The following is a 288,358-nucleotide window of genomic DNA, read 5'->3' on the forward strand; positions in this document are numbered from 1 at the left end:
AGGCCCCATGCCTGCCCAGGAGGGGAAAGGTCTCTCTCTCTCTCTCTCTTTCTCTCTCTCTCTCTCTCTCTCTCTCTCTCTCTCTCTCTCTCTCTCTCTCTCTCTCTCTCTCTTTCTCTCTCTCTCTCTCTCTCCTTTTTCCTTGGGGGGGGTGGGTGAAGGCCGTGGTGACCGCCATATTATGAGGACCACAGATGTGAGTTACAAACTGCAGCAATGGGACGATGTAGGATAACATAACCTCAGTAGTTTAGGTTTATTGGGTTACTCCCGTTACAGTGCTCCTATTACTCTTTGTTTATTTGTAGCTTCTTTCTTAGTGTTCTGTTGACTTGTAAATAATGTTTTTCTCTTCTCCTTGAGTCCTTTGCATAGTTTATTCAGAGCAAGTCCTTTTTGTATGGACACAGGAAGACTTAACAAATGTTATGCTTTTGTAACCTGGGAGTCATTTGACTCTACATGATATTTTCCTCCAGGGCATCTGTTCTCTTGACCTAAGCCTCAGCTGCCCTTACTTCCTAGCACCCCCAAAGCACGGTCCCGATGTGGGACAAGAAGGACCCAGGGCAAGCGGTGAGTTGTGTGCTACCCTGGCATCGAGATGGGCCTGGCCAAAGTGCCTAATGCTTAACTATAAGTTAAGAGCTTGATCATGGACAAATGCTGTCATGATCCAAACAGTGATACTAGATTTGGACCCTGCTAGGGTGAGGAATGATTAATCTGGCCTGAGTGCTGTGGTCTGAGCCTGTGGCAAGATGTTGCCAGGAGAGCTGCCTTGCAAGCCTCAATGTATCCCTTGCTATGTCCATACAAAAATAACTAGTATTAAGATGTTAATAAGTTCCTGTCCGCGGCCCTGAGCACCCCGGGCTTCCCTCCCCTCCGGACTGCCGGCCAAGTGGCTGGCACGCCGACCCCAAGCGCCGCCGCCGTCCTGTCTTCCGGCAAAGGTCTGTGACGCTCCCTCGACCCGCCCTTCCGGACCCAGCCTGCTCCGCGGCCCTGAGCACCCCGGGCTTTCCTCCCCTCCGGACTGCCAGCCGAGTGGCCGGCACGCCGACCCCAATCGCCGCCGCCGTCCTGTCTTCCCGCAAAGGTCTGTGGGAAAGGGGCGTGGCCTAACCACCAGGGGGCGTGGCCTAAGAAAAGTGGGCGCGGCGGAAAGTAGTTTTCTCAACATCCTATCCAAGACTAACATCCTAGCTATTCGCAAGCAGTAGGATAATAAAACACAAGACTTCACATAAGAACATCTCAGTAGGAGACCAGGTTCTACACCAGCAAGTAAAAAGCCAACCACTATTAACTGAGCCTATCCACAATCCTTTTTCGCAACAAAAGGAAACAGGGACACTCATCATCAAGAGCCCTCTTTCATATCACCACAAACAACATGAAGAAACAGCGAAAATCCCCATTGCAACCAGAGGACGATCAAAGGAGTCCGGAAACCTCAATGGGCGCCTCCTACAAACTTGACCTCTCTGAGAAAGAATTCAGACTTGAAATCCTCAACATGTTCAATCAACTCAATGCAAAGATGGACAACTTCAAGGAACACCTGGCGGAAACAATACAACAGACAGCCGACAAAATACGGGAAGAAATGAGAGCAGAAATAAAAAACCTTCAAAAAGAAATGAAGGATTCCGTACATGAAATCAAAAACTCTCTGACTGCCCTCAACAATAGGATGACTGCAGCCGAAGACAGAATCAGTATGCTTGAAGATGAGCTGCAAGAGGCCTACAGGCAACATCAAACCATGGCAAGAGACCTCAAAATAGCTCTAGCCAGAATCAGAGTCCTAGGGGATGAATTCAAGAGGAACAACATTAGAATCATTGGACTACCAGAACCACAGGGAACCAACCCCAACGAAAAAGACACAGTCAAACAAATCATTGCGGAAAACTTCCCACAGCTGGACAATGCAGGCATCCAGATTCAAGGCGCCCGGAGAGTGCCAGCTAAAAGAGATCCTAACAGAAAAACCCCAAGACATATCATAGTTACAATGATGGACATCTTCCAGAGAGACACAATACTCCAAGCAGCAAGGTCCAAGAAGGAAATCGCATACAAAGGAGCACCCCTTAGGCTCACAGCAGATCTATCAGAGGAAACCCTCCAAGCTCGAAGGCAATGGTGGGATATAGTGAAAAAACTCAATGAAATCAACGCTTCACCAAGAATACTTTATCCGGCTAAACTCTCATTCAAACTAGAAGGAATCATACACTACTTTGGGGATAAACAACAGCTCAGGAACTTCATAGACTCAAAACCAAACCTAAAAGAAGCACTAAAGGGGCTATTGTAAGACAAGAACAACCTCTACAAGCACAACAAACCCTTGCACAAAGACGGCACAAAATCCCATAACAATAATCTCCCTTAATGTCAATGGTCTGAATTCACCAATTAAGAGACACAGACTGGCAAAATGGATTCAGAGACTCAACCCAACCTTCTGTTGCCTGCAAGAAACACATCTGAATAGCCAGAACAAACACAGACTCAAAGTCAAAGGATGGAAAACAATCCTGCAAGCAAACAACTCCCTCAAGAAAGCCGGAGTGGCTTTACTAGTATCGGACAACATAGACTTCAGGTTGAAAAAGATTAGAAGGGATAGTGAAGGCCACTTTTTATTAATCAAGGGATGTGTACATCAGGAAGAAATCACACTCCTAAATGTCTACGCACCCAATGAGGGACCAGCTAAATACCTACAACAGCTGCTAAGAGACCTCGAGAAGGACATCTCGAGCAACACAATAGTAGTTGGAGACTTCAACACTGCACTGTCTCCTCTGGACAGATCTAGAAGATTAAAACTCACCAATGAAATACTGGCTTTGAAGGAAGAAATAGAAGAGAGAGGGCTAATAGATCTATACAGGGCTTTATATCCCCAAAAAAAGGAATACACATTCTTTTCCAGTGCACATGGAACATTTTCCAGAATAGACCATGCGCTGGGCCACACAACATACCTCAACAGAATCAACAAGATAGACATTGTACCAGCTATCTTTTCAGACCATGATGCACTGAAGATAAAACTTAACTGTGGACAGATGCAGAAAACCAAATCAAACACCTGGAAATTAAATAGCTCGATATTGAACAATGAGTGGGTCAGGAAGGAAATCAAGGAAGAAATCAAAAGGTACCTAGAAACAAATGAGAATGAAGACACGAGCTACCAGAACCTGTGGGACGCAGCTAAAGCCGTTTTAAGGGGAAAATTTATAGCTCTGCAAGCATATCTCAGGAAGGAAGAAAGGGCCCACATAAATAACTTGACTTCACAGCTCAAGACCTTAGAAAAGGACCAACAAAAGGAGCCAAAACCAGGCAGAAGGAAAGAGATAATAAAACTTAGAGCAGAAATTAATGACATGGAAACCCAAAAGACAATCCGGAAGATCAATGAAACCAAGAGCTGGTTCTTCGAGAAAATAAACAAGATTGATAAACCACTAGCAAGACTCACAAAGAAAGAGAGAGAGAACCCTTATAAGCCGAATCAGAAATGAAAAGGGGGACATCACGACAGAAACCAATGAAATTCAAAAGATCATCAGAGACTACTTTGAAAATCTCTATGCCACGAAACAAGAGAATCTAGAAGAAATGGATAAATTCCTCGACTCCTATAATCTCCCAAGGCTGAACCAAGAAGACCTGGAGTACCTGAATAGTCCAATTAACATCAAGGAAATTGAAATGGTAATCAAAAGTCTCCCCAAAAACAAAAGCCCAGGTCCAGACGGATTCACTAGTGAGTTCTTCCAAACATTTAAAGAGGACCTTTTGCCAGTCCTTCTCAAGCTCTTCCAGGAAATTGAAGAAACAGAAACCCTCCCTAACAGTTTCTATGAGGCTCATATCTCCCTAATACCAAAAGCAAACAAAGACACCACAAAAAAAGAAAACTACAGGCCAATATCCCTGATGAACACAGATGCAAAAATTCTCAACAAAATATTAGCAAATAGAATTCAACAACTTATCAAAAAGATCATACACCACGACCAAGTGGGATTCATCCCGGGGATGCAAGGATGGTTTAACATCCGGAAATCAATCAACATAATCCACCATATCAACAAAAGAAAAGATAAAAATCATATAATCATATCAATAGATGCAGAGAAAGCATTTGACAAGATCCAGCATCCGTTTATGATGAAAACACTAGCCAAAATAGGTATAGAAGGGACCTTCCTCAATATAGTCAAAGCCATTTATCACAAGCCTATGGCAAGCATTGTCCTCAATGGGGAAAAACTAAGAGCCTTCCCTCTGAGAACAGGGACGAGACAAGGATGCCCACTCTCTCCACTTCTGTTCAATATAGTACTGGAAGTACTTGCAATAGCGATTAGGCAAGAAAAAGACATTAAGGGCATTCAGGTAGGAAAGGAAGAAATCAAGCTCTCACTATTCGCAGATGATATGATACTATACTTAGAGAACCCTAAAACCTCTACCAAGAAACTCCTAGAAACAATAGACTCGTACAGTAAAGTTGCAGGCTATAGAATCAATACCCAAAAGTCCATGGCTTTCCTATATGCAAATAATGAGAGAGAAGAAAGTGACCTGAGAAAAGCAATCCCATTCACAATTGCGCCTCAAAAAATCAAATACCTCGGAATCAGCTTAACAAAGGAGGTAAAGGACTTGTATAATGAAAACTATAAAACACTACTTCAGGAAATAAAAGAGGACACGAGGAAATGGAAAGACATCCCCTGCTCATGGATTGGAAGAATTAATATTGTCAAAATGGCAATTCTCCCCAAAGCATTGTACAAATTCAATGCGATCCCTATAGGGATACCCTTGACATTCTTCAAAGAAATGGAGCAAGCGCTCCTGAAATTCATATGGAACAATAAGCCCCCACGAATAGCTAAAGCAATCCTTGGGAAAAAGAAAATGGGAGGAATCAACCTCCCCAACTTCCAACTCTACTACAAAGCGGTAGTCATTAAAACAGCATGGTACTGGAACAAAGGCAGAGCGGCAGACCAATGGAACAGGGTTGAATACTCTGACATACACCCCCAAATATATGATCATCTAATCTTTGATAAGGGAGCAAGAAATGTGAAGTGGAGCAAGGAAAGCATGTTTAACAAATTGTGCTGGCAAAACTGGACGGCTACATGCAAAAAAATGGGCTTAGACCTCCATCTATCACCATGTACAAAAATCAGATCAAAATGGATTAAAGACCTCAACATCAGACCAGAATCCCTAAGGTACATTGAAGATAAGGTCGGCAAAACCCTCCACGACATTGAAGCCAAAGGTATCTTCAAAGCTGACACGCCACTGGCTAAGCTAGTGAAAACAAAGATAAATAAATGGGACTATCTCAAACTAAGAAGCTTCTGCACCTCAAAAGAAACAGTGACCAAAATACAAAGACAGTCTACAGAATGGGAAAGGATATTTATGCAGTACCCATCCGATAAAGGGTTGATAACAAGGATATACAATGCACTGGTTGAACTCCACAAGAAGAAAACTGCCAACCCGATCAAAAAATGGGCTGATGAAATGAACAGAAACTTTTCCAAAGAAGAAATCCGAATGGCTAAGAGGCACATGAGAAAATGTTCAACATCACTAATCATCAGGGAAATGCAGATCAAAACAACAATGAGATATCATCTCACACCACAGAGACTGGCCCACATCCCAAAAAACAAAAGCAACCGGTGTTGGCGTGGATGTGGGGAGAAAGGGACTCTCCTTCACTGCTGGTGGGAATGCCGACTGGTTCAGCCCTTTTGGAAAACAATATGGTCGATTCTCAAAAAGTTAGAAATTGAGCTCCCATTTGACCCAGCAATACCACTCCTGGGAATATATCCCGGAGAGGCAAAAAGGTATAGTAGAGATGACATCTGCATTTCCATGTTCATTGCCGCTCTGTTCACAATAGCCACAATATGGAAAAAACCAGAGTGCCCGAAAACAGATGATTGGCTAAAGAAACTCTGGTATATTTACACAATGGAATACTATGTAGCTGTCAGGAAACATGAAGTCATGAAATTTGCATACAAGTGGATCAACATGGAAAGTATCATGTTGAGTGAAATGAGTCAGAAAGAAAGAGACAGACATAGAAAGATTGCACTCATATGTGGAATATAATGTAACTGAGAAGTACAAGTTGGCAACGATGCAACTTCTGGCAGATATCTCTCTGGACTTAGTTACTAAAATACTAAATTACAGAAACCCAAAACTGAGAGGCCGCTAAGTGTGGTCACTCGACCTCACACTTCTTCATCCTCAGCAATGGAAAACAAATTACCTAATGCTTCCTTTTCAGCAGGTCTGACTTTAGGGGAGAGACTCTCCAAACAATAATAGTGAGTTTTGTTGAAATATTGTATGCAATCAAAGTGAAAGTAAAGTGAAATTTATTAGTTACACAGGCGGGGGGGGCTCAGGGTGGGGGGGCTAGGGGCGTGGGGGTGTTTGGGGTGTGAGGGGGCGGGGTGGAGCTATACTGGGATTCTTGGTGGTGGAATATGAGCACTGGTGAAGGGATGGGTATTCGAGCATTGTATAACTGAGATTTAAACCTGAAAACTTTGTAACTTTGTAACTTTCCACAATAAAAAATTAAAAAAAAAAAAAAAGATGTTAATAAGTTCCTGGACTAAGGAAAAGAAAAAAACCTTAAGAGTGAGGAAGGGCTTTGGAGTGCCCTGCCCTCAGGAAGGGCTTTCTTATGTTAATTTGGCTACCTGGCTGGTTGTAGCCTAGAGGGCAAGGTGGGAGAGAGAGAGAGAGAGAAGAGAGAGAAGCAGAGTAGATCCAGAGAGAGGCCGGAGCTGGGAGTGTGGGAGATGAGAAAGTTTGAAGATTGAATAAACGGTAACTAATCAGCAACCAGCTTGGTCCTCGTTCTTCCTTCGCCTGTCCTTGACCACCGGCTGTCCCGATCCAGTCCACACACTGCGGTTCCAGAGCACCGAACGCGGGTGGTGAGACAGAGCCGCCTGGAGAGCCCGCAAGTACACTCGCCCCTCGGCGAGCTTTAGTTTTTTACAGGACGAGAGGGTGCTCTCAGGAAAGTGGGCGGCACCGGCCCCACTCCCCGCCAAGATGCAAACCCAATACCTTACAATGTTTTCTTGACCAGAAGTTTGAAGAATAAACACTAATTCTCAGATTGTGGTTTGCCCCTGGGCAAGAAGGAATTCAGAATTCAGATTAACGAAAGACAAAGACCTTTTAAAGTTTCACCAACCTAGCCACACTTTTGTGTGGCTGCTTTGCTGCTGATCGACCATGATCCGGAGGCCAGCTAGACTACTTTTGGTCCCAGCAACTGCTTACAGCCATGTCTTTAGACTGTGAACTAAGCCATAGCCCCACGCTGGCCGAGGAGGGGATATATCCTTCTTTCTCGTTTTTTTTTTCCCCGTTTCAGGAAAAAGCAGCATGGCATCTGCCATATTATGAGGACTGTTAAGCAGGTACAAACTTGGTGGCGTGGGAAGGAGAAAAAAAAAGAATTATGAACTTGAAACAGCGGGATGCTTGGGCAGTCTCGGGCCGGGGCCAGTACCGGCGCACGCTCTGCTGAGATTCGACCCAGGTGGCCACACTTTTGTGTGGCCGCTTTGCTGCTGATTGACCATGATCCAGAGGCCAGCTAGACTACTTTTGGTCCCAGCAACTGCTTGCAGCCTAGACTGTGAACTAAGCCATTACTCCATACTGCCCCAGGAAGGGAAATGATGCAATTTCTAACATAAATCTCCCTGGACTTAATTACTAAAATACTAAAATACAGAAATCCTAAACTGCATGGCCGCGCGGCTGAGGTCATATCTCCTCATTCTCAGCAATAGAAAATTAATTATCAAATGCTTCCTTGTCAGTAGGACTGTTTTTGCGGGGGGGGGGGAACTCCAACAACAATAGTCATTTTTGTGTTGAGATATGGAATGTAATCAAGGTAAAGAGAAAATGAAGTGAAATTTATCAGTTAGCAGGTGGGGGTGGGAGGGTGGGGGGTGGGAGGTATATTGGGGTTTTTGGTGGTGGAATATGGGCACTGGTGAAGGGACAGGTTGTATACAGTTATAATACAGTTCTCAGACATAAGCCTGAGAACTTTGTAACTTTCCACATGGTGATTCAATAAAATAAATAATTTTTAAAAATAAAAAATAAAAAAAATAAAGTTTCACCAACCATGATTTTAAAAGACTGCAAAAGCGCTGTCATAGAGGAAATAAAAATTGCAAAACATTGTCATAGAGGAAAATTTAAAAAGGAGTAAGTGAATGCCTGAGCTTTTTGGACATGAAGAAGGAACCAGTCTCAGTTTGGACTCCTGCCCAGTGCTCACTATCATAATCTTAACCTCCAGCATTTCCCCATCACTGTGCCAGAAACTGCACTCAGCACTGTGGCAAAGTCTTGTTTAATTCTCCCCGGGCCTCAATGTACACAGTACTGATGGCTGTGGGTGAAGAAACAGATACTTTAAAGATTCAAATAACAATCCATAACAACACCGCGGAAACTCAGAGCCAAGCATTGAAAAAGGACCGCCATCCTTTGATCATCTTGCTAGAAGTCAGCATATTGAAAAAAGCTGGCTTTTACCCTTTACTTAAACATCTTAACTAATAGCCTTGCTAACTTTGACTTTAATTACACTATATAGTGTCTTTTTAAAAACTCACTGTCTGTAGATACTAGGGCCAGGGGGATTGCCCCATAGCTGGAAGACTGCTTCATGAGTGGAGGGGAGAAGGCAGATGGAATAGAGAAGGGATCACTAAGAAAATGATGGCTGGAGGAACCAGTTGGGATGGGTGATGCATGCTGAAAGTAGACAATGGACCAAACATGATGACCTCTCAGTGTCTGTTGCAAGCTATAATGCCAAAAAGTAGAGAGAGAGTATGGGGAATATTGTCTGCCTTAGAGGCAGGGGGAGGGTGGGAAAAGGGGGATATATCCAGGATATTGGTGGTGGGAAATGTGCACTGGTGGAGGGATGGGCATTTGATCATTGTGAGATTGTAACCCAAACATGAAAGTTTGTAACTATCTCACGGTGATTCAATAAAAGTAAAAATTTTTTTAATAAATAAAAATAAAAATAAATAAATAAAAACTGTCACTGTCACTGTCATCCCGTTATTCATCGATTTGCTCGAGCAGGGACCAGTAATGTCTCCATTGTGAGACTTATTGTTACTGTTTTTGGCACATTGAATACATCAGTGGTAGCTTGCCAGGCTCTGGCATGCAGGCGAGATACTCTTGGTAGCTTGCCAGGCTCTCCGAGAGGGGTGGAGGAATCGAACCTGGGTCGGCTGCATGCAAGGCAGATGCCCTACCCGCTGTGCTATCGATCCAGCCCCCTATCGCACAAAAAATAAGTAAATAAAAACTGTATCTCTGAGGCCAGAGCCATACCACAGTGGGTAGGGCACTTGCCTTACACAGGGCAACCTGGGTTTGATTCCCCTCCCCAATGCCCACCCCCCCCTGCAGCTTGTCTTGTCCCCTAGCCCCACCAGACTGAGCACAGAATAGGGAGTAATCCCTGAGCATTGCTGGGTGTGGCTCCAAAAAGAGCAACAAAAAAGTATTACTTAAGAACTAACTTTCAAAAATATTCGGCTATTTAGTATAAACTAAATATGACAGATTACATCAAGGATTCAGATTGTCAAAATACTGCTTTCCTGCAAGATTGCTCTGTGGTAAGCTATATAATAAACTATTTTGTCTAATAGGAATAACAATAATAGCTAATTATTATTGAGTATTATTTGCTAGGTATTGTCCTGAGAGCATTATACTTATTAATTGAGCCTAATTTAATCTTCATAACAACGCTCAGAGGCAGAAGCAATTATTATATCCAATTTGTGAAAAAGAAAACTGCAAGTGTGCATATGGAGACCTATGAAAATCTGTGATTCCTAAACAAGCAAAGGAAAATGCAAAATATCTACAAAGATCCTATTACTTAATGAATTTGATAGACAAAAATCTTTATTATATCTGAAAAAATTATAGGATACATTTTTCTGACTTGCAGTAATTCCTAAGAATATTCTTTGCACTTACTAAGACATCACAGCCAACCATTGAATTCCAGGATTCAAATAGCTCAAAAACAAGATTATAAAAAACCTCTCAAAATACTCCCAGAGGGGGAAAAAGAAAGAAAGAAAGAAAGAAAGAAAGAAAGAAAGAAAGAAAGAAAGAAAGAAAGAAAGAAAGAAAGAAAGAAAGAAAGAAAGAAAGAAAGAAAGAAAGAAAGAAAGAAAGAAAGAAAGAAAAACATTGAGAAGGCAAATGGGAGGACAGTTCCCAGAGGAAAGGAAAGGTCTCTGAAGGGGAGGAAGCCGCATCAATTTGTGCCTGCGACTGTTGGTTGGGGGCTGGGAAGAGCTAAGCGTTTTCATTCATCTTGTCAAGTTCACTCTCTCTACATTTAAGATGCACCAAAGAACCATGAAATACGATTTGAAAGCTGATGGTCCTGCTCTGCTCCCTGCTGGCTGGGTGACCCCAGGCAGAGCCACGGCAGCCTGTTCCTCCCCATCAACCAGGGCTGCTGTGAAGATGAAACAGAGTGATGTATTGGAAAGCGTTTTCTCAACGACACAATTTTGCAGACCTAAGGTTCAGCCGTTCTTTCCAGCTAGATGAATTTTCTCTTGTGATTAAGAGCCTCAGGTATGTTTAAAGGCAATTGTTTTTGTGTTTGCCGTTAAGTAAATGCAATAATATGACAAAACAGCGTTAAGTGGATATCTGCCCTGGGGAGTCATTCTATAAATGGCTAAGAAGAATTAGCCTATTGACTTGCTGCAAATGAGGATTTCTTAGATGCCAGACAAGTGTCTTTACTTACGTGATTTCAACATACCCTTTGAAATAGTATTTGCACCCAGCCAATTTCATCAAGATATCATGGATGCTACAGCAATCACCAGCCCCTGGGTAACGTGGAGCCAGAGACCCAAAAGGCAGTTGTCACTCTGCTTGTTCCCATAGCCTCAGGTCCTGAGCTGCATGAAGGGCTGCCCTGAATCATTTTCTTTTTTTAAAATCTTAGAACTTTCCTCATTTACATCTGGAGAATAAGAAGAGACACAGACCTTCCTTTCTTGGATTTGATGTGAACATGGCTCAATCTGCCAGCCAGAGACTTTTCCCTGGTTTCCCTCAGCTTCAAAAATGTAAGAGAACCAGGGTCCGAGCAATAGTACAGTGGGCGTGTGCTTGTCTTCCATGTGACCCACCTGGCTTCAATCCCTGGTACCCGCAATGGTCACTAGAGCCCTGCCAGAACTGATCACTGAGGGCAGAGCCAGGAGTAAACCCTGAGCACCACCTGGTGGGGTCCACAAACCAAATAAATAAATAAGAGAAACAAGATAAGGAGGTTTATAGACACATCTTTTTTTTTAAGAAGGCCAAAATGTATTTGATAAAATTAATAATATGACTAATTTCCTCCCAAATATGTAGCACTGTAGCACTGTTGTCTTGTTCATCGATTTGCTCGAGCAGGCACCAGTAAAGTTTCCATTATGAGACTTGTTGTTACTGTTTCTGGCATATCGAACACGCCATGGGTAGCTTGCCAGGCTCTGCCGTGCGGGCAAGATACTCTCAGTAGCTTACCAGGCTCTCAGAGAGGGGCGAAGGAACCGAACCCGGGTCGGCCTCATTCAAGGCAAACGCTCTACCCACTGTGCTATCGCTCCAACCCAAGTATTAAGTACTTTTGAAAAAAAGTTTCCAGTTTCCAAAATTAAGAGAATGTTGTTTTCAATGAAAGAGTCTCAGTTCCCCTTTAGAATTGCTCACCTTCGCAACTCCATCGTCTTAAGAATGGGAGCTGAACTCTCCAAGACCATGTTCTCCCTTGAATACAGCTCTCACTTGCTTGTATGTTTCTTTGCCGGCTTATTTTCACTCTGGAGAAGTCTATGTTCTCTCTTGAACATGTTTTCCCTCTTCCTCTCCTAGCACATCTTTTGTTGTTGTTTTTGGTTTGGGGACATATTTGGTGTTCAGGGCTGACTCTTGGCTCTAAGCTCAGGAATTACCCCTGGTGGTGCTCGGGGACCCGTATGGGATGCCAGGGATCAAACCTGAGTCAGTCACATGCAAGTCAAGCACCCAACCCTCTGTACTACCGTTAGCCCTCTCCAGCATGGCCTTTTAAGCAAGTTTCACTCAATAAAAAAAAAATCTTGCTTCATGTCCTCCTCCCCCCAAAAAATGAATGTGAGCTAAATAGTGTTGCCAAAGGAGAAAGCAATACCAAAACTCAGATTAGAGAATACAAATACAATTAACAAGCTGACCAGTTGGTTTATTTTTTCCACATAAAAAAATAAAATGGCTGCTGCTCTGACAAGCACCTTTTAACTTTACTCGCTGAATGAAGGGGATGCAATGCAAGGGGAGTGGATCAAACATCTGAAAATAATGCTTTGATACTACAAAGCAACATAACATATTGATAATTTCACCATCCCATATGGTCCCCAGAATATTTTACCATGGTTTACTTATTTATTTTATTTTATTCATTTTTAAATGATTTTTTTTTTATTGAATCACTGTGAGATAGACCCTTCCAAAGATGTTCATGATTAGGTTTCAGTCATACTGTTACAGACACATCTAATCCATCTTAATACAGGAGGCAACATGGGGATAAACAGGGAGAACGAAGAGTGGGGGAATGATGGAATCTACCTGCCAGTTCACTTGGACAAAATTATTACCTAGTTGAGTGCAGCCACTATTACTGAATGCCATCAAACTCTCTCTTCTCAATTCTAAAGCCATCTCCCCATTATCCACTTCCACCTACTCTTACTCATTCTATGTAGCATTTATCTCTGAGGGAAAGTGGGCTTGGGACGGAGGAGACAGGGGACAAGTAAGAAGGAAAAAGATGAGAAAGGAGCAAATGATTTAGTATGATTCCCCACAATTTGCAGGGCAGGAGGAAGTCAGAAACTGACGGAGAATTCCATCTCAATTGGTGTAGCCCAGGAGCAGAGAGGTCAAGCGCAGAGAAGTGAGGGCACCCTCCCTAGCCCCTTTAAGGAGGCAGGAGCACCAGGACTCCAGAGGCAATGGGACGTGTGGGAACGGAAACAGACAACCAATACAAACGGATGGTGCTGTGATCGTGGTACCAGGCTCGTTCCAAGACATAAATAATGCACCCATGTGGGATGGAGCGATAGCACAGCAGGTAGGGTGTTTGCCTTGCATGCAGCCGACCCGGGTTTGATTCCCAGTATCCCATATGGTCCCCCAAGCACCACCAGGAGTAATTCCTGAGTGCATATCCTGACGTAACCCCTGTGTGTTGCTGGGTGTGGCCTCCCAAAAAAATCAACAATAAACCTTCGACACTGGATTACAGCCCTGAGAATACCTGCTTGGTGGGGTGGGAGCGGAGGGAAACAATTAGTTTGAGGGGAAATAACTGGGCACATGGGGTGGGGGAGGAGATCTGGAGTCCGTGGGGGCGGCTAAAGGAGGGAAGAGTAAGCACCAAGAAGGGATGGGGGTTGGAGCGCTCTATGACTGAAACCCAATTATGAACAATGTTGTCACTGTGCATCTCATGGTTATTAAATAAAAAATTAGGAGTCCAAATTAATATGGGCTGGAGTGATAGCACAGAGGGGAGGGCGTTTGCCTTGCATGCGGCTGACCCAGGTTCGATTCCTCCATCCCTCTCAGAGAGCCCAGCAAGAGCTACTGAGAGTATCCCGCCCACACGGCAGAGCCTGGCAAGCTACCTGTGGCGTATTCCATATACCAAAAACAGTAACAAGTCTCACAATGGAGGCGTTACTGGTGCCCGCTTGAGCAAATCGATGAAAAATGGGATGACAGTGACAGTGACAGTGACAAATTAATAGATAAGAAAACTGAAACCTGAGGATTATGTTACGGGCAGAGGGCTCCAGCTGCCTGAATCCTGCAGTGCCACGTGTCAGCAGAGTTGATACATATGCTCTAAAGAAAGGAAAAAGAATTTAAAAAGAGGATTATACACCCAAATCATAACTGTGATTAAAAAAATAATAAAGGAATGGGGGTGGGAAAGGCAGGGGAGGAGGGTCAAACCAGGGGACAGAAGTGGAGCACTTTAATAAATTTGGAGGGGACAGGTTCTGACTCCGCTCTCAGGGTCACTCCTGGTGGGGCTTGAGGGTAGAACTTGGTTTGGCCACGTGCAGGCAAGTTCTCTACCTGCTGTACTATTGCTCCAACCCTAGGGGTGGACACATTAGGGCAGAGATGTCAAGTAACTTTGTACATCAATGCCATAAGCTTATATACTATTGTAACCCTCATACCGAAACCATCAAATTCAATCACGTTTTAAAATGTTCAGGGCCAGAGAGACAGTCCAGCAGGTAGAGCACTTGCCTTGCACATGGCCAACCGGGCTCCATGCCCAGCAGCCCCTCGGGTCCCCTGTAAAACAACCAGGAGTGATACCTGAGTGCAGAGCCAGAAGCAACCCCTGAGCATCACTGGGTATGGGCCGCCCTCTGCCCAGATTTAAAAAAAAAATTTTTTAAAAAACAAACCTAAGATTTCAAGTCATGACTTGCTCTCCAGAAGGCTAGCACTTTGGGCCACCCAACTCATAACAAAAATAGTGGTGAACATGAAACTGTGTTTATTGAAAATTAAAAACAAGTCATGGCCTACCCAACTATCACTGTTCTGATCTGTACTACTGTTGAGAATGGGGAGAGAGGGCGCTGTTGCTGGTCTAGACTACAGTGGCCCCTGCTGTCAGCTCAAGGGTCACTGTGGTTCACTGTTCACTGTCATCCCGTTGGCTCATTGATTTGTTCGAGCGGGCACCACTAACGTCTCTCATGGTGAGCCTTATTGTTACTGTTTTTGGCATATCCAATATGCACAGGTAGCTTGCCAGGCTCTCCGAGAGGGGCGGAGGAATCGAACTCGGGTCGGCCGCGTGAAAGGCAAACGCCCAACCGCTGTGCTATCGCTCCAGCCCCAGCTCAAGGGTCACTCACTGTTAATTTTGATAGGACTTCTCAAGGCATATGGCATGGATATCATAGGGGCAGTTTAGAAAAATAGACAGCTAATAACTGTGCCCTTTATTTCAAAGGCTTCAAAATATGCAATGCCGTGGAAATTCTCAAAACTCGTTTTAAATCTTCAATCTGGCCGAGTTAAGCAGACAAAATGTGAAGCTGCATATGCTTGAAGCAACTCACAGCTGTTCTTAAAAGCAGTCGATGACTTTAGTTGAGTCAATATACTCATTTCCTGCAAATAAAGGGTTGTACCGACAAACACCCATATCTCTACACCCCAAATACATGAATACACAATTCTTGGGTCTTAACCTCTGCCTCTGTGTAGCATCTTTTTCCTTGGCAAAGGATTTTGTGATCAGGATTCAAGGCTGTGGGACTGCTGTGGCTCTGCAGGGGTTATCCAGACCACCCCACAGTGCTCCTGGCCTCCAGGGTCACACCCGGAGATGTTCAGAGGACCCTGTGGTGCTGAGCCAGAACGAGGGTTGGTTGCATGTAACACAGAAGCCTTAACCCCTGTACTATCTCTCCATCCCAAGCCAATAAATTCTTATTTGGGTGCTTTGTTCATCTCTGTTAGAAAGTAGACACCTCTTTTGTTTCTCAGACCAAAAGAAAAAAAAATCAACTGGGAAAAAAATTATGGAACAAAACAGAAATACAAAATGGAGCGTGTCTAGTTCCTGCATTGCCTAATTAACCAGTTACCTCTTTACATGTGTGTGTGTTTATTCATTTGATTTTCCAGCTCTCTCAGGGATCCGTATGTAAAATAGAGAGCACTTGGGAACAACTCACAGATTTATAAGGCTCTCCTGGGACCACGAGGTCTATAAACTGACACATTAGCCTCACCCAGAGATGCATGTAAAGTGCTTTTACTGCCACCATTATCGACCGCAGTGCTCCTAATCCAGAAATAATTTGGTATTGGTAACCAATGTAACATTGGCGCCAAAATGTCCTTCATTTCCCTTAACTGCTTCCGACCCATGGAAAAGTGAATGCAATTCAGTGGAAATTGCTTTTCAAGGAGTTGTATCCTGCACAGGGAACAAGGAACAAAAAATTGAGAGTCCATCTCATCAACCCAGGCCCGGAACTGACAACTTCGTACATGAAAGTGTGGCAGGAAAGTTCAGAAGGTGGCTTCTTATGCTGAATCTGTCTGCTTTCAGTAGAATTACAGACCGAAGACACTTTTTTACAAACCAACTGTCAGGGGTACAAAAACATAACCTTGATCTTCCCTGTAATTGAATATCTTTGCTTTCTCAAGCTCTCAGTCTTTCTATAGCAGGAAAGTTAACCACCCTCTGATTTCATTGAAATTAGTAATTCTCTGATAAAAGCTGACAAATTTAGGGTTTACCTTTTCCCTTTCTGTCTCTTGAGATAGCAGCAAAGTCTTGAGGTTGCCAAAGGGCCAAGGGTCATGGAACTGGAGATTTTGTTTATAGAACTGGGTTTATGTGGATGGATTGTGGGGACGGCGGGGAGGGGCCCTTGGGACTTTGGTGGAAGAAAGCAAGTACTGTGGTGATGGAATAATGGATGCATGAAAAGTAAAATTAATAGTATTGTAAATATGATATATCAATAAAAATGAAAAATAGATAAAAATAATTTAGTGTTTCCATGTATCATGCCTGGCCCTGGGCATGACGCATCGGCAGGGTCACTGTTATCTTTCACCACTGCCTCCTTTCTCTTTTGCATCTTTTGTCCTTGAGCACAGTTCCACGGTGGCCTCTGTCTTTTCCTTCCTACTCCTGCCAGCAGGGAAACTATCAGAGCATCTCTCAACCCTATCCATATCCTTCTGCCATTAGGGTCGAGGTGGGGAGAAATGATACCGAAAATCCTTTGATTTGCTCTTCTTTGTTTGACTCACCCTCAGATCTCTCCCCACCTCACCTGGCCCAGATACCAGCTTGGCTTTGTGGCTGTCCCAATGCACCCCTGCAGTTTGCTGCATATTCAGGTCTTCCTGGTTCCCACCATCACTCCATCCCTGCTGCCTCCAACCAAGCTGTTTCCAAGTCATCCTCACCCAGAACTTGATCATTGTTAAAGGACTCTGGAACCAGGCTTCTGGACAGAAAATATGGACTTGGCCATGAACTGTATGATAAGTGTGACTTTGTGCCTAAGTTCTTGAATCCGCTGTGCCTCCACTTTCCCATCTGCAAAATGGGATTAATCTGATGAGGCTGTTAAAAAGACATGAATTTAAATATGTGGTGCACCTAGAACACAGCATGGCATATAGAAAGTGCTAGATGTGTTGGCTAGTATTAGCACTGTCTTTCCATGAGGAGGCTGGAATAAGGCTCTTAATCTCCACAGCATCCCCCTTCCTGTCTTGAGTGATTCTTACCCTCCACACTGTCTTTACAAATCTGTTCTCTGCTGTATGAAGTTTGTGTCTTGATCCCTTTATTCTCTTAGCCTCCAGGGACTCAAAGTATTTTTTATTTTTTAAAAACCTAGACTTGGGTCAGAACACGAAGAGCTTCAAACCATTTGTTCAAGGGGCTTGATGAAGAAGTCTGACCATCTCATCAGTGGGTGGCCACACATTCTTTTGACGTTCCGTGGAATCCAGTTGGTAACAGCTCTAGTCCAGTGATCGTCTCTAAATCGCATTACGTGTCCGGCCCATCTGATTTTCAATGCTTGGAAAATGAGACAGCATCCCTGATTCTCAATTGTCAATGGAGGTCGGAACTCCGCACTCCTCTCACTTGAGTGAAATGTGATATTCCAAGCTTGGCTCTTTCAATTCCTCTTTGGGAGACCTGAATAGCGTTCTGAATAGTTGTGCTCAGAGCCGGAGGTTCATCATCGTCTTAACAACTTCTTTGATGCTCTTGAAGGCATTCCACACCACTCTCTTCCTCCTGTTGAGTTCTTGCCCTAGGTATATATAACTGCTGTGTTCGGAGATGTTCTTTCCATTGAGAGCAAATGGAACATCAGGAACTAATCGGTTTCTCATGAACATTGTATTCATGAGATTCAGCTGCAGTCCAACCTTTCCACATAACTTGCTTACTCCTGGCTATATGTGTGTGTGGTGGGTGGGGAGGGGGCTTAAGTGACCATATGGGCATGCCAGGGATTGAACATGAGTCAACCACTTGAAAGGAAAGTATCCTACCTGTTGTTCTATCTCTCTAGTCTTCAAAAGCCTTTTAAAACAGCACCTCACTTGAGACCCACAGGCATTTAAAATCAATCCACATTAATTTCAACTTCAAGTGATCAAACCGTATGAGAAAAGGCAACAGCTTCTCCTTTTTTAATTAAAAAAAATTTTTGTTGTTGTTGGTTTCAGGCCACACCCAGAGAAACTTGGGGGTTACTCCTGGCTCTGCTCTCAGGAATCACTCCTGGAACTGCTCTGGGGATCATATGGGATTCCAGGGATTGAGCCTTGGTCAGCTGCATCCAAGGAAAGTGCCTTATCCTCTAGTATCTCTCTGGCCTCTGCAGCTTTTTCTTTACGGAATCTTTATGGTTCTCCTCTCCTCCATACAACCTTCTCCCACCTCCTGGCCTTCTCCCTACAGCTGGTGGGAATGTCGGTTTTCCCATAATTAATGAAGCCACAGCTTTAGCTCTGCAGCTACAGGTGAGTTCATTATGACATAGGAGACACAAGGTCCTGGAGAAGGCCCAGGCCGGAGCTTTTCGAACTTCAGATCCATTTATCTATGCAAATGGAGTCTGTTCCGTGTTTCTGGCATACCACAAAAGTATTGATTATTTTTATGGGCAACATTTTCATTCTAACAGCCTCAGACCCCTATTAAATGTATAATTAAACGGCTGCTCAACGGTTCCTCAATGGTTTAGATTCAGATCATGGCAACAGCACACACTGACAGAGGTCCATTATGGTCTTCTCACTGTGCTAAGCTATTTGTGAGGATCACGCGATTTGGTAGCACAATACTGTGGTTTTGCAGAAACCTCAGTAGGTTTTTAGAGCCTACCTAAAATCACACAGCTTAGGAGTCAGAGCGATAGTGCAGCGGGTAGGACATTTGTTTTGCACACAGCCAACCCGGGTTCAACACATATGGTCCCCTGAGCACCACCAGAAGTAATTTCTGAGTGCAGACTTAGGAGTTACCCCTGATAATCATGGGTGCAGCCCCAAACAAAAAATTAAATATAATAAAAGCACAGATCTCAGAACTAGATTCAAGTCTGTTTGATACAGAGTCAATTTTTAGCACTGTGATGTCATATGTATAACATGTGACTTTTTCCTATTAAATATTTTTAACTTAGAGGGTGGCCAGAGAGAGAGAGAACAAGGTTAAGATGCTTGCTTTACATGCAGCTGACTCAGGTTCAATCCCCAGCACCACAAGTTCCCCTGAGCACTGTCCGGGCATGACTCCCAAACAGAGAGCCGGGAATAGACCTCCTGAACACCATTGGGTGTGGCCCTAAAACAGACTAATTAAATAAATAACATTTTTATACTACTTTTAATAGCAATATTTTATATGTACAATGTCACTTCATCATACTCACCACCAGAGTGTCAGTGACACTCCACTACTGTCTCCAGGTCCCCTCCTGCCTTCTCACTCTCCCCTCTTAGTAAACTCAGTTCTGTGGACCAACTCTGAGTCTGTTATCTTTGACTGTTTTTTATTCCCATGATTGCTGTTTCTTTATACTCCACATAAGAGAGAGCTCTCCCTCTGACTCACTTCACTCAGCGTGATTGCTCTCCAGTTCCATCCAAATTGCAGCAAACTGCAAGATTTCATCTTTTCATATAGCTGAGTAGTATTCCGTTGTGTATATATATACAATTTCTTTCTCCACTCATCTGTATAGCACATAATTTAATCAAAAATTGAAACTCTGCAGACTCTACTTTCAGCCCTGACAAAACCAAATATGATTCTGACACTAAATAGATGTTAGATTTTCCTCTTTGAAATATGTTTCCTTCTTCCCTCTCCCTTCTCTCTTAGCATGCTTTTACCTACAAAATTACCCAATTTAAATGCCAAGAGTCTCAAGCTTCTCCATCCAGAATGCTACTAATATAACAACACAACACATTCATTAGTGTCTACAAGGCACCATGAAAATATAAAGTGAATCTTTACCAAACATGCCTGTTCTTGTTACTGTTGGTCCTGTTGCAGTGCTCGGGAGATGCTGCCAGTGGTGTGGGGTTGGGGGTTTGGGGAAATGCTCTGTGGTGCTCAGAAACCATGTGGCACCAGGGATCAGACTCAGGGCTTTACCCAAGTAAGACAAATGAGCCACGTCCTGGCCCCCAAATAAGCATTTCTCATGCAGAAAGAACGTGCTACTGTGATTCTTCTTGATTAAAAATAAATTCCTTTTCTAAAGAAATGAAGTCCTGTTTTGTGAACAATGAAGAAAATTCAAAGCCAATTAAGTTGAATGAAACATTTTTTTTTTCATAACAATGAGTGAACTGGGGCCCAAAGAGATAGCTCAATAGTTTAAGCTCACATTTTGCATATTGGAGACCTGTGATCAATTTCTGGTACTACATGGTCTCCTGAGAACTATTAGGAGTGACCTCTCCTCAATAATAGAGCCAGGAGAAATCCCTAACCACTGCCAGGTATTGCTGTAAAAACAACCTCCACTTCAGTCCCACCATCCACAAAGTTTTTTCTTAATAGCTCATGCTTAAAATAATCCAAAGTTTCCCAAACTTAATTTGGGCTGGGTAATTTTTTTTATCGTACATTATGTTTAGGCTAATTGTTACCTTAATGTTACTTTCACCCATTTTTCACTTTCATAATATTATATTTAAACAGTAGTTCATTTTTCTGCCATTAAATGTAGAAATATTATAAATTACTATAGAACTTTTTTAGCTTTAGTCTGCTGAGGTACTTATAATTCATTTCATCATGGGGCAACTTTTAATGCTCCTTAAAATGATTACATGCATATATCTAAATGGTAGAATGCATTAGGGAAGCTGTTATAAAAATCAGTGCCGTGGACTCTACCTGACATAAACATAAAATAAGTTTTTAGCAAAAGTATATGTAGGAGTTAGATCAGCAGAGGGAGGGGCTCCATCCCCTTCCCTTCCCGCTGAGAGGACTCAGGAACAGCCAGATGTGTAAAATCTCCCCTGCTAACAAAAATTCCAAGGTCGAGATAGTCCCCTGGGTAAAACAAGTTTAGTAGGAGGGCAGAAAAGGTGAGCCTAGGAAAGAATAGAAGTAAACAAGTTTAGGATCTCTTAGAAAAAGAGGGCAACAAAGACAAGAATACAATAGGTAAGAACAGAATAGGAAATTGTCACAACTTTATATATACTTTATGGGTGCCTACTGATTGACAAGGTGAAGTATCCCAGCCCCTGATCTTAGTGGGCCCATTTAATTTTGCTGTGCTTACTACTAACTTTCCTTAACGTCTCTGTTAACTTAAACCATAGCTCACATTATGGGTGCCAGGGTGGGGGAACGATGCTGTATTGAATAAATGGCCAGTCTGTGAACTCACTCACAGCTGCTCAGGTGACTCTAAAGCTTGAACAGTCCTTGTGTGTTTGATTCACTCACTACAACTCCCAGTTTGTCAGTATCGCCATAGTCAGATGCACCATGGGAACTGCACCAGAAGGCTTCTGTGCCATGCCCCCGCGCAGAGCTTTATAGAGGCCAACAGAAAGACACTGAAATGGGGCTGAGAAGGATCAGGGCTCTTGGAGGTAAAGAGAACTCTGTGGAAAGGGAAATGGTCTCACCAGTTAGGGGAGACTCTTCTGAGCGCAACCTCTGAGACCGCCAGCTATTTCTAAGCTATGATAGAAGAGGAGGAACAAACCACCAGAAGGCTCCAGGTTGGTATCTACTCAGGACATGCGTGAATATCTTTAGGATATCCTTATTTCAGCTTTATCTAGCCCTATCATTTGCTTTTTTCCTTTTTTATGCACCACATCTGAGTGAAATTACACCACGTGTCTTTCTTCATTTCCACTTAGTTCCCTAAGAATGCAGGAACCTGTAGACACCTCCGTACTTGCAAATTGCAGGATTTCATCTTTTTTATAGTCAAGTACTGTTTCAACAGTAACAATTCCTGTGCATCAACTCTATGCCAGCACTCTTCTAAGTGCTTTGAATTCTCTCTCCGTGAATTAGACTTGCCCTTTTCATGCAGGAAACGGAAACAGAATGACTGCATGCTTTATTTAACATCATCCAGGAAGTAGCATGATTTAGACTTCAGTAATTCATCTTCCACGTTGCTCCAGCCTTGGAGACTAAAATCTCTCAAATAATATCTTTCAGGGTTTTCCCAAGGCATTGGCTTCAAATCAGGAAGCAGAGAATGTGTTTGTGATAGAGATGACTCCTGGACTCATCCCAGCATTAGCCAACCCAAGAACTAACAGCAAAGGCCTAGGTCTTTTTTTTACCCCCCAAAAATATGTCTTGTGTGTTTCTTATGTGCACCAAAGCTAGAAACCTACTTACTGCCTTAAGTAGATGGTGTTTCACTCCTATAAGAAAATCTGCTGATTCAGATAGAAAAGGGAACACCAAGTAAAGGATGCTTGGAGAACCCGCTCGGGATGGGAGATGCATGCTGAAAGTAGACTATAGACTGAATACAATGGCCACTCAATACCTCTAGTGCAAACCACAACACCCAAAAGGAGAGAGAGAGTGAAAGGGAATGCCCTGCCATGGGGGGATGGGGGGGGGGTTGAGGAAATACTGGGATCAGTGGTGGTAGAGAATGAGCACTGGTGGAGGGATGTGCACTCAATCATTGTGTGACTGGAACGCAAGCACGAAAGTTTATAACTCTGTAACTGTACCCCACAGTGATTGACTAATAAAAAATTTTAAAAAGAAAAGAAAATCTGCTGATGCCACACACTGATCAGTCTTCCTGGTTTAATGCATCCCCTTTCTTTCCAGTAAGAAAAAGTAAGTATCAGAGTCAGCAGGTGAATATGAATGACTCTCCAAAGCAAGAACTGGAAAAATTATGTTCGGGTCTTTCTTTTGATTCTTGTTCTTTAAAGTTTGGGAACAAGAGCTTCATGGTGGCATTTGTAGTTCTGCCGGAATCAAATCCTATGTACTGTCTTTGTTACTTTTGATCCAGTCACATAAGTTCTCACATAAGAGCCACCATGTCCTCACTTATAAAACGGAAATAAGGACATACACATTATGAAACCAATGGGAATAATAAACGAGGTAATAAATGTTAAGCACCTTGCAGAGCAGCAAGCTGGCCCAGACTAGATTTTCTCTAGAGAGGGAGGGAGAGAGAGAGAGAGAGAGAGAGAGAGAGAGAGAGAGAGAGAGAGAGAGAGATCATTTATTTCTCTTCCCATCTCTCCTCCCCAAGCAAATAGCTACAGTTACTCAATCAAGAAACAAGGCCCAAATGAGGGCAACTCACCCTCAAAGGGTTCCATTGACATAACCCTGATGATAGAAGTACCTGGAAATTGAAGATTCATCAATACTTGGCATTCCTAAATAAGGCAGAAGATAAGGTTAACCTTGGCCTTCTAGCTACTTGTTAAAACTAAGTTTTAAAGTCATATGATTAATATTATTTCCATTACCACAAATGCCCAAAGGCAACAGAATGGAGAACTGACTCTTTTTTACTGTTGTTAATTTTTTCTGGGCCACACCCTAAAGTGTTCAGGAATTATTCCTGGTGAGGGCTCAGGGAAGCATATGGGGTGCTGGGGATTTAACTCTGGGTTAGCCTCATGCAAGACAAATGCCCTACCTGCTGGACTATCTCTCTGACCCTTGAGAGAACTGGTTCTTTCTTTAGGAGGAAGCAAATCATTGTAAAGGAAGCAGAGGGAAGTAGAGTTCACCAGGCAAGGGTGGTGTAGGGAGGGGAGTGGAGAGGGGACACTGGGACAAAGGTGGAAGAAACCTGACACTGGTAGAGGGTGTGGTGCTGGTGATGTTGGAATGTTTCATGCATGAAACACTGCCATTATCAGTATTGTAAATCACAGTGCTTAAAATAACTAAAATAATTTAAATAGTGTTTCCATAAATAAGTAGATATAAAGAGTATAGAAATAATAATTTATTTTTTTAATTTTTTAAATTTTACTGAATCACCATGAGATAATTACAAGCTTTCATGATTGGGTTACAATCTCACAATGATCAAACACCCATCCCTCCACCAGTACACATTCCCCACCACCAATATCCCAGGTATACCCCCCCCTTTCCCACCCTGCTTCTAAGGCAGATAATATTCCCCATACTCTCTCTCTCTACTTTTCGGCATTATAACTTGCAACACAGACACTGAGAGGTCATCATGCTTGGTCCATTATCTACTTTCGGCATGCATCTCCCATCCCAACTGGTTCCTCCAGCCATCATTTTCTTAGTGATCCCTTCTCTATTCCATCTGCCTTCTCCCCTCCACTCATGAAGCAATCTTCAAGCTATGGGGCAATCTCACTGGCCCTTGTATCTACTGTCCTTGGGTGTCAGCCTCATGTGATGCTACCTACACTCCACAAATGAGTGCAGTCCCTCTATGTCTGTCCCTCTCTTTCTGACTCATTTCACTTAGCATGATACTCTCCATGTTTATCCATTTATAAGCAAATTTCATGACTTCATCTCTCCTAACAGCTGCATAGTATCCCATTGTGTAGATGTACCAAGTCTCTTTAACCAGTCATCTGTTTTAGGGCACTCGGGTTGTTTTCAGATTTTGGCTATTGTGAACAGTGCTGCAATGAATATATAGGTACAAATGTCATTTCTACTGTGCAATTTCGCATCCTCAGGATATATTCCCAGAAGTGGTATTGCAGGGTCATATGAAAGCTCAATTTCTAGTTTTTGAAGGACTGTCCATATTGTTTTCCAGAAAGGCTGGACCAGTCGGCATTCCCACCAACACTGAAGGAGCGTCCCTTTTTCCCCACATCCATGCCAGCATTGGTTGCTTTTGTTCTTTTGAATGTGTGCCAGTCTCTGTGGTGTGAGATGATATCTCATTGTTGTTTTGATTTGCATCTCCCTGATGACTAGTGATGTGGAACATTTTTTTATGTGCCTTTTGGCCATTTGTATTTCTTTTTTGAGGAAACTTCTGTTCATTTCTTCTCCCCATTTTGTGATGGGGTTGGAGGTTTTTTTTCTTATACAGTTCTACAAGTATCTTGTATATCCTGGATATTAATCCCTTAACAGATGGGTATTGGGTAAATATTCTTTCCCATTCTGTGGGCTCTTTCTGTATTTTGGTCACTGTTTCTTTTGAAGTGCAGAAGCTTCTTAGCTTGATGTAGTCCCATTTGTTTATGTTTGCTTCCACTTGCATGGCCGTCAGTACTGAGAAACAATAGTTTAAAAGTTAGGTTTTCTGCTGTGTCTTTTTAAAGACCCCGTAGCACTGTTGTCCTGTTGTTCATTGATTTGCTTGAGCGGGCACCAGGAACATCTCTATTGTAAGACTTGTTGTTACTGATTTTGGCATATCATATTGCCACGGGGAGGTAGCTTACCAGGCTTTGCTATGCGGGTGGGATACTCTCAGTAGCTTGCCGGGCTCTCTGGGAGGGATGAAGGAATCAAACCCGGGTCCGCCACATGCAAGGCAAAAGCCCTACCTGCTGTGTTACCGCTCCAGTCCCAAAATTTAGTCTTTAAAAAAAAATTTACTATTTTTACTATTATAAAAATTATTTTGAAAATAATTTTTTTATTAAAAATAGGTTTTATTTTTAGTCTCCTGAGCACAGCCAGGAGGGATCCCTGAGTGCAGAGCCAGGAGTAAGCCCTGAGCACCGCTGGGTGTGGCCCAAAATAAAATAACAACCACCACAGAAGAGAAGATTATGATCATGCAGCAAACAGGTTTCTATATTTCTCTGGTATTCGAGGCAAGAGCAAAACTCTCCATTTTTGCTCCCACCCCCCACCCCACAAATACCACAAATGACTTCAGGGCTGGTATAAGGTGGTATGTGTGGGACTGCAGCTCAAGTGTATGTGTTGGTGGTTAGGTAGGAACAAGCAGAAAAAAATAAAGATGAAGAAAGCATAATTACACTTGCTGTCAACAGGCACAGGCCCATCTCCACTGGAATCAGGGTGCTTATTCTGAAGTATGACATTGGGGTGATTCCATCATCATTCTTCCCTCTGAGAAATAACTTCTGGTAGAGGAGTTTCCCATTAGCCCGAGAGAGAGCAGAGGACACAGCTGTACTCTGGATGCACCGCTGAGCTCTCCGGAAGGAGCCAGGATTGATGTCCCTCTCCACCAGCACAGAGGATAGCCAACGAGAAGCTGGCAGCTGGCCCTCCCAGCCGACATAGGCATAAGGTGAACACAGTTACCCCACTCTGTTCTTGGAACTTCAAAAACTAGAAAGATCTTGAAGGCAACTGAGGTTTAAAACTCAGCCCAGCAAAACTGCAATAGGCAACTACAGACCCAGGCTCAGTTGCCTTCTCCCTAAGACTGCAGAGGAATCAGTAAAAATTGACAACGTTTTGTGACTCAGGACGTCCCAACAAACACTGTGGCTGGGATGAGACTGGGAGAGGGAGACTGGCTCTGTTTCGAGGGAACACATCTTGGTTGTGGCTGTGCCTAACGGAACAGGTGATTAGTCGCAAAAATGTAAATGCTCATAAAGGAACAAGACCACCAGACGTGCTCCCTGGAGGCCAGGTGAGGGTGAAGTTTCTTGGGGGTCACAGAGAGGGAGAGCAGGAGGAGAGTGGAAGGTCTCTTTGACAGTGATGGAGTTCAGTGGCAAGAGGACCTCTCCCCGGCGGTTTGTTCGAATGACCTCCCTATAGATGTTTTTTTTTTTTTGAGCACTTTAATATTGGAACTCTGTGAATCTTATGCCTGCCACAAACAAAACACTCATTAGGTATTTCTCAGATGTTCCCTTCTGCCGCCTCACACTTCTTTCAGCTGCAGGCTAGCAATTCGAATTTCATAGCCAGCCCCAAGAGGGACATTTAACCTTGTAAAACTTCAGGCCTTTTGCTTTGTTAACGATGGACTTTCCCCATTTTTTTTAACCTCAACTGTTCTCATAGAGGAGCTCATAGTAAAATCTTTCAGAAAAATATAATTACACTCGGTCATAATGTTATCAGGAACTTCTGACTAAAATAATACTATCTTAGTTTCCCTTATCCTAGATTCTAGATCTCCAGCATTCTGGATTATTTTTTAGTTTCTTATAAATATAATTCATAAATGTCTAAATATGTAAGAATGTATCAAAAGTAAGTTTATATGCAAAGCTGTACTCTCTGATTTCCAAGATGTTTTTAAAATGCTTCTAATTAGCACTGGATGTTGAATAACTCTAAGTATCTCCTGTCTTATGCTAGATTGATTTTTTTCAATGCTGCATTTATCTAACTAGATTAATAGTCTCAGATTTCCCTTAAAGGGTGTAAAATAAAAGACAGAGAGACCTGAGAGCCGAAGGAGGTTCTTTCCTATATTTCTGCAGATTGATTCCAATAGGATGAGATTTTCATCACCTACAGCCTGAGGTGATGATTTCGTTTTTAGTATGAACTAAACATATCTCCGATGGTTCCATTGATCTTCTGCTCATGCCGTCCTCAGACTATTCTTTACTTCTTAATAATAGCTCTCTTTCTCCTTCCTTAGGAAGAATTGATTTTTCAGTTTAGTCCTTATGAGTCGCAGAAGAAAAGCTATGAAGATTGTGCCTTTAGAAGATGAAAACTTATGAAGAGAGTATGGAATTAAAAGGGATCCTTATTTTTAATATGACATTTTTTCCCAAAAAAATCAATGCAGCTAAATTTTTTTAATCACATGCCTTAAAGTTATGGCAAATATGCTTAGCACTTCTAAATCAGAGAGAAAATACTTGAGTTAACTTTATTTAAATTGAAGGTAGGGGAGAAACAACATACCAGAGAAAGTATGAAGACACCGAAGGACTTTTGTAACTAATTCTAATCTGGATAACTTTTCAGTTTACACTAGTGCTGGAGGCAGGCCGAATAGGAGGAGAAATAGCGATAATTGTGCTATTGATAGCAGCTTGACCTGAAGTGCTTACTGCATGCTAAGACTGATGAGGTCTTGACAGGCTTTAATTTAATTCTTAAGCAAAAGGATTAAAAGATGAATAATGACTAGTTATTTTTCTTCATATTTTTCAGGTAAGAAAGGAAAATTTCCCCAGAACAAACTCACTGGCCTATGGGATTATAACTAATAGTGGTAAGGCAGGGTTGGGGCCCAGGCATTGCCCTGAAACACCCAAACTCAGAATTTTAGGGCTGAGCAATCCAAACCAGTCCCCCATTTTATAAATGAAGGGACTAAGGTCAAGAATACAAATGATTCTTGTGCACTGAATGTTATCATAGCAATGAGAGAGTTAATTGAAAATCATCTGCCACACAGGCAGAGGGGGAGAAGGAGGGAGGGTGTCTGGGGTTCTTGGTGGTGGATCATGTGCACTGGTGAAGGGATGGGTGTTTGATCATTGTATGACTAATACTTGATCCTGAAAGCCCTGTAACTGTTCTCATGGTGTCTCAATCAAAAAAACATAAAATAAATAAATAACTTTTAAAAAAAAGACTACAAATGATTCAGTCAGATGGTTCAGCCCCAAGTCAGTGGAAGAGCAAGGTGAAGGGTTAGATCAGCTCCTTTCAAACTAATATCTGCAGCACTCTTCAAATCAATACAAGAGGCATGGGAACATCCCCACTTCTGCCAGCCCTCAGTGACCTCAGTGGACTGTGAAGGTGGAACTATATTTAATAGTTTTAGTTCTTCTGGTGGCCATAATTTTTCATAGAGATGTGCATCCATTTTCCTCCCTTCCACATAAGAGGGGAGCAATAATTCCTCCTTTACTCTTTACCTCAATGCTAACAATGTCATTCATTGGATACCTACTAGGTACTGAACACACAATCTTATTGTGTCGAATTTCCTTTATTTTAGATGAAGTAACTGGGACTTAGACAATAGCATATCAATGAAGGGTACCACCTAGACCTATCCAGGGTCTCTCTGCCTCTGCTATAACACAACTCAAAGGGAGGTAAGGAAGGCTTACGTTCCCATTTGGAATTACTGCCCCTCCTTAACTTCTGCCTGACTAAGTCTCCCTTGTTTGCTGATGAGAGGATTTTCCCCAGTTGTCTACATTGGCCTTCTTTCTGCCTTTAAGATAAGTATAAATATAGTTGGACTTCCTGTGTCACCTTATAAGACTGTTTTACTTTTAAAATGCATGTTTCTCAAGAACACTAAGTTAAGGGAGTCCCAAGGAATTTATTTTATTCCTCACCAAGAAATCATCATCAAAAGTTAAAATTAGTATCTGAGACCAAAGACTGTTAGATGTCAGCTTCATGTCCCAGACTTTTGTCCATCTTATTAAACCACACTTTTCCATTTGTACTTCAATCTATTCTCTTCATTCATTTCTATTAACGTATTCAATCAAAATGAACTGAGTTTCTTTGATAGGGGCCCCAGAACAGTGGTAACTGAAAACCAAAGCATATCTCTTCTTTTAGTTCCTTTATCATATTTTCAGCATACACAAGAACCCAGAGGAATAGAAAAAAAATCATTTAAAGAAAGTGTGACGTTTTTTACTGAAAGTTTAATTATCCTAAGGAAAGCATTAGCCTTGGTTAGAAAATCAGACCTTTCATTAAGGATTTTCTCAAATTCCTATCTCTGGTTCCTTATTAGATTTCTTTGATCTTATATATATGAAATAGTGATGAAGAGGGCAAGACTAGAAATAGTTATATTGAAGAGGGTGATCACATTGTTTCTTAGAAATATTTCCTGGGCAATTAATCAAGAGAAATAAATTCTGACATTCTGTGGAATTTAACACATTGTCTTAACATTTTAAATAGTCAGCAAATATACACAATGTGAAATAAGAATAGGAACATTTCTGAGGGCTGTGAACTTTAAGTCTAGTCCTTCTCTCTGAACCTCAGCTCATTTATATTAAACACAGAGCTTCTACTGACTTAAAAGTAGACCTTCTAATAGCTGAAGTGCTTTCAGAAATTGGCATTAGGCCATCATGTTTGATTTATTATGAACAATGATAATAGTCATGTGTCACTGAACAGTGAAAGTCAGGTAAGTAAAACAATAGCAAACCGCTTCTAAGTGCTAATTTATCCTAAGAAACTTAGGTTTGCATGTATCATTTTCAGATTTCTGCTAACACTATTTAAGCAAAAATATACAAAGAAGGATTAATTATAAAATTTGTATGAAATCTAATTTCTGCAAAGCACTTTACAGTATTTGGATGAAATAAAAGTGTCAGAGAAAATTATTGAAGCAATCAAATAAATTAAATTGCTAATTGCAGATCCCTTTTAATTATAAACAATTAATGCCAGTAAAGAATGACAGAGAAGTAAAATTGCAAATTTAAGGTTTGTAGTTTGGGGAATGTCTTTTATTTATCTCAAAATTGTTCATTAGCACTGCCAGTGAAGTTGAGGCTTTGATCTTTTCTTTTTTCTTACAAACAATAAAGTTGCTTAAAAGAGAATTATGCCAAGCATTCATGCTGTTTAAAAATGAAAGTAAAATCTGACTGAAGTCAAAACAGAGGAACTTTACACGGATCCCCCAGTTATTCTGTGTCCCTCCAAATGTTGAGTTCCAGAGACTTGGAGTCTGACTCTAGCTTGTATTAGTTTCTTACTATTACTGTAATAGCTGTTACCAACAGTATGTCTTAAACAACACAAATTGTTCATCTTACTGTTCTGGAGGTCCAAAATCTCAGAAGGCTAAAATCAAGAAGTGACAAGGGCCATATTTCTTCTGGGAGTTCTAGAGGAGAATCTTATTTTCTTGCCTTGTGCAGTTTCTAGAGGGAACTCTTATTCCTGTGGGCATCATCCCAAACTCTCCTCCTTTCATCCGGTCTTCTCTAGTTCTGCTGCAACCTCAGCGCTCGGATAAAGATCCTTCTGATTACCTGGTACCCACCTGGAAAATCCAACATAAGCTTGTCATTTTAAAAATCCTCGACTTGATCAGTTTTAGATATTCTTTACATCCTGGAACATAGTGTATTTCTAGATCCCAAGAATTAGAAGGAACCTCTTTATAGGAAGGGCTCGTTATTATTTCAACCCAACCTAAGGGTTATCTCCTGGAGAGTATCTGGACTATAAGGCTGCAAAGGCAGCCCCACTGAGTAATCTGAGAAGAAGTCAAATGCTGCCATCCTGCTGGGTACTGGGTTGCTGGCGTAGGGGTAGCGGGTAGAGGGGGCTGATGGGGGGAAGCAAACAATGAGCCACATCTGTGATCAGTGAGCTTCAGCCTAAGAGCAGAGGGTGGTCCCTGAACTATTTATTATCTGTCTACAAGGTTGAAAAAGTATGGAAATATGAAGTAAGCTGTTCAATAATTTCATGGCCGTTTAACAGAGCAATTCTTATATCCGTAGCATGTAATCACTTCATATGTTGGCCTGCACCCGATTTATTTTAAACTTTATTTTGCCAGCAACTCCTGTGTTCTGTGTCATTTTCAAGATGTAAATAATTGGAAATGACTGTTCCTTTGTCTTTTTAAAAATTTATACATTTTTAGTTTGGGGGGTCACACGTGGCTGTGGTCAGGGGCTATTTTGGGCTCTGTGCTCAGGACTGAGCCCTGGCAGAACTCATAGGTGGTGACTAGGATTTGAATCAATAATGGCTGCATGCAAGGCAAGTGCCTGAACATCTCTATTATCTCTCCAGCCCCTCTATGATTCCTTCTTAACAAACAAACCTTATTCTTTACCACGGATGGTTTTTCAAGAAGCCCTGTGGTCAGAGAAGGGCATCCCTCACAGAAGGAAATATGAGGCCAAAGTTCCCCTAGAATTATACAAGAATCTAGAATAATCTTTAAGTATTGCCAAGTTTGGTGAGATTTGTAACACCTGTCAGTTCACTAAGGACTTCCCTGGCCCCTTCCCTGCTCCAACCCCACATCCGAACCACAGATGTCAGGAAAGCTAGAAACAGCAGGACAGCACCTCCTCCTTCTGCAGCCGTCTCCAAGGGGAAGGCGAAGCTCTGCTGTACACCAGACAAATTGTGGCTGTGTACTCTGGTTTAAAATGAAGGTGATCACAGTCACTTCCACAGGCTCCAACGAGCCTCATCCACGAGTAAATCTGCAGAAAAACTCAGGTATGTGGGACTGTGACTGAAATCTCCAAGCCCACTCAGAGTAGGAATGGGCCTCCTCTCGCCATCTCCCAAGTATACCAGTAGCTTAACAGTCGCACCCACAAACTGTCCCTGGCGCCATAGAATATGATCAATGGCATGATCGAGAGACTCAGAAATAAAGCTCCTGGAAGAGAGCAACCTAGGCCTCACCCACGAGTGAATCTGCTGTATAATTATGTCCTAAATTTTAGAATTCCTAGAGTGCATGGCCTCTCATATCTATATCACTGATATACCAAAGGCAGCACACAACATTTGATGGGGTTTAACACACATGTTAGGAACCTCTTACTTAAGGATGTAATGGCTCCAAAATGAAATACAACGATCTTCACACACTTTCCTCTGAGGGAACTAGATTGAACCATTTTTAGCAGATTATCCATACCAAGCAATACAAAATTGTTTTGGTCTGGCTTTGAGGTCACAGTTTGGGATTTGGGGTGGAAACACTCGAAATATGGTGGTGGGAAGATGCAATGGTGGTGGGATTGGTGTTGAATATTAAATGTAATGAATTATTGTGAGCAACTTTATAAAAATAAAATAAAATGAATGTGTGGGGCTGAAGACATAGTACAGGGGATAAGGCACTTGTCTGCATGTAGCTGACCTTGGTTCCATCCCTGGCACCAGATATGATCCACCACACACTTCCAGGATTATTCCCTGAGCACAGACTTACACTGCCAGGAGTGATCCCTGAACACCACCAGGTGTGACCTTTTAAACTAAAAGTGGATAAATGAATATGTATTACATATACATAAATGATATGTAACTTTGTCATATAAAATTAGCCAGAAAATTCATGAGGTATGCTAGTTTTTAATTTAATACTTATTTATTTTGGTTTTGGGCAACACCCAGCAATGTTCAGAGGTTAGTCCTGACTCTGCACTCAGGGATCACTCCTGGCAGTGCTCAGGGGACCAGATGGGTTGGTGGGGATGGAACCCGGGTCAGCCATGTGCAACGCAAGCACCTTACCCGCTGTACTATCTCTCCAGCTCCAAGTCTGCTCAAGATTTCACCCAAGTTGAAGACAACATTGAGCCCCAGAAAATATTTTTCTTCTTTTTAATTTTTTTTGCACAGGACGGGGGGGGGGGGTGGGGTTGGGAGCTACTCCTCTCTGTGTGTGCGAGTCACCCAGGGAGCCATCCAGTGCTGAGTATTGAATCGAGGTCTCTGCCATGCAAAGTCTGCACTCAGCCCATTGAACTATCTCTCAAAAGAAAGACGAAAATCAGAACTGGAGACATGGTTCAATGGACTGGAGCACAGACTTTGCATGCTGGAAGCCTAGGTGCAGTCCCACCATGCTGATCCCCCTGAAAACCGTCAGGTGGTATAGCCTCATAAAAATAAAGTAAAAAAAAAAAAGAAGAAAATCCTTATACTTATGGAGGCTAAACATGCTAATGAGAAACTACTTGGTTAATAAAATCATCAAAGGGGAAAATTTCACATAACTGGATACAAACAAAAATGAAGCCAGGCCAGCAGAACCTATGGGATTTAGCAAAGGCGATATTAAAACAAAAGGTTATAGTAAAACATGCCTATATCATGGAAACAACCAAATTAACTAACATAAGCAAATTAACCTGGGGGTGGCTGGGAGCATAACCCTGATTTTTTTTTAAAAAGTCAGGAGAAGAAAAAAAAAGAAAACACAGACAGGATAATCTCACTCATATGTAAGATACAAAGAAGGAAATTGGGAGGACAGACAAAATCAACCCAAACTAACTTTTGGATTCAGTCCACAGAACTAAAGTTGCCAAAGGTCGGGGCTTGGGGGGCACAATGGGTATGAGTGTCTAAGGGGTGTCAATAGATGGTGAAGGGGGAATTTTAGCCTTGTGCTGGTTGGAATTACTTTGGGGGGAGTTCGGAGAGTGAGGGGGTGGTTTTCAGCCACATTTTCCTGCATGGCTCAGGGGATATTCCTGGTCTGTGCTGAGAAATGACCCCTGGTGGTGCTCTGGCAACCATACCTGGTGCCGGGGACAGAACAGGGTCAGCAAGTACCTTAATGCACTATCTCTCCAGCCTTGACAGCTTACTTTTGCCTATTTTTGCAAAGGTATGTAAAAGGACTCGTGAAATATATACAATTACGTTAATCAGTGTTTCTTCATTCTGCCTTCCCTTCCCCACCCAATAAATACCTCCTTTAGATCTAAAGCATCTGAAACTCTGTGATTTCATTGACTCATCCCAGGAATATTCTTTTAAATTAAAAATCCTCTGAGAAAAGGAACTGTTCTCAGATCTGTCGTTTCTGTTTGTAGTGTCTTCATTTCTGTTTGTGTTTTATTGGCGGTCCGTTTCATTGTTTCTTTGAGCTCCTTATACATCCTCAACAAAATTCCTCTCTAAATTCCTTATCAGTGAGGTTATTTAGCTTGTTATTACTGGTTGAGTCTTCCAGGCTGGCATCTTCACTCAACTAAGCCCGGTGGGGTTCTGCGTGACTTCACTATTATCGTCGCAGTCTGGAGTTGTTTCTTGTGTGTCCTTGTGTGGTCAGGCGCCTACAGTTAGGATGTCTTTGATGTTTACCCTGAGTCATGGAGAGAAGAAATCCAGGGCCATGGAGTGAAGGGGAGTTCTCAGGCATGGGAGTGTGGGTGGGGATGGGGGGAATCCTGACCTGGGGGGCAATATGGTAACCCTGAAAAACAGGGATCCCCAAGACCCTGAGATTCCTCAGTTTCCTGAGACCAGGGCTGGCCTGGAACTGTTTTCAGACATTGACGGATTAGTGAAACTATGATCAGTGTTCTTTCTTACATAAGATGGGCCTGTTTTTAATATTCTGGTTATACAAAGTTAATTCCTTCCATTTCCAAAACAACTCTTGAAATCATTTTCTCCTCCCCACTCCTACTACATATTCACCCCTACAATTTACTTTTAAAAAAATTAAAGAAGCATATTTTGTTGTAATAATTACCAAATCCTCCTACACCAGTTCTCATGTCCCTCAAAGCCATCCTCCAGTTGACCTTGAAATTCTTTCTTAGAGGCCACCTCCCTATTTGTTAAGTTTTCTAAGTCTTTGAAGAGACTTACCATCCATCCCCCCTAGGAAAATCTCTGAGCTCCCGAACAAAGCCCTAGCCCAACTTCATTCACACTGAAGTAATTCTACCCCCAGAGCCTTGGCTGCTGGTTCCTTTCTCTCTTATTCTCTTTCATTCATTCCCTTTCATTCATTCTCTTTCTTTCACTTTCCTTTGTCTACTGGAAAACTCCCACTCAGATTTCAGTTTCAACTCAAGCCTTCAAGTCCTTGAAAATTCTTGATTAACCAGCAGCACTCAAGTTCTTTTTCCATGAGGACAGATCACAATGAGCGTATCTTTGGTGTAGTACTTGCCTCTTCTGTTTCATTGTTTAGATTTTTTTCCCTACCAGACCTTGAGTTCAGTGAAGGTAAAAGCCTTTGACAGGTTGCTTCCAAGCAGCTTCACACTTTATTTTACAGAGCCCTCCTACAGGACTCTCCATTTCCTTCCAAGCTTTTGGGTCACTTTGCCTGACCTCCAGCTCTCCTATCGCCCAGGCTTTCATTTGGCTCTAATTCCTCATGTTCTCTCCGACTTCTAACCTCCCCTAAAGTCACCTCTCCTATTTGAAATGCCCTTTCTTATTTCCCTCTTCCATATACTTTCCCTGGAAACTCGTCTCAGCTTTGTCATCCTCCTCTCAGCTCAATGCTACTTCAGAAAACTTAATTTCTCAGAGGATTGGAAGACCCAGAGACCACCCCCTACTCCCTCCCCCAAGGTTATGCTTCTTTTTGCACCATTTTGCACAGATGACAAGGTAGTGTGATTCTCATACCACTGTATACCACAGGTATAAGAGCTCATTGAAACCTTCCAAATGCAATGAAAGTCAGATTCTAAACTTTCCACAAGCCAATGTGGAAAAAAATAAATACGGGGGTAAACAAAAAGCAATTATCACATTTTGGCAAAATCGTGCCAATTTCTGGAGGCCTCTGGAGCCTATGATTTGAAGGTAGAGCTTCTGCTTCCCAATCTATTGGGGCTCGTGCTTATGACTGATTTCCTCATATGTGCTCTCCTCACATGGTCTTTCATGTGGAAAAGGCTCTGGTCTTTGTACCAAACAATAAGTACATCAGGCTGAAAATCATGGCACAAATAGTTCTGTCACCCAAATGACACTCTAGTCACTTTCCCCTGAAGCCCCAACATTATAATGTGTCACTGCCCCCAGGATTACAAGCCCTCCTAGCACAGTTTCACCTCTAATATTAGCAGTGGCCAACAGAGGAGCAAAAATGGGGGCTTTACATTTAATTCAACCAGCAACTCGTAAACCAAGTGAGTGGTGTTAAATGTGTTACACTCTTCTGTATAAAAAAACATACCTTCATCATTTCACAGAAGGCCACGGTCAGATGAAAAGTTCTTGGACTACCCTGAGTTCCAAATTAACAGAGATGGTCTGATCTCATATTTCCACAGCAAGGAGCCTGGCATGTGTGTGTGGGGACAGTCCAGCCTGAAGAACCAAGCTATTATCTGTATTCCTGCAAACAGCAACCTCTAGTAGACATCCTTTGGGATATCAATAACAGAATAGACCCAAATATTCCATTAGGACTTGGAAAGGCCAGGCTAATGGTTTGAAAATCCCTGGTCCCAGGCACCCAGAAAATAGCCTAAATGCTTGCAAAAAAACAAACCCAAAATGCATAAGAAATGCATTCAAATCTATCCACAAAGAAGAGAGATGTACAGAAACAAAATGTTAACAGTGCTTCTTTTCTGGGTAATAAGGGTTACAGGGAACTTTTATTTATGAACATGAATGACATTTGTTTTTATAAAAATAAATATTTGTAAAGCTATCTTTTCAAGTCTAAAGGAAAAGTGTTCAACTGCCAAATTTTTGTGGCAAAATTCATATTCACAATTTTTAAAGTTTTACTGATTTCACAGAATTTGATAATGGATTTCTCTAATTGTCTGATTATCATTTACATTTTATATGTCAGAGCATATTTTACATCTCTTAAAACCTATTTACTGTCTTTTTATGAACAACAAGAACACTCTACAGAAATCAGAATTGCAGTAATTTGTTAATAATAGAACAGCAAATCCCTGATGCTGGTTATTAGCAGAGACACCATAAGTTGACACGCTTGGTAAAATCTTGAACAAGAAACTCCAAAATATGCTCACACACAACTCCCAATAAGACCACAGATAGTTACACATTTTCCAGGAAAAAAATAGTTCTTTGTTAAAATACAAACATAAATATTAATAAACGTATTATTTAAAAATCTGAGTTAACAGTATGAGTGATGAAAATAAAATGAAAACTTACACTCATGATTGTTTCAGGAACAGTCACAGAACTACATTTGAGGTACAGCAGTCTAAGCTGTGCTCAGAGATAAATTTGTATCATGTCCTATTATTCAATAATACACTATTGAATAATATTATTGAATAATAAATATTATTGAATAATAAATCACTTGAAATAAATTTGCTAACTCTCCATTTGTTACTAGAAAACATTCAGGAAAAAAACTAAGTAAACTTAAGGAAAGAATTTTTAAAAAAATTAGTTACGCTAAAAATTACATTAACGACAGAAAACAGGAAAAAAGAGAATTTATAAAATCACTGTTCCGTTGAGACTAGCAGATCTAACTTTTCAAAAAGAAAACCAAAAATATTATGAAAATGAGGGGCTAGAGAGATAGTACAGCAAGTAGAACAAATGCTTGCACGTGCAGAACCTGGGTTTAATCCCTGGCATCCCATATGGTCCCTCAAGCACATCAGGAATAATTCCTGAGTGCCGAGTCAGGAGTAACCCCTAGGCATTGCTAAAATGCCTAGCAATTGCTAAAGAACAAAATCAAATCAAAACAAAACAAAAAAGAAAAAGGAAATGAGATAAAACTTCAAACATGAAGAACTTTTTAAAATTATAAGGTATGTAGCACTGTAGCACTGTTGTCCCATTGTTCATCAATTTGCTCGGGCGGCACCAGTAACGTCTCCATTGTGAGACTTGTATACTGTTTTTGGCATATTGAATATGCCATGGATAGCTTGCCAGGCTCTGCTGTGCGGGCGGGATACTCTCAGTAGCTTGCCGGGTTCTCCGAGAGGGATGGAGGAATCGAACCCGGGTTGGCCGCGTGCAAGGCCAATGCCCTACCTGCTATGCTATCGCTAATTGCTTAAAGGCTTTGGAAATGCATTCTTTTAACAATTTTTGTTTGGTTTGGGGGCCACAATAGGTGATTCTCAGGAGTGACTTCTGGCTCTGCACTAAGGAATTTCTCTTGGGTGCTTAGGGGAACATACGGGGTACACTGGTATTGGAACCCGGGCCAGTTGCATGCAGGGCAAGTGCCCACCTATTGTACTATTTCTCCACTCCCCCTAAAATATTATCTTTTAAATATATACTCAAGAAATAGTTATTAGCATGTTTGAGATAAAACCATAGAAGCTATAAAATTTCCAGAGGTTATCTTTCATTATGCACCCTGAAAAAAAATTGATGCCTCAATAGAAGAGTTCCTTCATACTCATAAAAAGTAGATTCCTATACCGAAGATAGTGAGAATTTTTTTTTAAAGGAGTACTTTATTTTTTTTTATTTTATTTTTTGCTTTTTTGGTCACACCCAGCGATGCTCAGGGGTTACTCCTGGCTTTGCACTCAGGAATTGCTCCTGGCAGTGCTTGGGGGACCATATGGGATGCCGGGGATCGAACCCAGGTCGGCCGCGTGCAAGGCAAACGCCCTACCCGCTGTGCTATCGCTCCGGCCCAATAGTGAGAAATTTTGTTTTGAATATTTTTGGGAAAATTACAGAATTAGAATTAAGGAATATAAATCTATAAACCAGGAGCTGGAGTGATAGTACAGGGGTAGGGCACTTGCTTGCATGCAATCAACTCGGGTTTGATTCCTGGTATCTCATAGGGTCACCTGAGCACTGCTGGTAGTGATTCCTGAGTGCAGAGCCAGGAGTAAATCCTGAGCACTGATGGGTCTGGCCCAAAACCAAAACAAACAATCTATAAACAAATCTTAATCATGTCAATGACTATAAATGCAATTTTTTTTAAATATAAGGAGCTGAATTTAACATTACTATACTGAAAGAGAAAAAACACACCATGATGAAATAGGAGGACTTTGATACAAAAATAACCCAATATTGGGATATCTATTCACATAATTTATTGTAATAATAGTTTATGGGAGTAAATCTTTATGATTATCTCCACTTGGTTTAACATATCTGTAATTCAGCAATAATTTCCAATAAAATGTTCACTATATTGAACCAGAAAACTGTTTCCTTAACTTGACAACATTTATTTCAGTTGAATGAATGACTAACAGTAATATCTGGTGAAATATTAATGGCATTCCTAAAATGTAAGAAATAAAGACAAAATTAATACCAGTACTTATTTAACATAAGGGGTATAAAAATTGTAATAAAAGAGAAAAAAATTTTGAATTACAAAAAAAAGACTGTCTACTTTTAGAAGAAAATAAACTAGTATTAATGAAAGATTTCAGAAATATTACCAAATTTAAAAATTCCGATCCCACAAGAAGCAACCAGTTATAAAACATAATAATCAAATAACTCCACAAAGAACTGTCCAATAATATAATTAATAAAAATTATGCAGGAGCAGGGTTAGAGAGGTATCTCAAAGGACTGATTGGACGTCTTGCCTGTTGAAGGTCCAGGATTGGTCCCTGGAACTTCATGGTCCCCCAACCACCACTGGGAGTGATCCCCAAGCACATCCAGGAGTAGTCCCTGAGCACCACTGGGTATGGCCCCCAAACAAACAAAAGATTATGTAGAATCTACAAAATTACTAAGTAACATACAGGAAGTCTTCAACATGTATGCAACAAATTTCTGAAAGGGAAACAATATTATAAAGATAGCAGTTCTCCCAAAGTAATCTAGGGGCCAAAGAGATAGTATAGGGACTGAAACACTTGCCCTGTATGTGGCAGGCCCCAGATTGATCTCTGGTACCACATATGTTCCCTGAGCATCACTAGGAGTCACTTCTGAACACAAATCTGAGAATAGCACTAAAACATGTAGCGTGTGTCCCAAACTCCCACGCCACCCCAATTTATAATGTTAAGGTAATTATAAGCAAATGCCAATAGAACTTAATGTATTTTTTTGGCTTGGGGGACATACCCAGTGGTGCTCAGGGCTTAATCCTGGCTCTGCACTCAGTGACCACTCTGGGGACCATATGTGGTGCTGGGGTAGAATCCATGTCATCCGCATACAAGAAGGGTGCCCTAACCACTATACTATCACTCTGGCCCTGGCAGAACTTATTTTGAAACTATATCAAAATATAAAGTTAATCTGGAAGAATAAATGTTTTAATATAACTGAAAATATTTTGAGAAGAGTAATTTAACTCCATTTTTAAAATTACACAATTAAGTCACTGTCACTGTTATCCACAATTAAGTCACTGTCACTGTCACTGCTCATCAATTTGCTCAAGTGAGCACCGGTAACATCTCCATTGTGAGACTTGTTGTTACTGTTTTTGGCATACAGAATACACCATGGGTAGCTTGCCAGGCTCTGCCGTGCAGGCAAGATACTCTTGATAGCTTGCCGGGCTCTCTGAGAGGGGTGGAGGAATCGGACCCAGGTTGGCTGCGTGCAAGGCAAATGCCCTACCCACTGTGCTATCGCTCCAGCCCCACACAATTAAGTATAAAACAAAAATCATTAAAACCATGGATTCAGGAAAAAAGGATACCCAAAACCAAACCAGTAAATCCAGAAGCTATTCCAAGCATATGTAAGAATTTAATATTTGGTTAATAGGGAACTCAAAACAGTGGGAGAGGACATTTTGACAATAAATGATACCACAACTAAATAAATATTTAGACCTTTAATTACATCTATATCAAAAATAAATTTAATTCTGGGTAAAGATTTTAAGCTAAGAATTAAAATTAATAAAAACATAGACAACTATTTATAGAACATTGATATGACAACATTTTTAAACACATCACCAAGGGCACAAATCATGAAAGAAAAATAGATTTATCTAAATAAAAATGCAATCTTTCTGTATATTAGAGACATCACGAATTAAATTGGCACATCTATGACAAAGGGTAAAGTGGCTTGCAGCATATAGAAGAAACAAATAGTTAGTGGATTTAATATAGAAGGAACTCTTACAAATCAGTGAAAAGTGAACTCCTGGCACAAAACATAGAAAATTTCTTCATCCATTCCCTCATCAGATGTTCACTGTGCATCTAGTACTTGCCAAGAATTGTGCTAGGAGCTGGAATACAGTGTTGAAGAATCTGAACACCCAGACACAGGATTTTCCTTCACTCACTCCGATATGGAAAAGAGACACATATACACACACTCACGTACATGAAGTTACAACTTGAAATAAAGGATTAGATTAATCAAAGAAAAAAACAATGAAATAAGACAGCAAATAGGAGGACACTGAGGACTATTTTCAAGCAAGTGCTCTGCATGGATCTTTCTGAAGATGTCGCATTTTAGGAGTTCTTTAAAGCATATAGTTGTGGTGAAGGAAAGGGTGGCCACGGAAAGCAGCTTAGGCATGCACAGTAGTATCTACTAAACCCCTGAGGTGCAAGAATAGATGATCTTGGCATGAGATGGCTTAGAAATGGAGAGGAACACGTAGGTAAGAGTCAGGTAGACCAGGGCAGTGTGAACCGAGGTAAGGAGTTTAGACTTTATAGTATGCACAGTTTATTTGACTCAACTTATGCGTAAAGTCAGTATTACCTCTCTTCTCAAGAATGTATCACAGTGGGTAGTAAATTAGGAGTACAAGGAAAGAGACTAGGTTGGGCTGGCAGTCACAAGAGTTGTGTGAGAGAAATACTGTTCAGAATTAAGAGATAGCATTGAACCTAGGAAGCAGCAGGGTCAAGAAGCACTGGCTGAGAATTCAGGACAAGAACCAAGGAGGACTCCTACGTTCTTGTCTTGGGCAACTGTTTGGGCAGTGGTACTGTTTACTGTAGTAGGGAAGAGAGGAGAAACAGGTTGGAGGTAGGATGACAAATCAGAATTTGCACATACATAATTTGAGAGATGAATCATCTTAAAGAAGATTATTATACAAGCAATTGGATGTTTAGAAATTTAAAATTAACATAAGATGATGCTTAAATCACTTAATGGTAGTGTAAAATGATACTTGACTCAACAGTAATAGAGAACTCAGGAAAGGTCCAGAATAGAGGTGAGAAGCCTTAATCTTTCAAAGTGAGGGAGAAGCAGATGGAGCATAATACTGAGAAGGGATAAGTGCAAGAAAAGGAAGCCAGGAGCAAAGAGTCCTGGAGAGAACATCTACAGGAGAGCAGCCATGGTGAAGGGTGAAAAGCACCCTAAAGAACAGAGGAATAATAGAGGAGGTGCCTGGTGGCCTTAACAAAAGTCACACGGGCTCATAGTGTGAACTGAAAAACAGAGATTCGATCCAAGTGTCTTAAACTGTGGGCCTGCAGCTGAATGTGGAGGTGGGGTGAAAACTCTGGCAACAATACCATGTTTCTGGATGCATAAGGACCAAAAAGTTAATTCCAAATCAACCACATCGTGAATTTTGAGGTGTTTCCTGGCAGTGCTTATCCGTGTTACATTTTTTTCTCAAGAAATGGGGTGGCTAGTGGGGAAAAGTTGAAGAAGGCTTGGAGTAGAACATCGGGACAACACAGAGAAAGGACTCCATAAAGAAGGCTGGCATGGAAGTGCAGAGATGGAGATTTGCAGCAAGGCAGATTTGGTTAAGATGAGGGACCTGAGGCCTATTTGCAGCTCATGAGTGTGACTCATTTGAAATGAACAGAGAGACCAGGGGATGTAGCAGAGAGGGAGAACATGAAAACCTGAACACAAATCTGTGGAAGGCGAGAGGGCACAAGCTCCAGAACACAGGAGAAAAAGCTGTAGAAGAAGGGTACCACTGTGGCGGTATGGGGAGGCGGGAGATCTGTGGATGGATGATGAAGACCTTTGTGTGCAATCTCTTCTATTTTCTTAGCGAAATGTGAACAGTGTGAATGCTGAAGTGAGCGGAACACATATAAAGTAGCTTTAGATGTGAGACTGGGATTATGGGGTGGGAAGCACCACTCTGAGGTTTGAGATCGAATACGGAATTCTTGGCCAGGGGCTGGGTTATGTCATTTTCTCAAACAGAACATGCCCAGCTGCCTGGCCAGGCATGTGGAAGGCAGATGGTAAGGTTCATCTAGAGTTGTGATTTTGCCAGGAAAGCAAACTGGAAGAAATGGAGCACAGTATTTCAGGGAGAATGGTTTGCTAGGCCATGCCATCTAGATTAAACAAGAAAGGAGTCCGAGAGGGAGGCTAATAAGCATTGAGGGAGAATGAGGTTAATGGATTAGATACAAATGAAAAGGAAGATGATGATCAGAATGGAATGTCTGATAGCTTAGTCTGGATGCTCCCAGAAGCAGACACCAAGACAGGGTTCAACTTGTAGGCGTTTTATTAGAACATCTGCAAAGGATAATGGGCAGGAATCGTGAGCAGGGAGTGGGAGGCCTCCATCCACGATGCAAGTCTGACACCCCCACACCCCTGAGAAAGGAGAGGAGGGTGGGGGAGGAAGAACCAGAGACTGGTTCTGAGGGACTTTCAGCTGGGCTGCCAAGCGCCCGCCATAGGAACTTAGGGGAATCCAGTGTCTCGCAGGCACAGGCCTTCACTAGCAGCCCTACTGTGCTCAGTACTAGAAAGTGGGGGAGGGGATGGATTCCACACAAAGCCCACAGTGGATTCTCCCCGGGACACCAGCCCCAGGGATAAAGGACTGACTCTGGAGGGAAAGAAAGGGTACTGGAGATAAAGTTACGAGAAGGGCCTGGATGCTGGAGTTCAAGTTCCATCATATTGTGCATTATTAACTCCCAGGGCTGTGCCAATTGCCGCAGAGTCTCAGGGAGGCTGTCCGATTATTTAAACAATCTTCTGGCAGGAGGGAGCAGACCTGGGGTCGGGGGATTGGGGCGTGAGGCAGGGGTGGGAGGTCGGGGAGCAGAGGTCGCCTGTGGATGCTAGGATTTGAGACAGAGATGACCAAACCCGGAGCCATTCTTTGCAGAATTCATAGCAGAAACGGACACGGAACTCGATCAATTACACGGAGGGGGCAGGGGCTGGCCCTGGCCCCGCGGCGCGGGTCTCCGGGGGCGGGTTCGGTGGGGCGGCCAGGAGGAAGAAGGACCGCGAGCGGGCCGGGAGGCCGTGCTCCGCACCTGCCGGCCCTAAGGCACGCGGTCCTGCTGCGGGCGGGGCTGCGCGGCGCGGGGTCCGAGGCGAGGCGCGGGGCGGGGGTCCTGCGCGAGCTGGGCGACCCCGAGGATGAGCGCTGGTGCGGAGTGGACGTCGCCGGGGCGGAGGTGGCGCTCACGGGGCGGCCGAGGGCTTGCCCAGACCCCGCGCGGCGTGCTGGCGCTCCCGGGCGGCGCCGCCGCGGAGCTTGGCGCGGCAGCTGGCGGCGGCCTGGCGCGTGGTCACGGCCCCCGCGGCCGGGCAGCGGCTCCCCGGGCCGGCCGGGCGCAGGGCGGCGGCGCTGCGGGGCGACGGCTTCCCGAGGCTTCGGCCCGCAAGGGCGGCAGCGGTCCCCAGGGAGGAAAGACAGAGACACGCGGTTAGAAAGCGGAGGAAGGCGCCGGCGTCTCCCCGGGACCCAGGGGCCGCCGAGCGGCACGGAGCGGAGCGGGGACCCACCCGCACCCCGGGAGTCGCGGGCGGCAAGCGTCGCCGCGATCCGCAGATGAGTTCCGGCAAAACCCGCCCGCGGTTGAACACTTGGATGCCGAAAATTTTTACATTTCCCCTTAAGGAATAATTAGAATACGCACAGGGCGTTCAGTCCAGTATCTGCAGCAGCAAAACAATACTAATAAATTTTAAATCAAAAGCAAAAAAAAAAATCTGGAAATAACTAACAAGGTGTCAATTACAGTCTTTTCTCTTAGACTGTGGATACTGCTAACCCGCTGGGCATAAACATAATGCCCAGAAACGATGCCTAATATATGGGAATGTTTTTGATTCAAAGAAATACTTTTTACCCCCACTAGCAGTCGGGAGGGGGCTGTATTTACATAAACATACATCACACCCCACACCTTTATGAAATAGTGGAAACACACCAGAACAGTGGTTATCTCTCGTGCTGTGATGCAGTAATCGAAATACTTCCAAACTTTATACAATAAGCATTTTATATAAAAATATAACTTTATTCCAGGTAAATTTACTCCATTCTTATGCACCCTTCTTCCCATTCAAATTTTATAAAAATAATTATACTGTGTGGTAAAGTGGATATAAAAATTTTAATAAGGACTGAATAAATGGTAGTAATTTATATTCATCAGTTTCTGAGACGTTACTAGTACAGGAGCAGCCTACCCCTTATTACACAATCAAAACTAGTCTTTTATGAAGTTATGCCTCATTTTTCCCTATTAAATCAGTTATACTTGGGAAAATAACTCTAGCAAATCTAACTTTTCTTTTTGGGGAGAGGCGGGGACTTCCAGCAGTGTTCAGGGCTTACTCTTGGTTCCTGATGATGCTCAGGAGACCATCTAGGGTACCAGAAATCCAACAGGTTTGGCTGTGTGCAAGGCAAGTACCTCACCCACAGTACTGCCTCTCCAGCCAAATTTGGCTCGTGATCGCCACAGAAATGGAATATCGAGTTTTCTAAACTGGGGGGGAGGGGAAGAGGGGGACAAAACCCCACCCATACTTTTTTGCTGTTTTTTGTTTTGGGGGGCCACACCTGGCAATGCTCAGGGGTTACTCCTGGCTCGACACTCAGCAATCACTCCTAGCAGTGCTCAGGGACCATACAGAATTCCAGGGATCAAATCTAGGTCAACTGTTCGCAAACCAAGTGCCTGCGCTATATTAGCTCTCTGACCCACTACCTATACTTTGGAATCAAATATTCTTAAAGAATATTGTCTTAATAGATGCAGTGCTTTTCTGTTTTAACTAGAAAGAACATTATCAGAACAAAACCAAACATTACAATGAACCAGAGTCTAAACTAAACATCTTGGTCTTCTAATCATAACAAATTAACTTTTAGCAGGTATCAATACCTGGAAGTCTGTTTGCTAAACCTTGTAACAGGGGAAAATGAATAAAGAGGGCAATAAAATAACATAGGGATAAGGACCAGGGACTTGGAATTAACAGAAGATCCATTACAACAGAAATTCCAACAGCATTTTATGTCAAGGTGACTTCAGAATTGTAAGGTTGATTTCAATGATGAGTACCTTTAAGCTTAGACAATTACGGAAATGTCACTTAAAAAATGATGATCCATATAAGTCACGGAATCTTGCAATCTTCCTACCTTTTGAAAGGTACTGGATAAAAAAATCATGTGAACTAAAGGCATACCTTTTAAAAATATAAATCAAACTGATAGTGAACAATTTCTACAGAGTCAAAAGTGACCAACTGCTTCTGAAATAGGTTACGGGAGCTTTAAATAAAGCATTGTAAAAAAACATACTTTTCACCAAATTATTTAACACAACAGGACTGAATACCAGAAAACCAGAAGAGCACTTATCTTGAGTGCCACAGCCCAATTTTCAATACCCGTGCAGTTTCAATTTAATTCAACATCTGAGCTGCTCTATGTATCTTTAGGGTGCTCAGACACTAAAGAATTTTTTTTAAAAAATATTTTTAAGATGAGATGAGGCTTCAACTTTTGATCTCTATCTAGAAACTTGCCTTCAAATTATTAGACAAACTCAGATCCTGGGGCTCAGATTTGAATCCCTAAAAGATAGACAAATCCCAAAGATAGACAAAGCTTTCCTTCTCATATTCTTCTGACGAGATTTCTAATTTGTCATTCCTTTGCTGTCATCCATCCAGAGCACCAACGTGTCTCCACTCACTAAAGTATTAGTCCTTAATCTTTCTGGAGGTCAATGAAATCCTGGTAGCCATGAACTCTGTCTCAGAATTATGTTTAGGAATATAAAACTATTTGGTACATGCATTTATTTCACTGCCCTAGTGCTCTTTCCTAAATAGAAGCAATATCTGAAAAACAGTATTATGGATTATACCTCTTTCGCAGTTACTTTGAACTGTTACTTTTTATGAAAGAAAAATGGAAACTTCCTGAATTAAAAATTTAAAAATTGTAGCCAAACCTAATTGTGCTAGGGCTTCTTCCTGGCTCAGCAATCACTCCTGGTGATGCTCATGGGACCACCAAACTAGGGCTGGCCATGTGTAGTGGTGAATCTCAAAGAGAATGGCTTACTGGATTGAAAATGTATTATGGTCTTTGACGTGGCAAAACATACATCTTTTGATAATCAACTGAGTAATCTCCATGGTTAAAAGTGCTGACTTGACTCACAAAGGTACAACGAACCACTGTGTTTCTTCGTACATGAATGTTTTGTCAGATTAAGGAAGCCAGTGTACTGGAACACTAAATTCCCTCAAGGCTTTAAAGTTAGAACCAAGTCACATTATTTCCTCTGCCTCAAGTTCAACGAAGACCTTTGGAAAGGAAGCAAACTTCTCTGTCTAGTAGATAAAAACATCATATTCTGAAAGGTGGTGGCAGCTGCTGATACGGAAAGAAGGCATAATGACATGCAGCTATTCTTTTGTGACCAAAGCAGGAAAATCATGTAAGCCTAAGAGTAGATAGGCATACTCTCAGGGTTATTCCCTTTCCTTTTAGTTTGGACACTTATCAGAGGGGTGGGGAGAGACTGGGCTTATTTGAATGATATTCTTACCAGATTCCAAAAAGGGCTCTAAAATGGAATTCATCCTTAATGACGTCAAAGAGCCCCTTGAAAACATGATGCTTAATACACTCAACTCATCAGATGCACTGATGAGTAAGAAACTTAAGGCCTGTTTCCCCAACTCTGAAATGAGTATGACCTTTTAATAGAATCGCAAGTTCAACCTGATTTCAAATAGAGCACGTTCAAGCACCTGTGCATCAAACTATTTGCTTTCCACTCCCTTAAGATATACCATTATTCCCTACATCTACTCTTTTGTTCTCATAGCATTTCACCCAGCAAAAACTGTTCCCTACTTTTTTCATCTATTCAAACTCTGCCCATCCCTCATGCCTCAGAACAAAGTCTTTTTGATAAGCTTTCTTTGCTGTGATCTAAAATGATCTCTCCATTTTCTAAACTCCCATGAGTTTAGAGGTTTACTATCTATGGCTGATCTCAAAGTGTGATTGTGAGACCACCAGCCTCAAAAATACACCATCATCTGTATTTTTACAAACACCAGATATAGCTGTGGCAATTTCCCCATACAATCCATTTTGCCATTTTTAAAAGAACTAACACCTGATGGAGAAGGGAAGGTTCACAATGATTACTGTAACAAACTGTTCAACTAATTCATCACAAATGTTCTTCTCTGTGGGCATTTTCATACAAGAAGTTTTGATTTGTCAACTGTATAGTTTTCAGATCTAGAATTAGTATCAATGCTGACTGCCAAATTCACTATCATCCAATCTCCAGCCCTGGATTTCTCAGTTGTCATCTCCCAATTTCATGTCAATTTCATTTCATTCTCCAGACTGAGATGCTACCATTTTCAAAATACAATTTCCTATGAAGATTCTATATTTTCTGAGGATTTAATCAGAGCCTGAAATTAAGGTAAATAAAATTTAATGGAGAGCCTAAAGCTGACATCAGATATTCATATAAAATATAAAAAGTGAGATAACTATGTCTACATGGATATACACTGTATTATGTCTGTATTTGTATGGATTTAGGTATACAAATATCTAGTCTAGAGCCAGGCAGTAACTTGAGGATAATTATTTCCATAAATTCACGTAAGAGACAGTGAACTGTGATGAACGGGAATATTTTAGAGCACAAAACAGTAATTTTAGCTTTTTTTTTTTTTTTTGCTTTTTTTGGATCACACCCAGCGATGCTCAGGGGTTACTCCTGGCGGTGCTTGGGGGACCATATGGGATGCCAGGGATCGAACCCGGGTCGGCCGAGTGCAAGGCAAACGCCCTACCCGCTGTGCTATCGCTCCAGCCCCCACAAAACAGTAATTTTAAAAGAATCAAATTCTAAAAAAAACAAAATGACAAAATCACTTTAATTGTCTCATGGATTTAATGTTAAGGATAGATGAAATTTAAAACTTTAAAATAATTAAAGAATAACTCAAAATGTAAAAGATGAGCTATATCAGTCACCCAAAGAAATGTTACAAATGACTTTGACGATACAAGTACTGAAGGAGATCTGAACAGCACACCAGTTAACCTATATTACTGTTAATGCCAGCCATTAATTGGGCTTTCTCACCCTCTACTGGGGGGAAGGGGGGTTGTACTAAAATAAATCATCTTTAATATCTCAGTGAGAAAAGAAATCAAGAAGGCAAAGTTAGTCATGTGTATGAAGCATAGCATCAGAGAAAGGACTCTCTTTAGACTTTCTGGTCTGAGTGACAAGTATATTCCTTTGGGAAAGATAACACTGTACCAGAGCTGGTGGTTACTGGTTACCAAGATCTGGCTCAATGCTCATCAAGCAGCCTTCTGAGTATGATTTCCCATGAAGATTTCCCTTCTGGGAAAAAACAAATTCACTGAACATTAGAAGCCAGTGTGCCTGAAACTTCTCACTCCAAATTAAAGAATAATGTACTGTTTTTATTTATGATACTATTTATGAGGCTAGTTAGAGTGACAAGATCTTCTAGCACTCAATCACCTACATGAATCAATAATCAATATTCAGGACAAGTCTTAGAAAGTAATGAGTCATGTCAAAGTTACCTGTGAGGTCTGGCAGGGAAGCTAGGTTGCTGTCTTGCTAAGCACCAAATTACAGTGCTGTATGATTTCCAACACAAACACACTCATTCACCCACAAACGCATCCCTAAAGACACAAACATATCAAAGAACCACTTGATTTGAAATGAAAATAATGGGGGGAAAAAAAGAAGAAACAGAATAAAGTCACGTTTCTGTATGTTTCAAAGTACTGTCTTATCATTCAGAGATTAACTTTTATAAAAGAAGACAGAAAGTTTGGGTTTATTTGCTTATTTTTAATGGCACCAATAGGTACTTATTTCGCTTGCGAAAGACTCACCTAAGCAAAAAAGAAAATGTTTGTGTAAAATGTAAACACAAAATTTTACCAAAAAAGGAATACAAAAAATTTCACATGTCCATAAATACACATAATATGCAATTACTTGAGAAATTTGTTTCTAATTGGGATATCCTGTCTGTTTTTTTTTATTTCAGATAACATACTCTAAACCTAAGAATAAGATTGATACATAGATTAAGGACCTAACAAGATTTATCACAATTCTTGACAAGAATTTAGTTATCTATCTTAGACCATGAATTGTAAAGTCAGAGTGCAATTAAGAACCATTAGGCACTCTCTGTACAGGAATAAGAATAACAAACATAAAAATATCACTAATCCTTTAAATTTCAAGAATGCAATTTTATTCTGTTAGTGAATTTTAACTACTTGGAAAGTATTGTAAAAATTATCTTGGTGTGGCTAATTTCTTCCAATCACTATTTGGATTAAAATTAATACTTTCAATCACAATTACTCCTTACATTAAGGAGCACCACCACCTTTAGGGATAATGGAGGATTTGTCACTAATTATCAACTGTATTGACAAATATACTAGCCAAAGTAGGCCCTGAATGGTCAAAATTAAGGATACATTTTATACAGAACCACATAAATCATATCAAAAAATTCCAAATCACTAAATGTAAAGAAACTTTAAATTTTCATGTAAAGTTAAGAGTTTAAAATTTAAAAAATAAACACTTGTGGTTTGATGTAACAATACTGTCTTTGCTGGCACTTAACTATTTTGTATATACCATACTATTTTTATAGAAGCCTAAAGGTAAATCATTTCCTTAAAGCTTCAACTGACATTTTTTTCAAGTAAAAAAATACATCAATCAGCTATTCTTAGTAACTTAACAGTGATAATTATTATATTCATTTCTAACTTCATTATAAATCAGTGATTTTACCTGAGAAATGTGAAATGTTATACTATTATATGCAGGAAACAAACAAAAAATACTTTATTCACATTAACGAAAGTCAGTTGTTTGAGTAACAGGCAACATAGAAAAACAAAATTTTCATGGACCAAAAAACAAAATTATCTTGGTTGGTTCTAAAAAGTGGAGAAAAGAAAAATCAGTGTAAAAAGGATGTTCAATAGGCTACCATTTGTGTGAAGGTGTATGTTGGCGTATATTGATAAAGCCACTCTGAAAAGTCAGAAAAACTGGTTAACTTCCCCAGAATGAGGCCAGGGATGTGACTCAGCAGTGAATACGTGAGTTCAATCCCTAGCACCAAAGGAGGGGAAAAGGTATAAATAAAATACAAGGTGGCTAAATAAAATAAAATAAGTATAATCCTTGTTTTGTAGCTACTTATATAAGATGGTATGATGATTACTTATACTGTTAGTCCTATTCTGTTCCTACTAGACTATAAAAGCAGCATTATGAGCAGGAGTCTAGGAAGAAAATTCAAGTTTATGAAACAGACATTGTTTTCTCTTCTTTTTGTTCAAACTCAAAAGTGGAAATCACTTTCATATATCCAAATTACTACTTCACAGATAGATTCTCAATACTATTTCTGAAATCTTAATTATAAAAAGGTAGCATTCTTGATAGGTTTAAAAGCAGATCCTGGAATACATACACGCACACATATGTGTATAGATATATAGATACATATTAAACATCCCTGTACTTCCATATAATCAGCACGGGAATCTCCTAAAATCATCCATAATCTTTATAAGCAGAATTTTGCTACCAGAACCAGAATAGCCAAAGAAGAAGGATGAGACAGGAATAACTAGGATATCAAGAGGCGAACGAAAAGAATGAATGTAAACTGACACCTGCTAAACAGAATGAGAGCAGCCTGGTGATGCTGTAGAGGAAAACTGTTAAGTCTTGGGACTCAGAGAACTTTAAGTTTAATCAAGAAGATACTGTAATTTTCAAATGTTATAACAAAAGTATGAAAGTAAAAAACACATTGCAAGTGAATATTATAAATTCACCACAATAGAGGAAGAAGTCACCATGAATGAGAACGTCAAGAATAGATTCACAGGGAAAATAGGACTTTGAAATCCAAAAATCCAAAGAAAACAAGGATGCTCTCATGAAGAAAAAAAAAAATCAATGTCAGCAAAGTAGTCAGTTAGGAAAATGAATTTCATCTTAGTCATAGTAAGTTAGAAATTATTTGCTAAATACTAGGTTGACAAATTTTCTTTGTAAAACACTATACAAGATGATGTGCTAGCAGTATTTTTTTTTTTAAAGATTACCAAACGGGCTGGAGCGATAGCACAGGGGATAGGGCGTTTGCCTTGCACGTGGCCGACCCATATGGTCCCCTGAGCACTGCCAGGAGTAATTCCTGAGTGCAAAGCCAAGAGTAAACCAGGTGCATCACCATGTGTGACCCAAAAAGCAAAAAAAAAAAAAAAAAAAAAAAAAGAATTACCAAACAGGTTCAAATACAGTATCAACATGGATCTAGAAATAATTTTTAATATGGTCCTGATATATAAAAACTCATACTAATTTTCATACTATTTATTTTTGCTTCCGATCCACACTTGGAGTGCTTAGGAGTTACTCCTGGCTCAGCACTCAAGAGTTACTCCTGGCAGTGCACAGGGAACCATATGGAATGCCAGGGATGCAACCTGGGTCAGCTGTGTGCAAAGCAAGATCCTATCACTATACTACTGGTCCAGCACAAACTCATATTTAAACAGGATGTGCAGTGACCCTATTTCCATATTTTCTTGTAGGTACTGAGTATTATTCCCTACCACAACCTTCATACTCAGAAGTCAGCTCCAACCAAAATATACAAAATCAGGAAATCAAGAAGAGCTGGTTTTATCCTTCCACTGTGTATTAGATTCTATTTTGTTGATAGAAGATAGTGCTATATATTTTTACTATATGAAAAAATATTTTAAAAAGTCTCATGGCGATTTGGTAAAGCTAAAGGTATAAATACATAATTTATTAACATCAAAATATATATAAATTTAAGACATTCCTTATGAGTAAAAAAAAAAATCGGATATTGATGTTGGCAATGTACTGACAAGTCTTGTTCAGAAACTTCTCAACAAATTTTATCCCTGAGATGTTGAAGAGCAAGAAAAACTGTTAACGGGGCTGGAGCAATAGCACAGCGGGTAGGGCGTTTGCCTTGCACGCGGCCGACCCAGGTTCTAATCCCAGCATCCCATATGGTCCCCTGAGCACCGCCAGGGGTAATTGCTGAGTGAAGAGCCAGGAGTAACCCCTGTGCATCGCCGGGTGTGACCCAAAAACCAAAAAAAAAAAAAAGAAAGAAAAACTGTTAACAAAAACGGTTATTAAAGAGATATTTAATGCAGAAATTAGATACTTTTAAATTATATTTCATTGTTCATTTTTATCACCATCCTTCATATACCCAAAGATACATATTACCATTATAATCTCTTAAGAGATTTAATGAGATGTAAATGGGTAATACAAAAGCTTGCAGGGGAAAAAAGAAATCGATGTTTGCATACTAATATTTTGTTTTTTTGGGTTATATGGAGTTGTGCTCATGGCTTATTCCTGGCAGTTCTCAGGATGCCACGTGTGGTACCAATGATTGAACCAGGGCAAGCCACATGTAAGGCATGTGCCTTAACCCCATATCCTCAGTATAGCCCTACATAATTTATTTTAAAAAATTAAAACAGGTGTTAACTAAAATTTTGATTTAAAGGAATTCCAGGCTACTATAAATGTGCCTTTCATTATTTTAATTAGACTGCTACATTTTTATGTTAATCTGCAGTTCAAAGAATAAGAAACCACTTTCACTCCATTGAAACAGAAAATACTTTTTGTTTTCATTTACTATAGATTGTATCCTGTTCTATTTCAAGTCTGTCAAACATTTCTATCACTGACTTCAATTTTTAAGTCATAGCCCATCTACGAATCTTATTCCTCTGAGATTTGACACAAAGCTCTCCAAGGAAATCCTAAGGCAGATTTTTAAATTAAAAGAAGTAGCTCACATAAAACACAGACTTATGCTTCAGTATTATTTTGCTATCAAATCACTGGTTTCAAATCCAGAAGGACTTAAAATTCATTCTGCATTGGCTCCTAAGTAATGGGTGGCTTGATTTCAGTTTTGTGGAAAACAAATCTTCACTTGAACTCTACTAGTTATCAAGCTAGTAAGTCCAATGCTTTGTTAGACGCTCCCGTCAGAAAAAAAAATCCCTTTCACTGAGCCATATGACAACATACAATACAGTTTTTTACTTCGCTATTATTTTAAATATTCACTAACCCCCAAAATGCAGTTTGGCAAATTCAAATTGATATATTTCAATCACCTGTTAAATGTTTAATGCATTTTTCACCAAGAATCTGACTATGGATATCAAATTAAGTTTATGTTATGTCTGATTCTATTAGGTCCAAATGTCTTCCCTTGGTTTTTCTTTTTTTGGAGGAGGGGCACAGAGGGAACATCCAGCAATGCTTAGAGCTTACTCCTGGCTCTGTGCTCAGGGATCATTCCTGGTAAGGCTCTGGGGATCGAACCTGGGCCAATCAGGTGCAAAGCAAATGCCCTACCCACAGTACTCCAACCCCTCTTTTCCTAGTTTTTAGACATTGTCTTGGTTGTAGGCAGAAAGTCTAAAAACACAACTCCTTGGACAGATCAGAGCTATTAAACTCAACGAACACATCATATTCAGTCCAAGAACAACATGTGTTTTATTAAAATATATATATATATATATATATATAACATACTGCCTCTTAAAAGAATCTTTCAGAACAGTTGGAATAGAATTTAATCCCACAATAAATCTTAATACAACATGCAGACTGTTCACATCACCTAACACAACCACAACTTAATTATCAAGCACTTCTTAGAGTAATATCAAATACATGTTATACATGATGGAGCCGAGAAAATGGGGAGGGCTCAGAGACAAAAGAGAATCAATGCTAGCCAAATATCATTTCTAAGATGGAAACCCTGAAATAGGAAAGCACCAACCTAAAAAAATACATGTCCCAAGAATGTGCAAAGGAACAAGATATAGCAACTCAATTCTTTCAGTCTCTTCCAAGCCTGCTAGCTTTAACAATATGGATCCTGGCTCCTAAATCTCAATCCCCTAGGCAATCTCTCTCCTGACCTTTTCTGTGCATCTTACTCAGAGTTTCCTTCTCTAATCAGAAAAGTGGAAGTATGTCAAACTTAAAACTTCCAAAATTTATTTAAAATTTACCCTGAAAAATGTCCCTCTTCCTGGTCCCCAAGTACTGCTAGGAAGGACCTGGTGGCCCCCTGCACTGTAGGGCCTGAGCAGCACTGTATTTTGGGGTCCTAGCACTAAACCGCCAGCTTTGTGGGCCAAGTACATCCCTCCCAAACTCCCTCCCCCGCTGATAAAAAAAGAAAAAAATGTTTCTCTTCCTATCTTGAAGGATACCACCCATCTAACCAGAATCACCTTACAATCATTCTAGAGTCCTCTTTTATCCTACTGTGTGGAAAATTCCATTTCTGAAACAATTATAGCATCTGTATCTATCTCTAAATCTCAGAGTCATTAACTAAATTTAGGCTCTTATTACTCCTTACTAGATTGCTGAAACTTCCGATTTCCCCACCATGAACCTTATCCTCCATCCATATTCCGATTCACTCTCCTCAAGACTATCAGAGATGCCTCTGCTTAAAATTCTCAAAAAGGTAACCCAAATTCTGTTTACTTGATATAAAGATTTCTCTTGCTTTGACCATTACCTTGTCTCACAATCTTTCCCTTAGTCTGCATAGGTCTCCATGTCTCTACACATACCTGGAAACTTTCCTGACTCAAAACTCAAGAATCAATATAGGAGTATTAAGAAGCCTTTCTCAGCCACTGTATAACCATGTTGTTCTTCCAAAAGGTCTTGTTTGTTTTGGTGAGACACAAAGCAGAAAATAAAGGAGTCTAATGAATGGATGAAATAAGTTGGCTGAAGATAGTGGAATCTGAAGAAAAGATGAAATCTTTCAACTTTCATATCAAAGTATACTGCAAAGAGAATCTTTAGTTATGAATGCCCCTAGTTTTAAAATAATTTCTTTCACCTTCAATAAAACTTTGCTAGACTGAAAGATTCAATCTTAAAATTTTTTTAAAAAATTTATTATTGGGGCTGGAGCAATAGCACAGCAGATAGGGTGTTTGCTTTGCATACGGCTGACCTGGGTTCGATTCCCAGCATCCCATATGGTCCCCCGGGCACCTCCAGAAGTAATTATGGAGTGCAGAGCCAGGAGTAACCCCTGTGCATTGCTGGGTGTGACCCACAAAGAAAAAAAAATTTTAATTTTATTACTATTACATTTTGGCTTCTTTTGGGTCATACCCGGCGACGCACAGGGGTTATTCCTGGGTCTCCCATTCAGGAATTACTCCTAGTAGTACTTGGGGAACCATATGAGATGCTGGGAATCGAACCTGGGTAGGCCACATGCAAGGCAAACCACCCTACCCTTTGCACTAGAGCTCCAGCCCAAAAGACTCAGTCTTTAACACAAATACCTCACTTAAGACAGCTAATCCTACAAGTAATAAACACTTTAGTGTGCAACACAAAGACTTGCATCACTCAAGAGGCTAAAAAGGAATCTAGGTTAACTCAACCTAGCGAATACCTGTTTGCCTGCATGCCAAGGTACCACGTATGTATCAATAACAGGAAAACAAGTCTAGCTACCACCACCTAATGGCCCCCAAATTAACTGTAGTTACATCAGCATTAATGTGAATACAGGCAAAGTAACTGCTGACTCTCATCCTCCTGCAAAAGGCCCAAGGCAAAAATCCATTACTCTGTCAGAAAGCCTAGAATTGAAGACCAAGTCTGAGAATGTGGCCAGATTCTGAGACCCTTTCACTTCCTCTGACTTTGCTGTCTCCTGTTCGCCTACACTGATAAGCTACAAAGAATCCATTAATTCACCAAAATCTATTTTTCAGCATTACCAGGTCCCAAACATTAAGCTAGGCACAGGTCTACACACAGCTCTCTCCAGTAGGGAGGTAGAAATAGACATCAAATCTATGCACAGTTATAAGCTGTGTATTAGATGACACTAAGGAAAGGAACATGAAACAGAAGCACAACGGAGGCATACTTGTCTTTATTGGTTGCCTTTATTCCGAATGACTGAATAAATTTAGAATTTAAGCTGATACCTGAGAATGAACGAGTAACAAACATACAATGACAGGTCTGTGTGTGTGTGTGTGTGTGTGTGTGTGTGTGTGTGTGTGTGTAGAAGATAGATCTGACAGCAGCATGGAAGACAGACTAGAGGAGGTCAGTTAAGAGACTGCATGAGTGTAGATAAGAGATAAGACTCAAACTAAACTACTAAATGTTGTGAAGGCGAGGAGGAACCAAATGTGAAAATCATTCAGAGGCAGGACTAGACAGGCACTGATCACTGATTAGGTAAAGGAGTAAGATAGAGTCAAGGTATTTCTTAATGAGCCTAGGTACCAAGGAGGGGAAGAGTGTGAGTAATTGCGACAGGGAACACATCGGGAAGAACACTTAAAAGAGAAGATTTATCTTGTTTACTGAGATGCTGCTGCATTTAAGATACTGAAGAAATAGCCACACAGCTATCTCTGACATACAACGTTAAAGATAAATGGTCTTAGAATAGCCAAGCTAGCAAATATATCTGGAGTCATCCTTATACAAGTTGTAAGGAAATGTTGGTTGATATATAAAGGGTTAGTAACAAAATAAAAGCCAGCAGTGAGAAGTATTAATTCACAGGAACTCCAATTCAATAAATATTTATCAACATCGCCATGCTCTAGGTACTATGCTAGGGATAGTACAGAGAAAAGATACAATCCATACCAGTTAAGATACCTATATCCTATATCCAAGAGGACAGATACAAATAGATTACTGTCACTGTCATCCCGTTGTTCATTGATTTATTCGAGAGGGCACCAGTAACGTCTCCATTCTAAGACTTGTTACTGTTTTTGGCATATTGTATACACCATGGGGAGCTTGCCATGCTCTGCCATCAAATAGATTATTTCAATATAATTATATATGGTGCACTTCAGAAATACACAGTGGGGAGCCCACTCAAACTAAAAGGTCAAGAAATAGTGGAGGAAATAAAAGAGGGATCTTTAATAAGGATTTAAAATTAAGTAGGGCTGGAGTGATAGCACGGCGGTAGGGCATTCGCCTTTCACGCGACCGACCCGGGTTCGATTCCTCTGCCCCTCTCGGAGAGCCCGGCAAGCTACCGAGAGTATCGCACCCCCACGGCAGAGTCTGGCAAGCTATCCGTGATGTATTGGATATGCCAAAAATAGTAACAAATAAGTCTCACAATGAGAGACATTACTGGTGCCCACTCGAGCAAATCGATGAGCAACAGGATGACAGTGACTGTGACAGTGAAAATTAAGTAAAATCATGCAAAACTGTAAAAGGACAAACCAGAAAATATCAAGGGAGTGTTCGTGGACCTTTGGAATGTTAAGTATGATAATAGGTACAAGCACAGAGATAGATAATAGTAGTTATACTTAAAAGAAAATGAGATGCAGATGATGGGAAATGAGGACATGGGACTTTGTGCGGAGAGTTTATGTTTGAGGGGGAGAGTTAGGAAAAAAAGATCTGAATGGGGAAGCAAGCTTGTTTTATGGCTAAAGTGAAACACTTAAAGTGAAACACTTTAAACATTAAAAGTGTTTAAAGGATGCCCTCATAGGGGTATTCCTGTGGAAGAGGTAAGAAGGGGAGTGGGGAAAAAGGACTGTTAAGAGGAAGATCTAAGGGATGGGAAAGAGATGGAAATGGCAGAAGTATTAAATTTGCAAATATAATAAATTTAATAATAAATCTGCAAAAGGACAGTCATGTCTCTTAAGAACTAAAGAGGTAACAGAAGAAAAAAATTAAGATATGGAAAAAAAAACATTGAAAACAAAAAAGTCATCAGTAGTACAATGGGTAGGCACTTGCCTTGCACGTGGCAGACCCAGGTTCGCTCTCTGGCACCCCATATGGTCTCTGACCCGTCAGGAGTGATCAACCCTGGGCACACAGTCAAATAAGCCCTGAGTACTAGTGGGTGTGTCCCCCTCCTAAAAAAGGCCCCCTACCTGTGACCCTGACTTTGGCAAGGATATTCCTATTAAGCAAGGGAGCAAAAATGGTGTTCGAGGCTTGATGACAGCATACAGTTTAGAAATAGGCAATGTGATAATTGGGTAAATAAAATAATAACGAACTGATTCTAACTCCTAAGATTACAGACATGACAGAAAAGTAATCAATAATTGTACACTTTGTTCAGATATGGGAGTGAAATGTGCAATGAAATGTGAACCGTATTTCATAAAATTCAACTGGCATAAACAAAGGCAAATCTTACAAAGAATTATGCAAAAGTCACTGAAAATATGCATTATTTTTCAGAATGTACACAGCACATCCATGAGTTTAATTATGTTAATATTACTTAGTAGTGATGGCAAGAAGCCAGAAGGTTCACACAAAAAAGGGCAGGTAACAGAAGTCATTAGTAACAGAAATGCAGAGGAACTCACAGGAAGAGTAGTGCTACAGATTAGAAGACAAAGTATTAACGAGAAGTAAAAGCAAAGCCATATTGTGGACAAATGATAAGCCAGCAGGTGACTAATATAACCATTCCAAACTTCCTTTAACATTCTCTCATATATGAGTAATACTGTAAGCCAAAGGTTGATAAAAACATAATGCTAGTTTGCAAACTTGAGTATGTTCATGAACTCATAGCCTAAAGTTTACATTAGAAAAATAAAGTCTAAAACCTCAAAATTATACATTGCTGTAGAGAAAGAGCAGAGGGTAAGGCACTTGACCTGCATGTGGCTAGTTTCTATTTGCTCCTGGCACTGTATACCATCCCTGAACACTGCCAGGAGTGATCCCTGAATACAGAGCCAGAAGTCCCTGAGAAGAGCTGTTTGTGGTCCCAAAACCAAAAATGAAATAAAAACTATACATTGTTCCATAAGATAGTCTTGAAGAAGCAAAATTATATCAAAAGTTCAACAAATTCTTGAACAATTAGCAAATGAGACTGGCCAAAATGGCAGAAGATTAAAGACATAAAATAACATTCTAACTTAATAAACTTCTGCACTTCTTGGCTTTATCACAGATGCTACATCTGACTTTTCATTTAACGGCTGAAATAATGCCAACAATAATACAACAACAACAGACATCAAAAGGTAAAGCAAGATAATCAGAAACTACCAGAAAGTATTTCAGTAGCCATTGACAGCAATTTTAGTGATTACAACAATAACACATATTGGAGTTCTCACACATATTAACTGTGACAGGCATCATGCTAAATAATATTAGATAAGTATCATTAAAAGTCTTTAAATTCTACAACCTATCTATAAGGTAGTTTCTAATATTAATCATTTCAGACAAGAAAACTGAAGCTTAGAAAGATTAAGTAACTTGTCCAAACTGTATGATCAGTAAATGAAGGACTCAGAACTTGAACTGGTTTATGATTCTTAAAAATTCACGCCTTAATCGTGTCTGATTCTGTTTCCCAAAAACAATAAAATGATGGATATTCAACAGTGTCTGGCATTCGGTGAATGAATGAGAGTTTAAAGACGTTTTTGCAGAGTATGCCCAAATGTGAAAAACACAAGTAGGAAAGCGTAAGATGCAATACTTTTAAATCAACAAGTCAAAGAGTAGCATAATCATAGGTGTCTGGAAAGTAACACCAACACAATGGTCTAATATGCTGGTACAGGAAGAGTAATAGCTCTTCTGGAGTGAAAACTTCAGGTTATCTGTGGATCTTCAAAGCCAAAGATGGAAAAACAACAGGCTTTTGGGAACTGCTGATGCTAACTAGAAAACTCTTCCCTACATTTTCTCAGTATGGAATGGACAGTTTATATTAAACATAATAATCTAGCCTATAGGTTACTGAGTTCTGTCACTTTCAAAATGAAAAAAATCATGGAATGAGAAAATAATCATATTACAGGACTCTACAGATCCCTTTTAAAATATTCCCATCAAAAAATTCCTTTTATTAGGTCATGGCAACGCTTTATGCCACTGGCTCTGCAACTGGGATCACCAATAACAGGATCAGTGGAAGGCACCTGTTCCACCAGCAAGCTCATCTGGTAAGAACAATCCACACAGAGGCCTGGGATGGGAGATTCACCCATCAAGGAATATCCCAACAGTCGATTTTACTTATAGTAGTATGAACTCAAGGTACACGGAAAGATCACTGTATCACTGTTATCCCGTTGCTCATCAATTTACTCAAGCAGGCACCAGTAATGTCTCTATTCCTCCCACCCCTGAAATTTTAGCAGCCTCTCCTTCTCGTCTTTCCCAACAATTGGAGGCTCTTTCAGAGTCAGGGGAATGAGACTTATCGTTACTGTTTTTGGCATTTTGAATACGCCATGGGTAGCTTGCCAGGCTCTGCCCATGCGGGCAGGATCCTCTCGGTAGCTTGCCGGGCTCACCAAAAGGTATGTGTGTGCATATATATATATATATATATATATATATATATATATATATATATATGTGTGTGTGTATATATATAGGGAAAGATAAAGTAGCTAAAAGAGAAGGTAGGTAGCTGAAGTCATAAGGGAGTTATAATCATATTAAGAAGATAAGCCATTCAATTTAAAATTTTTTGAAAGTGGGCCAGAGAGATAGTCCAGGACGTAAAGAGTACAGAGCTAGAAGTAAGCCCTGCCTTGAGCACCATGTGATTGGGCCCAAAACTCTAAAAATTAAAACAAAGTAAAAGCAGAGCCTGACATATACTAATGGCAGAGAGATGCAATACTGATGCAATAAGATACAATAAGATGCTTCTTAGAGAGCAAAACCCAGTGAATACAGCTACTTTGATTTGTTCATTTTTACTACACCTTGTTGCAATCTGTATAATAGGCCAGGCTGTACAGACATCTATACTTCCATAAGACCTCATCATGTATCTCTCTCATATTCACTTTCACTGCCCATAGAGTCTTTCCTTTCTAGAGATTAAACAAAGGTCTGTGCATGCCTCACACTCATACACAATATTTGCATATATGTGCGCACATGTTATAACACACGTGCAATTAAGATGACATAGTAAGCTGGGTGATAGCTGGTAATCCAAGCATTGTGAGTCTTACTTCCATCAGGCACCGTCATTTGAACAAACTATACTATTACAAAACCTTGTTTTAGAAAGGGTCTTCAAAAAACTTTCTTAAATCACAAAATTTTACATCTCATTATACATTAAGCAAGTTGAGATTACTAAGAGATCCAAGACACGTACTGTAAACAAAACAAACTCAAAGTGTCTAATTCTTGTGCATATGTAAATCTGTGTGTACTAACTTTTTGGCAATTAAGTACTTTGCTCTTCTCTAATCACAAGAAACAATAATTGAGTAATCACAATGACCAGGAAGAAACAAAATGATGGAGATTTTCTGGGAAAATTTCATTTGCAAATATGAATATTAAGAAAGTTATTCAGAGAGTCAGGGAGACAGCTGAAGTGGCAAAGCACAGGCATGTGCAAGTCCCTGAGCTCAATCACTAGCATTACAAGCTCTAACAAGTGTGACCCTGCTAGCCCCGTGCACCGAACCATCAGATCTACACAGGACCAAACGTTATTCAAAAATTTTACTATTACCTATCTTATGACAGTAATATTAACCTATCTTGTAAGAGCCTGTCCAAAGGAAAGGAGAATGAAACTCAGAAAGTCTCAAGCGTCTACAAATGCCCAGTGTAGTGCAAGGCTACAAATACCCAAAGTACCAAGGAACTCAATGAGTATCTAATGAACAAAAGGTGTGAAAATGTAGATGCTTGTGTGAAATGCCCTAATGCTTCATCCCTAACAAGCTGTAAGCTAACATGTGGGTCAAAAATTGAAGGAAATACTATCAAAAGCCTTTTCATTGAAGTTTTCATCACATATACAATCATCTGTGGCACTGATTTCTAATGATTTGGTTTTGTCTTCTCAGAAGAAACATATGCCTTTCCTTCTCATTCAAAATTAAAACCACCATTCACAGCTGGTAGTTACTTTGCGGTTCAGGTCTACCAAAGCACCAAACTGTCCATGAAAAGTCCCTGCTTTCTCAAAATGTACTTTTGCATGTATTAGAAAGCCACAGTTCTATTTTAAAAGTCAATTATTTTCAGGTGAATCCACTGACAATAAGGATTTAAAACCAATATTCAAAATCTGACTTGTAATAGTATTCTGTGTGCTCATGGTCACCTAAGCGTAAGAATTTCTCCTCTACACCTAATATTATTATTTACCTCTAGATGTATTAAAAATTCTACCATATTGCTGATACTTAGACAACCACATAGGCTGAAAGTTGTTCTTGCATAAGTGATCAAGGTTGGTTTTATTAATCCAAGTGCCTACTTTTATTTTGGCTTGGCTATTTTTTCAAGCACATTATCCTAATAAACATGATGATGAGTTTTTTAAAACTGGAATATATTCCACATAATAAATACAAGTAATTGAATATCTGAACCACAAAGAAAGTAACTACACAGCCCACTTGATCTTAAGTTCACAATATGAGGGTTGATCCAAACCATTACACTAAATCCCAAAACACTAACATTTCTAAACATCATCATCTTGTTAAAAAAAAAAAAAAACAAAATCAAGAACAGTCCAAAGAGTGAGAAAATCCTCTTAGCAGGTAATTTAATGGCACTTAGGTCTTCATAGAAATTTGGAGTGCTGCCACTAATGACTGCTCTTGGCAAACCTCCTGACAAGTGCCATCTCTTATCTCTCATAACACATTCACCAAAGAAATTCCTGCCTCACCCAAATTGTACTCTCCTGTAGAACCTCCTCTTTACATATAGCTGAGTTTTCCTTTCAGTAGTACTGCAGATCTACAACTTTATAAAAATATTTTAGTTGGTCAATTAATATTTATCTAACACCAATATCTTATAGTAATCAAAAATGAAACAGGTGCATGATAGGATCAGAATCTTGTGACAGATTATTTGGGGGAGTAATCATAAAAAATAAAATTTAATTTACATGGAGTGTGGTAAAAGTTACCTAATACTTTCAAGACAACTGCAAACAATAGTAATTGATTAGGAGATTATCTGGTGGCAAATAACATATCTAATCATTTCATTGAAAAGCAGTTAAAAAGTGACATGCAACAATACATTTCTAATGCACAAATTTCCATCTAAACTTAATTTGGAAAGGTAATTTTAAAGTTTCACAATTGAATAGGCTAATAAAATCACAAATTAATCACATCTAATACTATAGCATGCCAGACATTGTTCTAAGCGTTTTACATGTATTTTCATTTTATTCTCAGAACAGTCTTATGAGGTAGCATATATTATTACCATTTTATAGGTAATTAAATGCACATGTATTTAAGTAACTCATACCAAAAATAACTTGTAGATCCAAAAATTACCAATTAATCTAGTTTCAAATTTATCATATTAAGTGGCTAATAATGTAGTAAATATACTTTGCAAACAAAATATGCAACAATAAATTTGCACTGATTAAGGGCATGAGCTTTGTAGTAAATTCTAACATCTTTAATTCTCTAATTTCCTAGCTATAAATTTGAGTAAATCATGGCATGTTAAGCTTCAATTTCTATTCTATAAAATGAAATAATGAAACCACAGTTCTAAACTTCATAGCATTGTTGGTTGATAAGGGACATAAATGCTGTTTATGTAATCCCACTTGGCATATAGCAAGCACTCCATGAATTTTGCTGATCCTTATTCCTTTTCAATCCCAGTTTCCTTTAGTTCTTAGATAAGAGGGAAAGAATAGCATAGTGCACAGAATAATTTAATCTAATGGCACTGCTGACAAGATGTTACACATATCTTAAGAGTAAGCCTTCATATCAACTTTGACAACCATGGTGAAATAGTAATCTTGGTCATTTATAGATTCCACTAGAAAAGTTAACTTCAAAAACCTCTAGGAATTTGGAATACTTCAAGAGACCTCTGCAGGAAAGCTGAAAACTGGAAGCCTATATCCAAAAAAAAATTTTAATAAGTTTATCTTTTTCAGTAATCAGCTATTTAAAGTGATCTTTTGCAACTTCACAATAGAAACTGGTATCCACCTCCAATTTTTTGCCCTAATACTGATAGGAAAACTATACTTTTTACACCTGCAGGCTCAAGTAGTTAGCAAAACCACTAACCTCCCTGCTACTACATTCATAAGCTCATTTAAAATGAATAAAACAAGTCTATTGACCATAAAGCAACATAACCAGACATACTTCTAAAACAGTGAAACAAAAAAACTTAGCACATATACATTTAATATACATCACATACACATGAACTAAGTATTTTATACATACAGTGCTAAGTGAAAATTATGGATGAGAAACATTCTTCTAAGGTTTTCTTCTTGAAATAAGGAGTGAACAGGAAAGAGGAAAGACAAAACACCCTCCCCTAAAGTTTGTTGTATGTAAGATATATCTGCATGTGCTAATGAACTAGAGTGTTAATGATACCTCATCTAGCCTGCACAAGTACTACCCACATTTATGAAGCATAAGCCACATATATGTAATTGTTATTCCTCTTCTTTACCACACCTTTGGAGGCGAAGTTATCTTCTGAAAGGAAATTGAACTAAATTCCACAGAAAAGCATGTGCGGTAAATATAAAGTTTTAATCAAAAGTAAAACTTAATATAAACCAGTTTCTTGTATCTGCCTATTTCTCCCTGTAACATGACAGAAAGTGCTGTAAATTGGAATACAGCATGTAGGGCGCTTGCCTTGCACACAGCCAACCCAGGTTTGATCCCGCATCCCATTTGGTCCCGCAAGGACCTTCAGAAGTGATCCCTGAGTGCAGAGCCAGGAGTAACCCCTGAGCACCTCCAGGTGCCAAAAAAACAAGTAACAAACAAAAATGCCCAACAAAGTGCTACACGTATGTAACTTACATGCAGAAGCACATATTAGGTCCTTTTTTCAGAAACCTCACTTCAGAGTCTCTGAGATGACAACTCAAAAGTCAAAAAAGAATGAAGTACAAAAAGAATAGAGAGAAAATCTTTTAATTACTTTTGTTCTTCCTTTCTAAAATAGTCCTAGGTTGGTCCATAATGCCTATGTCTACCATGATTACTGAATATGGCTATTGTCTCTAACTGCTCAAATGCTTTCAATTTAGACAAGTAACTGTCATAGTGCCATTCTTTTCTCTATGAACCAGAAAAAGAATCTTGACAGTTCTTGAAGCCTTATGTTGTCCTAAATTTTTGTTCTGTGACCTTCAGTTATTACATCTACATACTAATGAATGGTCCTGTGTAAACAGATGAGAAGTAAGGGATTTCAGCAACTGGGACTTCCCCTCCACCAACACCAGGCTATTTCTCTTTCTTTTCTACAGTGCTTAACAAGTACACAGAAAAGGCTAACATTATAGATAAAAAGCTGCACAAAGAATTAACCCAAGTTTTTTAGGAGTCCACTGGTTATAAGTACTTAAGTTTGGAAAACAGCTTCGAAATATGTCGTGTGTAGGAATGCATAAAAGATAACACCTTGCAAAAGTCAAACATATAGGTTTAATAATATGCAACTAATGAAGATGGTTTATAAATGGATACCACCTACACATTTAGTTCCCTAAATATATTATTCTATTAATAATTAAAGTTAGACCTATAAGTACAAGTTTCCATATGTGGAAAAGTATATAAGCTTTTAAATTAAAGAAATTATCACTCTAATTCTTAAAAATACAACTATCAAGATATAATTCAAGTGCAGCTGCTCATAGTCACTGAATCTGGTAATAAAACATTTAAGTTTCAACCAATGCACCTTTGTTGAAGCACATTTAGCTGAAATAACTTCGAGTCTGGTTTATTTCCATCACACAGAGTACATTTTTTTCAACAAGAGCATGTACATTCAATATAGAACATTTCCAGCAACAGTTACAGTCTTTCTAGTTTCCTTTCACAGTATATTTTAGTGCAAAGCACTGGGAAGGGTAAATGTTTTTCTAGCTATAGAAGCACTGTATTATGACCTTGTGGATCTTCAACATTTAAAAAATTTCATACAAAAGTTTATCGATGAATGGGGTCTCTCTTTAGTACAAGTGTTAACCTATATAAAAACATGGTATGTTCTCTGCTGTACCTTTTAAAATAATAATTTGACAAAAATTACTACAAAAAAAATTCCCTAAAAAGTACAAAATACTGATACACAAAAACTTGCCCAAAATTTCATAAAGATATGTGTCCTTCTGTTTTTCCTAAAATCTTGATTATAAAATTGAACAAGAATTCATTATTTTCCAATAAGAATCAAATATTATCTAAAGTGGTAATTTAAAATTGTTCTTGGGAGAAAAGAAAAATCAGGGTTTATGACCCAATCCTTTTTTTTTAAACAAGAAATAAACTTGAATCATTAAGAAGTGGTTATGCATGGATTGTCAACATCCATAAAATGAGTAAGACACTTACTACCTTCATATTAACATCTGTAAATGTGTGATCTTTAAAAAAGAGATAAACTGAAAAATTAAGCTGCGTCTATCATTAAAGTGCATTGTATAAAATTTAAAGAAAAATAAGGGAATGTTTAATTTTGTTCAAAACTTCAGATGTTTACAAATGAAAAATGTAATGATCCATGGATGAAAATGAACTGGAACTTTCCTGTAGTATATATTTTAGAATGAAACTTTTAAACATTTAAGTGCTGCAGAATAAAAATAAACATGTAAAAATAATTTCGAATAGTCAGTAGGCTAAATATTTATGACATGTTGTCTACTAGTTTGTCTTTTGGTCCTACCATACACTAAGAAAATCATCTATCTGTACAATCTGAAAGAAAAAATACCAAATAAAGTAGAACTAAAATGTAAAGGATATAAAGACTTGTCAATTAAAAGTCACCAGAGGTGACATTTTCTTCAGGTTGTTGATCACTTTAATCAACAAACTGTTTAAAAAACAAAATTTGGAACATTTTTATAAAAACTGTAGACTAAAATGCACAAGGTCAGGGATGGTTAGCTGATGGACTGTGATGACAATATGTAATGTCACAGCTACTTGAAAGTGCTGAAAAGGCAGCGCCTTAGAAACAAGTGGTTAGGTGGTTATTATTTTAGTCAGAAAACAGCAGTTACAGTCGAATATTTATGAAAATGGTTTTCTTTTTTCTCATAGTACCATTTGAAGACGTTTAGTGGTTCTAACACCAATTTAAAGTCTTTCCACAAAAATGAACTCCAAACCTTTTCGTACATCACTTGAAGTTATCTGAGGAGAAATGGGAATAAATGAACACTTTGAGTTTACCAATAAAACCTTGTTTTTTCAATTATACAACAGTAAATGACTTCTAATGGATGGAATGACTTCAAAAGGATGTCTTCCTCTCAAGTTTTCCAAATAAAAACTGTGTGATAACCAACAATTTAACCTACTCAGCACTTCAAACTAGGTATACTGCTTGAGAACCTGAATTAAAAACTAATTTAATACTCATTAGCTGCCTTAAATGCCTTACTACAAAGGGACATGGGTACTCAAAGTAAAATGTAAAAATATATAGACTTGCAAAAACATCTTGGTAGTTTACTTATTTTAGACTGTATTTTGTTAAACCTACATTTTTTCAGAATCCCTCTTAAAAAGTAACATTTCTTTTCCAATAGGGATTTTCCTTTTCTTGCAATATACAACCACAAAAAAACAGAAGGAAAAAAACCCTACTAATAACTATATTAAAGTTATGATCATCAAAAAAGTTTGTTAAACCTGAAAGGTAAAAAATGACTTGGGACCTAGGCTCATCCTTTCTTCACACACTGAAACTAAAACACACTATCCTGACATTTTCCAGGAGAAGGAAGAAAAATCCAAACTTTCTGTTATTACTTTGTCTGGAGGTACTATGTGAAACATAAATAACTAATTATGCTAAGTTCAACTTAGGAATTTTTTTTTCTGAGTGCAGCACTTTATTTGGCTGTCACAAATTAATTTTTACAATAATTACAGCGCCTCAAAATATTCTTTTCCTTATAATTATCACCTTCACAAATTCATTCTAATATATTTAACTTTTCTATAATGCACTAATTAGTAGACTAAGCCACTGAATCAGATTAAGCCTGTGCAAAGTTAGTTTAAACAGAAGACTTCTATTGTAAACATTAACCAATATAAATGCATTTTCTTTACATTAAAAGGAAAGCACTGACCCTGTGCCATCTATTTCTAACTATATGCACTGTCCTGTGGAAGAGAAGCTCTGACGGTTAACTTTTGTTCCCAAACCACTGGAACAAAAGGTCACTGCAGAGGTAAATGCAATATGCACATTACACTTGCAGTTCCCATTACCATATGTGGAAGCAAATATGTGTTAAAATGGAACCAGTTATAAATTATGGTCAAAAAACTGTTTTAGTTTGATGGGGGGAAGGGGTTGGGGGAAGCAAAACTCTGTAACTGTTCCTCACCAGACAAGAGCCTTAGATCTTGTACTTCGGCCTTTGGTTTTGTTTCCTTCAGGTGAGTTAGAAGCATTTGCCTTATGTGTTTTCTTATGGTGTTCAAGATAAGTCTTTTTGGCAAATGCCTTTCCACATTTATTGCATCTGTGAAGAGAAAAGTTTTTTGTGACTTTTACTTCAATACCAACGTCAGCTACTTCATACTTTTTACTAGGAGAGTTAGAAGTGCCATCATGTTTCGAATCACTATGTTTTGCTTCGTCCCTCGAAGGGCCTCTTTTTGCCACTTTATTTAGAACAAAATCAATGGGCTTTTTTATAGCTCGGATCTCTAAACTGGCTGTTATTTTCCCAAGATAGCGGGATGACTTTTTATGAACCACAGTTATATGTCGTATCACATCTCGTTTCCGACGAGTTTCATAAGTGCAAAGAGGACACTTGTAGAATTTAACATAAATGTTATTCCCATCTGTGTGCAACTCAATGTGTTTAGTCAAGTTCTGTTTGGAAGTAAACTGACGTTTACAAAGTTTACAGTAAAGTTGCTTAAAGTCAAAGCCAGCTGAAAGTTTTGGTTTCCTGGTTTTTTGCTGGCCACCTGCAGCAGACGGACTAGTTGATTTAGGGCTTTCAGCATCTTGTTTAACTTTATTTTTCTGTGCTGCCGGTGTGTTCTTTTTTTCATTTGAATGATTTGTTCCCTTTAATTCATTCTGTGGAGAATGGGTAATGGAAGGGGGTGAAGATTCTACAGAATCTGCTGGTTCAACTTTAACTTTTATTTCTGAACTGCTGGCAGTATTATTAGGGCCTTTCTCTCTTTTAGAGTTTGTTCCAGAAAGAGTTATCTTGTGGACAATTTGCATATGTCTTTTAAGCATTATTTGCGAACTATATTTCCTCTTGCAAAGGAGGCATTTGCATGCAGTTAAGTTGTATTCAGCCTTTGAAGACGACTTTTGTTTTCGAGTCTTAAAAGATTTTTTAGGAGAAACAGAATCCAGGAACAAAGGTTGCCCAGGCTTTGTTGCTATATCAGGAGTAATTGAATCTCTCCTTAGTCCTCTATGAACTTCATCAAAATGCCTCCTTACATTCGCTTTTGTAGCAAATGATTTACAACATACTGGACAACTCCGACTTAATGGAATTAGAACATTCTTATTGCGTCCCTTAGATTTATTTGGATTCTTTCGTGTTTCAATATACTTTTTCAGTTCTTCCATCTTTTTCTTGTGTACTTTCCGAATGTGACGACGAACACCTCGTCTGGAATTGAATTCTTTTCTACAAAGACAGCATATCAACTGGTGACCAAAATCAGAATTGTCAGAAGTATCCAAGTCAGCCTGTGATTCCTGAGGTTGCTCATCAGGTGCAGGTGCAACTTCATCTGCAACAATCTCAGCAGGAGGGGGCTCTACAGTCTCCACCTCTGTATCTGGGACTGATGCTGTTTTAGACTGTTCAGTGCTAGCAGTTTCCTGTATTTGAACTTCAACTTGTTCAGGAGGACTACTTGACTCTGTAACTTCAGTAGGATTATCAGTCCTTGAAATATACTGAAATACAGCATTCTGGTTAGTTTCTATAGGTTCTAGCCTAATAATATATTCTCGTTTGTCCACACTCGGATATATGGCTTCCAGGAGATCACTTATGGCTTGACTTTGTTTATCATTTACATCAGGAAGGTCTGTTAGAGGGGAAAAAAAACACATTTAAACATCATTAGCCTGCTCTGGCTCTGTTATTTTAAAATGGATTATGAACTCTAAAGATTTATTTTATTATTGGTTTACAGTTATTTTTATAAGAATACCATCTACTGCTCTGTATTTTATAAAGATAGAAACTTGCATTACACTAAAACTGGTTTTAACTAAAAATCTTTTAGCTCATGGTATACAAATGTAAAGGAACAGATGCAATCAGCATAACTGCATTCATTTCTAAGTACCTTTAATATAAAATACATAAGAAAATAGTGTCCTAACAATATTTTCAGTCTAAAGATTTTAGGCTAGGAAAAAAAATCCAAGACAGAAAAAAACATCATAGGACTGGAGCAACAGTACATAGTACAAGAGGGTAGGTGTTTGTCTTGCACACAGCCAACCTAGTTGGGTCCCCATATGGTCCCCCAAGCCTGTCAGGAGTGATTCCTGAGTACAAAGCCAGAAGTCAGTCCTGAGCACAGCCTGGTAGGGCCCCAAAACAAACAACAAACAAATAAAATGAAAAGAATGTTACTAATATAAAAAAAAATTTTACAATAAAACATAGCATTCCTATCTTCTTAATCTGTAACAATCAAGTCTAATTGCAGGGGGACATCTAAAAACATGAATACATAAAAATATTTATCAAAGTCAGTCCTATCACATACATACTTAAAATGAAACAATTATAGACTTTTTCTCAAAACTGATGTAATTTTAACTGTACAATTATAACTTCTATAGGCAACCAAACATTTCAATTGTAACAACTAACACTGGTTATGTGTACACATACAACTCTAAAATCTAGCTACAAGGCCAGAGAGAGAGTACAGGTGGGCTAAGATGCTTGCCTCACATGCTGCCAGCCTCAGTTCCTATCTCAAGCACGGCATAGTGATCCCTGAGCACAGAGCCAGGAATAAGACCTGAGCAGAGCCCAAATTCAACCCCGAAAGGTACTCCTGCCATAAAAGAAGTTACCAATCCCTCTCACCCCAGAGTAGTGTCAGGAGTCACTACTGAGGAGAGTCAGGAACGTATCCTGAGCTTGATCAAATATAGCCCAAACCCCTCCCTTAAGTAAATAAAAGATGTCTTAATATACTCTAGCTACAAGACAGCATCAATCTTGTATCTATACAGAAACCAAGAAATTATTCAGTTCTAATCTACTCATCTTCCTTATGAATTAAATAAATAGGAATACGGATTACACCTTTAAAGAAGTTATTTCCAGAATAAGTATACACAGTGATCAACAAATCATTTATCTAACTCCCCCACAAATCAAGTTCACAACAAAAGTAATTATCATAAAATTAGCTAATTTCTACTATTACTCTAATTAAAAGATTAGATTTGAAACTAACCTCTACAGATGACCCTTTTCATCACATTACAGTGATTAAAAGTCCAGTAAGATCTAATAGTAACAGGAAAACTTTCAGGAAAAGTTTCCAATGGCAGTCCACATTTCATTCCTATCTCAAAAATTGTTTGAAAAACTCACAATATACGTAAATCCAGTTATCAAACTGATAAAATTCTATACTTTCGATGTCTACAAAGAGCTTAATCCCTGAATCAGAAACAATGAAGGCAACCTATTATTTTTTAAATTTTAAAAGGAACTTGGGGGGCTGGAGCAACAGCACAGCGGGTAGGGTGTTTGCCTTGCACACGGTCGACCCGGGTTTGATTCCCAGCATCCCATATGGTCCCCCAAGCACCCCCAGGGGTAATTCCTGAGTGCAGAGCCAGGAGTAACCCCTGTGCACCGCTGGATGTGACCCAAAAAGCAAAAAACTTAAAATAAAAAGGAACTTGGTAAATTTTTTAAAAGCAGGTAAAGAACACATGAATACCTGAATCAACTATATTATGAGCAACTTTGTAAATCATGGTGTTTAAATTTTTTTTAAAAAAAAAGAACATTTTACTAATTTGATCATAAAGAGAGACTCTTGCCCACTCGCCTGGCTGTCTTCCCCCGGGGCCCCTTGGAAGGGGTGGGCTCCATCTTCCCTCCCCGCCCCAGGTACTCCAGCGGCAAAAAACCTCTGGAGCCAAGCCACAGCCATGCTCAAGGCCCCTCTCCACACGTTTGGATGAGCCTCACGCATGAAGGTACCAGCAAAGGAACCCAGGTATGTGGGACCCAGGGTTGAGACCTCCAAGCCTGCTTGGATCGGGACTGGGCCTCTTCCGCCCAGATTTCCCATTTTCCAGTTGCTAGGCGGTGACACCCAGGGATTGTCCCTGGCACCGTGTAATCCCACCAACGGTCAACATCCAGAGACTTAAAAACAAGCTCCCAGAAGCAACACCTTATAGCCTAGTTCTCCCTCTGGGAGAACCTGGCTAACTATGGAGAGCTTCCTGCCCACATGGGAGAGCCTTGCAAACTTCCCATGGTGTTTCATATGCCAAAAACAGTAACAATGCAGAGTCTCATTCCTCTAAGCCTGAAAGAGCCTCCAACATGGCATCCTTGGGAAGGACGAGTAAAGAGAGGCTTCTAAAATCTCAGGGCTAGGACGATTGGAGACGTTAGTGAGACTGCTTGAGAAAAATCAACGATCAACGGGATGATGATGATGATCATGAAGAGACAATGTACTTAATGCAACAAATATTGGCTCCACTGAGACTTTATTAACCTAAAACAGCCTTCATCACAAAACTATTTGAGTCTCAGGTTTCCGATAAAATAACTGATTTTTAAAAATAATTTCACTAAAAACAAAACTAATCTTCAAGACCCAGAAAAGAGAAGAAAGAATAATATGTTAGTGTTTGCCACCATTCTTAAAAAATTTAAAAAAAAAACTAATTTGCTTTTCTTTACTCTATTTCCAACTTTCTCATGTATTTAAAGGAAATCTAAATGATGTCACTGTCACTGTCATCCCATTGTTCATCGATTTGTTCGAGTGGGCACCAGTAACGTCTCTCAATGAGACTTACTGTTACTGTTTTTGGCATATCCAATATGCCACAGGTAGCTTGCCAGGCTCTGCCGTGGGGACGGGATACTCTCGGTAGCTTGACGAGCTCTCTGAGAGGGACAGAGGAATCGAACACGGGTCAGCTACATGAAAGGCGAACGCCCTACCGCTGTGCTATCGCTCCAGCCCTCTAAATGATATAGTAACTAGTTATTAAAGAAATAAGAAAAAATGTCCCCTTCCTTCAAGAATTAATATTTTAACACAGAGGGGCCAGAGATAGAGCACAGCGGTTTAGGTGCTTGCCTTGAATGTGGTCAACTATAATTTAATTTCCAGCACTATATATGGTCCCTGAGCACTGCCAAAAATGACTCCTGAGCACCAACTAGAGCCAGAAGTAAGCCCTAAATACAGTCAGTTTGGGCCTCCAAACCCGGGGTTTTTAAACTTTTAAAAACCTTGAATATAAACTATCTGGTCCACCTAACTATCCAAAATTTTATTTCTTTATATTTGGACTAGAGTTTCTCAGGGTCTACTTCTAACTCTGTGCCCAAAGGATTTTTCAGTACCAGAGACAGACATGGGGCTCTATATGCAAAGCGTGTATTCAACCTGTTGAGCTGTCTCTCTAGTTCACATCCATTTTTCCCACTTTTTCTCTGCTTAAAATTTTTTTCTTGTTTTGCTTTTTGTCTTTTTTCCCTTCATATAGAATATTTTAATAAAGACATAATTGCAAATCTAAACCCAGAGACTTTGAGAGATATCCAAGAGAAAAGCACTACAAAGGGGCTAGCACAATAATACAGCAGGTAGATGTCTGCCTTGCACACAGTCAGTCCAGTGATTTCCCCCAAGCCCTCTAGGTATGACCCCTGAACACAGAGCCCAGGGTAAGCCCTGAGCATAGCAGGGGATGGCGCCAAAACCAAAACAAACAAACAAACTACAAAACTGAATATAATAGAGACACATCTATTTCATTTTATTCTCCATCACCGATTTATCTGTAAGCAGATACCAATTCCTTTTAGTCACAAATTATTGCTTAGTATAACATCTAGCTGTAAAATATATAATTGGATAAATGAATAAAACTTACTGTCATCCATCTGGAGACTCGGTGGACAGTAGAATTTCTTATGGGTAATTAAATTTGGTAATCCTCTGAAGAGACTGCGGCATAATTTACACTCAAAAATAGTGTCCACATCTTTTAATAAAATATGTTTAAGCTGTTTGGTTCCTAAGGGAAAAAGAAAAGAAAGCATAACACAAAGGCTAACTTTCATACAAAACTTTAAACTGGATAACGCTGCCTACATTCCAAAAGTGCAGTTACTCTAAAAATAAAACACCACCAACTTCTACAAGTATCTTCAAATCTGAGTTATAAGTGATGTTCTAAAGAAAACCCTACTATCATTTGGGATAGCTAAAATTAATTTTAAGTTCAGCAACCAGTCAATTTTTGAACTCTAAAAACTTTTGATCATCACAGTAGCCTGGGAATATAGACATTTATGACTAATACAAATTAGATTCAATAGCTTTACCATAAGAAGAATTAAATGTCCTCCCTCTGTGCTAAAGTTTTTAGCTGTTTCTTTCAGCTTCTGCTTTAGGAAATTAACATTGAGTATTGTAATATATCTTCCTAATTTCTTAAAGGCAAAACTGTGTCACAGGGTTGCCTGTAACTTTTGTTTTAATTCACCTCAAATCACTCAGGTTCCAGACACTGATACAGGATTCTCTACTAGAACACTAAATGGCTATAATAATCCAACGTGGGATGAGATAGCCATTTAGTGAGCCAATAGAAAATCCTTGCCTTTTATTTTATTTTATTTCATTTTTTGCTTTTTGGGACACACCTGGCTCTGCACAGGGGTTACTCCTGGCTCTGCACTCAGGAATTATCCGTGGCAGTGCTCAGGGGACCATATGTGATGCTGGGAATCGAACCCGGGTCAGCCGCGTGCAAGGCAAACGCCCTACCCACTGTGCTATGGCTTCAGCCCCGTTGCCTTTGATTTTAAAGTTTGCTTGCTCTTTTAGTTACATGATAAATTTACTCAAAGCCTCTCTTAAAAGCTTATCCCAACTGAAGTTAATTAAATATTGATATAATTGCCAGTTTAAAGTCTGTCTTCTCCATACGTTATAAACTCCAAAGAAGCCAGGAACAAGCTTAATTTACAACAATAAAGTATTCAATTCTGATAATACTCAATGAAGATTTTTTGAAGAAGTATCATTTATCCAAGGAATCTAAGCATTATGACAGAAAATAGTAAGCTGAAAGTAATAAATGCCAACAAACATCTGATCTATAAAAATAAAATATGCAACAGGGATGAAATGCAAACACATCTGTTGCCTTTCTTTCCTGAAGGTGCTTGCCACAGTTAAACTTATGGAAGCTGATCAACATTGCTTTCTAGTTAATCTTTAGTGTCCTCAAATTTTAAAAAAATGAGTATCAGAAAGGAAAAAAAGTTTCCAGGAAAAAATATTTCTACGACTAAATAGAGTCAAAGTATTCCACTATTAAACAAGCTCTGAGACTACTAAAGAGTAAACATAATCTTCTGTATAATTAATATTGCAGTATTTACTAAATCAAATATTTCTTTTTGTAGTCTGTTTACATTTCTGTATTAATCATTTTGTATTTTATTTCACTTTGACGATAGGTCAGTCCTCCAAAGTTTAATGCAAAAAGACTGATTACAACATTACCAGAACTTACTAGTGAGGCTGTAGAGATTCCAATTCTGGTGTCTATTTGTGTGACCTTAAACAGCTATATAATTTTTTTCTTTTCTTTTTTTTTTCTTTTTGGGTCACACCCAGCAATGCACAGGGGTTACTCCTGGCGGTGCTCAGGGGATCCATATGGGATGCTAGGAATCGAACCCAGGTTGGCTGCATGCAAGGCAAACGCCCTACCAGCTATGCTATTGCTCCAGCCCCACAGCTGTATAATTTTTACAATCATGTCTACCCAGGTTGTAAAATCAACAAACCAAAATAAACTATCTCAGGGACCAGAGAAATCGTACAATGTTTATAGCACAGCACTTGCCTTGCATGCGCTGATCCCAGTTCAATCCCCAGCACCACATATGGTCCCTTGAGCACCACCAGGAGTGATTCCTGAGCACCACTGGGTGTGGCCCAAAATTTCAAAAACAAAAACCAAACAACCTCAGATAATTATTTTTTTAAAGATACAATGACTGAAACCCAATCATGAACAACTCTGTAATTGTGTATGTCACTGATTCAATTAAAAAAAAAAGAAAAGAAAAATAAAACAAAAAAATATACAAACTAAAACCTCAGAAAAATTAGTTTTTACTGAGGAAACATATGTAATATGGATTAATTTCCACTATTTCACAAACTGAAGTAAACTTTTACTTTACTAGACCATATTATCAAAAGTCAAAAAACATTTTAAATAGCTTCAATATTATTCTTTACATGAAAGTATACTCACATTCATACAAACACACACACATACACACTCACTGTCTAGTCTATTTCACATTATGAAATATCTTGGCAGGTCAGTGGGGTTAAGGCACTTGGCTTTCACACAGCTGACTCTCTAGATCCCTAGCACTGCAAATGGTCCGCTGAGCATTGTCAGGTATAGTCCTTGAGTACCACCAAAAAAACCCAAAATATATAGTGGTAACAGACTGAAATAATACTTAGCTCTGAACATCATAAGTGTCTGACAAACAGTAAGTAGACCAATGATAGGATAACCAACTAAAACTTTTAAATTCATCTATAATTATACTGAGGAATTAGTTAAGAGGCCAACAAAAAGAGAAATTCCTAAACAATTCAATTCTAAATTTAAAAGCTCTGCTAAGAATGCAAGTCTGTCTTTCAATAAGGGTAAGAAAAATCATAGTACAGGGGTAAGGTTGTGTGTCTTGCCCGTGGCCAGCCCGGGTGTAATATGCAGCACTTCATACAGTACCCCAGCTCTACCAGGAGTGATCCCTGAACACAGAACCAGGAGTCAGCCCTGAGTACAGCCAGGTAGGGCCAAAAAAAAACAAAAAAAAGTTTGTGGCTAGAGAGATAGCACTTTGAGTAAGGTGCTTGCCTTGTACGTGGCTGACCCATATTTGACCCAACACCCCAGATGGTGCCCCCAAGCCTTCCAGGACTGATACTTGAGTGCAGAGCCAGGAGTAAGCCCAAAAATCAAAAACAAAAAAGGAAAAAGAAGAAAAAAATTGAGAGAAGACACAAATACAACTTGAAGTTTAACATATAAATTCAAATGAAGATTTAAATGGCAAGTACAACATAGGATTAAACATTTAAAAATTACTAGTAAAAATGTAAGAAAGATCTACATTCAGATCGATTTGTCTAACAGATTCTGTAAATCAACAAGAAAAAAAATGTATGTATGTACCAATTTCTTACAAAATCCAAGTAATAGGGCTAGTTTCATTTAATTAGAGAGTATATTTACTCCCAATAATCATTTTCACACCACTACCCCCAAAAGAGTTAGACTTGTTTTAATCTTGGCCAACCAACCATAATTATCTATCACAAATGCTTCCTAATCCACACAATTCACCAAATTTCTTTCATATCAATGGATTTACCAAATTCTCTCTCACTTTTCAGGCCTCAACAGGGTTTTTGGTTCTTTCTAACCCTGTCTACAATATTCCCCTTCTCTGGTCTGTTCAATAATTCTTCAGATTCCAAGGAAGATCTGTCAGGAAGCACTTCTCTTATTCTGTTTATAAAGAATATGCCTATACTCCCATCATACCTTCTGTATATATACAAGTTTATCCCACTATCCTGTAATGAATTACATATCTGCATTCCCATCAAACTGAAAGTTCTAGCAGAGACAATATTGTTAGTGCTCTGCATTACATTCCCAATCCCTGGGACCACATAAGGTGGTCATTTGGTAAGTGACATACTAGAGAGTTCTATGTTAAAAAAAAAAAAAAAAGAAGAAGCCCTGAGTGCTACTGGGTGTCATCAAAAACATAAAAGTGTTAGTAAAAAGGAGGGAAATTTATAGACACCAAGTGCCAGAGATGATCCTAGAAAAACTAACATGGCCATGGAATGATTCCAACAACGGGTAGGTAGTACAATACAGTCAAAGTAATGCCTGAAATTTTGCAAACAGGGATTTACAAACAGAAAAATCTGTGGGCTGAGGAAAAACAAGTCTTTTTTTTTTTAAATTTAAATAAAAGTGGGGGGCGTAGGGATGGGGAAAGCATAAAGAAGATGTATGAAAAAAATGGCCAATAAGAATGAAACAGTGATAATACATTTTAGGAAGGTACATAGAATGAAAAGTACACTACCGCTTCTATTGGGCAAAAAGTGGTATATATTCGTATATGTAGAGATAGGTTTCTAGGAGACACAGACCATGCAGAAGTAGCTATCGGACCAAGGGGTAACTCATGCCAGAATAGTAATACACGGGCCGGAGCGATAGCACAGCGGGTAGGGCGTTTTCCTTGCACGCGGCCGACCCGGGTTCGATCCCCGGCATCCCATATGGTCCCCCAAGCACCGCCAGGAGTAATTCCTGAGTGCAAAGCCAGGAGTAACCCCTGAGCATCGCTGGGTGTGACCCAAAAAGCAAAAAAAAAAAAAAAAAAAAGAATAGTAATCCATTACTTTTGTATGTCATTTGGTTAAATTGATTATCATTTACAGTATTACACAAATTCATAAAGTACAGATTCATACTTCACACCTCTGTATGTGACTACACCTCATTGTACACATTACTAAAGTTCTAGTACTATTATAAGACTATGAGTATCTAAGATTGTACCCCACATACACACACAGCCTACCTTCCATACTTATTTTAAACCAAAAAATTTCACATAATCCAAAAAGAAAAAAACACATTAGAATTATGTCACAGGGTCAGAAAGACAGAAGTTAAGGTGTTTGCCCAGCACATGGCTGACCCTAGTTTGATCCCTGGCATCACACACAGTCCTCTAAACACTGCCAGGGGTGATCCCTTAGTACAGAGCCAAGAATAAGCCCTGAGAACAGCAGGGTGTAGATCCAAAACAAAAACAAACAAAAAAATTATGTTACAGGCCAAGCTGCCAGAAATAAAGAGATACTGTAAGATCAAGAATATATAATATAAAGTCAGGAAAATAGCCCAAAGCAAAAGTTAAAGCATAAGAAGAAAGAAAACTAATCAAGCAGTCAATATAACACACATGGGATTGGTGGACCTAACTCGTAAGTTAATTACTTCCTCAGTCTTTTATGAACTTCCAGTTTGGCTAGAACTTATACCAGGTCATTGTCAGCCCGGTTAACAGGAAATGAATCATGTAAACAGAAACACAGAGTTGCTGAAGATAACTAACTAAGCTTGAATATGTAAAGGTAATCATCCTAACACAATACCACTACTACTAAATCTGAGAGCATCTGTAGATTAAGAAAAGCTAAGGAAGAGTCCCAGAGACAGTACAAGAGTTAAGGCACTTTTGCCATATGTGCAGCTGATCTGGGTTTCATCCCTGGCAATACAAATAGTCTAGAGACCTGCCAGGGGTGATTCTTAAGTACAGAGCCACCCATGAGCTCTGAACACTTCCGTGTTTCATCCCCAAAATATTTTTTTAAAAGGAGGGTTAGAGAGATAGTATAGTGACTAGGGCCTTGCCCCATAAGTTTGCCAGAGAACTACCAGCAGTAATCGGCCAGAGCATAGAGCCAGAAGTAAATGTTAAGCACCACTGGTGTGGCTCAAAAACGTAAGAAAAAAAGAAAACAAAGGGGTGGTTTGAATTCAAGTTCATTCTCTCTCTTGAACACATACATACTTCTCTCTCTCTCTCTCTCTCTCTCTCTCTCTCTCTCTCTCTCTCTCCTCTCTCCCTCTCTCTCTCTCTCTCTCTCTCTCTCTCTCTCTCTCTCTCTCTCTCTCTCTCTCTCTCTCTCTCTCTCTCTCTCTCTTCCCTCACATCTCTCTGAATTTCTTTCAGTAAAAACTATTTTGGAAGAAAGAGAACATATCAGAGTCCTATCCACAAGTATCTTTCAGAATATACCACTACTGGGATAGTTCCTTAAATGAAACACATGCAACCAAGAAAGGGATTAATCATTAAAGCACAATAGATAGAAGCACAGCGGGTCTTGGAGGAAGCTGCAAGTCTTAGAGATCTGAACCATGTGGTCCAAATTTTCATCCCATTCTCCCAATGTTTCAGTCAGCTACGGCCTGAATACCTAGATGTGAGCTAGTGCGCTAGAGATGTAACTCAGCAGCGGCAGCAGCGGAGTACTTGAGTGTGTGAAGCCCTGGATTTCATCCCTGCTACAAACAAAATAATAAAAAAAAAAAAGCTGCCTTAGGAGACACTTTTGATTATCCAGATGATGTGGAAGAGATTAATTACTATCTTAAGGAAATAAAAGTCACTTAGTCATAAGACACATGGTCCTTAAAAAAAACTTCCTTCTGATGGGCTGCAAAGGTGGCTGAGGGATGAAGGCACATTCTTGGGCCCTCACATTGAACCACCTGCCTAAGTTCCACAAAGGAGGTGAAAAAACAAACAGGGAGTTAGAGCGATATTATAGCGGGGAAGGCACTTGCCTGCACACAGCCAACCTGATTTCATCCCCATCATCCCATATGATCTCATGAGCCTGACAGGAATCATTCCTGAGCACAGAGACAGGAGTAATACCTGAGCACAACCAGATATGGCCCAGAAAACAACAACAAATTCCTTTTACAATCCAAAATTAATTCTCTAACACCACTCACATATTTCTACAATCATCTCTAGTTTGCACTACTGGATCCAAACATGATCACTGAGCACCAAGAAAAGTTATTTTTAAAATATTCACCTTACAAAAGTAATAAAAACACATGGATTTTGAGTACAGGACTTTATTAGTAGGTATTTTTATAAAGCAAATCATTTATAAATGAACCAACTCTAGTTTCTTAGCCAAACAGTACTATAATATGCTCAATTCTTCCTGCATTAAATGTATGTCAAAGAACAGGTGAAGTCTAAGAAATAAATCTTAAGGCCATGGAAACAAAAACTTTTATTTTTGATTAACAATCTATTTCTTAGAATCATAAAATAAAATAGACAATACTTCCCTTGCACACAGGTTTACAGACTTCTCAAAAAAAAAAAAACCTCACTAAAAGCAAGTAGTTTCATATAAATAATCTTCCTTTGTATCTTTGATTTTAGTAGTATATGAGCATTAAGGTAATAACAAAAATGTTCTGTTCCTTTTGTGTTTCAGTCATGTATGTTTGCTTATTCTGCTTATCTGACTGAACAGTCTGCAATGTCAGAAGAACCAAATCTACAAGGAGAAAAGTTTAATCCTAAGAATCATCGAAACCTAAGACCTTACTGATAATGCAACAAGTTCTAACAGTCCTCAATTATTTGTATGTAGGATGGCAACTACTACTTTAAAGTACTAGACTGCAACTATACATTTTACTTATCATACAGTTATTAATTATAATAGAGGTCACACAAATATATTTTGAAATATTAAAATTGGGACAAGTTGCCAAAGAGATAAGGGTTCAGGCGCAGGTCTTCCATGTAACTGACCACAATTCAATCCTGGCACCACATGGTCCACGCCAAGCATCATCTTAAAGGACTGAGAAGAGCACAGCCAGTGACTATGTCACCCTGGGGCATCAAAGGGCCTAAGCATAAGTGAATCTGTGGACCTTAACCTTGAATTGCCTTCTCAGTTGGTCAAGAATTACCAGTGGTGGCACTAGGCCCCCTGACTACCACCTGGAAGCCCCCACATCCCATTAAAAAAAAAAGGAGCAAAAACCAGAAAGAAGCTTTGAGATGTCTTTTCTCCTATCTTGTGCTCTGTGATCTATTACAGATATACAAACTCCAGGGTGAGGCAGAAAGTGAATCATATAAACCCAGATGACAAAGTAATTTCTCTGGAACAAGTGACACCTCAGATATTTTGAGTAAATAATCTATTCTGCCACAGTTTATAAAGACCCAATATAATTCAGTCTGCTGTTTGAGCTTATAAAGAAAATTCCAAAATAGGACAATGAATCTTTACTAAGAGTCAATTTACCAGCAAATGTCACATAATGTATTTCTTTAACCATAGTAAATACTTCTATTTCAAAATTAGTTAATACAACATATAGTACTAAGACATTTCGAGTCAACATTCATCTACTTTTTAAAAACACAATAAAATATTCTATAAAGAAAATCAATGTATATATTTTAATACTTTTTAATGAATTTTAAGTTTTCTTCAATTCTAAGGATTTCTAAGTCCTTTATAACTCCCATGCAAAGATTGAAAAATCCTAAAACATCCGTACCTGATCGAAAGCATTCAATTATTTGTTGAATACCAGATTTGGAAGTCTGTAGTGGTTGCTGTAACAAAGGAGCATCTCCAGGTTCCAGGATATAAACTAGATGGAAGACAAACACCCACCCCAATCCCCACAAAAAAAGGGTTATTTAAATCATTTACTATTAAAGTAAAACAGTGGTTTGCTACAATCATGTTAATCACACTTGTTTGTATGTATTTCACCATCATCTTAGTAAAGCAAAAAGAAATAATGGGGGGAAAGCTTAAGTTATTTTCAATTCAAGGCTATTTAAAGACTATATAAGGCTTACGTTTCAGTAGGTATAAATGCAACAATCCATCTATTCTAATATTATTTAGCACATATCCTTCATGTTTTCCTTTTATTCCCCTTGAAGAGCAATCATTATATTTAACCAAAATTCTAGAGCAATGGTGGCCTAGCCACACTTCATAAACCATTCCAAAACATTTGAGATAATCTATAGTTCACTGGACAATTATAAGAATAAAATTCAAAATCTGCCTAGGGAAATAACTAGGAACTGTATACATGTTAGAGGAACAAGAACAGTCACTGCAACAGTCCAGCACTGCACACAACTAAGAAAAATTTCAAGTGACTTAAAAAAGTCTTTCAATTGAAACCAGACTAAATAAAGTACAAAAGTATTAAGTTCAATTTTCACATATTGATGACAAGGTTGTCAGTAAAGCTTGTGCAACAAAAATGAGTTACAGATAGACTATATCATATCAGATAGAATTTTGTTAATATATTTCAGTGGATATGGAAAAGTGTATTTTCTAAGTATGTATATACAGATGCTAAATGAAACAACCAAAAAGTCTGGTGGGATACCAACGAAACTAAAAATGGACGACAGAGTGGCTTTATAAAGGTAATTTACACTTGCCACTCATACATACTAATGTCTCAAAACCTGTGTTTCTATAAGTATACATTGTAGAAAGAACACATCTTAACAATTCAAGCATTTTCATTTTTTTAAAATAAAAATTTTCAGAGATATTTTATCCCTGTTTACCCCAAAAATTATAAGATTAGCAATATAAGTACTGAATTAAATCATAACAATGTAATATAGGTAACTGAAAAGAAAACTGAGTTTTTCTATCATATATAAAATGAAGATAGTGGTGAAGAAAAAATGGTGATATAAGCTACCTCTTTTTTCAGATGCTATAAAGTTCTACAGTTATTATCATCCACTCCTGTGTGAAGTGATAAGCACAGAGATGTGCTCCTGCTTTAGGGCCCAGGCTAAATTTTGTCTCAAGACCAAATAATTCCATTAAACAAAAGTGTCCCAATTTTAAGAAATAGTTTCAGGATATTTTCAACAAATTGAGAACATATACATGTAACACTCATTTTGAGACAAATAATATTGTCACTACACTGTGTAAGAACTAGACCAGGACTGGTGATACAAAATTCTTTCCCTGCCTCTTACAAATGACAAGTAGGGGGGCCGGAGCGATAGCATAGCGGGTAGGGCGTTTGCCTTGCACACAGCCGACCCGGGTTCGATCCCCGGCATCCCATATGGTCCCCCAAGCACTGCCAGGAGTAATTCCTGAGTGCAAAGCCAGGAGTAACCCCTGAGCATCGCTGGGTGTGACCCCCCAAAAAAAAAAGAACAAATGACAAGTAGGGCAAATTAAACTTCCTGATCTCAGAGTTGTCATCTCTAAAATGGGGATAATAAAAGTATTTAATCATAGCTGTGTGGTGATTAATAAAAAAAACTAATTAAAACACAGACTTTGATATATTTAAGTGCTCAATGGACTACTATCATCAGTATCTTCATCATTGTGTACAAATCAGTAGGTATAAACGGAACAATCCATCTATTTCTGAAGCCAAAAACCGAAAAATAGTTTTCAAAATCTAAGTAAAATCTAACTCCTTAGAGAAATTGTAGCAGGTCTGTAAATACATTAATGATACTATTTATTTGGAGTCTTATTTCAGAACATTATTTGTACATTATTAACGGATAGCTATTCAGTAAAATGCTAACCGCAAAATAGAGGGTAGAAATGGTAGAGATGTACAGAACTGAAATTTTCAAGTTGTGGCTCTACAAATGGCAAGAAATCTAAAAGAAACCTAATGAAAACAGTAACCAGAGAGGATGGGACATGGAAAAACAAGAGAACTTCCCTTCCATTAACTAACATTCTCCAGAAAACTTTCTGTAATACATCGATCTCTACTTCCATATGCTGCTATCACCAACACCCAAACATGTATATGTGTGTATATATACATATATATGCATACATATATATGTGTATATATCCTGAGACACCAGTAAAAATAATTCCAAAGCTATGCATCCAATAGCTATGCATCTGCCTGCTATACATGTATGTCCGTGCAGCACTCATTGAAAGAGCAATTCTTCACTTAAAAACATACTCTCTGGGTCAAAGAGACAGTGCAGAGTTAAAGGCCTTGAAAGCAGTCAACACAGGCTCAATCCCTGGCATAGCATAGCCCCTTCTAACATCACCAGGAGTGACCACAGAGCATTGCTGAGTGCATGTCCCTATCCCACAGCCAAAACAAACAAACAAGGAAATCTAAACACATACTCTCAATCCAGGAAAACTATGTATTACTTTATGAAATCTCCCTTTATAGATCCTGTCATCCATCGCACTCAAAGTGAGACATATCCAGGCTACAAGAATATTTAGGGAGGAAAAACACAACATCTCCCTCCAATCAAAACCTCAAAGTTAACTGGCATTTTTCCACATCCTCCTAAGAACACATTTCACAAAATAAAATACCTATCTCTGAAAGTTTCTTTTACCTTAAAACAAATCCCTTAAAAGATTCCTCTACTTCTGATGCTTCTGCTTCTAACAGAGAATGGAAGCGAGAGTTTGAAGGGTACAGAAGTGATGTGTGGAGAGGTCCACATGTGATAACTGATGAGGCTGCATGATGGCTGGTTATTAGATCCCTTCTATCATTCTTTCTACTATACTTGGCGGGGGGTGGGGGGGCAAGGGAGCCTACCAAGCAGTGGTGCAGTGCTCAGCAGGCGGGGGACCCCACCAACAATTCTTGGCTATCTAGGCAGGCAGTTCAATGTAAAGGTGCAGTGCTGGGTTAGCAGTGCTGTTTAGGTCCTGACCTGGGGGTGCTGGGGAGCCACAAGGGCTGCACCCAGGGATGCTCTGGACAGTGTGGGATAAGGAGGACTGAACTCGGATCAGGCACATTCCCTAGTCTCTATACTATCTCCAACCACTCTACTTTTGAAAGTTTAAAAATTTGTTTCTGTAATAAAACATTCTTAAAAATATATATGAACAAGCTGGGGCTGGAGTGATAGCACAGCAGGTAGGGCATTTGCCTTGCACGCGGCCAACCCGGGTTCGAATCCCCAGCATCCCATATGGTCCCATGAGCACCGCCAGGGGTAATTCCTGAGTGCATGAGCCAGGAATGACCCCTGTGCATTGCCGGGTGTGACCAAAAAGCAAAAATAAATAAATATATATATATATATATATAAGCTTATAACATGATGTTTTATGGTCTCTGGATCCTTTCTACCAAGGCCTCAGGAATACACTGCCCCTATCCAGAATCACCCACTATGCATAACCCAAACCAGGACAGACTTCTGAGGTGAGACCATCTAAGCAACTTCTCCAACACTTCCTCCTCCTACCTACTGAGGGAATCCTCTTTTAAAACTCTACCATAACATATTCCACTCAGTACTGCAAATATCCTCCCACTTAGCACATGCCTTCCTCAAAAATAATGACATTTAACTACCTTGTAAGGTAAACTTTCAGCTTTCCACTAAATTAAACCCTCAGAAAGTATTTAATTCTAGCTATGAAAGGAAATAGCCACTAATTACTTTGGGCCTGACACTGAAAAATAAACTGTATGGAAAAAGTTCACAGTAGAAGACGAAAATTTAAAACTAACTCAACTAGTACAATTTCCTGCTAATTGGTGAGAAAAAGCAAAAAGTTCAAACACACGTTAAGTGTTCAACTATGGAAAACACTTTAAAATACATTAGTTTATAGAAAATTAGAATGCTAAACAAAGAAAGGGAGATCATAGATTAATTTGCTTATATTACTATCTGTTTTTATCTTCTCAGTCAAAAGTTCCATGGGGGCTAAAGAGATAGTACAGCAGGCCAGGTACTTGCTTTGCAGGTGGCTAAGCCAGGTTTGATCCCAGCACCCCATATGGTAGCCCCAGCCCAACCAGAGGTGATCCCTGAGCACAAAGCTTGGCATACGCCCTGAGCAATGCCTGGTGTGGGTAATAAAGAACTTTAAAAAGTTTTTTTAATTGCATAATTTTGGGGGTTTTTTTCTCTTACATTACCTAGGACAGTACCTAGCATCTAGTCATAGGTGGTGAAGAATAATTTCCCAGAGATATAAAGAGATGAATTAACAAAGAAACTTATTTCTAAAGATGATTTAATTACTAATTCAATTTAAGTGTTCTTAGGGAAAAGAACTGGGAAAAAATTGTCAGTGGAATATAAGTGCAAAAAGGAACTGTTTTCTACTTCAAAACTAGTCAATATTTGGTAAAACATGGGGAATAAATCTTCATACCAAACACAGCAATTATGCTGTGAAAAGGGGTGTGGAAGTTAGGTGAAGATGTGGAATAAAACTGGATCACATTCTAGGATTGCTATTTTACTATTTATTAAAGATCAGTTATTATAGATTTTCATTAAATCAGTAAGGATAGTAAAACAGTATCAATTTCATTTTCAGGTGAACCAACTTTCTAAAGACCCACAGCTTTCACCCTTTCCCACAGTCGTTTCTTCTAATAATTGTTTTAAAACACTTAAACCTGCACAGGAAAAAACTGAGTACCTTAGTAAGGTTAACGTACTCCCAACAAACGAAAGCATAAAAATTCCTAGTGACTTTTAGGCCCAAAATAACGACCTGCTTTGAAATGGACTATTATAATTCGGTTGAGAGATGGCATGTCCTTAAACGATTCCCTTTTAAGAAGTACCTGAATGTTTATGACTAGGTTCCAGGAGGCAGGAAAACCATCAGTAGCTACAAATCACACTGTCAACCTGAATTTCCCAAAGTTAAGTCATGAAATTCCAAAAAGCCAATGTTCTCCTTTCCCAAATTCAACTTCAGACAAGTTTCTTTCGCAAGTCATATGCTCCGTCCACGAAATTTCCTCCTTTCCAAACCTGACCTTAGCAAAACCCTAACTCTCACAAGTTCCACGATCTTTTTTCTTTTTTTAAAGCCCCTAAACCAAACTCCTTTTGGAGTTTGCGGTGGGCAACTACCAACGATCATCTGCTCTGATTCAAAAAAAAAAAAGAGGACGACGAGGGCTGACGACGAAGCACGAGAGCCTTTCTCACGCTTGCTTCAACGTCTCAACTTCGAGAGTCTAGCGACAGCCACGCTTGCGTTCCCCCTCATTTCCCCTTCTCGGTTTTACGCAAATCCACCCGAGGTGGGGAGACCGCGAGGGGTAGGGGTGCACTTGCTCGCAGGCTGCCCGGAGAGCCGAGAAGGGACCGAGGGATCGATCTCGTGGAAATGATTTAAGGGGACACTTTGCTGGACTTTGTTTCCCGCGGATCGCGAGCAACGGGGCGGGGGGCTGGGGCGGGGCGCGGGTAGTGGGGGTGGGGGGAGACCCCTTCCTGCTCCAAGCTTTCTTTCGGGCTTCAGGTCGGGGTCGGGGTCGGTACCGAGCTCGGGAAGGGCGGCCCGGGCCGGAGGGCGAGAAAATGCGAAGGCACCCGAGGCCGGAGAGCGGCGGTGCCGCCGGAGGGCGAAGGAAGCCGGGCGGGGGGTCTCGCGCGCGCGCGCGCGCGTGGAGGGAGGAGGTGGGTGGTGGTGGTGGGGGGGGGTCTACCTGGTTCACAGCATCCGTGGTGATGGTGGTCAGTCTGACAGTATTTGTCCCTTAAAGGCATTTTCAGTGGGCGCGACCTACTTTTCCTTTCAGTGTAAGCAGCTCTTCATCGCGGCCGGGGCTGTTGGAGAGAAAAGGCGCACGGCCGTCACCCACCCCGAACTTCCCGGGGGTCCTCCCCGGCCGGGGCCGCCCGCCGCGGCCGCCGCCCCCGCGCCGCGGCCCTCCCGCACCTCGTCGGGCCCCCGCCGAGGAGCAGCGGGCGCGCCGCACGCCGGCCGCGGAGACCCCGACTCCCACACAGGTTCGCCGGCCGACCCGGAAACGCCGCGCCGAGCGCGCAGGAGCGCGGGGCGAGGGCCTGGCCGGCGGCGCGGGCGAGCGGGCGGCGGCCTCGGCGGGCCCCGGGCGGGCGCGCGCGCGCGGGGCCGGGGGACGCGGGGTTGCGGCGAGCAGAGCCGGGCCGGAGCCCCCGCGGGGGGCCCGCCCGGGCCGGGGGCGCGGCGCCCGCCCGCCTTCCCCCACCCCCGCGGCGGGCGCGCCCTCCCACCACACACACGTGCGTGGGGGGGTCTCGCCCGGCCGAGCCCCCGTCCCCACCCCCCAAGTGCGCCCAACTTACTTAACTCCGAGGGCGGGCGGGCGGCAGGAAGGAAGGCCGGCGGGGGCACGGCGCGGCGCGGCGCGGGAGGCGGCTCCGGCCCCACCTGGCGCAGCCGCGGCTGTGACCGCGCGAAAGGGAACCGGGGCTTCGGGCCCGACGCGCTCCCAAAGAGTCCCCCGGCGGCGCCGACGCGGAAGCGCCGCAGCTCACCACGTCCCTCCGCGGCCCGCGGCGACGGCGGCGGCGGCGGCGGCTCACGGCGTCCCTCCGCGCCGAGGCGCTGGGCGGGCGGGCGGCGCGCGGGCGCAGGCAGTTGACAGGAGGAACCGCCCCGCAGCGGCCGCCGCCGCCGCCGCCGCCGCGGCCACCCGAGGAGCCGGAACCGAAGCGGCGGGCAGGACCCGAGGCGCCCCGCTCGCCGGGGCTACGGCGGCCGCCGGAGCCCGGCTCTCCCCCGCCCCCGGCGCCGCTCCACCTGCAACGGTCCCTCCGGCTGTGGGAGAGGGGCGGGGAAGCGGGGAGGGAGGGGGGCTCTTTCCCCCCGCCCGACCTCGGGCTTTGGGCGGGGAGCGGGGCAGGAGTTGCTGTTTCGGGAAACTTTATTAGGTCGGTCTCGCGGGCTCCGTTTTCCCCCGACGCGCCCGAGCTACCGCCGCGAAGCGGGGAGGCAGCGGGGGCAGCCGCCACTCTCCGGCAGCGACGGGGAGCGACGGACTGACCCCGGACGGAGATGGGGCGAGGGCAGGAAGTGACAAGCTCTCGGGGTGGGTGGGGGGAGTGTGGCCGGCGCGCCCGGGAGCGCCGCGCGCATGCGCCCGGCCCGCGGCCCCCAGCCGGTGGGGACGCGACGCGCGGCGCAGCGGCGGCCGCGCGCGGCCCGAGGGGCGGTGGCGGGAGAGAGCCGCGGCCCGGGGATGGGGGGAGGGTGGTCTCGGGCGGGCCACGGCGTCGTCCCGCCGCGCGGCGCCGAGAGCCCACCCACCCCACTCCCCGGAATGCGTGCGCGTCCCCCATCCCCGCCCGGGGGCCGGCTTGGCACGCCCGGGAGACGCGCTGCTCAGCAACCAAACTGTTGCTGCGGCTCGGGTGGACGTGCGAGTGCGGGAGGGCTGGGAGAGGACGCGCGCGCGCCTGAGAGAGCGAGAGAGAGAGGGAAAGACGGGAGAGGCGGAGAGGGGCCCGCAGCCCCGCTGCCCGCGCGCGCTCCTCCAGGTGTCGGCCCTCCGGGAGCGCGGGGCCCGGAACGGTGATGGGCGCGCAGAGAAGCGGTCAAAGTACCAACTTTTTTTTTTTTTTTAATACACCCATTCCCAGAGAGAGAGAGAGAGAGTGTGTGTGTGTGTCTCTTTCAGAACGTGCGGGTGTCGCTTGGGTTTGTCTGGTTAATCAGTAAATCAGGTCCCAGTGAGCAAAGCAGTCTAGGGATGGAAGGAGCCGATTTCAGCATCACAGGCATTTTGGAACACGAAAGTGAAGTTGGATCACGTGGGCTCTTGGCACTTTTCCCTCCCTGGCAGCACCCGGGGCCCCCTGTGGGGGGGGGCGGGGGGGGGGGGGGGGCGGATCTCTTGCAGGTTGCAGGGTCGGCTGCCTGTCAGTACTGGCCTCTCAGCCCGCAGGTGGCTTCTTCTGGGGCGGGAGAGGCACCATCCCGCCCCGAATCCTGGGACCCTTGGGCTAGCTCGTGTTGAAAAAAAAAAAAAATCGTCCTATCCTCTGTCAGGAAATGTTAAGGGAAGAGCGAGAGTCCCTTGCTTGCCCCTTTGCGGTATCTCCTCTGCGGTGCTTCTCCCCACCCCCACCCACCCCCCTCCAAAATCTTCTAAAAACACAACTAACTTGAAGGCGATTGTTTTTCTTAAGGTCCTGGAAACAGCATTTTAATAGCTAGGTTCTGAGGGTGTTTGAGAAGTGCAAACGAGACATCTTTTATTTCCAAAATTCCAAGGGGGGGTTGTCGGATACCCAATAACTGCTAAATGTGTTGTCTTAGAAACACTGAATGGAACACTTGCATAGGTGGGAAAGGGGGTATTGTAGAACCTATGAGGGGGTAATGGGAAAGGATAGAGCAATGATCAACTTTTAAAAAAGAACTTCAAGTATTGTACTTTCTACTCACGTTAACCAGTCATACTATGTTCGATCATTTTTCTGTTTCCTGTTGTCAAGAATCATCACAATATGAAGAAATGTAATAAAGAACCATAATTTACAAACATTAAAAACATAATTTACAAAGTTAAAATGCATTCAAGTGGTGGTGGTTGTTATGCAGTTAAAAAAATAGATTTTGTTTAATTGCATGCCAAATGCTTTAGAAATTTCAGTGACACCTTACAGTGGACTTGTAGTTAATTTGTATTTAACTTTGAAGAGAAGATGAAACCGTGAATATTATCTAGTAAACCTTACTTTATAGATGAGGAAACAAATCTGGAGAAGTTAAGTGATTTGCCAAAGGTCACACAGTAACTGAATCATCTAGCATTATCTGCTGTTCATTTAAAACTATCATGTCACTTTTAAAAACATTGCATACAAACCATCCCAGAAAAATCAACTACCTTTCAAGTACACTGCCGCAACCTAGGTGACACATTAGTGCAGTTTTAAAATAACTTTATGATCCATAGAGTCTGGAAATGGATCCTAATGATTAACCCAAGAGCTTTTTTACAATTTGGAATTATTTTCTCATCTTGAAAGCAAGAGAACATGATTACCACATGACAAACTACCCTGGAAGTAGTGCCTTACACCTTTATATACTCTACAGATAAGTAATTTGGACTGGTCTTGCAGGAACCTTGGTGTAACTGCTATAGTCATCTGCCACTTTGGCACACATTTGGCAGTTGGCAATGATTGTTGGCTGGAGCTGTCTCTGGCCTTGCATCCTCAGGATTAGCCTGGGCTGCTTCATATGGTGGTAAAATGCCAAGCAGGTACTGAGTAGGAGACTTCTTGCAACCTGAAGTTCTATGTTACATGACATCCCTTCCACCACATACTATTAAAATAAGATTAAAAAAAAAGCCAGTTCAAATGCAGGAATTAGGGAAATATATTATTGTTGGTGGAAGGGACTGCAGAATCATTTTACAAAGGGATATATATATATATGCAAGTAATGGAAAAATTGCTATGATGGTCTTTGCATATGGTCTTAATAATAAAAAACAGCTGAGTTTTTTTTAATGTTTTGTAATGACATTAAGAACTGCAAAATGGTCCAGAGAGAAAGTACAATGTTCAGGATTACTGTCTTGCACATGAACCCAGGTTTAATCCCTGGCACCCCATATGGTCCTCTGAGTACCACCAGGAGTGATCTCTGAGCACAGAGTCACGAGTAAGCCCAAGCACTTCAAGATATGGCACAGAAACAGACCCAAGACATCATTAGTTAAACCAGTTATCTAAACTTAAACTGAGAATTTGATGCCCTTGTGAACTTACCTTTCTTAATTTATTGATTTAAGATTTTCTCCTCTGTTCTAAAGTGATTCCTCCGCCCCTCTTGGAGAGCCCAGCAAGCTACCGAGAGTATCTCATCCACATGGCAGAGCCTGGCAACCTACCCGTGGCGTATTCAATATGCCAAAAACATAACAAGTCTCATGATGGAGACGTTACTGGTGCCCGCTCAAGCAAATCGATGAGCAACGGGATGACAGTGATTCTAAAGAGATCCCTGAATATAGCATAAAATCTCACCTTGAGGCCTAGAGGATACCTGTAAGTGCTAAAGTGATGCTCTGTATGCAGGAGACTAGGTTTGTTCTCCAGTACCACATGGTCTCTTGAGCACCATCAGGTGTGACCCAAAAAGTTGAAACCGAAAAACTAACATCAAGTAGAAACAATTACAGTTCCTACAGAATATATATGCTCTAGTCCAGATTTTACTAGCATCTATGATACTGTGACATTCTATAATAGAAATCTATAGTTATAGCACTGTCGTCCCATTGTTTATTGATTTGCTCAAGTGGGCACCAGTAACATCTCCATTGTGAGACTTGTTATTGTTTTTGGCATATTGAATATGCCACACTCTGTAAGCCTGGCAAACTACCCATGACAATTTATATACAAATCAAATTATAGGGGTCAAAAGAGGATGAATTTTAGGGTCATCGATGGAAAAGTGGCATGAAAGGATCTGTTAAACTCTTGATAACAGTATATCAACTATAGAAATTAATATCAATATTATGTAAGCAACACATTAAAGATAACAGTGCTTTACCCAAAATATTTGGAGAGCTTTGGGGGCTCTACCTGATTGTGCTCCAAGCTTAACTCTTGATTGTCACCTTAGGGATTACTCCTGGGAGTGTTTAAGAAACCATATGCGGTGTAGGGATCAAACCAGGGTTTGGTGGCATGCAAAGCATATGCCTTAACCCATGTGCTAACTCTCTGACCCCTAGAAAGCTTATTTTAGGGAGAGTAAAGAGTAAATTATTGCAGAATTTCTGCCTATTGGGAAATCCCATTCATGGAGTAAAAGCTTCATTCCTGGTGTTTCTTGCTGACTAGGTGACATTTTTCAGGCACAATGCTATCTTGTGGGCCTCACACCTTACCTAAGAGTAGTTCTTCCCTTCAAATGCATTTCAGATAGTATTTAATGAATTCTGTGGGGAGCAAGTTTCTTCTCTTATAGTGGATTTTGTCCCTAAGCTTGTATTATAACTTCTAATGATAATTTGTCTCTTATTGAAATGCTTTCTAGTTTCTCTGAATCTTACATAGATCTGAGGTTAGATATTATTCCACTTTACAAATAGGAAAACAAATCATTAGCATCTGAACTAGGATTTAAATGAGATCTGAGTCCAGATTCTATACTTCTAGTTGCATATGTTCTGGCTCTTCCTAAAAACATTATCTCCCTGAAAATGTTATGTTATGTCCCTGGAATTTCTAAGTTCTATTTCTACTCTGAGACAGATTATCTGAATTTCCCCTTGGCATCTCAAGATTAGCAAGACCAAAATTAGATTTATCTTCTTACCAAACCTATTCCAGATTTTAACCACATGGTTGCTATGTGTTCAGGGACTAAAGGTAGATTTGGAGTCAGAGGAGCATATTGTAGAAGCACAAAGCAATCTTGTACTTATTGTGTACAAGATTCCTCAGCTTCTCACCAACTATTTTTTTCAAGTGAAAATTACAACTTGTACCTGAAAAATCTCTAGAATTATACCAGATGAAAGTGCTTTGTATAAAGTCAGAAAGCTTGATGGTCTTTCTACTTTTAGTCCATCAGATATTGACCATCAGCAGTGTTTGTAAGGCAGTTTGTATCACTGTCATATGTGTGGTAAGGGAACAGATGAGTAAGAAATTGGGAGAGGTGGTGGGGTGAGGGGACCTGGGAATTCCTCTCTTCACTAAGCAAAGCCGTTTCTAAAAGAAAACACCACAAAATTGAGTCAAGATTGAGAGAATCCAGAGGGTAAGGAACCTTCTTTGCACATAGTCTGTGTCCTATCTTCAGTACCACATGTGCTGCCCCAAGTCCTGCCAGGGTGATCCCCAAGCACAGAACCAGTGGTAAGCCCTGATCATAGATGGATTCAGCCAAACAACATCAACAACAAAAAGTTAGCAAGACCATGTCGCAGACAGTGTCACTAAATCACATAGTGACGTGTAGATGCTGGAGTTAATATCATTTCAATGTCAAGGAATAGTACTTCTTAGTACCTTGTGTGGGAGGACCTCACTAGTGTCACTGTCTTCTCTAAAATAACTGCATTGGAAACAAAAAGTCGGTTCAGTGTGTTTCTAACTATCTTATGCTAGAAGAGCAGTGTGCTGGCACTGTTAGGAACGGCAGTTTCATTTATGGGAACAAAGTTCCTTTATGTTTCTCAGAATTTTTATTGCTATAGAGTATTAAACATGTCTCCCAAATGATACTTTTTTTAATCACTTGTAAAACTAATAACTATGAGGTGAGAGAGGTGCTAATCAAAGCCCTTATTCTGTATGTGTGTGGGAGGGAGGAGAAGGGGTGCAGGTATGTGCACATGTGTCATGTGCACCTGTGTCGTGTGTCTTCTTAGTCTTAGGAATTCTTATGTTTTTAGTTTTAGAAAGCTCATTTTAAACATACACCCAGTAATATGAATGAAATACAAAAAAAAAACTAGAACTAATATTTCTTGAATCACTACTCTGAACCGAACACCAGGCACAGCAATTTACATTTATTGTTTTATAAGCAAAGCAAAAAGTATTCATCAGCTTTATATTAACCTTTTTATGTTCCTTGAGCATGTAGATGAAATGCAATGCATATTCTCTACTAACCTTTTTCATGTGACTGAAAAAAAGAATCATTCTCCTTAATCTGAAATGTTCCAGCACTAATACTTGTGACAAACAGTTGTTTCAGATTCACAGGTATTGAATTATTACATTCCCAGGGAAAGATGTAGAACACTTGTGGCCATGTACAATTCCGGTATTTGGCAGGAGCAATGTTGCTACACATAAATCACACCTGAACTACTGAGTTATGTCTAGATATTACATTTTTAAAGTATGTAAACAAATGTGCACATTCACTGGGAGAGTGGCCAAGAAAGGCAAGAGTTTCGAAACCACGTGCTGCAGGGAGTGTTCATGCAGAGGAAAATTTCACCTAGATACAGTAAACTTCAAAACCTTGGGGATGATGGATTAAGAATTAAATGTGTTCTACATACCCAACCTTACTGAGTTTAAGAAGCACAGGAATGGCAATTTTAATGAAACAAAATGGACTATTTAAACAAACTCCATAAAATAAAATGGGTTGTGGGGCCAGAGTGATAGTTCAGTGGGGAAAGTGCTTGCCTTTCACATGTCTAACCCAGGTTCACTCCCGGCACTCCATATGGTTGCTGAGCTCCATCAGGAGTGATCCCTGAGTAAGGAAGCCCTAAGCACCGCCAAGTGTAGCCTCAAAACAAAACAAAACAATAGAATGAATTGCCCCAATAAGGGATAACTTTCCTATAACTTCAAAATATTTAAACTTGGGCTAGGCACTTGAAAGAATATTCAAATTTTAGGTGAAATACTAGATTAAAGAAGGTGACTTTGAATTTATTTCCAATTTATTTTGTGCAAAAGAGACTGGTAAATGAACAATCCTTCCTATCTCTGAACTCACATAGTTTGAAATACTATATATATATATATGCACATATATGTATGTGTGTATATATATATATGTTCACATAGTTTCAAACATAGAGCTTGTTGAGCACCTATGTCACTTGCCCATCAAATTTGCTATGCTCCTACTAGGCTATTAGTATTGTGAAATTTGGAGTTGTCAGGAACTTTGTGGCTGGGTCATTTACATGTCAGAGGTTGGGTGTAGTGGCTGCTGGGCTTATCCAGAAGAAGAGAGGGGAATCTGCCCAACACCCATTCCCCACTTTTTTATTTCTTTAAGGAGTCTCCATACTATTTCCCAGGACAGTGTACATTCTCCATTGTACATTTTCCAATATTCAAAATTCTTAGGTAAAATCTCTTGGTCTGAAGCCAATCCTAGTGTAAATCAGAACAAAATTCCCTCACATGAACTATTCACTTAAAAAAAAGATTTCTTGTGCCTCCTGATTAAAATTTAAAGATACATTTTACTCACTGGTTTCTTTAACAACATGAGACACCAACAGTTTGATATGTTAGTGCCAGCCTAGAATGGAGCATTGTTAGTTTATCCCCTAGAAATATTAAGTATGGAATACGAGTATTTTGCTGCATTCTGCTGTAAAGGATTTATTGAGTATATTTTATATATGTTATAGTACTAGTACATTATATACTAGTACCTGTCCTATATACTAGTACTATAAAAAGATGGGGGAAAGCCTCAGTTAATAGGTTGATGCAGTTGCTTGTCTCCTGATAGATTATATGAAGTCTACTGTTTACATGCATATGCTTTTATTAATTTACTTTATTCTTAAAAATGCCAAAAATGGGGCCGAAGTGACAGTACAGTGGGCAGGGCATTTGTCTCCCATGCAGCCAATCCAGGTTCTATTCCCAGCATCCCATATGGTCCCTTGAGCACCACTAGGAATAATTCCTGAGTGCAGAGCCAAGAGTAACCCTGAGCATTGGCGGGTGTGACCCCAAAAGCCAAAAAAAAACAAAAAAGAAAAGCTAAAAATGACAGAAAAAGAATTCCTTTCTATTAAACACCCCCCAGAAAAATTATGATCAATTTAGAATTTACATAATTTGATAAATCATATTTTCACAAAAATACATTAATATTTATTCTTATGGAGCTAGTGCCAATTACATAAACATAGGAATGTTTTTACTCTGATTTATATAGGCAAATTAATTTATATAACAATAATTAAGAGAATACTTGAATAATCATAGATTATTTATGCAAATAGCTGAAAGACCTGAATTGACACTTCTCCAAAGAATACATACAGATGAACACTTAAAAACAGTTCAACGGGGCTGAAGCAATAGTACAGCGGGTAGGGCATTTACCTTGCATGAGGCCGACCAGGGTTTGATTCCCAGCATCCCATATGGACCCCCAAGCACTGTCAGGAGTAATTCCTGAGTGCATGAGCCAGGAGTAACCCTTATGCATCGCTGGGTGTGACCCAAAAAGAAAAAAAATAGTTCAACATCATTTTTTAGGGAAATAAAGTCAAAACCATTAGCTAGATATTACCACACACCCTGTTACAAGCACGTTGTGTCATAAACATTGGGAACGCATTGGTGAGAATGTTATAGAAAAAAAAAAACCTCTGATACAGTGTCCTGAAAATAGTATGGAGAGTCCTTAAAGAAATAAAATGGTGGGGAATGGAGGTGGGCAGATTCCCTCCCTTCTTCTGGGTAAGCCCATCAGCCACCACACCCAACTTCTGACATATATAAATGACCCAGCCACAAAATTCCTGAAATCTTCAAATTTCACAATACTAACAGCCTAGTAGGAGCACGTCAAATTTGAAGGGAAAGATCAGAGAGATCAGGAGAGGCTTAACTAAAGGAAATGACAAGGAATTCCCCAGAGGAAATGAGGTCGAAGGAGCCTACCAAGACCACTTTGGCAAATGCAAAGGTCTTATGCACAGATAAGAGCTAGTGTGCCTTTGCACAGGGAACCTGTAATGAGATAAAGTTGGAAAGACCCTTGTAGGCTTTATGAAGTCCTTTATCTTTAAAGCAAAATGAAATTATCAGTGTATACAAGGTTAAAGATTTACTACAAATGTGCACACAAAACATGGTGTTATTCATATATAATACAGAGACAGATATATTATGTAAATATATTTTCATAAATTGTTACTGATATAAAATATAAAGGTAAATATAATAATTATATAATTGATGTAATATTTTCCCTTTAAAATACAAAGTACAGTGGGTTTAGTATATTTAATGAATATTACAACATCTATCACTCATTTTGGCATTTTCTCATCATACCAAAAAAAGAATTCCCACTCTTGCGGCTTTCAATCCCCTCTCCTGACTTTCTCTGGCAAATACTAGTCTGTAAGGATTTGTCTATTCTGGACTTTTTCATGTAAATGGAATCATATATATGTGGTCTTTTATGTTTGGTTCTTTCATTCAACAGTATGTCTTTACAGTTCATCCATGTTGTAGCATGCATCAGTATTTCATTTCTTTTGCTTGCCAAATATCTCATAGTATATAAACAGTGCATTTTATTTAGCTGTATATCAGTTGTTAGACATTTACTTAGCTTTCATTTTATTACAAACTTTGTTTTATACAATCATCATACACACAAAAATGCAATAATATAGGCCATTTGTGTGCAAGTTTTTATGACAACACACTATTTGTATATATATGCTCAGAAATAAAATTGCTGGATCATATGGAAATCCTGCCTCTATTCTCTATTTATGTCTGTGGTAGGAGAACTTCAGGATTGTTCTGAATTATCCTGCTTAATTAGAACCCAACAGTAGTGCTTGGGTCCTGGTCAGCCTCTCCTGGAATCATACTGGCATCAGGGTGTTTGCTACATAAACAATCTTCTGACAAACTGTTCGTAGCAGGTCACCAACCAGCTCAAAACTCAGCACCCAGGCACATGGCAAGTAAGAGAGAATCACAAATGCAAATAGAACCTCTGTATATGCATGCCATTATCATAGCGTCCTTTGAACTGTGATGTGCCCTTCCCTAAGTGGGTGTAAGATTATCCCATACTGTAGTTTCTCCCTGGAGTGCTGAGAAGTGAGTTCAGTAATAATTTACCCACTCTTGGTCTTCTTCCCCAAGTTATCCGGAATAGTTACCCTAAATGGATGAGGCTAAGAGAAAAATAGTGTATCTCCCTACCCTCTACGGTCTCAGAACTTCAGAATAAAGACAAAAGAACGTACCTAAATATCTCCCCAGTCTTTATTTCTCCACCCTTCTAAGTCACCAAAAAGAGGGGGCGGGCATTATTTTTACTTCTTCCACAGTTCAGTGATCCTCACTCGGCAGAATTTTAACTCTGTGGAGCATATTGTTAGTTGGCACAGAGATAAGGAGGCACCATTAGTATTTACTTGAACAATTTCAAAGATAGCAGATGTTTCACATACTTAGGACTTCCCTGATATTAAAGTAACAACTTGATCAAGATAAAAGTAACATACCTGATATTCATTTTAATATAATTTTTAGTATATCCAGACTTTTACTGTGATCATCACTATTGATTTCAGAGTATACTTCACACCCCAAAAGAAATCATTCACCTATAGTCAGTCACTCCCCATTTCATTTTACCGTTCTGTCCCAGGCAATCCCAAGCCTACTTTCTGTCTCTATGGATTTGTCTTTTCTGGCCATTTCATATATCTGGATGTATTCAATGTGTAGTCTTCTGCACCTGTCCTTTTTCATATATCAGATGTTTTTCCAGCTGTATGGTATATTAGCATTTTTATTTCTTTTGATTAACAAATAATATTTGATTGAAACAAGGAATAGCTCATTTTATTTATCCATTTATCAGTTGATAACCATTTGGGTATTTTTCACTTCTGGTTATAAATAACATTGCTGGAACACTCATACAAATTTTCTGTGTGGACCCATGATTTCATTTATCTTAGCTATATGCCAACAAGTGCAACTGTTGGATCATTTGGAAATAATGTTTCACTTTTTGACAAAGCACAAGAAAATAATAATAGACAGGGAAGGATATTACATATTAGCTAAGAAACCAATAGACCAAATGGAAGTAAATGTTATAAGTATCAATTAGTCCAATGAAGTGCTATGAAGTTCATAAAACAATTTCTAATATATCTGAAGATATATATATAAATAAGTAAATGCACATAAATCCCATGGCAACATAATAGTAGTGGGACAGTTTACTACCCCATACTGATTATTTATCATATTAACCAGAAATAACATCAATAAGGAAATAAGAACCCTAAGTGTTGTAAGAACTGAGATTAACAGATATGTAAAGGATCTTTTATTACCTATAAGCCAAATACACATGTTTCTCCAGTGCATATGGAACATTCTTCAAGAGAGAGCACATATTGGAGTGCAATTTGAGTATTGTATCTATAAAGCTGACAAAAAATGAAATCATACCAAGTGTCTTTTTGGAACACAATGCCAAAATGTACAAATTACATATAAAAATGAAGTTGGAAAAAATGGAAAATCAACACATACTGCTAAATAACCATTGGATCAAACAGTAAATCAAAGAGAAAATTTTAAAAAATAAAAAAATTTCTTGAAATAAATGAGAAAGATGATAAGTATCAGAACCTATGTGACATAGAAAGAAAACACTAAAAGGAGAACTTCCTAACAACACAGGCTTACATCAGGAAACAGGAAATAGGTCAAATAAATAACAATGTCTCGGCTTGAGAAGTTTAAAAACGGAATAACAGATGAATCCTAAAGTAAGTAGAAGGTAGGAAATAATAAAAATCAGAATTGAAATGAATGACAGAAATCAAGAAAACAATACAAAGGGTCAAAGAAACCACCAGGAGCTGGTGTTTTGTTTTCTTATTTCCTTTTGGGTGGGAGGTATAGTAGAGGGAGGAGATGGCAATTATAGTTTATAAACCATTATTAGTAGGATTTCATATATGATCTATTTTGTCACCACACCTTCCACTCAGGTGTCAGCTTCCTCCACCATTGTCCTACCCTCAACCCTCCCACCCCCCAGTCCTCACCACCCCTACGATAAGCTTCTTATTAGAGACAAGCTCTCCGATTTTTTTGCCTTTGGCCATTTGTTATTTCTCTATTCTGTTTCTTCATATCCTGCATATGAGAGAGATTATTCTGTGTCTGTCCCTCTCCTTCTAACTTCACACAGCATGATACTCTCCAGCTCTAACCACATGGCTGTTATGTTGTTGTGTTTTCGCTTTTTTTTTTATAAACTAGATTGACAAAAAATTTGATAAAAAATAAACTCAATGAGGAAAAAGATGATGAAGAAAACCTAAAAATATCATCAGATAAAAGAGGATAAATTACAACGGACACCTTAGAAATACAAAAGGTCAGAAGAGAGTACAATGAATAACTCTACATGGGACTACACTGTAGAATTAAGAGTAAGTGGTCAATTCTTATAATTCTTTTTTTTGCCTGGCTTTGCAAGAAATTATTTATTTATTTATTTATTTATTATTGAATCACTGTGAGATAGTTACAAGTTTTTATGTTTGGGCTACAATCACACAATGATCAAACACCCATCCCTCCACCAGAGAACATTCCCCACCACCAATATCCCTGGTATACCCCCCCTTTCCCACCCTCCCCCTGCCTCCATGGCAGACAGTATTCCCCATACTCTCTCTCTACTTTTGGGCATTATGGCTTGCAACACAGACACTGAGAGGTCATCATGTTTGGTTCATTATCTACTTCCGGCACACATCTCCCATCCCAACTGATTCCTCCAGCCATCATTTTCTTAGTGATCCCTTATCTATTCCATCTGCCTTCTCCCCTCCACTCATGAAGCAGGCTTCCAGCTAGAGGGCAATCCTCCTGGCCCTTGTATCTACTGTCCTTGGGTGTTAGCCTCATGTGATGTTATTCTATACTCCACAAATGAGTGCAGTCCTCCTATGTCTGTCCCTCTCTTTCTGACTCATTTCACTTAGCATGATACTCTCCAGGTCTACCCATTTATAAGAAAATTTCATGACTTCATCTCTCCTAACAGCTGCATAGTATTCCATTGTGTAGATGTACCAAAGTTTCTTTAACCAATCATCTGTTCTAGGATGAGAGTGGGAAAACTTTCACCTGGATGTCAAAACATGGAATCCATAAGATAAGTCACACTGGGAAAAAGACCTAGATATTAGACTGTAATCGATAAAAAAAAATACACTGGATAAAACATAGGTAAAACTCTCTAGAATATGAATTTCAAGTGTCATAAAATCAAGAAGTTAGAAATTGTATTATCTGGGGCTTGGGTCATAGTACAGCAGGTAGGGCATTTGCTTTTTATGTGACTGACCTAGGTACAATCTCCAGCAACACATATGGTCCCATGAGCACTGTCAGGAATGATCTCTGAGCACAGAACCAGGAGTACACCCTGAGTAGTACTAGATGTGGTTCAAAAAACAAAAAAAAAAAAAGAAAAAGAAATTTTATCATTTATCCTCTAAGACCGTGAAGTTTTGAAAATGTATATGGGGAAAACTCAAACACTCAGAAATTTTAAAATAATAATAAATAAGGATTTTCTTAGTTAAAGAAATTTATGGTTTTACCTGTAAGCAGAGAAGCAGTAAGAGAGTAAGAGAGCAACAATGGCTAAAGGCAACAGAACTGAAAGAGCTGATCTACAAAACTAGACTTCTGGGGGTGGGAGGGAGGGGAGGCTGGAAAGGGACCTTGTGACATCATTGGAAGTGAGTACTCTGGAGGTGGATGTGGTGTTAGGTTGATGTATGCATGAATCTATCATTAATAGTATTTTAAATCACAAAGCCTCGATAAAAATGGGGGAGAGAGGGGAAAAGATATGAACAGACGTGTCCCATAAGAGAACATAAAGACAGAAGGCAATTAGGACAAAGGATCACTATGATAATGATAGTTGGAAATGATCACTCTGGACAAGAATTGAGTGCTGAAAGAGTGTAAAGGGATATACATAATAACCTTTCAGTGTATTTTTAAACCACAGTTCCTAAAAGGAGAGAGGAGAAAAAGAGAGACAGAGAGAGAGACCGTCAGAGAGAGAGAGAGAGAGAGAAGAAGAAGAAGAAGAGAAGAAAGTTTTCTGCCATAGAGGCAGACTGGGAGGAGAGTGGTGGGAGGGAAACTGGGGACAATGATGGTGGGAAATTTTCACTGGTGAAGGCATGGGTGCTGGAACACTGTATGACTGAAACCCAATCATGAACAACTTTGTAATTGTGTATGTCATGGTGATTCAATAAAATTTAAGAAAAAGAAAAAGAAATCCAATAAAATTGCACTTGGGGGTTACCCCCCCCAAAGATAGCCACAGAGAGAGAGAGAGAATGCAAATAACAAATGGATATATGAAAAAAGCTCTCATCTTTATTTTTCATTAGGGAAGTCCAAATCAAAATATAAGGTATCATCTTATGCCAATGAGAATGGTATATATCCAAAAGACTGGAAATAGACAGTGGCTATGGGGGTTTGGTAAAAAATAGAACCTCATTCACTGCTGGGGGGAATGAATTCTTGTTCAGCACTTGTGGAAACTGTATGGAGACTTCTCATACAAGCAAGAATAAAGCTTTCATATGGTCCAGTGTTCCACTTCTTGCCATTTCCCTCAAAACACAAAAACATTAATTTGAAAAGATACATGCACATCTATATTCATTCTATCAATCTGTCCAATAGCCAAGATATGGGGACAACCCAATGTCCAAGGACAGATAAGTGCATCACGAAGTTGTGGTAGATAAACTGCACTGCACTGTAGCACTGTTGTCCTGTTGTTCATCCACTTGCTCAAGCGAGCACTAGTAACATCTCCATTGTGAGACTTGTTGTTACTGTTTTTGGCATGTTGAATACACCACGGGGAGCTTGCCAGGCTCTGCTGTGCGAGTGGGAACTCTCAGTAGCTTGCCAGGCTCTCTGAGAGGGGCGGAGGAATCAAACTCAGGTTGGCCTCGTGCAAGGCAAATGCCCTACAGGCTGTGCTATCACTACAGTTCAGTAGATAGACACAATGAGATATTTTGCAATTATTAAAAAATTGGTTCTGCAACTGTAAAACAATTTCTGAACTGTAAAACCATTTTCCAGCACCTTATATGATCCCTTGAGTCAGCCAAGAGTAATCCCTGAACACAGGAGGGTATGACCCAAAACAAACAAAAGACTAGCAACAGCAAGAGTTGGTATAAGTATAAAGGAAAAGGAATATAAATTGTTGATAGAAGTATAAAATGGTACAATAACTTTGAAAAACAGTATAGAAGGTCCTCAAAGAAAATAAAAATACCAGGGGCTGGAGTGATAGCACAGCGGGTAGGGCATTTGCCTTGCATGCGGCCAACCCCGGGTTCGATTCCCAGCATCCCATATGGTCCCCTGAGCAGCGCCAGGGGTAATTCCTGAGTGCAGAGCCAGGAGTAACCCCTGTGCATTGCCAGGTGTGACCTAAAAAGCAAAAAAAAAAAAAAAGAAAGAAAGAAAAAGAAAAATACTATACAACCCAGCAATCATACAATCATCTCTCTGAAGCATATGAAATCATCAGCCTGAGGAATTTTAGGCATCATATTTACTAAAACATTATATATAATAGCTAAGATATTAAAACACTTTGGTGCTCATTGTAATGATAGATTTTTTAAAAGATGTGGTTTAAACACATGTACACAGTGGAATAATATTTCTTAGACAGTTTTAAAAAGATAATGTTTTGGGGGGTATGGTGCCACTAGCAGGTCAGCCTGTACCTGTGGGGCGAGTGCATCAGCAGCCTGATGGTGCCTTCAGGCTTCCTCATACCCCAAAATTGCCGCTGTGCCTATGGCCAGACCCCAACAACTTGGGACCAAGTTTACCAAGAAACTAAATGGCCAAAAGTTAGGTATGTGGAACCCACACCCACAAACCATCTCTGGTTCAGCCATAAAAATTCATTTATTGGCCTTCTTTCAGAGACCCATAGATAAATCTCGAAAGAGATCAAAAGCCACAGTTAATCTCAGAGCCACACGTGGCTGAACAGACTGGGGTAAATCGGAGGGGGAAGATTTGGCCTGGTGGCCTGCCCAAGCAGAGCCCCCAGCATCCGCTTTTTTCCACAATCCAAAATTGCCCCCATATCCCCAGCCAGACTCCACAGTCTCAGGATGGACCTCATGAAGATATAATCTGCTAAAAATTCTGGTATGTGGGTTTTGTGACTGGAATCTCCAGGCTTTCTCAGAGTTGGCTTGGGCTACCCCCCCCACTTCCCAATACACATGGAAGCACTGGCAGTCACCCCCACAAACTAACTCCAGTGCCACCCTGTAAATTCTACTGCTGGCCTTGCTTTAGAGACCCCCTAAATAAATCTCGAAAGAGATCAAAAGCCACAGAAAACCTCAGACCCGTGCATGAATAGACCAGAGTAAATTGGAGGGGGGAGAAGGGGATTGGCCTGTGCCCGCCCAAGCAGAGTCCCCAGCAGCCACTTGCTTCCAACAATCCAAAATAGTTGCTATACCCCCAGCCTCACTTTACCGTCCCAGGATAGACCTCACCAAGATATAATCTGATGAAAAATTTGTAATGTGGATCTTAGCACACAAACAGCCCTGACCCAGAGACACAGCAGCAAGTCCCAGAAGACACCACAGCACTGGAGATCTCTCTGGGCCCCATACCGGGCCAATTTCACCAGGGCACCCCAGATAGAGCAGGTACAGTCTCCCCGCCTACTTGAGTTGGAATCCCCCAGCAACCCAGAGCATACACAAGGAAGCCCCTCCTTCCACCTCCCCCCCCCGCCCCACCCCATCCCAGTATACAGGTTCCAGGACTAAATCTCCAGGCAGCAAGGCAGCAGAGGACCCAGGTTGCCCCTCCCCAGGTCCCTGCCAGTCCAGTAGAATGGGTTTGCCTCCTGGTGGCATCTTAGCGCACCAACAGCCCTGGCCCAGAGACTCCCACTTGAATCCCAAAATGCCATGCAGAGATGTCTCTGGAACCCAACCATTTACAATCTAGAAATTTACATTTATAATCATAGCCGTGCGAGCTCTCATGATATTCCAAATGAGCAACGGAAAATAAATTATCTAGTGTCTGCCCCTGACAAGTAGGCTTGAATGGTGGTGGGAAATTTTGAGCAAAACATAATGCCCAAAATTAGAGAGAGAGTATTGGAGAAATTGTCTGCCATAGAGGCAGGGTGAGGACTGGGATGTGGGTAGTGGAAAATGTGCACTGGTGGAGGGATGGGTGTTCCAACATTGTATGGCTGAATCTCAAACAAGAAAGCTTTGTAACTCTATCTCATGGTGATACAATTAAAAAAAAAAAAGTAATGTGGAGAATTCATGCCCAATTCAATCAGCTTAATCAATGGCTGAACAAATAGCAGTGGTTCTACATTAGCACTGCACTATAGCACTGTTGTCCCGTTGTTCATTGATTTGTTCGAGAAGGCACCAGTAACGTCTCCATTGTGAGACTTATTGTTACTGTTTTTGGCATATTGAATATGCCACGGGTAGCTTGCCAGGCTCTGCCATGTGGGTGGGATACTCTCGGGTAGCTTTGCCGGGGTCTCGAAAAGGGACAAAGGGAGGGATAGAGGAATTGATCCCGGGTTGGCTACTTGCAAGGCAAACACCCTACCTGCTGTGCTATCGCTCCAATCCTACATTATTTAAGAAAAAAAAGTTTTGCCATATGCACCAAAATGGAAGGAACTGGAGTGTTATATAAAGGGAAATAAGTCAGGAAAAAAAGCAATTATGGGAGATTCTACTAAGATGTGCACTGTATAAAAACCATGTTGATTAGTGAACAAAATAAAATAAAAACAAACAAATGGTCATTAGCAACAGAAGTGAGGTTACTAGAGGGGAAGACGGTTGGATATCACATGGGTGGAAGATATTAGTTTCTCTTAATTAAAAAAAAAATTTACACCATCACTACCACATGACTCAGACATCCCCTGTGGTTATTTCAAGAGGAATGAAAGTAAATGGCCATGCGAGACTTATACATGAATTTTCACAGCAGCCTCATTTGTAGTAGCCCAAGTCTGAAAATATTCCCTACAAAGCAATATAAGCTACAGAAATATCCTCCACAAAAGTTGTACAGAAGAGTACATGATATATGTTTCTATTTATAGAAAACGCAAATATGGGTGTCACTTTGCCTTTGCATGTCAAGGAATGAAGAGGAGAGCAATGATTTCATGAGGACAAAGTGGTTAGGTGTAGACTGTAGGGGAACATAAGGAAAGTTATGAAAAATCTGGAATGTTATCTTGGTTGTGGTGGTGGTTTCATACATGAAAATTCCACTTGAGGATGTGCCATTAAGAAAGTAGAATATGGAGTTGGTGAGATAGTTCAAAGGGCTGGAGTACAGACTGCATTCTGGGTGCCTGACTCTGATACCAAGTTCTTTCTAAATACCAAAGATGACATACAGCAAGATTTTCAGTCAGAAGATATGTTTTATGCATATGTGATATTTATGACCGCCTGCTCAGTGACATAATAAAAAGAATTACTTTACATTAGGAACTGGAGAGCTAGTACTCTCCAGTACTAGCTGGAGGTAGAACTTTTGCCTTGCATGTGGCAGACCCAGGTTCAATCTTCAGCATCCTATATGGTCCCCCCGTGCACTGCCAGGAATAATTAATGAGTGCAGAACCAGGAGTAACCCCTGAGCATCACTGAGTGCGACCCAAAATCAAACAAACAAAAAGTACTTAACATTATACTAATAAGACCAAATACATTTGTATGACAATCATACTTTCTCATTTTCTCCATTTCAACTGCCTATAATTTTTCTTTATGGTTGCCCAAACTTCAATTATAAATATATTTTATCTCTACCTCTCTCTCATCAAATAAAAATAATTTATATTCCATGTCCAAATTCAAGTTTATATTTTCATTTCAAGTTTACATTTTCATTTCACTTGAACTTCTGCTCCTTCATTTTCTTGTAAATCTGTACAAAAGAATTTCTTCTCTTACATCCAAACTTTTTTCATTATAATAAAACTCAAGCATCTGACCTCTTCATTATATCTTCCAGTCTAGACGTGCCCAGGCATTTACACACTGAATGACTTACTATTTTATAATAAATTACTCTCTCTTTATTTCTCCTTTGTCTTAGGCTCAGGTTATTGTACTGATTTTTTTTAAGATTATCTGTGGAAATAATTTGTATCATCCTTGACTTTCATTTCAGGATAATAAAGGAGACATGATAAAAATGGAACAAGAGCTCTGGAAGAAGCGAGACCCATGGCTTTCCATAATAGTCTCACACACAGGATAGCTACTATACCCAGGACTTCATAACCTGACTATTGCAGGAGGAAGGAATCTCTTTTACACTGCTCAGACTTTCTTATCTCAAGTAAGTAGACTTGGTTGTGCTAAAAGAAGTTAGATCATTATCTCTAGATTTTCAAAATTAAAAGAAGCCAGGTAACCTCTTTCTCATACCTCAGAGTGGTAGCCTCAAGGCTCAGCTTCAAAGCAAGAAAACAATAAAACTCAAGAATTCAGGGACATATTAAAATGCAGGCTGGTGGGGAGGGTTACATAATCCTGTTTGAATCTGCATAGAAACTCCAGCTTCTATGCAGAGAACTGGCTGTCAGAGACTTGTGTGGGTATGCAAGAAAAAACCAACAGACTTCCTGGTTTTCTCTGGAATCAAGAGTAAATGTGGCCAATATTACCCTATGCTCCGGCAAGGTTCACATGTCTTTTAGTTGGTGGGTTTTTTTTGCTTTTTGGGTCACACCCAGGGATGCACAGGGGTTACTCCTGGCTCATGCACTCAGGAATTACTCCTGGCGGTGCTTGGGGAACCATATGGGATACTGGGAATCAAACCCGGGTCGGCCGCGTGCAAGGCAAATGTCCTACCCACTGTGCTATCACTCCAGGCCCCACATGTCTTTTAGTTGTAAAAGTCACTTGGCACCTCAGGGAATTAATAGCATAATAATATAATTTACAAAGACATGAAGCAGAGTTGGAGAATAGTTTAATGAGCTTAAGAATATGCTATAATTCTCGGGGCTGGAGTGATAGCACAGCAGGTAGGGCATTTGCCTTGCACACGGCCGACTTGGGTTAAATTCCCAGCATCCCATTCGGTCCCCTGAGCACTGCCAGGGGTAATTTCTGAGTGCATGAGCCAGGGATAACCCCAGTGCATTGCCGGCTGTGACCCCCCAAAAAAAGAATATACCATAATTCTTTCTGTGAACCTTTCTTTTTAATTTTAGTTATTTTATATAATATTAAGTCATCACCTGAAACTATTCATAGTTGTATGCTACCCTAGCAGGAGAGTTACGTTAGTTCATATGTGTGTGTGTGTGTGTATGTGTTTTATTATTATTTTTTTATTGAATCACCATGTGAAAAGTTACAAAGCTTTCAGGCTTAAGTCTCAGTTACACAATGCTCAAACGTGTGTGGTTTTTTTTTTTTTATGAGCCACATCAAACTGAGTCTCATTCCTCTGACCCTGAAAGAGCCTCCAGTACGGCATAGTTGGAAGTACAAGTAGAGAGAGGCTTCTAAAATCTCAGGGCTTGGACAAATGGAGATGTTACTGAGACTGCTCGAGAAATTTGATGATCAACGGGATGATGATAATGCTGATAATGACATCAAACTGTGTCCAATGACCACACCTCTCGATGCTTGAGGGACACAGGTCAGGGGATGTGGTGTTAGAAATACAAGCCATGGACATTGTATCATTGATTCAGTCACCACTATGGCTATGAAATTTCAGAGTAGAAGGAAGGAAGGAAAGAAGGCAGGAAGACAGGAAAGATTTACCAACTTCCTTAACCTATTCTGTCGATCCGTTGTTCATCAATTTGCTCAAGTGAGACTTATATTACTGTTTTTGGCATATCAAATACGCCACGGGTAGCTTGTCAGGCACTGCCTTGCAAGCAGGATACTCTTGGTAGCTTGCTGGGCTCTGTGAGAGGGACAGAGGAATCGAACCCGGGTTGGCTCGCATGCAAGGCCAGCGCCCTTCCCGCTGTGCTATCGCTCCAGTCCAAGGATAAGAATAACCTGTTGAAAAGGACTAAGAGAGGATCCCTCATCCTTCTTTTTCTCTGTATATGAACTTCACCCCCACTGCTAACCCCGCCCACACACTCACACACCTACCCTGGAGAAATATTTTAAGTTTCTGCTTAAATCTCTGTAGCCAGAATTGCAATTCTCTATGACTCCAAACAAATGCAATTCAGACTGCTGGATAACTCTCTTGTTCTCTTACTGAGAGTTAAAAAGCTCAAAGGCTGTTTTACTCATTATTAAAGTCCATTTACCAGCACCATGTTCAGCAAACAGCTATGCTTTTTCCTTTTTTAGCATATGGCCAATAGTTTACTGAGCTTGATTATCAATTTCCAGAACAACCCAGCATTTATGATCATAGTGATCATAACTCCATCATTTTAAAAGGTAGTTGTATCTAGAAAAGTATCTAGAAAGATATCCAACAACTATTAGTAATGGTTAGCGTGCAGAACGTAATCTATATCCTTTTTTTTTTTTGAGCAGCGAAGTTAAAAACAGATTTATTTATTTGAAAGTTTGAGGAAGGCAGTGGTGGGATTGCGTGGGGGAAATCCCAGGACACATCCTAGCATTAGATATGAAAGTGTGGAAGCACACATCTCAAGAGGGGAGAGACAGACAACACATGTGCTCAGCAACCAGATGTGTGCTCGCGAAGCCTATGTGTGTGCCTTTGTTCATGTTAGCTTTTATAGAGATTCTCCCACTCTGCCCCATGGCTGAGGTTGGGAAGGCTTTCTTTTCCTTAGGTAATATAATTCACAGCTGATTATAGCTCACGTTTATATCATACTCAATTTAAACTCAAGAGCTAATTTCATTTCATTTGGTAACTTATACTGATAACTTAATTTTAAACCAAAAATATATAGTTTCTTCTACGTAGGTACAGTTCCAGGGTGGCTGCCAAGGGGTTAAAGTTGGGAGTAGTTGAAGGCCTTCTTGGATATTCCTTTTCTGGCCTTTGTTCCTCCTGACTGCTCCAGTAGCACTATAGCACTATCGTCCTGTTGCTCATCGATTTGCTCGAGCGGGCACCAGTCATGTCTCCATTGTGAGACTTGTTGTTACTGTTTTTGGCATATCGAATATGCCACGGGGAGCTTGCCAGGCTCTGCCGTGCAGGCAAGATAACTCTTGGTAGCTTGCCGGGCTCTCTGAGAGGGACGGAGGAATCAAACCCTGGTCGGCCACATGCCAGGCAAACACCTTACCCGCTGTGCTATCACTCCAGTTCAACTGCTCCAGTAACAGGTAATCTATATCCTTTTTAACTGTAGCATTGTAGCACTGTCGTCAGTTGTTCGTTGATTTGCTCCAGCGGGTACCAGGAACGTCTCCATTGTGAGACTTGTTGTTACTGTTTTTTGGCATATTGAATACGTCATGGGTAGCTTGCCAGGCTCTGCTGTGTGGGCGGGATACTCTCAGTAGCTTGCCGGGCTCTTCGAGAGGGACGGAGGAATCGAACCCAGGTTGGCTGCTTGCAAGGCAAATGCCCTGCCTGCTGTGCTATTGCTCCCGCCCTTTTTTAACTGAGTGCATTTTTTTTTGTAATAAAAATAAGTACAACAAAACATGCTCCTAGAGAAGAAATTAAATCTTTCTTGTTCAAAAAACAAGTAGCTGTATCTTTTCTTAGTAACTCTAGCTTACATTTTCCCAAGGATTGACCCCACTGAAAGAAACTCCAGTTCTCAAAAACCAACTAAAAGAAAAATAATATCAAGAGGGGAGGGAAACTAAGAAACCGGTGAGAATACCTACATAGCATAGTCCCTTCTCATTTTGACTAGCGTATATTTCACTATAGAAATGTAAAGAGTAAATAAAGTTAAACTCCAGCTAATTGTTTCCAAATAAACTCTGTTTATTTAACTCTGTTTAATGTTTCCAAATAAATTCTATGGCATAAACTCAGCAAGACTGACTAAATAGCTAAATCAGGATAGCCAAAAAAAAAGAGATTCCTAGAAGGAAGCAGGAAAAACATGGCCTAGGAGGACTGGTCAATGGTTGGAAGCATGCCACAAGTGTGTGGAGGGCAAAGGGCAGTAGAGATAGAGAAGGGACCAGTATGACAATGATAATTAGAAATGAACACTCTGGACAAGATCTGAACGTTGAAAGTAAAGTAGATAACCTTTCAGTATCTGTATTACAAACTCTAATGCCCAAAAGGAGAGAGAAAGAGAAAGAGAGACAGAGACAAAGAGACAGAGACAGGGAGAGACAGACAGAGGGCGAGAAAGAGAAGAAAAGGCGGGAGAGGTGTTAAGGAGGAAAACTGGGAACATTGCTGGTGGGAAATATACACTGGCGAAGGGATAGATTATTTGACTAAAACCTAATCGTGAACAATCATGTAACTGTGTATCCCACTCCCTCAATGCGTATCTCTAGGTGCAAATGTCCTCATTTTCTATGGACAATGGTCATAGTGGATTACGGATCCTCTTTTATTTCAGTAAGGTTTCAGCATCTCTATTTCCAAATAAGTCTATATTTTGAGGTGCTGAGGGGAAGCGTTCCAATATAAATTTTGGTCAGGAAACACAATTCAATATATCACATTTTAATTTTTGTTGTTGTTGCTGTTTTGCTTACAGTAACAATGAAATTTATGGCTGTGAGAAAGGACATAGAATAGTGGTTTTGAGGGGCTGGAGTGATAGCACAGCAGGTACTTGCACGCGGCTGACCCAGGTTCGATTCCCAGCATCCCATATGGTCCCCTGAGCACTGCCAGGGGTAATTCCTGAGTGCAGAGCCAGGAGTAACCCCTGTGCATCGCCAGGTGTGGCCCTCCCCCCAAAACAAAAGAATAGTGGTTTTGAATAATAGTATGACAACCACGACTTCCAGTTTCAATTTCTAAGTCTTCTTGATTTTATTTTTATTCCTCTTGATTTTCAAGAAGAAAAATACCAGAAGTCTTGGACCATTTGTTTAGTTTTGTTTTCTAGGAATTACTCCTGGCAGTGCTTGGGGAACCATATGGTGTACCAGTGATGGAACCCAGGTTGGCTGCGTGCAAAGCCAGCACGCTACCAGCTGTACTATCGCTCCAGACCAGTCTAAGACAATTTTAAATGGCCATAATTTGATCAAAATATTTCTCGTGTGAGAGACAATGTAATGCAATAGAAGATGAAACTACTTGTTGTAGAAATATATGCAAAATTACCAGTCAAATCTCAAAGTGCCAAGAAACTGCTCATTATAGATTTGTGCATATAACACTGCTGGCATATATCTCAGCTTACTGCTTCCATTTTTCTCAAGATGAAGACTCTCCAAAGCAGGAACAAACCCCAAAAAATGATGAATTTTCCTTTTTGTTGTTGTTGCCAGTTGCTTCTCTCCCTTCTTTAGTGCAGTCTACCTCAGACACTTCTCTATGCCCAGTTTTCATTTCCTATCAAGGATCCTCTGGTTAACCTTAGCCTGGCAACTTTGTCAACTAGCAGGATTCCCCTTTCATCAGTTGTTGCTGTTTAATCCATCCTGTCTTGAGGTTTCATTATTATGAATTTGCCTGAGAAAAATCAAGCAATTCTGAATTTTCTCAGAATCAGATTCTCCTCATAATTGACTCAAACTTGCTAAACTAAGGAACTATAGTGGAAGGCAAATCAAAGTATCCTTGCATTCCTTCTAGGCAAATCTATGTTTGGTGCTAACAATAATGGCAGGTGCCTCTTGTATCATTGAGTATTGTGACTTTCATTGAGAGGAAAGATTAATATGGTGATAATAGCAATCTTGCCCAAAGACAGACTTATAGCAGTCTCTAAAACACACATGGCATTTGAAAGACACAGATCAAATGCTGTTGGAATTTATACGGAGTAAGAGCCCATCCACCCCCCAAAATGGGTCTTGTCACTTCCTTGTGTCCTCTTTTATTTCTTTTAATAGTGATTTATATGCCTTTAATCTCTCATTAATCTGATTCCTAGACACTTGATTTTCAGAAGCATAACTGGTTTTTAAATTTTTTTAAAACAGTGGAATTGGTTTTGAAATGTCTTTCTCTTTTATTTAAATATTAGCATACAGAAAATCTAGGGGTTTCTGCACATTCATTTTGTAGCCTCTTTACTGTAACATGCCTATTATTTCTAAAAGTTTTTTGTAGAGTCTTTAGGGTTTTCTAAGTATAGTATCATGTCATCCACAAAATGGGAGACTTTGGCTTCTTTTCCAATCTGGATACTCTTAATATTGTTTTTCTTGCCTGACTGCTATGGCAAGAACTTCCAATACTACATTGAGTAGTAGTGTTAAAAGTGGGCAGCCATGTCTTGTGCTGGATCTTAGAGGGGAGGAGTTCTATCTTCACCATTGAGTATGATGTCTGCTGTCAGCTTGTGGTAAATGCCTTTAGCCTTCAGGTCTCTGCTAATTGGCTGGGTTGGAGAAGCCGCAGCAGGCAGGCAGCCCAGCAACTAGGACTCCTCTTGAAACAGACATTTTTAATGGGGACTTATGGAACCTACTCTTAAAAGAATTCATAGAATAATTTGGATGAAGAAAACCTTAAAATCATTTTTACCTTCACTAACCTTTATCTGAAATGCATTTCCTGCCACTATTTGTATAGACACAAGGGATATTGGGAAAAGTAATAATTTTTTACCAATATTGTATTTTATTAGTTATTGAAGACATCTCAAAAAATATTTTTCACTGTTATCATGTACAATAGCTGTTAGACCCACTGCTAGATCTCCTACCTAATGCAATCATAAGATATACATCTACTGCTATGTCACAAGTGAGCTCTTTCCCTACTTTAATAGCAATGTTTCTACATCATGTTCATTATGTAATCTTCCACCTCATTTTATGTTTTAGAAAACATTATACCAAAAGGAAAGTTCAAAGATTTACATAAGGGGCCCCTAGGACAAAAGTTTAGAGCCCTTGGTAGGATTATGAGAAGAAAAAAGTCCAGAATCTTCCACAAAAGTTTTTGATTATGCAATTCCATGTTCGTATATGACAATCTAGGAAAAGGCAAACACAGTCGGGAAGGAAGAAAACTCAATGCAAAGCAGCACATGGGTACTTTTTGAAGTAATGAAAATGTTTCGGGGGCTGGAGCGATAGCACAGCGGGTAGGGCGTTTGCCTTGCACGCGGCCGACCCGGGTTCGATTCCCAGCATCCCATATGGTCCCCTGAGCACCGCCAGGGGTAATTCCTGAGTGCAGAGCCAGGAGTGACCCCTGTGCATAGCCGGGTGTGACCCAAAAAGCAAAAAAAAAAAAAAAAAAAAAGAAAATGTTTCTATATCTTGAATACAATTATGGCTACGCAATGCCACATGTCAAAACTCTTTGATGTGTACACCTGGAAAGGAGAAATTTTTTCTTTATTGAATCAACTTAAGTTATATAAAGTTATTCATGATTGAGTTTCAAGTATACAATGCTCCAACACTAATCCCTTCCTTCTAACAATGGCCCCAGTTTCCCTCCTGCCTCCCTAGCTTTCCTCGATGGCACTTTTTTTTCTTTTTTATCTCCATTCAGTACTCCATTCAGTACTCATTTCAGAATGAGCACTTCTGAAAAGTGAGAAATTTACTCCTAAGTAGCACTGTAACACTGTCATCCCATTGTTCATCAATTCGCTCAAGCGGGCACCAGTAACGTCTCCCTTGTGAGATTTGTTCTTACTGTTTTTGGCATATCTAATACGCCACGGGGAGCTTGCCAGACTCTGCCACGAGGGCAGGATACTCTCGGTAGCTTGCCGGGCTCTCCTAGAAGGATAGAGGAATCGAACCCCAGTCGGCTACGTGCAAGGCAAGTGTCCTACCTGCTGTGCTATCGCTATCAGTTACTCCCCATAAATGCTCCTATACAGTTGACTTAAGTCACAAGAAAACTCTGCTGTGGGAGAGCAGAGACACTAGATAGAAAAAGAACTTCGCATGAATGACAATGTAGGGGGGGGAGGGATGGGGGGGAGGGATGGGGGGGAGGACTGTCACCTATGAGAAGCTGCCTGGGGCTATTATGTGAGGTTTCAAGGTACCCAGTCTACAGGACTACACTAACACATTAAGTAAAAGTATTCTGCAAACTGTGAAACATAGTGAAAATATTAGATGGGGAGTAGAGGCTCTGGTAGCTAGGAGGTCCTAGTCAGATCGCCCATGCTGGGCACTGTGCAAGGAGCAGATATCTATTGGTATCCTTTAAAGAATCAATAAGAATATCTCAGAGATGGGCCCCGGAGCGACAGTACAGCAGGGAAGGCATTTGCCCTGCATGCAGCCAACGTGGATTCAATCCCCAGCACCATGTATGGTCCCCTGAGCACTGCCAGTAGTGATTCCTTAATACAGCGCCAGGAATAAGCCCTGAACCTCTCTGGGTGTGGCCCCGAAACAAAACAGAACAAAAATATCTCAGAGATAATCAGCTTTCAGTTGCTACCACAAAATGGGAATGCGGATGTGTCAGTTACAAGGAGCAAAGTAGTACCTGCCCTTCACCACTCGCAGTGAGTCATTCAGCAAGGTGATCCTTGCCTCAGCTGATTGCCCGCCTACTCAGTGCTGTAGGGGAAGTTGTGGGAAGGTGGGAAGAGAAATTCCTTGTACAGTATCCTCTCCGGTCAGTCAGCCAGACCTGCTCAAGCTCCTCGTATCATCACCAGCATAACCACCAACCACCACCACCAGCAATCCCCTGTAGCACCATTTCCCCCCATCACCCTCACTATTGGTACCAAGCAACTGGAGCTAAAGGGCTTGTCTAGAGGAGGCCTGTAGAGATGTAGGGAAAAATCCAAGCTGAGTATGAGTCTAATAGTTGAAGATGAATATACTAAGTCTTAATACATGATTGAGAAACTAGTCTAATAATCGAGTCTTCAAAGTCCCTGTGGACTTGCAGGAGCCTGTTCCTCAGAAACTGAGCATGACTTGTGAAGGTAAAGTCATTCCATATTTAAACACCAAGTAAAATGTGGTCGGAGGTCATGCGGGGGAGGGGTGACTCGTGCCAAATGTAGACTAGAGACTAAACATAATGGCCGCTCAACACCTTTATTGCAAGCCACAACACCTAATCAGAGAGAGAGAACGGAAGGGAATACCCTACCATAGTGGCAGTTTGGGGTGGGGGGAGACGGGACTGGGGAGGGTGGGAGGGATGCTGGGTTTACTAGTGGTGGAGAATGGGCACTGGTGAAGGGATGGGTTCTCGAACTTTGTATGGGGGATACATGAGCACAAAAATGTATAAATCTGTAACTGTACCCTCACGGTGATTCACTAATTAAAAATAATTTAAAAAAATAAAATAAAATAGGTTGCATGAGAAAAAAAAAAGTCATTCCATTTTTAAGGCTGGGCACGTGCTTTGCGAGTGGGAGGCCTGGGATTTATCCCATAGTCACATAGTGTCCGCGCATCACCGGGATGAACATCTGAGTACTGAGTTGGGAGTAGCCCCTGATTACTGCCAGGCATGACCCCCCAAAAACAAAACAAATATGATTTTTTAAACTTTTTTATTAAATCATGGTGAGATTCTTTGTCAAAACTGTGAATGAAGGATTTGAGGCTCCTCCTGTTCCTGGAGCAAGCAGATATCATTGGGCTATACTCGGACGTGACAGGGACAAATGGAGATGTTACTGACGCCCGCTCAAGCAAATCAAAGATCAAAGGGATGACAAGTGATATAAGTGAGATAGACCCTTACAAAACTGTTCATGATTGGATTTCAGTCATACAGTTTTCCCACACCCATCTCCCTCCACGAGTGTGCATTTCCAAGCACCAGTGTCCCCAGGTTCTCTCCCAACACCCCCCACCCCCCCGCCCCCTCCTTGCCTCTATGGCAGGTGCTTTTCTTCTCTCTCTCTCTCCATCTCCCTCTCTCTCTCTCACCCCCTCCCTCCTTCTCTCTCTTTCCCTCCCTCCCTCCCTCCCTTCCTCCCTTCCTCTCTCTCTCTCTCTCTCTCTCTCTCTCTCTCTCTCTCTCTCTCTCTCTCTCTCTCTCTCTCTCTCTCTCTCCTTTTGGACATTGTGCTTTTCAATACTGATGCTGAAACATTATCAAGAAAATCCCTTTATCTACTTTTAACCCTCAGATCTTGTCCAGCATGATCATTCCCAGATATACAACTAAGATTTTTGATCCATATCCACAATGGATTCCTTCTTTTTTGATAGAATAAACCATACATTCCAAGTGTACCAACTACATTCCAGCATCATTTAGCAACTTATTTAAGCATGATCTTCTTCACACCTAGAACTTCCTTGTCGAAAGGGCAACCACACCCAGGAAACTTCGCATATCTTTCCAAATCCAAAGTTCAGAGTCTTGGTTTGTCAATAAACTATATTTAAATATGGATGAACAAGTACTTGCTGGTTTGGCAATCGTTAGTGACTCAAGAGTGGAAGCACAATGAATCTCAGAATGCTGCCAGGGTACCGCCTCCAGGATATTAACTCACCTGTTAATGAATGCCCACATTACAGAAAACATAGAATGCAAAATTGTTTTTCTGCTAGTAATGCAGTAACCTAATTTGAAGATGTTCAATATTCATTTGCAGAAAGTGAGGACCTTTGTTCTGATTACAAAAATAAAGTCATGACTTATAATAATACCTTAGAAAAATCCAGATATTATTAAGCCATACCAGAAATTTTTAGAAAATAAGACATGGTTTGAGACCAGAGAGTTAGAACAGTAGGCAGGGTGCTTGCCTTGCACATAGCCAACTTGGGTTTGGTCCCTGGCCCACCAAAAGTGATCACTGAGCACAGAGCCAGGAATAAACCATAAGCATGGCTAGGTATGGCTTCCCACCCAACCCCAATCCCAAAAAGACACAGTTAGGTAAATCTGTTCACATTTAAAACATAAATTCTAGCGTCGAATTGTGGTTTGAGGATGACTTCGTTTTATATAGTTTAATGGCACTGATTCCCTGTGGGTTGGGTGGCAGTGATAATACTAGTGGTTTTGGCTTCCTTATTTGTTTGTTTGTTTGCATTCAGGGCCATACCTGGCTATGCTCAGATATTACTCCTGGATCAACCTGTGGTCAGGGATTATACGTGATGCCAGGGGTCAGCTATGTGCAAGGAGAGTGCCTTAACCCCTATATTATCTTTCTGGCTTAACTTCCTTGAGTTTTGTATTAGGCTAGCCAAAGGCTCATCATCAAATGACTAAAACCAAAAGCCAAACACTAATTCATAATGCTTCATTCAACCCAATTTTTAAAAAAGGACTAAGTTGCATATTTGGTCATTGTTATGGATATAACCGAGATTGTCCAAAGTTTCCACATTAGAGTCCTCATCCCTCCTACCTCATAATATAACTGTATTCAGTAGATACAAGGGCCAGGGGGATTGCCCCATAGCTGGAGGCCTGCTTCATGAGCAGAGGGGAGAAGGCAGATGGAATAGAGAAGGGATCACCAAGAAAATGATGGCTGGAGGAACCAGCCGGGATGGGAGATGCATGCCGAAAGTAGATAATAGACCAAACATGATGATCTCTCAGTGTCTGTGTTGCAAGCTATAATGCCCAAAAGTAGAGAGTATGGGGAATGCTGTCTGCCATGGAGGCAGGGGGAGGGTGGGAAAGGGGGGGTATACCTGGGATATTGGTGGTGGAGAATGTGCACTGGTGGAGGGATGGGTGTTTGATCATTGTGAAATTGTAACCCAAACATGAAAGCTTGTAACTATCTCACAGAAATTCAATAAAAATTTTTTAAAAGAATATGGCTGTATTTGGATGAAGTGGCCAAATCTTTCAAAAATATATTCCTAAATTAAAGTGAGGTCGCTAGGATGAGCTCATCCAACAGAATCATTTTCCTAAAAATAAAAGGAAATTTTGAAGGGCTGGAGAGAGAGTACAGGGGTTAAAGTGCTTGACTTGCATGAGGCCAGCCCCAGTTCAATCTCCAGCACCAAATATGGTCCCCTGAGCACTGGCAGGAGGGACTCCTGAGCATAGAAAGCCAGGAGTAAATTCTGAATGAAGCAGAGCTGAGCGTTACCCAAAAACAAAAAAAGGAGAGGAAATTTGGATAGAAATAAAAAAAAATAAAACAGGTGAAGAAGGAAAAAAGCTTTCTATAGGCAAAGCGAGAAACCTTAGAAGTTAACTCTGCTGACACCTTGATCTTGGACCTGCAGTTTCAAAACTATGAGAAAATTGATTTCTATCTTTAATAAAATTAATTTCTGTTCTGGCTTTCTGTTTAAGTTCATGTCCTCCCTTGAACATGAATCTCACTTGCTAGTCTCGATGCTTCTTTGCTTGCCTGTTTCCACTCCAGAGAAGCCTGCGTTCTCTCTCGAACACGTACTTCTTCCTCTTTCCCTCCCCTCACATTTTTCTAAATAAGTTTCAATAAAACCTGCCTTGCTTTACAAAATAATAATGATGATTCCTGTTATTTAAGCCACCTGACATGTGATACTTCTTTATGACAGTCCTAGAAGACTAATACAACCATCATTATTTTTCAACTATATATTTCACTAAAAATTTTACAATTGTGCCAAAGTACCAATTCAGCATCTAAGCATCAATAATCCAGTCCAAACCTATAATTTTATGTATTAGTAGTAATAGATAGTCATATTGAGTGCCTATCTCGGGCACATTCTCTGAGGGATTTGTATTATTTGATACTTTTATCAACCCACTCTGTGTATTTATAGCTATTATCCGAATTTTTACACATTCACAGAGCCACTGAGCATCAAAGCAGACCTAGACCCAAATTATCTTGACCCCAAAGGCTTGAATGCTTGAACACTTATGCCAACCTGAGTTAAACAATTTTTTCAAAGTGAACAATTAAGTAGGACAGAGAAGGAAAGAAATTGAGGGTGGGAAGAAAAGATGGCAGGGAAGCAACAGAGAGCATTTATCAAGGGATCCAAGTAACAGTGTTGGTATAAAGGAGTGGTAGAGCTAAATATACAAATCACAGAGTCAAAAAAACGCTTAGGGCAATAGCACAGCAGGTAGTGTGTTTGCCTTGCACACAGTTGACCCAGGTTTGATTCCCAGCATCCCATATGGTCCCCCAAGCACCACCAGGAGTAATCCCTAAGTGCAGAGCCAGGAGTAACCCCTGACCATCGCTGGGTATAACCCAAAAAGCAAAACAAAAAACAAAGCAAAACAAAAAAACACATGCTTAGAACAAGAGATCCAAGCAACAAAAATTAAAAATGTGCCTGTCAAGGTGGCAGGCTGGGGATGGGTGGGAGGGAACCTAGGAACCTGGTGGAGGAAAGAAGACACTGGTGGTGGGATTGCACCAGAATATAGTGTCTAAAACCCAACTATGAAAGGCTTTGTAAATTATAGTGCTTTAATAAGATTTTAAAAGAGTAAATATATATAAATTAATTTTAAAAAATTTGAAATGAACAACTAAGTAATAGCAAAGCTGGAATGCAGGTCAACTGAATCCTAACTGTAACGCAGAGTTTCATAGAGCTCATGCATTGATATGTGTTTGCCTAGCAAAGGGCTGAGACTCACTGGAACTCTCATTTCTGTATTTTACTCTGTAGGCACTGTACAAGCATCAGAGGATTTGAGTACTTTGAGAAATATGGAAATGTTTAAGGCTTCTGGACTAAGAACACCTTGTGTGGGTAGCTGGATCATTAATGAGAGAATGATAACGTTTAGGGTTTGAAGAAAATTCAAGCAATGGTAGCGGGTTAGGAAATGAGAAACAGAAGTTTTCACTGTTACATACAGATTTACTAGCTGATACACAACAAATGCTTTTATAGAAAATCTACTCATAAATAGGAAGTTCTGGTGTTTGGGCAGTTTTCTTCTGAAGAAATTTCTTTTTCCCCCCTTGTGTCTGTAGAGAGGACTGGAGCGATAGGACAGCGGGTAGGGCATTTGCCTTGCACATGGCCGACCCAGGTTCAACTCTTCCATCCCTCTCAGAGAGCCTGGCAAGCTACTGAGAGTATCCCGCCCATACGGCAGAGCCTGGCAAGCCACCTGTGGCATATTCGATATGCCAAAAACAGTAATAACAAGTCTCACAATGGAGATGTTACTGGTGCCCGCTCAAGCAAATCGATGAACAGTGCAGTGCAGTGCTACAGTGTCTGTAGAGCTTTAAGTTGAATTCTTGCTTGTTCCTGACATTCTCATTAAAATCAAACTACAAAATTTCATTTAAAAAATCCCAAATAGAACCTAAAACCCATCAATGTAGTATAAAATATCCCAAAAAAAGGTTCTAAGTTATAAGCATGAAATTAATTTTTCAGTGGGAGGGAAAAATTGTTTCTTCTGAGCTGTGTTCATTCAAGTATGACCTAGATCAGTGGCACTGCAAGTAAGGTCCCAGACCAGTGGCACTCGTGTTACTAGCAGTTGGCTCTAGTGCAGTCTCAAGCTTCATACCTTTAACTACCTAATTCCAAAATCTTTAATACTTTTTTTAAAAACTTGCTGTTGTTTTGTTTTAGAGGCGCACCCTGCTGTATTCGGGGCTTACTCCTGGCTCTGTGTTGAGGAATCACTCCTGGTGGGACTTGAGAACCAAACCAGGTCTGCCCCATGCCAAGGCAAGCAAGCGTCATGCCTACTGTATTATCACGATAGCACTGTAGCACTGCCGTCCCATTGTTCATCAATTTGCTGGAGCGGGCACCAGTAACGTTTCCATTGTGAGACTTGTTGTTCCTGTTTTTGGCATATCGAATATGCCACGGGTAGCCTGACAGGCTCTGCCATGTGGGTTCGGGATACTCTCGGTAGCTTGCCAGGCTCTCTGAGAGGGACAGAGGAAGCTAACCCAGGTCGGCCACGTGCAAGGCAAATGCCCTACCCACTGTGCTATATTATTATAAGGGGATTATAAGAATGACCAAGTCTCTTGTTAAATCAAGTCTGTCAAAGATTCAACACCCCATATTGAAATGACCCCTATATTCTGACCTCTTGCATACCTTTCAATTTCTAGACTGTAAGTATTGAAAAAACTTTCTCACCAAATGATAGTATGAGTACAAATAATTGACATTTTGAATTTCTTTCTCAAATATTTTATTTTCATTTTTCTATCAAAAAAGTCACTTCTATGAAAACATCCTTCTGCCAAATAACTCTTCTCATTAACTATTTGGAAATATGACTAAGGGGTACATTAAAATATCAAAAGTGGTTGGGTATGGCTTTTGGGTATGGGAATTAATTTTATTCTCAGATTTTTATTTTTGTAATAATTTTATTAAAATCTTGAGTATTTTCAGTAAATAAGGTTAAAATATTTTAAAATTATTTTTCATTTTTCCCTTCTAACATGTTACAGATGGAGTGCCTACACTGCCTTGGTATTATACCAGGGAAAATGTCCAAATAAATTTATTTTCATTGTGACAGAGGTTTTGTGGATTTTTTTTAAAAGGTTGAAATGTTTCTTACTCCAACTAAAGAATATTCATTGTAATTTAGAGAGAAATTCTTTTTATAATACATAAAGTCACTGCATATAACCCTTTGCCATGCCCAGTGATCCTCAGTTTTGTGGACTATCACTCCGGTTGGCTGATTGGCAGTTATATTGTAATAAAAGGGGATTCATATTTTAGCTCCTCACATTTTATTGCAGCAGCTGAGATTGAAGTTTATGTCCCCTATTTTGATTTTTCAGATGTGTTTTCTTTAACATAGATCTATTGTTTTCATTTTTAAATGTTTTTCATTTAGATTTCCTTTAGGTACTTCCTGTAAATTTTATGGGCCACCACTCTGATTTTTGCTATCGTTGTCATTTCTGAAATCAGTGGAGCACAGCTTTTTATGGCATTGAGTTGTACCAATCTAGTGAGCGAGAAGAAAGTTTGGCATTCTATTTCTCTATAATTTCCTACCCAAAGAATAACTCTGTGTGTAATGTTGTTGAAATAACTTTTTTAAAAAAATCCTAAATTTGCTCTTCTTTTATATGTTCATTTTTGTCATTTCCCATAAACCGGGTTATTGTCTTTGCACTGCGGTCTAGTAAAGGAAGCAGAGGGGTAGCGTCAGAAGTCCTGGAGTAAGTCCAAATTCCACTATTCACTGATTCTATGAATCACTGAACTTCTTTGAACTCCCCCCTTTTTTTTAGCTATAAAATGAGAATATCAACTACATCACAGAGGTTATAAAAATAAATAATATAATACAGTGACCATAAAATTTTAGAGTGGTTACTTTATTGTTCTCTGTCCCGATTCAAGTGCCCCTGGTCATATGAGTTAACTAAAGATAGGCAAGGAAAGGGAGCAATTCAAAGGAAATAAAACTTCCCTTGAGAACTGAGCCTAGAAATTGTCCTTATCACATTTCTCTCTCTCTCTCTCTCTCTCTCTCTCTCTCACACACACACACACACACACCCTTACATATATCACAATTTTCAACTTACTATATTTTCTGGTGGTTTAGTCGGTATGGTTCTTAACAGCCTGGCAGGAGTTTCTCCACTGAGTTTCTAGAGCCGGGTTGGAGCCTGAGGGTAAGCGATCCCTTACCACTCTGCCCTGTGTTCATCCTGTAACATTTCTGTCTAGAAATCACTGATACATCCTTTTCTGTTGTTGTTTTTTTTACTTCTTATTTATTTATTTTTGTTTTCTTTTGGGGCTACACCCAGTGATGCTCAGAGGCTACTCCTGGCTCCATGCTCAGGAAATACTCTTAGTGTTGCTCAGGGACCAATGGGATGTTGGGGATTGAACTCAAGTTGGCTGTGTCCAAACCAAACATTCTACCCGTTATACTCTCTCTTCAGCCCTGGTACGACCTTTTCTTGAGCCAGAGCGATATGGATATAAACAAATCAATGGCAATCCATGTGTGTGTGTGTGTGTGTGTGTGTGTGTCTGTGTGTCTGTGTCTGTGTCTGTGTCTGTGTCTGTGTGTGTACTCACTTTATTTCATGGAGACTATAAAGAACATAGTGGAAGATATGAAACCGACTTAGGTGGATAAAAGACGGTCCCTAAGAAGCCTCTAGGAGTAAATGGCAAGATAGGAATATTCATAGAAAGAGGTCTGAAGGAGGTGCATAGTGAAGCAAAACAGAAGAAATTGTTTTAGGCCACTCACATCTGAAATATGACACTGACAAAGAAGTTGGTGATGAGTATAAATGAAGGACTGAGATGTAGTAGTTTCTCTCTCTTAACTCTCTGTAGTTCTTGCTCTGCGAATCAAACCTTTGCTCATCACAGGATATTTCCTTAGCTTTCTAGTATCACTTTTGAAAATCTATGGGATTTTCCAGAATTAAAAATTGTTTTGGGAATACCATTAGCAGTTAAATGATACTGCTAAACATATTAATGTTGGTTTTCTTTATCAAAAAAATCAATCAAGAGGGCCAGAGAGAAAGCACTTGCCTTGTACCCAGGCAACTAGGATTCAACTCCAGCACTGCATAAGGTCCCCCTGAGCACAGAACCAAGAGTAAGCAATGAGGACAGTTGAGTGTGGGAAGGAAGGAAGAAAGGAAGGAAGGAAAGAAGGAAGGAAGGAAGGAAGGAAGGAAGGAAGGAAGGAAGGAAGGAAGGAAGGAAGGAGAGAAGGAAAGATGGGTCAATTAAATTAGATCTATAAGATCAAAATATGAAATATCAAAAGTTCAAAATGCAGGGCTGGAGTGATAGGACAGCGGGTAGAGTGTTTGCCTTGCACACGGCGGACCCGGGTTTGATTCCCAGCATCCCATATGGTCCCCCGAGCACCACCAGGAGTAATTCCTGAGTGCATGAGCCGGGAGTAACCTCTGTGCATCGCCAGGTGTGGCCCAAAAAAGCAAAAAAAAAATTATTTCTGAAATAATCTGTCTCAAATGAAATATTAATGCTATAACAAAAGATTCCAAACTATAGCAATTTTCATTGTTGTCAATGAAGCTAAACAATAGTGGTACTTATCTTATAAGAAGGCTATGATGAACTAACATGGCTCCAGGATTCGGGACTGGGACACATCTGAGCCGCGGGGGCCACTGGAGTGGGGCGGCGCCAGCCCAAAACTCTAAGTGGTCCCGGCCGCCGGAAGTCACGCCCTCGACCCACCCTCGGCGCCATCTTGATGCCACAATCCACAGAGAAGCAGCAGGCATTCTGGTGAGCAACGCGGCCCGGACAATGCTCCGGACCCGAATCGGGGCCAGCAACACTGGGGGGCCGGAAGGAGGAGATGCCGCCAGCACACCTTCTCCAGATGGAACCCTGGCGACGCTGAGCAGCAACTAACACGGCTCCAGGATTCGGGACTGGGACACATCCGAGCATTAGCAGCCACGTGACCTTTTCTAAAACCTGAAAACATACAATCTTTGAATGGAAAACTAATTATCAAATGCCTCCTTATTAGGGTTATCTTGTTTGGGGATATAACTCCCACAACAATAGTGAGTTTTGTGTTGAAACATGGAACGTAATCAAGGTGAAGAGAAAATAAAGTGAAATTCATCAGTTATACAGTTGGGGTGGGGGGCGGGGGGTATACCGGGGATTTGGGTGGTGGAATATGGGCACTGGTGAAGGGATGGTGTTTGAATACGGTATAACTGAGACATAAACCTGAGAACTCTATAACTTTCCACATGGTGATAAAATTTTTTAAAAAATAAAAATTTAAAAAAAAAAAAAAGAAGGCTATGATGGTGAACGGGACTGATAATTATAGGCGTTGAAAATCTGAAGGTTAATGAATGTTATATGCTTTCCATGATTTTGTATGTGCTTTGTGGAAAACACTTTAAAAACAAAACAAAACTCCTGCTTTGTGGTCAGAGAGAAAGTGCAGTAGGTAAGGTGCTTGCCCTCCACGCAGTCACTCAGGTTCAAACCCTGAAATATCCTATAGCGTCCTGAGCCCTGCCAGGAGTGATCCCTGAGCAGAGTCAGGAGTAAGCCCTGAGCTGAGTAGGTGTAGCCTAAAGATAAACAAACACAAGGTCCACTTTGCTGGCCCAAAATATAGAAGCTAAGAAATTTTTAAATTTTAAGTTAAAAGAAAGTATTACTTAAACTACTGTCACTGTCACTGTCATCCCGTTGCTCATCGATTTGCTCTAGCAGGCACCAGTAACATCTCCATTGTGAGACTTGTCGTTACTGTTTTTGGCATATCGAATACAACACGGGTAGTTTTCCAGGCTCTGCCGTTCGGGCAGGATATTCTCAGTAGCTTGCCGGGCTCTCTGAGAGGGGCAGAGGAATCGAAATCAGGTTGACTGCGTGCAAGGCAAACGCCCTACCCGCTGTGCTATTGCTCCAGCCCGAGGATTTTTATTTATTCTTTTATTCATTATTTATTGTTTTATTAGTTCTTATCAACAACTCAGAGAAAATATTCTTTTTGGTTGGTTGGTTGGTTGGTTGGTTGGTTGGTTGGTTGGTTGGTTGGTTGGGGGCTACACCTGGCTCTGCACTCAGGAATTACTTCTGGAGATTCTTGGGGAGATAATATGGAAATCCAGGGATTGAATCCTGATTAGCTGTAAGGAAAGTACCTCATCCCCATACTATAGATCAACCCGCCTCCCCCCAAAAAATTCTTTTTTTTTATGCGACTTAAAATTATTGATCACTTACTAGTCATTATCCTGGGCTCTAGAAATTTCATTTTATTAACAGTAAGGAATAATTTGGGACCTTAACATAAAGTCTGTTGAAGAAATTCTTTTCCATTTTAAAACAGCTTTTTACACGACCTCATTCTCAGCAATAGAAAACAAATTATCAAATGCTTCTTTTCAAGCAGGTCCGACTCTGGGGGGGAAACTCCAAACAATAATAGTGAGTTTTTTTGTTTGTATGTAATCAAAGTAAAGAGAAAGTAAAGTGAAATTTACCAACTACACAGGCGGGGTGGGGGGCTGAGGGGGGGTTGGGGGGGAGGTTTACTGTGGTTCTTGGTGGTGGAATATATGCACTGGTGAAGGGATGGGTGTTCGAGCATTATGTAACTGAGACTTAAGCCTGAAAGCTTTGTAACTTTCAACATGATGATTCAATAAAAAAAAATTTTTTTAATAAATAAAACAGCTTTTTAAAATTTCAGGTGAGGAAGTACAAATATTAAGTCAATTGCCTTAGATGTTCCCAATCCCACCCCAATACCTGGCACTCCATTGTCTCTTGAGCATTACCTGGATTACCCTGAACACAGGGCAAGAGAAAAAACAAAAGAATGAAAAAACGGAAGGAAGGAAGGGAGAGGAGGGAGAGAGGGAGAGGGAGGGAGGGAGGGAGGAAGGAAGGAAGGAAGGAAGGAAGGAAGGAAGGAAGGAAGGAAGGAAGGAAGGAAGGAAGGAAGGAAGGAAGGAAGGAAGGAAGGAAGGAAGGAAGGAAGGGGAGGGGAGGGGAGGGGAGGGGAAAGGGAGGGAGAGAAGGACAGAGGGAGGGAGGGAGACAAGGGAAGAAAAGAGAAGGGAAGGGAAGGGAAGGGAAGGGAAGGGAAGGGAAGGGAAGGGAAGGGAAGGGAAGGGAAGGGAAGGGAAGGGAAGGGAAGGGAAGGGAAGGGAAGGGAAGGGAAGGGAAGGGAAGGGAAGGGAAGGGAAGGAAAGGGGGAAAGGAGAAAGAAGAGAGAGAGAGAGACTGTGTGTGTTATACATTTCAGTCTGTTGTGACTCTATGCAACAGAGATGTAGTTTGCTCAGAGAGAATAATCCTGTCAACCTACAAATGTTAATTGAAAAACAAGCCATACTTTCAGATCTAAATATTTCTAAATATGAATTGCTTCCATTTATTTTCATTAAACTTTCTTTAGAGAGGAGAGGGGTTAGGCTACACCCAAAAGTGCTCAGGGTTCACTTCTGGCTCTATTCTCAGGACTTACTCCTTGTGGGGCTCATGGGACTATATGGGGTGCTGGGGGTTGAATCTGAGCTAGCCATGGCCATGTGTAAGACAAAAACCTTAATTTCTTTTCCATCTTGCCACCCCACCTAACTCTTTTCGAAAAGAATATATGTGAAGTATAGCCCCAAAAGATTAATAGGCTATAATTAATACCCTGAATTAAACATCAACTTTTATCTAATATAAAATAAAATCCAAAGAATAATTTTTGTCACTGGTAATCCATCATTATATAAAAACAAGTCTTAAAAATAATCATTTATGGGGTTGGAGCAATGGTACTGCAGGTAGAGCATTTGACTTGCACACAGTCAACCCGGGTTCGATTCCCAGCATCCCGTATGGTCCCCCAAGCACCATCAGGAGCAATTCCTGAGTGTAGAGCCAGGAGTAGCCCCTGAGTATCACTGGCTGTGACCCAAAAAAGAAAAAACTTAAATTAAATTAAAAAATTAAAAAATAATAATCATTTATGTTTGGCTAAAATCTAATCATGAACAGCTTTGTAAGGGTCTATCTCACAGTGATTCAATAAAAAATTTTCTAAATAAAATAAAATGATCATTTGGAAGAAAATTACTGATATCCAGCAATGCCAAATCAGTAAGTGCCATAGGTAATAAAGGTTTTATCTGTCCTAATATGTCTGTCCCAAGATTTACCCCATTTATGCAGCTCTATCTGCAAATTAAATCCTTGACTGTAACATTATGACTTGCTGGGTTTTTTTTAAGCAACTATTTTTTTAAAGACATTTTTATATATAGACTAGTGTGTTGAGTTATAGCTAGGTGTTATTAATTTTATAATAATGTCCTTTGTGTTATATAAAGGAAGATTTTATTTTTAGGAAAATAAAAACCTATAGTTCATTTCAAAAGAGAGACAAAGAGAGTTGCAGAGATATTTAGAGAAAAGAAAAAAAAGGTGACTGTTTTGTTGTTGAAAACTTCTAATAACTTTTGAGTCTAGGTGGTAGGTATATGGGAATTAGTTGTGCTGGTCTTTCCATTTTTTAATATATTTAAATTTTCTAATATCAAAAGCTGAATAACTATCTAAAAATGGAAGAAAAATATGCCAAAATACTGACAGTTACTATACAGCATAATTTTATGTGCTTTCCCTCTCAATAAAAGATATTCCACAATTTCACATTTTTATTACAATTTTTTTAATTGTGGGAAGTGAATAAAAGAAATGAGTACTAAGTAGAATTGTATGTGGGGGAAAAAAATGAAATAAAAGCCCTTAAGCCTATCAACGTAAAACAACTGCAAAGTGGGCTATTGTTGCTCTGGTGCTGACGTTATTAAATATCTCTACAGTTCCCAAAAGGAAGTTCAAATTATATGAAGTCATATTTCAAATAATGTCTTGGCAAAGAAGTAGGGAAGGCTTCAAAAACAGGCTAACCCCGCCACAAATGCTCACGTAGTTTATTAAGAAAAAAAAGGAGGAAGGATTTTTTTTTCCATCTTAAAAAATTTCACTTCAGTCCCCCTAGGGAAATTTTCTTCTGTAGTGTTGTTCAATGACAGAGAAGTCTGGAAAGAGACAAATGGCAGGAAGGACCAGCAGTGGAAAAATGAGAACTGGAGATTAGTTTCCAAAGATCGCAATGAAAAGCAGATCAGTGCTGATGGGGAGATTAATGCTGAGGAGAAAGGGAAGGAGAGAGAGAGAGAGAGAGAGAGAGAGAGAGATTATTCACATGGTGTCTTTGAAACATCTCCTACAACTTGCTTTCATGTGTAACTGCAACTTAACAGTCACATTCTCCTTGTTCCAGTGACTCTCATGGGTCCATGCCCTTCCCTTTAGTCAGGGAGTGATGTGCACCGAGTCCCTGAATCACAGTGACATGCAGAGATATCCACATTCTGTTACACATTAGGGTCACATGGGGGATTTTTTATTAAACCGCAGCATTCAGGTGATATCTCAGATCGATACATCGGAGTCCTCTGGGAGTGGAAGCCCAGGCTGAGCATACTGACTGGGCAGTCGGCACAGAGGACAGGGCTTAAGGCACTCAGTTAGCCTGGGGCCAACCCAGGTTTGACCCTCAGCATCACTTGGTGCCCCAGAAACTTCTGGGTATGGCCCAGACATGTTCCTCCAGTATGTTTTTTAATAAAAATAATATTCTTTAAAGACTAGCTGGATGGCGCAATTTGTAGCAAAATTTGGGAACTAACAGAAAATTTCAAGCAAAAGTAAGATGTGGGAGCTGTATGGATTACAAAATTTATACTGCATAAGATAGTCTTTAGAAAATACCACACACAAAAAAGAAAAGAGGGGCTGGAGTCATAGCACAGTGGGTAGGGCGTTTGCCTTGCACGTGGCCAACCAGGGTTCAATTCCCAGCATCCCATATGGTCCCCCGAGCAGCACCAGGAATAATTCCTGAGTGCATGAGCCAGGAGTAAACCCTGTGCATCATTGGGTGTGACCCAGAAGCAGAAAGAAAGAAAGAAAGAAAGAAAGAAAGAAAGAAAGAAAGAAAGAAAGAAAGAAAGAAAGAAAGAAAGAAAGAAAGAAAGAAAGAAAGAAAGAAAGAAAGAAAGAAAGAAAGAAAGAAAGAAAGAGAGAGAGAGAGAGAGAGAGAGAGGAGGGGAGGGAGGGAGGGAGGGAGGGAGGGAGGGAGGGAGGGAGGGAGGGAGGGAAGGAGGGAAGGAGGGAGGGAGGGAAGGAAGGAAGGAAGGAGGGAAGGAGAGAGGGAGAGAGGGAGGGAGGGAGGGAAATAAGGAGGGAAGGAGGGAAAGAGGGAAGGAGGGAAGGAAGGAAGGAAGGAAGGAAGGAGAGGAAGGAAGGAAGGAAGGAAGGAAGGAAGGAAGGAAGGAAGGAAGGAAGGAAGGAAGGAAGGAAGGAAGGAAGGAAGGAAGGAAGCCAGAGTGAGAGTACAGAGGGTCCTGAGTTAAATCCCCAGCACCCAATATAGTCCCCCAAGCCCTGCCAACAGTGATTCCTGAGCGCAAGGCCAAAAGTAAGCCCTGAATACGACTGGATGTGACCCAAATCCAACCAACCTCCAAAATAAGAAAGAAAAATTTAAGGACAAAAATCCATAATAGCTAAGAATAATCTGAATGTCCTTTTCCCCCTCCGTTTTAATGGATAACAATTAAGAGTACATAAATACTGCTATCAGTGGACATCAGTTGCATTTTTAAATTTTGTGTGTCTTTTGGGCCACACCCAACTGTGCTCAGGGTTACTCCTGGCTCTGCACCCAGAGATCATCCCTGGGACAGTGCTCAGAGGACCATATGGAGTGCTGAGCTCTCTATACTCTCTCTCTCTCTCTCTCTCTCTCTCCCTCCCTCCCTCCCTCCATCTATCCCTCCCACTCTCTCTCTCTTCAACATTAGATTTTTTTTTACTCCAAATCACTGTCACTGTTACTGTCATTCTCTTGCTCATCAATTTGCTCAAGGGCACCAGTAACGTCTCCATTGTGAGACTTGTTATTATTTTCGGCATATCGAATACGCCACAGACAGCTTGCCAGGCTCTGCTGAGCGGATAGGATACTCTCGGTAGCTTGTCAGGCTCCCCAAGAGGGGCGGAGAAATCAAGCCCAGGCAAGGCAAATGCCCTACCACTCCAGCCCACTCCAAATCAACATCAGTTTTGTTCAAGAGAATCAAGTTCATTTATGGGTGTTTGGGGGGGGTGTTTTTTTTTTGTTTTTCTTTATCTTCTGTTTCTTGATAGGGTATTAATAGCTTCAACATATAATTTGGAGGGTTCCTTGAATCACTGCAATTGTCTTAAATTCATACAAAATGTATATATTTGAAGGAGTTGAAAAGCAATGTGAAGGGTACTTCACTTGAAAAGCACATCACTGTAGAACTGTAGCACTGTCATCCCATTGCTCATCGATTTGCTCGAGCGAGCACCAGTAATGTCTCCATTGTGGGACTTGTTACTGTTTTTGGCCTATCAAATACACCACGCATAGCTTGCCAGGCTCTGCCACACGGGCGAGATACTCTCAGTAGCTTGCTGGGCTCTCTGAGAGGAGCGGAGGAATCGAACCGGGGATGGCCGCATACAAGGCAGACGCTCTACCCGCTTTTCTACCGCTCCAGCCCATCACAAACTATACTGCCTGAGTTTGGACTTTAAAAGAAAATTTACAGTTTGTGCTTACAACTTTTATACAAAAGTCCAAAACTTATCTCTTTCCCTCTCTAATATTTACCTTCATCATAAGAAAGCCAGACACATTCATCTCTGCTCCCACCCAGTCTGACAGCCTGAAACTAACCATCTCTCCACGCTGATCCTCACTATGGTCCATATATATCCTTAGTGAGAAGGAATTTTCCAGACCACAAGAAGAAATGCAACCACATAACATGGAGTAGAAGTTTTGCCTCTCTCCCAATCCCCATGTCCAGTCTGCTAAACCTGGTCTATCTGAGAAGTGGAGGATAGATTCTGGGTCTCAGGACAGCTGTGTAACCTAGGCAGTTTTGATGTGGAGCTCCCATTCCCGCAAGTCACACGTTCTCCCACCATTTCTAAGCCCCTTCATTGAACCATGACTATTGTATCATTCGCCGTATCACTGTAATCCTGTTGCTCATGGATTTGTTTAAGTGGGCAACAGTAATGTCTCCATTCGTCCCTGTCACGTTCAGGGTCAGGGGAATGAGGTCCATTATTGTTACTGTTTTTGGTACATCGAATATGCCGTGGGTAGCTTGTCAGGCTCTGCCATGCAAGATTCTGCATCACTCTCTTCTGGGAGCTTAGTTTTATAGTCTCTGGATCTTGGCCATTGATGAGATTACATGGCACCAGGGCAGTTTGTGGGTGTGACTGCCAAACTACTGGAAAACTGGGGGTCTGGGTGCAGGAGGCCCAATCCAGATCCGAGCAGGCTTGGAGATCTCAGCCAGGGTCCCACACACCTGGGTTCCTCTGCCAGTTCCTTCATAGGAGAGGCTCTTCTGAGTGTGTGGAGAGTGACCTTGGGCATGGATATGGCTGGGTTCTGGAGATTTTTGGCTGCTGGGACTCTGCTTAGGGTGGGGAGGGAGACTCAACCCGCCCCTTCCGAGGGCCCCTGGTGAAGACAGCCTGGCTTGAGGGCAGGAGATTCTGCATCATTACTGTATCATTACTCCCTACTAATCTCCACTCGTGCTTACCCCTGATACAATAGCTTCCACTGACACTTGGAGTTTACTTTTTGCTCTACAGTCATAACCACATCAGTGTCTTCAGCAATTGTAGTAATTCTTAATAGTGTTGTATCTTATTCCTTCATCTCAATTCCTGACTCTCCTAGACTTCACTGATTTTATGGTTTTTCTCATCCACCAGGCGGCTTAACACCCTCAGAAGTTCCACCTTGGGACCTTATCATCAGGTGGGACCAAAACACACCTAACAAGTCTGGAGTTCTCCCAATGAAACAACACCTATCTTGTCAGGCTATTCTCAATTCTCAATCATTTACTTGTCCAGCAACTACCCAACTCCAGCTGCATGCTCAGCCCTTGAGGTGGGACAGTGGCGAGGACATGGCTAGCTCTGTCCTCACCAGTGTCATTGTCTTTCCTACACACACCCAGAGAATCTGGTTTCCTTCTCCTACATCAAGTTTCTACTTCGCTCCACATTTAAGTCCTTTTTTTTTCTTTTTGGGACACACCTGGCGATGCACAGGGGTTACTCCTGGCTCTACACTCAGGAATTACTCCTGGCAGTGCTCGGGGGGACCATATGGGATGCTGGGAATCGAACTCGGGTCGGCCGCGTGCAAAGCAAATGCCCTATCTGCTGTGCTATCGATTCAGCCCTTAAGTCCCTTTCTTAGTATACTTCAGTCCACTAATTTAAGTGCCTGTGTTCCTTTGCTTCAGTCTTTAAAATGCCTTTATAGCAATGCACTCATACCATGATCTGCTTTTCCTACTTCTAGCTTTGGGTATCAGAAAAAGAAATTACCAAGATACCTTGCCACCCACTGACACTGTCTAACTTACAGAGAAGAGGATGCTGAGGTTCCTTCTGCTCAACCATCATTTAGTCTTTTCTACTTGACTCTCTCAGCTATTGTAGCTTCCTTCCACCAATGCTTCTAGTTCCCCAGTGATCTGGCTCTGCCAGAAGCCACGGCACGAGCTCCTTCAGTTATCTGCCCACGGAGCATTTGCAGCATCTGCTTTGACACTTTCCTCCCTTTCCGTTATCCTAAAAGAAAAAGGAAAAGAGATTTCGGCTTGTCGCCATCAAGATGCCACCCACTGCAGCTGCTGGGAGTAATCTTTCTTCATGAGCTTTCACCATATTAAATGCACATTTGGAGGGACACGCACACCAAAATGATACAATCCATATGTTCCTACAAAAATGCTGCAGAGGATGTATGTACATTTAACCACTAAAGGTGTTTACTTTTAGAAAATAGCTAAAATTTGGGTAGAGAGATTTCCAAGAATCTATTCTGCCTGAAACTCAATGAGTGACTTTGTAAATCATGGTACCTCAATTTTAAAAAAGTTTTCAAAAGAATATACTCATGGATTACTTTCCTTTCAGGGAGGCCATACCATGGTGTTCACAGAACACTTTTGCTCCCAACACAGCTGCTGAGATCATGTGGTATGTGGGATCGAACTCAGGGTCCCACTGGTACAGCATGCACTCCTACCCTCTGAGCCATCTCCACAGCTCCTTGGAGTTTGTTTACATAAATAAAAATAAGAATTTCCATAGCGTTTTGTTTCACATGATTATGAATTTTAAATAACTGCAGATCTGTACTGTCATATCTGAAAAAATCATATAAAATCAGTAAACATTTTATCTAAACAACCTCCTCTTATCCTGGGAAGATCCTGAACTAGCTAGCACCTTTCTAGACACATAATTTCTTAAATCAATTATCTTAGTGTTGGTGGCTTACAGAGCTGTCTGAACTGCATGTGGAGATTTGAGAATCATCAGTCTAGAAGCAGCAACTTTACTGGTCAAGATTACCCTGAAAATATCACCCCAGAAAAATGAACAAAGTCAGGTGAGATCTAAGGGAAAGTTGGCAGTGTAGTAAGAAGAGAGCAGAGGTATACTGGGGGGCAGAAGCATAACATGCTAACACCAGTTTTGCCGCTCTGCCATTCCAGTCTGCTTTTCCCCTGCCCGAACCTCTCTGCTTGCATCCTGCAGGTGTGTTCAGGCTGAAAAAACATGAGGCAGTAAGCAACACAAAGGCTACTCAGAGCCTAGTTCCAGCAGGTTCAGGGGCATTTCAGTACAGAGATAATATGCCAATGGTGTGCATGTTAGATGTGGAAGTGTAGACAGCGATTACAGATTCAGACATGCTAGCAAGGAAAGAGAGAGACATCACTACAGAAAGGTGGAGGCAAGGGAAGGAGTTTGAACTCGATTTTGAACTCAAATACTGATGTGTATTTGAAGATTAAAGGCAAGGATGCTGGGGCTGGAGTGATAGCACAGAGGGTAGGGCATTTGCCTTGCACACGGCCAACCCGGGTTCGATTCCCAGCATCCCATAGGGTTCCCTGAGCACCGCCAGGGGTAATTCCTGAGTGCAGAGCCAGGAGTAACCCCTGAGCATCACTGGGTGTGACCCAAAAAGCAAATAATAATAATAATAATAATAATAATAAAGATAAAGGCAAGGATGCTACTGACAGACATAAGAGGTTGTCCCAAATCCTGGGCCAGGGAGAAAACTGAATGGGCTGAGGTACAGGTGAGAGCGCCAACATTGCATGGTCCCCCAAACACCACAGGAGTGGTCCCCAAGCACCAAGCTAGGAATAGCTCCTGAGCACTGCTGAGTGGAGCCCTGGAGATTCTCGGTACTTCTGAGCCTGAGCAGTACCACACTGCTGGGCTTATGTATTGAACCATCCTGCCAAGCTGGCCAATCATCACCAGAAGTGGCCCCTGTACCCCCTAAGAGGTCCCTGAGAGATCCCTCCAAAAACTATTTTCTTCCTTTTCCTCAATTGAGGTAAAAATCAATAAAATTGTAAGGTTTTTAAGATGTACCTTGTAAATATCTGATATAGATTATAAGAATACTCCCCCATAGAAAGTTAATGAACACATCCACCACCTCACACATTTACCTTCTGAATTTGGGGGCAGTAACATTTCAGTTCTACTCTCTTAGCAAATTTCACTTAAAAATGCAATGTTATGAACAACAGTCATCATATTAAACATCAGACAAAATATTCTTATGTTATTATTATTAAGTTACTTGTCTAAACTTATAGTTTTCATTGCTTCCTGCTACCTTCTAGGAAACAACTTCCCCACAAGTTATTTCTGTGAATAACTTTCCATCTCAGATGGCATCTAAGGTTCCTGGATCTGGTGCCACCTTGTCCTCCAACTTTTCCTAACCTTCATTATCAATACCAACTCCCCCCTTCCTGGTTCTCTCTCCTCTCTTATAAATATGTCATCTAACTCCCAATTCCTTGAATTTGCCTTAAATCAATTATGTGGTATGTTTCTACAGCTCGTCACTGTATTTTACAAAAGCAATTTGGTGACAGATGGTGAATGCTTTCCACTTCTTAGTTCTACACATACCAATTTTCTTTTGTCCCTACCTTATTAGTTTTATATTTTTAAATAAGTCAAAAATTTCATATCAAAAGTTATATGAGCAGATGTTTCTAAAACAGGAATAGTAGGGGCTGGAGTGATAGCAGAGTGGGTAGGGCATTTGCCTTGCACGCGGCTGACCTGGGTTTGATTCCCAGCATCCCATTTGGTCCCCCAAGCACCACCAGGAGTAATACCTGAGTGCAGAGCCAGGAATAACCCCTGAGCATCGCTGGGTGTGACCCAAAAAGCAAAATAAATAAATAATAAAACCAAAATAGTAGTAATTGGAGGGTTCATATATGCAGAAATATACATTTTAAAATATATTAAACAATAACCAAAATTAACAACACAATAATGCATTTATATAATGCCGAGCTTTTAAGTGGTAGAGAAACCTGTGTAAGTAATTATAAATACTTGCTATTTAGAATAATTTGGCATGCGTTTTTTTCCAATTTAGAATGTTCTAGTTACTAACTTTCCCTGTAAAAATTAAATAATACTCAGAGGAGTTGCCCAAGTATCATTGAAAAAGAAAATAAAAACAACTAAATAACCTAAACAGGGGCCTGAGTGATAAGGGTGTAACTGACCTGATTACACCCTTATCACTCAGGCCCCTGATACAATATATAGTCCTTTGAACAGCACCAGAAGTGATTCCTGAATGCATAGTCTGGAGTAAGCTCTGAGTACTGCCAAGTGTGGGAGAAGAAGGTGGTGGTAGAGGAACAGGAGGAGGAAGAGATGGAAAAGGAGGAGGAGGAGGAGGAGGAGGAGGAGGAGGAGGAGATGTAGCTAGACAAATAGCAAGCAAACAAGTACAAGGAAGTACATTCAACATCAATAGTTACTAGGGAAATAATGCAATATGACAACACCAATCCTGGAAGGTCTAAAATTAAACATTAACGATTGTTGAAGATCTAGAGAAACTGGAACTTTCACTTTTCGGGTAGAAAACCAAACCAGTTCAACCATTATGATAAACAGTTTGGTACTTTGCTATAGTATTAAGCAACTTAATAAATGACCCAGCACTTCCACTTCTGAGCATTAAACAAAGAAGAATGACACCTATCTAATGATTTATGCTGAAAATGGTTATTAAAATGTTATCCATAAAAGTCAAAACTTGGGAACAACTCAAATACCCATCCACTTGTGAGTGGATAAAAACAAACTTGTTGTCTCTGCATGTTAAAATAATACACAGCAAAAATTTATAAACTAGCAACAAAAAAATATAAGTGAGTTGCATAGTGAAAGAAACCAGATACAAGATAATTCATTTCATGAAATTTTCTAAAAGGCAAAGCTCTGGTGATAGAAAGTAGATTGGTCACTGCCATATCCAAACAGTAGTGTCCATGGGGAGCTTGGAAGAAAATGTAATTGTTTTATAGCCTGACTATAGTAGCTGCTACATGACTGCAAACATTTTAAAACTTGGTTGAATTAGCTGTTAAAATTAATAGATTTTATTACATGTAAATTATGCCTCAATGAAGCTTATAAAAAAAACCCTTCTGATAATTTTTTGTTTGCTTTTCAAATATAGTTCTGAACTCTGGGATCTTCTCAGAGTGGGATCAATTCTCTCTGAAACCCCAGCAGACACACCCACATCCCACAACTGTCACCTCCAAGTAAACTCACGACCCAGTTACATATCCTGGAGTTTTTGGAGCGCATGGCCATGTGACACTTCCAAATTCCACAATACTGACATCCCAGTAGGAGCACACCAAATTCGATTATAAAGTAACATAAAGTCCATCTGCTCTTTTTTTTTTAACTTTTTTCGTCACACCCGGCGATGCACAGGGTTTACTCCTGGCTCATGCACTCAGGAATTACTCCTGGCAGTGCTTTGGGGACCATATAGGATACTGGGAATCGAACCCGGGTCAGCCGCATGCAAGGCAAACACCCTACCCACTATGCTATGGCTCCAGCCCCAAGTCCATCTGCTCTTGATAAACAGTAACACAGAGGCTCAACTGGCAACAAACATCTTAGTAAATAAACCCTCAGACAAAGGCTTAATGACCTCATGGTGACATAGAACAATTCCACACATTTTCTTTCGCTGAAGTATTTTTTGATAATTCCATTGGTCATTTAGTTGTAACGAGCAATATAAGATAAATTATTTTGTGCTTGCTAAGAGGCCAGGCTTGAAAGGTAGTTGGGAAAATGAAGTCAATGATGGAGGGAAGGTCACACCCTCAGAAATTAGGGTTGGAATTAGGTGGTGGGATTAGGGTTGGAATATTGAGAGCCTGTGACAACTGTATGAAGAACAACTTTGTAAACCATGATGTTTAAATAAAGGTAAAAAATGTTTAATAGATAAGAATAAATTCTGAAAAGGATATTTTGATATGTATGAGTAACTGACTTTATAAACGTGAAAAACAGAGTGGATATGGAGTACACAGTTCCCTGGAAAAAGATACGTCAACAGCATAGATTTCCCCCTGGAGATCAATACTCCATTCCATCTTACTGGATTCTAATATAATGAGGAGGATTGCACGGGAAGCGGAGTTTGTAGATGATTCTTACATTCATTTCAATAGTGCATGTCCAGTGAGTGAAGATGAATTGCTGGGTGATTTTATCCTGTGTGAGTTAGAATGGGTAATACATTTTAAGAAAAGCAATTGAAGTCTACATTAATACTAAATATGCTCAGGCTACTTTTTTTCTTTTCTTTTTTTATATCTGCTTTTTTAATTTTTTATTAGAGAATCACTGTGATGTACAGTTACAAATTTATTAACTTTTGTGTTTGCATTTTACTCATAGAGTGATCGTTTACCCATCCCTCCACCAGTGCCCATTCACCTCCACCAATGATCCCAGTATCCCACTCACCACCCCCACCCCACCCCCTACCACCCACCCTGCCTCTGTGGCAGGGCATTTCCCCTTTGTTCTCTCTCCTTTTGGGTGTTGTAGTTTGCAATAGAGGTATTGAGTGGCCTTCACGTTCGGTCTATAGTCTACTTTCAGCTCGCATCTTCCAACCCAAATGGGTCCTCCTGACATCCTCTACTTGGTGTTTCCTTCTCTATCTGAGCTGCCTTTTCCCCCAGCATGTGAGGCCAGTTCTGAGATATTTTGTTTCCTGAAGTCATTGGTAATTATTGTAGACATTAGAAAGTTATTACAGTTTTAAATTTTCATCTTGTAGAAAAACAGGTATGAAAATGAATAAATAATATCTGAAGTTAAATTTCAAATAATCCAGTGAGATAGGTAACAAGTCTAGGAAGGAGTGGATAGAAACAGAGTAAGACAGGGGCCAGAGAGCTAGTACATTGGGTAAGGCATTTACCTTACATGCAGCTGACTAGGGTTTGATTATCAGCATCCCACATAGTCCCCTGAGCCCTACCAGAAGTTATCCCTGCACACAGAGCCAGTAGTAAGCCCTGAACACTTCTAGGAGTGCCCCCCCCCAATAAGATATAAAATAAAACAATATTGAACATATATTTATAACTGTTGGTACAGAGAGATGAGATAGGCAATTCACTTTTCTAGTCTCTCTATTGTGGGTATTTCCCAAATTTCCACAATTAAAAAGAGGTTTCTTTTTTTCATTTTCCTATGAAAGACCTGTCTAACATCACTTGAGCCAGGTCTAAAGTCATCCTAGACTTTGCTGCATAGTCTTAAGGGGGTTGAAAAAAACTGAAAATACATACTCTCGAGAACATTATTTTCAAGTCAAGGGGATTTGGTACATGAGTGATCAAATTACCTCAGGTGACCACTGGATAGCATGTTTAACAGGCATTACCTGGCAGTGATAAAGGTCAAAGTCTAGAGTACACAGGTTTTAATTCTGAGCTAAGTTGATTCTGTACTACTTGAACTAGAACAACACTCAGGATGTGTGGGTTTAAGAGACAATGTTTTGTCCCCTGCATGAAAAGAAATGGGAAAAGGTGAGGATTTCTGCTGATGAACAGAAATGAAATAGTAGCGCTGTAGCACTGTATTACTATTGTCCCGTTGTTCATCGATTTGCTTGAGTGGGCACCAGTAACGTCTCCATTGTGAGAATTGTTGTTACTGTTTTTGGCATATCAAATACACCCCAAGTAGCTTGCCAGGCTCTGCCGTGTGGGCAGGATACTCTCGATAGCTTGTCGGGCTCTCCGCAATATGAATAAAATAAATGAAATGAATAAAATAAAATGAAATAATGTGAAGTATATCTATAATCAGTAGGAAGACTGAAATTCACTACACTGACTTAACAAGATGTTCTGAAAATGGCCAAGAAAATTCTAGGATAAAACCAAGTACAGTCAATAAAAGTATCCCATCATATATATTAACTGCCAAGCCTCAAAAAATTATAAATTAATCCATATAAGGATAATTAACTGTTTTATTTGAAACTCAAGAAAAGCCTACAAGATATGAGGGAGGCCCAGAGATGGTAATACTTGAAAACCATAAACCCATGAAGGTAAGATTTATAAGAATGTTTTACTTTAATGTTAAGAAGCTGATTCAGGCTTTTACTACCAAATAATAAAATATAATTAAAGCAAAGCACAATATCCTAAATGTTTCAAGACCCATACCATGGTGGTAATCTGAGCTTCTGACAATCTGTTCACTGGTATTACTTCAAAAAGCCAAACGGACATGTCATCTGTGTTGTCAAATATCATAATTTTTAGATTTTCAAAACTGTATTATGATATATGAGTTACTATCAAAATGTTCATTGGTCCTTGAGACAAAAATACCTAAAGGAATCTCCATTTTTAGATTCAGACCAAAGAGTTCATTTTAGCTAGAATCAGAAGAATACAGGAATCCAGCATTCCCTCTTCCATCCTTGAAAATTGAATTTGCTATTCAATTATCTACCGCTGTATTAAAAGTTACAACAACAACAACAAAAACACAGACTGTCTTAAGACATTATCCACTTTATTATAATTGATGGTTTCATTGGTCAGAAGTTTAGGAAGAATAAGCTAAAAATTTCTTCTGCTCCTTTGGGTTACCACTGGGCTTTTTTTGCTCTTTATCTGGTGCCTAAGCTAGGTCCAATGTCTTGGCAAGAGGCAGAAAGGAGGTTCAGTTAAGCAACTTTTCATCACTATAAAATTTCAGAGCCTGTTCACATGTTTTCTGCATCAGAGTGGTTAGACTTCCTGACATATGACTTATTCTTGGAGTTCCAAGAGTCGAGAAAGAAAATTGTCAGACCTCTTAAAGTCCAGGTCTAGAATTGGCATCGCATTACTTCCCTTCTGCTCTACTGATCAAAGCAAACCACGTCAATCCAGATTCAAGGGGAAGATCAAACAGCTACAAATCATCTTTATTTTCTTGCAGAAATTCCCTTGAAAAATTGTCATGAGTGGGGAAAATGGCCCTGCACACTTTTAAGAAAAGCCAAAAAGAAATTTTCCTGGGCTATTCAATTAAAAAATAATTTTATATATCCAAATATTCTTGATTTTAAAGTCAGACCAATATAATATTCTTATTCATATATGGAACTTCTGTTCTTCAGTTTACTACACAGTGATTGTATGTAAAGTATGTATACATTGCTTATGCATTCATCAAATAATGTTATTATCAAAGGAATTTGGAAGAGTCCTAAATAACAAAATAGAATAGGGAATAAATCTTTCATCTTTAATTTTCTTAAAGGATCTTAAAATGCAATCCAACAACTATATAATAAAAATTAGTAATAGTTACTGGTATAAAGGCGCGTAGGCTATTTTTAATATATTGCACCCTTGAATCCTTAGACAACTCTACAAGATAGCAATATTGACTCAAAGGCCATGTGAGTTGGAATGTAGTTCATTAAATCTTTAACATTTACATTCATATTATGAATAAACAAGTAACAAAGGCTATCAGAGTTAGGAAGAAATGGAACTCTCAAACACAGTTGGTAAAATTGTTAGTTGTCACAGTTATCATAACCAATTTGGAAAACACTTAATGGGAGACATATATTAGATGATGCAGCATTTTCACTACTTGAGGAAATTTTTAATTCCCTAAAGCTCATTCACATGTACTTAAGGAGACATGTTGTTAGTAAGCACAGAACAGGAAACAACATAAATAGCAATCAATAGTAAAACAAATAGCTAAGTGATGGTCTGTTCTTACACTGATATAAAATCTGATCATGAAAAACATGCCCTATATAACATACATTAATAAGGATGGATCTCCAAAATCCAGAACTGAGACAAAGAAGTAAGTTACAGATGAATATCTATATATGATTTCTTCTCTACAAAGTGCATACAAAGAGGTATAACAATGATGAGGTATGGGAATCTAGGACAAGATTCAGCCAGGAGGGAAAATATGATCCGGTAAAAATACCCAATGAAAACTTAGAATATAGCAGAGTTCTATTCACTTGACTTGGGTAGAAATTCATTCTATTATAGCACTACACTGTGACACTGTCATCTCGTTGTTCATCAATTTGCTTGAGCGGGCACCAGTAACGTCTCCATTGTGAGACTTGTTGTACTGTTTTTGGCATATCGAATATGCCACGGGTAGCTTGCCAGGCTCTGCTGTATGGATGAGATACTCTCAGTAGCTTGCCAGGCTCTCTGAGGACAGAGAAATCGAACCTTGGTTGGCAGCGTGCAAGGCAAATGCCCTACCTGCTATGCTACATTTCTATTAACTAAAAACACACTTCTCTTAAGGTTCACCATGTCGGTTTCCTGGCACATTTCAATCCTTGTGTTAAGTCTGCCAACACAGCATGGTCCTCTTTGCAAGACCTGAGCAACATAACATCCCAGAGTTTAGAGGTATTAGGCCTGTACCCACTGGGAGTGACCCCAAGACTCCCAAGCTTGCTGGAAGTAGCCACCATTTTAAAAGACATGATATATATTCACATTGAATAACTTTAGTTGCTTGAAAAGATAAAACCTGGCCTTCAGCTACAATATGATAGAACTAAATAGCACCACAATAAGCAAAAAAAGACAGAAAAGGAAAAAATACTGGTTGATCTCACTCACATCTGATACATAAAGAAATAAAGCAAGGGAATAGACAGTGTCCAGTGAAATAAGCCCTTATTCTCTGACCACCAGAAAACTGTAGTTACCAAGTTGAGGAGGGCCTCCAAAGGACTGCACTGGTCAGAGGTGGGCACTCTCTAATGGGCATGATGAAGTCACATTGTTCTAAACCATAGAAACATCTACACTCTTTAAACCAATGTTACTGCAAGAAAAAGCAATTTTTTTCCAAGACTGGTGATTGCTTCTTTAATACAATCTGTGAAATTACATTATTGCTTTTAATTTAATCTCTGAAATATATGATTGTCTGTTACCTTTGCACTTCATGGTTTTTGTTTTTCAGTTTTGGAGCCACAAGCCACAACTGGGGCTCTAGGACAGTGCTCTAGGGCTACACCAGGCTCTGTTTTTTTTTTTGTATTTTTTTGGGGGGGAGGGCAGGGGAGGTAACTCCTGGCTGTGCCTAGAGGACCATATAGTGTTGGGGATTAAACAAAGGCCTCCAGCAAGCAAAGAATGCACTCTGGTTCTTGGAGCTATTTCCTGGTCTGAATTTCATGTTTTGTTTTTCCCCACTTTATTTAAACACTGTGGTTTACAAAGTTGTTCATATAATTTGTTCCAGACATTCAAGATTCCAACACCAATCCCACCACCACTGTCACTTCCCTCCCATTGTCTCCATGTTCCCAAACAGCACCCCTCAAACCTGACCCCATAGCAGGTCCATAATTATTTATTTTATATTGCTTGTTACCATTAAATGGCTAATGGAATGATCAAAACAACTTTCAGTAAAAGAAAATTTGTAAAAATTGTTGTATCTCACCATAGGGACATTAAGCCCTTGTTTGAGGGTTTACTAAACTGTTGTTGCAAGTTTACTAAACTGTTGTTTTTTCTGTGTGTGTGTGTTTTTTTTTTTTTTTTAAGTTAAGCCTTCTGTGTTAATGTTTATGTTAGTCAAGCTTAGTTGGCTTCTACATTACATTCCCATCCAGTCTGTGTGCTCCTGCTGGAATCTTAGATTGTATAGTTTAGAGATATCACTAAAAAAAATCCTGAATATACAACTGGGCAATCTGGTTGGAGGCATGACTGCAGCTGCTGGGTATGAATGCCTGAACTTCAGTAGGTCGGGAATTTGGTCCAACCGGCCCCAGAGAGTGCACCAGAGTTTTCAGCCTGGACTGGGGATCTGAGAAATTTCTGCAGGTAGTTGATCTCTTCTGAGACTTATTTATGAGTTTGGAAGAAGGCCGGTAGATGAGCTTACATGGTGGCAGCTGAATTTCCTGGTTTAAAACACTACCACAGACCAGTAATAATGGAATTAATACTACTGATTTATTCACATTAATATATAGACAAATAGATAAACAGATGATAGACAGACAGATAGATAGACAGACAGACAGATAGATAGATAGATAGATAGATAGATAGATAGATAGATAGATAGATAGATAGATAGATAGATCCATCTTGGGCTGGAGCAATGGTATTGTAGGTAAGGCCTTTCCCGTGCACACAGGCAACGCAGGTTCACCTCCAAATCCCATTAGCTCTGCCAGGAGTGATCCTGAGTGCAGAGACAGGAGTAAGTCCTGAGCACTACTGGGTGTGACTCCCCAAGTCCACAAAAATAATAGATCTATGTTGGTGTTATCATATAATAATAACAGTAACAATATAACTTGTAGGAAGACATTTTTGTAGAGATTGTACAGCAGGGAAGGTGCTTGCCTTGCACACATATATCTATGGTATAAATTCTACCTATGGTTTTATAGATGTGTATTCATCTCCAAACACACCATTCTATATGTGTTAACTAGAAACAGCTTTTTGTTTGCCAGTTATGCTTTAATCAAGTGGTCTGAAAGTATAATCTCAGGATGCAGTCTGAGCAGATTTGATTGTTTTTGTACAAAGGAGAGTAGAAATGTGCTTATTACTTCAAATATAATAAAAGAGAAAGGCAAAATTAACTGCTTTGGTGTGGAAATATAAAATTACTGTAATACAGTGCTTTTAAATATTACCTTGTATTTTGTAATAAATATGTGTTAGAGCATAAGAGATTGAAATTATCAAAATTATGAAAATTTTTCACCTTCACAAAGGAAATAAATACAAGAATTAAAAAATTTCAAGTGAAATCTACTTTTTTCTACTTGTTGCCATAAATGAAAAGCAAAAAGATTTATTAAAGTTTTCCCCCTTTGTTTATTAGTAAGTGAAAGTTAAGAATGAAGAAAGAGAACTTCAAATTATGATTCATTTTCTCTTCATATCAAAGCCAGGGCTTTGCTCTTAGTTGATTTAATGGGTAACATATTAAGTCCAAACAAAGCAAATTAAAATTCATCCATTCTCTAGAGGGCAGATTAAAATGACACAGTAAATTATGCATCAGGTAAAAAGTCACGCTTTCAGAAAAATCTGAAAGGGAACTACATTTCTTCAATTGAAAACTTCATAGCTATTTTTAATTATTAGTTTGACATATCTCATTGTTAAAAATTTCATGAGTAATACATTCCAGAAGAATGTGATTATCTAGCATATATGCTTAAAATAACTATCTTCAAGGCAAAGAATGAAACCAAGTTTATAAGGTATGGGTTTGTTTACCACTGGTGATATTAATAGATTCTCTAGTAAATCACCTTATGATTATTAGTATAATATTAGATTTTCTAAATCTTTCATGGACACAATTAATAGAAGATCAATTCTACTATTGTGTGTGCATGTGTGTGTGTATGAAGCATTGTATCTTACCTCTAAACTTATAATCCTGGGGCAGGCTGTTATTATTCTCATTTCCTCATGTGAGGACTATGAATCTTAGAGAAATTAAACAATTTTTTTCAGCTCTGCATTGATGCTAACTACCCAGATGAATACTGAAAATTGTATCTTCCATTGCTCCCATGTTATTATGCACTTTTATGCTTGTATCCATTAAAAAGACTCTCTCAGGAACAATAGAATACAGGAGTGAAGGTGTTTGCCTTGCATGTAGCAAGCCCAGTTTGATTCTCAGCACTGTATATGGTCTCCTTAGCACAATAAGAAGTGACCCCTAGGCACAGAGCCAGAAGTAAGCCCTGAGCACCAATGGGCATGGCCTAAAAAAAAAATTAAAATAATAAAACATCACGAATCATGAAATCCCATTAATCATCGATTTCTCAGGCAGGCTCAGTAACATCTCATTTCGTCCTTTCCCTGAGATCTTAGAAGTCTATCAGACTTGGCCCTCCTAACGATGTTGTGCTGGGGACTCTTCAGGGTCAGGGGAATGAGATCCAGCTTGTTACTGGGTTTTGCATATGAATACACCATAGGAAGCTTACAAGGCTGTCCCATGTGGGCAGGAAACTCTCAGAAGATTGCCAGTTTCTCCCACAGGGAGAAGTAGGTTAAAGAAGGAGGCCGCTTTGCATCTGCGTGCTTCTGAGAGCTTGCTTTTAAGTCTCTCTCTGGATGTTGGCCATTGATGGGATTACACACACCTGGGTTCCTCTGCCGGTACCTTCATGCATGAGACCTGTCTGAACGTGTGGAGAGGGGCCTCCAGCATGGCTGTAGCTAGGTTCTGGTGGTCTTCGGCCGCCGGGAGCTCTGCTCGGGGTGGGGAGGGAAGCTGGAGCCCATCCCCTCTGAAGGGCCCTGGGGAAGACAGCCAGGCGTGCAGGCAAGAGACTCTCTGCCTCTACATTATAATTAATTCTGCAAATCCACTAAGGAATGGAAATTTTTATTATGTCTCCAAAGCACCATACTTTTAAAAGGTTCTATCCCAAAGAATCATTTTTCTCTAAACTGATACTTCTAAGTACAATTACATGAAAATGAAATATTCAATAAAGATATGATCTCCACTAGGTAATGAAACATAATTTCTTTTGTGATGTTGGAACACACTCAGCAGTGCTGAGGGCTTACTCCTGGCTCTGTACTCAAAAATCACTCCTGGGGCAGAAGTGATGGTACAATGGACAGGACACATGCCTTGTAAGTGGTCAACCAGGTTCGATCCCCAGTATCCCCTCTGTCCCCCAAGCCCACCAGAAGTGATTATTTAGTGCAGAGCCAGAATTAAGCTCTGAGCACTAATTAATAGTGATTGGGAATGACACAGAGACAGTGGGTAGCATGGGTCTATCTCTGGACTCTCCCATCTTCCACTAAACAGCACTGTGGGGGAGGCAGAGAAATTGTACAGCAGGGAAGGTGCTTGCCTTGCACATGGCTGGCCCAGAATCTATCCCAAGCACCCCATATGGAGTGATCCCTGAGCCTAGAGCCAGAAGTAAGCCCTGAGCACAGCTGGGTGTTGTCCCCAAACCAACTAACAACACTGATAAAGCAGTTTTCTACTTCCTCATTGCTCTCTGCCTTCCCAACAGGGCCACAAAAACAAAGGAAAATTTCAAAACTGAACTCACAGCACCACCTGCAGTAAACCAAAGAAGCAAACTCGGATATGTAAGCAGAAAAATTCTTCAAGCTACCATCGTAGAGATCAGATGGAGTTCCTCAAAGAAAATAGCAGCTCTCCAGCGGGCAAAGACACAAAAATGGGGAAGTAACAGACAAATAACGAAGAAGGGACGTCCTAATAAACCTGTTCAAAAAGGTTAGAGAAGCTCAACAAATAGAGAAGGCCAAGATATCAAAAATGAACTACAAGAGCAGAGAAGTTCTTTACCAAAAACATTAATAACAGTTCCCTTAATTCCAAAGAGAGGCTGAGTGTAACGTACACATTGAATGACACTCAGTATAACATGGAAAGCATTACAAATAGAAGCAATCTCATAAGAAAAAAATTTTTTAAAAAACTGAAGTTAAAATAACATTGACTCCAGTGAAGGAAAGAGAAACTATTTAAGGAAAATAAATAAAATACATGACACTTTTCCATTCAAAATGAACATTACTGTTTAATTATCAAAAAATCATTAATTTAAAAAAGGTTGCTAGGAAAAAAAGTCACATACAAAGTCTTCTCTTCAGGCTTTAATCAGATTCTCAGCAAAAACCCTATAAGCTAGAAGAAAATGTAATGACATACTCTTATTACTAAAAGATAGAAGCTGGCAACCAACAACACTTTACTGTAGAAAATATTAAAATGTGATTACCGAATGTAAGAAATAAAAGGCTTGTTTTCAGAGAAACAAAAGTTAATAGAATTTACCACTACTAAATTTTCTCTATAACATATGTTGAAAGGAATTCTACAGGAAAATAAAAGAACACAAAACCTTGAGCAAGTTTGGGTAAATAATAATAAAAACAAAATCTGAGAAAAATAAAACGTAAAAGAGCCAGGGCTGTGGCTCAAGTGATAAAACACAGACCTTCAATGTGAAATTCCAGGGTTCATGGGTACGTTTAGCACCATATGGACCCACCCTTAGCAGCATGAGGCAACAACCTGATTGCCCTTGAGATCCAAGGGCTGTATCTCCCACAACAATAATATATATAATTTTATTTACATACTTTGGGAGAAACAAACTCTGTTCTCAGATGACAAGTTGATACAGCACAAAAAGGACAATTGAAATATATTAAATTAGGGTCTGGAGCAATAGCACAGTGGGTAGGGCATTTGCCTTGCACATGGCCGGCCCAGGTTCAATTCCCAGTATCCCATATGGTCCCTTGCCAAGCACCGCCAGGAGTAATTCCTTAGTGTATGAGCCAGGAATAACCCTTGTGCATCACCAGCTGTGGCCTAAAAAGATATATAACTTGTATCACTTGTCATCCCATTATTCATTGATTTGCTTGAGGTGGGAACCAGTTACATTTCCATTCGTCCCTGTTGCATGCTAGTGTAGCCCAATGGCGTCTGCTCAGTCCAGGAACATGAAGAGCCTCAAACTGTTTATTCAGGGTCTTAGTGAAGAAGTCTGACCATCTTGTAGGTGGGCGGCCACGCAGTCTTTTAACATCCCATGGAATCCAGGCGGTAATAGCTCTAGTCCAGCGATCGTCTCTGAATTGCATTACGTGTCCAGCCCATCTGATTTTTGACGCCGTGGTAAATGATACAGCGTCCCTGATTCTTGACCGTCGACAGAGGTCAGAACTCCGGATTCCCTCTCTCACTTACGTGGAAGCATAGCTCTTTCAATTCCTCTTTGGGATACCCAAATAGCATTCTCATCCTGTTTTCATAGGGCCCATGACTCTGAGGCATATGTTAGTGCAGGGAGAACTATGGAGTCAAAAAGATGTGCCTGGAGCCTTGAAGGTGTTTCACACTGCTCTCTTCCTCCTGCACAGTTCTGGTGCCAAGTCGTTCCTCATGTTGAGTTCTCAACCCAGGTACACATAGCTGTTGCATTCGGAGATGTTCATTCCATTGAGAGTAAATGAAACATCAGGGACTAGTTCGTTTTTCATGAACATTGTTTTGCTGAGATTCAGCTGCAGTCCGATCTTTCCACACTCGTGGTTGAAGTCAGTCAGTATTTGTGCCGTTTGGCTAATGTTCAGTGTTATTAGAACGATGTCATCAACAAAGCAGAGATGGTATAGTTGCCAACTATCTATCTTCACTCCCATTCTTTCCCATTACAGTCGTTGCATGACATTCTCAAGAGTGGCACTGAAGAGTTTCGGTGAAACAGTGTCACCCTTCTCTTTACATCAATGAACACTTCTTTGTAGAATAGTGAGACCCTGGTGGTGAATCCGTAATACAGTTTGCAGAGGATCTTGATGTATTGAGTTTGAATGCTCTGTTTGGCTAGAGCTTCGATGACCGCTTCAGTCTCAACAGAATCAAAGGCCTTCTTTAAATCAATGAATGTTATCCAGAGCAGTATCTTGAACTCTCGAAAGACCTCAATGAGCTTGGTCACTATGTGGATATGGTCAATTGTGCTGAATCCTTTTCGGAACCTGGTTTGCTCACATGGTTGTCCTTCATCTAGTGTTCTGTCAATCCTACTCAGGATGACTTGAGTGAATAACTTGTGGATGACGGACAAGAGGCAGATCGGGTGATAGTTGCTGATGTCATGGATGTCTCCCTTCTTGTAAGGGATGGTCCTGCTGGTTTTCCATTGGGACAGAACTTTGCATTCAGACAGGTAGCGTGTGAAGAGCCGAGCCAGTGTATTGACGAGTATTGACGGCAGATTCTTCAGGTGTTCGGGTTTGATCTTGTCTGGACCGGAAGCTGTATGCATCTTTACTAACAAAATGGTGTGTTGGATTTTGGAAGGGAGAATGCTGGGAATGACATATCCATCCTACGGAATTTTGTATATGGGTAGGTTGACATGGCTATCAAAGAGATCTGAGTAGAAGTCATGGATAACCTTTTCCATTGCCCTTCTGGAAGATGTGATAGATCCATCAGGATGTTGGAGGGCAGTCATCTTGGTCTTATAGTTGGTGAAGGACAGATAGGTGTTGGGGATATTTTTTCCAGCTTCTGCCACATCGGTCAACACTGCTGCTCTTCTCTGAGGTCTTCCTTTATCACTTTTCTGAAAGCTTTGTGAGCTTGGACGTTAGCTTCTGATTGCCTGAGGCTCACACCAGACCACATTGGAGAATTATCTCAAGAGTTTCCGAAGACAGGCAACGTTTTGTGGCTTTCTCTCTCTTTGCATTCCTCGCACAATCATGGAGGTGTTGAATCAGCCCAATCATATTCCTCATCGATGTTGTCAACAATAGCATCTTTCCATATTGCTGCAGTAGTGCTAAAGAACTCCCAGTAGATGGTCATTCTGGGAGTTCTCTTCTTAAACTTTGCAGCCCTTTCTCCTCACTCCGTGAAGTAAAATTTCGCACAAAGGAGACGGTGGTTTGATCCCATTTGAATTATTGGCCAACAGCGACATCGGTGAAGCAAAACTGTCGCTTGAATACAATATGGTCAATTTCATTGTGGAAGTGTCCACCAGGAGACTCATATCCAACGTTCAGATTCAGCCTTCTGGAACTGTGAGTTACCATGGATGGTCTTGGTTGACATGATGAACTCAGGCAGCCTCTCACCCTGTTCTTTCCATTCTAGACCATGGGTCCTGATGTGGAGTTCTTCAGGTGACTTTCTAGGTCCTATCTTGGCATTAAAATCACCAACAATAACCTTATAGAAGGTGTTATCTTCTTTATAGAATTTCTCCAGCTATATGTAGAATTTCTCAATTTCTTCTTCATCGTAGTTGGATGTCAGTGCATAGACGATGAAGATAGAAACTTCCGGCAATGAGCCACATCTATTCAAATGTAAGTATGTGATTCGAGTTGTTAGGCATGCAAACAAATCAATGCCCATGGCCAAGTTCGTGTTGACAAAGACACCAACACCACTAACACTTCTACTGCCTCATGTTCTAAGGAACAGTTCTTCTCCAGAGTCAAAAACGTCGTAATGTCTTCAATACCTTCTTGTCTCGGTCAATCCAATGATGTCGTACTTGATTTTCCATGCTTGCACCATTGATGGATGCTTCTGATGCCAGCGTACGTGTGTTAAAAGTGCAAACAGTCATTTCAGTCCTTTGTTTGGGCAGCCTAGTTTGACTCTGAGATTTTATTAGCCTCTCCTTGTTCAACCTTCTTAACGCTGCCATATTGGGGGCTCTTTCAGGGTCAGGGGAATTATATATATATAATATATATGTATATGTATATATATATATATATATATAGGACAGCAGGTAGGGTGTTTGCCTTGCACGCGGCCGGCCCAGGTTCAATCCCTCCAGCCCTCTCGGAGAGCCTGGCAAGCTACCGAGAGTATCTCATTCGCACAGCAGAGCCTGGCAAACTATCTGTGGCATATTCAATATGCCAAAAACAGTAACAAGAAGTCTCACAATAGAGATGTTACTGGTGCCTGGAAGAGCAAAGCAATGAGCAATGGATGACAATGACACAGTGATATATACACATATATACATCATTGTATCACTGTCATCCCATTGTTCACCGATTTGCTCGAGCGGGCACCAGTAACATCTCCATTCGTCCCTGTGCATGCTAGTGTAGCCCGATGGCGTATTGGGGCTCTTTCATGATCAGGGGAGTGAAGACTGTTGTTGTTACTGTTTTTGGCATATTGAGTACGCCATGGGTAGCTTTCCAGGCTCTGCTGTGCGAATGGGATATTCTTGGTAGCTTGTCAGGCTCTCTGAGAAGGATGGAGGCTTTGGGGGCGGTCTCTAATCACCTTTACAGGTGTTCCCAGTCTACCGAATGTAAACTTTTAGTTGACTGGCATGTTATGACAATCTGCACACTGACAAACACATACCTGCCTGCATCTCTGGGCAGTACCTGGGATATCTGCGACCTCAGGTGTATATATGTATATGTATATATATTAAGTTAGATATAACCTCATAGGTAACCAAAAAAAACAAAAAGTCTAAAACAGATTGTATTTAGAAGAAAAAGCAAAGAACTAAAGAGAATCAACAACCAAAAGCATCCACATGAGAAGGAAGATAAAAACAAATGAAGAAATAAAAAACAATTTTTTAAAAATAAGAAATATAAAACATTAATGATAGCTCTCATTTCCCTGATCCTGAAAGAGCCACCAATCAATGGGAAAGATGAGTAAGGAGAAGCTGCTAAAAACCTCAGGGCTGAGTGTAATAAAGACGTTACTGGTGCCCGCTCAAGAAAATTGATGAACAATGGGATGACATTGATACAGTGAATATAAACCAGAAAACAAAAAATAAAGTGGCAGTAGGCTTACCCCATTTATCAAGACTCACCCTAAAAGTGAATGATGTGAATTCATCAATCAAAAGCTCAAACTTTGGCTAGATATATTAAAAAGTAGGATTATAAAAAGGTGGGATTGATTTATACTGTATGTACAACATCAATTATAAAGACAAACATAGGCTAAGAGTGAAAGGTTAAAGCAATGTATTAGAGAAAAGACAGGAACTGCCATTCTCATCTCTCACAAAAATTTTTCAACTGACAAGTTGGATATTATAAGTTCATCAAGGGGGAAATTCAGCAAGAAGGCCTAACATGTGAAAGCAACATGTTTATGATCACAACATGGGAGCACCCAAAAATACACAATTATTAACAGACCTCCAGAAATACATTGACAATAGCACAACAATGACAAGGGATCCCAATACACCACTTCATAGCAAGAGACCTACCATCCACACAAACACCAAAAAAAAAATAATGCCATTAAATGAAGGAGCCAAAGAGATGGATTTAACAATAAACAAACTTCCATCCCAAAGCAAAGAAATAAACATTCTTTTTCTCATGTGAGAGTGAAACATGCTCAAGAATGGTCACATTTGGGGCACCCCAAAGTGTCAATAAACATAAAAAATTGAATTTACATCAAGCATCTTTGTTGTGGCAATGGTATGAGACTAGAAATCCACAACAAAAAGATAAAGGGAAAAACTCAAACATGAGGAGAATAAACAACATGCTTCTTAATAACCCTTGGGTCAATAAAGAAATCCAAAAAGAAGTGATAAAATGACCTGAAGAGCAATGGAAAGGTAAACAGGCACTCTCACATCTTATGGCATAGAACAGTGGGTAGGGCCCTTGCCTTGCATGACTTGGGTCCATTTCCATATGGTCCCCAAAGCCCTGCCCGGGAGTGATCCTTGAGCACAGAACCAGAAGTAAACCCTGAGCACCACTTGATGTGGCCAGAAACAAATGTGTGTACATGTGTGTGTGTGTGTGTATATATATATATATATATATATACATATATGTGTGTATACATCTGTATATATAAATGTGTATATATGTTGCTATTAAGTTTATTTAAGTACATTAAATAGACCATAAATGATAGTATAAAAGAATGATAAAACCAAAAATTGACTCTTTGATAGAGCCAATAAAATTGGTAAACGCCTCGCTGTGAATACCAAGACAGAAAGAGAAAGAAAACCCCAAGAAGAAGAATAAGAAACGAAAGAGAAAAATGTTTAACTGATACAACAGAAATACAAAGGATCATAAGAGACTATAATGAATATCCATAGGCAAACAAACTGGACTTTAATCCGTCAACTCAAAAAGGATTAAAGTTTTGTATATTAGACTGAAAAGCATGAAATATAGGTGTTATACTCTTGAACCTCAGCATCAGAAATACACTTGGAGACTTCCAAGTTCCTCTTCCAATGGCAAGAGCAACAAAATAAATAAAAAAGCAAATGGTGGGGGCTGGAGCGATAGCACAGCGGGTAGGGCAGTTGCACGCAACTGACCCGGGTTTGATTCCCAGCATCCTGCTTGGTCCCCTGAGCACTGCCAGGAGTAATTCCTTAGTGCAGAGCCAGGAGTAACCCCTGTGCATCACCGGGTGTGACCAAAAAGCAAAAAAAAAAAGCAAATGGTACATCAAATTTAAAAAATTATGTGGCAAAATGAGTGACCACAAAACAAAAAGACAACCTAACCGTTGAAATATTATTCGTTTTTCTACATAATAATTTTATACTTACTTATACTTACATATCACAACAAGAGATTAATATCCAAAATATTTTTTAATTTTACAGAACTCAAGAACAAAAAAGCACACAACTCCACTAAAAAAATTAGGAAAAACTGAATAGGCACTTCTCAAAGAAAGACACAGAGATTAGCCCTGAGAAGGACTTCTTCATAATAGGAAATACTTGCATATTTTCATGCCTAGCTATTATGGATAGTGTATCAATGATCAGACACAACCACAGACACCTAAAAAATGCTCAATATTACTTATTGTTATGGAAATGCAAGTCAAAACCACAGATATAGCCTACACAGATGAGCATGATCTAAACATAAACTAAGCATCAAAGAGATTGGAAACAATAAGCATTGGTAAAGTGGGAGGGAGAAAAAATCTAGTGGTGGGAACATAAGTCAGTAAAGTCTATGAAAAATGATATGGATAGTCCTAAAAATGGAAACTCCATATGATCCAGTCATGTAACTCTTAAGTATATATTTAAATGATATGAAAACACTTATTTGAAAAGGTATTTGTATCCATATGTTCTTAGCAGTATTATTCATAATAACCAAATATGGAATCAACCTAAGTGCCCATTAACAGACAATTGGATAAAGAAGATGTGGTGGATGAGGCAAAAGAAATAGTATAGCCAGTAGGTAGCTTGCCTTGCATGCATCTAACTCAGGTTAGATCCTGGTACCCCATATAGTCCCTTGAGCCCTCTAGGAATCTGTAAGTGCAGTGCCAGGATTAGTCCTGAGAAGGGCTTTTTCATAGTAGGAAATACTTGCATATTTTCATACCTAGCTATTGTGGGCAGTGTTTCAATGATCAAGGGAGTATAGATACTCTTTTGAGATAATGCCTTCACTTCCTTTGGGTATATACCCATTAGCTTGCTATATCATGAGTTCAGTTTTAATTTCTTGGGGAATACCATACTGTTTTCCATAATGACCGTACTAGATAACATCTCACCAGCAATGCACTGGGTTCTATTTTCTCTACAATTATTTCCCCTGCAAGGAAACAACCCAACCAAGTTCAATACTCACCCCCAAAATATCCCCCAAACCCTATGAGTGCAGAGCCAGAAGTAAGCCCTGAGCACGGCTGGATGTGGCCTCTGCCCCCCACCCCCGCCCCATCCAGAGAAAAAGTCTTTAGTATGAACACAGCTTTCTATCTTAAATTTTTTTGTGTGTTTGTTTGTTTACCTTGTTTGGGGGCCACACCCAGCAATGCTCAGGGTTTACTCCTGGCTCTGCACAAAGGAATTACTTATGACGGTACTCAGGGGACCATTACCAGGATCAAACCAGGTTGGCCACATGCAAAGCAAGCGACCAACCCACTGTAATAGTGCTCTGGCCCTTTAGATTCCTTTCTTTGGCTTTCTGCTCAGTGTCTCTCACCCACATAGACTTAAGTATGAGACATTACTACAAGTATTTGAGAGGGAGAACAGCCTTTTAGGTAATAGCCTTGCAGGTCGTTGTCCATGGTACTGAACCGTCATACACATTTGTGTTGCCCCTCTAAGAAGCTGATGTGGTTAAGGAAGGATATGGGGTGAAGCATGAAAATAGGAGGGCCTAGCAGAACCTGATGTCACCCAAAGGAAATGAAGAAGAAACAGATGGCTTAACCAGCACTGTCCAGTAGGGCTTTCTACAACGATAGTAATGTTCTGAAACTGAACTGTTCCAATAGCAGCTTTGAACTATTTCATTTGAACGATTTGAAAGAGGCAAGGTGCTTGCATTACAAGCAGTCAAACAAAGTTTGATCCTTGGCACCATATATAGTCCCCTGAGTGATGCCAGGAATGACCCTTGAGCACATCAATATGTGTCCCCAATCAGACAAAAATAACAAAATAAAATTACGCAAACTATAGTGTCACTATACTAGATGTATTGAGTCACAATCAATCATTGGGAGAAATTCCAAGATGTACATTTTCTACAAGAAAATTCTTCTGCCTACAAAATTTGCCCCTTCTAAGAGATGCTGGCAAGAAATACTTAAACCTTGGCTCTAAGCATGGCAGAGAGCTGGCATATGTGAGGTCCTGAGTCTGTTACCTGGTGTCATATGTTCCCCTGAGTACTATTAGACATGGCCCTGGTGATCCCAAGCACCACTGGTCATGGGACCTATTTCAAACAACAAATAAATAGGGACTAGAGCAATAGTACAGTGGGTAGGGTGTTTGCCTTGCACACGGCCAACTGGGGTTTAATCTCCGGCATCCTATATGGTCCTCCGAGCATGACCAGGTGTGATTCTTAAGTCTTGAGTCCAGAGCCTTAATTCATTCCTGAGCACTGCTGGTTTTGGGGTCTGTGTGTGTATCTGACAAACAAACTATCAGCCCTGCCTTTGTACCAGGACACAGAGGCTCAAAAGAGTTGTTGCATTTTCACATTCTCTTCTTGCATCCCCAAATTCCTTAAGGACCAACCATACAGGCTCACGTGACCTGTGAAAACCTGACCTAAGTCACAGTACTCCCAGATTCATAGGATATTTTCCTTCTGTTCTCATGCATTTTTTTCTAGTTCAGAGAATTAGTCCTTTGCCTTTTTTTTTGCTTCCTTACATTCCCAGTCTCTACCCAGTATCTGCCTTTCACAATTATTATCTCTGGTCAGGATCTGGAGAGAATTCTCATGACACTGACTTTCAAATTAAACTCACCTAGAACAGACCTCCAGTCTGATGAATGATTAAATCATCCATAAATTTGATCCACCCTTGAAACACTAAGGTTTGGCCTGACATTTCTGCAAGGTTTACATACTGCTCACATTTCACAGCATGTCACACTTCTGAGTCCATCAGGTTTCAATATTTCTTTAATAATGGAAGTCAGAGATGAAACAACATCATTATTTTTCAGGACTGAAAATTCAATATTCAGTAAGTGTGCATGCACCATGTCATCCTGTCATCATGACCACCATGCCAGGCACACATTTACATCATACTTCAAACCACGCTTTACAATTTCCCATGCCTTGCCACATGTGACAGGATATTCAGATTATAATGTCGTACACTAATAACATAAATCAGATCTCTACAATGTGGCATGAAGTCCCCTGTGTAATTGACTCTGTATTGAATCATGACACTTACTTTGGCCAGAGACTTGGTAAGCACTTAGATAATAATACTTGTCTTCTTAAATTTGTAAGATACCTGAGCACTTCTGCGGAAACATAGTAGAGAACCAAAGCACTATGTGAATAGTCCTAGGTGACCACTACATGTGGGTGAAGTCATCTTGGGTCATCCATCCTGTCAAATTCCCAGATCACTGTAGTTTTATGAGTAGCACTAGGAAAACCACACAAAGGACTCCCTCCCAATATTTGAGCAAATAAGTTTTCTTGTATTAAGTCACCACCTCTTAATTTTGTCAACAGATAACTGTACAGGGAGATACTATTATTAGTTCTATTTTCCTAGTATAAAGAAATAATGGTACATCTACACAGTGGACTAGTATGCAGCTGTTAGAAAAAATGAAGTCATTAAATGTGCTTATAAATGAATAGACATGGAGAGTATCATGCTGAGTGAAATGAGTCAGAAAAAGAGGGACAGATATAGAATAATTACACTCATTTATGGGATATAAAAAAATAATATGAGACTAATATCTGGTCAGGAAAAACAGGATCCATGGTTGGAAGCTTGCCACAAGAGTGTGTGTGGTGGTGGTAGGGAGGGGAGCCTGAAGGGCATTTAGGACAAAGAAGGGACGAGTATGACAATAATAGTTTGAAATGATCACTCTGGACAAAAACTGTGTTAAAAGTAGGTAAAGGGATATACATGTAACCTTTCAGTACCTGTATTGCAAACCATGATGTCCAAAAGGTGGGAGGAAGGAAGAAATGGAGGCAGTGAGGATGAAGGGGGAGGAAGAGAGGAAAAACAGAAAAAAATGCCTGTCATAGAGGCAGGGGTGGGAGTGGGGTGGGGGAAGGCGGGAAGGAAACTGGGAATATTAGTGATGGGATGTGTACACTGGTGAAAGAACAGGTCTTGGAACATTATATAACTGAAACTCAATCATGAACAACTTTGTAACCATGTATCTTACTGTGGTTCAATTTTTTTTAAAGTCCTATTTTTCTAAGTTAGAAAAGTGAGGTTCAGAAAGATAAGCAATTTATCTTTCTGGTGCTAGAAAGCAGAAATTCTAGGCCTAGAGCTTTGGTTTATTCCCTAGTTGAGAAGATTACATCTACACAAATTTCTCTCGCTGATAAAGGGCTGCTATCAAAGACCCTAGTCTTTCAGAGACTTCAATTGCTGACCCACTCACCATCTCCAGAACCCTTTTATTGAGGATGAGTCCTCCTATCCATTCTGCAAAATCTAAAGCCAGGAATTACTTAAATGAAGCACTTAAATAGCTCTGGTAGAAGCAATAAAAGTGAGATATACTGTATTAGCAAAATAAAAGTTCTGGTCTGCAATTCTAAGCTAGAATAAATAACAAATAAAAGGCCATACACACTGTTCTTATCTGAAGGAAAACAACAGGATTATCTAAGGATTAAAAGGAGTTCCTTCTCTTAAAAGAAAAAGATTTTGAAATCAAAGTTCATATTCACAGAGAACATCATGCTTATATTAATGTTTAAGGCAAAACTGAAAAACAAATGAATTTAAATGGCAAGCTATGAAAATGTGCCACAACATTGAATAAAACTTTAAATAGAATCCCAGGACATATAAGGCTCTTTAAATAAAATCCCAGAATATATAATGGCATATATAGTTTCATAATAACTATATTATGAAAATCTCACCCTCTGAAAAGTTAGTTCAGGAATTATCAAGTGGCTTATTCTTCATTTCTTCCCCCCAAATCTTGAATAACACCATAATGCCCATTAGCTTCATTCAAGAATTCAGTTCCAGATGAAATGAATCATTGGAAAAAAGTCCCTGCTTCTCATATGGAGATGTATTACTTGGCTATTAACAAAAGACAAAGTCTGTTTGGGCTTGGAAGCTCACAACTTAATATTGAAACTAAAATGTTCACATCTGAATGTTATTTGCCAAATGGTAAGAGAACATTAATAGAAAATCTTCTATAAACTAAGTGAACTGACCTCTAAATCATTGGAAGACTAATTTGGAGTGTGATGACATGAGGTCATGGAGGAAACGGGCTCATGCATAGTCCAAAGAACGGAGCAGATAAACCACGTGAATGTACGAGCATGCTCTCTCTGAGTGTGCAGCTTTTCCTGCTGCCTTTGTCCCTGCAGTGGAATGAGTAGTCACGTGGGGGTAGAGCCTGGCCTCATATCTATTTCAGCAGAAATTGTGTGCCCACATCCGCTTGACCCAGGAAGGAAAAGCAGTGGGGGCGAATGGAGAGGCCTGCTGCCTTAATCCATCACTGAACCTCTCTGGGGACCATTACGAATGGTAGCAAGAACTTCATCTGTAAACGGTTGGGAGAAAAACTGATGCTTCCTACTTCAGAGACTCTCAAGCATAAAAAAAATAAATCTAAGCATGCTTTCAAAAGCTAAAAGTGCAAATAAAGAGTTTTTTACATGTGGGGGAGCATATAAGAGGCAGAACTGCTATGACATAGCAACAATGCCCTGCAGGGCTGCTGGTGGTGATTTCTCTCATAAAAGCAAAGGCATTTTAAAACACAAAAGACGGGCTGGAGTGATAGCACAGCGGGTAGGGCATTTGCCTTGCACGCGGCCGACCCGGGTTCGAATCCCAGCATCCCATATGGTCCCCCGAGCACTGCCAGGAGTAATTCCTGAGTGCATGAGCCAGGAGTGACCCCTGTGCATCGCTGGGTGTGACCCAAAAAAAAAAAAAGCAAAAAAAAAAAAATAAAACACAAAAGACTTCTAACAGGAAGTGGAAACACAGATACACTGCTTACCAAAATATAATCACATTTATTCTGGGGCTTCTCACAGAAGAAAATAATATTTTGAAAAATTGTCATGTTAAATTTAAGCTACCCTTGAGTGATTTCAAACTCCTCAATTTGCATTTAGCCAGTGCTTAATTATATCCTAGAAAAATTCCTCTAATTATTTTTCATGACAAGAATCCTGAAAAATTTAACTCACAAAAGAAAATGCACAGGTTAATAATAAATCAATCATTTCACTTTTTTTCAGCTACTTTCTGAATCATGACTCCCTTTCTTTGGCATAGTACAAGGTTTCCAAATTCTGTTTAGATATAAACAGATAAGTACACTTTTCAAATTCTATTTTATCATATCCATACAAAATTTCGCATTCACTAACACAGAAAAATTAGTGCTTTGTGTTTAAGTCAGTATACTTCATTCAGCCGAATATGTGGTTTTTATTACATTACATCTGTTATATGTATAAGACCAGAGAGATAGTCTTATGGACTTACGGGTAGTTAAGGATGTGCCTTGCATTCACTTGACCCCAGTTCAATCCCTGTCATGACCATATGTTCCCCCAAGCAGTACCAGAAATCTTCTCTGAGCCCCTGCAGTGTAGCCGAAACCTCTCAACAACAACACCCTTCCCTCCAAAGAAAAGTACACAAAAAGGTTGATTCTAGTTTTGGAATCAGTGGGGGCAGGGAAGTGATGATAAAACTATGAATAAGAATCTCTACATCCGGAATGGCTCCTCCGGCTCCTGAATGGCCATGATCCCAGAGGCACACAAACCAATCTCAGAACTCAGCAGCTTTTAGCAGAAATGCATCTGGACTGTGCAATAAACCACGGTGCCATGCCACCCCAGGTGGAGAAAGGTGTTGTCCCTTCCACCTTCCCCCGCACCCCCACCCCAGGCATGGTGGCCACATCTTTCAGAGCTTATTGGACAGCAAGATATGAGACTGCAGTGAAGAGACACACAAGGTCTCACAGGATGGGGGGTGGAACCAGCCCTTCTCCCTGCCCCGACGAAACCCCAAGCTGCCTCCCACAAATGGCTCCTCCGGCTCCTGAACAGCCATGATCCCAGAGGCACACAAACCAATCTCAGAACCCTGCGGCTTTTGGCAGAAATCCCTCCAGACTTAATTACTAAAATGTCAGAAATCTAAAATTATGTGGCCACTATTGCAGCCACGCTACATCATATGCTCTTCATAATCACTGTCACTGTCACTGTCACTGTCACTGTCATTTTGTTGCTCATCGATTTGCTCGAGCGGGCACCAGTAACGTCTCCATTGTGAAACTTGTTGTTACTGTTTTTGGCATATTGAATATGCCACAGGTAGCTTGCCAGGCTCTGCCTTGTGAGTGAGATACCCTCAGTAGCTTGCCAGGCTCCCTAAGAGGGGTGGAAGAATCGAACTCAGGTCGACTGCTTGTAAGGCAAACACCCTACCCGCTATGCTATCGCTACAGCCCAACTCTTCATAATCAGCAATAGAAAACAAATTATTTAATGATGCCTTTTCGATTGTTGGGGGGAATTTCAATGTCTGATTGAACAATCAATGTCTGATTGTTGGAGGGAATTTCAAATAATAATGGTGTGTCTGTTGTCAAAATATTGAATATAATCAAAGTAGAGAGAGAGTAAAGTGAAAATCATCTGCCACACAGGCAGGGGGAGGGGTGGGATGGGGGGTATACTGGGATTCTTGGTAGTGGAAAATGTGCCCTGGTGAAGGGATGGGTGTTTGATCATTGTATGACTGAGACTTAAACTGGAAAACTTTGTAACTGTTATTACAATGATTCAATAATTTTTAAAAAAGAACTATAATCATCTGTGTAAATGTAAACTAGGATAAAATACTTGCACTCAAGGAATAGGAAAAAATCCCTATCCAGAAATAAAGCTTTTGAGACCATGGACTCTAAGCCATAAGTCAGATTTTATGTGTGTTTGCAGGTCAAAATTCATAATAACTGAGAAATTTAATTTATCTCTAGTTAGTAAGTCCAGGGAAGTCGTCCTGGGCTGATGTTTCCTTTAGGTTTATGATAGAAACAATTTTAAATCCTCTCCAGAGGGCCTAGGAATAAATGGAAGAGCATGTGATTTTGGACAAAGAGGCTGAATTTCAAAATATATTTAAGTGTGGTTTAAAACATGAAGTTTGAAACACGAGGAAGGAGGACACGAAAAGTTATCTCCTAGGACAGAACAGATGAGTAACATGTCCAGGGCCCTAAGTTTGATCCCCGTCACTCGATTTCACCTTCCCCAGCATCACTGGGTGGAGCCCTGATCGCCCCTGAGCACTGCCTGGGTGGTCCTCATAACCTCTAAGCATGACCAGGGGTAGTGCCGTAGTGGCACTGTCTCGCCAGAATAAGCTCCAGACTGTCATACCTGCACAGCTGTATCAAGCATCATGAGAAGCCCCTGACCACCATTGAGCAGCCCCTATGAAAAATATATACAGGACCACACTGAGCACTGTTTGGAAGTTTTTGCCCACTGAACACACACACACACACACACACATAGAGACATATGGTATCAGGTGCATCAGGTGTATGCCTTGCTGCCAGTGATCCTGGTGTGATGTCCTGCAGCTTATGGCTCCCAAGCACCATCAGGCATCACCCTGGAGGTACCATCAAGGTGGTACCAGCACCACAGGCCTGAGCAGCACCTTCCAGACATGGAACTGGCCACCAGCCCAGCTGTGGTATGTGATTTTGGAGTGACCCCCCAAGTTCCCTGAACAAACTTGAGAGGTCTCAAAAAGCAAAAGTAAAAAATAAAAAGTAAAATAAAAGGACACGCACACACGCACGCACACACACATATGGCTGGGAAGAGAGCATGGGACACCCACACCTCAGGGTTCAAGTAGCATCATATCCTTAGATCCTAAGACCAGACAATCTGGCCCAGTTGACCAAGGATCACCAGGAATGGCACATAGGCCTTCTGAGCACTGTTTGGACAGTTTTTCCCATGGGGGGTGGGAGGGTGAGTATATAGACATATGTATATATACAAGTATGTATATATACAAGAATTCCATTTTTTTTTTGCTTTTTGGGTCTCACCTGGCGATGCACAGGGGTTACTCCTGGCTTTGCACTCAGGAATTACTCCTGAAGGTGCTCAGGGGACCATATGGGATGCTGGGGATCGAACCCAGATCGACCGCGTACAAGGCAAATGCCCTACCCGCTGTGCTATCGCTCCAGCCCCAAGAATTCCATAATTTAAAAAGCCAATTTTTACATCAAAAGCACAATGGACAGAATAGAAAGTTATTGAAGTGTTGTGACAGAGACATAACACAGTGGGTATGGCACTTGCTTGGCCTGTGGCCACCCTCGATTCCATCCCCAGCACCCTATACTAACCCCAGAGCCCTGCCAGGAGTGATTCCTGAGCACAGAGTCGGGAGAAAGTCTCTGAAAATTGCCAGGGGTGGCTCAACAAAACAATAAAAAAAACCCAAACTGACTTGTTATGTGAGACAACAGATCCAAATAAATAAATCATACAAAAGACAGAATAGATAGTGCTCAAAATTATGAGACCATAGGAAGAAAAATGTGATGTATGTGCTCAGTATGTACTATTTTGTTTTTTGTTTTGCAAGAAGAGTGGAACTATTTTTGATAACAAGAGTAAATGGTGGAAAATGCTTAAAAAAATTGTGAGACCAACACATAAGTTAAACAAGAACTCTAAAAATGCAAAAGAAAGCCTGAACAATAGCTAAACAGATTGAATTCATGCTCTGCGTATAAGAGGCCTGGATTCAATCCCCAGTACAACATGCTACCCTGAGCACTGTCAGGCGTGATCCCCGAGCACAGAGCCATGAGTAGTCCCTGAACATCAATGGATGTGGCCGCCCAAAAAATGCAATAAATAGTCAAAGAGAAAAGCAATGGAAAAAATTATTTTTAGGAGTGAAAATTAAGAATATTTTAGAATGATAGGACATATCTTGACAAGTTGTAGAAGTCTGATAAATTCCAATCTTGATAATTTCTTACACAGCCAAGACTTCATCAAGAAACTGAAAATAACAAAGATAAGAAAAAATATCTTAAATATATAGACAGAGAGAAAAGATAACTAACCTTCAGACAAAGAACAAAGACTGAAGAACATACATTTGTGGTAACAAGCTATATTTGGGGCTGTTTAAACACAAAAAGGCAACTTTGTGCTTTAAATGGGGAAATGGACATGGTGAATTAATAAAAGAATTTTTAAAAATTAAGCAAAAAAAAAATAAAAACAAATAAATGGGGAAATTGTTTAATATTAGTATAAATACCAGTATAGAATATATTAGTTTGATAACACTTGGCCAACAATTAGGTCGAAGCATACAGTTAATTAAGAAAAAATTATAAAGGGGCCGGAATAATAATACAGCTGGGAGGGCATTTGCCTTGCACACAACTCACCTTGTTTCCATCCCCGGCTTCCCACATGGTCCCTCCAACACCACCAGGAGTAAATCCTGAATGCAGAGCCAGGTGTAACCCCTGAGTACCATCAGGTGTGACCCAAAAATCCAAAAATCAAATTATATTTTGCTCAACCAATTATACTTGTTTTTAATTTAAGTATAATTGGAATGCAATGTTATATTAGTTTTATATATAAAGAACAATGATTCCATATTTACACATATTGCAAAATAACTATTATAGTAAGCCTATTTAGCATGCAATATTTCTTAAACAAGACATCACTATCACTATCATCCCATTGTTTATCGATTTGCTCGAGCAGGCACCAGTAACATCTCCATTTGTCCCTGTCACATGCTAGTGTAGCCCAATGGCATCTGCTCGCTCCAGGAACACAAAGAGCATCAAGCCGTTCATTCGGTAACAAAGAAACAAGACATAAAAAGCATAATCTTGTACTAAATATAACGATATAAAAAGGACTAGTACCCAGAATATATAAAGAACAGCAGTTGACCCAAAGAATAAATTTAATAAAGTGATTTGGATTATCTTAATCCCATGCAGGATACAGAGAAGCAAAGCCCAGGACCTGAGACAATCAACAGAAATTAACCCATGGGCTCAAACTGCAGAGCTGGGGTTAACAGCCGGAGAAGGAGGTGGGCAAACGGAAGAGGGGGACCAAAGTACATTAGGATGATTATGCTGTGGTAAAATTGACTTTAAGAGGCATAAAATTAAAAAACATACACAACATCATATAAACGATATTATCTCAATTTTAAAAGAGAAAGTGATTTCAATTAACAATACAGAATTGAGGGCATCCTACGTCTTCAATCACATGGCTTTCCCTTCTGAATCTGTGCAAGCCCTCCAGTCTGGATCACTATTGAGTTTTGAGTTTCAGACGTGTTCTTGTCCCTCAGGAGTCCTAGTCCCAACCCAAAATTCTCACTTAAAAAAAAAAGGTGAATATACTTAGTGAGAGAAAGAGAGAGAGAGAGAGAGAGAGAGAGAGAGAGAGAGAGAGAGAGAGAGAGAGAGAGAGTCATTTAAACCAAACAAAAAGGCACCCACTGAATTCCCGTCACTGGAGGTTATTCTGACTTCTCTTAAATTCTCTAAAATAGATTTGTTTTTCTTGTCACATTGTTTTTCCTCCCTCTTTGTGGACCAGATTCAATTTGTCACTACTTGGATATTGAACACTTATTGCAAATTAAAGAGAAAGTCACCCCAAGCAACTTTCAAACACAGGCTTATTGGAGACCTGATGATACTGCAAATCATTAAAGTGCTTAGGTTCTCTCCAGCTGCCCTCACTGATCAAATAGAGGGCACTGCTTTGAAGCCAGCAAGGACCCCCGGGACTGACCTAATGCTTTTTGCCATCAGCTTTTGAAGTTTATCGCATTACTAATGTTTGAACCTTTGAATTCTGCTGGCTAGTTTAATCATCTTGAAGTACAATAGTACTATTAATGCTGTTAGAAATGATTTATCCTTCTGTGTACCATTTCCCTCTGCTTGATTAATTCATTTTATTTACAATTTTGTAATTACAAGACTTTTCATAATCTTTCTCTTTCTGGTCAGTCATGGTAAAAACCATAGTATCTCTTTCTTTTACGATAACCTGTTGCTATAGAAATGGAATTTCCAAATGAGGATTTAGTGATCCAGAGATAATAAATGGGGATAAAGTATGTTCTAAAATTGTATTTAAATACAGTCCCTTTAGAAGAGATGTTGTCCAGTGAAAACAAATCCTGGCTTTCTGACCACAGTAGAGTTTGCAAGGAAAATGGGAATGAGCTGAAAGGGTGCAGTGGATTATGTTAAAGGGATTTGGGGATTTTGGCAGTAGGTGATGTCAAATGTGATATGATGCCAAACCACAAATATGATGCCAAATATTCAATGTGATGGAGTGACATTGCACCTTTAAAACGTATCAATATTGAGGCTCTTGTAAATCAATAACTTTGCTGAATATTTTGAAAAATACAATCTGCTTAAATTAAGTTGTCACAGGGGCCGGAGCGATAGCACAGCGGGTAGGGTGTTTGCCTTGCACTCGGCCGACCCGGGTTCGATCCCCAGCATCCCATATGGTCCCCCAAGCATCTCCAGGAGTAATTCCTGAGTGTAAAGCCAGGAGTAACCCCTGAGCATCGATGGGTTGTGACCCAAAAAGCAAAAAAAAAAAAAAATTAAGTTGTCACATGAGCACTACCCAATTATTGAGCACAAGACAAGATTATGAACAGTATCGAGAAATGCAAGTCTGTACAACAATGTTACAACATAAGAAATAAGGCATATGACACAACATACAAGCAAACTAGGAAGGTACATAATTCAGGACCCAAAAACACACAATGGAGATCAGAAAGCACATCTGAAAACAAATCAGAGTATACTAACAAATAAAACCTGGTAGGTTGGGAACCAGGGAAATATCTGAAAGGGCTAGTGCACAAACTTGGCACGAAGGCCCAGATTCAAACCCCAGCACCACATGGTCGCCAAAGCACTGCCTTGAGTGACCAAGCAACACACCAGGAGTAGCCACTGAGGTCCGCCAGGTGTGGCACCAAAACAAACAAAAAGAATAAAATTAAATATAATCTTAAGGGCTGTGTGTGAATGAATTAAGATGTATATGGAAAGAAAGACTAATGTGATCAGCATGCTGCGTAAGGAAGATGCCCTTCATTTTTATAGTCAGTAAATATTTTCTTAAGAGCTATCTCATAACCTACATGGACTATAAGGGCATGGGACCTAAGGAAATACAGAAATGCAGTGTGGAATCAGATTCATCAAGAGCAAAGCTTGAGATAAGGATTTGGGTACACATGATTTATTAAGGGAGTGCTCTAAGGATAGAGAGACAAAAATAGAGTTTGGAAATGAACTCAGCTAAGATGTTGTGTCAGGAGTCTGGCTTTTGGTTGGTCCTTCGGAGAGGTTTAAAGCAAAAATGGTATCCACAGAGAGTCCCTACTTGAGGCAGCAAGAATGTACTCTCCTTGAAGATGCAGTTGACTTGAGCCTTCTTCCTCCAATTTGAGTAATTTACCAAATGAGCTTGCCAGGCTCTGCCATGTGGGCGAGATACTCTCAGCAGCTTGCCAGGCTGGCATATTTGATATGCTAAAAACAGTAACAAGTCTCACAATGGAGACGTTACTGGTGCCCACTCGAGCAAATCGATGAGCAACGGGATGACAGTGACAGTGACCAAATGAGCTTGTTTTTTGGGTAAAGGATGATTCTCCAAAAGAATGCAGGAATGAGCTATTGGCAGCCTATGCTCACCGAAATTGCGAATGGGTGCTATATCCAGGATCTGAGAAGGCACTAGCAGCAGAAATGTCTTCAAATTGTTCACATAGAGGGGCTAAAGTGATAGCACAGTGGATAGGGCACTTGCCTTGCATGCAACAAATTCGGGTTCAATTCCCAGCATCCCATATGGTCCCCCAAGCACCACCAGGAGTAATTCCTGAGTGCAGAGCCAGAAATAACCCCTGAGCATCGCTGGGTGTGACCCAAAAAGAAAAAAAAAAGTTGTTCACATAGAAACTAAGGATGTGTGAAGTACTGAATATGATTCTGGGCACCACAACGACCTCAAGCACCACAGAGAGTGACTCCTGAGCACCAAGCTGGGAGTAGTTCTGAGTACTTCCAGGAACCAAAAAAAATTGTCAACAAAAATAAATTTGAATTTCAAATCCTGTACACAATCCTCAAACCCCTCTGTTCAAAGAATTGCTCGAGGGAAATATTATACTACCAAGGTGAGTGAGTACTTTCAAGAAAGATAGATGTATGGCAGATGAGGAAAACTATTTTTTAAGTATATGTTTTGAGTTACTTTTCATGTTTGCTAATGTAGAAAGCAATAGAAAGTTGAATCTAGAATTCCATATGGTGACAGAGAATAGGAAGGAAAAAAGAGTAGCATAAACTTACTAGCAGTGTATCTGGAGAAGAAATGGGGGACCAGAAGAGAGAAAGTGAGAGTGCAGGAGTTAAGGTGCTTGCCTTGCATGCAACTCATCTTGGTTTGAATCCCAAACATTACATGGTTTCCTAAGCACAGCTAGGAGTCACTCCTTCAGCTACCAGGACTAGACCCTGTGCACAAGAGGGTGTGGTCCGCCCACAAAAAATGAATATATGAATACAGATTAACTCGAGGATGCACTCTCCAGTAGATCCCAATGAGCTATGCTGTGTTTCTGAAAGATTCTAAGTTGGAACGCTAACCCACAACCTCAAATGCTCTATTATTTAAAAGAAGGACCTTGAAGAAGAAATTAAGTTCAAAGAAGACTGTTAGGGAGGGTCCTAATCTCACCTGACATGCGGGTGGGGCCACGTGGACATAACAGAGACAGCAAGGATATGGGCACATGGAGGAAACATCATGTAAGAACACAGAAAGAAAAGCATTGCAAGAGTCCAACACTCTGATCCTGGACTTCCGGTCCCCTGATCTCAGACTTCCTGTCTCCAGCCCTTTGAGAAAATAAACTATTTAAATCGTTAGGTTGTTAGGTCGGTGGTAATTTGTTATAGCAGCCATACCCAACACTGGCTCTCGCTGAATATAAGTGGCTGTTTAAATTAACATGATGTAATGAGTTCCTCAGGGGCATCACCCACATGCCTAGCAGCCAATAGCTTCCAGAATGAGTGGTTACTCTTCAACTATAGAACATTTTTTATCACCACAAATGTCTACTGGATAGTGCTGCTCTAAAAGTTAAAGGCAAACGTTAAGGTTTCTGTACAAGATAAAGACTTAAAGGATAATAACTCAAAAAAAATAAATGAAGTTAATAAAATATAATAAATCCAGCAAAAGTTCCAAAAGAAAAAGAAACAACCATTATGAAGAGGAAGGTATATAATTAGACAGTGATAATTTAAAAAAAACACACAAATATGTTCACTGTCTCTCTTGATTTGGGGGTTTTGGTCACATTTGGCTATGCTGTTGGTGGGGACCATGTGATTGATGACAGCAACTGAACCCAGGTCAGCTGTGTGCTAGGTGAACGCTATACAAGCATACTATCTCTCTGACCTGAGGTTCTCCCTTTGCATGCAACCAACCTGAGTTCAAACCTCAGCACCATATTGTCCTCCAGAACCTCCAAGAATGATCCTTAGTGCCAGAACTAAGCCCAGACAAGTTGGCCAAAAAACAAAACAGATAATCATATGTTGTGTAAAAATGAAAGGAAAGAATGAGTACAGGAGAAGGGATGAAGGAAATTGTAAAGAAAAATGTGAAGCTGAGATATGAAAAATGCACAATAGCTAACGAAAAGTAAATGTAACAATATTAAGCAAAATAATATTCTGTAGCACTGTAGCACTGCTTTCCTGTTGTTCGTTGATTTGCTTGAGCGGGCACCAGTAATGTCTCCATTGTGAGACTTGTTACTGTTTTTGGCATATAGAATATGCCACACATAGCTTGCCAGGCTCTTCTGTGTGGGCGGGATACTCTCGGTAGCTTGCCGGTCTCTCTGAGATGGATGGACGAATAGAACCTGCATTGACCAAGTGCAAGGCAAATGCCCTACACACTGTGCTATCGCTCCAGCTCCTATACCATTAATTATCAGGGAAATGCAAATCAAAACAACAATGACATACCACTTCATACCACAGAGACTTGCACTTCTAAAAAAAATACTGCTGGCTAGAATGTGGGGGGGAAGGGGACTCTCATTCATTCCTGGTGGAAATGTCAATTGGTTCATCCTTTTTAGGAAGACAATATAGACATCCTCAGAAAACTATAGATTGAGCTTCCATATGACCCAACAATTCCAATCCTGGGAATATACACTAAGGGCCCAAAAGCACAATGCAGAAAAGACATCTGCACTCCTACGCTCATTCTGCACTATATACAACAGCCAAAATATGGAAACAACACAAATGCCCACTAACAGATGACCGGATGAAGAAACTATGGTACATATACACAATGGCATACTACTCAGTCTTGAGAAAATACAAAATCATGCAATTTGCTGCAATGTGGATAGATCTGGAGAGTATCGTGTTGAGTGAAATCAGTCAGAGGGAGAGGAACAGACTCAGAATGGACTCTCATAGGTGGGATATACAGAAACTTCACAGGGGAGTAACAAACCCCCAATGGCAATAGAAACAAAGGGCAGAAGAACTGGTCTTCAGAAGGAAGCCTGCCAGTGGAGTGGGACTTAGGGGAAAACACTGGGAAAATGTTAGAGAAGGAAACAGTAGGACAATGGGGAGGGTAAAAGTACCTGCTACAGAGACAGTCAGGAGCAGGGGGGAGGAAGGGAAACCGGGCACAGTAATGTAAGGTAGTAGACACTGGTGATGGGATTGGTGTTGGAACAATATATGTCTGAAACTCAATCCTAAGCATCTTTGTAACTTTGTAATTCACGGTGATTCAATAAATTTTAAAAAGTAAATGGAACAGGATATTTTATACTATAAAAAATGAACTCAATCATGAAGACTAGTAACATTTAGACATAGAATGTAGTACAGATCTATAAATAACCAAGTACATTTAGAGAGAATATTTCATATATACATAAAATATGTCACAGGCGAAATTTCCGTTTCAAAAATCAAATTTTACAACCTGCACTGACTAATCACATCCTCAGTGAAAATGGAGTTAGTAACAAAAAATCAAAATATTTACCAACTGGGAAACACTTTAAACATTCTTTTCTATAACTCATGGGATAAAGAGGAAATCAAAGCATTAATCAGAAACTCCAGGCAGCTGGTTAGAAACAGTATTTGGGAAGAAACAACAATGAAATCAAGTAGGCTGCGATGGTTCTTAATTGGAACCACAGAAACCAACTCTAGCTGACTCGGGTAGAAAATTATTTTAGTAAGAGAAAGTGGGTGAGCTCAGAGAAAATCTAGCTTGGCAGTAAAGCTAGGCTCAGTGCTTCACAGAGCAATGCCCAACAGCAACCACGCCACCAAATCCATCTGGAGAGTTCACGGGCACTCACCGCCCCAGCTCCCAGCAGCTGCTCGTGTACCCTTGATCCCAACATCCCTAGAAGCAGGGAATGCCTGCTGGAAGCCCTGTCACTACTGCTTCAAGAGCTTGATCTTTCTGCAAATGTATTGCTGTCACCTCAGAATGAATATTGCTGATTCTCCATTCAACCGGGGTATAGATTTGCATCCAAATTACATTTTGAATGAGAAGAGTAACATTTTTCACTTTTATAAAGAAGAAGTAGTCTTTGCCTCCTGTGACAGCATATCAGTTCAGAAACAAACTGCAAAAATGTAAAAATTAACAACAACAAGAAGAAAAATTGGATACATTTGATCTTCTGCGGGGAGGGATCCTCCTAAGGAGTGCCTGCCAGGTGTTGGCAGTACTGCTCAGGTACAGTAGTGCCAAGGTCTACCAACCTCACACACAGTGATGATCAGAGTCCACCATGCTGCAAATTCAGGGCCGTAAGCATGCAAGGCATTGGCTCCAGAATTTGAGGTGTCTCCCAAACAAGATAAAATTTATTTTTTGAAGTACCAACAAAGAAGACATATTTTATCAGGTCTGATTGAAATAGAAACATAAATATTTTAACACCTTCTTAGGTAAGAAAAAGAACATAAGGGACTGGAGAGATAGTCCAGTGGGTAGGGTGCTAAGCTTGCATGTGGCCGACCCAGCTTTGATCCCCAGAACCCCATAGGATCCCCTAAGCCCTCCCGGAGTGATCCTGAGGACAGAGCCAGGAGTAAGCCCTGAGCACCACCAGTTATGACCAAAAAATAAAAAATAAAAAGAAATATAAGTGTATATAAAGAGTTCTTAAATTATATAACATAAAAGTTATTAACCAATGCATTTGAAAATCTTGACTAATTGATTTTTAATAAAAGGTGAAATAATTATCTCAAGTAAAGAAAGAAAACACAGAAAGGCCTCTAGTCATTGAGAAAAATTAAATTATAATTGAAAAAACCTGAAACAGACATCAAGAAGATCTAGTAAAAGAGTTTTACTATGAGTTCTAGAGAGAAAAATAAAGGGGAAAAGTGATATAGACTTTATACAAAATTTAAGACGAATCACAAAAGGTGGACACTTTTTCCATTTATTTTCTAAATGGAGCATAACCATGTTATCAAAACAACAAAATCACATGCCAAAAAAGTCAATTATCAGCCAATATTGTTTTAAATGCAAATACAAAATACCTTAAATTAAATGGTAATTAAAAACAAATACAATAATATATTAAAAGAAAAATATATCATAACTATTCATGTATATATACAAGAATGATAACATACAGAATAAACTCATTAACAAAGGAAAAAATTCACTAAGACATTTCATAATAAGAAGGTGCAAGGATGCTTGTAATATAAATTTAAAAAAAACTTTTTTTGTAATACAAAAAAAATTACTCATATGTGTGTGTGTTTTGGCTTTTGAGGTCACACCCGGCACTGTTCCCACATGGGATGCGGAGGATCCAACCCTGGTGGGCCATGCGAGAAAGAAAGAAAGAAAGAAAGAAAGAAAGAAAGAAAGAAAGAAAGAAAGAAAGAAAGAAAGAAAGAAAGAAAGAAAGAAAGAAAGAAAGAAAGAAAGAAAGGAAGGAAGGAAGGAAGGAAGGAAGGAAGGAAGGAAGGAAGGAAGGAAGGAAGGCTGAGAAGGAAGAAAGAAGGAAAGAAAGAAAGAAAGAAAGAAAGAAAGAAAGAAAGAAAGAAAGAAAGAAAGAAAGAAAGAAAGAAAGAAAGAAAGAAAGAAAGAAGGAAGGAAGGAAGGAAGGAAGGAAGGAAGGAAGGAAGGAAGGAAGGAAGGAAGGAAGGAAGGAAGGAAAGAAGAAAGGAAGGAAGGAAGGAAGGAAGGAAGGAAGGAAGGAAGGAAGGCTGAGAAGGAAGAAAGAAGGAAAGAAAGAAAGAAAGAAAGAAAGAAAGAAAGAAAGAAAGAAAGAAGAAGGAAGGAAGGAAGGAAGGAAGGAAGGAAGGAAGGAAGGAAGGAAGGAAGGAAGGAAGGAAGGAAGGAAGGAAGGAAGGAAGGAAGGAAGGGTAAACTTGAATGAACAGCATGATTCTATTTATATATCTAATCCTGTAATTTTGTTAATGTACCTTCATACAAATTCATGCTAGCCTCCACTTGTACAATATTATTACAATTTTCAGGAGACAAGTAAGCTAGTGACATAATGGAGTAAATTTTCCAGAGAAATGAGACGTGAAAGCAGTGAGGAGGATTTTGTCATACAAACAAGATTCAAGAGAGCAGGAATGGGATTGGCGATTACCCGGGTGTTGGAGAGACGTTAAGAAATTTCCCTTTTTGGGGCAACTTAATAGGAGGTGTCACTGAGACAGAGGACCTGGAAAGAGAAGCATGTTTGGGTAAAATTAGTTCAGTTAGAGCATATTTAGTGGTGGTGGTGGTGGCGGTGGCAGCGGTGGTGGTGGTGGTGGTGGTGTTTGAGTGGCGGGAACCCAAGAGCATGCAGGTAGAGATGTTCCCTGTACCCTAGACTGGAAGTATAGAGACACAAACAATCAATATACAAAGACTTTGATGCAATGGAGCTTGAAACAATCCCCTGGGGAACTGCATAAGGCTGAGAAGATGAGAAGTCTAAGCAGAGAGCCTTAGAAAATAACGGCCACATAAGAGGTGAACAGAAGCAAGATGGAAGCCAAGAGAAGAATGAGCAGGACTGAGCATGGGGGTGGTAGGGGAAATCAAGAAAAGGGGACAACCTGGAAGTGCAAGGAGGAGAGAATTAGAGAAAGAAAGGAGGGCAACCGGGCCTTCTGTCACCAAGAGGAAAAATAGGATCCAGAGAGTGTAGCAGTCATCACTGAGGGCTGAGGTCAATGTCTGTGAAAGAAAGGACCAGGGTACAAAGTCTTCAGAGGTAAATACCTGTGAAAAGCATGGCAGCAAACAGAAACTTCTCTTCCAAGAAGTGTGAAAATTTGGTCATTTCCAGACTTTGTACAGAAAATATATAGCATCATTTTATAGTAGGCACCTATATAGTAGGGGCCAGTCAAGGATGTGATTTGAGAAACAGAGCACATGCCTTGCATGTGTGAAGCCCTGGTCATGGCCTTTGAGCACCACCAGATAACAAAAATCATCTAAATCATCTCCTTTTTTTTCCAGTACCAGGTATTAAACATGCAAGTACTAGGTTGTTGGTGGTGGGATGCTATTGTGCTGCAAACAGGTCAACCTGTACCCTCAGGCAAGTGCATCAGCAGCCTGATGGTGCCTTCTGGCTTCCTGACTCCCCAAAATTGCCGCTGTAGCTTTGGCCAGACCCCAACAACTTGGGACCAAGTTTACCAAGAAATTAAAGTTAGGTATGTGGGAGCCATGCCCACAAACCACCTCTCAGCTATACAAGTTCATTTGTTGGCCTTACTTCAGAGAACCTTAGATAAATCTTGAAAGAGATCAAGAGCCACAGTTTATCTTAGGCCCCTGCATGGCTGATCAGACTGGGGTAAATCGGAGGTGGGGGGCATATTGGCCTGGGAGGGCACAATCCAAACTCGCTGCCATACCCCCGGCCTGACTTCACTGTCTCAGGATGGACCTCACCAAGATATAATCTGCTGAAAATTCTGGAGTGGGTTTTGTGAATGAAATTTCCAGGCTTTCTCAAACTTGGGATGGGCTACCTCCCCCCACTTCCCAATACACATGGAAGCACTGGCAGTCAACCCCATGAACTAACTCCAGTGCTACCTTGTAAGCTCTACTACTGGCCTTGCTTCAGAGACCCAGGGATGAATCAAAAAGAGATCAAAAAAGATCAAAAGCCACAGTTAAGCTCAGACTCGTGCATGGCTGAACAACCAGGGTAAATTGGAGGGAGGTGGTTTGGCCTGTGCCTACCCAAGCAGAGCCCCTGGCAGTCACTTGCTTCCACAATCCAAAATCGCCGCCATACTCCTGGCATGACTCCACCACCTTAGGATGGACCTCACTAAGATATAATCTGCTGGAAATTTTGGTATGCAGGTTTTGTGACTGAAATCTCCAGGGTTTCTTGGGGTCAAAATGGGCTACCTCGCCCCTCCTCCCTGTACTTTTGGAAGCCTCGGCAGTCACATCCACATACCAAAGCTGCCACCCCATTGAAAAGCTACTCCAGCCTTCCCATCCCGATGGAAATACCGAGTGCCCTGAACAAACACCATGACCTCTTATCACCTGTATTGCAAACCATGATGCATAGAGGGTAAGGAGACAGAGAGCATGAGGAGATTGTCTCCCATGGAGGGAGGCTGGGGGTAATGGTTGGGGGGCTGGGGAGATGGTGGTGGAGAGACAGGAGACATTGGTGGTGGAAAATGTACACTGGTGGAGGGATGTGTGCTCGAACATTGTATGACTGAAACCCAATTATGAAAAGCTTTGTAATGGTCTATCTCACTGATATCCACTTAAAAACATTTTAAAAAACAAAAAGTAATGTGGTGTTCATGCCCATTTCAATCAGCTTAATCAATGGCTGAATAAATAGCAGTACTCCTACATTGAAAAAAACAAAGAAGTAGCGTTGGTGTTTTACCACTGACCCCCAAAAAATCTTTTAAAGAGAATATATTTTAAAATAAAAGATGAAGGGCTGGAGAAATAGCACAGCGGGTAGGGCGTTTGCCTTGCACGTGGCCGACCCGGGTGCGATTCCCAGCATCCCATATGGTCCCCTGAGCACCGCCAGGGGTGATTCCTGAGTGCAGAGCCAGGTGTAACCCCTGTGCATCGCCGGGTGTGACCGAAAAAGAAAAAAAACTAAAATAAAACATGAAATTGATTGGGACAGGTCAAACATGAATAGAGGTGACACGGAAACAGAGGAAGATGTGTTTTGGAGGCAGGAGTCTTGGTATTTTTTGCAGATGGTGCAAAGAGACAATGAAGATGCAAGGGAAAGGAGGGAAATGATTGAGCAGGGCCAGCAGGATTAAGGAAAGGATATGCCTGAAGTCCACAAGTGGAACAGCTCTACCCAACAGAGAGGAGAGACGTGGGCAGGTGAAAGTGTATTTCTAGACAGAGGAGGATTTTCAGAATATTTTTGCCTGGAAGTCTCTCTTTGAAAACTGGAGGAAAAGTAAACCTGCTAAAAGGGGCTACTAGAGTAAAGACTGCCCACTAACAGGAAATTTTGTAATACCTACTGAGTATACTTTGGGCATGCTGAAAAACTGCTAGATAGTAGCTACCAAATACTTTAATTTGACGTTAATAACTGCATTTTGGGAGGCATAGCAATAGTACAACAGGCAGACATTTATCTTGCACAGGGTTAAGCCAGGTTTGATCCATATGATACCTCATATTGCCAGGAGTGAGCCCTGAACACAAAGCCGGAGTGAACCCTGAACACTGCCAGGTCTGCCTCCTCCCAGATTTTTTTTTAAAAACCATTTTCAGAGGTGAGGTAACTATGTATACCAAGTTCATAAATGTTAATGTCATTGTAAATGCCACTACCTTAATTATAATAAATTTAGAACAAAAGGACAGGGGGAGAGGTATGTAGAGAGATTTAAAAAACAAACTATGTTGACCAGCATACCAGATGTACACATAGACATGTATATATATGTGACAAAATATTCCTGAAACAATACTATCTGAGATCAATGTTTTCTACTGTATCTTAGTTCGTATACACGAACAATAGAAAAACACAAGATTGAGCTTAAAATCCATCAAGAGGTTTGAAAGACACTAGAGTACTTAACTTTAGTTGTATATAATTTTATCAGTTTTCCTATTCTGTTTACCTACTATGAGAGCAAAAAGTCAGGATATATTACAAAGATCAGGACTGAGAGAAAATCAGTGCATAAAAACGGACATTACAATAGATAAGAAAACAATTGAAACCAGAAGACAAAAACATGCTTTGCATACAAAAGGCCTGGGTTTGATCCTGGCACCACATAACCCCCAAGCACAGAGTTGGAAGTAGCCCCTGAGCACTGCCAGGTGTGGCCCCAAAAGACAGAAAGATAGAAAGTGAAATCAAAGAGAATAAACCCAGGAACTAGAGGTCTCAATAAAACTGAATAAATATCATGGAACTAGAGAGACAAACATATTAGAACCAGTTCTTATATTTACAGGTAGGGACAGAGTGATGTGGGGTGATAACATAGTCCAGATATGACTATGAAATTCTGGGTTGAGAAGGAAACACTAAGTAAATGATGATTGGAGGGATCACTGGGGATGGGAGATGAGTGCTGAAAATAGACCAAGGACCAAACACGATGGCCTCTTAGTGTATTGCAAGTTATAATGCCCAAAATTAGAGAGAGTAAGAAGTATTGCACCTGCCACAAAGGCAGGAAGTGGGGTGGGATGGGGGTGGTGGGTGGAACACTGAGAATAATGGTGGTGGAAAATGTGGACTAGTGAAGGGATGGGTGCTCAAGCATTGTGTGACTGAAACATAATCATGCAAGTATGTAACTGTATCTCACGGTGATCCAATAAAACTTCTTTAAAAAATTAGAAAGAAAAGAAAAGAAAACCTGTGGTTAAAGGAAATAGGTTGCAAGGGCTGAGAAATCAGTCGATCATTAAGTGTTTATTGTAAAGACTAGACTGACTGTGAATGTTAGTTGATCGAGAAAATTAAAACCTTAACATAAATATGAGAGAAATGTCTTGGACCAGCACATATAAAAATGTGTCTAATGACAAAAATGTTCTAAACAGGTGAGTGGCCACTAGTTACCGATGGCCAATGAGCACTTGAAATATGGTTTATGTAAACTGGGAAATGGAGATTTGAATTGCACTAAGTTAAATCCATTAAATTTAAATATTTACAATCAACTAATGACCACAGAATAGTTAGTAATGTTCTAAATAAAGTTTAGACACATAGTGAATGTCACAGGTATACTACACACAGCAGGATGGGTCTTAGGCACTGAAAGCCTAGTAATATCATTTACTGTAATTTTTTTAAAGGATGGGACGTGGGAGATAGCTCAACAGGTTGGAACACATGCTTCACATGGAGGAAGCCTGGGTTCAGTCTCCAGTGACACATGACCTCCTGAGCACCACCAGGAGTGACATCCCCCAACCCAAGACCAACCCTTTTCAGCCATGGCTGAGTGTGACCCAAAATCAATCAGACAATAAGACAATGTAACCTTTTTTTTTTTTACTTAACAAAATCTTAAGTATACAACATCCTTTAGAGATCCAGAATCATTGGTCTGCAGAGAATATAAGATATTAAGGTGAGAGATGTAGAAAATACAACTGATCCCTGTGAGAGTCTGGATAGATAGTACGGAGGTTAAGGCACTTGCCTTGCATATGGCTGACCCAGATTCAGTCTCTTGCACCATATGTGGCTCCCCCAAGCACTTGAAGGAGGGACCCTTGAGCACAGAGCCACGCGTAAGCCTTATCACCACCAGGTATTGAAACAACAACAACAAAAAGTAAAAAACACAGAAAACAACAACAAAATTTTTATTCAAAGAGTGGATGAATGCCAAACAAGGGTGATGGTAAACTAAAGTTCTGTGTAACCATAATCATACATGTTGATTTGGTTATAAAGCAAAAAACATAGGGGAAAGGCTGAACAACACTGAGAGACTTCATAGTTAAGGAAATGTTTTAAATATCTCAATGAGTAGGCTGGGGAGATAGCACAGGAAGTAATGCAACTGCCTTTCTTGCACGCAGCAGTTCCTGGTTTTAATCCCTGGCACTACATATGGTCCCTGAATACAGAACCAGAAGTATGCCTGGGCTCTGATAGGTGTGGCCAACCAGTCTTTAAGGCAGCCTTAATGACTTCCGAAATTTTTTTTTTGCAAATTTGGAGGCCTTTCTATTCATTTACCCACTTTGTCCCATATGATTTATGTGTCTACTTTTAATTCTAGGAAAGTCAATTATCATTAAAAGCTACCACAGATTTTGAATCAAACATTATCTCAGATGAAACTGAGCCATAGCTCCCCACACAATTGCTTCCCAAGCGTAGAAATTTCAAGCAATAAAATATCTCACAAGTTGTGTACTCCCGACAGTGATTCTTGAACCACAGAGAGACAGGCTGCCACAGTTCCTTCTACTTACTGCTTACTGGAGCTGAGTCTGCCCACCTTTTTCTCCACAGCTTGCTCTCTTCTGCCTAAGCCAGCTCTTGCTTCACTTGGCAGTTCTTGTTCACCTCCCTCCTACCAAGAATCTTAAAAGTAGCTCTGGAGCCTGGGAGATAGAACATGGATAAGGCCTTGCATGTGGCTGACTCCGTGTTTTTTTCTTTAATTAGTGAATCACACTTACAAACTTATGAACTTTTGTGTTTGCATTTCAGTCATACAGTGATCATTTACCACCTGCCTCTGAGATAGGGCATTCCCTTTTGTTCTCTCTCCTTTTGGGTGTTGTGGTTTGCAATAGAGGTATTGAGTGGCCTTCCTGTTCGGTCTATAGTCTACTTTCAGCTCGCATCTTTCAACCTGAATGGATCCTCCCAACATCCTCTACTTGGTGTTCCCTTCTCTATCTGAGCTGCCTTTTCCCCCATCATTTAAGGCCAGTTTCCAAGCTGTGGGGCAGACCTCCTAGTCCTTATCTCTACTACTCTTGGGCGTTAGTCTCCCACTCTGTTATTTTATATTCCACAGATGAGTGCGATCTTTCTATGTCTGTCTGACTCCTGTTTAATTCCCCAGCACTATCCCATGAGCCCTGTCAGGAGTTATCCCCGAGCACAGAGCCAAGAATAAGCATAAGCACCAGTGAGTGTGGCCCACAAACCAGGGGGAAAATGTCTAGCTGTCTCCACCTATCTCAGCAGAAAGCCCTTGAGAAAACCCTGTAGCTCTGACGTGTTTGATTGAAAGTACTTAATAAAAATAATATATAAAAAATAATCCTTTTCCTGGTAAGGTTATCATTCAGATTTGAGGGAATGACAAATTTAATGATCCTTAACCAGCATGTAATGTTCATCTCTCTCTTTTGTTACTTTCTTTAGCATAAGCACTCTTTGGTCTGTTGCAAGTATGACTGTCCCTGCTTTTATTGGGGTCTGTCATTAGCCAGTTTGATTGTTTTCATGCTTAAACACTGGCATAAAAATAATAATTTAGGGCATTTGTGGTACCCAGTCCAGCTCTTTAAGGAATAAATGACCTATTTCTTAAAAAATGAATAGCAAAATGACCCAAATCCATATAGGAAAAAGGAAAAAAACTGTTTTGTGTAAATAATCTCTTTAATCTTTGTTGGAATTAACTACCAAATGGTATGGGGCAGGAGCAGTAGTACAGTGGGTAGGGTATTTGCCTTACATGTGGTCAACCTGGTTTGATCTTAGACAACCCATATGGTACCCAAGATCACCAGGAATGGTCCCTGAGCACAAGGCAGGTGTAATCCCTGAGCACTGCTGGGTGTCCCCCACCCCCCAAAAAAAAGAGAAGATCATAGAGTAGCTAGATGGATCAGGAAACAAAATCCAACTTTCTGCTGATTATAGGAGACACCTTTAAATTCTCATGATAAATACAGACTCAGAGTTCAAGTATGAATAACATAAAACAGACCAAAGAGGATTTATGCTAAACAAGGTAACAAAAGAGAGAGATGAACATTACATGCTTTTTAAAATTATTAAATCAAGAGGCCATAACTCTTATCATCATATGTGCACCAACTAAAGTGCAGCAAAGTTTATATAACAACTGCTGAAAGACCTGAGGGGATACACTGATGGCAACACAATAATACTAGGATACTTTCACACCCCACTCTTGCCAATGCAAACATCAACCAGACAGAACAACAATATGAAACAAGAACCTCAACATAGTAATTGGAAAAAGTGGGATTAACAGACATTAAGGGATAAGCCATCTCCAAAAAGCTAAATACACTTTCTTTCCCTGGGCACACAGAACATTTTCCAAAACAGTTAAAAATATAACCATAGGGGGCTGGAGTGATAGCACAGAGGGTAGGGCACTTGCCTTGCACGCGGCCAACCCAGGTTCGAATCCCAGCATCCCATATGGTCCCCTGAGCACCGCCAGGGGTGATTCCTGAGTGCATGAGCCAGGAGTGACCCCTGTGCATTGCTGGGTGTGACCCAAAAAGCAAAAATATATATATATATATATATAATCATAAAAAAGGTGGGAAAAGCTGAAATACTTGGAAACTGAACAATGTGATGTAAATAACTACTGAGCCAAGGAGAAAATCAAAGAAAATGCTGGAGAGATAGTACAGGGTATAGGGAACTCTGACCAAAGTTGGATCCTCAGCACCCAATCTGGTACCCCAAGCCACCTCAGGAGTGATCCCCAAGCACAGAGCCAGGAGTTACCCATAAGCATTATTGGGTGTGCCTCCAATAAAAAGTTTATACTAGATTCACATAATGAGTAAAAAAATATTGTCTCCTCTTCCATAATTCTCAAAGCAGTCAATAAATAATTTACTCATTACAGTTTATTTTTTAAATATCTGAACCTGATATTTTTGTGGGTAAATGTTAGCTACTTATTTAATTGGCTTCTCCTATTTTTATTCCTATAATTTAAAATTATAAAATCTACTTTTAGTGGTCTCTTTATACTTTTGATTTTCATTTTCATCTCAGTTATATGTAGACATGGCTTAGAGTCATCATTTAGAAATGTCATTTGTGAACCAGCACTTCTCTAATCACACCCACAGTCCCATTTGCTGATCCCCAGATGCAAATACTTGCCATGTTTTAGTCAATTTTTTAGCATTGACCTCTACTTAACATGTTTACATTATCATTTCTTTATTTTTCTCTTTCAGACATGGTTGATTGCTTTCCCACTTTCAAAAATTAGAACTTAATATACTTTCACTCTAACTTCATGTCCCCTTATGAATCTACCAGATATGCCCAAACACCATCCCTCAGTCTTCACAACATAGTCATTGATGGGGGTTGGTTTCCATGTTACACACACTCAGTCCCTATATTCAATGGGTAAAGTTTCTTAGATTACATTCCCTGTCACTCTCCAGTCACATGAGTGAATTATCCTACCCATAGGAAGCCTTCCGAGTTGGAAAGAAAGTCTAGGGGACAAGCTGTTTCCAATAACAATAATAATAATAACAATAATAATAATAATAACTTTCAACCATCTCTCTTTTTGTAGCCTTATTTTATCTCCACTTTCAGAGAATTCCATAGCATAAATAAATTGCCTGTCAGTTTTCTCCAACTGAATGTATATGGTCCCAGGCACACAATGCAATTCTTTCTGGTTTGGCGAACACACCTTGCAGCACTCAAGGTCCACTCCCACTGGAGTTTGGGTGCTGGGTATAAAACCTGGGATTACTGTATGCATTTCTTTTGCAAGGCAGCCATCCTCAGCAATGCTCAGGGGTTACTCCTGGCAGTGCTCAAAGGACCATATTGGATACCAGGGATCCAATCAGGATCCAACCAGGGTTGGCAGGGATCCAACCCAACTCTGCCATGTGGAAGGCAAGTGCCCCACCCACTCTACTATTGCTCTGACCCTGCATTTTTGATAACTTCTCGTTGCTTTCCTTTTTGGCAAGTACATATATCTGCAAACTTTCTGGGCACAATCCATGGATACTCTGTATGGAAACTCTAAAGTTTAGAAATCTGAAGCATTTTGTAGTTTCTGCAGACTGTTCAGGCAGCTTGGGACTCAGCTTTCCCAAGCTGTCTAAGTCAGTTTCCTCTCGTTTACCCACGTTTCATCTTCCTCTCAAGGGCTGCCTTAGGTGTATGTCCTTTAAAAACATCTACTTACTGTCATCTATGTAATTCTGGGGAAGGGTGCATGCATCCTAGTTACTGTTTTATTGAACATTCTAAATTATTTTTCGTTCTATTTAAGTCCTATTCTAAAGTTATAAAAACTTTAACATCCTTGGGGCTGGAGCGATAGCACAGCGGGTAGGGCGTTTGCCTTGCACACGGCCGACCCAGGTTCGATTCCCAGCATCCCATATGGTCCCCTGAGCACCACCAGGAGTAATTTCTGAGTGCAGAGCCAGGAGTAACCCCTGTGCATCGCCAGGTGTAACCCAAAAGGCAAAAAAAAAAACAAAAACCCTTTAACATCCTCTCATAATCCCCTCCCAATTTATATACTATTCTTGCCTATAACTTCTTTGTTTTGGAGTCACACCCACTGTGTGGCTGGATTTACTTGCGGCTCAGTGCTCAGGAGTCACTTCTGGTAGGATTCGAGAGACCATATGTGATGCAGGAGATAGAATCCTGGTCGACTGCATGCAAGGAAAGCAAGTTACCCACGGTACTATCTCTCCAATCCTCTGGCCTATAATTTAACTCTGATGTTTTTATTCTGAAAGATGATATTATTTTATAAATATTAGACTTGTGATATCACGGTTTCTTTGCTCACCACACCTTCTATTTCAGACTTCACTTCTAGGGAATAGTTTTCTCATTCCTTTAAAGTAGCTTTCTCAAAGTGTGATTTATGGTCCCTGAGAACCTTTTTGGCCCACATGGTCAAAACTACTTTCAGACGAAAACCAAGGTGTTATTTGTCTTTTCCACTGCATTGACACAGACACCGGTGGCACAAAAGCAATAAATGTGCTGGTGCCTCACGCAGGCTGTGGCACTGAACTCGACGGGCAATCACTGTGTTCTCTCTTGCCCACTCAAATGTCACTTTCACTTCGCAGTGTACTAGGTGAAGCAGAAAGAAAACATTAATTTTATTAAATCTTGACCCTTAAGCAATGTCTTTTTAATAGTCTCTGTGACCAAATGGGAAGCACAAAAAAAGCATTTCTGCTGAATACCAGCGTATGATGGTTGTCTCAAGGAAAAACACTTGTGCGATTGAGTTGCAAGCTGACGTAACCAGTTTTTTCATGGAACACCATCTTTATTTAACAGAATGACTGACAGATGAACTATGGCTATTCAGACTTGGATAATTGGCAGACATTCTCTCAAAATCCTATGGAAGGAGCCTGTTACTTCAAGAAAAACCACTAGTAAAATGTGTTACCCGTGGTAAAATTTGTTTTTGAGTAAAAATGAGAATTTCAGAATATTTGTATTTTTCACCAGGAGCTTGACAAATTCCTGGTACAGGAACTTTTCTAATGAGATCAGAAGCAGGGTTAATGAAACAAGGATCTGCATCCCCCAAAGCACTAATAATTTTCATTATCCCCAGTCCATGATATTACAAAGTCATACTAGGTAAAAGGTGCATTGAAAGTCTGAGACAGGCAGATATATTTTCATGAAATTGAATATGCAAAGTTTATTGGTGGGCATTTTAGTTTCACATCATAACTAGCTCTAAGGAAATTACCTTGTTGAGCTTGGGGTCAAGAATAACATCCACTAGCATAAAGTAGCATAACATGAGACTAACACAGTAGAGATAAGGGCCAGGAGGATCACAACATGGTTTGGAAGTTGGCCTCACATGCTGGGGGGAAAGGCAGTTGGGATGGAGAAGGGACGACTAAATAAATGATGGTTGGAGGGCTCACTCGGGATGGAAGACATGTTCTGAAAGTAGACTAAGGACCAAGCATGATGGCCTCTTAGTATCTGTCTTGCAAATCATAATTAAACAGAAGTAAGATGGAATGTGCCTGCACAGAGGCAGGGGGTGGGGCGGGGTGGGGGTGGCGGAAGGAACACTGGGGACAATGGTGGTGGAAATGTGCACTGGTGGAGGGATGAGTGCTGGATCATCGTATGACTGAATTGTAATCATGAAAGTTTGTAACTGTAACTCATGATGATCCAATTAAAAAAAAAATCCACTGCCCTGGAGAGAACCCAAAACACCTCAACTCTCTGGGATCCCTGGCATCATGAGCAATTTTAAGTCACACTCTGGTCAGGTAAGAGAAGTGCAGAAAAGGTTGTAGCTCATGGGATGCCCTACATCTAAGAGAATGTGCAAATGCCACCACCTAAAAGAAAAACTTATAAGAACACATGTGTGAGCACTGCAGCAACCCCTGGTGAGTATCACAACCATAATTTGTATGTCTCAAGAGTGCGATTGGGGGCCAGAGATATTGTTCATTGGTTAGGGCACTTACCTTGCACACAGCCAACCTGGGTTCAATCTATGGCACTCAAGCCCTACCAGAAGTGACCTCTGAGGACAGAATCAGGAATAAATCCTGAACATTGCCAGGTATGGCCCAAAAAGACCAAAACCAAAAAAGAAGTCAAATCAGTGAGCAATCAGTATATCAGTTTATCAGTGTATAAACAGTGAATCAATGAATCAGTGTATCAGTGTGTAAGCACCACAGTAAAAAGAAGTGTAAACCTTGGTGGGCACCATGGCCGAGTGAGCGAGCACTAATCCCTGGTGTGTGCAACCCGTATGCCTCATCATCACAACAGTAACAATGAAGGGGAGCAGAGGAAGGGTCAGAAAAATACTAATACTTGGGGAGGGGATAATGAGCTATTTTTTCCTTATTTCTAATTTATTTTTCCCAGTTTTGAGCCATATGAAGCAGTGCTCAGGGGTTACTCCTGGCTCTGTACTCAGGAATTACTCCTGGCGGTGGGAAAAAAATCCTTCCACTTATATTGAATACTTATTTTTCCCTAACTGCTGCAGAGGCTACACCAGGCGTGCCTTCCCAGGGATTGCACCAGGGTCTTGCATATATAAAAAAAATATTTTAAGTGTTTTCCCATCACATAAAGCACATGCCTGGCCCCTAGCATCATTCTTTGCTGAGACAATAATTGAGTCTTTAAGAAAACATCTCACACATAACCAGTTGTCCCACCTCTGCTAAGTGCCAAACCTAAACTGACTTAGTGTTCTAAATTCTGGTTTGGTACTCCTGTTGACGCTCCTTGTGTCAGTTTGGTCATCCTTGATCTTCCTATTTGGAAGACCTCGATCTCTGGGAATTCTGGTGGGGGCTGAATGAGGTTATCTTCCTCTAAAGCAGATTTTCCCTGGTTTTTGGGAGAGGCCAAAGAGCCCAGGGCTGACTCCTGTTTCCAGGTAGTCCTGTTTCCAGGAGTCTGGTCCCAGTCACTTGCCTTGCATCAGGCACAGAGCTAACATACATGTAAGGTGCCTACAGTTTCTTACTCCAGCTTCAACCATTCTTCGCCTTTCCCCACTGGCAGTGCCCCCAATCCCCCCAAACCTTGCACTGCAACTGAAATTGCCATGAGACCCAAGACCGACCACAATACAATCAAGGCAGCTCTTTAGTTTTGACCCCCACCACTTCCTTAGATCTTCCTTCACAGAGACGGTGGCTTCCTGTGCCTGGATGGAAACCAGTCTTGATTCAGAAAGGAGAAAGTTCAATTCTATATCAATATTATAACTCAGGGTTTGACTCGGCACCCCCTCTCTTTCTCTCCTAGCTCACTTCTGCCTACGGGTGCTTTGTACAAGAAACAGACGCTGGTAGATGTCTTTCCTCCTTCATTACCTGAAGCTTCTATTCTTCTTCTCCCAAGCTGATGTTTTCATGTCCTCAGGATCAAAGCAGGAGGCCGGTAGAGAGGAATGAGACAAACTGCTCCTATTTGAACTGACATCCTTGTGGATCTGAGGGTTATCATGCTCTGGCTCTACGCCACCCAGACCCCACCCCTACGGATATCACTACCTGCATGATTATTGATGCCTTCCCATTAGGCTTCATGCAACAAGGGTACACACACCATCACTTGAGATCTTCTGCCCCTTCCAGGTGGCAGGCTCTTAGAGAAACTGCACTGGCTCTTTCTCCCAAGAGCCTCTGTAGTATCCTTAAGCAACGAGACAGCATTTGCCGAAAGAAAATGCAAAACCAGTCTCTCTTTTCTGCCACAAGAGCAGTCACTGGGCCTTTCTCTTGTCCTCTATATTTCTATGACGAGTCAGTCTGAGTTTAGACACACCAAAGATCTTCAGATGGTTCCATGCAAAGCTTCTTCACTATCCCTTGGAGAAAGAAGTATCTCCCCAGAGGTTGGGGGGTAAGTGGTGGAATTTATCACATGTTTTGTTTTTCAAAAATAAACTCACTAATTAATCCTTTCCCATCTCCAACAGATCATCTCTTTTTATATCTTTGATATACAATGCTTAGGGTTTACTCCTGGCTCTGCACTCAGGAATCATTTCTGGTGAGCTCAGGAGACCTTACGGGATCCCAGGAATTGAAATTGGAGGGGCAGCATGCAAGGCAAGTGCCTTATCTAGTCACTCCAGCCCTGGATAAAATATACTTCTTAGACATAGTGTGTGAAATTTTCATAATCTCTTTGATATCTATTATACTTGTGTTTCAGATTTAAAAAATCAGGGGTATTTTAGTCCCTTTCTCATCAATAAGTATGTTACATCTGGAAACTATACTCTACCATACTGGAGGAAGCAGATGAATGTTCTAATGAAAGTAGTTAATTCGTCTAAATTTTGTGAAACATATGATATAATGCTAAAAAATAAAGCTGTATCGTTTAGTCACATGCTGAAGGACTTGAGCTCTGAAGAACAGTATGGTCATATCCACAAAATAATGTTATTTCCAGAAAACAATGCATGATCAAGTACATTACAGCAAAGAATCTACCTTCTCCATCATGACTGTGCTTCATCTACCCTCTTATACGAATGTGTCTCAGCCCCCTTTTACCTCATTTGGATGCACATGAGGCCGTTTATTCCTCCAGATACACGTTGCATAATTATTTTCCGCTCTAGTAGATGAATAGCTTAATTAGCTCTTAATTTGATTTTAAGAGCTGAAAAATATAAATAATAGTGTATTCTTTTTTAAAAAATATTCTAAATAATCACCTTGTTGAGTTACTATATATATGCTAGCTATATAAGAAGAACAGTAAGAAAACATAAAAAGCAACATCTACTGAAAGCTACTTTTGACAATTAAGAGGATTTCTCTTGTTTACATTAAAGGAGAAATAGTACAAAAGTAACTAAACACATGCCAGAATAATTAGCAGCTCTTGGCTCATTTAAATTATGTGCACATTTCTGCTTTAATGCATTTTTTAAACACTCACTTGCAATTCTATTTTATTCTTGAAAGAAAATTAATAGTTTTCTACTTGCATGGCTAGTAAAATAAAATTTGTTTCCTATTTTCATGAAAAACATATATTTTCCTGGTTTTATAAACCTCCTTTTAATAATAATTAAAAACATAAAACAATTATACTTTGGATTTATTCTGTACTACTGCAGGAAAGCATTCTGTAAGATAATTCTTTAGAAGAATAACAAGCTGTTTTTTCATGTTTACTATATAATGTGTTGATTCAAAGATCATCTAATATTAATAAGAGGATTAAGACTGTGTTTTTCTTTTTCAGGAAAATGTCCCAATAGCTCCTATGGAGGGAAAAAAGGCAAATTCAGGGCATGAATTTTACACCCTTCCTTCTAAATTTAAGGACCTGAATATTAGTCACAACATAGCGATAGCAGGAAGGACATGTCTTACCATGTTTCACATATGACAATATTAAAACAAGGAACAAAGAAAAGAAAGTCTCATCTCATTTGGAAAACATAACTGCAGAAAATTAGCTCAGATTGAGAGCTGATCCATCAATCTGAAACTTACAACAAGCTTATACATATCACTCAGCTCTGTCTCACTGGGTCTGAGTGAGACTCACTAGGTCAGGCTTAAGAATATGTGGAAACAGTCACACAAACTGATCACTGTTTACACACAGCTTGCTCAGGAGCCTAAGAAGATGCCATGTGAAGTCACAAAAATAGCTAAACCATGACCTGAGTTTTCTAGAGACTTCCAGCCCCTTAGAAACATATGACAAGTACAGAAGTCATAACTACCGCCTACCCCCTAGGAACTCCGGCAATCGCCATTCTCTAGAAGTCAGTGGTAAGCTCCAGGTATGAGCAGTGGTGGCGCCAAACCACCACTGGACAGAAGAGGAGTGGGCACTCTTCCTCCCCACCATGGGACTCAGATGATGCCACACCCATCCACCATCTACTTAAATTCCCACACAACCAGGAGCCAGAGACACATAAAAGAACCTTAGACCCAAGCAACTTGCTGCATCAACATCTTCAGACCCTAGTTATTAAAATTTTAGAATTCCTAGAGTGCGCAGCCAATCTTGCGGCTATGCGACATTATATGGCATCCATGACAAACAATACGAAACACATTGTCTAGCACTGCCTTTCGGCAGGTATGAGAGGTGGTGGGTCTGGTTTCAAAATATCAAAGGTAACTAAAGTAGAGAAAGAGAGTATCATGCAAATAGTCTGCCACACAGGCAGGCAGAGGTGTGGAATGGGGGTAGGGGGATACTGGGGATTTTGGTGGTGGATAATGTGCACTGATGAAGGGATGGGTGTTGGATGACTGTATGATCGAAACTCAAACATGAAAGCTTTGTTACTATACCTCACAGTGAATCAATAAAAAATGAAATTTTTTTATAAAATAAGTCATAACTATATCAAGGGGGAGAATTAGATGTCCCAAGATAAACTCAGACTGCTGGGGAAATTCACATAAGAAAAACTGTTCCTTCTGCAGGAGGCACTGGAGAAGGCAAACACCCTTCACCAGATGGCCAAGTAAAAAAGTGAAAAGTATATGGACCTTAAGAGAGGTCACTTCAGCGAAAGTGAGCATTTGTCATGCTCAATCTAAGGAACAGGGTAAAAATGCAGCCCTGCACTATCCATGCCAATGTTTGCTAAGGATATTTCTATCACAAAACATCTCTATGCAGAAGACAACGAGGAAAGGCCAGAAAATATGATTAGGTGATTCAACAAGACAAGAACAGGAGCTCAGGCTGACAGATAATCAGCCTTCACCTGAAGTCTCTTGAGCTTTAGATTTAAGCCATAAATTGACTGTTTTAGAAAGTGTGATCTGGTCATATAGGGTGAGAAAGTGGTCATGTGAGGAAAAAGCCTGCATGTCATATGACATTTCCATGCTTTCTCAAATTCTGAGAATGAGAAACAACAAGCACATTGAGACCAAGTGAGTGGAAGAAACTATATTATTAGCTCAAGAAGGCTAAGGTTTTCTGTATCAAAGTTTATTTCCCTCTTGAAAAGGAAAAAGACTAATTAAAATACTGTCATCTTCATTTTCAGAGACTTAATCCTTTTACTTAATGGTCTACAAGCCACAACAGTGAAAATCAGATATCTACATCACTGAGGTCCTCAAAATTATGCATTCAGCATTTTTAAGATATGTGTGTAGCAATAATATATAATTTTATTCCACTCTGACAACACAGTAATATGGATAAAATATTCTTTTTAGAACTAATAATTTTTGCAAAAATGTAGATATGATGACATATTTTACAGTATCTCTTCTAGTTCTTGTAGCAACTAGTCTGTGAGATGATTTAATTTGACATGTGAAAATTAATCAACATTCTATCTTTGATCCGTGCATGTAATTTCATTGATTTCAATGGAATCTATCTTAAAGAGCCAGGGGTAGAATCCTTCTATAATTATCTTCAGCAAACCGGTTGCTTTATTTATTATAAAAGCCAATTCACTTTCCCTACTGACTTTTTGAAACTCTGTGTGCATACTTTATATTCTATTGGATTCGTCCTTTCTAGATGTAGAATATTAAGTCCATCATGCAACTTGTAATATAAAATATCCAGAACAAGGATGTGTCTGAACACTCCTGAATGTAACACGTTTACATTTCTTTAGTATATAACAGGCTGAAATGAAAGACTCCAGGAGTCTTTTATTGCCATTCAGCATGAATAACATGCATGACTTTTCTCCCGACCTTCAAAATGCTAGTTTTAAGCTTTTACAAGGTTCTCCTTACTCCCTTTCTAAAGTTCACTCATCCTCTAGTCTCAGCAGCTCCTCCAGCCATAATCCAACAAGAGAACATGGAACTTAATTACGCGTTTAACCACTCAAAGACACTTCCAGAACCAGAAGAACAGGTAATGAAACAACCAATGCTGAGCAAATTAAACCAGTTTCCATAGGTCTTTTCTAATAAGGCATCAGTTCAAATTATTCAAGCCCATAGCAAAATTAATTGAGCAGGATATGATAGAATCTTTTTCCTTATTCTTCTTCAGAGAAGAACTACAAAGTCTATCTTTTCTTTTTGATAAACACATTAAAAGGACCCAGGGGAATCCAGAAATTTTTCAGAACTGCTTTGCTATTGAAATCTGCCATCAGGCACAATTTATCTGCAAGGAGATGTCTATTTTGGCACCAACTAGCAGGCTTACTAAACTAGTAACACAATGGATACAATCTGAAATCTGCTCAGATCACTCAATTCTTTTTCCTATTTGAGGCATTTATTCCTTCTATAAAATCAACTCAAAATGGATCAATTAAATATAATGTTTTTTAAACTTTTAGAAACAAGAAATATGTTTGAAAAAAAACCTCTGGGTCTAAGCATAGGTAAAAATTTGTGAACTAGAACAAAAACTTAATCCATAAAAGGAAAATCTGGTAAATGGTCCTTACTAAAGTGAGAATATAATAAACAACTACAAAACAAGGCTACACAAACCTACACTCATGACAAAATGATGCAGAATCAGATAAACACACAAGAAGAAATAAAACTAGGGAAACTCAGGAATAAGAATTATAGATTATAAAGCAGGGGTTAAGGCTTGCACCTGGAATGTTGCTAACCCTAGTTTAATACCCAACATCACAGAGTTTCCTGAACACCTTTGGGTGCAGCCCTGGAGGCCCCCAAGCAATGTTAGGTGGTCCAGATAATACCCAGCATAGCAAGGACCAAGCAGCACCACATCCTTGAAAGGCCTCACTTGGAAGGCCATCCTAGGTGGCCAAAAATCCCCAGGAGGGGACTCTGGTCCTCTTGAGCACCACTTGGGAGACAACCCCCGCCTGCCCCACCAAGAAATTCATTGTAAGAGATAGATTGTACCATTACCAACATCTTGATATATTATAGTTTAACAAGATACTACAATCGAGTCAAGTAGGTAAATAATACATGAGCTTTCTCTATACTGTTTTTTGTAAGCACATGTGAATTCACATTTACCTCAATAAAATTTCAATGTAAGAAGGCTTTTATTACCACCAGCATATGAAAATGTCTCCTTTAATAGGCATTTTATGTCCTTCGTACAACCAAATAAAATGCTAGAATGCTACAACATTTTAATAGGACTACTTTTGTATCTATTACAAGTATAGTCAAGTATTGCTTCATAATGTTTTGGTCAATGAGCCACATTTATGACAGTGGTCCAAGAGGCTGATCAAATAGCCTAAGTGCATAGGCTATACCATCTACATGTGCGTGTGTGATAATTCTCTCACATTCATTTAATAATAAAATTGCCTAGCGGTGTAAGTGACACAATGACAATAGTTATATACTGGTATACAAAAATTTAATCATAGCAGAAAACTACTCTTAGATGACTTAGCACTCAAAATATCTGTTTAGATTTTTGCCACATGTATATGTTTTGAACACATTTCTTTGTCCTTTATTTATATCTACTCCTAGATATATATCCTTTATATCTAATCCTAAAAGAGTGGTGGTTAAGGCCTCAGGTGCTAAAATAATCATCTGGGTTCAGTCCAAGTTTCACTATTTATGACTTTTGTCCTGAAGTTCTTCATGATTCAAATTCCTAAACCAAAAATGGAGTGGAATACTTACCTAAAAAAGACCATGGTGATGATGAAATGAGTTCATGTGTGCATACAGAGATATGACATGAAGGCCAGAAAGGTAGTACAGGGTTAAAGCACTTGAATCTTATGTATCTGACCCTGGTTTGGTCCCTGTAACTGCATATAGTTCCCTGACCACTACTAGGAGCAGTTCCTGAGCACAGGTCAGGAGCAGCCCTGGAGCACCACCAGGTATGGCTCCAAAACTGAAAATATATGCACAGATTCTTACACAGAGTAAGTACTCATGAATATTACCTACTATCCTGAATATTACTTACTATCCTGGCAGAAAGTCTCTTGCCCGCATGACTGGCTGTCTTCCCCGGGGCCCCTTGGAGGGGATGGCTCCAGCTTCCCTCCCCACCCCAAGCAGAGCTCCCGGTGGCCAAAGACCACCAGAACCTAGCTACAGCCATGCTGGAGACCCCTCTCCACACGTTTGGATGGGCCTCACACATGAAGGTACCAGCAGAGGAACCTAGGTGTGTGTAATCCCATCAACGGCCAACATCCAGAGACTTAAAAGCGAGCTCCCAGAAGCGCGCGCATGATATCTTGTAGTCTACTTCTCTCCCTGGGAGAAACTGGCAAGCTTCTGAGAGTTTCCTGCCTACATGAGACAGCCTTGCAAGCTTCCCATGGTGTATTCATATACTAATCCAGTAACAAGCTGGATCCCATTCCCCTGACTCTGAAAGAGTCTCCAGTGTGACATCATTGGGAGAGCCAAGTCGAGAGAGACTTCTAAGATCTCAGGGAAAGGACGAATGGAGAGGTTACTGAGCCGCTTGAAAAATCGATGATTAACGGGATTTCGTGATCGTGATCGTGATCGTGATCCTGGAAGTGTGTGGGATCCGGGGCTGAGACCGCCAAGCCTGCTCAGATCGGGACTGGGCCTCTTCCACCCAGATTTCCCATTTTCCAGTAGCTAGGCGGTCACACCCAGGGACTGCCGTGTGATCCCACCAACGGCCAAAATCCAGAGACTTAAAATCAAGCTCCCAGAAGAGCATGCTGCAAAGTGGCCGCCGACATCTTATAGCCTAGTTCTGCCTTTGGGAGAACCTGGCAAGCTACCGAGAGTTTTCTGCCCACATGGGAGAGTCTTGCAAACTTCCCATGGTGTATTCATATGCCAAAACCAGTAACAATGCTGGATCTTACTCCCCTCACCCTGAAAGGGCCTCCAATGCAGCACCGTTGGGAAGGACAAGTAAAGAGATGTTTCTAAAGTCACAGGGCTAGGACAAATGGAGATGTTACTGAGACCACTCCAGAAATTTGACAATCAACGGGATGATGATGATGATGATGATGATGATGATGATGATGATGATGATGATGATCCTGGAAAATGCCATTATTCATCTTATTTTATCATATTTGGGATATATGCTATGATTAAACATTGTCAGGATCCACAAATCTAAGTGGAGAAACTGTAGGTTGTAGGGCATTCCTTGTTGAAGAAGCATATGTCCTTGTGATGATGTGAATGGGGCCCCTTGTAGACTAATTCCTACAACTATCCTTTATGCTAAAAAGCTATTTGCTCGCTCGCTCGCTCTCCCTTAACTCTCATTACCCATATTTCTATGACATAAACCAGTATTTTTTATTAAATCAAATTCAGAATACCTTCAAGTAGTAAGGAACTGTATTCCCAACCCCTTACAATTCAGATACACATGCAGGCACGTGTGTGTGTGTGTGTGTGTGTGTGTGTGTGTGTGTGTGTGTGTGTGTGTGTGTGTGGTGCCAGGGATTGAACTGAACCCAGGGCCGTATAGATGCAAGGCAAGTACTCTGCATTGAGCCATACCCTCTTGTCCCTCTCTGTTTCTTTGAGCATGGAGAAGGGTACTTTGGACCACAAATGAGGCAGTGCTTGGGGATCACTCCTGGAGGTTCCCAGGGGACCATATGCAGCGCCAGAGATGGGGTCAAGGCTGGCCACATGCAAGGAGAGCACCTTAACCCTTGCACTATCTCTCCAGACCCATGCTTCATTATTTATTTATTTATTTATTTTTTAGATCTTAGAAGAGATGGTTTGGGTTTGTAATAATAAAAAAGGGCAAAAGTGGCAACTTTTTTCAAAATTGTGGTTAAAAATTAAATTGATCGTTTAAAGTGTTCAGCTCAGCAGTGTTCAGCATATTCATATTATTGTGACAGATATCCAGAACTTTCCATCTTAAAAAGATGAAACTCTATACCCACTTAAACAGATAAAACTCCTTATTTATAAGGAGTTTTCAAAATAAAAGCTCCTTATTTCCCTTTTCCTCAGTCTCTGGGAACAACCATCTATATTTTGTTTCTGAGTGTGATTATTTTAGATACTTAATATTAGTGGATTCCTATAGCAATTAGTAATCTTTTCTTATCCTTTTATTGTGCGTGGGGGGAGGGTGTCTTCGAGCTATACCTGGTGGTGCTCAAGGGTTACTCCTGGCTCTGCACTCAGGCATAACTCCTAGTGTGCTCAGGGGATTCCATGGGATGTGTGCAGGACAAGCATCCTACCCAACGTATATCACTCTAGCCCCAGTATTTTTATTTTCTTAAATCATTTATTTTAATTAAAACGGTGTCTTCAGAGATGAACACTTTCCCAAGAAGGCATACGGAGAGCCAAAAAATGCATGAAAAAATGCTCATTGATCACTCATGATTAGGGAGCTACAAATCAAACAACAATCTCATGCCAGTAAGAAGGGCCCATATCAAAAAGTCTGAAAATAGTCTTTTTTGGCAGGATTGGGGTGAGAAAGGAACACTCATCCTCCACTGTTGATGGGAATGTCATCTGGTTCAGCCTCTATGGAAAGTAACAAGGAGATCTATCCAAAACAAAATGATAACAAAACTACCACATGATCCAGTGATACTTCTTCTTGAAATCTATCCTCAAAGAGATGATCCAGAGCCACGGCATGAGAAGCAGACCCTCCGCGCCTAAAGACTGTGATCCTGAGGTCTCCTAACCCATTTTGGCACCAGAGCGGATTCTTGCAGCCATGCATTTTGACTGTGAACTGAGCTAAAATATTAGAAACCCAAAACCGTGTGGCCACTATTGCGGCCGCGCGGACTCAGAGTTTTCACTCTCAGCAATGAAGAGAAATTATTAGATGATGCCTATTCAGCAGGCCTGATTGTTGGGGAAAATTTACAAACAATAATAGTGAGTTCTGTATGGAAATATGGAATGTACTCAAAGTATATAGAAAATAAAGGGTATATCATTAGCTACTTAGGTGGAGGGTGGGGTGGGAGGGAGGTGTATTGGGGTTCTTGGTGGTAGAACATGTGCACTGGTGAAGGGATGGGGGTTTAATCAGTATTTGACTGTGACTTAAACCTGAAAGCTTTGTAATTTTTTTTCACGGTGATTCAATAAAATATTTCTTATTAAAAAATCTATCCTCAAAACACACCAAAAATAATAATAATAATTCAAAAGATATATGCACAGTTATACTCATTGCCATACTTAGCACACTAAACAAAATATGGAAACAACCTAAATGCCCAGAAACAGATGAATGGATCAAGAAGTTGTGGTATCGATTAACAATGGAATACTATGCAGCTCTAAGAAAGAATAAAATCATGCAATTTGCAGCAACATGAATGGAACTAGATGATATCATGCTGAGTGATGTTAGGAAAAAAAAGGATGTGGGTATGGTGTCACCAGAAGGTCAACCTATACCTGCAGGGCGAGTGCATCAGCAGCCTGATGGTGCTTCCACTTCCTGATACCCCAAAATTGCTGCTGTGCCTATGGCCAGACCCCAACAACTTGGGATCAAGTTTGCCAAGAAATTAAACAGCCAAAAGTTAGGTATGTGGGAGCCACACCCACAAACCACCTCTGGCTCAGCTATACAAGCTCATTTATTGGCCTTCTTTCAGAGACCCATAGATAAATCTCGAAAGAAATCAAAAGCCACAGTTAATCTCAGACCCAAATCGGAGGAGGACGGGTTGGCCTGGTGGAGCACCCAAGCAGAGCCCCAACAGCCACTTGCTTCCACAATCTAAAATCGCCATCATATCCCCGGTCCGACTCCACCATGTCAGAATGAACCGCACTAAGATATAATCTACTGAAAATTCTGATATGAGTTTGGTGACTGAAATCTCCAGGCTTTCTCAGAGTTGGGGTGGGCTACCTCCCCCCACTTCCCAATACACCTGGAAGCACTAGCAGTCAGCCCCTGAACCAACTCCAACAGTTGAACCCTGTAAGTTCTACTGCCGACCTTGCTTCAGAGACCCCTAAATAAATATTAAAAGAGATCAAAACCCACAGAAAAGCTCCAACCCATGCATGGCTGAACTGACCGGAGTAAAGTGGTGAGGGCCGAGTTGGCTTGTGCCCGCCCAAGCTGAGTCCCCTGCAGACACTTGCTTCCACAATCCAAAATTGCCGCCATACCCCAAGCCTGACTCTACTGTCTCAAGATAGACCTCACCAAGATATAATCTGCTGAAAATTTTGTAATATGGATCTTAGTGCACCAACAGCCCTGACCCAGAGACACAGAGGCAAGTCCCGGAAGACACCACAGCACTGGAGATCTCTCTAGGCCCCATACCGAGCCAATTTCACCGGGGCACCCCAGATGGAGCAGGTGCAGTCTCCCCGCCTACTCCAGACGGAATGAACCCAGGTGACCAAGATCTTCCACAAGCAAAGCCCAGTTATGTGGGTTCCAGGACTGACTCTCCAGGTCTCATGGCAGCAGAGGACCTGGACTATCCCTCTCCAGGTCCCCGCCCACCCAGCAGACTGGCTGTCATGCCCACAATTTGCTTCTGGGCACCATCTTAGTGCACCAACAATCCTGGCCCAGGAGACTTCCAATTGAATCCCAAAATGGATTAGTTCCATACAGAGATGTCTCTGGAACCCAATCATTTACAATCTAGAAATTTACATTTACAATCGCAGCCATGAGAGCTCTCATGATACTCAATATGAGCAACAGAAAATAAATTATCTAGCGTCTGCCCCTGGCAGTTAGACTTGAATGGTGCTGGGAAATTTTGAGCAAAACACAATGCCCAAAATTAGAGAGAGAGTACTAGGGAAATTGTCTGCCATAGAGGCAGGGTGAGGACTGGGATGTGGGTGGTGGAAAATGTGCACAGTGGAGGGATGGGTATTCCATCATCGTATGGCTAAATCTCAAACATGATAGCTCTGTAACTCTATCTCATTGTGATACAATTTAAAAAAAGGTAACGTGGAGTTCATGCCCAATTCAATCAGCTTAATCAATGGCTGAACAAATAGCAGTACTCCTACATTATTAAAAAAGAGAAAAAAAGGAATAGAATGATCTCTTTCATGTGTGGAACTTAAAGAAACATACCAAGGTAACAACAAAGGGCTAAAGGCAACAAAACAGAACTGATCCACACAATTGGGTTGATGTGGGGAGGGATTGAAAGGGAAGGACATTTGGGACTTCAGGCGAGGAAGGTGTGTACAATGGATTCATGGGTGGTGTTGGAATTATGTTCAGGAGAAGCCATTATTAACAGTACAACAGTAATCGTGACAATATATTGTCATAACAATATATCATTATTATACATCACAGAATCTCAATAATAATTATTTTTAAGTATCCTCTGGCCAAGGATAGTTCAACAGGTGCACTGGATTTGCATGGTTGAGGCACTGGTTCCATTCCCAGGACCAGTTCCAAAAAGAAGAGAAGTGATGTACTTTATGAGTCAGTAAATTTTTAGTTGATCAATTCAATTAAATGACTAGGCAACTCATGTACGCTGAGGTTTTGTCAATGTTCCAATGCCCTTTTGGTAGCTTCCAATTGTATCTTGTCAGTATTTTACACCAGGGCCCACTTTGAGGTCTTTATCAATCAATGGTTTCCTCTATTGACCAAGACAGAAACTTCCCTCTATTCCTAATTTCCTACTTTGTTTCCAAATGCTATCCAGTTCATCCTCAGCTAGAAAACATGATTAAGTACTTTGTTTGGGTACCAGTGAAGCAAGGTCTTCAAAAAGTCTGCTGGGGTAAACAGAAAGTAGGTATTTGATTTAAAATATCAATTATTATAGGAAAGATGAGACATTTTTTGAATTCTGATAGATATACTTTAAAATGTGATGCTGTTTTCATTTTAAACAACACTTGATAACTACAGGAGACACTGTTACTTTGCAATTGCTTTGAATCTCTGAACTTCTTCATCTAACTCTGATATCAATCTAGAATGCTTTTCATGACTTTTTATTCTTCTCTGTCCAACTACCACAAGTCAAGTTCAAGATCCACTTTATTACTTACATGACTTTCTCCCTTTAAACTGGAGCCCTGGGGCTGGAGTGATAGCACAGCAGGTAGGGCATTTGCCTTGCACGTGGCCAACCCGGGTTCGAGTCCCAGCATCCCATATGGTTCCCTGAGCACCACCAGGAGTAATTCCTGAGTGCAGAGCCAGGAGTAACCCCTGTGCATCTCCTGGTGTGACCCCAAAAAAAATAAATAAACAAATTAAAAAAACAAATAAACTGGAGACCCTGCTTCAAGACTCCTCCTAACAATCAGAGCTCAGCTGCCCAGCTTATCTTTCTGAAACACAGATCTGTTCTCCTGGGAAAAATTCTCTGCCTACAGCCAAGTCTAAGACTCCAGAGCATAAATTGCGAAGCTCTCTGGGGTTGGGACCCCAGTCACCAAAAGATCTTGGGCTCCTACTTTGAGCTTCCGTGTACTCCTCCAGTCAGTACAATCTTCATTCTCCCAAGAGCCCTCCCTTTACTCATGCTGTTTCCTGTATCTGCTCCCTGAATCCCCACCCATCTCCCACCAATATTTTCCATCCAAATAAACATCTTAATGAGTCTGGATCAAGAAGGTCTGTAGGAGGCCAAAGAGATAGTATAGCAGGTAGGTGCTTGCCTTGCACGTGGCCAACCTGGGTTCAATCCTCGGCATCCAAGATGGTCCTCCTGGCACAGCCACAAGTAATTCCTGAGTGCAGAGCCAGGAATAACCCCTGAGCATCACTTGGTGTAGCCTAAAGCACTCCCCCCTCAAAAAAGGAAAGTGTGAGTTGAATTCTGTGACCATCATGCTTGAGCAAACATCACAGTCAACTGTGACCAGAACCAGGCCATGATACCCACAAATGAGTAAAAGGTTGTTGGTTCTTCCAAGCTTACCTGATACTCACATCTTGATGGTCCCATACCTGCTCAACAGGTATGGGACCAGAACAACCAGTCCATCCCAGTTGCTGGCTTGTGTTCAAGGCAACTGGGCAATACTGGTAGTGTTGCTATCTCTAGCTGACCTCTGAGGTCCAATCTAACCTCTCTATTTATGTCTTCAAGATTAGGTTTTCTACTCAGAATCAGAATTAAGGCATTTTCTACTGGCCCAGCCTTTTTGGAAAACAATATGGACATTATTAATAAAACTAAAAATTGAGCTCCCGCTTGACCCAACATTTTAGCACATCAGGGAATATACCAAAAATACATAGCAGAAACACCATCTGCAATTTTATGTTCATTGCAACACTATTCACCATAGCCAGAATCTGGAAACAACCCACGTGCCTAAGAACAGATGAATTGATAAAGAAACCATGGCATATCTATACAATGGAATACTATGCAGCTGTTAGGAAAAATGAACTTATGAAATTTTCCTATAAATGGATGGATAAAGAGAGTATCATGCTGAGTGAAATGAGTCAGAAGAAGAGGAACAGATATATATATATACATATATACCTGTATATATGTATATATATATATATGTATGTGTGTATTAGACGACTAATATCCACTCCCAGGGAAAATAGGGGCTAGGAGGATTGGTCATTGTTGGAATCAACCACAAGTATGTGTGGAGCAGAGGGTAGGTAAGATAAAGAAGAGAGTATGACAATAATAACTGGAAACTATCAGGCTGGACAAGAACTGAGTGTTAAAAGTAGATAAAGGGACACACCTGATAACATTTCAATTTTGTGTATTGCAAACTACAATGCCCAAAAGGAGAGACAGTCAGACAGACAGAGACAGAGAGAGACAGAGAGAGAGAGAGAGAGGGGAGTTAGATAGATAGGGAGAGAGAGAGGGAGAGAGAGAGAGAAAAGAGGGAGGGAGGGAGGGAGGGAGGGAGGGAGGGAAGGAGGGAGGAAAGGAGGGAGGGAGGGAGGAAAAGAAGCCACCATAGAGGCAGCTGTGGGGAGGGGTGATGGGAGGGAACTGGGAGCTGAGAAATGTACACTGGTGAAAGGATGGGTGTTGGAACATTATATGACTGAAACCTAATCATGAATAGTGTTGTAAGGGTCTATCTCACAGTGATTTAAAAAAAAATTTTAAGAATTAGGGCATCAAAATAGAGAGAGTATGGAGAATATTGTCTGCCATAGAGGCAGGGGGAGGGTGGGAAATGGGGGTATACCTGGGATATTGGTGGTGGGGAATGTGCACTGGTAGAGGGATGGGTGGTTGATCATTGTGAGATTGTAACCCAAACATGAAAGCTTGTAACTATCTCACGGTGATTCAATAAAAAAATTTTTTAATTTAAAAAAAAAAGAATTAGGGCATTTCTTCTACAACTTCTGGGAAGTCACTGGACTTTCTAGACTTTCCATCAAAATTCCTGGTATAAAATATGTGCAATTATTTAAGCTCTATCTTAGTTACTAAATTTCCAATTTCTATCTTAGGGCCATCAATGAATAAGGAGAATGGCACTGTGCTGCAGCACCTTATTCAGTAAAATGTTTCAGAATATATGATGATGTCATTGGAGTTTGGGGAGAAGTTTGTTTATTTTGGGGGCCCTCCCAGAGATGCTCAGGGCTTGCTCCTGGCTCTACACTCAGGAATTACTCCTGGTGGTGTTCAGGGTACCATATGGGATGTCGGGAATTAAACCTGGGTCAACTTCACACAAGGAAAACACCCTACCTGCTGTACTATAGTTCCAGCCCCTGTGATGTCATTCTTATCCAGCGTGTGTGGTTAGTGGAACTTGTTTACTGACACCCTAAGGTTAGTCCTACAACTACCTAAAGCAACTCTATAGTATCAGAACGTGAGAAGTCAATATCACCTCTGTTTGTTAATTGGGAAACCTGAATCCTATAAGTCAGGATTATTCTAGGATTATTCTCTCTGGAATCAACAGGGTCCGGGTTTCCTTCCTTTCAGATAGAATGTTGCTTGGAAGAGCAGGTGGTCCTATTGAGTAAGGCAAACAACAAGGAAGGCAGCTCCCTGAGCAGACCTGAGGGTAGAGACAGCTAGATGACTAGAGGTTTTCCCTCCCCTTAACCTTAACCCCACACCATGCACACCTGTAACTTCACCATGCAGTGATTTACACTGCCATCACCTCCACAAGGTAGAAAGAAATTAGACTAGGCCAAAACAAATTCCATTTGCAACTCCACCCTTGTTCAATTAAAATTTCATGTCCAACCTACCACTTTGGGTAGAGAGTTAAAGACCTGTAGTCTGACAGCTCTGCCTAGCCTCTACCACCATGGGCTCTTTTTGAGTCACAGGGTGAGGCTCTCACAAAAAAGAAAAACAAGAAAAAACTAAACTGCTCACCCCACTTTTAGTCCTCGCGAGGCTGCTGCCTAACTCCCCCAAAATAACTGAATCTCAATCTCTGTAACATATGAAAGCAAATATGAAACACAGGATGTGTAATAATGATACATATAAATGCATGTACACACACACACACATATGCACTAACCATCTGTTTATTCCTCATCATTGACTTATTTCCCATGTCCAGTCCAAGACAGTCATTATCAGATATGCTTTATCCAAGTGCCACTGTTCTCGAGTTTGTTGCAAAAAGATGCACTAAGATGACATCAATTCTTGCCCATTTTCACAATAAGATGAAACTTCCAAGGCGTGAGAAACAGTTGTCTGCATATAGAAAACCTTTCACGATAATGCATTTTGAGAGCATGATTTTAAGAAGGAGAGGTAGCTGGCAGAGTTCATGCATCAAATCAAAGCTGAAGTATTACAGGAGAAGAGTCTAAAATGCTATGTACTGCATCACAACACTGACATCTGTTGGTTACAAGTGCACTGAATCTGCCTCTGGTCCCTTTCTTCTCCACAGCTACAGAAATCCTAAATCACAACTCTACCAACAACCCTGGTGAGGCAGGTTGTGTCCTTCGTTCCTAACCGATTGTAAACTCATGCTTCTCGTTTCCAGTGTCAGCCTTCAAGTCCCTTAAGAGGCAAAGACTTTATGCCATTTTAATTATTTTCTAAAATAAAACCAAACATCTGTGGATGCAGCAGCTCCATCAGTCCAAGCACAGCTCCATAAATGAGAACTGCCAATTTCCTGGTACAATCTGGAGATGGAATTTAGGAGGACAATTACACAAACATGTTTATCGACACATCAAGAGTCCCCCCATACTGAATTCCCTGCCATAGTGGCAGGGTGGGGTGGGGGGAGAAGGGACTGGGAAGGGGGGGTGGGATGTTGGGTTTACTGGTGGTGGAGAATGGGCACTGGTGAAGGGATGGGTTATCAAACTTTGTAAGGGAGAAACATGAGCACAAAAATGTATAAATCTGTAACTGTAAAAAATAAATAAATAAATAAATAAATAAATAAAATATTCCATTAGTAAGTAAAAAAAAATAAAATAAAATAAAATAAAAGCAAAACTGTAGAGAGCATGGAACTGGAGTGATAGTACAGTGGTTAGGGAGCTTGCCTTGCACACAGCAAGCCAGGTTCTATCCCTGACATCTTACATGGTCCTCCAAGACCTGCCAGGAATGATTTCTGAGCTCAGAGCTAAGAAGACGCCTGACCACTAACCACCATATGTGGACAAAAAACCAAAAACAAAACAAAAACAAACAAAAGTTATAAAGAACAAAGCAATTATTTGACGTAGTAATCAAACAAGTGCTGCAGGTGAGGTGATATCTCATTTTGATTTGATTTGCATTTCCGTAATGCATTTTTCAGGACTCTGTGGACAGTCTGCCTCCTGTCTTTGGAGAAGTGTCTGCTTAGGTCTTTTGCTCACTTTTTTTTTTGTTGGGTTGTTTGCTTTTTTTTGTTGTTATCTTCCTTAGGTTCTTACATATTTTGGACATCAATTCCTTGTTGGAAGTATGGTGTGAAAATATCTTCTCCCAATTGTTACTTTTTGTTTCTGTGGGAGTTTCTTTGCCTCTTTGAAAGTTTATTAATTTGGTGTAGTCTCCTTTGTTTATTTTTGCTTTTGTTTACTTTGCCAATGTAATTTTTGTTAGAGTTGAGTAAGTCAGTATAAGTCAATGAGCCTGGCACATTATTAGTATGAAGCAGTTAATGTAAATAAACATTCCAATTTATAATTGCAAAAAAAAAAAAAAAGAGTCCCCCCATACTAACGCTCCTGACACTCACCCTGCGAACTGTTCTCTCTTCCTCCTCCTCTTTATTTTTTCCCGTCCCTTTGCTTTTGTTTTGATGACTGCAGATCACCATTGTCTGTAGTGCTCACATCCTTGTCATGTTGTTCACCAGAGAACTGCACGCCTCAGCTGCAGAGCACACATGCTCACCGGGGTCTGCACTCCTTTCATCAATAGTGCTCACCAGGGGTAGCTGCAGTGCTCACCAGGAGCTGCACTCCCTGCCACAGTGCTCATACATCATGAGTTGCAGTGTTTGCCCACACCTGGCTAAAATGCTCTGGAGAGTGTACACCCCTGTTCCAGTTCTAGGGATCCCAGAAAACAGAACCACTGGCTCCAAGGATCAAATTTGCACTTTACACTCACCACTGAGCCATCCCAACTCTCATTATTAGGCCTTCTTTCTTGTTTTCTCCTTCTCTTCTTTTTCTATTTCTTCTTTTTTGGTTTTTAGGCCACACCCAGAGATGCTCAGGGGTCACTCCTGGTGGGGCTTGGGAACCACATGGGATGGTGGGGATTAAATGTTTCATGCAAAGTGAGCTTCACGCAAGTCAAGTGCCCTATCCACTGTAATGTCTCTCCAGCTCCCTTATCCTTCCTTTCTTAACCCCATCTTGCACTATATTTTTCTCTTGTCTATACATCTTTACTCCTCTTTTTCTTCCTCTGCCCTCAGTCGGGAACCACAGAACCTTCCTAACCAGTTCTCCAGAGGTTTCTTCTAGCACTCAGAATGTAGGGGACTGCCTCTAAGCACGAGATTTAATATCCCACAAAATACAAACCTCCTTACCTTTCCTCCTCTGTATCTCCTCTAGTTTGAAAGAAAGTAAGAGGAATGACATGATGGAAAATGACACAGTGGTAAGAAAAGATGAGATCTTGACATTTGCTAGATTGTGGGTGAAACTGGGTTGCATTGTGTTGAGCAAAGTAAGGAAGAACAACAAATATCAAATTATCTCACCTAGGACTATATCTGTCACTGTCACTGTTATCCGGTTGTTTATCGATTTGCTCGAGCGGGCACCAGTAACATTTCCATTGTGAGACTTGTGTTACTTGTGTTACTGTTTTTGGCATATCAAATATGCTATGGGTATCTTGCTGGGCTCTCTGAGAGGGGCTGAACCCAGGTCAGCCGCTATTTAAAAAAAAAAATAATATGCTCTACCCGCTGTGCTATTGCTTAAAACAATGGAATGGACACATTGAATTAAGACAAACCCTTAGACTTTGCTTACAAAACAGAGATTACAAGTAATAGTAGCAGGGAGTAGAAGGGAAACTAGAATAACTGTAAGGACAGTGGTAGGGGGTCTGGAACTCAGTAATGGTGAAGTTGCAGGAACTTTGTTCATCATTTTGATGTAAGTCAACATTGCTGTAACCATCTTGTCTAAACCAGAATTAAAAAAAAGAAAAGGAAAGAAAAGAAGAGAAAAGAAAAGAAAAAAAGAAAAGGAAAGGAAAGAAAAGAAAAGAAAAGAAAAGAAAAGAAAAGAAAAGAAAAGAAAAGAAAAGAAAAGAAAAGAAAAGAAAAGAAAAGAAAAGAAAAGAAAAGAAGGATCACTTGCCAAGTCCTTTCTTTAATGCTAGGACATAAGAGCCCATAAATATCTGTAGGTTTCAGAGCTAGAGTGATAGTACAATGGGTAAGGTACTTGCCTTGCACACAGCCAACACAAGTTCACTCTCCGACACCCCATATGGTCCCTGAACACTGCCAGGAGTGGTCCCAGAGCAGAGAGCCCGGAGTTAGTTCAAAAACCAAAAAAAAAATAAAAATAAAAATAACTGTGACTTTAGCATAAAAACTGAGTCATTTCCTCCCTTTTGAATCATCACCCCTTTCCAACTCCCCCATTTCTACCAAATGCTGCATGATCCTCCCAGCGCCTTAACTGCAGTTGGCTGAAACATGGCTGGTTCCTCTTCCCCATCCATTCCCACAGCAGAAGTCCCAATCCCCTATATCATTGCCTCAAGCCTGAATGAAAACAACAAAATGTTCTTCCTCTCCCATGACACCAATACCACCCACTTTCTCAGGATCTCCTCATTGTTACCCCCAGCCCAGATCTCCCCATTAAACTTCAGACATAAATGACCCATAATCAGTCCTCATCACTTGGTTAACCCTAGGCCCCTGACACTGCACAAAAACCAAAATAAAATTTCTATTTTTTCCCTGCCTCCCCAACAACCTACCTGTCCTTTCTTGGGGCAGAGGACAACACCAACTTCATTATCCAAGTTCAAATCCTGGGAGTCACCAACAACTCCTATTTGACACTCAAATTGCACAACTCATCAATCAGAGAAGCCTTATTGGCTCACCTATTGATTCTATTAGATTTTCTCTTTACATTTTATTTTTTGTTTGGGGGCCATCCCCACGTATGCTCAAAGCTTCCTCCTGACTCTGTGCTCAGGGATCACTCCTGGAGGTGCTCAGCAGACTACCTTGTGTTGTCAGGGATCAAAACAGGGTCAGCCACATACAAGACAGGTGCCCTACTACCCCATATAATATTTCTCTGGCTCTGGATTAATTTTTATTTCATTCCTGTCTCATAAGTACAGCTATAGTAAAGAACACTGTCTGGACACTCAAGATTTATAGTGTGGAATCATCATAGGGAAACAGCTGTCCAGATTTTAAAAAAAACAAACAATATTTACCAAAATTAGTACCTTGGGTGAGAAAGAGGGCATATGGTTCACTCTTGCCTGTGAAATACAAACTAGTAGTTGTGCTACTTAGCATTTCCAAAGCATATGTACCTTCATGTACCTTCCCAAGGCACTTTTTTATCCACTTACTTGAATGAAATAGACTTCTATATCTTAGAATAAAATTGGGACCATGAAATAGAAAGTGCCTGGATCATCTGAGCATTAAGAGGATTGCGCATAAGGAATGTCCACGTTGGGCTGTGATGTGCCTCATGAAATAAAATTCTTTGAGCTACTGAGAATTCTGAGCTTCCCTGTTAGAGCAACCAAAACATTACCAGATACAGCCACTTTCAGCCAACCTCACTTCTCCCCCATACATCACCGCAAGTAGCTCCTAGCTGAACTCTGTGCTTTTTTTTCTATACAAACCCTCTTCTAGATTGTAAAGTTCAAAACAACATAGCTAATAGGCTCTGCTCATTCACAGTATTTCCCCACGATGTAGCACAGTGTCCAGTAAGCAATTAAAAAAAAACTAGTGGGGGGGGCTGGAGCGATAGCACAGCGGGTAGGGTGTTTGCCTTGCATGCGGCCAACCCAGGTTTGATTCCCAGCATCCCATATGGTCCCCCGAGCACTGCCAGGAGTGATTCCTGAGTGCAGAGCCAGGAGTAACCCCTGAGCATCGCCGGGTGTGACCCAAAAAGAAAAAAAAAAAACCTAGTGGGATCCTTTCTTGCCAATCACTTCCAAACTCATCTCTCCTCTCCTGACTTTTTTTGGTGAAAAAAGGGTTTTATTAAAAACATTTATACAGGGACCAAAGAGTTAGTACAATGCGTAGGGTGCTGGCCTTGCATGCAGTCAACACAAGTTGAATTCCCAGCACCACATACAGACCCCTGAGCTTGCTCTTGAGCAATCCCTGGGCACAGAGCCAAAAGTAAATCCTGAGCACAGCTTGGTGTAGCCCAAAAGCCAAATAAAACAAAATAAATAAATTTAGAGAGGTGCGAAAGGAGAGAAAGAGAAAGAGAAAACCATGTACTCAAGAGAGAAAGAACCTGGGCTTCTCCAGATGGAAAAAGCGGACAAGAGAAAAAGATAAATATATGTTTAAGAGAGAACACGAGCTTAGGAATAGTCTTTTCTTGATTTTTTTTGCTGCCTAATGTGCCTCACCACATCTCTTAACCCGACATGCACGTGTACATATACACATGCACATATATACATGAATATGTTATATGCACATACATAAGTGCACACACATGCACACTCATGAATGCACTCTCATGCCAAAACACACATTCGCAGATGTTGACTTGAGTTCTCTCTCCAGTCTTCAGGCTGACAATTCCTACTATACCATCCCTTCCTTTTCCTTCACCAAAGCTTTCCCTTCTTACCGTTCAGTATTTATGAATCTTTCACTGACTTCATCTGGAACTTATTATTCTAACATTTTGTTATCCATTGGTTTATGTACCTTGTCCTAAACCTCTGCTTTCATTTGCCATAAATCTTTGTGTTTTGCATGTACTTTTTTTCAAATCTCCCAAGCTATCTTACACAATCCCTGAGGGAAGAACAGGACTCACTCTTTAATAGCGCTTCTCAATGAATGCTCAATAAGCATTCACTACCCACTGAATCCAAAATTTGCTTTATATAATACTCAACCTAGCATGTTCAGATGCCTCTGGGTCCAATCTTTGTCCCCTATGTACTTCAAGTGAAGTGTTTTCATGAAAATTACACAAAATTTAAAAATGAAATAGCATTTACAAATAAAAATATCACCTTTTACTACTTTCATGACCATGTCACTTGTCATAAGGGGGAAAATAGATTCTTAGAGCACAAAATAAGCAATTATGTCCAATGTATAATTGTCATTAAAACAGCAGCAATCATGATCACTTAATACATATTAAACCAATGCTTGGCACAGAGTAAGTTCTTTCTCAGCATCTCATTTAATTACAAGAATAATCCCCATACATGGTGTTCTCACTGTTTCTAAATTTATCAGTTTCCTCCTGAGCTTCCTTTCTTGAAAGAGCCCATCACTTAGGGAGGGGGGATATACCTGCTTCATCTGTAAGGCACACTTTTATGGCTTCTAGAAACCTTTAAAGGGATCAGAAAGTTTGTCAGGGCCATCTAATCTTTGATAAGGGAGCAAGAGATGTGAAGTGGAGCAAGGAAAGCCTCTTTAACAAATGGTGCTGGCACAACTGGACAACCACATGCAAAAAAATGGGATTAGACCTTGACCTGACACCATGCACAAAAGTCAGATCAAAATGGATTAAAGACCTCAACATTAGACCACAAACCATAAGGTACATTGAAGACAAGGTCGGCGAAACCCTCCACGATATTGAAGATAAAGGTATCTTCAAACGTGACACGGAACTAAGCAATCTAGTAAAAACAGAGATCAACAAATGGGACTACATTAAACTAAAAAGCTTCTGCACCGCAAGAGATACAGTGACCAGAATCCAAAGACTATCCACAGAATGGGAAAGGATATTTACACAATACCCATCAGATAAGGGGTTGATATCAATGGTATATAAAGCACTGGTTGAACTCTACAAGAAGAAAACATCCAACCCCATCAAAAAATGGGGCGAAGAAATGAACAGAAACTTTACCAACGAAGAAATACGAATGGCCAAAAGGCACATGAAAAAGTGCTCTGCATCACTAATCATCAGAGAGATGCAGATCAAAACAATTTTGAGATACCACCTCACACCACAGAGACTAGCACACATGCAAAAGAACAAAAGCAACCGCTGTTGGAGAGGATGTGGGGAGAAAGGGACCCTTCTTCACTGCTGGTGGGAATGCCGACTGGTTCAGCCCTTCTGGAAAACAATTTGGACGACTCTCAAAAAATTAGATATTGAATTCCCATTTGACCCAGCAATACCACTGCTGGGAATATATCCCAGAGAGGCAAAAAAGTACAATCGAAACAACATCTGCACATGTATGTTCATCGCAGCACTGTTTACAATAGCCAGAATCTGGAAAAAACCCGAATGCCCCAGAACGGATGACTGGTTGAGGAAACTTTGGTACATCTATACAATGGAATACTATGCAGCTGTTAGAAAAAAGGAGGTCAAGAATTTTGTAGTCAAGTGGATGGGCATGAAAAGTTTCATGCTGAGTGAAATGAGTCAGAAAGAGAGAGACAGACATAGAAAGATTGCACTCATCTATGGTACATAGAATAACAGAGTGGGAGACTAACACCCAAGAACTGTAGAAATAAGTACCAGGAGGTTGACTCCATGGCTTCGAGGCTGGCCTCACGTTCCGGGGAAAGGTCAACTCAGAGAAGCGATCACCAACTACATTGTAGTCGAAGGCCATGTGGGGGAAGGGAGTTGCGGGCTGAATGAGGGCTAGAGACTGAGCACAGCGGCCACTCAACACCTTTATTGCAAACCACAACAGCTAATTAGAGAGAGAAAACAGAAGGGAATGCCTTGCCACAGTGGCAGGGTGGGGTGGGAGGGAGATGGGATTGGGGAGGGTGGGAGGGACACTGGGTTTACGGGTGGTGGAGAATGGGCACTGGTGAAGGGATGGGTTCCAAACTTTGTATGAGGGAAGTATAAGCACAAAAGTGTATAAATCTGTAACTGTACCCTCACGGTGATTCTCTAATTAAAAATAAATAAATTTAAAAAAAAAAAAAACCAAACCCAAAAAAAAAAAAAAAAGAAAGTTTGTCAGGGGCTAGACAGATAGTACAGTGGGTAAGGCACTGCCTTGCACCCTGCCAATGCCATTTGAATCCCTAGCACAACCCCCTCCCATGCATCTCCAGGGGCACTCCTAAGCACAGAGCCAGAAACAGCCCCTGAGCACTATTGAGTGTGGCCATCACCCCCCCAAAAAAAAAACTTTGTGATGTTTGGGTACCAGAGAGATAGCATGATACAAGGGACCTGCCTTGCATGCAGCCATAACTGCTGTGAACCTAGTTCGAATCCCGGGCACCATATGTGCCCTGAGCACATTCAAGTGTCATTCCTGAAAACAGAGTCATAAATAGTCCCTGAGCTCCTCTAGGTGTGACCCAAACACAGAGAGAGAGACAGGGACATACAGACATATAGAGATGAGATAGAGAGAGAAGAAAAAAAAATGTTCCAGAACAGAGCTGAAGATGTTACCAGGATAATAAGCCTTAAAGACAACTCTCTAGTTCCACAGGTTATTGGGAAGTTACAGGGCAACTCTAAAGATGCAATACTATTCCTAATGCAGATGCCGTCCTCCCCACGGGACCTCCCGTTCCATATGTGCTACTCTCCAGAGTCCCCATGCCATAGCTGGCATCTGGTCTACCAACTGACATGAGTCCTCTGAAGTACATGGATGCTGAGCAGACAGCGGTTCTGATGTGACATCAGGTCAGCCCTGGACCAAGAGCTCTTCAAACCATTCAATTTAGCACTCCTCAAAGAGACACAGCCAAGCTCGCGAGTAAACTTGTTAAAGCTCTCAGGCATGCCAGACCATGCTTTTCAAAAAAGTATTGTTCATTTATGTGCTGTACATTATCACTTTGTGTGTAGGCATCATATATATTGTGCTGCACAAAAATAATTGATTACTCATGAGTGACAGAGTAATTTGGCACTACTCTGGTTATTCAGCTATTTTTATGCATTATAATTACCAGCTTCAGTACACTAGACAGAATTTAATGTTCTTGAAAATTAATATTATTGAAGGCTTGATACAAAGGAATGTAATGTCCTTAAATTAAAAACTTGTCACACACTGATAGAGTCTCACATTGCTGTATATTTATCAACATCTTGTTTTAATCATTTCAAGCCCCTTTATCAAATTTCAAAGCCTGTAACTCGTGTCAGTTCAGTACAATTGAATTCTAGTAAATTTGCCATCTGAATTAGAGCTTGTAATGGGAATGTTGTGTGTTTAAAGTTTTGTTGAAGAATTAGAATCTAATGCCTACTGGCCTGCATTGTAAGAATAAGTTCCTTGAAAAAGAAATCATCAGATATTATCTTAATCAGTGCCTGGTGTGCAAAGAATAAGTGAAATAACTTGTAAATAATTATGTAAATAGACTATGCAATAATGATGTGAATGAACTCCTTAGGTAAAATCCCTTCTTCTGCTTGTGTCCTATCTCTGAGAGACCTAACCCAAGCAAAAGCTAAAGATATGGTGGTGGACAAACTAATGCAGAAGAGAAAGAGATTCGAGAGAACTAAGTATTATTCACAGCATTGGAGGGAGAACTAAGTCTCTTGAATTAGCAAGCATTTAGGGATTATGTTATTTTATTTTATTTTTTGGTCATTTAGGGGCCACATCCAGTGATGCTCAGAAGTTACTCCTGGCTCTGAACTCAAGAATTACTTCTGGCAGTGCTCAGGGGACCATGTGGAATGCTGGGAATAGAACCCAGGTTGGCCTACCCACTGGACTATTGCTCGGGCTCCAAAAGACTGTAAGTTTAACAGCATCCTTCCAAGAGTGATGGCACCAAATAGGCTCTTGTCTCTTTGTTCTTCCAGACAGACTCACCCACGATGATTATGACAGTATGGAAGGAGCCCCACCCTTTTAACATGACAAAACCCGAGGAAGTAACACCATAGTACACCAGATAGGACACTTGTCTTGTATGTAACCTGGGTATCCAGGTTTGATCCTATATGGTACCCCAAGCACTACTAGGAGTAATTCCTGAGTGCTGAGCCAAGAGGAAAACCTGAGCATCACAGGGTATGCCCCCAAGCAAACAAAGAATAAAAGAAAAGAACATAATCCCCAAATGCTTACTAATTCAAGAGCCTTGGTTCTCTCTCCAATACTGTGAATAATTCTTAGTTCACTTGAATTTGTCTCCTGCATTAGTTTGTTCACTTCCATATCTTTAGCAACTGAGGCATGTATTTATGTTTGTAACTGAGGGCCACTCTACCCTGGAGGTCTCTTCCCCACTCTGCCACAATCCTTCCCCCTATTGTTCACACTCATCATCACTGATGCCAGGTTATACTTACTTAGTAGCTGAGTGTGGATTTCCCAACACAACTCCTCTCTCCTGTCTTCATTTCACCTCAATCTTCCCTCCCAAACTATGTAATCTCTGTCTCCAGAGTAGGCAAACATAGAACCACAGTTTCAATGCTCAAAGTTCTATTGCTTAAATGGTGATTTCAGTCACCTGTTCCTAAGGCAAAAACCAGATCTGTGAACTCTTAGAATCTTCTGATTTTCTTGTTTGTGTCCCAGCTTGGTGCTCGGACCCTGGTGCTTGAACTCAGGCCCACACACGCATGCATGCGCACACACACACACACACACACACACACACACACACACACACCACAAAGCATGCACTCTATTCAGCTATATTTTCAGCCCCAAGTCTTATTGCTTTCATTGAAAGAATAATTCAAGTTACAATTTACTTCTGTAACTCATGAAGAAATGACTTTTTTCTAAGTTAGCCAATGTTCCTTAATAAAAATGATTTCCCATTTCCAATATAATAGCTTAAGAGAATCAACGGGTCATAGAATATTTTATAATTATTAGCTTTAAGAGAAGACAGGGCTAAAATCAATCTTAAATTTTAAATCAAAGGGGCTGGAACGATAGCACAGCAGGTAGGGCATTAGCCTTGCACACGGCTGACCCAGGTTCGATTCCCAGCATCTCATTTGGTTCCCCAAGCACCACCAGGAGTAATTCCTTAGTGCCTGAGCTGGGAGTAAGCCCTGTGCATCATTGGGTGTGATCCAAAAAAGCAAAAAAAAAAAATTTTTTAATCAAAATCTTGATATTTCTATCTGACTAATCAATTAATATTATGTCAAATAATTTATTTTATTGTTTTAATGTACGTCAATTTAACAATCAAGGTAAAATCTGCCACTTTGATTAACTCCCACAAATTTTCACAGAAAAATGCTTATTACTTTACCCCATTCAAAAAAATTGACTTAGAATAAAATACAGCCTTAAGACTACAATGTTTTGTTTGTTTGTTCGTTTTTCTTTTTGGATCATATCCAGCGATGCTGGCTCATGCACTCAGGAATTACTCCTGGCAGTTCCCGGGGGACCATATGGGATGCTAGGAATCGAACCCGGGTCAGCTGCATGCAAGGCAAATGCCCTACCCGCTGTGCTATCACTCTAGCCCAATACTACAGTTTTAACCACAGTTTTTACCACAGCTAGTAAGAACCAAGACCGCAACACTCTTGGAAGTAAGCATAAGAGTAAAATTTTCTGACCCTGGAGTAAGCAAGTATTTCTTCAATAAAACACCAAAGTGCAAGACACAATATAAATAAATAATTGGTCTAGAACAAAATTAAAAGCTTTGTGCAAAACTTAGAGGTAACTATCAAAAAGTGAAAGACAACCCCGCAAAACAAAAGAAATATTTGGAAAAGTGTAGACTTACTACAAATCTGACTCATAATACTTAAAGAGCTCTTGCCACTCAACTAAATTAAAAATGGGCAAAGGATCTGAATAATCTTTTCTCTAAAGATGCTACACAAAGAACAGTAAGTTGACTGAAGATGCTCAGTAGCATTAGCCATTAAGGAAATACAAACCAAAACCATTAGGAGGTACCACTTCACTCACTACCCCCACCCGGATGGCTACAGTTCAAAAGGAGGCATCGTCCACCGGGCTGGAGAGCTGGTTACAGGGGGTAGGCAGCTGCCTAATCTGCCACCAACCCTGACCGGATCACCAGCACCACATAGGGGCAATGCACAGGGGTTACTTTCCAAGTACTATCAGGAGTCACTCCAGAATACAGACCCTGGAACATACCCTGAGCACTGCTCTCTACAGTCCAAACACCTCTCCTGCACCCAAAACCAAAACAGAAAGGCAGTAACAACTATTAATACGTGGTAACTGGAATCCTCAAACACTACTGGTAGGATTGTAAACCGGTTCCAGTACTGTGAAAACAGTTCTATAGTTTCTGGGGCTGGAGCAATAGCACAGTGGGTAGGGTGTTTGCCTTGCACGCGACCGACCCGGGTTCAAGTCCCAGCATCCCAGATGGTCCCCTGAGCACCGCCAGGAGTGATTCTGGGTGCAGAGCCAGGAGTAACCCCTGTGCATTGCCCAGTGTGACTCAAAAAGAAAAAAAAATTCTGTAGTTTCTAAAAGAAGCAAGCATAAATTTAGCATATGCCTCTAGCAAATCTACTACTAGGTACATAGCCCTCATAATAGAAAATGTAAGTCTTCACACACACACACACACACACACACACATAAACACACACACACCAAAAAAAAAACAACTTGCACATGACTGTTGACAGCAGCATTATTCACAGGAAAAAGTGGAAACAACCCAAATATCTATTAATCTATGAGTGAACAAATAAGACCTGCTGCACTCATAATATGGACTATGATTCAGTCAGTCAACAAAAGAAACTGATTGATACCATAGCATGGTTGGACTTTGAAAATATTAGGCTACCTGCAAGAAGCCAGACACAAGAGGTCACAGGTGATTCCATTTATGTGAAAGGTGCACGATGAAAATCCATAAAGACAGAAAGCAGATTAGTCATTTCCAGAGATTGGAAAAAATGGAAATGGGAAGTTATTGCTAAAGAGTATGGGTTTTGGGTTTGGACTAAAATACTCTGTAAGGGCTGAAGAGATAGTATAGTAAGTAGGGCGTTTGCCTTGCATTCGGATGACCCAGGTTCGATCCCAGCATCCCTGCCATGTGGGAGTACTGCCAGGAGTAATTCCTGAGTGCAGAGCCAGAAGTAATCCTTGAGCATCACCAAGTGTGACCCAGAAAGAAAGAAAAAAACATAAAATGCTCTGGAATTAGAAAGAGGTAATGGTTATACTGTGTGAAGATATTAAAACCACAGAATTGAATTCTTCAAGAGGGTAGACACTGCGGTATGTAAATGGGGTTACATCAGATGTGATTTCTATAAAAGTGCTTATTGACAGCAAGAGCTTTGTGCCCAGACTGGGGAAGGAGTCTGTATAAGCAGAGCATGTCAAGACAGAGCTCATTCAAGATGCCAAACTCTTCTCCCAGGACTTCTCCTTTTTTATCTCTTTAACTCAGCTAATTCAGAAAATCAGCCATGTATTGATGAATTAATTTAAGAATTAAAACTAAGAGTTGACTTCCTTCACCTGCCATAAAGGCAGGCAAGGGGTGGGGAGAGGGGGGTGATGGGAGGGAAGCTGGGGACACCAATACTGGGAAATGTACACTGGCGGAGGCATGGGTGTTGGGTTGGTTCCATATTTTGGCTATTGTGAACAGTGCTGCAATGAACATATTGGTACAGATGTTATTTCTACTGTGCTTTTTTGCATCCTCGGGATATATTCCCAGAAGTGGTATTGTGGGGTCATATGGAAGCTCAATTTCTAGTTTTTGAAGGACTGTCCATATTGTTTTCCAGAAAGGCTGGACCAGTTGGTATTCCCACCAACACTGAAGGAGCGTCCCTTTTTCCCCACATGCATGTCAGCACCGGTTGCTTTTGTTCTTTTGAATGTGTGCCAGTCTCTGTGGTGTGAGATGATATCTCATTGTTGTTTTGATTTGCATCTCCCTGATGACTAGAGATGTGGAGCATTTTTTCATGTGCCTTTTGGCCATTTGTATTTCTTTTTTGAGGAAGAAATATCATTTCTTCTCCCCATTTTTTGATGGGATTGGAGGTTTTTTTCTTATACAATTCTACTAGTGTCTTGTATATCCTTGATATTAATCCCTTATCAGATGGGTTAATAGAACACGGATTTTGCACCTGTCTCTATGTATCTTTTCCTGGTTTATTTCCCTTTCTCTCCCCTCACATCTTTCTAAATAAGCTTCAATAAAAACTTTCTTGCTCCACAAATTTAACCACCACCCCCCCAACACACACACACAACTCTACCTGATGGAAGACATGTTCTGTCATTGAATCTTGTCAGGTCTCATCTAACCTCACTATAAACTGAGGACAATTGTGTCCAACATAGTTTGTGAAATGAAATAAAGAGCATTTTGTGGGATCCTTCTCAGGGTGTGAGCACTCTGTAACGGCAGCTATGATTAGCTCACTGGTTCCTTTTGGTTCTTAAATTCTCAGAGCTATCTACACGAATTTAAGTGACATCTATAATGAAAATAGTGCTGAAGTGGTAAGTACAGATTAATACCTTAAGGGGAGCTGACACAGAAAATAAAATACAAAAAAGGTGAAGTCCTCTGGACTTTGTAGTACACGTATTTCATTACAAGGCTCATCTGTGGGGCATTTCCACCTTCTTACAGTTGCCTGGTTTCTCAGGTAGAATGGAGTGGCCAGTGGTTTGATGGGGTACATCCGCTGTTCCTGAACACTTTTGCTGTTATTGCTGCTGCTGCTGCTGCTGCTGCTAATGTTGATGTTGGCAGGAGAGGGCACCCCCACCAGTTGTCAGAGATTATTCAGATTATTCCTGACTCTGGGGCCGGAACGATAGCACAGCGGGTAGGACGTTTGCCTTGCACGCGGCCAACCCGGGTTCAATCCCCAGCATCCCATATGGTCCCCCAAGCACTGCCAGGAGTAATTCCTGAGTGCAAAGCCAGGAGTAAGCCCTGAGCATCGCTGGGTGTGACCCCCCCCAAAAAAAGCAGATTATTCCTGACTCTGTTTAGCGGACTATGTGGTGCAGGGAATCAAACTCAAGCATCCTGCATGCAAAAAAAATATGCACTCAGTCCCTCGGGCTCTCTTCCCAGGCCCCTAGACACTTCAGCATTTTCCTTTCATCATCTGGCTAGATTCTGGGTCATGAGATTCTTGTCCTGTGTAAGATCACTCTGATTGTCAGAGGTCACTCTATGGAAAGCCGCAATGACAAAGCCTCTCTTGTCGTCCCTGTGTTGTGAGTCAGTGAGATTTTGGTGATAGTTCGGGAAGGGACGTTCCTACTAATGTGGATGTCTGCATGGTTTAAATGATATTTCTTAGATCACCAAATAAGCATTATTGGCATCACTTGCAAAATGACAAAATTACAGGGACACTTCCACTGACTGTTTTTATAGGCTGACTTCTAGCTCTCAAGGTGTCTTTCTTGTTGCTCAAGCAGTAATTTCTTTAAAAGGTAATTACCAAGCATCAGTTCCTCCCCACCCCCACCCCACCGCTCAACCTTGCCCAGTAATCTAAGTGGAGGGTGCAGGAAAAAGGAGATATTAAATAACAGACACTCGTGCAGCCATGGATTTTTCTCAGAAAATAAAAAGCCAGAGATAATACTACTGGAGAGGTTTATAATAATAACACTAGTAGCAACAATAAATTCCTGCAAGAAAAAAAAATCCCAGAGACCTAGCTGTAAGATAATTAGGTCTCATTTCATTTTAAATGAATACATGCTACACCAAGAGACAGCAGACTGTGATTAAACTCAGGGCCATTTAAATCCCTCTGAGCCTGTGAACACCCTATAAAATCAAAAATACATTCTGGCGTTCATAGGTCATCAGCCCATCTGCTGCAGATTTGCAACCTGGGAGAGAGGAGCAGCAGATATAGACCTTGATTAATCCCGCTAAAATTTATTAGGGTTCCTACATCAAGCTTGTTCCTCCCCTTTGAAGGTAGCTATGAGGAAATAAAATTTAATAAACATAAGTACATGACACATTTTATGTTGAATCATAATCATGAATAAATGAAAATGATATATCATTCAACAAATCAAATAATTCTACAACAAGAAACCTTAACAAGTACTGGTAACTGGTAAATTATGCAGACCTCATCCAAACGATTGATAAGCACAGTGATATGTAGAACACGTTGCTTGCTTTATACTGATTCTTTTTTTAGCCATCTGCAAGATTGTACAATTAACATACCCTTCTGTGACTTACCATTTCATCAACCTGCAAAATGACATGTTTTGTGATACAGATATTTAACACATACATTGATTCAGAAAATATGGAACTGAATGAAATTTGAGTATATTGAAATAAAAATATTTGGCATTCTATTAGTTGATTGATACAAAGTCTATATATTTGCATTTTTAAAAGAGATTTTAAATCCAGATGAGTGGAGTTTGAACTTTAGTTTTGCTAGGCTATATGACACTGGGGGACTCCGCACCAGGCTGTTTTCACTCAGGGCGCCCCAAAGGGGGGCGGCTGAGAACCCTCCCTGCCCCAAGGGACTCAGCCCTGGCAGCCGACCTCCACTACCCAACTGCCGCCACACTCCAGGCTGCTTTCTGGACACATTATAAGACACACATACACATTTTCCATAATTACCACACCACAATTGATGGAGTTCAGACAGTAGGCAACAAATCATAGAGAGTAATATGTGTGTATGTGTGTGTGTGTGTGTATACATATATATACCTCTTGGCAAGCTACCAGAGTATCCCACCCACACAGGCAGAGCCTGGCAAGCTACCCGTGGCGTATTCAATATGGCAAAAACAGTAACAATAGGTCTCATTCCCCTGACCCTGAAAGAGCCTCCAATCATTGGGAAAGATGAGTAAGGAGAGGCTGCTAAAACCTCAGGGCTGGGAGGAATAGAGTCATTACTGGTGCCCACTCGAGTAAATCGATGAACAATGGGATGACAGTGATACAGTGATACAGTTATATGACATTGGACAATTTACCTTCTCTGTGTCTAGGTTTTCTCATCAGTAGAGTAGGATTAGTAATAGTACCGATCTCATTGGGTTGTAAAGGAAAATGGAATGGTTTGGTTCTGTTTTTTAAAGTCCTTATGCATTCTTTACAGAGGTTGTTTACCACAATTTCCTAATATTTCCTCCCCAGTCTTCAGCTTATCTTTTCCTCCTCTTCACATAATCATGCATCAAACAATTTTAAGTTGGTCTGTTGCGATTTATCTGTGTTCTCCACTGCATATCAAGCTATTCTGAGTCACATTTGATAATCCTGAAGCTGGAGACAATACGCTAGAAGTGACTATCCACTCCATGTTTGTCCAGGACTTCCCTGACAGTAGCACTGAAAGTCCTGCCCTCGAGGTCCTGGAGAAATCAGATTATAGCCAATGGCATTCTGCTCCCTTTTTATTCCTATTCAACTAGTCATCCATTTTCTTTTCCTCTCCCTCCCCTTTGCTTGTTTTACTGCTGTTGCTGCAGCGACCAGAGGTGACCCACAGTTGAGTGCTCCTGTGCTTCAGCCGCAGTGCTTTGCTTGCACACACCACTGGGCATCAAACATTTGGTTGTGGCCCCATGACCCAAACAGCACAGCCACTGGGACCCCACTGGGTGCAATCAGGATTGAATCAACTTCATGCTTTCAAGGCTGGTGTCTCTGCCACGGATTCACCCCCCGACACTCTTCTGCCTCCTCTGTACCCAAGCAACCTCTCTGTAAAGCAGCTGGTACCCTGAAGGCAAACCACCAGGCCCTGCTGTAGCTGAGCCTTCCTGGTCGAGATGCTACAACTCTCCAACAGGCACACGTCCAGTGCTGTATCAACCCTCTCCCTGCAGTGGCCGTGATGCTCTGGAACAGGAAGCTGTCACTGACCCGTGATCTGTGACTGGTCATCCCACTGGGCCCCCCCCAAAAGCTTTAGGGGATATAGCTAGAACAGGTCTTCTAACAATTCCCACCCACACTCTACCCCCTCGAGTCCCACCCCCTGAGCAAGGGGTTCATCTCCCTGGCTACACCCTCGATTCCCCTGAAGAGCTCTAAAAAATGCCCTCGATGAGACCCGTCCCAAACCAATTAGCTTTAATCCCTGGAGTGGGAGATAGGCACTGAGCATCTGTGAGTTACCAAAATTCCTCAGATGATTCCCATGGGGGGCTGGGTTGACACCCCCCCTACTCTTGACTCTGAGGCAGAGATGAGATCTGTTTGCCACCGCAGTGCTCACTGCACCCAGAACTGCATCTGCATAGTGTAGGCACTGGTGGTATGCACTTGTCATTTTTCCAAAGGAGAGGATAGTATGGAAATGATTAAAGGGCCTGAGAGGTAGTGCAATGGGTAAGGCACTTGCCTTGCCCATGACCAACTCCACTTTAATCCCCAAGCACCACCAGGAGTGATCCTTGAGCACAGCCAGGTGTGGCCCCCAAAACAAAGAAAGAAAGACTGGGACCAAATATCATGTCTGGTGCTTGGAACTGCAAAACTGCAGTAAGTGCAAGACAAGCTGCATATAATAAGCCTCCCTAAAAACTATACTGTGCCCAAACCCTTTGCACTGTCCCCAAAAAACAGCTGGAGCTGAATATTCAAACGATCTTCGATTACCTCAGTGGACATTCTGATTTTCCGACCTTGTATGGATATTTCAGTTCTAGGACAGTCACTAGTGTCCTTGTCTCCAGGCACATTGTAATCTAGACCAGCTGGCAGCAACAGCATGGAGGGGTGTGGGGGAGCTTGTTAGAAAGGCAGATTTGAACACACGCACTCCTCTCAGCGGAGCCCCGCGGGTTTGTTCTAACACCATCCCAAGTCATTCGCGTGCTGCTAGAAGTTTGAGGTGCAGCCTACACGGCTGAGACACTTGTGGGAGAGACTCAACTGGGGTGCCCTCAGCACGTGAGGAAAAAATGGAAGGAAAGAGACCCAGGAAGAGGGGCCAAAGGGGTGGGATCGCACAAGAGGCCAAATCCCAGAGCGCTGGGACCTTCACAGCCCAAATCACTACCACCCGAGTCCTTCCAGGGAGTGGAGTTCTTCACTTCTCCCATCTAAGTTTTTGGTTTTTTTTTTTTTTTTCTTTTTGGGTCACACCTGGCAATGCACAGGGGTTACTCCTGGCTCTGCACTCAGGAATTACCCCTGGCCATGCTCAGGGGACCATATGGGATGCTGGGATTTGAACCCGGGTCGGCCGCGTGCAAGGCAAACGCCCTACCCGCTGTGCTATCTCTCCAGCCCCCTCCCATCTAAGTTTTGAACTTGAACGCCGAAAGCACAGAAAGCTGCACCGCAGAGACTGACCTAGACATCCCTTCGGCTGTGCCTTTCACTTCCTCCAGGAGGCGGGTGAAGACCCCGCCAGGAACTAAGCATGTATCCTAGTCCAAGAACGCGGGCAGAGGAGCTGCCTTCCCTCTGCAGCCAAGGGTTTGCTCAGAGAGCGAACAGGTTCCTGGGCCTCCCGGGGAGTCGCTCCCACCCGCAGGGCTGAACTTTGCACTTCCCACAAGACTTCCACTCCGCCCCCGCTCCCGCCCCCCTCCTCCCAGCCCAGTACTCTGGAGCAGCACCAAGATGCTTAGGAACCTTCCTGGGTCTCTTCCCTGCTGGGTAATTTCGTTAGCACAGGGCTATTCTTTTCATATACTTCACCCTCAAAGCCGCCCCCTGCAGGGATTTGAAGATGGGGAGCGGGGAGGATCCACCGCCCCCATCTTTTCTTTGGTCTAGTGAAAAACTTAATACCTGTGAGCAAATCATTTCTTTTTTTTTTTTTTTGGCAATTTGAGATCTTGTTCCTACCCCTCTGGGCGATTTTCTGCCGTTTCTGGCCTCACCTAGGCATCCTTCCCTGCAGAGACAATAGCTCAAGTGGGCGAACAGCCCCCACCCGGGTTCAGGAACAGCTCAAACCCCCAACTGTCCAGGCTGAGTGGCTCGCAGCCCCCCAGATTTAGCCGGCCCCTGCACGGCTGCCCGGGCACAGAAGGCCATGGGAGTGGGCTGTGCAGCTCCAAACAGTCGTGAAACAATTATGCTCTGCCCTGGATGAAATCCCTTAAACTGTTTTCGGCTTTACAACATCAGGGGCAAGATTTTCCCTGCCGGGGCCCTGGCTGGGGTGGTTGCTGCATTCTGCATGGGGAGGAAATTGATTAATGTGAATGTTTTAGCTGCGGGTTGTTGTTTGTGTATAAACTTTTGTTAAAACAAGGCCTGCAGAATAAATGACCTTTATGTAGACACCTATTAAGGCACTAAAAGGCTTGGCTACATTCATCTGAGACGCGTACACATAACGACTGGGACAATGACACATCAGCAGCTGCAAGGGGTTGAATTGAATTCTTCAACAATAGAAAAGTTTTTCAGACCCAAATACCAGCAATCAAAGAGATTTTTTTTTTTTGGCAGATAATCCGGGAGAAAGAAAATAATAAAAAAAAATTTTTTTTATAAAGAATGCTAGCCAACTTTGCAGCAGCAAGGGTAAGGTTGCCATCTGAAACTTGTCAGCTTAACAACGGAGGATACCCCCATTCTTTTGCCCAACTGCAGTATTCACCAGTTCCCCCCTCCTTCCCCAAATAATCGCAGATGGCATGCCACAAAATTTCAATTCATTTTAAAAGCTTTCTTTGCTGTTATTATGTGATGGAAAGTGTAAAAGCAAGTTGCCATTCTCATGGCACTATTTGCATTGGCCATTATCCCCTAAAATCCCCTTTAAACAGCGACATTGTCAGCCCATAGGCCTCATTTAGAACGACAGAGAAAAAAAAAAAAGGCCCAGATTAATTCGATCAAAGAAAAGAGCCAAGTACAAAAATGCACTTTTCAAACTGTATCAGAGTGGGTCCGCTTTACGGGATCGCTTTGGGGCCAGAACGGCCAGGGGATAAAGAAAGAACTGGAAAATAAAGCTTGGTGACGACGCGAAACGACCAGCGTCGGCTTCTTCAGGGATGTAACTGGAGCACCTCGAGGCAAAAGCTCCGATTCAGAATTCTTCGAGGGAAATTTATTTCGGTGCAAATGCCGAGGAGCGGCTGCCCCCGCTCTTGGCCCTGGGTTCCCGCAAGGCGGCTCTGAGCCATCCCGCGGGGAAGCTGGTTAAGGAGGCGCGCAGGGGGTCGAATCCCGGCCCCGGCCCGCAGCCCCCGGGGGTGGGGGCTCTGCACATGCAAAACCTTCAGATCCGACTTTTTCTCGTCCCCCTGCCCGTTGAGGGGAGACTGTAAGTCGCCCTAAGGCAATAACAACGGCTGGACAACAAAGGCCTGGCGGTGAGCGACAGCGGCTAGAACTCCGGAGCAAGTGCAAGGATCGCGAGCCGGCGGGGCTGGGGGTGGGGGGTCGCGTTGCACGGGTGGAGGCGGAGAGGGGGCACAGGGGGAGGGGGAGGTTGTCTCACCTGGGGGTCTGGAGGTGGGGGAGAGAGCCGGGGCGGGCGGGCTGGAGTTGGGGTTTGCCGAGGGATGCTCCCCGGGGTTCCTAGGCGGGCTTGGCCGCGTCCGCTTCCGCCGGCGCTGGCGTGGCTGCGCGGCGGCCGCCAGCTCAGCTCCCTCCCGCGGCCCCGAGCGGTCCCCTTCCTTCAGCCGCGGCTTTTGTGCGCTGGGAACATTGGGCTGCGGGGGGAAGGGGGGCGGCACAAAGGTAGGGCGGTTGGGACGCGTGCGGCACGACGTGCAGTTGCTTCTGAAGGGGCCGGGCTGGGCCCCGAGCGCGCGGCAAACACTGGCAGCTGCAAGGACGGTCTTTGCTGGAGGGAGGAAGCAGGGCGGCAGGCAGGCTGGGGGGGTTGGGGGAGAAAGGGGGTGCGGGGTCTGCTCACCTTTTTTAATTAATTTTTGTTTACATAAATAGATGAGAATGCTGGGGCTGGAGCGATAGTTCCAGAAGGTAGGGCGTTTGCCTTGCAACGAGGGCCACCTGGGTTCGATCCCCCGCATCCCATACGGGTTCCCCCACCCCCACCCCCACCAAGTACCACCAAGAGTAAATCCTGAGTCCGGAGCCCAGAGCAACCCCTGAGCATCGCTGGACTTCTGTAACCCAAAAACAAAAGAAGAGGAAAGAAAGGAGAATGCCAAGGAAAGGAGGGAGGGAATGAGTTGGCAAACTGGCCAGAAAATAAGGTCATGAAGGGAGTGGGACATTCAGGTGGCTTGGAGGTGTTTCTGAGCAAGTGTGTGACCCAAGCTTTCATAAGCAAAGGGAAGTTTTTTCAAAATGAGTCTGCGGGGTAGGGGGGTGGGGGTGACTGGGAACTGGGGACAGTGGTGGAGGAAAAGGTATACTGGTGTTGGAACATTGTAGGACTGAAACCCTTATCATGAGCAACTTTGTAACTGTATCTCAACAGTGACTCCATTTAATAAATAAATAAATAAATAAATGCCTTCACGTCCATATGGGAAAAAAATGAGTTTGCTGGGTCACAGAGATAGTACTGCCAGTAAGGCATTTACTTGCCTTGCAAGCAGCCAACCCAGGTTTGATCCCTGGCACCATCTATAACCCCTGATCATCTCCCTAAGTAACTCCTGAGTGCAGAGCCAGAAGTCAGCCCTGAGCACACCAAGTATGGCCCAAAAAATCAGTTGAAAAAATAAGTGCTGCAGCAATAGCACAGTGTAGCACTGTAGCACTGTTGTCCCCTTGTTCATCGATTTGCTGGAGCGGGCACCAGTAATATCTCCGTTGTGAGACTTGTTACTGTTTTTGGCATATCCAAAATGCCACGGGTAGCTTGCCAGGCTCTGCCGTGCAAGCGTGATATTCTCAGTAACTTGCTGGGCTCTCCAAGAAGGGCGGAGGAATCGAACCCAGGTCAGGCGCGTGCAAGGCAAATGCCCTACCCGCTGTGCTATCACTCCAGTCCAGCACAGTGGGTAAGACATCTAATTTGCCTACAGCTAATCATGATTTGATTCCCAGCATCTCATATGGTCTCCGGGGCTCTACCAGGTTATACCCCTGAGCATCTTTATGTGTGGTGGTTTTCAAAGGTGGGTGAGGAGAGGGAGGAAATCTTGGGTTATTGATGGAAGGGTGCTAACACTGGTGGGTTTAGAGAGGGAACATTGACTGTCCCAAACTGTTATTGAAAGTGCTGCAAATCAAAGGAGCCTAAATTTAAAACAAGTGAGCAGAAATCCAGAAGGATGGACCCAAAGTCCTGAGCTTCCCTGCCTTTCTGAAGTTCCACCCTGGAAACCACAGAATCTCTGCTCCTCCAGTCCCAGCATACAGAATGTTTGGGCCAGCTTGGCCAGGGGGCTCCTGAGCTCCAACCCCACTTCTGAGCTTTTGGATGGGACTTAGAAGTGTCCAGATGGGATCAGCTGTTCACTGAGCACAACCCCACCACCACCACCACCACCACCAAACCCCAATGACCATTGTGAGGATAACCTAGCTAAAAAACCAACACACTGAGACAGCTCTGCTCTGACCTTTCTGGAATTCTTGAGTTACTTCAATTCAGGGAAACTGGAAAAGAAGTCAATGGCGAACAGCTACCTGAGATCAAGATTAGAGAATCAAACTGGTTTTGGTGGAAACAGTTTGGGGATGGAAAGACTTTTCAGTGACAAGATAATTTTCTCTAAAATCTTTCCCCAGTGCTCCTAACTTATGACCTTGGTCATAAAAATGCTTTTGTTTCTCTGAGAGCTGTAAACACTTTCTTCAAACCCAGACCCAAACCAAGGTCCCCAGATTTACTTGGCCTACCACCTCCTTTCAAAAAAATAAAATTCCCTCATCACTCAACCTGTAAGTCTAGCATCTTTAAATGAACAAAAAGTTTCCCCCAGTTGCACTGGAGGCTATTATGCCCCATCTCAATCCCCAGTATTCCATAAGGTCCCCCAAACACTGCCAGAAGTAATTCGTGAGTACAGAGCCAGGAGGAACCTCTAAAAATGGCTGGGTGTGGACCAAAAACAAAACAACATAAAAATGGCTAAACTGTTGGTCAAGTCCTAAAAGGATTAAAACACTATGAATAAGAACAGGGGCAGAAGTTCCTATGGAAGTTAATTCTAAGGATTTTAGATCTCTCTGTCTTATGCAGTATTGTGTCCACAGTGTGGCCCCCTGGGTAAGACACCACCAATCAGATGGACAAGGTTTTTCAGCCCCTACAACACTTGTACTATAGACCTATGCCATATCCGCTCTCTCCATTCATACTACTAAGATATGAATGAACTGAAAGCATTCCTCCAAGGTTGATGCAACTACCACTGCTGCTGAAAGCCCACACTACCAACAGTAGACATTTGCATGATTTTTTCTAGGAGTTTGCTTGTATTACCTTCCACCCTGGATGGAATAGTAGTTATTCTTTCCAGAGCTGACATCTGCTTTAGATAAAGTTTGCCTTTCCTCTCCAAAGATGTCTCCAACTGCATCACATCTGGATTATTAGAAGTTTTATAAATGTCTTTTCTCTTGGCTTTTTCTCACATCTAACATTTCCTTGATCCAAGGGACCTATACAGAGAAAGTGTGGCACAATGAAAGACTGCACTATCGGACCATATGCCTCATCACCCTGAAACTTCCAATTAATCATGCAGTGGCCTATTAGAAATCATTACATGCTATGGTTATTGAACTCTGTTCCAGTATGGGGGTAAACACTGAATCAAGAGTCAATAGATAGTTCTGCATTCTCCAATAGCTCACATACCTGTGTCCAAGAACCAACATGTGGAAGAAGCAGAAGAAGATGTTATCCCTAACATCACTGTTACAGTTTGGGCCTCCTTGTTCTCATTCCTTTGGCCTTCAGCTCTTCTGTAACAGGAGTCCTGATCCTGCATTAGAGTGTTTCTGCCAAGGAAAACTTTAAGAGCTTTAACTTTGATGCCTAAACTCCTCCTGGTCACTGTTGTCTCCTCATTCTAACCAGCAAGCACCTGAGTTTATTTCCAGTAAACAGGATATAATAAGATTAAAATGGGATACACTTGGGGCTGGGCAACAGTATATCTGAGACTCAAGGAGCTCACTGGATTGTCTCTTGGTGCTTCCACACCTAGTCATAACAATGGTTGAACAACTAGGCAGTCAGTGCCTGGCCAGCTAAGGTAAGATTCAGCTCCTTCAAGCATGAAAGTCTGTGTCCCTCAAAATAAATTAAAGATATACCTGAGTCCATATAGTATATTCAGGAAACTATAGCCAGAACCTCACCTAATGTCAAATCTAAAGGCATCTTCAAAGATTCAGTGCATATTGACCACACAAATGGAGGCAACAAGAAACAAACGGGCCTACATCAAATTAAGAGGTTTCTGCACCCTCCCCCCCCCGCCACACACACACACACACACACACACACACACACACACACACACACACACAAAATGACTAGAATAAAAAGACATCCTGACTAGGAGAAAATATCTGTCCACTACTTCCGACAAGGGGTTAGTATCCAAGATATATAAAGCAGTTGTAAATATTAACAAGAAGAAAAGAATCAGCTCTAATAAAAAATGGGGAAAGAAGATTAACAGAAACTTCCTCAAAGAAAGCATACAGGAGCCAAGAGAGACAGTAGAGCATGTTGGGTGCTTGCCTTGTGTATGGTGGACCTGATTCAATCCCCTGAAGCCCATATGGTCCCCCAGGAGTGACCGCTGAGCACTGCCAAAAACAAACCTCAAAAAAGCATACAGGGGCTGCAGCGATAGCAGAGCAGGTAGGGCATTTGCCTTGCACACGGCCAACCTGGGTTAGATTTCCAGCATCCCATATGGTCCCCTGAGCACCGCCAGGAGTAATTCCTGACTGCAGAGCCAGGAGTAACCCCTGTGCATTGCTGGGTGTCACCCAAAAAGGAAAAAAAAAGCATATAAATGGTCAATAGTATATTTTTTTAGATGCCCTGCATCACTTATTATCAAGGAAATGCAAATCTAAACAATAAATGACATGTCACCCAACACCAGTGAGACTGACACACATCAAAAAGAACAAAAACAACCAGTATTAAAGGGATGTGGGGGAAAAGGAACCCTCATCCACTGCTGGTAGGAATGTTGACCAGCCCAGCGTTTCCAGAAAACAATCTAGACACGTCTCCAACAAAACTAAGAATTGAGCTTCCATGTGACCCAGCAGTCTCACATCTGGGCATCCACCCTATCCTTCACCCAGGAATGTAGCAACACTGTGACTTCACATCTGTCATCTCAGTGACTGACTCCCACCAGATGTAATGGGAAGTCTTACTTCTTTCTCTAGCAGACAAAATGGGCTAGATTTGATGCAGCTCAAAGAGATAGTACAGCAGGTAAGGTGCTTGCCTTAAATGCAGTCCACCCAGGTTTGATTCCCAGTCCCTCATAAAGTTCCACAGGCCCCACCAGGAGTGTGATCCTTGAGCACAAATCTAGGAGTAAGCCTGAGCACTGCTGGACGTGACCAATAACAAACATAAAGCAGAGAACTCAATGGCCAATGGTTCAGAGAGGAATACAGAAGAGTAGAGGAATCATAAAAGAGCTCCTATTGGTCAAAGCAAAGGACATGATCATCTCTAAGCAAGAAGGTGACCAAGTACCCAGGAGAACTATGTCATATAAAACTCTCAGTAACAGCTGCATGGGGGAAAGGAACTGAATGGGAGAAGAGGTTAGTTATAAGTTGGGAAGTGTTTCTTGACAGGACAGGTTATAGAACAAGCTTCAGAAAGAGGAGCTGGGGTCTGATTTTATGTGAAGGTCACATATTTTGGAGTTTTCCAGAAAAAATCAAGTATATTTATATGGGGGGCGGGCAGACATCCAGCGTGAAGGATCATACAGAACATATGTAATCATACACATGCATACTCCAGAAAAGGTGGAGAAACTTTGGCTTGAGATATTATTTTTTAATATGATAATGAGGGCACAGGTGAGTATGAGTCAAAGAAATTCCACTGTGCACTCCCACTAAGCAGACTGCTCCACCCAGGCCTCTGGGATCACTTTCAGTACAGTTATTTTTCGGTCTGACCAAAGTCAAAGACTGTCTCCCAAAGAGGGGGTATCACATTACCCAAACTTCAGTGAGTAGGGCCTTTGGTTTCTATGCAGCCAACATGGGTTCAATCCCCAGCATCCCACATGATCCCCTGAGCACTGCCAGGAGTATTTCCTGAGCATCACCGGGTGTGGCCTGAAAAAAGCATGTAGAAGAAAAACAGACTTCCCAGGAGGAGGAAAGGTTTGGGCAGAATTTACAGCCTTGGGAAACTGTAAACTTCCTCGGTCTCAGAGACAACCCAGGAATTGGTAGGAATGTTTACAATGTAGTATGAGGATAGTTAAAATGGAGCTGGTTACAGCTGCTAGGTAGGGAAAACTGAGGAAGGGGCAGAGGGACAGTAGGGTTACCTGTCAGTGCTCAGGGCTTACTCCTGCCTCTGTGCTCAGGATCAGTCACAGAGATGCATGGGGAATCCTATGTGGTGCCTTTGGATTGACCTGGAGTCTACTGTATGCAAAGCAAGCGCCCTACCCACTGTACTATCTCTACCCCTGTGGGATTTTTGTTTTGTTTCCTTAATCCCATAAACAGTCACACTTTCTGACAAAAACGAAGAGGAGTCCAGAGTTACACAGAGCTCTGACGATTTGATCACAACTGGAAAGGGACGGATTATCCAGGCTTCCTGGAGCAAGAAGCTTCCTGGCGGCCAGAAGCAGGATCTTGCTGCCTTGGTGACTCCCATCCAGCCCCCTCCCCAAGCATCCAGGGAACCCAATAAGCGTTTAGGTTGAACTCTGTGCCAAATACAACTTTAAAAATTCCTATCAACCTGCTTGCTCTTCCTGGATCTTTTCCCCCAAAGGATTAACTTTTTTAGGGCTCAGAGAGCTGTCAAGCGTGGCCTAAAAACAAAACAAAATAAGAAAAGGTTGGTTTGGGAGGGGTGAAGAGATAACTCGCTGAAAAAGAGGCTCAGCCCCTGTATCCCCCACACTTCCTGTGGACAGCAGCCCTCTAGTGGGGAAAACGCAGCTTCCTCCCCCTGCAGTACATGCTGGTGTGTCAAAATTCTGTCTTTAGCCCTTTTAGAGGTGGCAGTAATGAATGTCAGTATGGGAACTGTGTTTTCCCGGTGATTAGGTTATGTAGCAAACGAATCACTTTTGCTTGTATGAAGAATAAAGCGCAACACGCTGCTGGCTTTGTTAGGAGACATTGCCAACAAAATTATTTCAGCCGCCGCAACTTTTCATAAGTCCCTAATTACTGCTAGGATTTGCAGGGGAAGACAGAGTTAATGGCCTTTTCTGCCATAGCTCTGCTGTCATGTGATGACTTCTGTGAGCCTTCTTCTAATTGCATAAAATAGTTAAAGCACTCTATTAAGCGGGTAACTACATAACGATGAGTCAAAATCCACCTAATTAAGACAAGTGCGGGAGCTGAGGCCCGAGATGCTTCAAGGCATACTTCTAAATCATCACCGGATGTCTCCAAAAACAAACTGTGAGTTAAAATATCCAGAGGAATAGCTATCACCCTCCAGGCATCTTTATCAATAAACTTTCAAAACCAAAGCAATGCAATGTACGGATGTAATACTTTTACACCACCTTTGGAAATAAATCTATCCCATCTCAATTCTAGATTCACAAACATTTTTAAGTGTTTTTGTTTTGTTTTGTTTTTTTCTTTTTTTTTTCATTTTTTTTTTTTTTAAAGAAAGGTCCTTGGACACTTGCAGACTTTGACCTTTGATTTCCTGAAGTGCTGGCCAGCCTGGACTCTGACCCAAGTCCCGAATCTGTTCTCCAAGCAGCAAGAGATGAAAGGGTGACAGCCTCAGGGCACAGCGCTCAGGACTCTGGGCCAGACAGAAGGTTCTGGGCACTTTGTTCACCAGGAGAAAGTCGGGGAAGTGACATTGCAAAGATGGCAGAACCACCCTGCAGGAGGGAGGATTCAGACAGGAAAAGACTATTTTCCGGCCATTAGGAGACTTCAAAGGTTCAGCCTGGCCTGCAGGCAGAGCCCAGCAGAGTGACCCAGTGTGGAAATGAAGGGCAGAGGAAGGATTCCCACAGGCTTGAGAACTGTCCCAGGAGACTAAAGAAGCTGAAAGGAGTTATTGAATGCAAATAATGTAAGAAGATTTATTTGCCTCTCGTTTCTGGAAGAGCATTTTTGTTGGTTTTGTTTGGGTGCCACACCTGGCATTGTTCAGGGGTTACTCCTGCCTCTGCACTCAGGAATGACTCCTGGCAGTGCTCAAGGGCCCTTATGGGATGCCAGGGATCAAACCCAAGTCAGCTGCATACCTTACCTGCTGTGCTATCTCTCCAGCCTCTATAGGGGCATATTTTGTGTTCTAACATCTCCTAGCATTGTACTAAGAATTAGTGTGTAAAAGCTTTGATAGTCCACTGAATCGGTGATTCTAACACACAAGTCTCTCTTCGTGTGTTTACTTTCTCCTCCAAAACAATAGTTCTTTGGGGCCAGGAGAGATGGTACAGCAGGTAGGGTGCTTTCCTTGCACACTGCCGACCAGGGTTCAATCCCTGGCATCCCACATGGTCCCCCCAAACCCACCAGGAGTGACTCCTGAGTGCAGAACCAAGAGTAATCCCTGGGCCCCACTGGGTGTGGCCCCCAAACCAAAAATCAACCGAACAAATAAAAATAATAGCTATCTTTTACATCAGAATTTAAAACTCCCGAAAGCGTCATTTTAAAAGAAGGGAGTCTAGGGGGCTGGAGCGATAGCACAGTGGGTAGGGCGTTTGCCTTGCACGCGGCCGACCCGGGTTCGAATCCCAGCATCCCATATGGTCCCCTGAGCACCGCCAGGGGTAATTCCTGAGTGCAGAGCCAGGAGTAACCCCTGTGCATCGCCAGGTGTGACCCAAAAAAACAAAAAAAAAATAATAATAAAAAAAATAAAAGAAGGGAGTCTTTCAAATTCTAGCTGAGAGAAGAGAGTGGTGAATATGCCTTGAATAATGTACATGGGATCCTTAATCCCTGGTGTTGCTGGATCTCAAGGATGAGCTCTCCATGGGAGCCACCAGTCACCCAAGGGAGTTTAAAATAAACTAAAGAGAATCCAAGTGTGCAGCAAGGTTTCCTAGTGGGTAAAGGTAGGAAGAGACGCAATCGCAGAAGAAAGGCATGGCTCTCCCTACACACAAAGTGAGATAGTCCAATGGCTGCAGCCAAGACTATGCAACCCACTGGCCTTGATGCCCATTACTACATATGGTCTCTGAAAAGTCAGGAGTAAGTTCTGAGTACCATACCTTCGCCAGATGGGAAAGAAGGTGGAGGGGAGGGGCTGGAGCAATAGCACAGCGGGTAGGGCATTTGCTTTGCATGCGGCCGACCTGGGTTCAATTCCCAGCATCGCATATGGTCCCCCGAGCCCCGCCAGGAGTGATTCCTGAGTGCATGAGCCTGGAGTAACCCCTGTGCATCGCCGGGTGTGACCCAAAAAGAAAAAAAAAAAAGGAGGGGGGAGGGAGGAAAAGAAATGAATGATGCATAATGACAGATGCCACAGAAGCAGTTAGACCAAACATCTGAAAAGAAAGTCTGCTTGGGGGTGTAGGAAAGGTTATCCTTAGACGTTTCTCTCCAGGTAAGTAAAACATGGGGCAAACTCTGGACGAAGAATCTATGCCTTTTTGTGCCTGCAGATAATGGGAGAATTTCACAGAGATATCCCACTCCCAAAAAAAATATTTTTTTAAAGATATTCCACAGCAGGGTGTGGAGTGCAGGGTGGGGCTATCACTATAGGTTGAAGCGGGAGGGGTGGAGACGGTCTACTTAAGCTAACTACTTGGGCTACTTGGGCCTCACAGCTAAGATGCTCCAGCTCTTCCAGGGACCAACTCCAGTGCTCCCTCCATGTTCGCTCCACCGGAAATTCTCTCCTAGAGCTCTGCTGGGGGTCCCAGCTGCTCTAGTGAAAGGCTGGTACCAGACAGCTGCCCTTCCAACAAGGCCTACTGCATATGGCTTGCAAAAGACACAAAGGGCACATACCCAGGAAGCAGCCCTAAGCACAGCTAGGCAGGGACCAAACCCCATCCCAGCCCCCAGCCACCCCTAAAAAAAAAATCAAAGGTACCTGTCTTGGGAAGACATCTGTGGGAATTGGGGTGGGATGGGGGTGGGGGTATAGGGAACAGAACTGCCATGTCTCTCCTCATCTGGGGCCCTGTCCACCACACCCCCCTGTGAATATTCTACTCACTGTTGTAGAGGAGGGAGAGGAGAGTTACTATATAGGAAAGGACTGAGTGACCACAGGAGGCCTGCAGAAAGAACTGGGGCTGGGGAGATGCTTTTCCGGTCTCTGTGTTCATCACCCATTTTCCCCTTGTTCCATCACCATGGCCATTACCATTGTTGCATTGACTGGGACACACACACACACACACACACACACACACCGGATTGTGCCACTCGCCCCGTTAGCTATGGTGCTTTCTTGGGTGGTTGTACATGAGGTTGTGGGGCTCCCACAGTTGGTAGAGGGCTCAAGCAGGGCAACACACTTTTTTATTTGTTTCTTTTGATGCGGGGGTCTTACCCTCCAGGGTCTGTGCTGGGAGTGCTTCCTGCAGTGTTGGGGGGTCCATGGGGTGCTGGGGTTTGATCCCTGGCCCCAGCAGGCTTGGCCTGGTGCTCTCAGCAGGCTACACTCCTTCCTTCAGTCGTGTCCTTGCAAACGTGCTGGCCAGGGGGCGCTCTCTTGAGTTGGTGCTCCCACCCATTCTGATCATAAAGCTCACCAGGCTTTTGTGCTTGATGGGAGTCCCACTTTTTTGGTTTTGTTTTGGTCTTTGGTGTGGGACCATGTCCAGCAAGGCTCAGGGATAACTCTTGGCTCTGCACTCAGGAATTACTCCTGGCGATGCTTGGGGGACCATTTTGTGGGATGCCAAGGATCAATCCAGAGTAGGCCAAGTGCAAGGCAAGTACCCTACCACTGTACTATTTCTCCAGCCCCGGGGTCACACTGTTTTTAGTTGGATACCCAGTGGAGGTTGCACTCCTTTTGAAGCAATGCTCACAGACACCCACTGCAGTGCAGGCAGAAATGACCCTGATACTGAGCTCAGAGACAGCAGGGTGGCCAACAGAGGCACTGAGGACTGAACTTTCAGACTTTGCAATGTAGACATTAAATCACCAAATTATCCCCTGGGCTCTTTCATCACACATTTCTGCCTCCTGGGACTTATAGTAGTGTTTGTTGTTTGTTTTTTTTTGCAAATTTACTAAGATATAACTCACATATGACACAATCCAATGTTTTGCTTTTGTTTTGGGGATTTGAGGCCTCACCTGGTTATGCTCAAGGCTTACTCATTACTCTGTGCTCGGGGATCCCCCATAGTTATTTAAGGGCCTCTATGTGGGCCAGAGCTTGGTACAGCAGGTAGGATGCTTCCCTTGCATACAGCCTACCTGGGTTTGATCTCCGGCACCTCAAACAATCCCCCAAGTGATCCCTGAATGCAGAGGCAGAAGTAAGCCTTGAACACCACCAGGTGTGACCCCAAAACAAAAAATAAATAAATGTGTGCTGAAAGTAGATAAAGGACCAAACGTGATAGTCTCTCAGTATCTATATTGCAAACCATAATGTCCAAAAGTAGAGTGTATGGGGGAAATTGTCTGCCATAGAGGCAGGAGGAAGGTCAGAAAGTGGGGGTTAAGGGGTGGGTAATACTGGGGACAGTGATGGTGGAGAATGTGCACTGGTGGAGGGACTGGTGTTCAATCATTGTATGAATGAAACTCAAACATGAAAGTTTTGCAATTGTATCTCATGGTGATTCAATATTTTTTTAAAAAAGAGCTGAAATAAACTGTTAATCTCTACTAAAATAAATAAATAAATAAATAAATAAATAAATAAATAAAGGAATCATATGTGAGGCCAGGGATAGAATTGGTGTTGGTCAAGTATGAGGCAAGTGCTTGACATGTTGCATTATCATCCCAGCCTCCAATCAAATGTTTTTGGAGAGTTTTAGTATGATAGCCACGATCTACTTCCAGAAATTTTTTTTCATCCCAAACAAAATGCTGTAGTCATTAGTATTGTACTCCATTCTTCCCTTCCCACTCTTCAGCTCTCGGAAATTAATGATCTGCTTTGTGTCTCTGTACAGTTGCTTACCCTAGATGCTTCATATAAATGGAATCTGACTCTCCCCACTTTGTTTTTCAGGGCCTGAATGATAGTACAGCAGGTAGAGCATTTGCCTCGAATGCAGCCGACCTGAGTTCAATCTGAGCCTTCCCATATGGTCCCCCGAGCACCACCAGGAGTTGATATCGGTGGGACCCCACTGGTGACTTACATGGAGGGAAAAGATGGTCACCTTCTCCCCATCTGCCTCTGCCACCCAGAACCAAGGGTTACTGGCTTCTTGTCTCGCCTTGCAGAAAGGAATTTCAGGAGTAGACAAGCAGTGAGTAAAACAGATTTTATTTGGAGGTTTTGAAGGGAAAGAGGAAGAGAAAGTGGGAGAGTGGAGAGTAACGTGCTCAAGAGAGAACCCAGGCTTCTCCAAGGGTAGAGAGAGCCCCAACCCACATCCCAGCATTAGACAGGAAAGCATGAAAGTACACATCTCAAGAGGGGAGATGCAGGCGACACATGTGCTGGGCCACATGGGCACAAGCAGCACTTGGGCTCAGGCAGCATATACACGCCCCTCCTTTGTTCAAGGTGGGCTTTATAGGGTTTCTCCAACCTGCCCCCTAGTGGGGCTTCTACCTAGGTAAAAGTCCGTTGCTAAGGAGGTGACCAAGGGGTGTGGGAGTGGTGATGGTCCTCTTTGAAATCCCTTTCCTGGCCTTTTGTTTCTGCAGGAGCTTCTCTGGGTCTGTTGCTGTAAGAGGTGAGGGTCTTATCAGGTCTTAGTTGCTGCTCTTTCCTGTTTTCTGCAAGGTCAGCTTTTGCCTTTGCCTTGGGAGGGGGCCTTCCCTATCCTGCCTATAGCAGAGTGATCCCTGAGCACTGCCGGGGGTGGTCCAAAAAACAAACACATGCTTCCCAGCGGCTTCCATGTTGCAACACGTAACACTGCTTCATTCCTGTTTAAGGGTGAATCAGATCGTATCACTGTGAATGCACCATATTTCATTTCTCCACTTCTCACTGGATGTACGCTTTGGGTTGTTTCCACTTTGGGGCCATTGTGAATAAAGCTTTTACGAAGGGGAGTGTTCATGGCTTCATAGGAAAGAAGGTTTCCCACTGTGGCAGGCACACCCTGAGCAGTGGAACCGCTGGGTTACACAGCAACTCTGTTTAACTTTGAAGACCTGCCAACCTGTGGCTACCTTCATTCACTCGCCAAAGCAAGAAATAAAGTTCTCTGCTGTTTAGACTGATGTTTTTTGGGGTGGCAATATCTGTACAACTGAGACCAATTGTAACCTGCCAAGTGTGCCCTTGGAGTGCCAGGGGGCGGGGCTCATCTGCCCAATAAAACTGGAAAGAATTTGAGGATTAGGATCATGTTCTCCCCTTTCTGCCTCTACCTTGCCCGGAACAGAATGAATTTTAAAGCTTCAGCGTGTCTGTACAGGCTTTGAGGCTCAGGCACCATCAAAAAAACACAAAACAGAGCCACCAGCCTTTTCTTTCTCCACCATCTGTCACTGAGCTGCACCTTCTCCCTTTTCAGTGGCCAGCAAGACTCAACGTTTTCTGCTGAAATGTATTTGGAGAGACACTAGGTGTTGCTGGCTTCCCATGAAAAAGAATATTGCTGGGAATTCTCGGGTAGTGTCTTTACAACCAAGAAGTTAGGGAGAATTCTGATGTTCTGCTTTTTGCTTTGGTCAAGGTTCTTTCCAGAGATAATCAATACAATCTCGAGACTCTTTTAGGTCCAATGATGTCCCAGCACGGAGGTTCACATCTTAATCTCCAGAACTGAATAGGTTGCATTGCAAAAGGGAATTAAAGTTGCTAATTGGTTGACCTTAAAATAGGAAGATTATCTTGGATTGTGCAGGTGGGTCTAATGAAATCCTTAGTGTGTGTCCTTAGAAGAGACAAGGGCAGAAAAGAGTTTGAGGAAGGTTGATGGCGGGGGCGGGGGGTGGGGGGGAGAGGAAGGGGGAATAACTGGAAGGCAGGAATGAACACCTTGGCTTTGAGGAGGGAGTTTGAGGCGGAGGGAGAGGACCGTGGGCAAAGAAATACAGGCAGAGTCAAAGCTGATAAAGGGCTCCAGGATGGAACTGAAAAGAGAGAGCTCAAGGGAATGAGCACAAGCTTTGCATGCCAGAGGCCCAGGTTCTAGCCCAAGCACCAAATGGTCCCAAGCACTGCCAGGACCAACCCCCTAGCATGGAGCCAAAAGTAACCCCTGAACACCTGTAGATGTGCCCTTCCCCCAAACTGTAAGATAATGAATTTGTGTTGCTTTAAGTTACAGAGTTTGTAGTACATGGTGATGAGACAATAGATCAATACAGGGTCAGAGATGTAGGCTAAAGATGTAGCATTGTGTCTTGCTTGTCTGAGGCCCTGGTTTCAATGTCTGGCACATAAAGAAGGGAGGGGAGGGGCAGGGAGGGAAAGGAAGGGGGGAGGAAGGAAGGAAGGAAGGAAGGAAGGAAGGAAGGAAGGAAGGAAGGAAGGAAGGAAGGAAGGAAGGAAGGAAGGAAGGAAGGAAGGAAGGAAGGAAGGAAGGAAGGAAGGAAGGAAGGAAGGAAGGAAGGAAGGAAGGAAGGAAATGTTGGGGCAGGAGCAACTCCATCATGCCTGATTCCTGCAGCACGTTTTGTTTTACTTAAACCTTTTTGTTTTTCTTAAAACCCCGCTTCTCCCCCCTGGCCATCTGTGAGGGAAGGACAACTGGGCTGGAAACTCGGCCTTGGCAAATAGTTTCATAACCGCTATTCACTGTCTATAGAAGCTACCCAGGCACAAGCAGGGTGAGTAGCTGCCAGAATGTTCTGAAAACATGTCTAGATCACCTATCTGTAACTGTTTATTTGTACTGTTTGAGATGAGTAGTGAAACTTGCATTTTCACTTATATTTTTGTTAAAATTCATAAGTGCAGGCTATGATGTAAGCACTGACTATAAAATTTGTGCCTTTTCCCTTGTTCAGGGTCTTGTTTGGGCCTGCCTAGGAGCTTGACCCCAGCTAGCTGGCTTAATAACCTCCGCTTGTGTGTTACATTACTGGCTGAACTCTTTGTGCGAATTCGGAGGGGGAAATTATAGACATCGGGCCCTAACATCAATATATAAAGTATGAATATTTTTCCTATCTCATCCTTTTGAAAGAATCTCCTTTTAGGAAGACAAGTGTGGGGAAGCCAGCATGGGGTTAGGTGACAGCTCACCAATGTGTACTTAATGCACTATTTTACCCTGTATATGACATTAGACTTTAATCACAGTTACATTTTATAGTATTCCACACTCTCCTAATAACCTCAACACATTGTTTGAGTTGGTTGCCACCATAGCTTTCAGAAGCTATATACAAGTATTGCTTTCCGTTTTGATGGATTGAAAAACAATATGTCACAGAGAAGTTCCCGGAAAAGGTAATAACCCTCTGGTTTCTATCTCTTTGAGGAGACGTAGTTAACCTTTTCTTAGTTGTTTTGGTTGTTTTGTTTTGTTTGAGATCACACCCAGCAGTGCTTGGGGCTCACTCCTGGCTCTGTGCTCAGGGATCATTCCTGGTGGACTCAGGGCACCATATGCGGTACAAGGGATCAAACCGGGGTCAGCAGTGTACAAGGCAAATACTGTGGACTCTGGCCCCAGTGTTGTCAACCTTTCAGATCTCCCTACAACTTGGATGCCAGACAGAAATAAAAGACCATTTCCCCAAGGGCAAGTGCCTGCAGGCATTCTGTCAAGCTATCTAGCCCTTCAGGACCCAGTTCAATAACATTGTTATCTGGTGTTTTCCACCCCAGGGCTAACAGACAATGACTTGGAGTCCAAGTGGGTAGAGACCCCTGGAGCTACTCCACGCCAGTGGCTCTCCACTCATATTCTCCGGCTTGGCCTTTAGCAGTTCCCTGACCCTGGCTCTTCCTTTCCTCGAAGCCTCCCCCTCTTCGGAACCCCATAGACCAGAGGCCCATGAGAGACAAACACTAGGACATCTTTGGCTGTGACAGACACAAAGACATCCCTCTGGGTGCACAAAGAAGAAACAGGGTCCCACAAGGGTAGGCAGACAGGCAGATAGGGAAGGCCCCTCCCCAGGGGATGGCAGTAAATTTCCTGGAAAATAATAGCTCTCTGAAGTTACAAAGGCCAACCTTGCAGAAAACAGGAACTATGGCCTGATAAGACCCTTACCTGGTGCCAGCAGAGGACCCTTAGAAGATTGGACCCTCCCCAGGAAGGAAACTTCCTTGAATACCCTCAGACTCTCCCTTAGTCCGATTAACTTTAGTTATTCAGCCCAGAGAAGACTTCAGAACATTCCAGACCAAGACTTCCTGAGAAGATACTCTATAAAAGATACTCTATAAAAGCTACCTTGAACAAAGGAGTGACGCGCATATGCTGCCTGAGCCCATGTGCTGCTTGTGCCCACATGGCTGAGCACATGTTATACCTGAGCACATGTGTCACCCGCATCTCCCCTCTTGAGATGTGTACTTTCATGCTTTCCTGTGTAATGCTGGGATGTGGGTAGGGGCTCTCTCCGCCTTTGGAGAAGCCCAGGTTCTCTCTTGAGCATGTTCCTCTCCTCTCTCTCCCACTTTCTCTTCCTCCTTGTCTTCAAAACCTTCAAATAAAAATTGTGTAATTTCTATGCTCATCACTCCTGAAATTCCTTTCTGCGAGCCTTGGCAAGAACCCAGTAACCGGGGCTGGAGTGATAGCACAGCGGGTAAGGTGTTTGCCTTGCATGTGGTTGACCTAGATTCGATTCCCAGCATCCCATATGGTCCCCCAGCACCGCCAAGAGTAATTCCTGAGGGCATGAGCCAGGATTAACCCCTGTGCATCACTGGGTGTGACCCAAAAAGCAAAAAAAAAAAAGAAAAGAAAAATGAACCCAGTAACCCTGGGTATCAGGTGGCAGAGGTAGATTAGGAGAAAGTGACAGTCTTTCTCCTCCCCAATTCACATGAGCCACCTGTGGGACTCACACAAGGCAAACAAACCATCGATCTCACTCTATTGGAACCTCTCTGTTCTCCAACTCTCCAATCCACATCCACCTTCCACCCTCCTCCTTCCCTCCCCTCCTTCCTTTTCCCTTCAATAGATATCAGACATATCAGACAGTGGGGATGTAGAAGAGGGGACCGGGCTCAGCCCTACCTTCCCAGCTCTGACTGTGCTACTAGGGAACACACACACACACACACACACACACACACACACAAACACACACACATACACACACATTAAATAAGAGTGCTACCATTCTGGAGCGGGGGCTGGAGCCATAGCACAGCGGTAGGGCGTTCGCCTTTCACGCGGCCAACCCATGTTCGATTCCTCTGCCTTCTTGGAGAGCCCGGCAAGCTATCGAGAGTATCTTGCCTGCACGGCAGAGCCTGGCAAGCTACCCGTGGCATATTGGATATGCCAAAAACAGTAACAATAAGTCTCACAATGAGAGATGTTACTGGTGCCCACTTGAACAAATCGATGAGCAACGAGATGACAGTGACAGTGACAGTGACAGTGACCACTCTGGAGTGTTTATGCAAAGGATATGAACATACGGATTCCAACAGAGAACTAGACCCCTAAAGTCAGAGCAGCAGTGTTCACCATAACCTGAACATGAAGTCACCCTGAATGCCCATCTCAAGATGACTGAAGCTATTAATATATGAATATAATTAATAAATACACATATATAACATATATATATGAAGTCTTGCTTTGGGGGAACAAAAATGGCTGGAACTTGTGTGATTATGCTGCGTGAAATAAGGAAGGAAGTGAAGATAGTGACTGGATGGTTCCGCTCATCTGTGGAATGTGAATCACTAAAGTAAACCAGCTGGCAAGAACCAACAGTCTTAAACTGCAGAAAGGCTGTGGTGTCAGAGGGAAAGAAGAGGGATGTGGGGGAATGAGGGAGCAAGCAGTCTTGGGGGGGTAAGGGGAGCACATTAGACCATGCTTAGAGCTTACTCCTGGCTCTGTGCTCAGGGATCTTATGTCCCCCAAGCCCTGTCACATAAGTGGTGCCCGGGAACAACCATGGGTGTGGCTGTGCAAGGCAAGCACCTTTCCTGCTGACCGAGTGTCTGACAGTCTTTTTGAGGGCAGAATTACACAGAGAGTGGTGCAAAACTAAATTCCTAAAATTTCATAACATTGTAGGGAGCAGAGGGATAGTACAGCAGGTAAGACATTTGCCTTGCACAGGGCCAACCCGGGTTCAATCCCCGGCATCCCATATGCTCCCCCAAGCACTGCCAGGAGTAACCCCTGAGCATCACTGGGTGTGACCCAAAAAGAAAAAAAATATTGTAACAATGTATACTGATGGGGCTGGAGAGATAGCAAAGCAGTAGGGCATTCGCCTTTCACTCGGCTGACCGGTGTTCGATTCCTCTCCCCTCTCGGAGAGCCCGGCAAGCTACCGAGAGTATAGCGCCCACACGGGAGAGCCTGGCAAGCTACCCGTGGCAAATTAAATATGCAAAAACAGTAACAAAAAAGTCTCACAATGAGAGACATTACTGGTGCCCGCTCGAATAAATTGATGAGCAGCAGGATGACAGTGACAGTGACAGTGTATACTGATGATAAGCCAATGATAAAACGAAAATGAAAGAAACAGAATAATACATGGGGTGGGGGACCAGTTAAACACACCAATGCTTTAGAGGAACACAGACCTTGGGCTTGCTAACAGCTTTGGATCTGGTTATCTTACACTTAGTGATTCCATTCTAGAAAGACCTTGATGCATCTTCCTAGCCCTGCAGTCAGCACCTGTTAGCTCCAAGATCTTGGGTTTGCGATAGAACCACCTTTCTTCACCTGGTTTTCCTCTGATACACAGAGCACTCATCTCAGAAGGCGGTTTGGTGAGTGGCTATATAATGCCAATGTTGGCATTATGTTTTTGCATATCCAATAATGCCAATGTTGGCATTATGGCTATGAAACCACAGGGGACTGCCATTGACTGGCTGATTCTCCTAGCGCACCATATGTGTTCACCTTTTCATGTGCTAGGGGGTGCAGGGTTGGAGGGGAGAAAGAGGCAAAGGAGTAAGCGAACCAGGAAAGCCTGAGAAACCAGAGGCAAAGAACCGTTTTCCTTCTTCCCTCTGCAGAGCCATCGCAATGGAGAGAACACAGGGGAAGGCACAAGGAAAATGAGGCAGGCTACCAGGTCATCTCTAGCAAAAGCAAAACAGCAAACCACAATGAATAACACGCCATAGCACAGCATAAAGGAAGGCAAATCAGCCCATGTGGACAGATGTTGGAGGAAGCATGGAAATGAAAACAGCTGCTGAGTTTCAAGCAAGAGATGATGTTTCAAGCTTTAAGAATCCAGTATTGATGTGGTTTCAAATCCAGTGGGGCCAAGTCTCCTTTGAGGTTTTGTTTTGTTTACTGCCACATCCAGCGACGTTCAGGGATTTCTCTGGGCTTTGTGCTCAGGCATCAGTCCTGGCAGTGCTCGAGGAACCATACGGGATGCTGGGGATCAAACCCAGTCCCGACCTGCTGTGCTATTGCTCTGGCCCCTCCTTTGAGGTTTTTATGTCTCCTTTGACTGTCCTGACATGCTCTCCGCAGGGCTCCCCTCTTTCCCAGTGGCTCCTTGTCTGTCTCCACGTGCTCTTTCCACCCTGACTGCTTTTTAAATGTTAATGAACCCTTTACTATTAATGAAACACTGAAGGACTCCAGGCTAAGGGATCTTATTGCTGAAGAAAGAAAATATACCAGTGTAGAATGAGGGATGGTCAGGAAATAGTGTGTGGAAATGGAAATATTTCTACGCACTCATGGCTTTTGTTTTTATTATTTGTGGGGGTCTCATACCCGACAGTGCCCAGAGAACATTCCTGCGGGTACTCAGGGTGCTGCCTATCAAAGCCAGGCCAGCCGCTTGCAAGGAAGCACCTTAATTTCTATACTGTCTCTGGCCCCGCACTCCTATTTTTTTTTTAAGTGTGTGTGTGTGTGTGTGTGTGTGTGTGTGTGTGTGTGTATACGTGTATCTGATCTATGCATAATTTTTTTAGTCTGTTGCAAGGACCAAGATGCAGACACCCCAGCAACAATATGTTCATATAACTCAGATTTTACTTGTCATGTTTTGTTTTTGGACCACACCCTATGGTGCTCCGGCCTTACTCCTGGCTCTGTGCTCAGGGACCACTATAAAACCAAGCTCCCAGAAGAGCATAGCCTCAACATCTTATAGCCTAGTTTTTCCTCTTGGAGAACCTGGCAAGCTAACGAGAGTTTCCTGCCCACATGGGAGAGCCTCACAAACTCCCCGTGGCGTATTCATATGCTAAAACCAGTAACAATGATGGGTCTCATTCCCCTGACCCTGAAAGAGCCTCCAATGTGACACTGTTGGGAAGGACGAGTAGAGAGAGGCTTCTAAAATCTCAGGGCTAGGATGAATGGAGACATTACTGAGACCTCTCAAGAAAATTGATCAACGGGATGATGATGATGATGATGATAATGATGATGATGATGATGACCCTGTGGTGCTCCGGGCTTACTCCTGGCTTACTCCTGGCTCTGTGCTCAGGAGATTTGAGGAGTCCCTCACTCCTGACAGATTTGAGGGACTATATGAGGTGCCTGGAATCAAACCCAGGTCACTGCATACAAGAAAGAGCCCTTGTTGCTGTAATATGGGCCCCGAAAATTTTGCTTTCTAGAGCCAGCCGCCACTAGTAGCTCTGGCTTTCCACAAAACACTTGATTCCAGGGCTGGCACAAATGCTCTAAGGAAAGCCAGAAAATTTTTTTTTCTTTATTTGTTATTCACTAAAGTACTATAATTTACAAGTTTTTTTTTATAGCTTTTTATAGTAGAGTTTAAGACATAGTTTTCCAACACCAATCCCACTACTCACCAGTGTCGACTTCACCAAATGTCCCAGACTTCACACCAACCCCCACCCTGCCTCAGGACAGGCATTTTTTTTCCCTTAGTTTTTTGAGAGCCACAACTGGCAATGCTCAGGAGTTACTCTTGCGTCTGCACTAGGGAATCATTCCTGGCAGTGCTCAGGGGACCATATAGGAAGCTGGGGATTGATCCTGATCCTGGTTTGTATATATATACATATATATATACATATATATATACATATATATATGTGTGTGTATGTATACATATTTGTGTATATATATATACACACACTAGTTTGTATATATATACATATTTGTATATATATGTGTGTGTATGTACAATTGGACTGGAGCAATAGCACAGCAGGTAGTGTGTTTGCCTTGCACACGGCCGACCCAGGTTCAATTCCTCCGTCCCTCTCAGAGATCCCAGTAAGCAAGCTACCAAGGATATCCCGCCCGCACAGCAGAGCCTGGCAAGCTACCCGTGGCATATTCGATATGCCAAAAACAGTAACAAGTCTCACAATGGAGACGTTACTGGTGCCCACTCCAGCAAATCGATGAACAGACAGTGCTACAGTGCTACATATACAATTGCCTTTCACACTGTACTATCTCTCCACCCCCAACAGGTCATCGCTATTTCAGTTTCCTGTTTACAGAGTTGTTGACTCTGTGGTTTAGATAGCTCCATGTACCTCACCAGACACATGCTTTGTTTCCAAAAGTGAAGGGGAGGGTGTGTATCACAAGAACACAAATCTGGAGAAGTATGAGCCAAAACAATTAAGTAAAATGTAAATTATAAACCACGAAAATATAAGAATCTGTAAGTCAATCTGCTAATAGATTAACAAAATGACAAGGTGAAGAAGTCAAGATTCTTGTTTTTAAAATGCCAAGAAACAAAGTATAGATGTTGAAGTTGAAGTCATTTTTCTTAGTCATCATAATAAAAATGGGAAAGACTGGATTATCATCTGTAGGTACTAAATTTAGGGGAGATAACCTGATGAACAGAACATAATCACATGAGCCTAAAGTGTCCCCAATAAAGTGCTTATTACTTATTTATAGGTAGAAAACATGAACTTTACAGTATCCAAATATCACCACTGGCAGTGGATGGAAATAATTTGCCTCTGGGTGTGATACCCTGTGAAGACAACAACACTTACAGAAATTTCCAACAGAAAATGCATAACCTAACCATGAAGAAACATCAGGCTTGGGCCAGAGAGATAGTACAAGAGTTAAGGGCTTACCTTGCACATAGCTAACACTAGTTCAGTCCCTGATACCACATATGGTCCCTCTGAGCACATCCAAGAATGATCTCTAAGCACGAAGCCAGGAGTAAGATCTGAGTACTTCCAAGTCTGGCTCAACCACACACACCAACACACACACACACACACACACACACACACACACACACACACACACACCATAAGAAAAAGAGGGTGCTGGAGCAATAGCACAGCGGGTTGGGCATTTGCTTTGCATGTGGTCAACCTGGGTTTGATTATCAGCATCCCATATAGTACCCCAAGCACTGTCAAAAGTGATTCCTGAGTGTAGAGCCAGGAGTAACCCCAAGCATAGCCGAGTATGACCCAAAAAGAAAAAAAAAAGAAAAATATTACTAAACGTGATGAACTGATCATTAAAAAGAGGTAAGAGCTATGGGTTATTTAGCTTTCCTTTAAAAATTATTATAATTTAGGTAATATTGCTATGGTAGTGTTGAAGTCAATAGTATTGATGCACAAAGTTATTGTCTCTCACTATCACCAAAGTGCCCAAGACCTCCTCCACTGTCCTTATGTCACTCTTCTTCCTGCTTTCTACTTCCCTCTTCCTACTTCCTACTTCCCTCCCTCTCCCCACACTGTTCCTTAACATGTGTAATCAAAGGCCCCAGGCTCATAAAAGGTAATGAAAAGGTGAGCAGTTGTTTCAGATTAGAGACTAAGACAATTAAATGCAACCTGTTGGCGGTGGGGTGGGGGGTGCAGGGATTCATAAGGAATTATTGCTGACTTAACTGGTAAACTATAGATAGGATTTCATCATCATCATCATCATCATCATCATCATCCCGTTTGTCGTCGACTTTCTCGAGCAGTCTCAGTAACATCTCCATTCGTCCTAGCCCTGAGATTTCAGAAGTCTCTATTTACTCTTTCTTTCCAATGGTGCTGCATTGGAGGCTCTTTCAGGGTCAGGGGAATGAGACCCATCATTGTTACTGGTTTTAACATATGAATACGCCACTGGGAGTTTGCGAGGCTCGCCCATTCGGGCAGGAAACTCTCAGTAGCTTGCCAGGTTCTCCCAGAGGGAGAACTAGGCTACAAGATGTTGCTTCTAGGAGCTTGGTTTTAAAGTCTCTGGAAGTTGGCTGTTGGTGGGATCACATGGCGCCAGGGGCAGTCCCTAGGTGTGACTGCCTAGCTACTAGAAAATGGGGAATCTGGGAGGAAGAGGCCCAGTCCCAATCCAAGCAGACTTGGAGGTCTCAGCCCCGGGTTCCTCTGCCGGTTCCTTCATGTGTTTGGCTCGTCCGAACGTGTGGAGAGGGGCCTTGAGCATGGCTGTTGCTAAACTCCAGAGGTCTTCGGCTGCAGGAGCTCTGCTTGGGGCAGGGAGGGAAACTGAAACCCAACCCCTTGAGGGGCCCCGGGAAGACAGCCAGGCACATGGGCAAGAATAGGATTTACACATGTTAATTTTACTGATTGTGTTAACTATAATATTGTGATTATATAAGAAAAATAGCTATATTCTGTTTGTTTGGTTTTTGTTCTTGGACTATACCCAGCAGTGTCATTGCTTACCCTGCCAGGCTTGGGGGATCATAGGGGGTGGCAGGGATGTAACCCTGGATGGACACGCAAGGCAAATGACCTACCCACTGTACCACTGTACTAGCCCTCTGACCCCACAAAAACAGCCTTGATCTTAGGAAATAGACACTGGTAAAAAATAAATGGCATGATGTTTGCAACTTAACACATATATACATACAAATATATATATACACATATATAAATCAATGCATGTGTATGTATATACACACATCTCTATATCTATCGATTTTTGCATTGCAAAAGATAATGCAAAAAAAACCCCAAAATGTTAACAAGTGAGTCTTGGTAAAAGGCATATGCGTGTTCTTTGTACTAGTCTTAAATTTTTAAGCAAATATGAAATTATGTCCAAAATAACTTTCTTAAAGGGAGTGGGCACCACGCTTAGTCCACTCTCCCCAAAGTTCTACCCTCACCGAGCAGCCTCACCCGCACTCAGGCCTACATTACACTGCTCACCCCCAATTCCTTCTCTGCTCTTGAAAACATAAACTATTTTCTTTTTTTTTTTTTTTTTTTTTTTTGCTTTTTTGGGTCACACCCAGCGATGCTCAGGGGTTACTCCTGGCTTTGCACTCAGGAATTACTCCTGGCGGTGCTTGGGGGACCATATGGGATGCCGGGGATCGAACCCGGGTCGGCCGCGTGCAAGGCAAACGCCCTACCCGCTGTGCTATCACTCCGGCCCCAACATAAACTATTTTCAACTCACTAGCAAACACCTCTCCTACACATGCCCCGCCCCAGTTTAATATATTTCCCCCCTGAAGTTGTCACTTTCCTTCTTCTACTTGCTCAGGTGGCATATGGGAGTCACACTCCTGTTTCCGGTGTCTGGGGTGAGACAAGTGCCTGCAGGCTATGGAAGTCACCAGTCCCTGTTACAGCCATGCCAGAAATGGGAACCTTTCACCTACCACCTAATTCTAGTCTCTAGTGGAGCTTTGGGTAGCTCTGGAATCCTCATTACAAGGAGAGCTGACATGGGTTTTAGCTTTCTAATCTCCATAGCTCTGAGCATTGGGAGAAATGTTGAATGACCCAATCTACTACCAGCTACATCTCCCATAACCACCCACGAGCACCTCTGCTGCCCATACCTGTGGCTAATACCGTCAGGCCCTCATCTAGCAAAACTCACTTCAAATGTCACCTTCACTCTATTCCCTGATTCGTTGCAGACTTGAGTTCAATGTCCTGTCCCTCCCTTAAACTCTCCTTTATAGCACTTGCCACATGGAATGAATCTTTGACCTGTATCCTGGGCTGAAAGAGCCTCTGCTTGTAAGCAACAAGTTATGGCAGAGCCCATTTATCCTGCAGTCTGGATTTCCTTATCTGTCCAGGCAGAAATCAAACAACCTTAATATCTCTTTCAGAACCTCACAACTGTGACCCCATACATTTTAGCCTCCCTTAATAACAAGCCTACACTGCACTTGCACTGGCAGATTCTTCAACCCATGTGTTCCTGCTGTGTGGATGCACTTTCCCACCATACATCAGATCATCATTGATGAAGGTTGGATCATTGCTCATAATCAAAGACTGGAAGAAACCTCCATCCCTCCGTGCACCTCCCCCTTCGCCTCCCACCCCGTCCCCGGTCCAACCTCTCAGTTGGCTCAGTTGTCCAGAGCCCCCCTGATAGGGCAGTTTGGATCAACAAGTATTAATCCCAGGAAGATGTAAACAACTCGGGGGCAGGAATGATCTGTATTAGAGATATAACAGGACTGAAAGGGACACAGAGAAAGCAGGCTGAGTTAGTGAGTACTTGCTGGTGGGGCACCCTGGGTCTCTTGGCTTAGTCTATCACCTCAATTTGGGAAGGTTACAAGCCATCTTTTGCCTTGAAGTGTCCAGATGTGGCTTAAGTGATCCTGATGGCTGAATGACCATGAGTTGTTGATGTGAGTGGTTCTGGCCCACATGTCTCCACAGTTTAATTTACTTTGTCAAAAACGCTGTTTCTGGGGCTGGAGAGATAGTATAATGTGTAATGTGTATGCCTTGCACACTTCCAACCTAGGTTCGATCCCCGGCATCCCATATAGTCCCCTGAGCTCCATCAGGAGTGATTCTTGAGTGCAGAGCCAGGAGTGAGTCCTAAGCATGGCAGGCTGTGGCCCCTAACACAAAACAAATTTTAAAATGCTGCTTCTTTCCATAGCCATGGAATCTAGCACACTGCCTCAAGTTGTTAGTATGAGGTCACAGGGACACTTGTGAAGAGGAAGGGCACAAGTGATTGAAAACTGCGTGAAGCGGCCATTCCTTCATGTTCTACAGCAACACATTATCCTGAGGGCTTCCTTTCTAAAGTCTCCAGTAGATGCTTCAAATTACAGGCACTACCAAATTCTACATATACTATGCTTTCCCTATTCTGACATGCCTATGATCAACTTTTATTTCTAATTAAGGCACTACAAGAGATTAACAATGATTTAAATTGGAATACGATGGAAAAGATCACTCTAGTAAGAACTGAGTGCTGAGAGGAATGGATATATATGATAACCTCTCAGTATTGCCAACCAGAATGTCCAGAAGAGAGTGAGAGAAAGAAAAGTGCTTGTCTTGGAGGCAGGATGCGGCTTGGGGGAAGGGTGATGAGAAAAAAACTGGAGACCCTGGTGGTGGGAAATGTACACTGGTGAATGTATGACTGAAACCCAATCATGAACAACCTTGTAACTGTATGTCTCACAAACGATTTATAAGACAGAACAAAACAATTTATTGCAATAAAAATCACATGAACATGATCGGTCCCAAAATTAACTTATTGTGCCTAATATTTGGAATTTTGTTGCTGGCTTCTGTGCACTCCTGGCTCTGTATTGAGGGATTAGTCCCAGAGGTTCTGAAGGGACCATCTACGGAGCCAAAGACTGAAATGGGGTCAGCTGGGTGCAAGGCAAGTGCCTTAAACCTTGCACTTTCTCTCCAGTCCGAGCTTGTATTCTGGGACAATGGCTGACCTCAGGTAACTGAAAGTGCAGGCAGGGGGGAGCTGTTGTATTTCAAATTCCTGGAGCAATTTCTCCAGTGCCTACCCCGCCCCCACCCTTCCAGGTTAAATTGGACCACATGGCAGCAAGAGCTCAAACAAATCCCTTTGTTAGAATAATCCAAGTCTAAAAACTAAATTATCTAGAAGCTGAGGGAAGAGCTGCTTTAGGATTTTTCCCCGACAAACAATGCCGCCTGTTCAGCTGTCCAGTGTTAATTTTGGGAACATGTTGTAGCCAGACTTTCCTCTCCATTTCCAACAGCCCACGTTAGCCCAGAGATGGGCCTTTCTTTCCTCCCTCTACAGACACGAGTGCAGGAGTGCGACCCTCCCAACTTCAGAAAGGAGCAGAGCCGGCTCCCGAGGCTAAATCAGAAGTGGTTCAGGCCTCTTGGTAAGCTCCCATGGCATGTTGGCTCACCCGTAAGTTATATCACCTGTGAGGGGGACCCGGTTCACTGGGTAGGCAATGACTCGACACGGTGCTTGCACTCAGTAAGGGCAACAGCCTGGCAGGGTCAGCTCCACAGTAAGGCAGGAATTCTGGGCATCAGGACTTTACAATACCCGGGGCACAAGAAACAACATATTTATTCCTCAGGTCTTATTTGGTATAGTAGAAGGGATCAAACGAAAGCAGAAATCCCTTGTCAACCTGCTTGTCATTTTCTCCGTTTCTTCATCAGACCACCTTCCTCTGATGTGAGTCCACAGTTAAATGAAGGTTCAGTCTCATCACCTGATTGACACGCCACATCCTGGGACAGGGCCTGAAGAAGATGGATTTTTCTGTTTCTGATTTCAATTCTTCCTCCCTCCCTTCCCTTTCTTAAGTCTTAAACAAGCTGGAAAACTTGAGGTTCAGGGAAAGGGAAAGAAAAAATTTTGAATTTAGGCCTGTCTGCATATTACTCCTAGGCTCTGAACTGTCCTCACAGGCAAGAAGAACTGTTTTAGTTTCACTTGAACAGCCACAGACTCATGGATACCCTGATACTGAACATTACAAGAAACAAATTCCTGAGGCCAGAGCAAGAACACAACCGGTACGGTGCTTGCCTTGCATGCACCGACCGGGATTCAATCCGCCAGCATCCTATACAGTCCGCTGAGCACTATCAGGACTAATTCCTGAGCACAGAACCAGGAGTAACCCCTGAGGATCACTGGATGTGGCACAAAATCCAAAAAAGAAAAAATGGCTTCTTTGCCTGTTTGGTATATCCTCAAAAACCGAAGCAGATGTGCCTATGCAACTTTCTAGTCTGCCAAAAACCTTTTAGGAATAACTACTAGCATCCGCTGTTCTACATTTGGGGGACTGGAGAGATAGCTCAAAGAGCTGGAGTCCATACCTGGCAGGTGGAGGCCTCGAGTTTGATCCTTGGTACTATGTGGTCTCCTTTAGTACCCCATCACAATCAGGGGGCTTGGGGGAAACGAGTGTCTCCCAGCACCATGGGCCTGCGCAGCACCACATTTTTTTTGTTTTTTATTTCAAATTAATTTTATTGTAGCTTAAGTAACAAGGTTACAATGATGTTGGGGCTGGAGCAATAGCACAGCGGGTAGGGCGTTTGCCTTGCACGTGGCTGACCGGGGTTCGATTCCCAGGATCACATATGGTCCCCTGAGTACCACCAGGAGTGATTCCTGAGTGTTTAGCCAGGAGTAACCCCTGTGCATTGCCAGGTGTGACCCAAAAAGCAAAACAAACAAACAAACAAACAAACAAAAAAAAACAATGGTGTTAACACTCATGGTATTGATGTATAAAGTTACTGCACCCCACCACCGCCAAAGGTGGGGCCAACACACATAGCTGGATTGAGTATTCCTGGAAGGAGGTTCCCCCACCCCCAGGACTGCTGGGGGGCTCTCCACTCAAATAGGGCAGTAATTATGGAAATGTCAAACCTCTCCTCTGCACCCATGAGAAAACTTCTCCCAGTGTGGCTTCCTACACACACACACACACACACACACCTCTTCAGATGAAGGCAGTTAAAATATCATAGCAATGAACAATTTTCATCCTTTTCACTCACCATTTCCATTCACACTCCATTGTGTCCTGATGTACGTATACCAGTAAAGGAAGCACATTCGAATAGGCCAAGTTGTTTCGATTTAATGATCCCATGGTTTATGTGATGATTTGAACACGGCACTTCTGTTCCAGTAAGTCTGCTCACTGAACACAGCCTAGGTCTCCCAGTTTCCCAATCAGAACCTTTAATCTTATCTCCTGCACCCTGAACCCTCCTGAAACAGATTTCTATGACAAAATAACAGAAAGAGCCCTGTGAGTCCAGTTAATGGCAAAGCACTATCGTGGCTGAAGATATCTACAACCAGAAAGAGCAGGCAGGGATAAGAAAATAATGGGAAATGCCATCTGAATCTGACTCGTCTGAGTCCCTCCTTCCCAGATGGCAGAATAGCAAACCTCCCTGAGAAGGATAGAAAGGTCACCCACAAAGGTGGGAAGATGGGGATCCTGGGTGAAAACTCAAAAAATCTCCCTAAGGGAGCAGGCAAACTGCCCTGGTGACATGACCCACACAAACCTGGGGTGCAGGGAGTAGAGCCTTTTTCCTGAAGGCCAGGGGTCCGCCCCCACTCAGACCAACGTCTTCCCTCTACCACTTTCTTGGGAAGAATTCTCTGCAGCGAAATCTTCCTCCTTGTCCTGTTACCTATGCCAAAACTACTGGGGGCAAGGGAGACCCGACCTTGGGGTGAGTGCTCGGAAGCTGAGCAGGGCCAGCATCCAGATGAATTCTGTGTGAGCAGCTTTTCCTACACGGAAGTTCAACATCATTTGGAAAAGATTGCAACGTCATTCACTTGCACTCTTAGGGGAACCTGAAGCAGACAGGTCATGGTGGGGACAAATACAAAAGATCAAGTACAATCCTATCCTGGGCCCAAGCAGGTGCTTGGGGTGAACCCTCTAAGGTGGCTGATACCCAGGACCCGCTCAGACAACCACAGGAATGCTCTGCCCAGATTAAGTCAAGGCCCCTTTCCCAGGAGCCCCCAATCTCTCCTTTCCCAGGACAACTCTGTTCCTAACCCCTGTAACTGCAAACCAGTGGGACACCGGCCATGACTTCAGCCTGCCCAGCCCATCAACCAGCCTGGATTTTCATCCCCAGAGAATCGGGGCAGTCATGGACTAGACTGTGATGTGCTGAAATGGAATAAAGAGCCAGTCAATGTGCACGTCTAGAAATGAACCGAACTCCCTTTGGAGTCACCAATATTCCCAGCTTGGCACTAGGAGAATAAGAGTCTAAGGAAAAGAAGAGTCTCACTGCTTCCTGCCTTCTTTACCCTCCTCTCTGCCCTTCACCAAGTGCCTCTGACCCAGAGAGGCTGGTCCCAAACTTTCAGCATTTCTGGGCCTGAGGAGAAAGTGGCATTAATGGTATTTGGCAAAAAAAAACCCTTCCCCACACTGACGCCTCCTCCCAGTTCCACACAGTGAAGAGAGCAAAGACCAGGGAGGGGCAGGGGCGGAGCAGACAGGAAGCCGAACCCATCCCTTCCCCGAGAAGAGGCACAGCGAAATTTCGGGAGGGGCTAAGAAAAAAATGGCATCATCTCTTGCCCGAAGGCCACCAGCTACCGCCGGCTGGGAGCCGCATGATCACTTGTTTCTCCTCTGGACTGAAGTGCAAGATGGTCAGGATGGCGGTGAGCGTCTGCTGGCGGCCCAGCGTGTCCGGGAGGGTCAGGAAGCGGTAAATGATGTTTTTGAGGTACTCCAGGTTGGCGCCCTCGCGGCTCTGGTCCCGGATGTTCTTGGCGATGTGGCTCTGCAGGGCTCGCACCTCCTCGCGGTGCTGCTCGCCTTCCTCCAGCAGCCGGTCGTGGAGCTGCCGCGCCTCCACCTCCAGCCGGTGCTTCTGCTTCCGCAGCGAGGTGATCTCCACCTCCTTGCGGGCCAGCTGCTCGGCGTACAGGAAGAAGGTGGGCTCGTTGGCAGCCGCCAGCTGCAGCGCCTGGGTCAAGCCATCCGGGGAAGCGGCCTCGGCTGGGTCCCCGACCGCCCCGCTCCCCACCGGGCTCCGGCGGCCAGCCAGGCCTGAGGACAGGGCCACGGCGCGCAGCTGCTCCAGCTCCAGGTCCTTCTCGGCCAGCACGGCCAGGGCGCGGTCCCGCTGCTTGTGCAGCTCCTCCTCCAGCTGCAGCGTGCGCTCCCTGAAGTCCAGCTGGCTCCGCTCCAGCTCCTGCCGGTGCAGCTGCTGCAGCCGGGCCTGCTCCTGCTTCCGGTCCTCAGCCGCCTGCCGCTGCTGGCGCTCCAGCTCCTCACACGACAGCCGCAGGGAGATGTACTTCTCCTTCAGCTCCGCCAGCTGCTCCTGGGTGTCCTCCAGCTCCTTGGCCAGGTTCCCGTCTTTGGTGGTCTTGTTCTTGAGGACCACCTGGGCCCTCAGCTTGTACCTCTCGAACTCCTCCTTCAGCTGTTTCAGCTCCTGCTGGTAGTAGAGGGCCGTGGCCTTCTCCCCGTCAGCCGCCTCCGAGCTGGGCATGATCTCCAGGTCGCAGAGCTTCTCCACGTCCAGGGTCACCTGGCTCTTCCGGGCGGCGACCTGCAGCAGCCTCTTCAGCTTCTCCATCTTATCCTTCAGGACGTTCACATCCAGATTGGACTCCTCGCTGTGGCTGTCCAGCGGGGACCGGCTCGAGGCGGCGAGAGCCAGCGTCTTGTTCTCCAGGTCCAACTGCAGGATGCGTTCCTTCAGCTTCTGGATGGTCAGCTGGTCCTTCTGCTTGGTTTTCTCATAGGTGCCCAGCAGTTCCGACACCTCGGAGATCTGGTTCTCCAGAGCCGCCACCCTCTGCTCTTCCACCTGAGACTGCCGGCGGAGCTGATCCTCGACGAGGGCGGTCTGCAAAACACAGGAACACACAGAAAAGCATCCAGACAGCAAGAAAGGGCGCAAGGGAGTCCAAGAGTGGAATGGCCGGGAAGAAGCATCACTGGGGATTTTTTCTGTTTATTCAGGCAGCACAAAAGTTCCTGCTTGGGTCTATTCCCAGACACACCATTGTCCCAAGCAGTATTAATTTCTTTTGTTTACCTCCCAGTGTTCTGCCTCAGGACTTCCAAATACCTGCTCACGTATCAAGAAACGCTACCAGGGGCTGGAGAGACAGCTCAGTGAGTGAGGGCTTGTCTTTCACGCAGGCAAGCTGGGTTCAATCCCTGGCACCATGTACGGTCCCCAAGCAGCACCAGGAGTGATTTCTGAGCACCACTGGGAATGGTCCAGAACTAGGCAGGCTGGGGAGACGGGGTGGGGGCAGACTAAATATTACCCCAATCTTCTGCATTTCCTAATCCTATCAAGAAATCCTTTGCCTTTGGGGCAGGGGAGATGTAGTTTGGAGTCATATGATCAAAATTCAAAGGATCATACGGTGCCAGGGACTGAACCCAGGCCTCCTACATGCAGAGCATGTGGTCCAATCCACTTAGCCCTCTCTCCGGCCCTAGCCTCCAGCACCACTAAAAATATTCCTGGGCATTCAAAACTGTCTTGGATCTCTCGGGAAGAAGGGACAATAAAATAATGAGCACACTATTATAGAAGACACAGCAAGTCTTGTTTGAAAACAATGACAAGAGATTATGTCTTCTGAAAACATTCCCTTTGCCCATTTTCAGTAACCCTGTGTTTGGTAGTCAAGCCCGCCCTCGTGCAGATAGATATTTCTCTCTAGGTCTATGTGTTACTAGGCACAACTGTCACAACTGTAGGCTGCTACCTAGAGCACAGGCAGTGCCAAAGATCAGGCACAAGAACTGTCTGAGTCTGACCCGCCTACACTCAGAAGCTCCTCCTGTTGAAGCACACTGCCACGCAGACACAGTCAACACCACAAGGGACTCCTCAACACTCACAAGTGGAACTTTTGGAAGTGCATTAGACACGGCTTTGTTCCTACCTATGGAGAAACAAAAACCAAACAAACAAACAGCCTGAATGTATCATGCCACTTCAGGTTCACAGGATAAACATCTTAAAGCGATCCAGACATTTACCTTCCTGATTTCCTGCTGCAACTGGGCCTGGAAATGACTCTTGAGGCAGGCGGCCTCTTCCTGAAGCTCCTGGAGCCGGGGGTCTGGCCGGTTCTTCTCCTCCTGCAGCGCCTGCAGCTCACCTCTCAGCTCCTCGACCTCGCGGTTCAGCTGCTTGGTCTGCAGTTCAAACCCCTGCATCTGCTCAGCCGCATAGGCCCGCCCCGCCAGGGCCTCTCGGGTCTCCTCCAGCCTCAGCTCCAAGTCCTGCCGCTGGGTCCTCTCCTCCTGCAGCAGTTTCTGGAGCTCCCGCAGCATCACGGCATGGTCGCTCTGCTCCTGGGCCCGATCGTGCTGTTGAGTGATAAGCCGGGCTTTGGTTTCTGCAATCTGCTCCTGCAGACCCTTCAATTCTCCCTCCAGGCGGCCCCGCTCCTCCTCCGCCTTTCTCCCGGCATCCTCCAAGTCCTGCTTCATCTTCTTCTTGTCAGCCAGGTAAGAAGCCTCCATGCGGGACTTCTCCTGGGTGACGGTGGCCAAAGAGCTGGTCAGAGTGGCCAACTGGGTCTTCAGCTGCTGCAGCCGTTTGTCCACGTCCCCGCCCCCCGGCGGCCCATCCCCACTGCTACTGCTAACGCCACTCTCCGACCCGCTGGCCTCTTCGGACTTGGGAGGCGCTGGGCCGCGGGCCACTCTGTCCTCTTCTACCCCACACTCACCCTTGATGCTGGTGAGACTGGCCGCCGTCTCCAGGCTGGTGGCGGTGCCCGTGCTGTCCTCGCTGTGAGTGGAACACCGGTCGTCCACCGAGTCGGGGAAGGGCAGGCCTGGCGTCGGGCCGCCTGCGAGGCCCAAATCGGCCTCGTGGGAGACCGACAGCACCTTGACGCTGGCCTCCAGCGCCTCCTTCTCCTTCAGGAGGCTTTTGTAGGCGCGGACCACGTCCTTGAGACGCGCCTGGTACTGGACGAGCTGCTTCTTCTGGGTCTCGATGGTCTCCAGCAGCTCCTTCTTGCTGGGGCCGCCCCCGAAATTCATCCCAAACTTCTCCATGGGGCGCGCTTCAGGGCGGGATACTCCACATCGGGGCCGGGGCCACCCGGGAGCGGGGGCTGGAAACGCGACTGGCCGAGAGAAGCTGACCTGCCCGCCGCACGGCCGCGGGGCCCCGGCGGCCGGTGACCGGATGTGCGGCGGGCCGGCCAGCTGCGGCGCCAGGCGGGTGCCGGGCGCCGGGAGGGGGCGGACGCGGGTCCTACCCCGGGGGCCAGGAGTGAGACGCCGCCGCCCGGGAGGCGCAAGCGGCTGGGGTTCCGCCCGCCCGGCCTCACCGGCCGCCCCGCGCTTCTCGTTCACCCATGCTGCAACAGCCCCGGCTCGGCCCCATCCCGACGGCAAACTACAACTGCCGAGCAAGAACGGCGCTTCCGGGTCCGCGGGAAGTGACGTCACACGCCGCCAGCGACTCCGCCCCCGCGGGCGTGGGGTGGGTGGGGCGACTCCTCTCCCGGGAAGCTGGGAGGAGCGAGCGGAGGCGTGGACCCGGGAAGGGTAGGGGTTTGGTGGGGGAGCCTGAGCCAGCTCTCAGGCAGCTGTCTCGAGCGACAGGGGGCGGTGTCGCCCTGGATCCGTCCCAAACACATGGGTGAGCCAAGTGGCTCCACTATCTGGTGTTTAAAACAACAGTTAAGAGTCTGGCTTAGACCCTCCCCTTCCCCCCTCCCCCACCAAGGACTTCCAGCCTTTTCTAGTGTTTGATAGCCAATCTTTATAAAATAGTGATAAGGACTCTTCCTGAATTGTGCTGAGATGACCCAGCAGCTAGATGTAGAGGACAGTCTATAGCCATGACGTCCATCCTAGGTGCCAGCTAATGTTCCAGGAGCTTCACAAGCGTTTTTCCTGTAGTCTTTACAACAGTTCTGCCCAGTGGTTATTTTTCAGACTGTTCTACAGATGTGGAAACATGAGGAATTCAGAGCCCAAGTAACATGCTTAAGTACCTTTAGGAATCCTGTTTAAACAAGTTCAATCCTCCACTTACCGAGTTCCAGGTGTTACTATGAAGAGTCAAGGTCCTGCCTTCAAGTAGCTGCCAGCGAGTGAGAAACCAGACTTGCAAACATTAGTCTTGCTACTATGCCAGTGCAGAGAAGTATATACAAAACAGTATGGAAATTAGACAGAGGGAAACCTGAGGCGGTTTCCAGTGAAAATACTTCACTGGAGTATTGAAGAATGTGTGGTGAGTATTCATCTAGAGATGCCAGAAACAAGCATTCTAGGGAGAGAAAAAAATTGCAACGACTCTGGGAACATAAGAGAGCCTGCTCATCTGGGGAATACTAAGAATCATCTTGATTATTGATGGAGGGACAGTGATGGAGGGAAGTAAACAATCTGGGGGAGGGTGTGGTGCCGGAACATTTTGTGAATGGAAACCCTATCATTAATGGTATTGGAAATCACAGTCATCACTGTCATCCCGTTGCTCATGGATTTGCTCGAGAGGGCACCAGTAACATCTCTATTGTGAGACTTGTTACTGTTTTTGGTATATCCAATACGCCATGAGTAGCTTGCCAGGCTCTGCCATGTGGGCGGGACACTCTCCATAGCTTGCTGGGCTCTCTGAGAGGGAGGAAGGAATCTAACCCGGGTTGGCTGCAGTGCAAAGCAAACGCCCTACCTGCTGTGATATCAAGAAAACTAATGGAAATCACAGTACTTAAAATAAAACTTTGGTTTTGTTTGGGGTCACATCTGCAGTGCTCAAGGCTTACTCCAAGCAATCACTCCTGGCAGGACTGGGGGACCATATGTGGTGCCAAGGATCAAACCCCGGTCAGCCATGTACAAGGCAAGTGCCCTATCCACTCTATCACTCTCACCTTAAAAATTTTTTGAAAATAATAATTGAAAGGGGAAAAAAAGAGTCATCTCAAGTGGAAAGATAGGATAGAGGGTAAGGTAATGGTAGTGGATCCCAGGCCCACATGAGCCCTGAGAACCACGGGTACAGCCCTGGAGGCCCCCAGTACTTTCAGGAAGACCCAGGTAGTTCCCAGCAACCCCACATCCTCCAACATGGCATGCAACTTCAGGCCTGATTAATCAAGAATACTGGGAGGGGCCCCTGGAGTTCCTGAGTATTGCTTGGGAGACTTCCCCATTCCCCCCAACAAAAGAATCTTCTCATGGTCTGGAGTGATAGTGTAGTGAGTAGGGCATTTGCCTCACAGTGGGCAAACCTGGGTTTAATTCCTGGCATCTCAAATGGTCCACCAAGCACCAAGCACAGGAGTAATAACTGAGTACAGAGCCAGAAGTAATCCCTGAGAACCATAAGGTGTCCCCACTCCCCTCCCCCCAAATAGAACCATCTCAAACCCAGAATTAAACTGCCACACACAAGGACAGATTATTTGTACTAAAGGAGCTAAGGGCAAAAAATGAAGGAAGGAAAGTCTTTAGTAAATAGTGTTGAGAAAATCAGATTGTGACATGCAAAAGAATGAAAGAGATCACTTACTATGCACAAAAATTTAAAATGGATGAGACTTGAGTGGTATGGATCATGGGTACAGCACACTGGTAGACCACATGCCCTATGTTGGATTCCTAGCACTGCAAAAATATTCTTTTTTTTTTTAAAATTGAATCACTGTGAGATAGTTACAAGCTTTCCTGTTTGGGTTACAATCACACAATGGTCAAACACCCATCCCTCCAGTAGTGTACATCCCTGCCCCCAATATCCCCAGTATACCCCCATTTCCCACCCTCCCCCTGCCTCCATGGCAGACAACATTCCCCATAATCTCTTTCTACTTTAGGGCATTATGGCTTGCAACACAGACACTGAGAGGGTATCATCTTTGGTCCATTATCTACTTTCAGCACGCATCTTCCATCCCGACTGATTCCTCCAGCCATCATTTTCTTAGTGATTCCTTCTCTATTCCTTCTGCCTTCTCCCCTCTGCTCATAAAGCAGTCTTCCAGTTTTGGGGCAATCCTCCTGGCCATTGTATCTACTGTCCTTGGGTGTCAGCCTCATGTGATGGTTACTCTATACTCCACAAATGAGTGCAGTCCTTCTATGTCTGTCTCTCTCTTTCTGACTCATTTCACTTAGCATGATACTCTCCATGTCTATCCATTTATAAGCAAATTTCATGACTTCATCTCTCCTAACAGCTGCATAGTATTCCATTGTGTAGATGTGCCAAAGTTTCTTTAACCAGTCATCTGTTCTAGGGTACTTGGGTTGTTTCCAGATTTTGGCTATTGTGAACAGTGCTGCAATGAACATATAGGTACAGATGTCATTTTGACTGTGCTTTTTTGCATCCTCAGGATATATTCCCAGAAGTGATATTGTGGGGTCATATGGAAGCTTAATTTCTAGTTTTTGAAGGACTGTCCATATTGTTTTCCAGAAAGGCTGGACCAGTCGGCATTCCCACCAACAGTGAAAGAGCATCCCTTTTCCCCCACATCCACACCAGCACTGGTTGCTTTTGTTCTTTTGAATGCGTGCCAGTCTCTGTGATGTGAGATGATATCTCATTGTTGTTTTGATTTGCATCTCCCTGATGACTAGCGATGTGGAGCATTTTTTTATGTGCCTTTTGGCCATTTGTATTTTTTTTTGAGGAACCCCCTGTTCATTTCTTCTCCCCATTTTTTGATAGGGTTGGAGGTTTTTTCCTTATACAATTCTACTAGTGTCTTGTATATCCTGGGTATTAATCCCTTATCATATGGGTATTGGGTAAATATTCTTTCCCATTCTGTGGGCTTTCTGTATTTTGGTCACTGTTTCTTTTGAAGTGCAGAAGCTTCTTAGTTTAATGTAGTCCCATTTGTTTATGTTTGCTTCCACTTGCATGGTCAGTGCTGTTTCATTCTTAAAAAAGCTTTTAGCTTCAATGTCATGGAAAGTTCTGCCTACATTTTCTTCTATGTACCTTTATAGATTCATGTCTGATATTGAGGTCTTTAATCCACTTTGATCTGACTTTTGTGCCTGGCATTAGACAGAGGTTCAAAAATATTCTTTTTTTAATTTTAATTTATTTATTTTTAATTAGTGAATTACTGTGAGGTTACAGTTACAGATTTATACATTTTTGTGCTCATGTTTCCCTCATACAAAGTTCGAGAACCCATCCCTTCACCAGTGCCCATTCTCCACCACCAGTAAACCCAGCATCCCTCCTACCCTCCCCAATCCCATCTCCCCCCACCCCACCCTGCCACTGTGGCAGGGTATTCCCTTCTGTTCTCTCTCTCTCTAACTAGGTGTTGTGATTTGCCATAAAGGTATTGAGTGGCCACTGTGTTCAGTCTCTAGCCCACATTCAGCCCGCATCACCCTTCCCCCGCATGGCCTCTGACCGCATTATACTTGGTGATCTCTTTTCTGAGTTGCCCTCTCCCCAGAACGTGAGGCCAGCTCCAAACCATGGAGTCAACCTCCTGTTACTTATTTCTACTATTCTTGGGTGTTAGTCTCCTACTCTGTTATTCTATATTCCACAGATGAGTGCAATCTTTCTATGTCTGTCTCTCTTTTTCTGACTCATTTCACTTAGCTTGATACTTTCCATGCCGATCCACTTATATGCAAAATTCATGACCTCTTTTTTTCTAACAGCTGCATAGTATTCCATTATATAGATGTACCAAAGTTTCTTCAACCAGTCATCTGTTCTAGGGCACTTGGGTTTTTTCCAGATTCTGGCTATTGTAAACAGTGCTGCGATAAATATATAAGTGCAGAAAAAATATTCTTTAATTAAAATAAAAACTTGGATGTTACACTGAAAGCCATAAAATACAATGAAAAAAAACATAGGCAAAACACTCTGTGATAATGGTTTCTGAAATGTATTCAGGGACTCAATATAATGAAAAGGGAAGCAAAAGCAAAAATAAATTACTGAGATCATGTCAAATTAAAAGCTTCTTGCAGAGCAAAAATGAATTATCACTGAATGAAAAAAATCCTACTTAGTAGGAGAAAATATCTGTAAACCATGCATCTTGCAAGGGGCTAATATCCAAGACATATAGATAAACAAGGAACTCATAAAATCCAATATGAAAACAAACAATATCATCAAAAAATGAAGAGAAAAACTGAATAACTTCAAAGTAAAAACTTCATTCAAAAAAGGCATTCCATGAACAGTAGGCACAGGAGAAATGCTCATTATCACATATTAGCAGAGAAATTTAATTCTTAAGGACAGTGAAATACCAACTCACACCTATGAGAATGGCTTACAATAAAAAGACCAGAAACATGAAGAATTGTTGAGGATATTGTGAAATAAGGGCCCTTATTCCCATTGGTGTGTACATAAATTTGTCCAGACTTTGTGGAAAACTCTCAAATGTTAAAAATTGGCCTGTGTGATCCAGAAATTTCACTTCTGGACATTTATCCAAAGAAAAACAACAAACAAACAAAAACTCCTCAAAAACCCTAACTCAAAAGATACATGCAAATATATATTCATTGCAGCATCATTTACTATAGCCAAGACGTGAAAACAACATCCAAAATACTCAAATGCAAATGAATGCGTAAAGAAAAATGTGAAATAATAAGATAAATGTGGTATATATCCATAATGACATATTACCCAGCTGGGAAAAAAAACATGAAATTTTTCATTTTACCACAATGTAAATGAAACCAGAGGGGTCATGTTAACTGAAATAAATCAGAAGGAGAAATAAATGTTAGATGGTCTTATTCAAATGTGGGGTAGAAAGAATTACAAACATTGATTAAGAAAGTAAGAGACTCATTAGTAGCAAGAGACTAATAGAATGAAAAGAAACTCCTGTGTTCAGTCCATAAATCTGTGGTAACTAAGGAAAGTAGGCAAGAGGATGAAGCTGGGAGGTGGGGGGGTACAGAGAATGGTGGTGGAGGGGTCTTGGTTTTGGTTTTGGTTATGGTATAGTAACATATACTTTGAAGAGGTGAGAAATTGTACCCCTATATCATAAACAGTTGTGTAAACTAATGTTAATCAATGTGCATTTTTTTTAAAGATCTCAAAGCAATAGGGCAATGGTTTTCAAGTCTTTCCACCTGACAACTAGAACTCTGAGAGCCAGTTCATAGACCCACAGTTAAAAACCACAACAAACAGTAAACCAGCGGATCCTCAGCCTTCTTATGCCTGCTCTACCTGGCATTTGAAAAACACTTGATGTTGGGTATGTGAAGGAGTCAATAGATAGGATTGACCCAAAAGATGGGGACCAAAATTAAGGCATTTAGATTTTATCTTGGTTGATAAGGATACACTATAAAGGATCTTATCTCAAAAATGTTATTATTGGGGCTGCAGAGATAGTATAGGAAGTAAAGGCACTTGCCAGGACCCATAATGGACATGACCCTGGCACAAACCCTGGGCACCACATTTGGATTCAAGTACTGTCAGGGGTCACTTCTGAGCACAGAGCCAGAAATAATTGCTGAGAACCATTGGGTGTGGCCCCAATACCCTCATCCACCACCCCACGGCCCCCAAAAAAGAATGGCATTAAATTTTTATGAGAGTGCTGGAGCGATAGCACGGTGGGTAGGGCGTTTGCCTTGCATGTGGCCGACCTGAGTTCAATTCCTCCGCCCCTCTCAGAGAGCCTGGCAAGCTACTGAGAGTACCTCACCTGCATGGCAGAGCCTGGCAAGCTACCCATGGCGTATTCCATATGCCAAAAACAGTAACAACAAGTCTCAAAATGGAGATGTTATTGGTGCCCGCTTGAGCAAATCAATGAACAACGGGATGACAATGTCAATGACAATGACAGGGTAGAGGGACCAGAGAGATAGTACAGCACAGCAGGTAGGGTGCTTGCCTTGTGTGCAGCTGACTGGATTTAATCCCCGGCACCCATATGGTCCCCCAAGCCCTCCAGGAGTGACCACTAAGCAGAAAGCCAAGAGTAAGCCTTGAGCACCACCAGGTATATACCTCCACCCCACCCCCCAAAACCAGCACTTGCATGACAAGGCAAAGAGACTAAGGGAGAATACCCCTATATTAGTCACGGTAACAAGATGAATAGTGAAATAGGGCAGGTACAGAAAGGAGGAGACTAGTAATAAAGAATCAAAGTCATAGAAATGACCTGATTTGGTCCCCATTTCTTGTGTTACTGTATTAGATTCTTTTAAACGTACTCATTAAGCTTGTAAAAGTCTTCTTCAGAATGCAAATGCAACAGAAAATCACAATCCTGCATCAGCTCACTTCTACTGCTTGAAGTCTCCTTATAGACATTGGGAATCTGAGCCCTAGAGGTCTGCTCAGACCTGCTTTCTTGGCTCAAATAGTCTTCAACTGCATTATACAAAATATTCTAATGTGTTACTGCACAAACAACACACTTAGATGTGATGTCATGTCATTTTTATCTTCATAAACTTATGAGATAGTCAGGACACATACTCATCTTTTGGTTGTTTGGTTTTGGAACCACCCCTTGTGCTCAGGGGACAACACAGTGCCTGAGATAAAACCAGACTCTCCAGCATTCAGAGCATACATCCAGCCCTTTGTGCTATCTCTGACCCCTGAATCCTCTAAGCTCCGTTTTTGGATGAGAAAATGACAGTTGTACAATATATATATATATATATATATATATATATATATATTGCTTTTTTTGGGTCACACCCGGTGATGCACAGGGGTAACGCCTGGTTTTGCACTCAGGAATTACTCCTGGCGGTGCTCAGGGGACCATATGGGATGCTGGGAATTAAACCCGGGTTGACCGCGTGCAAGGCAAACGCCCTACCCGCTGTGCTATCGCTCCAGCCCCAAGAACAAGTTTTTAAAGCATCACCTTCCCCCCAAAAAAAGAACAATAGATCTGTGATTTGAATCTGGATTGACATAATTACACAAATGGACACAATAAATATTTGTTGAGGGAATAAAGTTTCTTTAATTTTCCAGTTCACCTCATCATGTCCAGTCCATAAACAGTGGGTTCTAGGAACCAACTGAGAAACCAGAATTGACAAGACGCTCCGGAAAGGCTACCAGTATCATCTGAAAGGCATGGTTCCCAGGGCCAGGGACATGAAGGCAGACTTCTCCAGCATGCGGAAGTAGGCGCCCTCACCAGGCTTTGAAGAGCTTGGGGTTCTGCTAGTCAGACACCAAGAAGCTCTGTTTCAGGGGCTGCAGAGACAGTACAGAGGATAGGGCATTTGCCTTGCTTGTAGCCGACCTAAGATCTATCCCCGGCATCCCAGATGATGCCTTGAGCACTGAAAAAAGGTAATTCCTGAGTGCAGGGTCAAAAGTAACCCCTGAGCATCAGTAGGTGTGATTTCCCCCAATTCCCTCCCCTCCCCGCAAAAAAAAAAAAAAAAAAAAAGCCGTTTTAGGGAATCTATTATCAGGTTCTCGGGCATTTTCTCCCCCCACCCTTCCAGACATCGAAGAGGGTGGGGAAGGACCGGGCGATGAGAAAGGAGTAAGACACCTGCTTCCCTTCCGCACAGTGCATAACAAGTGGATGTTGCCAGTTCCCACGCGCTGAAGGGGAGCCTGGAGTTTACAGACTACAGCCCAAAGTCTGGCAGTCCGCTACCGAAGATCGATGCCTATTGAAAGCTTTTTTCAGAAGCCGCAGATCTGACAGGTGCGCGAGAAGCGGGGAGAACTAGACCCCTTTGCCTGTTGGAAGCCGCCAGAAATACAGAGAGGACCAAGGTTAAGCCCCGAGTTTCTCTCAAGCAGCAGGAGCCGGGGGCGGTCCTAGGGGCGGAGCCAGGGAGGGGCTGGGGCGGAGCCTCCGGGGGGCGTGATATCGTGGGCGGGGCCTGGAGGGGGCGGGACCTCGGTGACGTCGGGCGGGCCGGGACGCGCGGAGGCGGCGGCGGCTGCGCCTCCTCCTCCTGCTGCTGCTGCTGCTGCTGCACCCCATCCCCCCACGGCGGCCGGTCCCTGCCCGCACCCGGCGTCCGTGCCCTCGTGCCCCTGTCCCCGGGCCCCGCCATGGGCCTCACCGTGTCCGCGCTCTTTTCGCGGATCTTCGGGAAGAAGCAGATGCGGATCCTCATGGGTGAGGCAGATCGAGCGCGCGCGGCCGGCACTGGAGCGCCGGCGGCCGGCGCAGCCCTCCCGCCCCCGCGCCCCTCCAGCCCGGTTTCTCCCCCCGCCGCACACAGCGAGTCACCCACCTCCGAATCCTCGCCCCACCGCTCCACCTGCACCCGGGCCCCCGGGCTCTCGGGCAGGTGCCGGGCTGCAGCGCCTCCCCCGGGCCGGGCCTGAGAGCGGGAGCTGCGGGCCTGGGTGGGGTGACACGCTCTGGCCGCCCCAGCCGGCCCGGGAGGGAGGGAGGATTCTGCCCTTGGAGACGACTTTTCCGAGGAACGCGGCCCTCCCGCTCGGCCTCTGAGCCCCCGGCCTCGCCCGCGCCGTGGCGGGGCGGGAGCCGGTGCCCACCGCCCCGAGCACTCCAGGCCCCGGAGCTGGTGCGCGCACCTGGAGACGCCCGGGTTCCCCGCCCCCGGCCTCCCCCGGTCCCCGGTCTCTAGGGGGCTCCCTCGCTCGCGTCTCCATCCCTCTGCCCCTCTTCCCTCCTTGCAGTTGGCTTGGATGCAGCCGGCAAGACCACAATCCTGTACAAACTGAAGTTAGGGGAGATTGTCACCACCATTCCCACCATAGGTGAGTCTAGACGGTGCCAGCCGGACCCGGGGCCACGGGGTGGGGGGTGGGGTGGCAGGTGTGGGGAAGCGGGACTGCGGCCTGTCGTGGGCCTCCCCTGTGGCCTTGCCGTGCTGCCCCTCCCGTGGGGACCGACCCTGACACCTGATACAGCTACTTGAGAAGTGGGTCACCCTATCTCTCAGTGCCCACGGGAGGCGGGGTGCAGGGGACCGAGCCCCGCCCCATGAGGGCCCCGCTCAACCTTCCAGCAGCTGGGCGGTGGTCTCAGTCCTTCCCCGGGAGGACTTTTCCGAGTTCTCGGCTTCTCCGCAGGCTTCAATGTGGAGACGGTGGAGTACAGGAACATCTGCTTCACCGTGTGGGATGTGGGCGGCCAGGACAAGATCCGCCCCCTGTGGCGGCATTACTTCCAGAACACCCAGGTGAGGGGGCTCGAGTTGGGAAAACGGGTGAAGCTCTCTACCCTACCTGGCCCCCTCCACCCCCCACCCCCAATACTTTGACCCTCGCCTATATCTGACCATCTTTGAGTTGCTCGGATGCTAATGGTTCCCCAGGACACCAGCTGCTGAGAAGAGTTTAGACACAATTCAAGAGGGCAGGAGCAGAATAGGGTAGGTGCAGGGTAGGGGAAGAGGAGGGGTAGCATAGGTGAGGGGTAGCGTTAGATATAGGTAAGGGTAGAGGCAGGGTAGAGTAGGAGAGGAGCAAGGTCAAGTACGGTAAGGGCGGGGTAGAGTAGGGTAGGGTAGGGGCAGGTATAGTAGGATAAGGGCAAGGCCGAGTCAAGTAGTAATGGGGTAGGGCAGGGCAGTGTAGGGATAGGAAAGGGTCAGAGGAGCAGATAGGCAGTCGGGCAGGGTAGCATAGGTGCAGGTTTGGGGTAGGTAGGGTGCAGAGGGCCAGAGTAGGTTAGCAGAGGGGCCGGGCAGGGCAGGTCCCAGATATCATTGTGCCTCTTTCTTGCCAGGGCCTCATCTTCGTGGTGGACAGTAACGACCGGGAGCGGGTCCAGGAGTCTGCCGATGAGCTCCAGAAGATGGTGAGTCCCAGGGGTGGGCGAGGAGAGGTGGCACCAGGGTGAAGGTCGGAGCTGGCCCAGAGCCCCGCCAGTCTGGGGACCTTGTTTGCTCCCTGCCGACAGACAAGACGTTGTCCGCGCCTTTTTCTGACCTTGGACCAAGTAGAAAGTGGAGGAGGGACTCGCCCTTGAGTTCTTAGCAGGGAGGGAAGGATCCCACGTGGTGGAGAGACCATCTTGCCTTCCCAGGTTTTCATGTCGGAAGTGACGTCGTTTGACTGGGACAGACGCTCTTGACTAGAAAAGCTCCCCTTCTGGACGTGAACCCTGGACACTGCCTTGTGCCCGCGCAGAGGCCGCGCCACAGGGGCGGGCCCTGGCCAGTGTAGTGACTCCGTCCCCCCTTCCCCCAAGTAGCTCTAAGATCTAGAGGGAGTCCTGGGGACCCCCAGGACCCCCAGATGACACCCCCTTCCTCTCTCAGCTTCAGGAGGACGAGCTGCGGGACGCGGTGCTGCTGGTGTTTGCCAACAAACAGGACATGCCCAATGCCATGCCTGTGAGCGAGCTGACGGACAAACTGGGGCTCCAGCACTTGCGTAGCCGCACGGTGAGCCGCTTCCCCCCACCCCCCCACCCCCCCGCCATGGGAGTCACAGGTGGGGAGCCAAGAGTCAAGCCCCCCCTTCACTCCTCTAATTCCTGGCGACTGATCTCTCTCTTTCCCTCTCTCTCTCTCTCTCTCTCTCTCTCTCTCTCTCTCTCTCTCTCTCTCTCTCTCTCTCGCTCCCCACAGTGGTACGTGCAGGCCACCTGTGCCACCCAAGGCACAGGCCTGTACGACGGACTGGACTGGCTGTCCCATGAGCTGTCGAAGCGCTAAGCTCCCGGATGTGCAGTCCTGGACTCGTCCCCACAGATGCGGCCTCTGCGCCTGCCCCTGCCTGCATGTTCTCTGTCGTTGGAGCCTGGAGCCTCACTCTCTGGACACAAAGGGGTCCCCTCTCCTGCCCAGCAGGACCCACGGAAAGGGGGCTCCCGGGCCAAGGCCCCTTCTTCCAGAGGAAGAGCAGGGATCCGGGTTGGCTTGATTTTGGTTTTTTTGTTTGTTTGTTTTCCCATTTCAGGTGTACCTCTGGGGCCAGGCAGGGAGGGCCAGGGAGGGCTCCGGGTGGTGCTATGACGTGGCACTGGATATTGAGTAATAAATTTGCTGTGGTTTGTATACGCCGTGTGTTCTGGAAGCTCAGAGTGGGAGAACGGGGCTGCAAAGAGATGAGTCTCGGGTGAGCTGAGAGCAGCAGGGACGGCCGGGCCGTCTGCTCACTCCCCTCACGCGCCCTCACCGGGGCGGCCTGGATCTAGCGCAGCTTCTTCCATGCTCTGAGGCTGGAAGTGCCTTAGGGTCTCCGTGGGGAAATTGCATTTCTTCTTCAATTCCAAGGGCTTGAGAGTGACAGGATCCTTCTTCCTGGTCTGCAGAGCACCTCATTCTCCTATGTATCTTCTGGCTGTTTCACAGGGGGGTTAGTGATTCGTTTTGTACATTGAAATTGGGGCTGGGTTGGGGGTGCGCTGGAGATTGCATGCAGTGAGTAGGGCATTGACCTGCAGGTCAAGGCAGGCTTGGGCCCCAAAACCACATGGTCCTCTACGCCCACTAGGAATGATCCCTGAGAGCCAGGAATAAGCCTGAGCACAGCCAGGTGTGCACCCCTCCCCCAAACAAAAACTGGTAGAGAAGAGGAGACAGGCATCTAAAACAAGTTTCCTGAGCTGGAGAGTACAGAGCTTAAGACACTTGCCTTGCAAGCAACCAAGATGAATTCGATCCCCAGCACCTCCTATGAATTTCTGAGCCCTGCTAGGAGTGATCCCCAAGTACAGAGCCAGGAGTAAGCCCAAGGAAAGCCAGGTGTGGCCTCCAAACCAAAAAATAATGATAGAAAAAGGATCTGAGGCTTTATTTCCCCAAAACGCAGTTCATCAAGACTGACCTAAGACCAGGAATATAAACACCGCTCTCAGTTCCCCAGGAGAGGGGCTGGAGAGACAGTACAGGTGTTAAGATGCTTACCTGTGCTTACCTGAGCACACCAGGAGCTAATTGGAGCTAATTCCACCCCAGCCAGCACAGAGCCAGCAGAGTTAGAGGAAAGCCCAAGCCTTACCCCCACCCCACACACACCTCCACCCCAACAGTGAATTACCCAGGGGTTGGTGCCCTGCAGTCTTTTTATGCCAAAGGCCCAGTTTCCATCCCTAGCTCTGCATGCTCCCAAACATTGGCAGGCATGGCTCCCAAATAAAAAATTATCTAGATGATTCTGGCACAAATCATATATGTGAGCCAATATATAGGAGCCATTTTTATTAAACATAGGTGGGGCTGGAGCAATAGTACAGCGGGTAGGGCATTTGCCTTGCATGCAGCCGACCCGGGTTCGATTCCCAGCATCCCATATGGTCCCCTGAGCACCACCAGGAGTAATTCCTGAGTGTACAGCCAGAAGTAACCCCTGTGCATCACCAGATGTGACCCAAAAAGCAAAAAAAAAAAAAAAACAACATAGGTGGGGCTTTGGGAATAACTGTTCCTGTGAGGGGAGCAGGTGAGCCTGGGGCTGGAACCAAGGGTGGGCTCCAAGCGGGGCCTCTGCTCATTTCCTTTGGATGCCATTCTCGCTCAGTTTTCCTTCCTTTGCCCCTTATGCATCCCCTCCACCAATTGTACCAGCTTCCAGCTGATTTTGCCAGGGAGCTTTGCAGAAAGGACTTGCCGGAAGCCACCAGCCAACAGAGAGCCAGGACTGACCTCTAAGGAAGCCTGGCCATGTGATATTGGGGGCCCATGAAGAAGGTGGCCTCCGCCAGCCCCTCTTAGACTGCTCCGGGCTGGCTCTTGAGGCTGTCTTCCTGGTGAACAGGAGGAAAGGGATCCTTGCCAGGTCTCTCTCCACACACTCCCCAGAACGAACTTCTGAGTCCGTACCTCCCAAAGCCCTTAAGAGCTCATACGTTTTTCTTACAATCTGACCTCCAAAACCACGTGTGCTCCTGGGAGCCGGGCATAACTCACTTCCCAGGGAATAAGAAGGTACTTATCCCGTGATTCAAATGAGAAACAAGGGCACAGGTGAACGGGGCATAAATGGGGAACTTGCCTGAAGTCACAGGGGGTCATTGCTGTCAGCTGCTACTCCCGTTCCCAGTCTTTGCCTTCCTCGGTACCTGGAGGAACACGGGGAGACAAATGGCAGAGCCCAGGGCCCTAAACCCTCTGAGCCACAGATTAATGTTACTGACCCAGTGTCCACTGACTGACCAGCAGTGAGAGGAGAGGAGACACCCTCACAGTCACAATGCTTCCGGGTCACAGAGGCGCCAGGGCCCCAGCCAGCCTCCCCCTGGGAAGTTCCCTCTGGGAATGTCTTCTGGTGGGCACTTGAGGCCTTTTCCCCAGCCCTATGGCCTGTAGAACCTCACCCCTGGGGGGAAGGCTGGGCTTCAGCTAATCATCACCTGTGGTTCGGGCCCCATGGACGAGGAGTGGGCACACACACGAGTCAAACCTGAGGACCTAAAGGTGGGGCTCATCAGCTGGGCAGGAAACTATCTAACCTATGAGACATGTAAGAACAGAATCCACGCGACTGCCAAGGGTTTGGGCCGAAGACAGGTAAGCAAAGTTTCATCAGAACCAGTTTCCTTCCAGTGCCCAAACTGCTGCATGTGTGTATGTGTGTGTGAGTGGGGGGAGGGGTCGGGTGCTCTCTCCTCTCCCAAAAGCTTACCAAGCCCCTTCTCTTCTCAAGTTCCACTTTAGTATCCCAGCCTCCACGACTCTATTTCCCATCTCTCAATCCTATCCCCCAAGGGGCTGCCCCAGCCCCAGCCCCCGCCTGGAGGGGCCCATCTTCCTCTGCCACCCCACACCCTCCATCCCAGCTCAGAGGGTTTGTGCCATCACAAAGAGGAGTGGGGGTAAGCCCTGGGCAGAACCCAAAAGTGGGTGGGGGGAACATCTGAAGAAGTCATGCCAGTGGAGTTTCTATTCCAGAGGCGGTTTGAGAATGGGCTACTCATAAAGGCCTGCCAGAGTTGGTTGTAATTTTTTTTTTGGCATTTTGGGTCACACCCAGCAATGTTTAGGGGTTATTCCTGGATCTGCACTCAGGAATAACTCCTGGCGGTGCTCGGGGACCATATGGGATGCCAGAGATCAAACGCAGGTCAGTCACATGCAGGGCAAATGCTACTATTTACTGTACTATTGCTCCTGGTCTCCACTTTAGATAGAAGTAAGGCTGGGCTGGAGCGATAGCACAGCGGATAGGGCGTTTGCCTTGCACGCGGCTGACCCGGGTTCGATTCCCAGCATCCCATATGGTCCCCCGAGCACTGCAAGGAGTGATTCCTGAGTGCATGAGCCAGGAGTAATCCCTGTGCATCGCTGGGTGTGACCCAGAAACAAAAAGAAAAAAAAAAAGAAAAGAAAAGAAAGAAAGAAGTAAGGCTAAAACCAAAGCATTTCTGAGAAAATCTGGTATTGAAGGAAGGAGCCGAGAACGAGATGCTGGTCTTCTATTAACTGAGGAGTGGGGGCAGCCAGCCCTGCTCATAGGCTCCGGGCAAGCCCTGGATGTCTGTTTTGCTGAAGGGTGAGAGGAGGGGCACAGGCAGCCAGGAGGCCGCCTGGGGAGCAGAAGGCAGTTGGTCTCCAAGCAGGTGCTGGGCAAGGCCAGGACCGATGGTTGCCAGGCTCCTGCAAATCCCAGGAGGTGGTGGATTGACTTCTCAACCCCTTCTAGACCTGGGAGATCCTGGTGAGCAATGAGCATGAGAACCAGGCCATGGTGCGACTGAGGAGCTTGCAGGGTTTCTTCCTGCTGTGTGAGGCTGACGGCTCCGTCTGCTACGGTCGGCCCAAGACCAGCCACCACGGATGTTTCCTGCTTCGCTTTCACCGCAACAGCAAGTGGACACTGCAATGCATCATCAGCGGGCGCTACCTGGAGTCGGACGGCGAGATGGTGTTCTGCCACTCCCGGGTGCTCTCTGCCTACCACATGTGGACCCCCCGGCCGGCCGTGCATGTCCACGTGGCCCTCTACAACCCCTTCACCAACTGCTATGCCCGAGCTGACTCCAGCGTGGGTCGCATCTGGGTGGACGCGCCCATTCCCTGCCAAGAGGAATGCGGCTTCCTGCTGCATTTCCAAAACGGCTACTACCACCTGGAGACCTCGTCGCACTGCTTCGTGTCCCACCTCGACCGGCTGGCCTCCCACGCCTCCGCACAGACGGCTTTCCACATGCAGGTGCGGCCCGGAGGGCTGGTGGCACTGGGCGATGGAGAAGGTGGCACGTTGTACCCACAGGGCACCCATCTCCTCCTGAGCCTGGGCCCCAGTCCCTGCAGGAGGGAGGAGTGGTTTCTCCTCCAGCGCTGCCCGACCTGGATCACCCTCCGCTCAAAGACTCGGAAGTTCCTCTCCGTTATCTACGGCAAGTGCTGGGTCTACCAACCCCCACACACGCGACAGCTACCCCCCAGTCCTGAAAGCTGAAAAGAAGCACAACTTGTCTGGGATCAGCTTATAAGGAAGATCCCTGCTGGGGAGGAGGGGGGTTAAGTGGGGGTAGAGTGTGGAGGGAAGCATTCTGGGTGGTCTCCAGGACCCTATAGGTTAAGGGTGCAAGCTGAGTGGGAAAGCAGCGACGCTCTCAGGAAGGACGGGCTGAGCTGGACGCTGAGGTCAGCCCCGGGCAGTTCTGACGTATATACTTCCTCTGCAGACGTTGAGGTTTATGCTGCCTCTGAGCACGTAAGTCCGCTGTCCCTGTTCCAGTTTGAATGCGACAGAAATGCCCCCAATTTGCAGCTTCGTTCAGCCAACGGCTACTACGTGGCCCAGGTGAGACCCGGACTACATGGGCAGAACCCTCAGCCCCAAGTGCTTCCTCTGGGCGCCCTTTCTTCTCTCCCAAACAAGATGATGAGGCCAAGGTCTCCTAAGCATTCATTGTCATCCAATGGGGCCTCTTTTTCCCTTTGGGGCAGGGTGTCTCCACCAGTGCTTGGGTCACCAGGGCTACCCCCTGGCAGAACTCAGTAAGCCATGTAGTTCTGGGGATGTACAAGCCATGTGCTTCCTTCTTTCAGCCATCTTCCTACTCACTTTGGTTTTAAATCTACTTCATTGAAGTAGAATGATAACATGCATGGGGCTGGTGAGATAGTTCAGTGGGTAGGGTGCTTGCCTTGAACCCAGCTGACCCCCGTTCAATCCTTTAACACCTCATCTGGACCTCTGACCCCCTCAAGGAGTGATTCCCCCAGCACAGAGCCAGGAATAAACCCTGAGCACCATTGGGTGTAGCCTAGCACTGTCCTCCCGTTGTTCATCGATATGCTTGAGCGCGCACCAGTAACGTCTTCATAATGAGACTAGTTGTTACTGTTTTTGGCATATCTAATATGCCACGGGGAGCTTGCCAGGCTCTCCCGTGTGGGCGGGATACTCTCGGTAGCTTGCCGGGCTCTATGAGAGGGACGGAGGAATCGAACCCTGGTCGGCCATGTGCAAAGCAAACGCCCTACCCGCTGTGCTATAGCTCCAGTCTGGGTGTAGCCTAATAAAACAAAAACCAAAATGAAAAAGAATTCCCCCCAAAGAATGATATAATGCTTCCTTTATGAGTATGTGATTCAGTACAATTTGACCAATGTTTGTACCTGAGACGTATCACAAGTCAGAGACTATTTTCATCACATGAAAATTCGCTCTTGCACCTTGGCAGTCAATTCCCCCAACATATACTATCACTGACTTATATTCTGTCACTGCACATCAGATTTACCTACTTTAGAATTTTATATAAATGAAATCTGACTGTGATATTCACACCTTTCTCACAAGGCAAACATTTTTCAGATGTATCTGCTACGCTGCATGAATCAATAGATCATCCCTTCTTATTGCTGAATTCATAATAATCATACCAAGCTCATGAAAAAGACTTTGGGGGGAGGGTGCTTATTTACATTTATTTTGAGTAAAATGCCAGGAGAGGACTTTCTGTATCATAGATATATGATCACCTTATGAATGGGTCCCTGGAAGATGGATCAGTAGTTTTAAGTGTTTTCCCACAAGGGCATATGCCATCAGTTCCAAACCCTAATGGACTTTGAATACTGAAAGTCCTACTACTAAAGATCCCTAGAGAAAAAGGACCAGAAGATGCCTCCATGGCCTGGGAAGCCCCCAAAGCAAGCTGAGACTATGAGCGTAAGCCTCAAGGTGATTTTTATTTGTTTTGTTTTGGGGCCACACTCAGCTGTGCTCAGGATTTACTCTTGGCTCTGAGCGTAGGGATCACTCCTGGCATGATTCGAAGGACCATACGGGCTTCTGGGAATTGAAGCCAGGTCAGCCACATTCAAAGCAAGCACCTTTCCCACAGTCCCTCAGGGTGATTTTTTACTGCCCCATTAATCCCCAGAGATCATTCTGATTCCAAGATCTTGAGTCCCAATAAAGGAAGAAGAAATGTTCAGCAGGATTCCAACGTGACTATTTCATTTTAGAATGCAAATTCTAATTACCTTTAGGAGGACTCTCATATAGTGTGAGAGTGATAGATAAGAGTTCTAATTCATAAACTCACCAACTCTTAATGTTACCTATTTTTTTCATTTTAACCACTCTGTGGGTGTTTAATGGTACCTATAATCAATATTATAGAGCACCTTCCTATGGCTTCATTAGTCATTTACATATATACATATATGTTATATATGAGACCTGTTAAAATTGTTTACCCATTTGATATTGGGTTGCTTATCTTATAAACAAGTTGTTTGAGTTCTTATTTTCTTTTAAAATTAAGCTTTTTGCCAAATATATGTGTTGCAAATTTTTCCTTCTAAACTGTGGTACCCTGGAGCAGCAACTTTTCAATCTTGATAAAAACCCATTTGCCTATCTTACAAATGCTTTTTTGGTCCCAAGAAATCATCACCTGCCCCCAGATTGTAAAAGATTCCTTCTCTGCTTTTTTCTAGATGTTTTACAGTACACTTTCCATTTTATGTCTGTAACACATTTCAAAATAATTTGGGACAACAACCCACCCTTTCTAAATATGTGCTTCCCTGTTCTTTTTCTCTATAAGTCACTTCTTGTGACCGTGCAGACAAACTGTTTCTTGAATCTGCCATCTTCAAACCTGCTGGCTTGTTGCCAATAAGGCTTTTTTCCTCAGCCCATTAAGAAAAAACAACGTGGGCATCAATGACAAGAATCACTCTTTCCCTATGGATTTGCAGGTCTCCTTGGGTTTTGGGGTATAGCACAGTCTGGGGACAAGAGAGAACAGAGACCATAACCTATTTTACAAAAACGATCTAAAAGCTTAACCCTTGGGGCTGGAGTGAGCACAGCGGGTAGGGCGTTTGCCTTGCACACGGCCGACCCAGGTTCAATTCCCAGCATCCCATATGGTCCTCCAGCACTGCCAGGAGTAATTCCTGAGCATAGAGCCAGGAGTAACCCCTAAGCATCGATGGGTGTGACCCCCCCACCAAAAAAAAGTAAAAGGTTAACCCTGTGGGGGAATGAACAAGGCAAGTGGGTCTAGGAATAAAATGGTGGAAGAAAAAAGCTGAGATTTGGGGCTGTTACTCCCCACCCATTTCTAATATTTTCTGCAGAGACATCACAGAACTGTGAAGGCTAATGGGCACCCAATGGAGGCTGAGACCCTCTTCCGTCTGCACTGGAATTGTGGCAAGATGATCTTGCAGTCTCTCAGTGGGCGTTTCCTGGGCATCATCAACAGTGGCATGTTGGTGGCCAATGCCACCATTCCAGGTGAGCTGCTCAGCCTTCTTGCCAGGTTGTTCCAAGTCAGAAAGCTGGAATGTGAGAGAGCGATGGGGTTAGGGGATCCAAACACTCAAGTGCTTATACTTACTAAGTCACTGAATTCTTATCCACCCTTGGTCAAATCACCTCTCTGAGACTCAGTTTTAGAGTCTGAAATGGATGTACCATCCAGCCAGCCTTCGTCACAGCCTGGTGAGGATTGAATCAATCCATACAGCTCAATGGAAGGAAGAATATGAAAATGTCCTGAGAGCCACATTGTTCTGGCTGCTTTCACAAACATGTCCCTATCACCAAAGGAAGACGCAGCACACAGCAGGAACCCTCTAAATGTTAACATAGCGACAACATCCTCTGCAATGGATGTCCCCACTTCTTGCATGAATATGGGAAAGCAGTGAGAGAGGTCACCCTTCCAGAACACTCCTTCCTGTTTCTCTCAGGCCCAAATGAAGAATTCGGGTTTCGGTTTGCCAACCGTTCCTTCCTCATACTGCGAGGTCGGTATGGGTATGTGGGCACCTCATCAGATCATGACCTCATGCAGTGCAATATGGATGAACCCGACTGCATTCAGCTGTTGCCCTGCCGGCAAGGCATCTACCACTTCCAGGGTGAGTAACTGCTGCTGCTCACCAGGGTCTGTGATCTCGCCCCCACCTTTGCCCCAATTCAAACCCCTGGGCATGCCACACTGGAAATGGAAAAACTGGTTTTCTATGTATTTCACACTTGGAGGCCCTCTGAGTTGGGGGGGTGGAGCAGAACAGGCAGAGTGACTATCCTGTTGGACCCTCCTCCTCCTCCTAACCTGAGTTTTCCTCTCCCTAGCACAGGGTGGATCCTTCTGGTCAATTACATCCTTTGGGACCGTCCGTCCTTGGGGAAAGTTTGCTCTCAACTTCTGTATAGAGCTTCAAGGGAGCAACTTGCTCACGGTTCTGGCACCCAATGGCTTCTACATGCGATCTGACCGAAGTGGCACCCTCTTGGCAGATAGCAAAGATATTACCAAAGAGTGTATTTGGGAATTTTAGGTAAGCCAACACGGAGAAGATGGTGTGGGTGGGAGACAAGAGGAAAGTGGGGGTAAGGACTTGTGTCTTATGACCAGGATTTGGTTCCAAATCTACACCTGGCTTCTCTAGTTGCTGAGAAAGGAGAACCTCAGATGTGAGTTTCTCACTGTTCTGCCATCTGAACCATCACCACCCTCCCGGATAATCAGGATCAAGATTTTATACCATCTCTCTTCCTCCCCTTCTGTTTCCTTCAACTAACCCTCAAAATTCTATTTTTAAAAATTTTTTTTAATTTATTTATTTATTTTTATTGAACAGGAGAACAGTTGCAAAGCTTTCAGTTTTAAGTCTCAGTCATACAATGATCAAACACTCATCCCTTCAGTAGACATTTTCCACCACCAAGAACCTCAGTATACACCCCATCCCACCCCTCCCCCTGCCTGTGTGGCAGATGATTTCCACTTTACTCTCTCTCTATTTTGATTACATTCAATATTTCTACAAAAGACTTGCCATTATTATTTGGAATTTCCCCCCAACAATAAGACCTGCCGAAAAGGCATCGTTAGATAATTTGTTTTCTATTGCTGGAAGAAATTTTTTCTGAGAAATTCTTTCTTTCTTTCTGAGAAATTATTTCTCAGTCTGGAGCGATAGCACAGCGGGTAGGGCATTTGTCTTGCATGCCGCTGACCCAGGTTCGATTCCTCCACCCCTCTCAGAGAGCCTGGCAAGCTACCAAGAGTATCTCACCTACACAGTAGAGCCTAACAAGCTAGCCGTGGCGTATTCAATATGTCAAAAACAGTAACAATAAGTCTCAGAATGGAGATGTTACTGGTGCCTGCTTGAGCTAATAGATGAACAATGGGATGACAGTGACAGTGACAGTTTTCTATTGCTGATTATGAATAGCATATGATGTCACGTGGCTGCAATAGTGACCGCATAATTTTGGAATTCTGATATTTTAGTAATTAAGTCTGGAGTAACCCTCAACATTCTTGATGACTTCCTTAGTAAAGCCTTTGAGTGATCCTCCCTTCTGGATTCCCATTGCCACCTTAAATTGCCTGCCCTGCCCCCAGCAGCTCTCCCTGTTGCCAGATCCAGGCCCACCCAGTTTCTTCTCCATATCACACTTTCTCTCCCAAAAGTCTGCCTTGCCCTCTACCACTCCCTATTCCCAACTCCTCCATGGATACCACCTCATGCTGAGATCTGGACCTTCACAATCAAACTCTGGAAAGTCATGAAAAATGTACAAAAAAGAGTTTGGCTTTGATATTATAGATACAGGAAGCCATGAGCTGGTAAATTTGGGGGGGAATTAGCTTCACATTTCTTGGCCTGATTTCCCTACCTGTGAAGTGGGAATAACATCTACTTCACCGGGTCCTATAAAGGCTAAATGAGTTTAGACACAGATCCCCAATATGTGATCACTCTTTTCCTTCTATCTAGTTTTTGGGCCATGCCTAGCAAGTATTCAGGGGCTATTCCTGGTTCTGTTCACAGGAATGACCCCCCTACAGAGCTCAAGAGACCTTATGTGATATCATGGGTCAAGCACCTTCAATACTCTCTCTGTGTCCCATTGGTCTTTTTTCTTACCTAGTCCATGATGGTTTGAATGGAACTAAATTTATCAGGCTTTCTGGACTGGTTGCTCTAGGAGACAATACATTGTTGTGATTCTGGGCTCATTTTTGGGTTCAATCCTGGGTCCTAATTAGATTTGTATCAGTTAAACTTGTTTGACCTCTGCCAAGTGAGTCTCAAAGCTTGTTTCTTGTGAGCAAGCTGTGAAGAGATCACTTAGTTCATAGGATTGCTGTGATGCACGAAATAATGCTTCTATGAGTTAATCATCGTAAAATACTTCCATGCAGCCCAGCACCTAGTACTATACACTCTCTCTGTCAGAAGGCCTCCCACATCCAGTTTGATTTTTTCCCCCTTGTTGTTTTTGTTGCTGTTGTTGTGATAACTGGTTGTGGTGCTTGCACACATGGCCACAGAGCTTGCCAGGGGTCATAGCAGCCTTCCATTTGATGCTTGTCCACATGCTCGCCAGGGTTGTTACTCAGTGGTGGTGCTCGCACACATTCTGCATGTGATACCACAGGTGTATTCACTAAAAGGCAGCTCTCTGGGTGGGATGCAGTGCTTACAGGCACCTGCCAGTGTCCCAGAAGCACATGCTTCCTTGTAGTAAAAAAACCAGAGCTGCTGGAACCATACTCAACACATGTGGGCAGTACCAGGATCAAACCGAAGACTTCTCATGTGCAAAACTAGGGGCATTTGGTCACTGACATCCTCCAGGGTACCCAGTTTGAATTCTTAGCCAACTTCACCTGTTACCTGTACTTTCCCTGTGAACACTGATTATACTTTCAGCGCTATTAATTTGAATTTTTGAAGTAGTTTCTACTGCCTTTCATTATAACTTCCCAGCAGTCTCCTTTAGATTCCCCATCAAGAGCAGGACAAATCACTTCATTCTCTCTCTTCCCACAGGACCTTATTTAACAGATTGTTTCCTGAAAGCCAGATATCAGCAAATGCCTGAAGGTTCCTATTTTATCTTCCCTCCCCAGACCAATGGGATGTCACAGGAAAAAACCTGAATCTCCAGGAGAAATTACACGGTAACCAGAATACGAATCACAGAGTCAAGATCCATGGGAAGAAAATCCATTACACAAGTTTTCCTGCCCAGTTTCTCAAAAACACTTATTTCAAGCAATCACACATCACAAAAGGTCACCCCCAAGACCCTGTTGTGCATCTGACTCAGTCCAGAGTGAGGGCCTGGACATCTGGACACTGAAGCCCAGACCACTGCCCCCTCTTTTCCGCCACCATCCTGTGAGGAGCCAGTTGTGTCCTGAAGGATTCAGAACACACATATGACTAGATGTCCTTGTGGTGTAGAAAGAAAGAAGGACAGTTCCAACCTCTGGGCACAGGAGAATAATAACACCTCATGCCAGAGTCTACTCGCTCACCTCCACCCCCAAAAGTCTACAAACTTCCCACTGCAGTATCTTTGATTCCGCCAGGTAAGCAAGACAGGACATTTCTCCACCAGGGTTTCCTTTTATGGGGAGCTGAATGATTTTGCCAAGGCCCCATGACTAAGATCTCTGATCCAAATCTCCCAACTCTGATGTCCACAAACATGGCTTCCACAATGACTCATTCTTGCACTGTCTTCATCGCTCAGCCTTTTAGCTATGCACCATCTGCATTGTTCATGTTTGTATTAAAACAGACTTTTAAAGCACTTATAAAGGAATGTTTTCAGCACTACCATAAAATGGAAGATCAGAATACTTGCCATAAATAGAAAAGTATAAGAATAAATACAAGGAGGGCTGGAGAGATACTACAATGGTTAGGGCTCTTCTCTTGCATATGACCAACTGAGGTTCTATTCCTGACATCCCATATGGTCCCCTGAACACCACCAGGAGTAAATCCTGAGTGTAGATCCAGGAGTAAACCATGAGAGTATCACCAGATGTGGCCCAAAACCAACAGCCACACACACACAAACATATACACACACAAAAACCAACAAAAAATACGTACAGGGGCTGGAGCAATAATACAATGGGTATACATTTGCCACTTGCCTTATACATGGCTAATCCAGTTTTGATCCTCGGCACCCCATATGCTCCTCTGAGCACCAACAGGAGTGATTCCTGAGTGCAGAGCCAGAAATAAGCCCTGAGCATCATTGGGTGTGGCCCCTCCAAAAAAAATAAACAAATAAATACAATGAAAACAAAGTGATATTAAGTCCTACTTAGATTTTGCCTGGGACTGGTGTGATAGCACAGTGGGTAGGGCATTTGCCTTGCACGCAGCCGACCTGGGTTCCATTCCTCCATCCCTCTTGGAGAGCCCAGAAAGCTACCAAGAATATCCCTGCCTGCATGGCAGAGCCTGGCAAGCTACCTGTGGCATATTCGATATGCCAAAAAGAGTAATAACAAGTTTCACAATAGAGACATTACTGGTGCCTGTTCGAGCAAATCGATGAACAACAGGATGACAGTGCTACAGTGCTAGATTTCTCCACCCTGCCCAAGACTCAGAGCTGGGGGCATGGGTGAGGGAGTTTCTCTACTAAAAATGGAGACTAACAATTGGCGTAGAAGCAGTACATAAAAGGTATGAAACAAAGAGCTTCTCCTAGGCACAATTAGGATTTAAGAGGAGGGAATTGAAAAAAAATTTTTTTTAAGTTTCTCTCTCTGACTCAATATTATCTAATGCAGCATTCACATGTCTCCTAAACTGCTCTCAAATATCATCAATGGTATCTGTCTCTTACTCTCCTACCTTGGGAAAATTGCATGCTAACATGAAGAATATCTGGTTTTAAGCCCACTGAGAAGAGAAGAAGGAACCAGAATATAAGAGATATTCTAACTGGGAAGGAAAATGACCTCCGATTTTGGTAAGCTCCTCAAGAGACAGAAAAGAGTTTTGTAAAATATTTTAATTCCATAAATGAAGGTTGAGAACTCTAGAGACTAGGGTGCCTCCTTTCTGGGAGAGCATTAAGAGCAGGTCAGAGATGTTGACTGAAATGCACACTTCAAGAGACAGGAACTTGGAGGTCACTTCAGGAATATCAGAATCTGCATGGGCATATGGGCATGCATATACATGGAGACTCTCTCTCCCCCAACAACTACATATTTCTTCTTCCCTCCTTGGACCCATTTCCCACCAGAGACCATTCATCTTCTGCTTGAAAATGCTCAACCGCCATTCCATGCTGCCACTTC

General features: G+C 42.3%; 4 protein-coding genes and 1 long non-coding RNA gene across 10 annotated transcripts; 2 read left to right on the top strand and 3 right to left on the bottom strand.

Moving 5' to 3' along the window:
• Positions 1-27,629: 27,629 nt before the first annotated feature.
• ZNF800 (zinc finger protein 800) lies at positions 27,630-229,374 on the bottom strand. 6 transcript variants are annotated; one of them, XR_008628423.1, is made up of 7 exons: positions 91,130-91,817; positions 90,508-90,628; positions 84,568-84,663; positions 76,240-76,383; positions 70,463-72,155; positions 69,165-69,254; positions 45,168-45,209 (listed from the first exon to the last, which is right to left on the bottom strand). XR_008628423.1 is itself a non-coding variant. In XM_055124660.1 (6 exons), the coding sequence occupies exons 2-6, from the start codon at positions 90,566-90,568 to the stop codon at positions 31,157-31,159; spliced, it is 2,067 nt and encodes a 688-aa protein (XP_054980635.1). In that variant the 5' UTR covers positions 90,569-90,628; positions 91,130-91,817; the 3' UTR covers positions 27,630-31,156. The 6 variants fall into 6 exon arrangements, 5 of the variants coding, with proteins under 5 accessions (XP_054980635.1, XP_054980634.1, XP_054980627.1 ...); XM_055124660.1 differs by lacking the exons at positions 45,168-45,209; positions 69,165-69,254 and adding an exon at positions 27,630-31,229; XM_055124659.1 differs by lacking the exons at positions 69,165-69,254; positions 91,130-91,817 and adding an exon at positions 229,252-229,374 and having other exon boundaries at positions 37,296-45,209.
• A 28,578-nt stretch (positions 229,375-257,952) lies between these two features.
• Positions 257,953-263,351, bottom strand: GCC1 (GRIP and coiled-coil domain containing 1). Its single transcript, XM_004608290.2, has 2 exons — positions 261,900-263,351; positions 257,953-260,742 (listed from the first exon to the last, which is right to left on the bottom strand). Exons 1-2 carry the CDS (start codon positions 262,929-262,931, stop codon positions 259,447-259,449), a joined length of 2,328 nt encoding a protein of 775 aa, XP_004608347.1. The 5' UTR covers positions 262,932-263,351; the 3' UTR covers positions 257,953-259,446.
• A 7,517-nt stretch (positions 263,352-270,868) lies between these two features.
• On the bottom strand, positions 270,869-272,515 carry LOC129404816 (uncharacterized). The gene is made up of 3 exons (XR_008630143.1): positions 272,112-272,515; positions 271,412-271,605; positions 270,869-271,104 (listed from the first exon to the last, which is right to left on the bottom strand). It is a non-coding gene; the product is annotated as an uncharacterized LOC129404816 (long non-coding RNA).
• Positions 271,762-274,853, top strand: ARF5 (ADP ribosylation factor 5). Its single transcript, XM_004608289.2, has 6 exons — positions 271,762-271,993; positions 272,524-272,604; positions 272,920-273,029; positions 273,578-273,649; positions 274,113-274,238; positions 274,425-274,853. Exons 1-6 carry the CDS (start codon positions 271,927-271,929, stop codon positions 274,509-274,511), a joined length of 543 nt encoding a protein of 180 aa, XP_004608346.1. The 5' UTR covers positions 271,762-271,926; the 3' UTR covers positions 274,512-274,853.
• A 2,313-nt stretch (positions 274,854-277,166) lies between these two features.
• Positions 277,167-283,559, top strand: FSCN3 (fascin actin-bundling protein 3). Its single transcript, XM_004608288.2, has 6 exons — positions 277,167-277,307; positions 278,440-279,136; positions 279,428-279,546; positions 282,348-282,507; positions 282,966-283,136; positions 283,354-283,559. Exons 1-6 carry the CDS (start codon positions 277,167-277,169, stop codon positions 283,557-283,559), a joined length of 1,494 nt encoding a protein of 497 aa, XP_004608345.2.
• Positions 283,560-288,358: the final 4,799 nt, after the last annotated feature.

This window comes from Sorex araneus, chromosome 1 (assembly GCF_027595985.1).
Source record: "Sorex araneus isolate mSorAra2 chromosome 1, mSorAra2.pri, whole genome shotgun sequence".
NCBI lineage: Eukaryota > Metazoa > Chordata > Mammalia > Eulipotyphla > Soricidae > Sorex > Sorex araneus.

Coding starts and splice junctions, on each gene's coding strand:
- ZNF800 (XM_055124659.1), bottom strand. CDS start 90,568: ATGCCTTTAAGGGACAAATACTGTCAGACTGACCACCATCACCACGGA. Junction 84,664..90,507: donor CCACGGATGCTGTGAACCAG/GTAGACCCCCCC, acceptor TCTTCCATCTAG/TTTATATCCTGGAACCTGGA. Junction 72,156..76,239: donor GAGTCTCCAGATGGATGACA/GTAAGTTTTATT, acceptor CCCCTCTAACAG/ACCTTCCTGATGTAAATGAT.
- ARF5 (XM_004608289.2), top strand. CDS start 271,927: ATGGGCCTCACCGTGTCCGCGCTCTTTTCGCGGATCTTCGGGAAGAAG. Junction 271,994..272,523: donor GCAGATGCGGATCCTCATGG/GTGAGGCAGATC, acceptor CCCTCCTTGCAG/TTGGCTTGGATGCAGCCGGC. Junction 273,650..274,112: donor CCGATGAGCTCCAGAAGATG/GTGAGTCCCAGG, acceptor TTCCTCTCTCAG/CTTCAGGAGGACGAGCTGCG.
- FSCN3 (XM_004608288.2), top strand. CDS start 277,167: ATGGACGAGGAGTGGGCACACACACGAGTCAAACCTGAGGACCTAAAG. Junction 279,137..279,427: donor GTTCCTCTCCGTTATCTACG/GCAAGTGCTGGG, acceptor CTTCCTCTGCAG/ACGTTGAGGTTTATGCTGCC. Junction 282,508..282,965: donor GGCCAATGCCACCATTCCAG/GTGAGCTGCTCA, acceptor TGTTTCTCTCAG/GCCCAAATGAAGAATTCGGG.
- GCC1 (XM_004608290.2), bottom strand. CDS start 262,931: ATGGAGAAGTTTGGGATGAATTTCGGGGGCGGCCCCAGCAAGAAGGAG. Junction 260,743..261,899: donor TGCAGCAGGAAATCAGGAAG/GTAAATGTCTGG, acceptor TGTGTTTTGCAG/ACCGCCCTCGTCGAGGATCA.